This window comes from Rattus rattus, chromosome 2, assembly GCF_011064425.1.
Source record: "Rattus rattus isolate New Zealand chromosome 2, Rrattus_CSIRO_v1, whole genome shotgun sequence".
Classification (NCBI taxonomy): Eukaryota; Metazoa; Chordata; class Mammalia; order Rodentia; family Muridae; genus Rattus; species Rattus rattus.
This window is the reverse complement of record NC_046155.1, coordinates 202,064,528-202,352,885: the sequence shown is the minus strand read 5'-3', so window position 1 is coordinate 202,352,885 and position 288,358 is coordinate 202,064,528. Positions and strand designations below refer to the sequence as shown.

General features: G+C 43.9%; 1 protein-coding gene across 1 annotated transcript; it reads left to right on the top strand.

The window, feature by feature from the left end:
• The first annotated feature begins 130,341 nt into the window (after positions 1 to 130,341).
• Adamts16 (ADAM metallopeptidase with thrombospondin type 1 motif 16) lies at positions 130,342 to 254,851 on the top strand. The gene is made up of 23 exons (XM_032894833.1): positions 130,342 to 130,623; positions 130,733 to 130,835; positions 136,364 to 136,692; positions 174,423 to 174,684; positions 177,207 to 177,406; positions 179,528 to 179,611; positions 184,144 to 184,303; positions 185,442 to 185,547; positions 193,242 to 193,379; positions 199,912 to 200,065; positions 202,184 to 202,279; positions 206,076 to 206,224; positions 207,204 to 207,376; positions 209,090 to 209,220; positions 210,722 to 210,845; positions 211,393 to 211,637; positions 215,231 to 215,369; positions 228,105 to 228,231; positions 243,882 to 244,083; positions 244,175 to 244,369; positions 246,715 to 246,939; positions 252,403 to 252,550; positions 253,647 to 254,851. Exons 1-23 carry the CDS (start codon positions 130,564 to 130,566, stop codon positions 253,760 to 253,762), a joined length of 3,666 nt encoding a protein of 1,221 aa, XP_032750724.1. The 5' UTR covers positions 130,342 to 130,563; the 3' UTR covers positions 253,763 to 254,851.
• Positions 254,852 to 288,358: the final 33,507 nt, after the last annotated feature.

The following is a 288,358-nucleotide window of genomic DNA, read 5'->3' as shown; positions in this document are numbered from 1 at the left end:
CCTCACTCACGATTATATTTTCTAGTTCATTCCATTTGCCTATGAATTTCACGATATCATTTTTAATAGCTGAGTAGTACTCCATTGTGTAGCTGTACCACATATTCTGTATCCATTCCTCTGTTGAAGGGCATCTGTGTTCTTTCCAGCTTCTGACTATTATAAATAAGGCTGCTATGAACATAATGGAGCATGTATCTTTCTGGTATGTTGGAGCATATTTTGGGTATATGCCCAGGAGAGGTATAGCTGGGTCCTCAGGTAGTACAATGTCCAATTTTCTGAGGAACTTCCAGACTAATTTCCAGAGTGGTTGTACCAGCTTACAATAGCACCAACAATGGAGGAGTGTTCCTCTTTCTCCACATCCTCGCCAGAGTCTGCTGTTGCCTGAGTTTTTTTATCTTAGCCATTCTGACTGGTGTGAGGTGGAATCTCAGGGTTGTTTTGATTTGCATTTCCCTGATGACTAAGGATGTTGAACATTTCTTTAGGTGCTTCTCAGCCATTCGGCATTCCTCAGCTGAGAATTCTTTGTTTAGCTCTGTACAGCGTGTTTTAATAGGGTTACTTGGCTCTCTGGAGTCTAACTTCTTGAGCTCTTTGTATATGTTGGATATTAGCCCTCTATCAGTTGTAGGATTGGTAACGATCTTTTTCTACTCTGTTGGTTGCCATTTTGTCCTAATGACAGTGTCTTTTGCCTTACAGAAGCTTTGCAGTTTTATGAGGCCCCATTTGTCAATTCTTGATCTTAGAGTATAAGCCATTGGTGTTCTGTTCAGGAAAATTTCCCCAATGCCCGTGTATTCAAGACTCTTCCCCACTTTTTCTTCTATTAGTTTGAGTGTATCTGGTTTGATGTGGAAGTCCTTGATCCACTTGGACTAAGGTAACTTTAAAACATGTGGCTTTATTAGTTAAAAACCAGGTGAAGAATTTGAAATAGAGTAAGGAGAAGTATATAGTAGGGTTCACAGAGAAGAAAGGAAAGGCAAAATGATATATATTATAATCCCAATGAATAAAAGAAATAACAAAAAACATGGCTTTAGAAGCCTTTCTATAGGACTGACTTTTCTATGATCAGGTTCATAAATTTTTAAGCAGATTTCTTCATCCAAATTGATGTGCCTATGGGAATTTAGTAAGGTACCACTGGTGATATATCAAGAGCATTCAATAACACTTTAAAAGCAAATATCACAAAATAAAAATCCATCAGGATCATGAGGCTAGGGCACAAGGCTATACCAGTACTACACAAAACAAAAATCTCCAAAGCTTTTTTGTTTTTACATTCAATGGTCTAGAATATAAGTTTGTAACAAGTGAGGCCAAACAAAGGGTAAATTGTTTCTCTCCTTTAAAAGACAGTGCCATTTCAAACCGTGCAGAAAGCAAGGGAAGTTACAACCCACAAAAAATGCTCACAGAGTTCTAGCATTTCCCTACCAAGACACTTACGTGTGTTTCTTATACATTGTGATTTTTTCCTGCTTATTTTATCTCTCAGAAGCAATGTTCTCATCAGTACTCTTCCTCGCTTGTTGAAGACAAGCTTCAGGTTGCCCAGTAGGAACCAGCCAGACATCTGCAGCTCCTGCTGACCGCCACCCTTAGTCCTCCCCTTCCCACCCTCAGACCATCGGCCCTGAAATCTCAGCAGATAAAGGCTCTTACTTCTTCCTTTTACAAATTCTAGTTCCTTGTGGCCTCCACTCTTTTGGCATTCCATCCCAGCTCAGGAGTGTCACAAGGCACCTGCTTGTTCTCCAAGCCTCTGGCAGGGACCCCAATCTCCCCCATGGCCATCCATTCTCCTCTTTGTGGACTTATTTACAATGCTTTGTCCCTGATCCCTGGCAGGAGATGCTTATGCCTTCATCCTTGCTCACACACTTGCAAGATGACATCTTCCATATGCAACTTGGCTGGCCCATTGCTCTCTATCACCAAGGCTCCCTTCTAGGCAGACTGGTCAGGAATCCCTTCACCTTGTCAGGACTCTGCTTTCTTGGTTATTCCTGCCAGCATAGCATCGCTGGGTCCACCTCTGGGTGTTAGGTTACTTTAAGGTCCTGAAGGAAGAATGGGGACTTTAATTTGGCTATTTGAACAGAGGAACTGAATATGGGATTGTGAATGAGTGCCAAGAAGGAGTCTGATTTGCAAAGCTGATAGGAAACCCTTATTTTTGTAATCACGATCTGGGCGGAATATTGCAGGATGCAGTTTCTTCACTGAAACCAACTACAGGAGGTTTCCTTCATGTAAAGAATGACAAGTTCTCAGTGACTGTGCTTTCTTGGGTCAGATTTCTATACTGTTTTACAAACAGGGAGCCTCTGGGAACAACTCTCCAAACCTTGGTTATTATTTTTCTACACAGTCAACCCTTCCCCAATCTTGTATCTCCTTACAGGCCATCCAGATGTCCCGCTTGGGATTTGTCCTTCCAGGCCTCTCAATTTCCTGCTCTGTGAGCACAGCCCCTTGTGACTCTACAGCATAGACCACAATCATTTCACCTGGCACAGCTAAAGCCTATCCCACCTCCTAACGAAAGAGAACTTTCTTCCCCCACTCTTGGGAGTTCCTGGTTCACATCAGTGTGATAAATACAAGCCCTACCCAGTTCCAGAAAGACCCCACTGTCTTCCACAGGGAGTCTTAGGTCACCCCAAATGCATTGACTCACATAAACTCCTAAGTCGAGTCTGGATTTTCTGCTTCTACATCATCCATAGTAAGAATGTGGAAAAAAAATCTCTCTTAACTTATGAACTGCCCCACTTTACAGAAAGATACATTGGCCTGAGTATCACAAAGCCAGATTTGATTCTAGAGAACATCAGATGACAGCAAAAGGATGTGAAGTTACTCAGGATGGAAAGGCATGTGTGCCTCTTTGCAATTATTTGACCATGTACAGCATAATGCACAAAGAGACGCTGGTGCATAACTTAGCCTGGTGCTTAAGAGATGCATGCTGGGAACTTTTGTTCACAAAGTCCTGTTAGAATACATTTAGAAGAGGCATCTCCTCTGGTGGGGGAAAGGAGGCAAGCACTGGTGTTGAGCTATGTGCTTCCTGTAGAACATGAGGCAGATCAGATTAAAATGCTTTACAAAACTGTCAATATGAAGAAGCTCGGGGACTGCAGCTCCCATGCTAAACCATTTTGCAATAAATACTGTGATCAGGTATTAAGTCCTGTCGCTCACAAATGAAATTAGAAAAGACATAGTGAAATTTGCATGTAGGCATGGCTCTTGCTTATCACGAAAACAGCTTCTTTTTGGAACAGTTGGAGACTGCTATAGTTAACAGAGACAAAACTGATCAACATGCAGGAAATAAATGGCTGTGAGGTACTCAACCACAACTGATAGATCTCAATACAATCCCTACCCCTAAGGCTCAGGCGAAATCATGAAAGAGAATGGAAAGAGGACCAGGACATCTGTTGACAGAATATGTCCTCTAGAAATGACAGAGAAAATACACTCATGAGCTCTCATGCCTGAACAAGATCAGTGCAATGGAAACACCATTTGGCAAGCCAACAAGGGCAGGGGAAATTCTACATGCTGGTACTCCTAGATGAAGAGCTACAGATGCTCATTAGCTGCCAAAAGGGAGAATCAGCTTCACCCAGAAACAAGCTCCATCCTAGTTAACTAGTCCCAAGTGGTCATTCCTGGAGAAATGCACATATGTGCAGAGTTGAATAAACTCAGTAGGCTAAATATACATATACACTTTCCTGTGTGTGTGTGTGTGAGTGTGTGTGTGTGTGTTGATTTATGTGTGTGTATTGGTGTGTGTGTGTGGAGGGTGTGTGTATGTGTGTGTGTGTGTGTGTGCATGAGTGGGTGTGTGGGTGTGTGTGGGTGTGTGTGGGGGATGTGTGTGTGTGTGTGTGTGCGTGCGCGTGTGTGTGTGCTCATAACATTAATACTTAAAGATATCATGAATTCTGAAGGGAAAAAAAGAGTTGGGAGAAGTAAGGGCTAGAGAAGTATAGATGCAGGGCTTATATATGAAATTCTTTAAAAGTCTATTAAATTTGACTAAAAACAATTAACAAGAAAAATAATACATAATAGAAATATTAGTATTTATAGAGAAATTATTAACAATTGTTAAAATGTATTAGTCCTTTGAGAGTTGTGGTCATACTCACCGCCTCTCCCAAATTTGCTATACCTACCTCCTTCTCTCCCTACCCAACCTTGTATCTGTTTTCTTTTTAACATTTTTCAAGACCAAGTAATATTTTCAAATTCAGAAAGTTGAACATAGAAATATCCCCAATGGACATGAACACATTTTCTCACATTATGCAGGTTGATATGAAGAGGCCCCTGCTTATTCAGGGAGCACATTCTAACCCTATATTTTATTCCAAGCAGATAACCATCTCAGAGACGAAAGAGTCCTCTGTGATCCTTCCATGGTAATGAGTGAGTTCTTTACAACCCTCCCACTATGATGAGGGTGTACTCCACAGTCCTCCCATGGTGATGAGGGAGTCCTCCACTGTCCTCCCACAGTGATGAGGGAGTCCTCCACAGTTCTCCCATGGTGATGATGGTGTACTCCACTGTCCTCCCATGGTGATGAGGGTGTACTCCACTGTCCTTCCATAGTGATGAAACAATATGGCTGTCTAAACATGAGCTGAACAAGGATGACACCAATGGCTTTCAAAGTTGACAGAGCAAAGCCCACAAGGTCGAGCCCTACTCAAAACCTCGAGGCAACAGAGGAAAGGTGAGAGTGGGAGATGCTCTTCCACTGTGACCAACTGGCAGACCAGTGTCAAATATTCAGCCCTGAAAACATCCACAACTCACATTATGCAGAATGAACAGATCCTATCTAGGAATCTATATGTATATGTGTATATGTGTGTAATAACAATTAATGAAAGAGGGTTATGAACTTGAAGAAGAGTGGAGAGGGTTTATAGGGAAGAAAGAGAACAGAGAAATGTTCTTACTATATTGTGAAATCAAACATAAAAAATGCCTTTGGGAAAAGTTAAAATCAATGTGCTTTGTTACACACCTGCGTACTGACTACCTAGTGTACATCAGACACGGGTCTGTTCTGTGATGACTAAATCTAACCCAGGCTTGATCACGCTCTCTCACAGTGTGTCTGCCCTGTGAACTGACCAGCTTCCCTCTACTTAGCTCTAAGTGCTCCTTAACTGTAAGGGGGCACATACACTGTGCTCATGTGCACCTGGCCAGGGACAAGCACACTCATTTACACACTCACATACATGTCATGTCTTGCCCCTGTGGAAGCAGGCTTTATACTTCTAGAAGGAGGTCTGTGATCAGACCTTGCATGGAAGCTCTCCTAGAACCTTTCAGCCCATGTGGAGCTTAGGACAAGGCTTCACCTTGCTTGCACAGGGTAGAGGAGGAGGATTGCTTGCTATGTTTCACCTCCTTCCTCCCCTCCTAAACCTTGTCCCCAGAGAGGCTCCCCTTGGGCCTCCATCCTCACATGCTGTCTTACACATCACCATGTGCAATGGATTATCCTGTGGATGCCAGGCTTTGTTTACGATAAGGAAGGGTGTGGCTTCCATAACGAGTCAGTGCAAATCGTGGGGAACACAAATGGGTTTGTAGTCAGGTCCCTCTGCGTTATCAGTATTTGAGAGAACAGGGATGGAGATGGGGAAAGGAGCAGGAATGGATGGAGGTGGAGATGGAGGTGTGTGGGGATGGGGTGTGGATGGGGATGGAGAAAAGGATGAATAGAGGGATGGGGATTGGGATGCAGATGAGGGTAGGGATGGGGATGGAGATGGATGGGGATAGGAATGGACGGAGGTAGAGATGGAGATGGATAGAGATGGGGTGGAGGGGTGAATCAGGGATAGAGAAGAGGATGGGAATGTGATTGGGGTGGGGAAAAGGAAGAGGATGAGGAAAAGGAAGCAGAAGAGGAAGAAGCAGGCAGTAATCACATGCATCTTGGTTTTCACTTTCACTTACATTTTCCAAGGGAGAAAATCTAATGCCTCAGCGAACAGAGCCTGCCAGATCTCCCATGTTTTTAAAGAGAAGAGATGAGAGGGAACTGACTTGGCAGCACCAAGCTAGCACTCAAGGAACCAGCTGCAGGCTGAGACGTGCGACTTAGAGAGGACATGAGCGGAAGGTAGCACGGTGACTGATGGGCTGCGTTGCATGAGCTTGGGTGTGAGGAGAGCCCAGAGGAGCTCATCAGACACTCAAGGTAAGTTATGTCCTCTGTCCACAGCAACTTAAGTGTGTGTTACTCACCAGAGAAACTCAGAAACCACACATACCTTGGCTAGAGGAGAGGCCAATGTCGTCCTTGAGATCTCAGTGTGCAGTTGTAGTTAGGAGGGGAGCTTTCCCATGGAGCTCTGTAATTGGGGTCTCTGAGGCAAGCATTTGCCTCTTCCCTAGTGTTTTCTTCCTCAGGTAGAGTCTATGCTCCATGAAGCTGATGAGGGAAGACAAGGAGAAGGTTACCAGGGAAGTTCTTTGAGCCAGGCACTGCTATCACTCCATACAACCCTAGCTCTGTGGCCACCTTGTTATCCCCAGCAACTGGGAAAATCCTACTTAAGCCAAGACCTGGGGACATCACATTCTGTCACAGACCAAATATTTCTGTCCCATCTTCTCATTTTTGACAGATGTGCCGCTTAAGAGATGAAGATGGAAAGTAGAAATGTTTAAACAAACTCAGAGCATGGAGGTTACTGGAAAAGAACCTATAAAGATAACACTACAGAAGAATATGACCAAGTGGGAAGAAGGAAAAGGTTAGGACACTAAGTTAGGTTCAAATGTACTTTGTTCTTTGAAGGAAAATTATACTAGCAGAAGCCACTTGAATGATTGACATAAGCTATGCTTCACAAGTTTCTAGAGACTGTGTTCAATACAGCCCAGAGTGGCGTTGAACTTGCCCAGGTTGGCCTTGAACTCTTTCTATGTAGTCAGAGATGACTTTGAACTCTCATCTTCCTGCCTTCCCCTGTGAAGCACTGGTATTAAAGGCATGTGCTGGGGATTGAACTCAGGACTTCATGTATCGAGGTCAAACACTTTACAGATAAAGATACAACTGCAATTCAAGGTTTATTTTTAAGACAAAATGATTTGCCTTATCCTTACACCAAAACAATGGATATTTGCAAATACGTAGTCACAGTGGGACAAATGCTCACATTACAAGTTGAAATGATCTCTGATTACAGCTTTGACTTCTTCAGAATAAAATAGCTTCAACACTCAGGATTTTAAAATGCTAAGTGAATTTTGTCTATTTCTTAATTGTGCTTTAAATGATACATGGAACGGTGCATAATGAATGTAAAGGAATAAACTCATCACCAAATTTATGGAGACAGAACAGACCATGGCAGCCTGTAGGCTGTAAACAATTGTGACCTGATGACTTTGTCCACACTGTGGGCTTGACCGGCTTGGGGCCACTGTGCAGTGTGCTTTCAGATGCCTCATGCTGCCATACATGTGCTCTGACTCAGCTGTTGCTTCCAACCCAGTCTTCCTGTGGCGAGAACTATGTGTTTCCAGAAGGATGAGGCTGTCAGGGTGGGACCAGTGACTCTCAGGTCCTTTCCTTATCACAGGGCCACAGTACCCTGACCAGTTAATCATTTGCTTGTAACTTTAGAAAGAGGACATCCCACAGTCTGGCGTTGTGACAGCTGTGCCCACAGAGGCTTTGTGCTGCTACTTAGACTTCATGAAATGCAGGCTACTGGAAGTAAAGCTTGCACAGCAGGAAGAGAAAGTAGAGTCCCCTCATTTGCCTTGGCTTCCTTTCCCTTTGCTGTGACAAAACACCCTGTCAAAGTCACTCAGGAGAACAAAAGGTACTTGGCTTACAATTTCATCATGACAGTGGGTCACAACGACAGGGTCCTGAATGAAATGGTCATATCCCTTCCACAATAACGAACAGAGAGCAATGAATGAATTCAGGCATGCTGATCCTCAGTACACTTTCCCCACTTTATGCAGTCCAGGATCCCCTGATCCAAGAATGGTCCTGCCCACAATTAATATAGGTCCTCTCTCAATTTGTCTCAGATGTTCTCGGAGGTTCTCCTTTATCTAGATGGTTCCTCCTAGGCATGCACAAAGACCTACCTACCAGATGTCAACTTGGTAGTTGTGTCATCACAACTCTACAGTGGTGCTCTGGGATGAAGGGTGAACATCAGCAGTCACCATCCCTTTGTGAAGTTTGTGCTCCCATGTCTGTGTCCTCAGGAGGTTTGGGGAAGAGGGAAATAGTGAGAAAACTGTTATATGTTCTGAGCCAGGGCCGTGGAGACATCAGCATTGATAAAGTGCTTTCCATGCACCTCCAAAAAACTTAGTTTATTTCCAAGAACCCACAAAACAAAAAGAAGAAAGTTGCATGTGGTGGCTCCCTATAACCCATCACTGAAGAGGTGGAGACAGGGGTCCATGAGGTCTATGTCCAGCCTTCCTGATCTTGGTTTCCTCATGCCACAACAAGAACCTTGTCTCAAACTAACCTCCATAGGACGAGCAGCTTCAGAGAAGCATGCCAAGATGGTCCTCTGGCCTCCATGTGCACAAAGGCAGTCACCTCTACACATAGAACAAACATACACAGGAATACATCCAAAAATATTCTAATTGAATTTAATACAATAGCATTACTTCCCCCACTATTTCCTCCCTCCAGTCCCTCCAAGTCTTCTTCCCCAAGCCCCTTTCATGCCGCCTACTATCTAGACATAGCATTTTATTTGACTATATTTTTTGTGCATACACAAATTCATGTTATACCGAACATTTCCATAAAGTGAAAATTGTACCCGATTCAAATAATTAACAGAGTAAATTAAATTGTGACTTCATAGAAATCCAAACAGATTGAATTCATAGACTATTTCCAGTAAATCAGAACTATAACCTAATACTTCCTGAGCACTGGGGAGTGGGGGGGATTTCAGGGATGTTCGGAGCCAATAGACTTAATGGACTTAGAGACCAAAGGGCTTTTAATGTTGAATCTGATAGAAAATAAAAGGAAGAAATCATTTCTCCCCTCTTCATACTGGAAAATTTCCAAGATAGTGAATTATTTAAAAAATATGCATTCCCCATTAAGAGTTGTGGAGAAAGGCCAAGGCAGGACCTGCCAACTCATGAAATTAGTGTGTGGACCTGTGCAATTTATGGCAGGAGAAATGTGGGAAGAAAGGCAAGTGAGTGCTAAGGAGATGGTTTCATAGATTTATAGAGATTTATAATATGGGGCTCTTCTGTATCTAAACATGGTGTGAACCAACTTCCCCAACATCCCAAGAAAACAGATCCAAAATGATGGGGTTACACAAAAGTATCACAGACCACTGCCTAACAAAGGCTGCACACCTCTGCAGACCTCTTCCCAATTAACCGTCAACAGGATGTTCTAGGCCACCATGGTGGCAAACATTTGCTCTCAGTCCTAATGTCACTGTACTTCTTGAAAAATAATTGTCACCTGCTGGAGTGTTGGCACCTAAACATTCTACCAAAGAGATGAGGCGATTGTGAACAGTGCAGCATTAAATATGGGTGTGCAGAGGTATCTGTGGTCCAGACATAGATTCTTGCTGGAACCTAGAAATGGGAGAGCTGAAACACATCGTACCTCTGCCTCCTGTTTTAAGAGAACCTCACCCTGGTTTCCATGGACACCACTTTTGTTTATATTCCCTGACTAACACGAGTGAAACTACAGGTCCATTGTTTCGGTTTCCATTGCTGTGAATAGATGCCGTGACCATGGCAACTCTAGAAAAGAAAGACATTTAATTGGAGCTGGCTTACAATTCAGAAGTTTAGCCCATTATTGTCATGGCAGGAAGCATGGTGCCATGCAGGCAGACATGGTGCTAGAGAGGTAACTGAGAGTCCTACATACAGGTAAACAGCAGGAAGAGAGAATGAGCCTTTGGGCCTGGCTTGAGCTTCTGAACCTCTAAGCCCACCCGCAGTGACACACTTTCTCCACCAAGGCCACACCCACTCCAACAAAGTCATAAATCCTAATCCTTTCATATAATCCCCTCCCTCTGAGCCTAGTAGGGCCATTTTCATTCAAATCAGAGTATCTACTTAGAAGCAGAACTCTAAGAGAAGTGCACTCTGGCAGTGCTCCCCGAAAAGACTGTCCTTTGTCAAACACCAGGGTTCTGGAATTAGAGGATGAAATCACAGATTACAAATGATAAATGCTAAACACTAAATGCTGGAATTCTTGTGGAACGGGAGGGGATGCAGACTACATTTTCTGTGAGACACGTGGCTGTGAGCCCTGCTTTTCAAGGAGAATCTCTCTGTTCCAGTAACTAAGGCTTCTGGGAACCGAGGAGGTACACAAGGGTTCTTTGCAACAGACTTTGGAATGACACTTGGAGGCCTGGTCTGCGTACATCAGGTCACTAGTTTTAGTTAACACCCTCCTCCACCATGCAGGCTTGGGATTGGCTGCAGCTGTAACAACCTCCTCACCCATGCAGGCTTTGGGCAGAGCAGCATCTTCAGGCCAGTCCATGTGTGTGAAGTAGGCCACATTCCATGCTCCTTCTCCCTCTCTCCCTCTCCTTTCTCCCCTGTCCCCTCCCCTCTCCCTCTCCATGTATGTATGTATGTATGTATGTATGTATGTATGTATGTATGTATGTATGTATGATGCATGATATATGATGTATTGTATTATGTATTATGTATGTATGTGTTCACTCATGGGAGGTTGGTGCACCATAGTCGGTCCATGTGGAAAGTTAGCCACGCTTCACACTTTCTACCTACCACTTCAAGTACGATAGCTCCAAAACCATCGCAGCCTCTTTAAAGCTCTGCGGTGTCTCTCAGTGAGAAAGCTGGGGGGAATCCATTGCTTCTCAGGGACACCATGGGCCAAATGAAGAAGGATCTGGGTGTGAGTTTATAACAGCTATACTTGTTGCTTAATCCGAAACATGTGCAGGCAAAGCACACAATGGGACTGTGTACAGCAGAAACCCAGGCCAAAGGATGACAGCTTTTATGATCCTGACACTTGTTCCTAGGACAGTAATTAGTGTTTGGTGTGGACCAGGCACTCTGTGTCACTTTCAATATTGTTCTGTGACTCAACAGCTGAAAGCGAGAACTTAGCATGAAGTCACCATCTCATGCCTAAGACCCGGGGGAACACTGCAATGTTGGATAGCCGCTATCTTTGTCACTTTTTCTGTTGGAAATGATGTTCGAGTGACTTCCTGCAGCAGGAGCACTGGGTGCATCTGGCTCCCTGTCATCCTCCTGGCACATGGGCCAGCATGGCTGCTGGTTGCCATGGGCTCAGGCTGTCCTCCATAGCAACAGACCAACTCACTACAGTGAGTTACTGTGGCTGCATTCCCCCTGACTTCTCTGTTGTGTGGCAGTCTCCTTGAAACTGCTACACACAAAATGGCAGTCTTCTCTCAGGCATCAGGCTTGGGCCTTATGTTTAATATAGTAAAAACTCCCCAGGTGACTTTGTATTTAGATCCTAGAGCGACGAGCCAGGAGGTCTTAGAAGAGGGAATTTCTCTTTTGTCATGCACCCCCACCCACCCAGTACTGGTGTGAACTGACACACTCCTCTGTGCCTGCATTCAGGCTCTTTTAAAGAGATGATAGCTCATTGCTTGGTGGAGGAAGCCACAGGAGCAAGCTGGCTTCTTAGCACTGGGATGACTATGAGGCGAGATGTGATGACTGCTCCTTTTTCCTCCTTACTGAAACCTTGGTTTCCTCTAGTCCACCAATGATCACAAACGCAGACTGGTTGGAGTGGCTGGTTTTGTGTGTCGACTTGACACCAGCTGGAGTTATCACAGAGAAAGGAGCCTCCCTTGAGGAAATGCCTCCATGAGACACAGTTGTAAGGCATTTTCTCAATTAGTGATCAAGGGTAGGAGGGCCCCTTGTGGCCTGTGCCATGCCTGGGCTGGTGGTCCTGAGTTCTATAAGAAAGCAAGCTGAGCAAGCCAGGGGAAGCAAGCCAGTAACTAACATCCCTCCATGGCCTCTGCATCAGCTCCTGCTTTGTAACCTGCTTGAGTTCCTGTCTTAACTTCCTTTGGTGATGAACAGCAATATGGAAGTGTAAGCTGAATAAATCCTTTTCTCCCCAACTTGCTTCTTGGTCATGATGTTTTGTTCAGGGAGTAGAAACCCTGACTAAGACACTGGCCAAATACCTGAATCCCCACATATACCTCACCCCTCATGTCTTTGTAGCAAGTCAAAGGCAGGACAGTTCAATAAGCAGAATAAATAAACATCTGTGCCTTTGTTAGAGTACTACCAGTTTTCTTGGCTAAGTAAACAAGCAGAAAATGCTAAGTGTAGGCAGGCCATGCTGAGGTCACTAAGTGCACTTTCAGTCCCAGAAGCATGGGGGAGCACACAGTGGACTTCCAACCATCAGGGGTTAGATCTGTCTGGTGTAACTAGAGAGTGAAGACCACCGTGTAAGTGTGGTGGGTGTGGTGTGCTTCTTACAAGTTCTCAACTATCATGTTTTTAGATTGTTGTTGTTGTTGTTGTTGTTGTTGTTGTTGTTGTTGTTGATCTTGCTATTTAGCCTAGGTTAGCTTCAAGTTTATCATTCTGCCCAGAGCCGCTGAAGAGGCTATGGCTCATGTCACCACACCCAACCCAATTTAAAACTTAATTAGCATTAAATCATTTTATTAATCCTTTGTTTTAATTCTTCAATCTAAAGTGTGGTGTTTATTTTTAAATACTACATCAAAATGCAGTTGCCAAGTCAAATGCCCCTTTTTAGTATAAGAGACCTGTTTTTGTTATTAAAAAAAAATCTAGCTACTTTTACACATATGTAAGTGTTAATATCTCATCATTCATAAAAAGGATTTTAGTATTTGCTGGACTTTTCTGTTTGAATGGAGTGGTAAGTCTAGAGAGGTTCTTTTGGAAAGGATATATCAAATGCTGTGTTTAGAATGGTAAGGATGGCTCACCTGAGGTAATTAAGTAGGCCAACTTATCACATTTTATCGCCAGGCTTCTCTGCTGTCCTCTGAATTTCCAGCAGCTCAAAATGTTTGGCGTGTTCCCTACAGATCTTCCAGTGAACTCAGCATTCACTGACATATGTACACACATGAAGCAGAGTTCAAAGGGGAAAGAGCGCAGTTGTCAAATGTGCCATATTCACCCGGAAGGTTGAGTGGGCGTGAACTACGGAAGACATAAATAGGGTTAATTCCTCCAAGATTTTATATTTCATGGTTTCATGAACAGCGTTGCAGAATCGGCCCCGCTTGAATCATTCTCTAAGAAACTGAAAACCAGATTTGAGACACTATGCCAGTCAATGCACTGGAGAGCGGTCACAAAACCCAGGAAATTGGCTGTTTTATCACTGACTGGGAGGTAGTGCTCTAACATCTTTATTGTACCATATTTAGGTTTTCTTAGCAGCTTCGCCCTGAAACTTTAGAGATCATATATTCTTTATTTTCATAGAATCTTACTTTATAAAATCCTGACTTTACCCAGGTGAACACTCAAATGTGAAAGGACACATTTACTAATCCAGGAAGAGCACGGAATGTCCGAGTTTGAAGGTAACATGACACTTTAATTAAAACTTGTAGAAAACGGATCACTAGTGAAAGTAAAGCTTTCTTCCAAGTCACATGATGAGCCTGTTTTATGTGGGAAAGAACACACAAAAGCATTGTATAGAAAATTGTGTGTGTGTGTGTGTGTGTGTGTGTGTGTTCATGTGGACACCATCTACTTGCTGCCAAGAAGAAGTAGTTGTTTAATTTCAAGTTAAGTGTCCATGAAGAACAGATCACCACAGTGAAAGTATCATTTCCTAACTGTGAGCAGACACTTCATTAAGTGGACACACAATCATAAGCATGGACACAAACAACATGACCTTAGAATACACAAAGTCAAAGCAAACAACAGGAGGAAAAAATAGTGTGTAGTTATATAGCTAGAGGTCAAAATACCTTTACCAACGACTGGGAAAATCTACACACAGGAAATGCATATGGGCATGGATTAGATAAAATGATCAAGCAGTTAGAACTAATATCTATGGAATAAAGAACAAACATGGGCTTTTTAAGTAGCCACAAAAATAAAGCAACAACAGCAATAAATCCACACCAAGAATAACTTCACTCCGGAGCACTACACAAGGTCCAGTGGCATTAAAATAGCCAGATTGGGATGTTTTCTGACCACAATTAAAATAAAACAAATATCATTATACTTGGTAAATAAATAAAACAACTTCAAATAAACCATTAAAGAAATAGTAGAAAATACTCTAACTAGAATGAATACAAATAAAATTGATTGTGCTTTGCAGTGCTTGTAAAATTCATATCATAAATGAAGATTCAAATCAGTTGCTGCAATATTTACGTGAGTCAAAGACACAAAAATGTAGAAATTTCAGAACAAAAATAATAAAGCAGAAAAAGTAAGAATCTTTATTAATGAAGAAAGCAATGTTGACATCCTTCCAAGCAGATTGGTCAGGAAAAGAGGGAGAGTTACAAATGACCACTCTCAGGCTACAATGGGAGGGTCTCTTCAGATCATGCAATTATAGGACAAGGTATGTCCAAAGAATAAGACGACCTTTCTCCAAAACTTAAACTTAAATGACACTGAGAAATCACTAATTATCAGGAAAATTCAAATCATAGCCAAAAAAAGTGTTGCCTCATCCTTGTTAAAATGTTTAGAGTAAAAACAGAATAAGTCTGGTGGCAATCGAAGAAATAATTCAGGTGCATTGTTCATGGTAAATTAGGGGGTCATTTGCTGTGGAGAGCAGTCAAGTGCTTCTTTAAGAAATTAAAAATGGAGTCATCACAGGTACCCAGCGACTCCCCTGAGCACGCATGCAAAGAGAGGAAGCCAGATTACTGAACATGCTTGCATATTGGTGCTCACAGCAATGTCATACAAACACAGGCAAGGAATAGAAAAACCTCGTCTCTGCAGGTGAATGGATACATAAGCAAATGAGGTCTATTCAGAAAGTAGAATTTGGAATGCTAACTCATGTTAGAGCCTGTTAAGACTTGGAGGTTTATGCTGAGTGGGCTAAGCTACTCACAAAAAAAGAGGTGCCTCCCCCCTTTTTTAAATACAGTATTTTCTGTTTATTATTTGAACATTTACTATATATGTATGTATACACATATGTATGCACGTATGTGTGTATGTATGCATACATGTATGTATGCATGTATGTATGTATACATATATGTACGCATGTATGTGTATGTATGTATACATATGTGTATGCATGTGTGTATACATATATTTATGCATGTATGCGTGTATGCATACACACATACATATATGCATGTATGCGTGTATGTATACATATATGTATGCGTGTATTATATATGTATGTATACATATATGATGTACGTATGTGTATATGCGTGTATGTATAAATATATGTATGCATGTGTGTGTATATGTATGTATGTATGTATTTTGATCATCTCCACCCCCTCATTTCAACTCTTTTTGATCCCTCTCCACCAGATCCTGCTTCCAATAACGTAAATTAACACAATGCAAATTAGCACAGTGAATGCCATGGTAAAAGTACCATTTTGGCCTCGTAGCATGTGAGCAGAACTAGAAAAAGAAAGTTCTAGTCCATCATTGTCCATAGGTCTGGGAAAGTTCCTAAATGTATTAACTTCGATTTTTGTCTTCTACAGTTCTGCTTCTAGATAACTGTTCTTGCCAATTGGTGTCTTTCAATCCAGGAAATGGTTTTTGTGCCTAAAAGCCACCCTGACAACAGTTTGGGGACTGCACTTGAGTCCTGCACACCAAGCAAAGTTACACCTAATAAAGACTTTCGATTGCTTAAATAGATGTCTCAGTAGTCCTATCTGGTAGATGTCTCACAGCAATTTAATTTCATGTCTTCTTTAAAATGTAACCTACTGAGTCCAATTCATACAGTGGCTGCCATTGTATTTGTGGGTATGAGGAGGCTCATTGGAGCCTGTCTATCAAGTGCCATGACACCAGAGAACTGACAGCTGCCATTTAATGAGTCATGGGAGTCATTTAGAAAACACACATACATAGAGGCAGGAAGGAGAACAATAGGTTCCAGAGTCAGAAGCAAGGAGACAGGAGGATGCTTCAGTGCACATGAAGCACAATAGAAAGGTTCAGGAGACTGAATGCACAGCAATGCAAATGCATGGAACACTGTTGAATATGCTTAGAATGTTAAAGCAAATGTATCAGGAAGTTAAAATTTTACAAAGACATTTGTAAATATTTGGAAGAAAATATTATGAACAGTTTTACGATAGTAAAAATTATAAATAAACGTGACATGACCAGTTCCCCAGAAGAGAAATTTTTAAATCCAATTGAGGGAAACAGTTGAGAAAGAGAAGCCTTCTGCCTGTGAATAGTGAAGTTTGTAGTGAAATAGTTTCCCCTCCAAGAAGACACAAACACAGATGAAACCAGAGATGAGTCTACAAATATCAAAGGAGGAAATTAGTTTGTTCCACAAAAACTCACGAGAGGCCAATACTAGGCTAATTTTTTAAAAAAGAAGATAATGATGGTGGTGGCGATGGGGGAGAAAGAGGGGGAACAGAAGGAGAGGAGGAGGAGGAGGAAGAGAAGGAGGAAGAGGACAGTAAGAAGGAAAGAAAAGAAAAAGGAAGGGAGGGAAGGGGGGGGGAGGGGGGGAGGGAGGGAGGAAGGGAGGGAGGGAGGGAGGGAGGGAGGAGGGAGGGAGGAAGGGAGGGAGGGAGGGAGGGAGGGAGGGAGGGAGGGAAGGAAGGAGGGAAGGAAGGAAGGAGGAAGGAAGGGGGGAGGGAGGGAAGGAGGGGGAGGGGAGGAAGGGAGGGAGGAGGGGGGGGGGGGAGGGAGGGGGGGGGGGGGGGGAAGGGGGAGGGAGGGAGGAGGGAGGGGAGGGAGGAGGGAGGGGGACAAGGGGGGGAGGGAGGAGGGGAAATTATGGGAGGAAAGGGAGGGAAAAAAAGGGGGGGGGGGGGGAGGGAGGGGAGGGAGGGGGGGGGGGGGGGGGGGGGGGGGGAGGGGGGGAGGGAGGGAGGGGGAAGGGGGGAGGGAGGGGGGGGAGGGGGGGGGGGGGGAGGGGGAGGGAGAGGGGGAGGGGAGAGGGGAGGGATGGGAAAGGGAGGGGGAGGGGGGGGGGGAGAGGGGAGGAGGAGAGGGGGAGGGAGGGGGGGAGGGGGAAGAGGGGGAGGGGGGGGAGGGAGGGGGGAGGGAGGAAGGGAGGGAGGGAGGAGGGAGGAGGGAGGGAGGGAGGGAGGGAGGGAGGGAGGAGGAGGGAGGAGGGAGGAAGCAGAAGAAGGCACGGAAGAGGTGGTGGTAAGGAGTTTAGTCTTGTGCAGGCATCCTTAGCTGCCGCTAGCTCTTGAGTACAGTGGCCCTGTTATGTCCAGAGACCCTGTTTCTCCCCAGTCCTCTGAGACCTCTGGCTCACAGATGCTTCCACTCCTTCTACACGGGGCCCTGAGAGCTCAGAACTGAGTCATCTGTTTCGTTTCTGACCTAGCACTACACAGACTCTTGCTCTGCACTTTGAGCAGTTAGGAATTTCTACAATATCCACTGTCCACTGCACAAAGAAACTTCCCTGGCAATCTCATTGGCAGTAACCTGTGGGTACAGAAATATGAATTTAGAAGACATTTTGGTGCTGTGTCCACTTACCAGAACTCTAGGAGTGGGTTCACCTTGGGGCATGTGAGCTACATAGTCATGAACTCATGGTCAGGCTTACAGTAAGAAGCATGAGTTTTTGCTTGTGGAATGGACCTTAAATCAAACCAGAAAGCAGTTGTTTACCCTGCAACATTCATGTTGTTCTTGTACCCATGGGGCATTCCTCGACAGATTTGTTATTATTTTTTTTTTAGTTCACAAGGTTCACAGCTAGGTAGCAGTAGAGATGACAGGCAGATTCCAGGCACAGCTGACTGGAAAACAAGATGGCACAATCACTTTGGAAATGATATCCTTTCCAAAAAGCTGAATGCATGCCTCTCTAAGGATCTAGCCACTTTATAAACGACCATCTATTTACCCAATAGAAATGATAAAGGGCATTCGTATGGACCTTGTACACATAAATGTATAGTCGTTTTGTTTGTCATAGCTAAAAGTGGGGACAAACCAAATTACTACTGATGGGTCAATATATAAGCCCAGCTTCTGTGAAGTTCTACTCAGCGATGAGGGAGGACGATCAGGATTCATGCAACTATCTTGATGGATCTCAAGAGGATGAACCAGCATAAAAGCTAGGATGGCGGTGTTGGGTGGTATAATTTCAATCCAAGTATTTTAGACCAAAAAAAAAAAGAATGTTTTGTGGCAGAAATTTTACCAGCTTCCTGGGGTCCAGGAGAGATTGGGAGAAAAAAAAAAGCATTTAGTAGAAGTTTTTAGAAGTAGAAAAAGACAGAAGAAAGCTATTTGCATATGTTTTGTATTTGCATATAATATTTGCATACATAATCCCAAATTACTCTTAGAAGTGTCTTAGAAGCCTCTGTGCTATTTATATTTATTGTTGTTTACATTTTTCTTTCACAAACTGAGTCCAGTTGGTGCTTCTCATATGTGAATGAGTGTAGGATCATCTACTGTGACATGGGCAGCCTAGCAATGACAATGCACTCCAAAGAATAGTGACTCTCCCTCCCTCACCGTCTATCAATAGCTCTTCATGTTCAGGTGGAGCCTTGAAGTACCTCCTCCTTCCATTGACCTTCTAAGGTCTTGTGCAGGAAACTACAGCTTCTGTGGGTTCATGTGTGCGACAGCTATGCCATGTCTAAAGCCCTGAGCCTCTCCTGCCCTCAGGGTATTATATACTTTCCACCCTGCCTGCCATGTTGTTTCAGAGCATCGGTGGAAGGAGATATGCACGTCCTGTGTGCTGAGCGCTCAGAGTTGATTAGCCCCAGGACTCTGAATAGTTCAGACTCTGTATTAGCCTGTGCCCAAGACAGTGAGAAGCTTTTCTGGTTAAGATTGGGAACCCCACAAATCTACTGGTGTAAATGCATATACTTAGAAAGTGGCTCGTTAATGCTACCAATTAGAAAAACAGTATGAAGATATTCTCTTTTGTCCTGTGACCTCCCTGACTATGGGTTTTTACCATGTGTACAGTACCAGGCATGGAACTGGGTAACATCTTTAATCCTCAAGCTTTGGACAGAACGCTGATAATCTTGATAAGGAAATATGTCATGAGATCAGAATGGGAGGGAGCCTGCCCCACCCTGTGTGGAAACTTCACATACAAGAGTAATACACTAGCTTCAAGCCATGCCTTGAGATACCTCAAAAGATGGTGGCTTTTGAGTAAACATTTATACCCCGGAACTGAATGTAAGGTCCCTCAGAACTCACAAATGCCTCTGGGTAGGAGCCCTTTTCTCCTCTGCTTTGGAAAAGAAGTGCGTGCTTCTAAAGTTTGTTGAAGTCAATAAGAAGATGAGTCCCTCTTAAGGACAAATGATTCTTCAATTGTGAACACTGCCTTGTGGGGGCAGAGCATGTGGGGCTACACAGGGTGTGGGGAGCGTCATTGTAGCCATTTACATCGTGATAAAAACTGAACGAACGTAATTCCTCAGAAATGGTGAATAATGGGTCACACATGCAGCTCTGGGGCTGGGTGAGCATCTGTAGCTGCTCTCAATGTGGTCCAGTGTCATGGTCCATCAGCCTCATGAACAGATCTCAGTTGCTGGCCAGCGGGGATGGCCAGAGAATTCCCCAAGGAGCAATATCTCTGCAAGATCTTCCTTCTTCTATCTGCCCAACGTATTGAAACCTGCTGGAGGAGGACATCAAGACAAATTGACCGTGTTATCCGTGATTCCTCCTGATAGTGCATCGCCAGGATCTCCGAGAATCTTCCAAGTTATTAGATGAACTGATACACATGTCACCAGCAAGATTAGCTGAGTTTAATGATGGGTGCTGAACTTATATTCGTGCTCTCTTCTTAAAAAACAAGAGAAATGATTAAAACCAGAGTGACTTTGATGTTTTAGTGTCTGCAACACGATGGTTGGTGTGTGGGAGGGAAGTTCACTCCCTTGCGAACTTCCTCTACTCTCACATAAATGGTGCCAGAGACCGGCACTCTCTCTGGGCAAACAATCTCCTCAATACTAAGGATAAGATCTGCTTTGTGATTAAGCATGCTTTTGTGTGACCAAACAGATGGAGGAACAAAAGTAACAGGGAGAAAAGACAAACATTCTTGAACACATCCACACTCACACATGCACACGTATCACACACACACACACACACACACACACACACACACACACACATTAGACTGTAGACAAGAGAACTTTTCTCTGCTATAGAGCTTAATGATTGTTCCCTAGAGTGAAATATATATATATATATATATGCTGTGATCGCTATACCACCCAGCACATAAACACCAGAATTGTCTTCACAGATGGCCACAAATGGGTGGCTAGAATGGAAGCCCTGTGCTATCCTTGAGAAAACGCTGGCTCTCTAAGTACCCCCATGACTGATGCTCTACAGAACACCAGAAGATCAGTCTGTCCAGCCTGATGGTGATCATTCCATCTTCACTCTCCCAGTGTGGGGCACTGGTTGCCTTTTGAACAATCCTGAGGAGGTCGGTCTCTGGCCTCTCCTCTCGGAGAATTGGCACTGATGATACATGAGACAAATGATACTCGATGCATGATTACAATAGAAGTACAAATATGGCATGGCAAAGATGCTTGGCTGAGGATGTTAAATGATGAGACTATACGGAGCAATGAGATGCAATACCCTGCCTGGTGTTTCATCGGGAACAGCTGGGCAGAGGTGTTTACTGTGGCCCCTGATGCTCCCCTGAGTCTGCTGCTTCTTGGAGGCTTAAGCAGTCACAATGCAAGGAATAAAATCTATCAGAGGATATGCTTTGAGCCCCACATGTAAGCCAGCATCCTGCACTTTACTAACTTTGTTCACAAAGGAGATATTATCCTGGAGAGCCAGAAAGCCGCTCTCCAGCAGATACTTACCTGAGATGGGGAGGAAGCTTCCCATCACTTGTTGGAGCTTCCAGTTCGTCCTGCTTCTGCAATGAAGTAGTATGAGGCATACTATTGAAAGTCCTACTAAGTTCCTGCCTACCTGATGTGTGACCTCATGACCTGTGGAATGCTTGTTTATATCCAACATTGAGGAACATTTGTTTACATCCCTGTGAGGCCAGGTCCCGACAGGCAGGCGTGGCAGAACTTGCCGTTGGGAAAGAGTTCAGTGCGGAGTGTCAGGTCCTCCCATATACAGGAGCTGGTTATGTGTCTGAAAAGGGACTGGGACCAATGCAAGCGGGAACATCTGGGAAACATCAAATGCAATCAAGAGCTAGCCTGGCAATGGAAGAATCGGGAAGAGGGTGAGCCTCTCTGACCATCCAGAGCGAGCAGTTTCTTCCACCGCCAGTGACAGAAATGTGTTCTGATCTCAGTTAGCTTCCGGGCCAGGAACAGACAAAACATACCACTTCACGCTGTCTCTGGTGCATGCTACCATTGTACCCAGGAAACGGCAACCACCCCACGATGCCTCTGGTGCATGCTACCACTGTACCTAGGAAACGGCATTTGTACCGGCCTTGTTACAAAATGCAGAGCGAACACCTTGGCGCTACAGCACTAAGAGGAAATACTTCCCAGTCCAGCCAATGTCTCAGGGCCACAGCTGGAGATGTGCAACCTTGCCTCAAAGCCCTTGTCTGTCATTGTTTGCTGAGGCCCAACAGAAGTATCTGTGCATGCTTTTGTTTCAATTCATCTTACTGCTGACCTCAGTGAATTCTCTCCAAAGAGGTAGAGCCAACAAGATCTCCATGGGTGTGTGGAGAAAGAGACAAAAACAGAGACTGAGCTTAATTTTTGAGCTTTATCCACACAGTTGTGGGATTTGCAAGGCCATGACCATGTTAAGCCAGCAATCCGGAAGCTCAGACAAGGTCTGACATTGCCTTTCTACATCATGATATCCTGTGGCACCAGCCCAGCCCTGGTGGCATACTTCTCCCAGAATGTTTGGGCCACCTAAGCCACACCAAATAGGACTACCACTGGGGACCAAGCATTGCCGAGGCTATAGGCTGCATTTCTCTTTAAAATCACACTTGCTTAAAACACTGAGGTTTTTTGTTTGTTCATTTGTTTGTTTTTAACTAGATTACATAGTCCTCAGACGTGAAGTTAGTGGACGGGAGTATTACGTAGCAGTGCCTGGTATGTGTTTCCTAATTGCTGTTCCAGTCTGTGTAACAGTCTGCTGTTAGTCTGTGGCTACTTCTGGGGGCTAGTGATTCTCCAGAGTTAGTTTAGAAAGATTTGCTTCTGGGGCAAAGAATGGCAGTGTGAACTGGAAACACCTGCCTCACCTGGAGGAAAGCAAGCTCACAAGGTCACTTCGAGATATGACTTGGCCCTGTTAGAATGTCTATCAACAAGAAATCGTGCACTTGCATCGTGGAGATGAGTATGAAGGACCCTCCCATAGAACCACTATATAGTAAACTATTCTACTTGTCATGCAAAGACGTGTGAGCACCATGGTAGGCATGTTGCCACGAGCCCCTTTGAGAAATAGTGCACACATCCCTGGGCAATCTTAAAGGCCAATTTCAGTTGCATTTACCCAGTCATAAGGAATAAGGGGAATTCCATTTTGTCCAAGTAGCAGACATATGGGCTCCTTACTTTCCATCATAACTGCTTGAATTTTCTAGGAACTCATGTCTCGGGCTAGCAGATGGTGTTTAAAATAGAATCTAAGCTAAAAATAACTAGTTAGCCTGTAGCCCTTCTCTTGGTTGTGGACTTTGGAGTGCAGATCTTTGAGTTTGTGAGAGTCATGGAATGATCTTACTTAGTCTTATTTAATTGTTACCAGCTATTTCCTAGAAGTCTCAGCGTTTACAGCCTGTAAATAACTCTCAGAAAGCTGGTTCATCCCTGCCTCCTGCAGCTGGGTGCGTGAGCTGCAGCACTCATTCCCAAGGCCCTTTCGGGCACGGGTGCTTCCTGGAATGACCTTGGGAAGCCCTTGACATCTGCTAGTGGTGGGTCCTCAAGAGAGTTCCTGGCATTACCTCACCAAGGGAGGACTTTGCCTCAAACGTGTCGTGAGTAAGCAGGGAGACTTGCTCAGTTAGAAGAGATGGACAAAGGCTTTCCTAATCGGCCTTTGCCTCCTTCCTGAGGAAACGAAGGCCATCTATTTATAAAGTAAGGCTTGAGTGTTCCTGAGTGAACGCCATTCCAAACATGGGAGTCCCCTTGCCTTTGGCATCAGGCAGGGACAGGCCAGAATTCAGACTGCCAAGTTCTACCAGGCAGACCTTTAGCACCCTGTGTGTAGCTGCCCCCAGCTTAAAGCATCCCACAGTGATTAGAGACCTGTTTGTCAGCACGGCAACACCGTCCCATCATCTGAGGAGACAAGTCCCTAAAACAACAGGACCAACAAGGCCTCCAGCATTCTCCCATGTGTGGGTCGTGTATAATGTGCACGGCATGTAATCTTGCACAATAATGTGAATCTTGACTCTAACACAATTCATTCAGTGACAAAAGATGTGTGTTTAAGGACTTAAAAATAGCACAGCGCTTTGCTGGCTTCCTTTGTAAGCTAATTCTGCTTTAACTCATGTTGCTAACTGTCACTGGCATTAAGATTCTTGTCGATCTTAATTGAGCCATCAGATGAGGTTTCTTGCTCCTATGTTGTTCAAACTCCTGCTGGCTTGTGCTGATGGAAGGGTAGAATGAGGAACTTGCTTCTGAGCATCCCAAGTACAAGAGCAGTCGAGGTTCGTGGCTGACCTGACCTTCCTGCCAAGTACCTCTGGATGCTGTCTCATGATGTGGAACACAATCTCTCCAAATCCTACTTGGGGAGATGAAAAAAATCAAAAAATATCTAAATCACCTCCCAGGAAAAATGTTCTAGTAGTTAGAGACAATGCAAAAGCATAGAGAAGGCATCTTTGACATGAAGACATGTCATTGCTGGCCCTGCAAGCGCCACCCTCTGTCCAGGTTGCCCTATCCCACTCTCATACTGAGCTCTGTAAGACAAAGGCATGCATGATGTCATGACTGTCACTAAGGAAACAGCAGCCCCAACCCCCAGGTTCAGCCCCAGCCCAGCCTCCCAGGGACAAGATCTCCTTTTTTATTGTTTTATTTATTTACATTCCAAATGTCACAAATGTCCAAATGCCCCATTCTGGTTCCCCCTTCAAGAGTTCTTCACCCCTCTTTAAGAGGTGTAATATAAATGTCACCTCTTTCCTCTCGCACCCAGGAATATCAGGATGCCATTGATGCTGGCGTCTCTCCCTCCAGAGCATACGCCTTAACTCTTTTTTAAAGTTAGACATTTCTTACTGTCAAGCAAAACGATTTCAATCAAATGATTGGAGCCCTGGTATTTGAGGGCTTCAATATTGCAAACTTTGCCCAGCAGCGGCTGGGAGAGAAGTCAGGGGTGATGGGATGCCTTGAGCTGAGGCTAAAAATAGTACAACATTCGTGTCCTGCATCACGCTCTCTGAGTCCTGCACTCAAACTTGTAAACGGACCTGCAGGAAGTAGCCAGATGTCAGGCAGTAGACTCGCAGATGGAACTCTGGAGTGCATTCCCACTGTGTAACTTCCTGTTAAATGAAGCAGGCTGCTTGCTTGAAGGCAGCACTGCCTGCCTGTCACAGGGCCCTCTGTGTAATTAACGAATGCCCCACGTAGGCCAGTGTCACTCACATGTCCTGGAACACATCGAGAATGGGGCTGAGGCCCTGTCTCGCGGTTGATGATTTTCCTGTAAATCTTATCAGTGAGCAAAGGAGCAAGTTGTCGTTTGCTCGCAGGCTTTCCCAGGATAGACGGTGAACACACTAAAGAGGGAGAGAAGCTGCCCACTCCCGAGTAGAGGCTCACTGCCAGCATAGTGTGTAGAGTGTCTTCCTTTAGTCCAGGACACACACTGTGGGGTTTATATAATTACAGTCTTCTTCATGAGCATCATTTCTTGTCTATAAATTTATTGAGGTAGAACTTGTCTTCTTCTGTTTTCCAATCATATGTGACAGGAAGGCATCAAGAAGAATCCTTGTTGCCTGCAGAGAATGACCATTCTCAAAGCCAACACGTTTTCCCAGTATAAATTACCAAGGTTCCTGCGTGACAGAAACCGGACCTGTCAGTATCAGGAGCAATCTGCTGCCGTGAACTCTGTGTTTGAACTTTATGTCATTGCTTCTAGTATATTTTCTGGTTTGCACATAAAGTACTTATGGAGAAAATACAATTAAAATTCCATCAAAAGATAGAACCAATGTGTTTATGATAGAAATACCCATTGAGCTAATAAAAGGCTAAGCTTTTGGCCCAAAGAAATTTTATTTAAATGTTTAGGAAACTGATACAGTAAACTCATTCTTCTACTTTTCTGTCTCTAAACCCAATCAATATTCAATCAATCAATGAACAAATAGCAGAGAGAAAGAGAGAGCACCCCCAGAAGCTCCTACTGGCTATGCCTTCTCCCCACCTAGGAGCTCAGGCAGGTTTCCTAAGAGCTAAAACAGATACAGATGCTGCACTTGGGGAGCCAGCAGCACCCCAGCCACGTCAGCAAGAGAGAGTTGCTTGTCCACACCCATTAGCAAGCACTCTGCTGCCTGAAATTCCTTCCCTCCAGTTTCTGCCCAAACCATGGCTGTACACAGGGCTGGAGACAGTGAGTGGAGCACCATAATTGCAGCTTGGATCAATGGCTGCTCTGGGCATTTGAACAGTAATTGATTTCCATATGTAGTATGAACTTAATTTAGTAATTATTTATAGACTCTGTTTTATGGGTACAGTGGCCCTGCCAAGTGCCACGAGTTGGAGGACAATGCAGCCGAACTGATGCAGGGCTGGCCCAGTAGGAGCCTTGCCAGATCTATAACAGCAGTGTTTACTCTTTAAACTCTGTCACTAAAGAAGTAACTGCCCCAATGGCTTATTGAGTTGGCGCACCATGGTGATATCACGTTCTCCTACACTTCTCTTAAAAATTCAATGTGTGACTTGTAATGTCCCTAAAAGCTATGACATCATGCACTTACGTTTCAATATAGGGCTGATAATCTTAACAGTTCCAAGGCCAGTGTGGCTATATATTTGGGAGTCTCTCTCTCTCTCTCTGTCTCTCTCTCTGTCTCTCTCTCTTTTTGTCTCTGTCTGTCTCTCTGTCTCTCTGTCTCTCTCTGTCTGTCTCTCTGTCTGTCTCTCTGTGTCTCTGTCTGTCTCTCTGTGTCTCTGTCTGTCTCTCTGTTTCTCTGTCTCTGTCTCTGTCTCTCTCTCTCTCTCTCTCACACACACACACACACACACACACACACACACACACACACTCACTGATGGAACTAGTAAAGATTCTCTACAAGAGCTCCCTTTGAAGTTGGGGATTCACCTTGTATAAAGCCAGACACAGTCAGGCTCAGGCTCAGGTCACAGTGCTATACTATCTTCTTGTCAATCAAGTATGAGTTACACTAGGTGCTGGTTGGTTTTCTATGACCTTCTGAAGCAGGTTCAGCTCATGCTGTCAAAGCCTCTGATGATGCCCTTCTCTGCTCTCCTCTCTAAACCTCAGTGTCAATCTCTATTTGAATTTTTCCTCCCCCTCCTTCCCCTTCTCCTCCTATTGCCCTCCTCCTCCTCTTCAGCTTCCTCCACATTAAACTTCTGATCTTTTTTAATGCCCCCCCTTGAATCCCCTGTCTCTACTCAGCTCCCTTCCCCAGTTCCCACTACAGAGCCTGCCTCCTCAGGAGGAATTCTTCCCAGATGAAGACTTGCATTTTGATATGGTTTTTATCTTTGCTCATGGAGCCTAGGATTGTCCCTCTGGAGAGACTGCCCTATTGGCCACACATTCTGCAAAGTCTAAAGACCCCTGGCATCTTGATCACCTGGCCTGTTGGTGCAATGCTGACACCTAGGGGCCACTCCACATGCTGCAGGAAACAGACCACAGTGCTGCCTGGTATGAGAAGGAAAAGTCCAACTGGCTCTACTGAAGAGACCAAGCAGGCATTTGTCATGCATAGGCTCCTGCAGAGTCACGTGTGAAGACTAGCATGGATACTGTGTACTCATGAAATGTCAACAATATGGCCACCTAAACAACACCTGCACAATGACAATACCAGTGACATGCTGACTTGGGTGAGGGAACTATCAGAAGCCCTCCCCTAGATGAAGAGCTACAATCAATTAGTGGCTGCTGAGAAAGAGGGAATTCATTTTCCCCAAGGATGAGCCCCTTGATAAGTGATCTAACCCCAAGGGGTCAACTCTAAACAACAGTAAATGCATTCATCAAGTTGTATTTATATATTTGATTATACATACATACATGTGTCTGTATATGCAACAATAATAAAGAAAATGAGGTCATGCATTTGAGAGAAATGGAGGGAAGTTTTAGAATAGGGGGTGTGCACATATATGAAATAATTAAAATTTGGTACTCTGTGGGATTCTATATGTGCAGTGGACCCATCACCAGAAGCCTACAGAATGGCTTACCCTTCCCAGATTTTCATCTGGCCCTGGCCACTAGATTCCTGAAATCTCTCAAGCTGGCCTATCTGGAGTTTCTAAGAGTGCTCTATGGAGTGAACTATGACCTGGGGAGGAAATTTAGGATTCAGGGTGGTGACGGTGGTTGCAGAGGACAGAGCTCTGTGAATATGGGGCAGGATCAGGAGCACAGGCAATAGAGGCCTGAGAAGAGAAGCTTCCCACAGAAGTAACAAGCTGATACCTGAGGGAGTGGACCCACCTATCAGACATCCTATGGGTGAGTTCCCAGCACTGATGGTACACAGAGCTTGTGTTCGAGTTAGTGAGATGATCCTCATGGGGAGGATGCTTGCCTGAGAGTCTATTCACCAGAGACATGCTGTACCACACAGGAGGTGCTCAGCAGATCCAGATTCTATCTTGGAGAGAAGGAGTGGAATACGAGGTGCTTGTGATATACCCTGCATTGGCTACTTTGTCTTGAAGAAAGTACACTGGGAAGATTCCTGGCAGGACATCTGTCATCTCTACCTATGGAAGGGCAGTCCCTCCAGATCAGAGAAGTCTCACATGTTTCAGCTTCAGAACACAGAAAATAAAAGATGTTTCTGCTACAGAGGATATGTCTAAAATATATTCTCTTGTAACGTGAATACAAATTTCAGTATGTGTCACCTTAGCTCTTCCCCTCATTGGGTGACTTCCCTATACCTATACACCATCTAGGACATAGCAAAGACAATGATAAAACGTGTTCCAGGAACTTTCTGTGCAGATGAAATGAATGCCTATCTCATGAAAGTCCAGCAAAATGTCCAGCATCCCTCGGGTTCTCTGGTGCGTTTAATGAGCTTCAGATTGTAAAGCCCACTGAGAATGGCAGTTTAATGAGCTTTGCTTTCTTGGCCCTGTCTTTGAAACACAAAGATGCTCCCTCCATGAGAAATTTTGTGTAGGAGAATGTTCTTTGTGCCTCATTCTTCACTGTAGGTCTCTTTCTCTGTTCTCTCTCGAGAGTTCCTTCCTCCACCTAATAATCTTCAACCAACAGAGATGGCACTTCACTCTCTTCTGCCTTGTGAATGTCAGCATATTACTGACTATAGAAGCCTGGGAGAGATTTTCTATGGCATATAAAGACTGGACAATGCCTCCATATTACTGACTACAGAAGCCTGGGAGAGGTTTTCTATGATGTACAGAAACTGGACATATATATCTTTACCTCACAGGCTACTGATACTATGTAACCAAGCAATGATGGTGCCCAGAGCAAGACTGGGAAAGCGTGTCTCTCCCAGAGTGCATTGCTTTGTCAGGCAGATCATCTTGAAGAGTGAAATTCCTCTACATTTATTATTATTATTATTATTATTATTATTATTATTATTATTATTATTATTATTATTACTTTTGTTGCAGATATGTGAGGTTGACCTTGCTATTCTTCAATAGAACCACATATGTTACACTCTCTGGCTCTGTGCACTGAGAGGCCAACTCACCCTCATTACACCATGACTTGTGTTGCTCTATAAGATGTTTCCTTAGTAGAGAGAGGGAACATCAGGTCCAAATTGAGCTTTCTTATCTACCATGCTGGAGGAAGTTCTTTTCTTCTAAAATAACTCAATCTCCAAACTTCCAGAACAATGCTCCTATCAGCAAGAATGCCTCAGTCCTCACATTGACATGATGTATTTGTTTTGGCTCCATATAGTCTGATTTTAAATGTACTTTCCCCCGCCCCCCTGTTCTTAGGAACAATTTGATCCTCTTCATTTTCTTCTTTGTGCTCTGACTTCTGAGAGGCCAAGAGCCAAAAGAGTACTTTGGTCTCCCAAAGTCCCCAAGTGCAGCCTCCTCTCAGTAAGTCCGTAGGAGAAGAATAACACCGCTCGGGCCCAAACACAATTTTACAATTCTTTTTCATTTGCTAATGAAGAAATGACAACTGTATTTTCACATCACTCAGGTCAAGGCTATGGGATGACCAAGAATCCTCCAAAGTAGTTGGCACCTTAGAGCATCCACAGGAACTCCAGATTTTTTGTACTTGAAAGCACGAAGCATTTGGTCGCCGCCAAAAAGTAATATATTTAGCACAAAGAGGTGATGTTTTGCAAAAATGATTTAATTTGTGAGGAGTGAGTCAAGGACTTCACTTGTTCTTTGTCATAATTTGATGCAGACGATGATAACAGGCCACCTTCTCGTTCATAACTCAAGGTCCTCTGACACTGGGTTCTCTAACCCATTAGACCTTTTCTCCTTGTCACAGCACCTGTGTGGCTCACCTACTTCCTCTCACCTCTTCATAGTCCTAGCTCTGGAGAAGCCAGGATGGGTGGCCTAAATTGGGAGTCTGAATGGAAAATATCCTTTAGAGAAATGAATCATTTCATGGATAAATTAAGTTTCCGTTGCCTCACAACCCATGCTCAGTACTCTGCACTGAAACGTCTACATTGTCAAAACCCCTACCCACACTTGGGATTATCACCTCAACTGGCTCTGAACTTGCAATGTTCTCCACCTCATAGCAAGTGTCTAGGTATCCATAAATAATGATGATGTCATCCTTAAAATTGCACCAATTTCAAAGAAGCAACAATAATGCCATAGAGTGTGTAAATGCTTCTTGTGTAACAGTTGAGAACGGCTATGGCTGGAACTGCTCTATCTAACCTGCAGGGTAGATAGAGAGGTTCACAGTAATCATGACTCTAACGTTACACTTGAGATCACAGGGGATCCTAGCACAATCCACTGGCCCTGTGAGAAAAGGAGGCTTCCTTTCAAACTCCAGGGTAGCAGACACCCAGGCTGTAAGAGCGGTGTAGATGAGAATATGGTTCTGGAAGAACTTAAGATGAAGCTGATAGGTTGCCTCCATTCTTTCAGCCTAGTGGCTTCGGTTTATGAAATATGCCTCGAGTGCTCACCAGCCTTCAGCTTTTAACCAACCCATGGCAGAATGTCCTTACATTCTCCTCAAACAACTCAGTGACGCTTATCCCTGACTGTGTCTACCTGGAAGCCTGACAGGATGAAATGGTTTGTAGAGACAGGGCAGAGTTCAGGAATGGGCCTTGTGTGTTGGATGGGAGCCAGGCTTACTCTTGAACCAAGAAAAATAGTCATCCGGAACTGGGGCGAGTAATGCCAAGAAGGTTCCTGGTGATTCCACTGTTGGCAAATCAAGCAAGAAGATTGCAAAAATGGAAAAGAGAAAAATCTTGCTTTGGTATTGTGATTCTGTATTGGGCAAAGCTGTCTTATGTCTGATCTTTCTACTGCTCTGTTAATAGCATAGAATCCTCCTTGAAGAGCTAATGAGACCATATCTATCTCTTTAGTTAGAACACTTCAGACCATTTTAGTTCATAAACAGGGTATGGAGTGAAGCTAAGATTTGAAGCAAGAAACTGAAGAAGAGGAAAAGTTAAAGGAAGAAAAACAGTTGAAGTAGTGGAGGAGGGAGAGAGGAGGAGGAGAAAGATAAGGAAGGAAAAAAGAGCCAGAGAAAGGAAGAGAAAGTGGAGAAAGAGGGTGAGAAGAAACAGTTAAAAGGGGAGGAAAGGAAAAGGGAGAAGAGGAACAGGAAGAGGAAGCAGAGGACAAAGAAGGAGAAGAGAGAAAATTATAGAAAGAGGAGAGAGAAGGAGGAGGGGAAGAGGAACACCAGAGGTGGAGGTCATCTTTCTGAGGCATCTTAAGTAGAAGACAGAGGAGTTTGCAGGATGCTGCCATGAGCACACTCTGTTGAGAGATCGGCTCCTTGTGACTTGGCACAATCCCAGTGATATCTAAGCTGTATGAAGTGAGCCTGTGCACAGCATTGTTTATGGATGAAGGGAACTGAGCGCCTTAATTGTCAGGTAACAATGCAAACTGTACTGAGTCCATGAAGAAGCATGCACCTATGCAGTGCCCTCTGTGATGACTAACACTACCCATACTGAGTGGACAACAGGGCCAGTCAGCTTCATCAAGGACACAAATGCAGTGGATCTGATACAGGCGACCCCAGGAGAGAGACATGACTCACATACATACTTCAACAAAGAGAAGAGTTCACAGGGGTAAGATTCTTTATTGCATCCATGCCCGATTAAAATGACCCATCTTCAAGGTTTCTTCACAATCACACACACTAAATATGGCAAAATTATGCATCAAAGTCTACCAAATGAGGAAACTAACATATTTCTTGAAACTAGCACATTTAAAATAAAACATGGTACACAAATTGTACACTTTTCATTCAATATTGTGCTTTAATATTTGAATAATGTAATAAGATAAAGAAATAAAATGGAAACATGATCAAAGAAAAAAGGGCAGCTTATATCTATCAGAAAACATGACAGGACAATTCTTAGCAAATAATTGTGAGGCAAATTAGTACACAAAACCAGCAGCTTCTCTGCATATGAACATCCAAAATCAGAAATAAGGAAGACAAGCCCATCTACAAAATCACAAAAAAATAACAAGGAATTAATATAGCAAAGGAGGTGAAATACTAAATTAAACAGAAGAGGGTGCCGGGAGATGGATTAGTAGAGCCCATTCAATGGAAATGGCTACGTTCCTGAGAATGGGCCACAGCTTTAATGTCATCTCAATAAAAATTTCAATTATGTTTTTCACAGAAATAGAAAAACATCCTTCGATTCACATGGAAACAAACAGTATTCCAAATAACCAAAGCAATTCTACAGGGGAAGAGGAATTACAGTATAGACCTACCATAACACTGGCACTGAACAAACTCAGGCAGAGAGACCACGGACTTGGGGAGTCAGGAATAAACTGACAGCAAGATACCTCTCCTATTTTAAAAATAAATGCTGAACACAGATCTTGGGGGAAAGATGGCTGCTTTAAAAATGTAGTATAAAAACTGGATACCCAGGTTGGGGATTTAGCTCAGTGGTAAAGCGCTTGCCTAGGAAGCGCAAGGTCCTGGGTTCGGTCCCCAGGCCCGGAAAAAAAAAAAAAAAAACAAAAACAAAAAAAAAAACTGATACCCTCTGTGGAAGACTGAAACTCACTATTTCACCCTCCATGCAAAAGTCAACTTGAAACAGATCGAAGTCCTCACTGTATGACATGAAACCTTGAAATTGCCAGAGGAAAATACATAGAATAATTCAAGATGTAGGCATAAGAATAGCTTTCTAAGAACATTGCCCAATTTGTTTCACAAGCCCACAGTTACCCAGATATCCAAACCATGTAAAGACCCAACGAAGGAAGAGAATTACAGATCATTTCCCTTTCTGAACATAGCTGCAAAACTTCTCAACTAAATATTTCCAAAGTGAACCCAGGAATGCAGGGAGCCCTGGAGTTGGCTTAGCCTAGCTGCCTCGAGAGGCATGCATCATAGGTGTTTCATGTTAGACTGCATGGCTCCTGGGGCACAATGCACCTTCTAGTCCCTGCAGGATTGATGCACTCCCTCTGGCAGAGAAGTGTTCAGGCCAATTTGTGTTTCTTTGTATGTTCCCTTTGCACTCCAGGAAGCATGGAAACTTAACGTGACAATTGGTCTGAGACATTAATCTTGTGTACCCTGCAAAATTTGGAAACATCATTGTATCCTAGCAACTACAACAGTATTGATCCTGGTAATTGTTACTGTATTCTGTCAGTAATAAAGGTATAGAAAGTCTGATTGCTCCAATAAAATTGGCACAGCCTCAGTTGTGCTGTGGCCCCTCCCCCCACAAACGAAATGGCTTGCTAGATCTTTAGCTCAGAACATCAACAGTGAGAATGGACAAATGAGATTTTTTTGTTAGATTAAAGCATTTCTGCAACAGCAAAGGAAAGAATTATTTGCCTATGTGAATAGATAGATGGTCTAATGGATGGAACAAAAGCTTTGCCCAGCTATTTATTCATCTAATGTGGCACTCATGTCTACCGTGTATACAGAACACAATAAATTAAAATCGAGAAGAAAGAACAAACCAATTATAAATGGACAAATGGGCAGGAGGCACTGCTCGCAACAGAACCAGTGTAGAAAGCCAATGTATACATGAAGCGATGGTGCACATTCTCGACTGCCATGGGGACACAAATCACAGCTACACACCAGACAGGGTGATGATCCAGTCACAGCATCTTGCATGCTCCAGGGGAACCAGTGTCAGTCTGAGGCCAGCCTGGGCTGCACTGCTGCCTGCTAAGTTTTAAACCAGTCTGCCCTACATAGTAAGACCCTGTCTGAAGCCAACAGTGAGGAAATGGACTGACCGAACTGGGATTCAATCTCACTGCACTTTGAATTGTTATCACTAAAGAAACAATGAACATCGTTAAAACACTGGCAAGGATACATGGGAGCCATAACCCATACACACTATTGGTGCAAAGATAAATTAGTCCCAGTACTGTAGAAATAACCAGAGAGGGTAGTCTAAGTTACATACAAACTGAAAAGATGACTCAGCTATATATCCTGGATGGATTCCTGAAGGTTTCAAGACGAAGTGAGCAATGGAACCAAGCCCATATGCACTGGAGCCCCGTTCCAAGAGCCCAGTTACAGAGCCAGTCTAGCTGCCTACCAACAGATGAATGGGAAGAGAAAATGTGTTGTGTACACTTACACATGTGTTAATGGACATATGCATATTATATAATATGTATATGAATATATACTATATGTTTATTATATTATGTATATGAATGTATCTGAATATATATGTATGTATATATATACATATATATATATGTGTGAGATTTAAGATGTTCACAATAATGAAAAGAGTGGTCACGGTTCTGTGTACATTTCTTTCTGTCAGATATGTCCTTTCCAATATGAATATTTAGCACCTACCTGGATCAGCGCCATTACCTCCTGGACTGTCTTGACATCTTACTTCTGGACTCTTTTTTTTTTTTTTAGGACTTATTTTATTTATAACGATGTGGGAGTCTCTGTCAGCATATAGGAACATGAGTACTGATGACTGCACAGGCCAAAGCGGACATCAGATATGGGTACTGACAACCAAAGTCGGGTCTTCTGCAAGAGCTGGGTGTGCTCCTTTCAACTCTCCAGCCCAAATGCTGGGAGTTTTAAATAATTAATTCTCAATTGTCAAATGCTCCTATTCAGTTAAGCATTTGGACTGCAGCCCCTCTTTCTGTTATTGGGAATATCTTCAATTTCATGCATATACTTACACATATACATACATACATCCTGTGTGTGCTTGTGCGAGTGTGTTTGTGTGTATGTGTATGTGCATTTTGTGTGTGTTTGTGTGTTTGTATGTGTGTATGTGTTTGTATGTATTTGTGTGTGTGTGTGTGTGTGTGTGTGTGTTGCCCTAGAGATGTAGATGGTTTGTGAGCTGCCCCCTTGTGTGTACTGAGAATGAAATCCAGATCTTCTGCAAGATGAACGAGGCTCTGAACCACTGAGCTCTCTCTTCAGCTGATGGAAAATACACTCTAAGTACATTCTCCTTCTACCAGCCTTTTCTTGTTCTCCCTCATAGTCCTCCACTGTTTACCCAACTATGTCCCTTCCAAACCTTGGGTCCAGATCTTCTTTCCTTTCTCTTTTCCCCCTCCTCCCCGCCGTCCTTCCCTTCTCCCGTCCCCCACACTCTGGGCCCCATGACGGTCCCATAAATATACAACTGCTGCATATTCACGACTGCCGTGGCCTTCATATCCCCCAAACAGGACCCCACAGAACAACCCTGTATCCTCAGCTCCCGCTGCCCTGTATCTGCATCTACACACCGTTCCCTGGGGCTCTGAGTGTGTGTGTGTGACATGAATGTCCGGTTTGGGACACTCACAAGCACTTGGACAAGTTGTCATCTTTGCTTTGACCACTCCAACTGCCAAAGGATGCTTGCTTGGCCCAGGCTGAGAGCTGCACTAAGATACACATAAAGGTTTAGAATGAAACTGAACCACACATCCATCCATAAGACATCAGTAGCATATTACTCCATAGGGCAAGCAGCCTCCCCAGCTGGTAGCTGATTATGTATTCTGTCCAGTGGGGTGGTCCTCAAATCGAATCAGGAAATGGTTAATTACCTTCAATTTACAAAGAAAGGGCTTAGAAATGCTTTTTTTCCTGAAAATCTGATTGACTTTTATTCCCATTTAGAAAAAGAGAGACAGAGAAAAAGAAAGGGGGTAGTCGGTTTTACTAGCTTCTAGGATAGCATGACTGCCTTTTATCATGGGTGGGGAGACAGTTACTGAAGCAATCCAGTGTCCTCAGACACGGGCACTCAGGCTTCAGCTTTTAAAACCCATCCTAAGTCATCTACAGTATTTCGCTACTTTAAGCATAAATCACTGATAACATTAATAGCCCTGATGGACCATTTTATTCATTTAATCAAGTTGGCTGATACACTTCCAACCACTCACACACACCAGGGAAATTGGATTGCATGCTGCACAATTTTTTACGCTGATTCCTCTAATTACCACACATTAGTGCTGTTATTGGTCAAAAATCACAAATGTGTTTGATTTAACAAAGACCTCTTTCACCAGAAACAAAGCCCTTGGGTATGCACTGAGAGGTGGGGACGGGCTCTTCCTGAGCATTACCTAATCTGATAAAGTGCAGGCAGATGCTTCGGGATGAAAAGAGATGCAGGAGAACATTTTCAAATATTTTACTGGCTACCCTTTCATGCTGTGTCATGGCAGGTTTTCAGTATATGATTTCAAGTAGACTGGTAATGGCCATGTTAGAACTGACAGATCTAGCTCCAGTTTCGGGGGATGGGGGATGGCAGTTGTGCAAGATCTGTTTGCTAGAAATGTAGAAAACCCATGGTCAGACTTTACAGCATATCTTGAAATACAGAGCTGAATAAACTATCTAGAAAATGTTTCATACTCAAAGATCTTTCCCAATCAGCGGAATAAAGAAGCTGAATGAACTAGACAGAGCATGGAGAGAGGACACTAGGAGGAAAGAAAGGAGGACACAGAGCCCCACACCCTCCCCATGCAGTCATGCTGCTGGCTGTGAGTGCCTAACGTGACCACATGGACACTGATTCCCAAGGGAGACAAAGAGAGGACTCATCCTTGATGGAAAATAAGAAATGGCTATTTTAGCCCCATGGAAACAAACTATTTTATGGTTCTAAAAATATGCGCACATAAAAAGATTTTAGATAAAGTGAACCTACAAGAGGAATTATGCTCCTCTTGGAAGCCACAGTCGAAAACCCCAAAGTCCAGGGCTCTCCCATCTAGTTGTTGGCCAGAACATGTCCGAGAGAGCCCCAAAAAACAAGACTATGACCATTGCACTTGGTTGTCTACCAGAACTTGATGGTGAGACTCCATCATTGAAGACACTTTGATCACAGAATGTGGAGGAACCAAGTTGGTCCGGCCTGGGAAACTTCCTTACAGCTGCTTGGATTTCTTAGTTCCAGAAGGCACTGTGCTGGCCGCTGGGGGAGAAAGCCACATGCCTCTTATACAGCTGTGAACACGATGAACTACAGTAATGATTAGTGTGGGAAATACCCTAATGGATCTAGTGTAGCATAAATGCTGATGGGGGTGGTGGTGGTAACGGTTTTCTGCTTGGATTTAAAGCCTGTTCCATGGGAGGAAGCTCATTCTTGGTACTGTACATCTGGATAAGGACCCAGGGTTGGAAGCTCCTAGTCCTTAGAAAGGAACATATCATGGCTGTTTGCTAAAATAAACACATGATGAAAGAGATGTAGTTTTAAAATTCTTCATCCACAGAATAGAAGGCATCTTGTCCATAGAAAAAAACTCTGCTGTGAAGATGTGACTTTCTGGCCATAGTAGTCCTGGAAAGGCAGTACAACAGATGGAGAGCTCCTTATGGTTCACACAGGGCTTTGAGTCTGGCTATGCTTAGTGTTTTTCTGGAGTCATCACCTTTTACAGTTCATTCTGAGGGCCCTTCTTCCATACCTCTGTGATGACAATGCTGTCCAGATCCATCTGGGAGAGGCGAATATGTACCTCAGTGGTACTAATACCTGGGGTGGTATTAGTGGGGAGGGGAGTACGGTGTGGTGAGTCCTTGACAGTGACTCCTAACTCTACAAATTTCCTTTACAATAAAGCCTCCCGTGTTGGCTAAAGTCTATCCTCTCTCAGAGACCAACTTTCTGATGACTATATTTCAAAGTATGAGTTCCAGGTCCCTCAGAAAGATATATCTGAAACTGTCAAGGTCCTTTTCTGTGTATCAAGGAAATGAAGGAGGAAATTACAATATTTTATAAAGAAATTTCTCAAAATTTGGGAGATCAAGAACTAAATTCAAGGACAATCCTATCTGAAGTATTAGTGATGTTAGGGGAACTTACCATTCTACTGCATGGATGAGTCCATAAAGTAAATATCTGAGGGATTATTCAAAATTTCACAATGGAAGAGTTGTGTTAAGAAGAAAATAAAAAGTGAAATAAAAGCGCAATCACGGTTAAACAAAGAAACTGGGAACTAAGAATTCACAGGAGACTCTGACCCAGCAACAAGTGTCTACCTGTTCACTACACTCCTGTGCTTATTAAACGGGAGCCCAGGGTGGTCTGGGAAGTTGGTGGAATGGAATATTGACATTAACAAGGCACAGCTGTCTCTAAGACAACAGATCATCAAGTGCAGGGCCTCCTCTCACACGTTAGTCCACTGAGAATTTTCTAGTTTTCTCTTACCTCCAGTATGGCTCACTCAGTCACTCTTTTCCAAAGGAGAGGCCAAAGTCAACAGACCCTTCAGTTTGTGTCATAACTCATGTTGATGAAGACGAGTTTGAGTTCCCAGGGCCTGATGGATCCTTTTTTTGAATTGATTCGTCTTCAGCCCCTCTCCTGTTTCCCTCCTATGGAAGTCAGGTGGGCAGAGTGGGTTTTCTCAATTTCTTGGCACCTCCCCATCAGAGGCCAGTCTGGCTCGTAGGCCTTTGCCTAGAGGACTGGTTCAGTGTAGGAGGAAGAAGCTGCATTTTGGCCTCAGATCCAGACTCTTCTCTGATGCATCATGACTATTTAAAGGAATGATGTTTTAATCATCCTTCACTGTAGCCTTAAAGGCAGAGGAAAATCATGTGCTGATGCCAAGGCTCCGTAGTCCATTGTAAACTGAACAACCTGAAGAATTCCTGGCTTCCACAGGGAAACCAAGAAAGTCCAAATGGACAATGGAGTGGGATAGAGAGGAGAATAGCAAGAGACAGGCGATATAAAGAGAGAAATGTGGGAAAGGGAGAGCACTTTAGTCAGAAAAAGGGAAGAAGGTCTTACAGAAGGTGAAGAAGAGAAGAGGGAAAATTTACTAAGGATATTTTACAAAACCATAAAGATCATATTATTATTTTCCTAACAATATTTACCTAATAATATGGCACATATTAGTGTATGTGTATGCATGCAAATATATAGTTTAAAAAAGTTATATCACTTGGGCTAGCAATGCTGCCTACAAGGGTCATAGGTGATCTAACAAAAACTCCCCTACAAAACTTGAGAAATGACCTTTCTAGCTATTGTTCAAGGTAGTTTAAGAGATTATTAAAACAATGCAGGCTATTGTTATTGCCTTTGTTTATCTCCCAAGGTTGAAAGTAAGACCCTATTGCTGGAGAGCAACAGTATGCACTTCAGAGACAGGACTTAGAGCATCCAAGCTGCACCCAATATAAATCCCTCCTCACTGAGGACTAGCTTCCAAAATACCAGAAAGTTCTATGAATTTGCCAAGGGAGAGAAGCAACTGATGGTCCTACCAATCTGTGAGTTGCATATACCACAGCAGTGATCGGTGTGCCTCAATAATCCTAAGGTGAAATAGTGGAAGACAGTGGAGGTAACCAACAGCAGTCCATCTGGAACAATACCTGCTTCTTTAGTCCTAATTCTTGGCATAGATTCCCCTTGCCCTATGTATATACCATATATTTCTAAATACAGAGATGCAACATTCTTAATCTATGGTTTTACTTGTATATATATTTTCACAGCTGACCATTTGGTATTGGATAACCAACTTGTGTGCTCTTCCCTGGCGAAGACTATTTCTTCCATTCTCAGCATTCCTTAATTGTCTCGAGTTCCTTGTAAATTGTTTAGGCATCATGAGCTTTCCTCATCTACCCTGTTATGGGTGTTGTCCTTGTCCAGCTCATGCTTGGGCAGTGGTGTTAGTGAGAATTTATGGGTATAGCTTCTGACATTCCTAAGAGACATAATGCCACAGAAAATTCCCTGTCCCTTTGCCTTTTTCAATCTCTCTGCTCCCTATTTTGTAAAGATCCCTAAACTTTGGGTATGGGGATGTCAATTTTTCTGTGGGAGGAAGGGGGAGAGCTGATTGTTTTGCTAGAAACATCTCCAGACCATCTTAGTGGTGTTGGGCAGACTCCGTGTTTATTTGTGTTCCATTCTGGAGAAGATCTGTTTCTAAACCCACTCAGGATACTGGAGCCATAAAGTTACTTAAAGGGAAGACTAATCTCCCTGAAACCTGTTAAGGAAAGCAAGGGAGTGTTTCCTCAAGCAAGGTTCTTGAGATAGGTCAAGATCACTGTAACGGTCTTGGAGTAGAGTGAGAGATTGGAATCACCTCGATTGCAGAGTAGGATTGGTGGATGGAATTTTACTTAAAGAATACATCCTGGATAAGGACATCTGGCTTACCTGATTTGAGATCATTGTTGCCAAACTGAAGTGTGGTGCCATTTAGGTGCAGTCAGTTACAGAGTGTACGGTGTGGTACCATTTAAGTTCAGTGAGGCACCAGGTATTGAGATTGTACTAACTAAGGTCTAGAGGAATTTTTTCATAAGCAGTGAGAAAAACTCAAATTCATAGTGAGAAAAATCCAACAGCCTCACTACATTCTGGTTGCAGGACATCATGTGACTTAGAAACATCCTTTTCTAGGTGAAAGTCTAACCTTAGGAAGGTCCACCTTCTCAACATCTAGAGAATGTTTACTGTTACATGGCTCTCTTGATACTTAGTTGTACTCACTGGAAAACCCACCATAGTCTTTCTTTATTCAGGATGTATACAGTGTACAATCTTCATGCTCAGCAGTGTCTAGATTAGGTTTTAATTGTGTAGCTAAAGATAGTAATATTAGAAGGAAGTCCTCATAATATTTGTGACCATAGCCAAAATGTCTCTGCCTCTAAGTACTATAATAACCCTAAACTAGTATGCATCCAACATCAGAGTGCAAAAGTATATGACAGAAAAGCTGATGGTACAAGATGGTGAAATGGTTAAGTAGACTGCTGTGTTTGGGGACATGGGTCACATTCTATAAGTGGCTATGGGCTCAAAATAACCCAGTAATGTTATTCCCCTTCTGCAAGGCTAATGGCACCATCAACAGGACAGACTGGCAGCCTATAGAATGGGAAAAGATCTTTTACCAGCCCCACATCTAATAAAGGACTAACATCCAAAATATATAAAGAACTCAAGAAGTTAGACACCAACAAATCAACCCAGTTTAAAAATGGGGCCCAGACATAAACAGAGAAATCTCAACAGAGGAATATCTAGTGGCTGAGACACAGTTAAAAGAAAACCTTCGACACCCTTAGTCATCAGGGAATGCAAATCAAAACGACTCTGAGATTCCACCTTACACCCATCACAATGGTTAAAATAAAACACTCAAGCAGCAGCACATATTGTTGAGAATGTGGAGCAAGGGGAACACACCTCCATTGCTAGTGCGAGTGCAAACTTTAAAACCACTTTGAAAATCAATTTGGCTGTTTGTCAGAAAACTGGGAATAACTCTACCCCAAGACCCCGCTCTAACATTCCTGGACATATGCCAAAAAATGTCTCACTAAACCATAAGGACATTTGCTCAACTGTGTTCATAGCAGCTTTATTCATAATAGCCAGAAACTTGAAACAGCCTAGATGTACCTCAAGTGTACTTTGTCCATGATTGGACAAAGAAAATATGGTACATCTACACGATGGAATATATTCAGCTATTAAAAATACTAAAAATGAGATCGTGAAAATTTCAAGCAAATAAATGGAACTAGATAATATCATCCTGAGTGATATAATCCAGATACAGAAATAAATGGCCATTAGCCATTAAGTATAGGATACCCATGCTATAATCCACAGGCCCAAAGAAGCTAAATAATAAAGAGGGCCCAAGGGAGGAAGAATGAATGTCAATCAGAAGGAGAAACAAAAAAGACATCAGAGGTGGGAGGACGGAGAAAAGTGGGTGGGAGAGAGGGTGAAGAGGGGAACAGGGATGGGGATCAGGTGTGGGGAAAGGGAGAGCAGGAGAGGGCTGGGAGAGAGAGTGGAAATTATGTGTGTGCCGGGGAGGGGTCTCTGGGATTAGCCTAACACCTGGGATAGGGAGGCTCCTAGGAGTGTATGGGGGTGACTCCTAGCAGCTGGGATATGGAGACTGAAGTGGCCACCTCCTGTATCCAGGCAGAACTTCCAGTGGAGAGAGGGAGACACCAACACACCCACAAAACCTTCAACACAAAGTTTGTTCTGCCTACAAAATGCACAGGGATACAGATAGAGAAGAGATTGTGGGAATAGCTTACCAATGACTGGCCCAACTCAGACTCATCCCATGGGAGAGAGCCAAGCCCTGAAATCATTAATGATAGTCTGCTATGCTTGCAGACAGGAGCCTAGCATAACTTTCTCCTGAGAGGTTTCATCCAGCAGTAGATGGAAACAGATGTAGAGACCTACAGCCAAACATCAGGTGGAGCTTTGGGAGTCTTGTGTCAGAGTGGAGGATAGAGTTGAACTAACTAGAGGGATCAAGAACACCACAAGAAGACCTACAGAGTCAACTAGCTGGTGCCCATGGGTGCTCACAGAAACTGAACCACCAACTAAAGAGCAGGCAGGAACTGGATCTACACTCCCTACACATTTGGAGCAGATGTGACCCCTTGGTCTTCATGTGGGTCCCCTAACAATTGGAGTGGAAGCTCTCTCTGACTGTTGTCTGCCATTGGATCTCTTCTCCCTCCCTGGATTGCCTTGTCTGGCCTCAGAGGGAGACAATGTGCCTAGTCCTGCTGTGACTTGATGTCCTAAAACTGGGTGGTACCCAAGGTGGGGCTTTCCCATGTCTGAAGAGAAGGTCGGAGGTAAATGGGGGCAGAAGTTTGTGAAGGAGGGACTGGGAGGAAAGGATGAAGGAGGCTTGTGATCCAGACATAACGTTAACGAATGAATGAATGAATGAATGAATGAATGAATGAATAGAATGCAGAATCAAGGTCGGGGAGGAGTACCATTTTCTTCAGTGTCATAGCCACAGGGAAGCTGTCCTTGCTCCACCAAGCAACTTGTTAACAATGCCCAGGCAAGAAACTATTTAAACCCCACCAGCTGCTGAAAGTAGGAGTGAAGCTCCTTGAGAAGCAGGTCACAGATGAGAAAGGGAGAGAGGAAAGAGGGGTGAATGATTGCTGCTTAGGAATTTTTAGCGTGGTCAAGTGTTGATATCCGTGATGATACAACATGGGCTCGTGGCCTATGCCTTTGTGAATGCTAATAAATATTTGAAACACCAAAACTGAAGTGCAATGCTTGTAAAAATATTTGAACGTCCTGTTCAGAAGGTTGAAGATTCCTAAATTAAAGGGATCATGTGGCGGCAAGGCAATTTAGCTGCATTACAAATGTATGAAACAATCTCACTGAAGGAGATAAGGAAAGAATTCCATCCCAAGCAAGTCTGAAGATAAGTGGAGTTTTAAGAAAATGGGAAAAGAATTTGGAGAGAGTTCTGCAGGGCGACTGAGTACTGATAAAACCCCTGTGTGGGGTTACAGATTAACAAGCATGATACTGCAGTACATGTATACTAGAGCAGAATAACCAGGTACATGGCTGGCAGAAGGCAGGAAAGAAGATGATAAGGAAGGAGAGGAGCCTAGGTTTATGTGTGTGGTAGTGGATTAGTCTTTAAAGTATCAGCAACAAAGCTCATATTTATCATGATGCAAAAGATGTGATTATACATAGAAATATTCACACATACATTTTTCTGTATGGGGATTAAAATACACTGCATGCAGATGTTTAATGTGACATATCCCTTACTATGTAAAATGAGAGAACTAAATATAAATCACATGAGAAATCTGTAGTTTAGACTGGGGAAATGATTGCTTCTGTGATCGTGACCAGATACAGCCTAAGCTTACAACAGTCTGTGATGCATAGGCAAAATACATGCTCGAGGTTAGTAAAAATGTAAACAAATATCAAGGCGACGGGGATATGTCAAAAAGATGTAGAAGCCAATGTTAGGAAGCTAAGCAACAAGGTTACTAGAATTAGATCATAGGGCAGAAAATGAGATAACTATCCATGAATCCTTCCAGACAGAGATGGATAATTGCAGAACTATGCAAATGGAGAAGGGCAATGTCAAATGGCTGGTCTTTCCAAGCACGATACTTTTAAGCAATTAGTGTCCACGCCTACCTCTGAGGCATAACATGATCCTGCTTACTTATCTACTACACATAGTGACTTCCTTCTGAAGAATTCAGTGTTTGGAATTGGGAAGGAGTGGGTTACAGTTGAGAAGCTGACCTAGCATCCATCCTGTGCACTAGGAGAGGAGGTCCATACCATGACGGGAAGCCATTTTGCTGGAACATAGTACATACATTTGCTGTGGTATAACAGAAATGGAAGCTTATCTCTACAGCAGTTTGTCCCACCAGGAAAAAACATTGATGAATCATCCTGATGATCAGGATCCCACAAAAACACCTGAGCAAATCTTCTCAAAGGGAGATGCATCAAAGCCAAAATAAGCCTGATGGCTGGGATAGCCAGGCAGGGACTGAGGAGATGTGACTGGGAACTGTAAACCATTATCCACTCTAACTAAGGAAACCTGGGTTCATCAGCCACAGGTGTACATGTGAGCCAATAACCATCCAGCAGGATTGGTCACTAACATCAGCATGTGCTCAGTCCAAATATGGCAGATGCCAAGAGTGGAAGAACCTGTGTAAGGATGGTGTGTTCTTCTCCATTTGTCTTTAAGTCCAAATCCTAAATGCATACTACTTTTGGCATTTATTTCCCTGGGAAAAATGAATAATTTGTGGATTAAAAATCTATAGAGTGGAATGAACAGGTTGTATGACTTAACCACAGCATGCAAGTTTGAACCAAACCTAAAATAAGTTTACAATGTGAAATGCACTGCCTTTAAAAGGAAGTGTCAGAAAGATATTTCATATGCTCTGCTCAGCTCACCTGAACTGTTAAGATTTAGAAAGATTATTTACTTGTTAAAGTAAAAACTAATAAAAGTGATTTATAGTGATCTTTGTTCATTTCTAGCTACAAAATAATTATACTTCTAACTGCTCTTTATGCTGAAGGGTTCGTGTATATCTACCACCACTGCCACCGTAACACAGTCACTGGGCAGGCCTTTACATCATCGACATTGCAGCAAAGACTTCTGCCATCAGAATGGGAGGAATTAGAGAAAGGATTGTAGGCGCTGAAGGGGTTTTCAACCCCATAAGAACAACAATACCAACCAACCAGAGCTTCTGGGACTAAACCACCATCCAAAGAGTACACATGGACAGACTCATGGCTCCAGCTGCATATGGAGCAGAGATGGCCTTGTTGGGCACCAATGAGAGAAGAAGCCCTTGGTCCTGCCAAAGCTGGACCCCCAGTGTAGAGGGATGTCAGGGCAGGGAAGTGGGAAGGGGCAGATACACCCTCATAGAAGAAATGGGAAGAGGAATGTGATAGGGATTTATAGACAGGAAACCAGGAAAGGGTAAAGCACTTGAAATGTAAATAAATAAATTAATTAATTAAAACAAAAAGAACTGCTCTTGGGAAGTCTGTTGTTGTCTAGCTTCCGTTCCAGACAAGGTTTCTGAAACTCTCAACTTGAAAAGAACATCATTTATTTGAGGCTCATGGGTTCCTGTCTGTGTTTGCTGACTCCATTGCTTTGAAGCCAGGCAGTAGTATGCTGTGTGAAAAGCTGAGGGGAAGTAAGGGTAAGAGGAAGAACGGGGTATTCCGTTGAGGCCAACAGCTTCATTTCTTTCCACTTAGTCCCACTTCCTAAAAGTTCCCCCTCATTCACAGTACCTTGGGCTGCTGAACAGACTGTTAGCATGTGAGTGTGGTTTGGGGAACACTGGAGATCCAAACCACAAAAGGTGAGTGGTATGATTAATTCAACCACCCACTTCAAATGAAGTAGGAGAGAGCAAGAGGCTGCCGAGTTTTCTGGGCAACACAGTAAGTGCTGGATCTGGAAGCGTCTGCAGTTGGCCAGTGCATGCATAGCAGACGATGAACCCCACTAGAAAGTTCTGCTTTCTATAGGCAGCTTGACCACAGTAGGACAACATTCTATAGGCAGCTTAACCATAGTAGTAGGATGACATTCTAACCTTTAGAGAATGAAAGGGTCTGGTCCTACTTTTCTCTTTGACGGCCAGTCTGGAAAAGGCTGATTCCATCTCCAGGCTGTGGCAGCCAGCAAGTCCAGAACAGAACCAAGAACCAGAGAAGCAGACACCCTCTGTGGCATCTTGACATACCCTCCTACCCTCACTGCTGCAGTGCTCAGCAGGAGATAAGAGAAAATCATGCTATGGCTGCTACCCCCAAGGAGCCAAATCCATCGCTCACAAAACATATGTCTAGCAGCTGGGGGAATGTGTTAGTTCAAAGGAAATAATAAAAGGCAGGGTGGGAGAAGGGGTGAATGTGCCCCACCAGTTATTTACTTATAACATATGTTAAATAACTGTAGGATGTTTGTTTTCATGTTCTGTAACTAGGAAATTTTACCTTATCTCCAAAAAACGAGAAGACAGCCAAGTCACAACATGTCTTGCTTCTTTCTAAATAAGTCATTTATGAGTATGGGTGTAATGCTGACTCTGACTGTATTAGCAGCAAATCCTGGCTACTTAAAACCAGGGAAATAGCTTCCAGACGTGTAATAGTTAGCAGACTGCTTCTACTTGACTGCATGGTGCCTGTGTGGAAGGCTCTGCGGATGGGCGGGCTCTTTTCAGATTGACAGATGTCTTGAGGAAGTTGTTCTTACTGCTCACACTCCATCGAGGAGTGCATTTTTTTACCCTGACCAAGGAAGCTAGTCAAAAGGGAACGCACGCATGTTCTTCCAAGACGAGATCCTACGAGAAAGAAATATTTCAAGTTTGGAGTAAGGACATAAATGCCGCTGGGTCTAGATTAATTACCTCTACAGGAATCTCATATTCCCAAACTGGGCACATTACCTGATAGACTTTGGATATTAATCTGTATGACCTGGGACACTCAGTCACGGTATCATGTGCTCAGTGCAGCAGGATCCAATTCTACTAACTGATGTATTGTTCTCTACATGATACCTCCAATGGTTGGGATGCAATTTGACCTAGTCAAAATCTTGATAGTAGGTTAAGGTCATTTAGAGACAATCTTCGAAGAAAGAAGACTGGTCATGTGACAAAGATTTGCAATTTGATGGCCTTCATGAAATGTTTTCTCTTATTCGGAGTCGTGGATCACAGTCTTACCGAGGCTATAAGGGAGAGGACAGGCAGAGAAGCTTCCTCAAGGAGAAGTAATGTTTTGAAGTAGATACAAAATGGCTGGAACAGTGAACAAACGTCCTGAATGAGAAGGCATGCTGTCTGCAGGTCAGAACCATGACCATGGTTGGTGTCTGCCGGATTCTGGGTAGTGTGAGAGAGACAGTCACAGTTTCCAACTGGTAGATAAGGAAAATCTGTTTTTGGGAAGCCCTTCCCCAACACACACACGAACCATCTTCTCGCTGTCATTCAATCAAAGGAGGAAGCAGAAAGTCAATTTTACCCAGCAAAGGAACTGAGTGTCCAACATAGTGTTGCTCTACCCCGCACTCTAACATTGTGCCCAGCATCCGGGTCACACTCTGAGCACTGTGCCCCAGCATCCGGGCCACATTCTGATCATGGTGATGACAATGGGCCACGCTCTGAGCACTGTGCCTAGCATCCCAGCCACACTCTGAGCACAATGCCCCAGCTTCCGGGCCACCCTCTGAACACTGTGCCCCAACATTCAGGCCATGCTCTGAGCGCAGTGCTAACAGTGCTGCTCTGCGCCAGCATCGGAACTATGCTCTGAGCACTGTGCAGGCAGTGCAAAATGGTTTGCTCAGATTGGCGTTTCTGTAGCCCTGCACCCCAGACTGCCAAAGGATAAATATTTGCTAGATGAATGCTGTCTAGGTTGTAACTGTTTGACCCAGGCAATGTCATGATCAAATGGGTGTTTGGGGAGCATTAGTCTGATAGAGTGCAGGTTAGTTGGACAAGAAGTGTGGGAGTGGAGATGAGAAATGTCTTCGGGGACTATTAGAGTGGACTAGTGTGATGACATCTCAGGCAGTCTCAGAACTTAACTCTCCTGTTTCCGTTGCATAGAGCTCAGCCTGAACAAACTGCTCAGCCAACCTTCTTTCCCAGCTTTCGCCTGCTCACACGTTGCCAGGTACAATTTACGATTTTTCCTGTATGCAGTTGGAGACTTTCCTGACCAGGTACTAAGGTCTCTCAGCAGTGAGATTCACTTGAGTAACTACTAGTGATTAAGCCCACACTCATTAGCCACATCCTACCATGCAACTCTGGATCACAGTGTAGAATTCACTTACTCCCTACATAATTCCAAAGGGGAATCAAGGCAAATGTATACATCTGATAGCCAGTTCTGTTTCCAGACCCACAGAAGACTCCATGAACATAGTTATTTCTCCTCGTGTTCTGAAGGTTTGGGGTGGGGGAGAAGAAATGCTACTATGTATTATAGTCTCCAAAATTACAAGAAGCAGCAACACACATACAAGTTCATTGACTGAAAGTAAGTTTTCATGTGCCTACATGCTCGTTCTCCTTCATTCTAGAGACAAAATGTGGTGATTTCTGCTCATGACCTTCAGTCCATCATTTATCATTTTGCATAGGAAGATACTTTCCTAGATGCCCTGGGAGTTATGTGAAACACTTGCTCTCATATACTCCTTCTCAGTCTTCTCTTCTCTCTCTCTCTCTCTCTCTCTCTCTCTCTCTCTCTCTCTCTCTCAGCCAGTCTTCAAGTCATCCTGCAAGACACATGGAAACCCACATGGTCCCCATTCCCCTTTGACCACCTACTTCATTGCTTCCCTGGTGCCCATCGCTCCTCTCTCAGCTTAGAAAACCCTCTTCATCGTCTCATCAGACAGGGTGTGGCTTGTTTCTCAGTCATGACATTTGGAAAGGTTCCGCATAATCGGCCTTGAAGACTGGCTTTTAATGATTGTCTCTGTGGATACATTGTCTTGAGGAGAATGTCTGCTCAGTATATACGTGCAGAGGCAAAGGCAAGGGAGGAAAGAAGGAAGAAGATAACTCCCATCTTATAACTCCCTTGTGACTCTGTAGTTAACTACCCTTTTCCTTGCAGGTCACTTGTACCCATATTTCAATGGCAACCAGGCTGGGGTGTGAATGCCTGACCTCAGTTGATGGCAGTAACATTACAGAGAAACCAGCCTTCATGTGACTGGAATGAAGAGTCAACAGTAGCTGGTAACATGGTCAACGATGAAATGCAAGACTGCCCTCCTGATTTAAATGATGAGGCGTTGAAGAGTGGAAGCCATTTCTTTACACAGACAATTATCATTCACTGAGTAAAGTTGGGGCCTGGGTTTTCAATTATAAACCACAGTATTCAAAATAGCATAGACTACACATTCACTTAAAGCAACATATTAAAACAATTTCTATACATAGGGACTCTCATTAAACAGAACCCTTTGGATGCCCGTCTTCAGACTCAAGGCTGGCTTCATAATCAAAATTTAAGTTTTCTTCTCAAGTATTTTAGGGTTTTAAGAAAGCTATAACATGGGGGCTGGAGTGATGGCTCAGCTTTTAAGAGCACTGACTGCTCTTCCAGAGGTTCTGAGTTCAATTCCCAGCAACCACACATGATGGCTCACAATCATCTGTAATGAGATCTGATTGCCCTCTGCTGGTGTGTCTGAAGACAGCTACATTACAGGATACTTACACACATAAAATAAATAAATAAATCTTCTTTAAAAAAAGAAAAAGAAAGCTATAACATTATCAGTTTTAAAATGAGACAAACACGCAAGAAAAATAATAAGTATTGAGGAAGCTGAATTATATGTTCCATGAGAGTCAACATATGTAAGGAAGTCTGTGGGATCACACTCTGAAGATATATGTAAAGAGCTTCATGAAATCTAAGCACCATGGAAGATGTCAGATTTGCTAAGGTTTTCTTAGGGCAAACTTCCAAGGGTCCACAGTCCTCAGAGGATGTGAGGTATGCATATTCATTCAGAGCTGGGCAAGGGGACCCGTGAATAAAGGGAAGGTTTCTCAATGGGCCTGAAGCTTCCACCCAGGGAGACATGGACAATCTCCTTGAGATGTGTAGTATTCTTGGTTTGTGTCAGAATCCACAGTGGGGAAATCATAAGAATACAGAGAATAACTTCTAGAGTTCATGAGGATTTATAGCTTGTTTGAAAGCTCCTGCTCAAATTCCAGTTTTAAAGACACTACTGAGAGCTTCCTATGTAGTCTCTACAAGGCTTCTCTTCTTTATGGGGTAGCAATACTAACCTCTGCTTTCTGTATCTGTAATGCACTTATTCCCATCTTGGAATTGGCCTGTATTTCTCAGGCTCACATTGCCTTATAACAGAGGCTATAACTATATAAACCCTTGGGGGACCACTTTTCTATTGTTTTGTCTGGACTAGTTGCATTTGCTTCTATCACTATTTATAATAATTTTATTATTAAAGTGTCTTTGAGTTTATAATGCTTTCAAATACATCATCGTTGCTGGCCTAAGGATTTGGCACAGTTGTTAGGCATAGGGAACCATCTGGGGAATGTAGATTTACAAGTCTATCATTAAGCTATCAACAAAAAGTCACTGGGTAGCTACTGGAAGCCAATCACTACATCAGATACGTGTGGAAAGTTGGAGAAGGGAGAAAATATAATATCACAATGACAGGTGCTTAAAATAACTTCAAAGCAGAGGATAAAATAAACACACATGAGTATTCAAGTATCAAGAAAAATGCATGTGTTTTTCTGAAATGTTATCCTTGAGTTCTGCCATTCTTCTAACACATTCTCTCCAGGTAAGTTGGCTGTCATTACCCATGATCCCACACAGATCTCCAGAAGAGTGCTGCCAGCAATTTACAGTCCAAGTCTCTCCTGAAAAACAGTCAAACGCATCATGTAAAATTAGTATGGATTATTTTTTCCCAAAACATCCATTATCTTACATTTCAATTTCAAGTTACTAGCTGAACTTCAAACACTTCCTATTCAACACCCAATCCTCTCTGTTATCAATCTCAGTGGTTCACTAAGAAATATTTTCACTGCATCCAGTGGTTACTCAACATCTCATAATATGTAGTTAAGTCTCAGTAACTAGTACTATCACTCAGCCCAGAGCTGTGTGCTGTTAATCAGTGAGATACATATGGTCATCTCATAATAGACTCTTGGGCTTTGCTTCATACTCCTTGTTGGGCTGGAATATGAGACGAATCCAGCACGTATGTGCTAAATAAAAGAAATGCAGAGTGTAAAAATCACAGGGTCATGTTTATCTGGCAACCAATTCTAAGATGGTTAACCAGATTACAGTTCCCCAGCTATGCTGGTTGGTCTTTGACAACTCAACACAAACTAGGGACATTGGGGGGAACCGTATGAGCTAATGCCTCCATCAGATGGGCCTGAAGGCAAGTCTGTGAAACGTTTTTCCTAATTGATGACTGAAATAGGAGGGCCCCGCTCACTGTGGGTGATGCCACTGCTAGGCTGGTGTCCTGTGTGCTCTAAGAAAGAAGGATGATCAAGCCATGGAGAGCAAGTCAGTAAGCACCACCACTCTGTGGCCTGTGCTTCAGTTCCTGCCTCCGGATTCCTGCCTGAGTGCCTTCATGACTTCCCTTAATGATGGACTGGAAGCTGAAAGACAATTAAACCCTTTCTTCTCTGGGTTGCTTTTGGCCATAGTGGTTTTTGTTAATTAGCAGCAAGAGAATATAAACTAGAACACCAAGTTTATACACCCCCTGGTTATTCAACACATGGCAATGAAGGCACTGAGGTGGACAGATTTTTTTATATGCAATTAAAGCATCAAGTGAATGGGCTTTGGCTGTGGTAAGATTAAAAAGAACGTTTTCTATCAGTTCCTGTGAGCTGGATCTGCTCACTCCGGCTGCTACTCTGCCACGAGGTCCTCAAGCCTCCTACTCCTGACTGTCTCCCGATTAGCTGCCCTCTCCAGGCAGTCCTCTAGGTGGTAGTTACCACACCTGGCACATACACGCACACACACACACACACACACACACACACACACACACACACACACACACACACACACACACACCTTGTTCTACAGGTCCTGCATGTTCTCACTCCTCACGTTCTCACTCCACACTGGCAACAGAACCAGCTTCACATGCTCCAACTTCTTTTCAGTCATTTCTTTCACACATTGTCTCTTTATCCTGGTGAAATCAAAGTTCTAGAAACTTCATCATCCTACAGACTTTAAGAAAGGAAGATATCCAGCTATCCAGATGGACCTCTAGCACTCGATTAGCATTTCTTAACAAAGGAGATGTCAGAGACTTGAGGAACTTATAGAATTCAGTTCATGTGACTTTTGGTTTTGAAGATTGGAAACATCCGTCAGAGACTGTGGGAAACTTATAGTAGCGGAAAATGTCACTTCTCTTTGTCCTTTCCCTCAGACAATAAGAAGCAGGAACCTCTGCCTTATAGCTACATGTGACCAACCTCTGACAATATCCTTCCCCAGAGAGTACCTGATGCCTTGTTAGCCTTATATGACCCTGGAGAGAGAATCCAGCCCAGCATGCCAGACTTCTGATCTAGAGGCCTATGAGCTGACGAATAGGAAATGTTTCAAGATTTCAACGTTTTGGTGATTGTTCAGGAAGTCACAGATAATTAACACATGTTATTTCTACTTATGCTTGTTACAGAGGAACAAACAAGTGTCACTCACAGAACAGAGGAAAAACATGAGTCTGGACAATCTAGACTTTGTTCAATATGCATGGTCAGAGATAAGCATCCTCAGGGGCTCGTGAGTCACCACAGAAATGACCCTTAAGAAACCATTCCCCAGATCTGAGCAGAAGACAGCATGCCACCCTGCCTAGCCATGAGTCTGCCAGTTCTCCATCGCTGATTGATCTGGACTGAGTTTTGGGTGGGGAGGATGGGTGTGGAGATATTTATCATCCTCCTCAGATGTATAAGTAATCTGAGCTTTTGTTTGTTTGTATTTTGCATCTATGCTGACCTTGGACAGGTATGGCTCCACCTCATCCATCAGTAATCTCCATCCTGAGTTAGGCTAAATTTGTCATATGGTTTTCATGCCCATGCCAGAGACACACAAAAAATACTGCAAAAAAACCATGAAGCTCATCCTGAGGGCCTGAACCACACTCACCTTCAGTTGTTCAAAGAGAGTCATGTGGAAAAATCTAGGAGGCCTCCAACAGTTGTAATGTGGGGGACCCACTGGAAGATGAGGTGCTAAGGACAAACTTCATTTTCTCACAATATTCTCCTAAAATAATGACATTTGTTCACTTTGCCTAAATAGCTCAAGTATACCAAAGTTCCATGAATTACACTAGCAAAGGTAATGCATTTGTCATTTGAGCACAACACCCAGCTCAGTAAGAATTCCTCAGCAAAAAGAGGGGAAGGAAAGGAAGAAAACATGGGATAACTGCACTGAGAATAATTTGGGTTATCTGAGTCCAAAACCATGAAAATGCCAACATGTGCTTTGAATTAAGAACAAACTGTGTATCCGAGATCCACTAATTTCTCAGGAGAGATTCCTCTGTGGCTGTGAGGAGTACAATGAATTATTAAGAATTCTTATTATTATGAATTATTGAAGACCAGTAAAATACAAATGGTAAAATAATTACAGCAGGCCACCAAATCATATTAAAAAACAACATTCAGTCTTCCATTAGAAGCTTTAAGCTTTATATTTTGGGATTTTAAATTTTGGCCACCCATGCAATCCAGTAAAGCAGTAATATATCTTCCTAAAAACCCAGGTTGCTCACAGCTTTTCAGACAATGTTGGCTTCAGAACTATATAACATCTTTCAACCAATTTGTTTTCACTTTTATATAAATTAGAAGGAATTTGTCAAACAAGAGTATTAATGTCAAGAGGTTAAACCGAAAAAGAAATATTTCCCCGTGCCAGAAGCCATTTGAATCCAGGATCCTCTGTGACAGTTTCAACCACACCCACTATAACCTGATTGCTCAGGTTTGCATTTTTACAGTTAAGAGGAATTTTATGGGAAGAAAATGAAAGTTGGGAAGAAAGGACGTATTTGGCTTATGTATGCCAATCACAGGTCAACATCAGGGCGAGTCAAGACTTGGAACTCCAGGCAGGAACCTGAAGGCAGGAACTGAGGCAGAGATCATGGAAATGTGCTTCTTACTAGCTTTCTCCTTGTTCATACAATGTGCAGGGCCGGGGGGAACTGTCCACAGTGGGCTGGCAATCCCACAGCAATCCTCAATCATAATAATAACCCCACAGGCCACCCTGAGGGAAGAAATTAATTATCTAAGGTTCCCTCTTCCTAAGAATTTCTAATTTCTGTCAATCTGACAAAAACTAGCCAGCAAGAGCATGAGCAAGTGCACGAGCAAGGTGTTACAGCTCCCACAGACTGCTAATGAATAAGAAAAGACCCAGACCAGACACAAAAGGATCACCAGATGATGCCAATAAAGTGCCCAAATGAGTCCCAACTTCATAGCACTGAATGACTTCCTTTTTCTTTGAAAAAATATTTCTTGTACTTTCTGAGATTATAATTATATCATGCTCTCTTCCCTTTCCTCCCTCCGGACCATTCCAGCATCCCAGATACTCCTTTTTGCTCTTGCTTAAATTCATGGCCTCTTTTTTTTCATAAATTATTTTTAACACACACACACACACACACAAACACACACACACACACACACACACACACACACTCCTAAATACAATCTCTTCAGTCTATGTAATATTACTTGTATGTATGTTTTCCAGAATGACCATTCAGTCATTTGCTGTATAGTCTTCTCTGAGGAAGATTATTTCTCTCCTGCTTTCAGCACTCATTAGTTGCCTACGGTTCTTTATGTAGGTTTCAGGCTTTCCCCAGTCTACCTTGTAGATTACTATGTCTTGTTGAGCTCATGTTTATGTAGTCATGTTGGTAAGACTTCATGGGAGAAATTTCTGGCATTTCTAGGAGACACATTCTCAGAGCAAACTCTCTGATCCTCTGGTTCTCATAATCTGCCACAACGATCCCTGAGCCTTAGGGGTAGGAGTTGTGTTGTCAATGTGTCCATCAGGACTAGCTCCACAACACTGCATTTTGATTTGTTGTAGTTTGATGAGATGGCCTTCATCTGTGGTAAAGATAGGCTTCTTTGATGAGCAAAGACTACACTTATCTGTGAATATGAGGAAAAATATTTAGAATGTAGTTACGAATTATGCTAACTTAGGAAAGTAAGCAGTGGTTGTAGGTTTTCAACTAAAATTCATGACTTGATTAACATGCATAGTTGGCTAACTTTCCAGCTTGAAGCAAGATTTCTTCCTTGTTGATTACATCAGAAGTCAAACTGGAGAGCTATGGGTTGCTGCTAGGTTGTGTGGTCATCACTGCATTCTTAGGATTATTCTGTCATGGTGCTCCTTGCTGTGGTTCGTAGGTGCCACAGATGGGTAGGATTGTTGGTGGATTTCCTTCCTGCGAAGCTCACTGGATTTTCTGAATAGGACTATATTTGCCCAAGAATTATGACCAATAATTGACAAGTAGGAACTCAAAAAACTAAAATGCTTCTGGGTAGCATCAGTAGGGAGAAGACAAAGCCCAAAGAATGGGAAAGTCTTTACCCCCTACATACCTGAAAGAGGGTTAATACCCAGATTATATAAAGAACAATAACAAAGGAAAAATACATTAAAATGCACTGAGACCTGAACAGAAGTTTTTTTAAAAATGGCTAAGGAATATCTCAAATGATGTTTTATTGTCCTTAGAAATCAAAGGAATGCCAATCAGGACAACTTTAGCATTTCATCTTACCTCAGTCAGAACGGCAAAAATCGACAAAACAGCTAACAACAAGAGCTGGAGAAGGTAAGGGAGAAAAGCAATCTCCATCCCATGGATGGCACTTCAAACTGATTCAGCTACTGTGGAAATCACTGTTGAGAATTTTCAAAAAGCTAAAAGTAAATCTTCCATTTGATCCAACTACACCACTCCTTGGCATGTGCCCAAAGGACTTGACATTCTACCTACTTCACAGATCTTCACTCAGTCCTACTCACTGCTGCTCTGGTCATAAGAACTAGAAAAATGGAAACAACCTTATTGTCACTCACCCATGAAATGGATAATGAAATCTGGCATATACACTATGGGATATTATTCAGCTCAAAAGAAAAATGAAATCATGAATATTTCAGGTAAATGGATGGACAGAGAAGAGGTTATATTGAGTGAGATAACCCAGAAAGTCAAATGTCACGTGTTTTCTCTCATTGGAGGATCCTAGCCTCCACATCTTCAGATGTGAGTACACATCCTGGAGTAACTGTAGAAACCAGGACAGTAAGTAGGGACCATGACCAGGGAGGAGCAGAAGGAGCCATAGAGGGAAGATAGTAGAGTACATGTGATCTGAAGGAGAAATGGAGAAAGGAGGAGAGGAGGAGCTAAATGCAGAATGAGAACAGGAGGGTAATGCAAGATGTCTAAAAGAAACATAAGTAATTATACAATTAATTATCTATCTAAAATGCCATATATAGATGTGTGTGTGTGTGTGTGTGTGTGTCCATGTATAAATATATCTATATAGTTTAAATAAGACTTTCCCATCTGGGCTCTCTGCAAGACCATCTAAAAGAAACCCAGCACCAGGCATGAGAAGCCTTCTTTGATGCTGTTGCTCAAGGTTTTCCAAATATTCCTCAATACACAGGTCATTATTATGGCCTTCAATTGGCCTGGGTGGGGGAAAAGCTAAGTCCTGTTGCTGAAGACACCATGCACTCCAGAATCAGAGCCCAGCAGCCTCTCAGTTGGAATGAACCTGGAAGCCATCTCCCTGAGTGATTTTTCAGCCAACCACCATAAGATGGTCACTTCTAGATACTAATTTTCAACCAATTTCTCTTGGGGGGTGGTAGGCAGACATGTGTAGGTATTCATTGCGTACACATTTGTGGTGTAATGTATGCATGTGTGTGCATGCATGCCAAGGCTAGAGGCTGATGTTCATATCACTCTTACTTTTTGAGACACAGTCTTTTACAGAGCTGATCAACCTAGACAAACTGGCTAGGGAGCTCTTCCTCCTTATCCTTCCTAGCATCAGGAATCTTCATGTCTGATTTTTTACATGGTGTCTGCTCTCAAATTCTGATGCTTAAAATTAAACACTGTAGTGACATGACCATTTCCTCCCCCATTCAACCATTGTTGAATGTGCCTTTTATTCAGAAGGAAATCCTATTTGTATAGTACCCTTAAATCACTTACACGAAGAAATGTGTTTTGAAATTAAACATCAAAATAATGCACACACACACACACACACACACACAAACTTAACACATAAAACACAAGATGAATGAAATGCAAGAGAACATTTAACATCTATCCTGCCCTCTGCTTTAGACATGCTTTCCTTCTCAAAAATGTCAAGCCACATGGAGAAAGCAGTTATATTTATAGAAACCTCTTGTTTCTGTTCTCTGGTTTCCAGTCATCGCCACTATAATCCCATCATGGATCCTGCTCATAAATGGCTCCATTAGAATGTCCTCAACCCCAGTCCTTACCATTTTACATGTCAACACAATTGAGGTTTGAATAAGGGGCATATTTCTAATATTAAGAATAAAGTGTTTCCATCTTAAGTTGCCTTGGCTTTGAGTCAAGCTGTACAATTGTGGTAGGTTCAGTATTGGGTTTTTGTTCCCCTAGTACTTTTAAACCTGTGCAAAAATATCTATCCGAGTGGAACTGTTTTTAGGAAGTTTACTTATTTTTAAAGCATACAGTCTTCATACCAAGCAGTGAAATGGTGTCAGATGTACCCCACAGACTCTCTTTTCTGTACAACAGAACTCAGGTTCCCTTCCACCTTCAGTTTCTTAAGTAGAACGTAAAATATCTAGTGTCAAGGCATGGCAAGGCACAATTGGACATCCTTACTGTTGAGGTTAAATATGCTCTCAGGGACTAAACCACTATCCAAAGAGTACACATGGACAGACCCATGCTCCAGCTGCATATTTAGCAAAGGATGGCCATGTTGGGTACCAATGGGAAGAGAAGCCCTTGGTCCTGCCAAGGCTGGGCCCCTAGTGCAGAGGAATATCAGGTCAGGGAGGTGGGAAGGGATGGGAAGGAGTGGGTGGATAGGTGGGAGAGCAGCCTCATAGAAGAAGGGAGAGGGGAGATGGGATAGGGGTAGTCGATGGATGGGAAACCAGGAAAGGGGATAACATTTGAAATGTAAATTTAAAAAATCCAATAAAAATGTATGTATATGTATATATACATATACATGTATATATACATATATATGTATATGTATATGTATATACATTTATGTATATATACATATACATACACATACATACATACATATCCTTTACCTCCAAAGGCATCAGAAACAAGTGACTCTGGGCCAAATGTGAGTAGCCGTGGACTGAGAACATGGATTCAGATTGCTTCAGATCACATATCCTGACATGGAAGCATCTCTATGAATGCTTTTCACTTTCAGGATATGAAGAGTCATACTGTAAATAGATTGTTCAGAACACAGCTGGGCACATTCCAACAAAGTATGAAAACTTCTGTTCTTGGTCTTCCCTTCTGCACTTGCTGAGGTTGGTGGTATATTTGGGTTTTACCTAATAGTTGAAAGAATTGTAGATTCGATTAACAGAGAGCACAAGACCATTTGGCTATTGATCTGCTACATTCCAAATCCCCACAGTCATTGAGTTCCAACCCAGTGGCCAGCCTTGCAGAACCTTTCATGTTAGTAGACTTTTAAGAATTCTCTGCTTTATATCCTAAAAGTCACTCTCACCCATCTCTACAGCGTCGGGCAGCTCACAACATGTCTGCAGCCCTGGTAAATGGAGACCCTCATTTTGTTTTGTCTATTTCATGAAAGGGGCATTCTCTGTATACATTTCTGTTCTGTGAGCTGAAAGATCCATTGCCTCAGGATGCACAGACAACCATCTGTAGCATGGATGCAGGACAAACTCGTCAGAGCATTAAACAGTGAGGGGTGGGTAATGGGGTGGATGCATGGGTAGATGGCGAGAGCACATGACCTGGCAAAGCTTTGGAATTCAAAGTCAAGGAGGACAGGAGGACGTGGACAAGTCACAATGTTGTGTGCTCCATCTCCTTACTCTCCCTTCTGTTAAAGGGTGAACAGTCTGAGACCTAGGGTACACTCTGCAAGACTGGTCCTCTGCAGTGGATGTGGGTGACCTCTACACTATAGTCTCCCAAAGTGTGCCTAACAGTGTTTAATAAAGGAGAGCTGTCACTTATGCTTTTCAAAGATATCACAGTTCTTATGTTTCTTTGTTAAAATATACAAAGAGAGGTGGGAGGGGGAGAGAGGGAGAGGGAGGCCAGGTGGGGGGGAGGGGGGAGGGAGAGAGAGAATTTGCTGTCCTCTCCAATTGAATCTCATTTTCCCCCATGCACCATGTTTTCTTTTATCACATTTTTTGTATTACCCAAAAGCAATTAATGTTTCTTTCTTGTGGAAGCAATTTTTCGAAGCCAGCAATTACTGTATGTGGCTCCTTCATTAATTGTCCATAGACATTTTCATCAGGCTTTCCGGACCCATGCTGTCCTAATTCAGAGGCTGGACCCAGGACAAGCATTACCTCACCCTGCAGAGCACTGCAGTAGGAAACAAACAGGAGGGAAAGAGAGAGCCATGCAGAGCAGTGTTCTCCTTAAAATGCAGCAGGGGATGCATGGTGCCCATGCAGCCTCTACTGCACTAGAGTAAGCAGATCTTGTAGGACTTTCCAGCCTCCAGAGAGACTCAGACCTGGGGCAAAGAGGCCTCTGGATCCCCCAACCTGACATGTCTTGTTTCCTCTGGAGCACTGTGTTCTGATGGTATATGTGTGTTTGGTAAGGGAAGGGGATGTAAAGAAACCGTGTGTACTGAGCATTTGATGAGCTCAGGTCCTGCAAGAAGAAGTTACCAGGTGACCCTGTGTGGTCACCAGGGCTGTCCATTTGTTTCTTTTTCTAAGGTGTAGGATTCACTCTACTGTCTCATTCCTGGTCCTGCAGCCTGTACATGACTCTAATAACAAGTAGCCTATCATCTTACAGGGGCAAGGGGGTTGCAGATCCACAGTACTGATGGAGAAGCCGCCATCTAATTTCCCTTGAAGTCATCTGCCTGTGTCCATCAGTTATTTGATCAGCTTCTTCGACATCCTACTGCAAGACATCTATGCCCAGAGCTCTTCCTGTGGGGAGCCTGAAGCCTTCCTTCCTGCATGCTCACACGTGCAGAAGAAAGGTATAACCTATGAATGGGGGTAGAAAACCTACCTGGCTATAATACCTACTGCCTCCTAAAACCAGCACACAAATTCTACAAATACAGCCTAAAGTTTACTGAAGTCCATTCTGAGCAGATATAGAACTTTGCTTCCTGTCAATCTTGAACCCCTGAGACTCCTGCCTTTACTTTTACACATCTAAGCTGGTAGTTCCCTCTGTGGCTCAGCTAAAGCTCCATTCTGTCATCCGCTGTGTCAGCTGTCTCCTGTAGTTCTCTGTCATGTGCAAACATTTTGAGCGTGCTTTCTGTGCCTTCATCCAAGCCATTGAATGGGAGTTAGCATGTGATGAAGAACAGGACTCTGCCTCATGCTGTTAGAGCTCCCCCCTTTGCTTGACCCCAATTAATTAGTGGAGGTCTTTGAGCAGGTTGGTGGAAACTGCTCTGACTGGCTGCACTGTGCTCTCCCTACGTACACAGGGATATCAGATGGACACTTCAAGCCAGGATACAGGGAGCTGGAGGCCAAGGTATCTGACACTGCAGTTGACTGATTGACTTCTATGCAGAGATTTCCCATCATTTCCCTGTAGGACTGATATCCAGCAAAAGCTGATGAGAGGAATTAGAACACCAAGTCTAAGGCCAGCTGCGAAGCTCACTGAACTGGATCTTGTGATCAGTCCTTCTCAATGAAGTCCTTGTGAACTTGTTCGCAAGTCCTTCTGAATCTGTCAGTGTGGAGCTCACTGGCCCATCATCTCTGCAACTCATCCCTTCACCAGCTGTAAAACTGAAAAAGACTGGCCTCCTCCACTCATCTGCTTTCCTGACAGTCTTCAAACTTTTCTTGTGTAAAGCAGCTCATCTGCCCTACGGAGGACGTTCTTCGGCCTGAGCTATGGTGTCCTTGGCCTGAAGCTTTGGTCTGTTTGGGCATCTGACCTCTTTCTTTCTTACTTACTTCTGTAGGATGCAGAATATTATCCTAACATATCCACTGCTCTATGTACCCTGTCCTCTCACTAAAAATGAAGGAGGAAATAGTCATCAGGAGGACATGTGCTCTCTCTATCCTGTCGCCAAAGACGTCCATCCTGTCACCAGTCCTGTCCCCCAGGACTTCTTCCTTCTCCTATGCATTCTGTGCACTCCAAACAGCGTGCATAGAAGACTCCTCAGACATTCAAAGTGGGAAGGCATTTAGGGAGTTGTCCTCACTTGAGTTTTATGAAGAACAAAAGTGAAGTAAGAACCACTAAATTGCTAAATGGAAAGAGTTTTTCATAACGGGTAAAACTAGAACGTGGAACGCAGACCTGATGAATATATAAATTATAACCTTAAAACCTGAATCCATAAAAGAGTCTAAAAACTCAATATAAAATAGGTGGGTGGAACCGTTCTATTTGTTCTTGTGGATTAAATTTAAACATATGAAAATAATCAATTAAATATTAATCACACTGGTTATTCTAAACTGAGATACAATTGACTGGGTTAATGTTAAAAAAGGGGGGAAAACTGTCAAAATATAATACCAGACAAATGGGATATGGATGTGTGTGCTCCTTCTGAGCTTGGCCATGAATCTCTCAGAGGGACTCTTAGGCTGGGTGAGTTTGTTGTGCCAGCTTTTTTTTCCAAGTCCCTGATTTGTTTGGAATATCTTCTGGTAACCGGTTCCTATTATTCTGGCAAACCACCTGGAAGCTGAGGCGGAAGCTGAGGAGGGTGAGATGGGTGGGGTGGATTATGTTTTCAACATTACTTCAGCCTACTGTAATGCAAGCTCAGAGCTCCGGGTCCACACATACTTGACTGGGGTGTGTGGTTGATTTATTGAAGCTATTCAGGTCAAGCAATCTGAGCTCTCTGTTCATTTCAGATTTAAGAAGAGACTCTTTTAGAGACGTCTTGAGTGCACGATATTCATTAACAGCCGACAACATGGTAATATGAGTCAATTTAGAGTTTGAAATGCCAGAATTAGATTAATCTAGCCGAGAGGAGAACTAGAACCTTGAAGCAACTACTCATTTACACTCTTTCTTCACTGTAATCTAATCAAATGTGGGTAAAGGCGAGGCTCTTCTCTCATTTTCTTTTAAGATTGAATTGTTAATTATAGAAAAAGCAATTGGCCTCAAATGACCTTCCTTTTATACCTGCAGTTGTGCCATAAAGAGGGATGGGGGGCACCTGGTGTGCTTTGCAAGCGTGAGAAGCAGTACTTGTGCCTTCCAGGCCCCGCTGACCTGTCTCAGAGGGATCCAGATCCATGCTTCTCAGAGTGAGGTTCCAGACCAGTAGCCTCAGCATCAGATAAACCTGGGAGGCTCAGTTCCAGGGACTTAGAACCACTCCATAGGCTGCACTTACATAGGCTCCATGGTCCTGCTCTCAACTGCCCTCCAGATAGTTTCTACACCATGCTGCAGTTTGGAGACCACCCAGGGTACGCTAAACAAGAAAGAGGCCCCAGTGGTTACATGGAAACAGTTACTGAAAGTCCAGGGCTAGCGCATCCCAGTAAACACTGAGGAATAAGTAGAGATAATAGAGGCTCAGTTCTACATGTGCCAAAGACAAACTCAACAGTTTAAGGATTCATACAAGGCAGATAATGCAATCTTATAAATGTAACTCTGCGGAACGGATAACAACACAGTTAGTGGGCTCTTGACGACTCATTAAAGGTGACACAGACATAAGCGCGTCTGTGTCACTAACGGTCTTCTAACTAAAGGTACTCTGTTGATTTTCAGCACATTGGCAGTTAGTAAGGGCGCTTAGCGGTCAGAGTTTGCTCCTGCTATACACCTGAGTTCAGATATGTAAGGTTTTATCTTCTGCTTAAAAAACACCATTTCAACAATTGTATGAAGTGTATAGCACTAATACATGGATACATGAAGTGTATAGCAGAAACACATGGCACCTTCTGAGTTGTTCTGATGATCTATGTGTTGGGCAGGCGACACATCAGTATGAGCCTTGGGGAACACATCTCTTCCCAGGTGCAAGACTTTAACAGAGACCCTTTGTTGCACAAGGTTAACGAATTATGCGAACAGATTCATGCATCCCACTCCAAATGCCTTGGTGAAAACAGAGTAACATGCAGAGGATAGATGGGAGGCCTATGGTAAACAAAGGAAAGACGGAAACTCAGAGCTTATCTTACAGTTCTGACTGAAATAAATATCAGCTAACGGCAAATGGGTGGAAGCAAGAAGCTATCCCATGGTGCACTGCTGCACCACCACCTTGTCCTAAAGCCTCTTCTACAGAGAATCCTGGTAAGGCAAAAAGACTTGTTCTAACTGTACTGTGGGCCATAGTCAGACATGGAGAAGCTCTCCTGAGGTTACTCTCCAGCTGAGTGGGAGCTTCTATAAGCCCTCCCAGTGTCCTGCAGTCTCATCCTCCACATTTGCCATCATTACATGTGTTTTAAAGACACAGGCTTAATTGATTGATTGATTTACTTACTTATTTGTGTGTGGAAGTGTGTGTGTGTATGTTTGTGTGTGAGTGTATATGTGTGGTATGTGTGTGTGTATGTGTGGTGTTTGTGTATATGTGGTGTGTTTGTGTGTGTGTGTGTGGTGTGTGGGGTGTGTATGTGTGTGTATGTGTATGTGTGTGTGTGGAGTGTGTATAGTGTGTATGTGTGGTGTGTGTGTGTGTGTGTGGTGTATGTAGTATACTGTGTGTTGTGTGTGTATGTGTGTGGTGTGTGTGCAAATGTACATGTCAGGCCCTTGGGCATGGGTAGGTCACAGGATGAATTGCAAGCTCCAGTTCCTCCTTTCACCATGTGTTCCTGGGACTGAATTCATGTCCCCAGGATTGGCTGAAAGCACCTTAACCTAGTGAGGCCACTCACCATAGGTATATGCTGCCTTTAATCACAGAATTTGAGAGACTACAGCAGATTAGAGAATGCAGTCAATGGGATAAGGAGATTGTAAGTTTTCTTGAGAAGCCTCATCTTTGGCTAGGATAGGACACAGACTTCTGAAGCAAAGCAGCAGGAAGCAGTGACCTTGCTGATTTCCTCAGGGCCATAGCACATCTGTTAGCAAATGTGGCCGCCACAGTCTCCTTTTTGAACACTAGCCTCGTGAATGTTACAAACGTACTATGTGGACTAACCCTGCTTCTGTCTCTTCTCCATATGCCTCTTACAGACTTGCAAGCCCAGAGAAAATATTAAAACTCACTACCCACCTGCCAAAGCTAGATCCATCTAGAAACCTATATGATGGTGATGGAGGCACACCGGAAACAACGCGTGGAGGTGGCTGAAGGTGCACCCTGACTAGACCATAGAGCTGCTGGTTACTCTTGTCTGAGTGCCTACATCTGAGTGATGTTAACAGACTGATCATGCAGACAGACTGTCTAGTGCTAGGGGGCTCCAGCATCCATAGAGTGACCTGATCTAACCACAGGGACAGCTAAGGAAGAATCATGAATTCTGATGGTCTTTAAACTGGGACATCACTCTTCCCTTGCCTGAGACATCAGCAAGGCTAGAATGCACATTGATTATGTCCTGAGCTTCCAGCCCTCAGTGTAGATCTCAATAGTTCTCGACCTCTATGATCAGCCATTCCCTAATAGCAATGTCCTCTATTTTCTTTCTCCATTTGAGGAGTATATATATATATATATATATATATATATATATATATATATATTAAATGTGACAATACATGATAGTATATTTGTATTTGTAAATCTTCTAGCTAGGGTCTCCACTTTTCTGGAGAATCTTAAGCGCATGCCATTCTTACCGAAAGTTCCCATGACAGCCATAACATCTCATCCTCACGTCTATGCCTAGAGGCATAGCCTTATCCACAGTGGATAAAATGAATAATAAAATCCTACTGCACCTCATACACTGACTGCAGAACTCTCTCCAATGAAGGAAAATGCCCGCGCTGTCTCTCGTCCTACAACAGACAATGCTTCCCCAGTAGGACGAGAGTGGGATTCTATTCATACAGACAAGTGCTGCAGGAATTTGTTCAGTAAGTTTGTACATTACATAATGAAAGGAAGGGCAGAGACAGCACAGTGTACAGAGTTGGGAAACGGAAAGCAACACTGGATCCTCCCCTCCGAACTTCTTCCAAATTCTCCCTAGACTGAATCCTGTCCCGGGCCAGAATGGATGAACCAGAGCAGGTTCAAAGCCAAGCTCAGAGCAGAGTCTGCAGAGCCAAAGAACTAAGATCCCGAGCAGGATATAGTGAAACTTTAAAACAGAAAACGGACAGGTTAGCTTTATAGCTGTAACATGTTTAGCAAGCAACCCCCTTCCACCAGGGATATTCTGTCCTCTGACTCCAGTGCAGTAGAGTCTGAGTCACCTAGTCTATGACCTCAGAATATAATGTTTGTAGATGGAGATGTATAGAAGCACATAACCCACCTGCAGGCATCAGAATAGGGGAATGAAATGGATGGTAAAGAGAATGAACTCCTTCCCACTGCAGGGTATTTGATTCAACTCTGAGGCAAGTGGACCTTGCCGCCAGACAGAACTGATAAGGTTGAGCAGGCTCAACACCCCACCTCCTCCCCCACCACTGCACCCAGGGAATCTTAGAATTGAGAAAAGCAGTCATGGAGCCAGCTGCCTACCAACTACCTGGTCTGGAAACATGTAACCATGGCACCCCACGGAGAGGACCATGACAATCAGTATAAAAACCTGGAGTTCAGCATGCTATCCCATTACTATGGTTTGTCAATGAGCTTCCCTTCCTAGGCATTCCCTCCCCCAAAACTATTAGCCCCTGGTTCTCTCTGAGTAGCATGCATGCACTCACATCCACCATCAAATAAAAGTGTTTCGGCAAGCAAGGACGGATGTCTCCTTCATCAAGGACCACCACAGAGCAGGGGCCTAAATCTCCACAAGAAGTGAAGGCCTTTTTTCTCCTAGAACTAATTAGAACCAAACCGGATTTCCCCACACCCCACACCCACACCCCAACTCCCTCTTGAGCTCAGTCATCCTGTTTCTGCCTGGCTGCATGTAAGACCTGAGCATGGACCTGCAGACGCCCAGCAGTACCCCAGTGCAGTTTGGGTACACAGGAGGCCAGCAGCCAAGCATCCATCCCAGACCTCACTGTTTCTCGCTGAGGGGAAACACAGACTGGGAGCCCTATTTTGGACTGTGTTTTGCTTCCCCTGAGCAGGCTTGCTTAGGTACCCCATCAGCGAGGCAGACACGTAGTCTGATATTCCACTGTTTCCTTAAGTTGGAGAGGAAGGCATCATCTGCCAAGGTTTGCTAGGGAAACCCTTCTTACTACAGAGCATGTGTAGCACTTCGTCCTACCAGGGGGTTATAGTTGATTGCACCAATTACTCTCTTAACAGTGGCCCTTGTCGACCCAACTCAGATAAGCCCAGTGTTAGTCCAGGTGGTTCGACTTCCTAGCATTTGATCCTCACTCTCCTGTGCTCACCTCCAAGTCTAGAATTATGCACTTTGATGGGGCAGAACCTTGAGCTCTTCCTGTTACTAATTTGCATGTTCGAAGTGAACTGAGTTTAATGCCATGGAATGGGATCTTGCCCAAGGCTACAAATTCCATAGTCATATAATAACCTCCAGGTCACTCCCAGTATGGGGCAGGTGCATCGGTGCTAGAGCGGGCTGTGCTCGATTCTTCCAAGCACCTCATGCCAGGCTCTCATGAATCCCTAGCCTCTTTCTGATAGGCAGGCTCAGGTAGAACAGTAGACACCGCTCAGTGAGCTGAAGGCTCTTGAGAAGGTTTTTCCAATTAGTTTACAGTGCCCACTTTAATAAGCTGTGACTTATGAGTCATTCCTTTGAAGTCGCTACGGAGTTTCCTTTGGGTTTGGCCTTTCTACGTTGATGGCTATAAGCTGGGAGTTATAGGATTTAACCATTTTTGTGTGTGTGTTTGCTTTGTCATCAAGCAAACTGTTTAGTCTGAGCGTCCACTCACATCGACTGTTACGACGCAGTGAAGTGTCTCACGACTTGGCCTGTGGCTGGGAAGTGCCTTCCCGTGCCTGAGTCATTGGTGTAGCCTGTAAATGACAATTGAGTCTTACAGATGGTCACACTGGAGCCCCCCTCTGCTCTGCAGACAAACTCACTGCAGTGAGCCTGTACTTTCCTGTCTGCTGAGCACAATAGTCCTCTCTAGTTGTTTCTGGGTGAGCAGGCAATGGGTGATTCGCTTTGGCTCCACTAGGGAAGAGGAGCAGATTCTCCACCATGGAGGATGTGTTCTTTGTAAAATCCCTGGACTGACCCACTCAAGTCTCACAGAAGGAGAGCCATTTGCAAACACATCCAAGAAGCCTCTAGGATGGAGTGGCTTTTCCTGTGGTAATTTGCAGTGGAATACTTTGAACACTCAAGCTTCTACTCGCCTTCCTTAAACCAAGCTTAGGAGATGTCCTACACCCTTGCTGCAAAATCTAAATTCTGCTCCTCTTTACTTAATTGAATAAATAAATTTATTCAGGAGGTCATGCCTAATTGTTATAGTTATTTCCATGTTCAAAGAATCTCTCCCTGTCTTATAAACAGTCTCCAACTTATTTGATTTGACATTAGGCTCCTAGAAAGTCTCATCAAGAAACCAGAACAAAGGTTGACTTGGAGTTTGGCACACAAGCGTACTAGTAGGCTTTCAGATAAGATCTAGAGCAGAATAATTTGGCCCTGCTAACATCATCTATAACATGGTGACAGTAATTTTATGAGTCTCTGACAGTAGGATGTGGCCACATAATTGATGAAGTTGAACCAGATGAATGTGAACTCTCTGTATTTGTTTAGATAACGCAGAGCTTGGGAGACTGTGGTCAAGTTCAATACCATCCCCTCAAATAGCAGGTATCACCACACAAGTTCAAAGACCACAGCATGCGGCACATGAAGAAATGAAGCTGTATGTGCGATTGTGAGCATAGGTGCTGACTATGTTGTACCAGCTGTTGTGATACATTTGTGGTCTCCATGGTTTATAGTCTTTAATGTGAGGCAACACTAGGGTATGATTTGCTCTCGTACTTATGAATGACTTGAGGAATACAGGAATGCACATGTTTCTCGTGCAACCACCCACATTCCCAACAGTTGAGAAGGGTGGACTTAACCCTTGGAGGCAGAGAAGCTTCACTAGGATCCTCTTACAGGAAATGTCTCACTAAATGCACATACTCCTGATTTTTTTTCCCATAACAGAATGGGATGGTGAGAAGCAGAGTAGACACAGATCAGCCCTGGGTAACAGCCCAGTCCTCAAGTCTCTAACTTTTCAACACTTTTGTAGAAAACTTGTTTCCATTTTTAATAGGCTTAAAACTGATCCAGGAGAACTACTTGGGTCTTATTATTAAATAAGAACTAGTGCAAACTGGGGCTGGAGAAATGGTGGCTCAGCAATTCAGAGCACGTCCTGCTCTTACACTACCTACAGCCGTGGCTGACAACAGCCTGTAACTCCAGCTCCAGTGGATCTGATGCCCTCTTTTGGCCTCCACAGCTGCCCACACTTACACTCACGCACCCACACAAGGGCACATAACTAAAAATAAAAATAAATTCTAAATTGAGCTTAACTAACAAATCATCTCAAGAAAGAAGAGAACAATAACTAATGGAATTCTCATTATTAAGGACAGACTCTACTTCTAATGGCAACAAGCTAGACTGCGCTCTTTAGAAGGCTCTTTGAACCCTCTAGAAGGATAACTTCCACACACATAATAAACTAGAACAGTGCAATACCAACCAAGAAAGAGAGTCAGAGATTTAGTCCTGGCCTTTTATTTGCTTTTATTTTAAAAACAAACAACAACAACAACAGCAACAAGAACCAAAACATTTTCAGGGTTGCTCTTCTTCATCTGTGAGATGGCATGGGTAAAGCACGCAGGAGAGAATAAGCCCGCCGAGAAGAATAATCAAGTGAATATGAGAGAGAGGCAAAAGGATTTTAAGTTTGTGGCTCAGCAAACGCCTAAAATGAAGAGGAAATAAATAGCCACAGGCTATTTTATAGTTTATATTTATAATATAAATATTTTATCCTTATATTCTAAATATAAAAGGTTCGAACTCATCAGTTCAGAAACATGAACTGAATGGATTAAGAACAGTCACAGCACCAGTAGGCTGGGAAGAGAGGACCTCCATCTAGCAGTTCTACTGTGAGTTCAAGGCCAACCTGAGTTATATAATGAGAGCAGTGAGTGTCAAGCAAATAAACAAACAAAACCAAGACCAACTGTGTCCTGTGTGCTAGGAATGTACCTCATTGGCAAAGACATAAACAGATGGGAAGTTAAAGGATAGAAATCCTGTCTCGAGCAAAAACAACCAGAGAGAAAGCAGCTGTAGACAAACTCATAAGTTGATACAGAAAATTGCTAGCCAAAATGAGTCAGAATAACAAAACAAAACAAAATACAAAGCCAGTCACTGCAAACTAATAAAGGGAACAATCCATCAAGATGTAGGGTGTGTGTGTTTATGTGTATGTATGTGTATGTGTATGTGTGTATGTATGTGTGTATGTGTGTATGTGCATATATGTGCATATATGTATGTGTATATGTATATGTATGCATATGTGTATGTATATGTGTGTATATGTGTGTATGTGCATGTATGTGCATGTATATGTATATGTGTGTGTATGTGTATATGTATATATGTGTATATGTATGTGTGTCTATGTGTGTCTATGTGTGTGTATGAGATGCTTTTTTGTTCAATATATAAACAGTGCTGTGGACCCAACAATAAAAACCCTACATTCCTTCTTACTTACATGTCTAGCAAAATTGACTTGTATGTCAAATACCTGGAATGATACCAAGTTCAAGACTATTAAGTCGTTATATTTTGTACTGGGAATCACAAGCCTCCACTCGCTCTTGGCCCTCCAGCAGGCCTCTGCACAGTTTGTCCTATGGTGATTCTAGGGCCCCTCACACATATAACTTCTGTCAAGTCAGCCAGCCTAAATGCCAAGCCCTCTCCATTCATCAGGATTACCACACTTCCCAGTGGCTCCATAGCCTGGACACTAGGCTGTCCCAGGGCCATCTTCTGTGTTCAGATCCTTTCCAGAATCCACATCTTGTACTGACTCATACCCAGTGCCCAGACCCCTAGAATCACATGTTCTGATGAGTTTTACAGTTGTTCTTAGCTGGAAGGAGAAACCCAGGGTAGGTCCTGACCTGAAGCACAGGTCCCATCATCTAGACCTAGACTCGGCCAGCACCTTCCACCATTCCAACCTGCTTCCCGCCATCACAGTCTTCCCTCAGAGGATCAGTGAGAGCCAAGCTGGCTGTGGGTGTGAAGACAGTTCCTCCATTCAGAACCATCCCACAGAAATGGATGTGTCCCAGTCATAGCGCAGTGACTTTCCATCCTGTGTCCTATCTCCTCTCTCCTATGGTTATAAACCAGCATTCCTGGTTCTGCTCCCAATGCTGATTGCCTTCCTGACTTTCTGCTCGCCTCTTCTTACTGCTTTGGAATTTTCCTTTCTAGCCCCCGATCCTGTGTGAGACCCGCCTAGCTATGCTTTAGAAACATGCGCTTCCCACTGTGATGCAAGACCCTCGTGTTCTTTCCTTCACGCAGTCTTCGTGAATCCCGTCCAGCACCTGCAGTCTCCTGCACACATTTCCCTGCAAGTTCCTTGTTTTCCATGCCTAGCAGCAGGCATGCATCATCAAGGTATAGACTCTTGGAGTTTGGTTAATTTAGAACACCTATACCTAGAAGAGTCCATGTCCTAAGCCGTTTTAGTATACGCTGGGAGAATAAAAGCTCCCAGCCAGTCACATTCTAGCCAGAAGTCAGAGAGCATCCCAAAGTCCTCAAACTGAGGAACTGTGGACAGTTGATGGTTTCTGGGAGGGAGGGAGAGAGGGAGAGAGAGAGAGAGAGAGAGAGAGAGAGAGAGAGAGAGAGAGAGAGAGAGAGTTTTCATCGAGGTTATACCTTGTAATAGATGATCAGAATCCAATGGGTGGCCACAGTCCTAAGTTTATAGAAGCACATCACAAATCAAATCTATGTGCTACTAAAAGAAGAGGGGGACACATGTTGGGGTATAGGAAGTTGACTGGATCAGGGAGGAGTTGAGAATAGAGATAAAGTTGATAAAAATACATTATGTGGAATTCTCAAAGAATTAATTAAAATGTTTTCAGTGAAGCCTCAATCAACACGGTTTTATTATAAAAATTTAACAAAATTTTATCATACCATAATTATAAGTATTTTGAATATTTCACATGCTCATTGGTTAGTATATTCAACATTTTAATTTGTAACAATTCTTATAATTATTCACTGTATCACCTACAGTGGGATTTACATTATGTTCTTAAAATACTATTCCAGATTTCATCACAAAAGATGAGCTTTCTAGCCTACGAAAATTACACTGTCTATTTTCCTTTGTTCTAAGTAGATTGTAAGGACTCTGAACTCATTTTACTGAAGAATTGTTGAAAGTGAGGTAAAATAGCTGATCATATCAGCAGTGGCAAAATTCAATCAGAGAAACCTCTGGGACTTTGCAAGGTTTACACTGTTTGACTAGTTCACTTTGGCCTGTCTAAAATTTTCTTTTTCATTTAAACTTATCAAAACCATCTACTTCTGAACCTTTTGAGCAAATTCACATGATCATGAAAATCTCTCTAAAGCATCACATGGTTCCCCTGATTTGACGGAGATCTGTCCTTCCTGCCAACGGCTCTGAGCACCTTGCTTGACCTCCAGTTGGTTTGGATTTTTTGTTTTTTGGGTTTTTTTGTTTGTTTTGGTTTTTGGTTTTTGGGGTTTTTTTTGTTGTTGTTATTTTGGGGTTTTTATTTTGTTTTTGTTTTGTTTTGTTTTTTCTTTCTCAGGTTTTAATTACTTTGCCTAATGGTGCAAAAGCTCGCTCTTAGCTATATAGGTCTGTTGGACAGATGTGAGTATGCCCCTGTGAGACACAGAACTTTGTCTTCCCTCTCTCTGCCCCGATACCAGTGACTGTGTGGTAACCTCAGATTACCCAGAGACACATGAGGGGTGCCAATTACTTTACTGTGCCCCTGACCACCCGTAGATCAAGGGTAGCAGTGAAGTACTAAGGAAGTGTTTGTGATCCGCGAACGACCAATCAGGAGCCGATCCGATGCAATCACACCAGGGTCTTCATTCACAAGCTGGAGCTCAGGCCTAAATCACTGCTCACCCACGGGATGGTTCTAGTGGAGAAAGCGCCAAATACTCACTGAGACAAGGCTTTATAGAATATGGAGAGAAAGTGGCGAATGTTTCTAGCCTGGCAAACATCTAATTGGGGTGCTACTGTGGCCGTTAGCGTAATTGGTCGGTGCTGGGAGCCAAACCATAAACCTAACTTCTGCTTTCCTCCTAATTGGTGGTTGTTACACAGGGCCGGGCTTGTAACCTGGAGGTGCGGGTCTGTTGGGGAATAACCTGGAAACTGGAGCTAGGTAGTAGCTTTAGGTTAAACTTAGGTCAGGTTCTCTTAGAGACTGAATCAAAAATAAATAAATAAATAAATAAATAAATAAGTCTCTCAGCAAGAGTTGCCAGCTGGTGCCATCTGCAGATGTTTACATTTTTCCTTTAGTTTCTAGCTCCTCCCTCACCTGTGTAATGATTTCCCTTTATTGCTTAATCAATAGAGGCAGGCAGTAAGAAAGATGAGAGCAATAAGATAGACAGACAGATAGATGATTGATAGATAGTAGATAGATAGATATGATATGATATGATATGATAGATAGATAGATAGATATGATAGAAGATTGATAAATATGTGATGTGATATGATATACTAGACAGATATAATATGATACAGATAGATGATAGATATATAGACTGACAAATAGATATGATATGACAGACAGGTGATAGACAGATGGTAGATAGAAGATAGGTAGATAGGTAGATAGGTAGGCAGACAGACAGGCAGGCAGACAGACAGATAGATATAGATATGATAGACAGACAGGTGACAGGAAGGGAGGAAAATGACAGACATGGATAAATGTGAGAAGCAAGCACGGGGAGCCGTGTACATAGTGTGGTGCCTGACTAGGGGTCCCATAGAAAACCCTGAATCTAGGGCTAGTGTCACTCTAGAGTTAAGGTACATTAAATACTTCTGTGAAGCTACCTTGTCCTATGTCCCACTGTGGCCACTGTCCTAGCTGCTACCTTGCCTCTCTTTGGGAGTCCCTGGGCAACCTGCTCAGCCTGGTGTAAAGGCTCTGCCCCTCCTACCACATAAGTGGTCACTCCTCAATGAAGGAAGAGACTGCAAGGAGATCCTTCAAACTTACTAAGAAATGTATTCTGTTTACATGCTAACGACCTGTCTGCTTACATGCTAATGGCCTGCCTGCTTACATGCTAACGACCTGTCTGCTTACATGCTAATGTCTTTCCTTCTTCAGCTACAATTTGTACTTCAGGCTTCTGGCTTCTTTCCTGGTAACCTTTCCCAAACACAGAGAAAGTGAATTAATTTGGTTGAAAACCCAGAGCATCTTTTTTCACCTTTTCTTCCTGCTTTGGTTGGAAATATGTTTGAAACAAGCAATGTTCTCTGATCCTATTGAAAAGTATTTGTGGGCAGGAAGGATGGTTTTAGTTTATCAAATATCCCTAGACTGAATTCCAGGCTGCTTCCTGAGGTGGTTCTACTGTGTGTAAATGGACTTATTGTCATGGAGGTAGCTATTCTGTCTTCCATCACTTCTACTCTCCCCCCAATTGTTAGTCTACTCCATGTGTTGGGCAGAACTCACTCTCGGAAGTTGCCCACCCACTCTCTGAAACCCTAATAGAAGCCTGCAGCCCCATTGCATGCATCCCTCTGCACCAGGCCTCAATCACCAGTTTTATTTCTATTAAGGCCACTCAAAAGAGGCAGACCGGTTCTGATCATTTCCAAGAGACAAACGAACAGCTCGCTCTCTGACCACTTGACTTTAAAGTAAATCTCCAGTGTTTGTCTGGTGATGTAAAGTGCTGTGCCTTTGATGTTTGAGCATTCGGAGGAAAGGCGTCTGGTTTCTCCAAGTCCACTGCAGAAAATGATTGGCATCAAGGATACAAACCCCTTCCGGTTTTTTCCTGAAACATTTAGATTGCCTTGGAAATGTTTCTTATTCTTTAAAAGGTCTTTATATCTGTCTTCAGACACAGTAGACCTGTCATTTATTTATGCCTTTAGACAGCTAAGAAGGACACTGCACAAACTATCTTAGTGCTCTCAGACATGTATAATTGTCTATGCAGAGAGAAGTTACAGATAAGGAAGGAAAAGTAGCTGGTCAGACAGAGCTCTTGGTTGGAGGAAGCCCAGGGCCTTCAATGTCATCCTCCCGTTTCAGTGATCCAGTCCATTTGGTATCACCTTGCATGATGAAAATACTATATGCATACAGAAAATTAGGGACCATTGTGGCCCACCTCAGATGGGGACAAATGCAGGGGTTAATCAGTCAAATAGAGAAAGCACCTGTGTTGATTTCCAGAAAAGTCACCCAGACAATAGCCTCTGCATCGTGGTGCGGAGCAGACATCTAGACACACTGGGTGTTCTGTCAACCAGACTGCATTCTACAGACATCAGAGTCTGGCCTGTCTAAAGCAAGTACAGAAAGTAAGACTTGAAGAAAAGAAAAATTTGGTGCAGCAAAATGAATTAAGTTGTTTAAAATGTGCTGGCTAGTGTAATGTCAAGTTTATACATTCTAGAGTCAATTGAGAAAGGGGATACTTAGATAAGAAATTATGTCACCAGATTGGCCTAAGGAGAAACCTACGGTATATTTTCCTAATTCATGATTGATGTGGGAGGACTCAGTTCATTGTGTGTAATGTCACCTCTGGGCTGGTGATCTTGTGATGTATAAGAACGTTGGTTGTTTAAGCCATGAAGAGAGAACCAGCAAGCAGCACTCCACAGTGGGCTTGCTTCTCCAGGTTCCTGTGTGTGTCCCTGCCCTGACTTCTGTCAATGATACCTGTGATGTGAGGGGTCAGGTGAATACGCTCTTTCCTCCCCAGACCAATTCATGTTGTGGTATTCATCACAGGATCGGAAACTCTAAGACATAGCAAAGTTCTTAAAACTTTATTTTAAAAAAAAATCACTGTTTTTAAAATTCAGTGTTTATACATCACATATATATGTATATTGCATGTGTGTGTGTGTGTATACATTAAGTTATATGTGAACTTTCATGAGTGATTTTAAGGAAATTGTAAAGTGCTGTAATCTATTTTTAACTGGAAATTTCTAATTAATTACTTTAATCCCACCCACCACATAAACATTCTCAGTAAAACCTGTGACACCCCATGGAAATAAAGCAAAACTGAGAGGATAAAATGTTCTTTATCTGTGTCGTTACTTTTGGCAGACTAGTTCTGTTACAGTTTCCTCTGTTTATCAGCTACAAATTAGTATGCTGTGCTGGGAGCCTTATTGACAGAGGAAAATTACTTCTCAGTTCTAACAGTTGGTGAGTCTGAGATCAAGGTTCTAGCAGGCTCGGTATCTGGGACAAGCTCCTTACAAGGCCACACAGTGGAGTGGAGGGCAACTCCTGGTGTCTCCTGACTGTCACAAAGGCACAAAGGACATTCTCAGAGTGATCCACTGCCCCTTCCCCAGTGCTATCACACTGAGTAAAAACCCCAACATGCACATGCTAATGGAGGCATGGGCACAAAAATAAGCCTACAGGCAATACAGTGCTACTCTTATATATAAATGGTGTCTGATGGATTTCCTTCAATATTAAATACTGAGAGTGTATGATTACTTAAGTTGCTGGTTTACCTTATCTGTTTTTAACGAACTTGTCCAACAAATGACAAAATGACCAAACCATGCTCAGCAAAATTCACCATAAAAGGAGAATCAGATTAACAGTAAAGTTGAAAGTCTTGCGATCTAAAATCAGTCACAAACAGCAACCACAGAACATGAGATCCTATGCTTGGAAAACACAAGAGCAAGTCAACCAAAACCAAATAAGACACAAGAGCTGCTCAACCCAAAACAAACAAAACACAGGAGCCAGTCAACCAACGACAAACAAGACAAACAGGAACCCACCCGGCATGAGAAACTTTGTTGATACTCACTAAATAAATCAGTTTTGAAAATCCATGTTTTCCTCCCACCTCTTCTTTATCTCGAGTCTTTAGCTCACAAATAACAACACTACAAAAACTGCACAGAACCAAGTTTGACGATCTAAGAAACTTTCCTCAGGAGGAATGGAGAAATGGGAGAAACTCGTTTAAAGATGTTCTCAATAACATGAGTTTTAAAATATAAATTTTTTTGAGATTGTAATTACCTTCCTTTCCCCTTCCCTTTCTCCATTCAAACTCTCCCATAGACACCTCTTTCTCAACTTCATGACCTCTTTTTGCATTCATTGTTGTTACATACATACATATATAGTTACTATATGCAAATGCAGGCATGACCTAGTGGCCAGTCTACCTGGACACACTGTGCTTCTAACTACGAAGCATGAGAAGCCATGCTCCTGGGTCAGAACACTGAATTCTGAAGTATCATAAGTGTGGAGAACCCCCCTGCAGAAGAGTCTGCTTCTCTCCTATGTCTCCTTTAATGTGTTTCTTCTGCATAGAGACCCTGGTGGTGTGGATGCCGGAGGTAATGTGCTAACAATGTGGATAGGCTTCCTCTATATTAGTGGTTGTTTACACATAATAATGCAGACACTGTTCCTGCTGTGTTTATAAAAAGATAAAAAAGAGGGGGGGATATGTTTTGGTGGCTGTGTGGTGAGGTATGGGGAAGGGGGTGCCTGCACAGGCTCGTGCTGAGGCCTCCCCTCCCCCCATGGTATAGTATAGAATTGAGTTTGTTCAGGGCGTGGGGAGGGGAGTTGAGAGGGTAGTGGAGGCAGAGAAAGACAGAGGGAGAGAGAAGGAGGAGGAAGGGAGGGGGAGGGGAGGCGAGGGGAGAAAGAGGGAAGGAGAATTAGAGAAGTAGAGGCTGGCCAAGGGGGGGGGGATGAAGGGAATAGGGAGAGACAGGGAAAGGTGTGAGGGGACAGAGAGGGAAGAAGGCTAGAGCAAGAGAGAGTGGAGGGCGCAAGCAGCGCCTTTTACAGTGAGTTAGGCCTATCTGCCTGTTGCTAAGTAACTGTGGAGAGAAGCCTAGACAAAATGCTAACAGTTCCCTAAAACCATCTGAGGAGTGATTGGTGTTGGCATTCATTCTAGGCTCCGCCCCACAGTTACCTGGCAACAACCAGGTATGCCTGACTCACTATAAAAGGGCTATTTGCCCCTCCTCTCTCTTATCCTCTTACCCTCTGTTTCTTTTCTCCCCATTCCCCTCCCCATCTCTCTCCACCTGCTCCTGTTTCCTCTACCCTCTCTCTCTATTCTTTCTCCTCTCTCCTTTCTCTCTCCTCTACTATCTTCCCCCTCCCCTCTCTCTGCCTTTCTCTGTCTCTACTCCCTCCTCCACTCTCCTTCTCATGCCCTAAATAAACTCTATTCTACACTATATTGTCGTGTGGTGCTACCTCAGGGGAAGGGCAGTCTCAGCACAGGCCGCAGAGACACCCCCTTCCGCCTCACCCTACTGCCCTCTACCAATCACACCCTGGCTCTTTCTTTCCTTTTCTAAGACACAACCGCTGTTTTTTGTTTTGTTTTCTTTGCCTTTTACCGACCACAGACATTACTGTCTTCTAGGGTACTCCCTGGGTGTCACGACAGCCATCTACAACACAACTCCTACTCTGAAGTCTCAGAGATCATTCTGGAAGAGGGTGGAGAAAGACTGTACGAGCCAGAAAAATAGGGAGTTTGCTGTGAGATTGTGTCTCTTAGTAATTTCAGAGGTTACACCCATAAAGTCTCACCAGCGTGACAGGATTTTTGAACCACATCTTCCCCAGTTTATACAGCCACAGAGGGAAATAGGCAGACTTGCTTTCTTCACTTCCTGCAGGACACTCAGATACAATTGATAGTGAAGTGTGAGACTAATTCTTTCCACACCTGAGGACATGTTGAAATAGGGCTTTTCATTTGCATCTTGGAAAGTACTGATTTCTCGTGTGTGTGTGTGTGTGTGTGTGTGTGTGTGTGTGTGTGTGTGTGTCTGGACTGGAATGTTTTCTTGGCCCCTTTTCTCTGTGCAGTAGATGTAAGGCTCTGTGCTAATATGAGCTTGCACCCCCACTGATACTCAGTCTTGAACAGGATCCTGCCTTTCAGCCCTTCAAAGGTCTAGAGTGACTGCTCTGCTTCCTTTTACAGCAGGCAGTTGGCATCCTGTCTCCTATAAATGCCGTGTCTGTGTTTTACAGGATCGTAAGAAGGTTTAAGAAATTATTTTGGACAGAGAAGAGCCTACTGAATGAGAGTTGGACAGGCCCCGAGTAAGGTGCTGGAAGCCAAGAGAAAGTCCAGGAATGATCAGTGGGGTGTTTGCCTGTGTGGGCTGGCAGACGGGGGAGACAGCTCTCTGCCTGCAGACTGGATCTCAATTCTGAAGTGTCTGGGGCTGCCAGGCAGTGTCATTGCCCAGCTTCCCAAGTAAGGAATGAGGTGCATGTCAGTGTCTTCAGTTGAATGAAGAGTCTGTGTCAGATGCTAGAAAGTCTCCTTACCGAGCTTTTCCTAATTGAGACATGTCTCTTTGCCAGACAGGGAACAGCAATTACATCTGAAAGACACAGGAAGGGAGGGTCCCAAAGGATGGGCTCATTGGTAGAATTATTCTGTCAGTTGAAGACTTTCATCCATACTTTCGAAAGTCCACAGCAGCTCTGTATTCCCCACTTCAGGTTTAAATGCTTCTATGATCAGCTGAGACATCTGTAGTCTTGTGGTGCCTGGGAAATTCCCCTTGCCTCAGTGGTAGCTTCATCAGCTCCTAGCAACACGTTCACTGCGTCATCCTTCCCAGTTCTACCTTCAGGTTAAATATCCACAGCTTTTTAATGTCTGAAGAACTTCATATCCCCAGTGTGTTTTACCATCAAACACACTGCAAGTATGGATAACCATCCCGATTCTGTACTTCGACTTTTTATCATGAAAGGTGCCCATAGGCTCCATCCCTTCCTGAGAGGCTAATGACCACCAATGCTTCTGTCGGAGACAAGGTCATGTTCCATGGGGGAGTAGGCATCGGGAAGAAGAAAGATTTCAGAGGGGAAAGAAAACGGACACCAGCTGGTAATAGAGGGGTAAGCATAATCACAGTATGTTGTATACATGGATGGAACCGTTAACGTGATCAAAGAGAAAGAGAAAAGAAAGCATTGAAATCTAGAAGACTGGTGTATAAATACCAGTTTTTGAATACAGAGAGCTGTGAGCCACTGTGTGGGTTAAGAGAACCAAACACCATTCAGTGAAGAACTCCACCAAAGGTCAGGGCTGGGAAGCAATTACTGAATTGCAAAATAGCTGTAAATATATAAAATCAGGGTGAAATGTTGTAGGGTTTTGAAATCTGTGGTGATTTGAACATGCTTGGCCCATAGGGAGAGGTAGATTAGGAGGAATGGTCTTGTTGGAAGAAGTGTGTAGTCTTTGCAAGACTACTCCTATCTTCAGGCTTCCCCCATTGCAGAGAGAGCTTCCTCCTAGCTGCCTGAGGTTGCCAGTCTCTCCTGGTTGCCTTCAAATCAAGATGCAAAACTGTCAGTTCCTTCCCCAGCACCTTGTCTGCCCGTGTGCTGCCAGGCTTGCTGCAGTGATGATAATAGACTGAAGCTATGAATCTGTAAGCCAGCCCCTAATTAAATGCTGTCCCTTATAATATTGGCCTTGGTTATGGTGTCTCTTCAGAGCAGTGAAACCCAAATGAAGACCAAAGCTTTTAAATGGCCTAGTGAGCCGTGCAATCTCAACCCCAAAATTGATAAAATACAGATTCAAAAAACTTAAGCAAAAAGAGGAAAAAATAAGTTCTGTCATATAAATGTTATCCAAACCCAATGGCTCTCAAACTCTAGCCTTTGGTAACAAGTGAATGTAATCAGATCAAGTACCGGCAATTCTGGAATCTTTCTTTTCTGCTACACACTAAATTTAAAACTCCATTTCCTTTTATTATTACTGTATTTCCTTTTATCATTGTCTTGCAGTAGCAGAAGAGCAACACTAGCTACTATTTTCACACTTTCCTCTGAATAACAGAATAATGTTTAACCATACCTGATTTAATTTTAATGACTATAAGACTTTTAAACATATGAAATAAAAATACATAAATTAAAAATAAACATGTGAAAATTGGGTTAAGTTTAATTTATAATCTGAAGAAAATCTTTGCTGGTGTTAGACAAAGAGGTACCACAGGAATGCAATAATGGATAAGCAGTTAAGAAAGATCCTTTGCTGCTCTTGTAGAGGGCAGTGCTTGGGTCTCATAACCCACATGGTGGCTCACAGCTCTCTGTAATACCAGTTCAAAACATCTGATGCCCCTTTCTGGTCACTGTGGAAATTAGGGTCACATGATGCACTTACATCTATGTAGACAAGACACACAAAGTAAAAATAAAGAAGTCATTAAAAAGAACTACCAAGAGAACTTCTAGTTTTGTTTCCACTGTTATGTTAAAATTTCCCACCAAACAAGCCAAATATGGAAGGTAAAAGTTTATTTGGTTTTCAATCTAAGTTATTGCCCATTATTTTGGAACAGCCAAGGCAAGAACTCTAGCAACTTGCCACCTCACATCTACTGACAAGAGCAAAGAGAAAATAAACCCATTATTTGCTCTTCATACACTGTTCTGGACTCTCTGCTTAGGGAATGGTACCATCTACAAGGGCGTGAGTCTTCCTATGTCAATTAACAATTGAGATAATTCCTCTTAGACATTTCCACAAATCAGCCTGATCTAGACGATTGCTTCATTAAGACTGACTTCACAGGTGCTTCTGGGCAGTGGTCACTGACTTTCCTGCTGCCTGCAGATCGAGATGTAGAACTCTCAGCCACTTCTCGGCACCAGGTCAAATTGACAGTCACATCTATCCAGTTCTTGTCTGCTCCTTGCCAACTTGATACACAAACTGCCATTTTAAGACATGTTTTACCTCTTAGTCCCATGTTAGTTTTATAACCTAAAATACAGTCTGTCTTAATTAGGATTCCTATTGTTGTGAAGAGACACCATGATCATAAGAACACCTATAAAAGAGAACATTTAATTGAGACTGGCTTAGAGTTCATAGGTTTAGTTCATTATCATCATGGTAGGACACAAACAGATGTGGTGCCAGAGAAGTGGCTGAGAGTTCTCCATCTTGATCTGTAGGCAGCAGGAAGAGGCAGTGACACACTGCCCAGGCTTGAGCATCTGAAATCTCGAAGCCCGCCCCCTCCCCAGTGACACACTTCCTCCAACAATATTCCAATTCTCCAACAAGGCCACACCTAATAGAGCCACTGTCAATGGGCCTATGGAAGCAATTTTTTATTAATTATTTTATTTATTTACATCCTCATATGTTGACCCCTTTCCAGTCCCCCCTCTCAGAGTTCTTTCCCCCTCTTCCCTCTTTCCTCCCCTTTGCCTCTGAAAGGGTGCTCCCCCTTCCCTGGGACATCAAGCCTCTATAGGATTAGGTGCCTTCTCTCTCACTGAGGCCAGACAAGGCAGTCCTCTGGTACATATGTGCAAGGGGCTCAGACTAGCTTGTGTATGCTCTTTGGTTGGTGCCTTAGTCTCTGGGAGCTTATGGAAGCCATTTTTATGCAAACTACCACATCCCACTCCCTGGCCTCCATAGGTTTTATAGCCATAACAAAATGCAAAATGCATTTTGTCCAACCTCAAAAGTCTCTATAGTCTATAATGGTCTCAAACTTGTTTAAAAATCTGAAGTTCAAAGTATCTCTGGGAACTCATGTAATCTCTTAACTATAATTCCTGTAAAATCACAATGAAAAGGCAGGTCACATACTTTCAACATACAATGGCACAGGATATACAATTACAAATTGGGGGAAAGGTAGAGTGACTAGGAAATACAGGACCAAAGTGAGACCAAACCAGGTGGGCAAAATCAAAACTCTATTTCCATGTTTGATGTCAAATGATCTTCAGAGCTCCAACTCATTTCATCTTTGTTGACGTCAACAATACAGTTCTTTCTCTTGGGCTGGTTTCACCCCATTTTACCAGCTATTATTGGCAGGTATCCCATGGCTCTGTAATAGCAACAGTTTGGGCTTTCCAATGCAATCTAGTGGCATTGTTGGAGTATTATAGTATTGTTGGAAGAAGTGTGTCACTGGGGAGGAGGCATAGCTTCACGTAATGGCCCCTCTAGGTCACCATGCAGGGATACACCTGACACATGGCTGTCCTAAGTCATGGAGCAAGATGCTGTATCCCCTTGTTTTATCTTTGACTCTAAAGCTAGGACCATGTAGCCAAAGCTGCCAAAAAGCTTGCTGGGGCTGGAACATGGCCCCCATGTCCAATTACATCTTCACCAGCTTTCTGGTTTTGATGGTTTCCTTCAGTACCTAAGCTTGGCTGACCTGAAACTCAATCTGTAGACGAGGCTGGTCTTGAACTCAGAGACCTGTCTTCCTCTCTTCCTCTGCCTCCAGAGTGCTTAGATTAAAGGCATGAGCCACCACACCCAGATCTAACCTTTCTTTTAATTACACTTTACAAGTTGGACACTTAGTTGGGTGGGTCTTGTCTGAAGTCACCACTGCCTTTATTTCACTTAATATCAGCCTTTCCTTAATCTACTTATCTCTGTGAACACACGCTTTAGCTCCATTCCACTTCCTGGTGCCCTCATTTCTCCACAACTTGCAGGTTTTGTAATTTTCCCTTCTCAGCCTGCTCCTTTTCATTACAGATCTCCATAAGAGTGAACCCTAATAACCCTGTGACCAAATAAATACACTGGGCTATTTTGAGATATCCTCTGCCAGTGCAACTAATCCAAAGCATTTCAATTTAGCCTCAGGTAGATTTGGGGGGTGGGAGGGTGACAAGAACAAAATGCAGCTAAACCCTGACAAAATACCACAAAACCAGTCTCAAGCCACATACTGAAATTCTTCTCCTCTGAAGCCTATTGAGCCAGAACCCCATAGTTCAAATCACAGGAGGGACAATCATAACCTTTCTGGTTTACTGATGACAAGAACACAAGGAACCTTCATAATCAAGACTGAGATGGTGACCTGAGTTACACACCATGCATGGCTAGCACATCTCAGCTGCACTGAGAGTGATGGTGCACTTGGCAGGGTGAGTACACAGCAGACACTCCATGCTCACAGTCAGAGTGTAGGGATTGTGTTTGGTATGAAATGTGCAGGAACCTGGAGCCTGCACACTTGACACATAATTCCAGAGCATGAACTGGTAGTCCTAGCATTTATTCTGTAGGAACTAGAAGAATTAATAAAGGACTGTTTGAGCATTTAGGAAGGTTAACTGGTAGAAGTTGAGGAAGAACTGAAGATAATCCAATTCTCTTCAGTAACATTTAGTAAACCTCAGAAAGAAGTCAATTTGTGGCAGCTTTTGAGATATTATGGATTTCATGGTAGCAGGAACTGTATTGCTTCTGGTGGTAAGCCTGCATTCTTTTATCATACTGCCTTTGTGTCTGCAGGGGAAACAAAAAACAGTTTTAACTCAAGACTTGCATGAGCTGGATTTCTTCTGTTGCAATAAGATACCCAATAAAGACACTTAAAGGAAGAAAAGCTCTTGCTGGCCTCTGGCTTTTCCAGCAGATGCCCTACTGCTTTGATACGTTGGTGAGTCAGAACCACCAAGTTTGAAAGCAAAACCATGTGCCTCAGGATGACCAAGAGAGCTGAATGGGATGAGGAAGGAGAGGAGAGGCAGTTAGTTACAAAGCAGAACTGTTTGCCTCAGGATGACCAAGGGAGCTAGATGAGATGGGGGAGGAGGAGGGAGTCAGGTACAAAATAAACCATTTAAAGGCATTCTGGCAAGGATCTTACCACTTCAGCAAGGTCCTGCTCCCTAAGTTTCCATCACTTCTCAATAAGCTGCCAAATTATGAATCCTTCAATAGTAACTTACTTATGGGGTCAAAGCCTCACTATCCAATCAGGTCCCCAGAGGATTTCTTCTGAACATTGCTGCATTGGAAATGAGGCTTTAACACATGAGTCCTTGGGACACATTTCAGATAAAACCTCAACATGGTAGGCAGCCAGCTTTATACAAACAGCGTTTTTTGTTTAATTTGAGTGTCAGTAAAGACACAGTGATGCACATGCAAACATCAGCATAGTAGAGACAATAAAATTTCCATGGCAAGCATCTTGTCACAGTACCATTTCTGTTAAATGATACAAAGTAAACCTTCTCTTGGTTCTAAATGTGGCACCTTAGGCTTTTCTGAATGGTCCCTGCAAACCTCCAGCCCTCTTTTGTTTATCTGAACCCCCTCTCCAGGAAGAAGGCTCAGGGAAGAAGCCCTGAGCGGTCTCCTGGATGACCACAAGCTTGCTTTCATTGTGGTGTCTCACTGTGTCCATCCTGAGGTCAAAGGCTATAGAGAACACACAGGAAATGAAAATCGGGAACACAACACTCCCTGGACATCATCTGTTTGGCTTCCTGCTACGTTTCCTAATTATTATTATTTCATTATAGATGCTATATTCTCTAATCAGATTATATTTTGTAATCAGAATATAATGTCTGAATATTCAGTTAACTCCTTTATCTCCTTCAAGGAAGTCATATATTCGTTAAACCATCTTTTCTGAAAGGGATCGATTTATTCTTATTCAAAACAAAACAATCACTACACCACCCCATGACAGGCTCTGGAAACACCATGGAATAAGGGAAAGAACATGAGAGACAGAGGATGTGGAGGAGGGCTGTGAAACCTTCTCTTATGAACATGACAAAAGCATTGTACTTAGGACACCATGGCAGCCTAGTCACCCACACATGATTGGGACTGACGACATTCCTCCATGACTGAGTTACATACTTAAGAGTCTGCTGGTGGCTAATGCTTTTAAAGGGACAGTGTCATTTTCTTCAGCAATTTAATCCCTGAGATCACCCATTCTCCAACAAAAGGCTTCTCAATCGAGACTTTTGCAAACGACCATGATACAACTCAGTGGGGGCACATGCACAATATACTTGAAAGGAGAAGGAACTGTAAAGAAGGTTTTCACTGGAGAGGAGATTGGGAGGCAAAAATCAATGAAAATTCAGCAAATACGAAATTGTCAAAGAGTAAAGGAGAAGGAAGCCTGGCAATAGGAAGGAGCAGAGAATGTACTTAGAGGAAAGTTGCGGACCAGTGTGAGATTCATGAGTTTGGGAAGAACATTCACTCGGTGAACTCGCTTCCAGGTACTTTACATGGACAGTGTGGAGGCACGCTGTCAATCACTCCTTATTCAAACCACATGTGGGACCCTCCACACCCCAGATCCGGAAAGGGTGGCTGCCTCCTCCTAGCTCTCAGTGATGGACACCGTGGACTATGGCTACATTTCTTTCAGATTCCCTGTGAAAATGTGTTTTGGAGAACTTTGTGTGAATTTTCAATTAATGACAGTTCATTTTAAAAATTGTAACTAAGAATCAGTTTGTGTCACCTACAATTTGATTCTGTTCATATTTTCCCGTGTTAGTCAAGATATAATTACCTTCCTGAGACCTAATTACAAATCACTTTCAGAAACTATGCTAAACCTTTTAGTTCATTTACTATTTATTCCTTTTTATGTGTCCCTTAGTTGAAATTCTTATAAATACTTTGCTATTTACCTGAAAATAACATCAAGGTCAAGCTTTCTATGGAGAAAGTATGATACTTAAACGTTTAACATGTTATCTCATCAAAGTGTCTACCATGTGCTGTTTTCAGCTATTTAAATTACTGAAAATCATTTGTTTCCACGGGCATTGTTGATAAGGACACATGGAACTTAGGAACTACATCCTTCTCAAATTCTGAAGACTGTTTTCAGCTATCTAAGGTATTTTTAAAATTTTCCACAAATATTGTCATACCGATGTCAAAAGGCCAACATTGTAAGTTCATAAGATTCTTTAATATAGGACTCATTATATTTTAAGTTAATCCCTGCCCTGCAGAAGATCATTTTCATATTTCCTTTAATAAGCTACTTTAATAAAGTTACTGTTTTAGCTTTTAGCTGACTCATCCAGATAGCCTGGCTATTTAACTGGGTAATCTGAAAATAATGATGGTCCAAATTTCCTCATTCCAGTGTTATTGGAAATATAAGACACTTCATGCACACTAAACTCTGAGGCTGTGTTGCAGGGTGAGCGTTGGAACCAGACAGGTACTGTTAATCCACTTAGCTACTCAAACACTGCATGTCAGGTCTGTGAGAATGAGAACAGGTAAGAAGAAACTGCATTTTCCTGGGTTCCACAGGCCTCAGGCATGGTTTGAGGGAGGTTTGATGGAGTATATCCAATCAGTACTGACTGGTTAGTGGGTAAGTGATGGATCAGCCAAGATTGTATTTGTGGCACAGGAAGACTGCTGCTCTGTACCCCGGGGGCTTATGGGAACTGTCAGCTTAGTTCCTCACTCTGATCAAATGTCAATCGTTTAAGGATAAAAGGAAGAACATGACACCCTTATTATCCCTACCTTCTTTGAGATTGATATGCTGTAATCTTTAATAATTGTGTACTAAGAAAATCTTGAAGTCATCTCTGGTCAGGAAGACAGACACTGATTCTTTGTTTTAGCTTCTGTTAAGAACACTGGATCCATTACATTTGGCCTCTAACTATGGTCACTTGTCCACCACCACATGGCCAGGACATGGTTGTCTCTAGTTGTTGGCCAATCTTCCACTCAATCCTCCCCTCTGGAGTTATCTCATAAATCCACAAGCCAATTTCTGTCAGTCTCCTGCTTAAGGAGCTTCTCCTCCTTTCCTTCTGGGATGAAGTCTTAACTTCTCATCTGTACTGATTTCAGGAGGAAGCCTATCAGTACACTGACTTCCTTGTGTGTGGAATCTACAGCCAGGAAGCCCTGAGCTAGGCTAGAACCTGGCAGCCTGGGCTGGGTCACTTTGGCCTAACATCTCTGCCACTCTGAGACTGATCCACCAGGGACCTGACAGACAAGACTCCTTCCCCAGCTAGCAGCTCCCTTCTGTAGTGTAGACAGCTTTGTCTTATGACCTTGCCTCAAAGCCCCCTCTAGTGCCAAGCATCCTGACTTCCAACTGGCCAGCTCACCCCAGAAACACCTAACAACATGTCATAGGAAATATTTGTGGGGGGAAAAACTGAATAACAACAGGTTCTGAACCCAAGTTTCAAAAACTGTTGGGAAAAGTGATTATCGGGAAAGGGGTACATACAATTTCCCATGCTTCTGTAGAAAACAGACTCGGTGGGAAAACTCGATAAGGACCAGCTTGTGTTCACAGTGAACTTCAGCTTCAAAGGGCATCCAGACAGGTCCACCACTGAGCATTCTTAAAGCCCAAGATAGCCAAACAGCAGGATGCCCTCTGCTTCTCTGCTGTGCGGTGGCTCTAGGGAGAAGTGTGAACCCTTCTGCTAACTTGGGATTCTGCCAGGCAGGTCCCAGAAATAGCATTTGTGCTGAAGGAAATGGTTTCAGATTCTTCCTCCAACTTGGATTTGTATTTTTGTGACAATCAAAAGCACATATTTATATCTCATAGATAATAGATATGTGCATGCTCATAAATTGGGAAATAAGCACTTCATGCAAATAATTTGGTATAAGAATATATTTTACATATTTTTACCACACATACACAAAAAGAGTTTCATGTTAATTTTCTTGGCTACAGCAATCTTCACTGTGTACGCTATTACATAGATAGAGTTAAGTATCCCTAGTCTTATGTTCGTGCTAAGTTGGAAAGCAACTGGGAAGAATAGAAGACTTTAAACTTTAGATTGTTCAAACAGATGGCCAAAGATCAGACAGGAATTTGAACTATGGTTGCTATCTATTTTAGAACCTGCTAAATATATAATGACTTTCCAATGGCAACCTTCTGAGGTCCTGTGTCAATGCTGTATATATGCTCACTCTCTGCAGCTGGCTGCCCGCCAATGGGAAGCTTGGGCAGCTGGAGCCTTCCCAGGGCATCTGCTGTCTTCCCATGCTCTTCTTGTCTCTGCTCAGTTCACAGCCTGTGTGAGATTCCCTCTATGACAGGACTTACAGCAGTGAGGAACAGGTGCTGACCATCATCGAGATATTCTTCCTCTGACACAACACATGCAGTTGCATGGCTCTCCCAGGCACCACTAGAATGCCAACAGGGAGATGGACAGCACTATCACTCATGGTACAATTGGAGGTAGGAATGGAAGTCTGGGAAGAAACCACTTAATCACCTCACCAACAACACTTGCTTCTCTCCACCACTTCACTCTGCCCTCACAGAAGACTTTCCTTCAGATCAGCAGAGACAATGATACAGTTGGTGGGGCTCTGGCTCCTTGTAGAAGGACCACAGCTACTAATTGCCCTGCCCAGGAAAAGAGAGAGGATGCATTGAAAGGCTGTCTGTCCACTGTGCCCTGACATTACTGGCTATCAACCTATGCCCGTCAGAAGTCCTGCTCCCTACTGAAGCATTGGTATAGATACTAAGATTGGGGGCAGGATTTGAACCAGAAAGAATCCATTGGGAGGATAAAGCCTAAGTCTGGAAGAAGAGCTTCACCATTTACCCTTGATCAAGCAACCAGGCAATGTGGACAAAGGGTAAGCTGCAATTAGAGCAGGGCTGGAGCTTATTAAGCTAAGATCTAGTGGTTGCCAGGCCTGCACAACAAAGAGCAGGAGTCACAGAGGTTGAAGTCAGCGCTAGCCTTCCCAGCAGGGCAGTGGGCAGTGGGTTCCTCAGATGGAGACAGAGAGCAAAGGTGGAGAAAAATTGCCCAGCTGCTGCTGACAGCTGATCCGTGATTGCAGGCTGGTGATCAGTTCTCAGGTAGCCAGGCAGGGAAGAGTTCAAGAGCAGAGTGAGTGGATTCAGTTCTGATCATTAGAGACTCAGCCACAATTTATTTGCCTCTCAGTCATTCAATACTGACCTGAGTTTGGCTTTTGAGTCACAGTATGGAACATTGATGCAAAACTTCTTTTTTTAGACTTTTATAAATAATGTATATTAAAAATAAGTCTCTTTAAGCATTAAAACAAAACACCCAGCCAATAGCTATACGATATGCACAGAGGACCTGGCACAGAGCCATTCAGGCCTCGTGTTTTCTGCTTCAGTCTTTATGAACCCAAGAGAGGCTTGCTTAGTTAATTGGTCATATTCTCTTGGTGTCCTCATCCCCTCTGATTTCTACAGTCTTTCCTCCAGTTCTTCACTGGGGTTCCTTGATAGACAAGGGGAAGGACCTGCTGGAGACTTCCAATTTGAACTACCCCACACTTGGGTCTCTATACCAGCTTGTATCCTCTGCTGGTGGAAGCCTGATGACTACTGTAGATGACACCAAAATACAAGTATAACAGAATCTCCTAGGAATTATTTCATTGATATTTTCTTTTGTGGACAGTTGTGTTTGGTTCTACCCTAGCCTCTGGCCTATCCAGTCTCTGGTTCCTGGCCATCTAGAAAGTGAATGGCATATGCTTGCCCTAGTGGTATGAGCCTCAATTTAAACCAGATACTGTTTGGCTGATGCAAAGCTTCCAATGAGTGCTTGCCTACACATTCTGTGCTTTGTTTTAATCAAAGGGCTTTGCTACCTTACCCTAGGCTATCTTGGAGAATATAGCACATGTTTGTACTGTTCTGCAAGCTTACAGATTGGACTTTCCTCATCTTCAGTTTTCATCTTTGAACTTAGACATCAGGGAACATCTGAGGAAGGGGGTTAGAGATGCGGCACAGTTGCCTGTCATGAAGAAAGCCATGGTTTGACCCCTAGAACCAAAATAAAACAGACACCATGATGCATGGCTGCAATCCAAGTACTTGAGAAGTAGGAACAGAAAACTCGGAAGTTCAAAGTCATCCTTGGCCATAGAATGATTTCAAGACCAACTAGAGAAAGAGGGGGAAGGAGAAGAGGGGGAAGGAAAAAAAGAAGTATAGGGAAGGAGATGAGAAAGGAGGGGCAGATTTATGAGGTTGTAGACTGTATGTAAATGTAGGTAGAGTTATATAGATGATGTTCTAGGTGGCCTTGCTGGGTGACATTCTTCACAGAGCTATTGTATCACCTTGTCTATTTGTAGGCTTAATCCCAGTGGGAGAGATCTTCACTTAGTTGTATAGCCAGAACCTTTCAAAAGAGACCCTTGGTATTGTCTGAGAGTCTGTGGCTGCGTCTGCAGAATACCTTGAGTTTTGCTGTGAATGAAACAAGAATTTAACATCACAGAGAACTATGTATGACCCAGGAGACTTTTTCTATGGTGCTCAACTGGCTGCAGGTACTGCCAGCTCCAACTCCATATGTCACTTGAAAAAGAAATCTGTCATGAATTAGCTAACAAACAAATAAACAAACTGTTGGGATTTTAATTGCTTTCTCCATACAGGATACAGCACACCCATGCTGTCTGAGAATGGTTTCCTCATGAAAGCTCTAGCAATGGTGAACAGCGAGTTTGAGTTTCAGTTACTCAGAAAATCTGAGGGCTGCAGATCTAGGCTTATACCTGCAGTATGAATGTGCCCTGCTTTGCTTCTCTGAATAGGGTTTTATTTTGTTTCAGTCCTGAGAACACAGGTGAACGCTTTGCAAAGAGACTCTCAATGAACCTGCTTCCTCTGTCAGCAACCTATGTCTGATCCTGCTGTATGAAAGGGTCTGTGTGGAGACTGCATACCTCTGGACACATCCTTCCAGGCCTATCTGGAGGGGGCTGTGGGAGGACCATCCTTCCAAACCCAGATCCTTAATAGCTTCTATGGTTTCTCCAAAGTTATTTGAAGATACAACTTCCTCACTCAAGTTCCATGAAATTCTTATTTATTCACACTATTAAACATTAACCCAATGTCAAAACAATCACCCACTACCAAATGCATTACCAAAGTCTCTTCTAGGTTTAACTCTAGGAGTCCATCTCAAATAAATGATGGTTTTAGATTCATCTAGCTAAGAGAAAACCATTCAAATCCAAGAATGCCTAGAAACTTTCTCCTTTATGTCAGGTTTCAATATGCAATTTACACATGCTGTATGGCTGAAATATCAAAACAGATCATTTTGTCTTAGGAATTCAAAGAACCAAAAGAAAAAAAAATGTAGCTGAGCTCTAGGTTTAGACAATGGTTTATGTTATAAAATGTAACATTTTAAAGGTATCCATCTGCTTCCTCCATTCTCCCTTATTCTAGGAGCTGAAAGGAATAAGACAGACAAAGTAAGTGATACAAAAGCGATACAATACAATGTGTCTGACAAAGAGACTTCTCTACAAAAGTGATACAAAAAAATATCTATCAGACAATGAGACTCCTCTAGCCTAAGCTGAAAGGTGACTAAGAGGTCATGGTTAAGGAACATCCCAAATTGCCAGTCTGCCAGCTCACCATGAGGGATAAATAGCAGACAAAAAGTGTGGTGGGGACTTTCTCACCCATCAGAAGGCAATGAAGACATGAATGTCAGCATGTGCCACCAGTGACAACTCCTTCCCACATCCTACTGTCACGCCCACAGGAGTTGGTTAGGGTGGTAGGAATCCAGTTGTTGCTGTATTGACATCAGACAACTGTAGATATATCCATGAGACGCTCTCAAGACAAACATTTCTTTCTGGAATGAGAGGGAGAAGGGGACACCAGGATCACGAAGTATCCTAAACCCCTTCTCTTTCTGGAGATACCCTCCATGCTCACAGTTCTGGGGAGAGGATCAGCTTTATCACAACTTAAGGGTAAAAGAGTTTGCATCAGCTTAGAGTTCTAGTTTATGGTCCTTCCTGGCAGAAAAATCAAGGTGGTGAGAACTTAAAGAAGTTACTTACATCACATCTACAGTCAAGACCAAAGGGCAATGGATAAATTAATGCAGTGTTCTGGTCCTCAGCTTAGTGGCTACATTCCTATACAATCCAGAATCCCCTGACTGGGAACTGGTGCCACTCACAACAAATATGTCTTACTTCCTGGGTGGTAGCCTAATGTGCAAGCATTCAATAATCATTAGTAACTACTAAAAGAAAATGGTGTGTTTGTGTTTTAGGAAATCAGGTTTGTACATTGGCACTCCGCAGGGAAAGAAGAAGACTGGCAAGACTGCCCTAAAACACCAAGAGTTCATATTTTGGAGCAATAGCCTGGGTGTTTGAAAACATTATGGGAAGAGACTCCTGAGGGAGGCCCAGCTCATGCATGCAAACTTCGCTGAAGTATTTATGGATAGTGGCTATGCCATGATCTCGCTCTCCAAGTCTCTGTGCTGGCCCAGATCTTGTGTTTGACTAGCCTTACTATGGGGAAAGGAAAACCCTGTATAAGCACAGATGTCTTACTAAATTGGAAAAACAATCAAATAACATAATTTTTTCTAACTTCGATCGTAGGCTCAAATTTTATTGAGGTGCTTGGTTTATGCTTGTCTGAGCAGGCACCCAACTTCTAGTGTTTGTGCCCTCTGGAGAGCACTGCCAGGTAGAGCTTGTGTGACTGTTTGACTGCCCAGTTGGTTAAATGGTTGGATGCGAATCACAGGGAACCTAAATCACATTCTCTGCCATCAGGACACCAACTGGGAGGTAGGGGAGTGGTCTGGGTAGCTCAGAGCTATCTTAGGTCCCGGAAGAAGTCCTCGGCATCTGCAGATTTTGTTCTTGTCATTATATGAGCAAAGTCCTTGGTATAAGTAAAATAAAGCCCCAGAGCATGGCTGACCTTGGCTCTCTTCTCCCCCCACAGGGAGGTCGACCTTGAATTCCTCATGACTAGAGCCCCCGGTCCTCCTCCCACAGGCTGTATCATCTGACTGGCTCTCCTTATTCCCTCAGTTCACTGGGCCCAGTAGGGAGCTAAGCAGAAGCAGCTGGTTTCTACAAGTGGAGGATGAGGGCTGCTGGGCAGGGCCTCCTCCATAGGAGCAGCCAGTGATCTGAACAGGGGGCCTTATGCAGCAGGCAGCTGATCCCTCCTGTGAGCACCAAATCCACCATAGCAACAGCCAGTCATGTGAGCAAGAGAGCAGTGAGGAGAAGGTGCCTGGCTCCTCTTCTCACCTGAATGTAGATTAGGTATAACTAACTGCCCCAACTTGGAAGGGGTCCCCCTTAACCAGGCACTGTGCCAAGTTCTCTGTGAGCATAATCTGGTTTGTGACTCACAAGACCTCCTGAGACATGCACACAAAGACACTAGCTCTTCAATGTTAGGGTGACTTAGTAAACTGATCACCAATCAAGGGCAGAGCTAGGGGGTGAAATCATGTGTTTCTGACTTTCCAAGTGTCACGTAGAAGAAACACAGCTATTATTGGCTGAGTCTTGCATACCTTGACCTTTGTTTCTGAAAGTTTCAGCCCTGCCACTCAGTTCTCTACAGTGTCTTTGATAATGGCTTTACCAGACCTGTAGTAGTTAATTGTGTTGGGTCTCACATCTGTCCGAATGGCACTCTGAGCCTCCTAAGGTTGTGGTGTCCCCCCTCAGAAGCTATGCTCTGCGAACCCTGCAGTCCTGGAAGACAAGGACTGTATATTGTTCTGTAGAGTTTATCATCAGGTTGAGGAATAGTATTTAAAAAGGTATTTACAAGGAAATGTAGGTAGAGAGGGAGAAGAAAGGTGCCATTGGTCACCTAATTCCAAAATGGAGAGACAACCAAGTGAGCTCCCAGGCTCTGTTTAAAGCACATTGGAATTCCATGGTAGATGAGCTTTATCTTACTCTAGCTATAAGCATTTGGGAACCATTATGGGGCATGAAGGCTGGAGCCTGGGGTTCTTTCTATTAGTAATTGACTTCCCTGGGCTTGCTTGGACTTACCCAGTTCTTAGGCCTAGTCTCTTTAACTGCCAGTTTGAAGCCTGTCAATCTGACACACACACACTCTCTCTCTCTTTCTCTCTCTCTCTCTCTCTCTCTCTCTCTCTCTCTCTCTCTCTCAAAGGAAGGGAAACTATCATTTTTGTTAAAGTAACCATGTTGTCAGTCAGATAGCATTACTAATCACTTCCATTATTTTATTGTATTCATTTGGGTACATGTGTGTGCACACATTCATCTGTTTGCACAGAAGTGACATACTGATGTTGTGTGTCCCCTGCAGGATAAAACTCAACTCTTCATGTTTGTCTTCTAAGACAAAGGAAACTAAGAGGCACCAACAACAGTAGATGGATCCACAATGATGACTCAGCAGCAGCTCTGGTGTGATGAGGACGGAAGAATAAGGGAGTCATCAATGACCTAATCGCCAGAGGCTGAGAGGTTTGCAGACTTAAACGTTCAGTACTACCATGGTCCCTCAAGGAGAACTGAGAGGGACTAGCAGGGGGATGGTGGGGGGTGGGGGTGGTAAGTCTATGTTAGGATATAAGGTTTCGAAATTTGCAACAGCAAAGCAAAGAGAATAATGTAAAGACTATCCACAGCAGCAACGAAGAGAACTCCATCCCCTCAGATGCTATGAAGCTCTGAAGACCGCTAGCAGAAACTGACTTCCCCTGGGTAACGCTGAGTTTCTTAGACATATTTGCCATCTTCCAACGTTCCTGCACGTGAGGGTTTCCTGACACTCCTAAGGCCCATTGTCCCAGCCTCCTCAAAAGTGTCTTCCTCTTCTTTCAACTTTAGCTTCAGCTACGATGATGTCCCCAATGACTGGGTGATGGATGTCCCCTTGTCCTCCATCCAATGCCAGGTAAATTTCTATATGTGAGGCACCAATACCTGAGCTCTATGTGGTAGCGTCCACGTGATGACTTGCTGTCCTGAGGCTATTCTATAGATCACCTGGAAACCCAGAGCCTTTAAGGTATGCACATGATTAGTGCATGGGGAGGAGGCCAGCTCTGTAGCGAGTTAGCTCTGGCTTTGCTGTTTGACTTAGTACTTATCATTTATATTTGACTGCGAGTGGTGCAAATGGTGCTATTAGTGAGTAACTGGACATTCAACACGACTTCTTTCTCAACCAAGGTCCTGAAACTAGAAGAAACATATTCCAATAACCCCAGTTTCTAAAGGGAAATACAGAATGGTGTGGGGGTGGGGTGAATGAGGCAGCCCAAAAACTGTCTCGAAGACTTTGTACTCATTCAGTTCCAGAATATATAAGAAAATGTTAAAGATTTACAAGGGAGAAAAATCAAGTGTTTACCCAACAATGTTATTACTGCACCCTGCATTCCATTCCCACCTCAAAATAAACAAGGCTTTTACAGAGAAGCTGTAGGACAGCGAGGATGACCAGTGGGTTGGGGAGTCTATTCCTAGGGCTTGAGGGTATCAGAGCAGCCTAAGACCTCTCAGAAGCTTTACAGGTGCTCCGCACAGAGAGGCTTCAGTGCTTCCTTTGTGGTATGTGGGAGACCAGGTTCAATACAGGATTCGCCTCTGGACAAGTGAAATATGGCCAATGAAAAATGGCAACCCTGCTTCCACCTGAGGATACGCTCTTAGATTCATCATCAAATACCTTCCCAGAGCCCATGCAGGTTCATCAAGAGAGATTGGGTTTGTGTCTTAGCAGGAAAGCTTACTAAAAGCATTATTCTCTAGGGAAAGATTCCAGCATAAAGGAGTCATAAACATCCTAGAGTGGAGGGTGAGCGTGCCACAGTCGTGCAGGAGAGAAGGGATTAGATGACACCAAGGAGACTTGGGCTTAGAGGATGATGGTAAACTTTGAAACACCTCTCAGGGGATTGTCATCTCACCTGCCTCCTAGGGCAGAGTGCACACTCCAAATCACAGCTTACCTGCCTCCCAGAACATGGTGCGCACTCCAGGTTACAGCTCCCCCTTCTAGCTGGCCTGCAGATTCTCCTCACTTTATCATGTCCAGAGATCTCATCCCTGCCTCACATTCTCAGCCCTGAGGGAGCCTGTTCCACAAAATAAGGTGTTCAGAATGTATGATGGTTTGTATATGCTTGGCTCAGAAAGTGGCAGGATTAGAAGGTATGGCCCTGTTGGGGTAGGTGTGTCACTGCAGGTTTGGGCTTTAAGACCCTCATCTTAAGTGCCTAGAAGTGAGTCTTCTGCTAGCAGCCTTTAGATGAAGATGTAGAACTCTCAGCTCCTCCTGTACCATGCCTGTCTGGACGCTGCTATGTTCCAACCTTGATGATAATGGACTGAACCTCTGAACCTGTAAGCCAGCCCCAATTAAATGCCTTGGCCATGGGGTCTGTTCACAGCAGTAAAACCCTACTAAGACAGAATGGCATGAGAATTTGGAGGGATGGTGTCAAACAGCCTTGACTTTCTAAGTTGATGAAATATTTCAGCTTACATACACACTGCTAAAGGTAACTCAAGACAATGAAAGCCAACGTAAACCCTGGAAGTCTGTCTGAATGTCCCTCAGTTGCTATCTGAACAGAGATGCTAAGCAGACCACACCTTTGCAGGGACTTGCACAGGTCAGGCAACAACCCATACAGCTCTGAAGCAGGCATCCTCGGAAGCCAGCAATGCTTCAGGATAGAACCTGCCAAGGTTCTTGCAATGATTTTTATCAAAAATAGAGTCTTTAAAGGAATTCACAAAATAATTCATAACCTTCCAGTTAACATACCACTTGCCTCCTCCATAATACAAAGCCCTGATTCCCATAAAACTCATGCTGGAGTTGTGGCAGGGAAACCCTCTCCCCTCTGCAGCACTTTCCTTCAGGGTAGAGTCTCAGGAGACCTGACCCCTGTGGTGGAGGGTGAGTTCACCACTACAGACAAGCTCCCTGAGTCTGACTTAGAAGACAGATGCCATCTGAGAAAGACCACCCAGAATGAAGCTTGGGAAAATAGAGTAGACATAGTGACAAATCCTGAATCAGTTAACTCCAGAAGACTGAGGTGAGTGAGTAATGTGCCAGAAGCTATATTTCAACCAATTAATCTCTAGTCCATGACAGAGGAAGATAAATCAGAGGCAACCCAACCAGTTGCAACACCACCCTGTGCCTTCCAAGACAGGGCATGAGGCTAGAAACTGTACTGCGTTGACTGTTCTTGTCACTGCCAAGGTATCCAAGATGTCTGGAATAAAGACTTCCCCAGACTATGGGCCAAAGAGAAGCGAATTGCTCTTGAGAAGAGTGGCCTTTGAGAGGGAAAGGAATTCTACCAAGGGCAAGGAAACCCTTTCAAGGGTAGACACCGACCTCACTATCTCTTGTCTCCGTGGAACCAGACCGGTGACACACAAAGTTTGCATTGCAATCTCCCATTTATATATGCATTTCTCTAATGGCGATCTTTACTGGCTGAGATGTGTTAAACCCTGCTAGGAGTTTTTTCCTTCTTCTTGGATGGCATGAATTCCTAGAATCACAAAACGTAATACTCTACTTTCCATTATAAGAGTATAGCCTTCTCTTTCATTCTCATGTGTATAGGTGCATACTTTCTAGAACTTTCTTCTTGTTTCTCCTCTCTTGTACCCTTTATCTGTTAGTCTAACTGATTATTCTCCTCCAATTCCTTTTCCAGATCTGCAGTAGTTCTATTCTTGAATCTGTTACTTTAATTTTACCATGAAGTTAATATGATTATACATATTAATTATATAGTATCATGTATAAGATATATGAACTGTAATAAAGTGAAGCCACTGCCCTGTTCACATTCCCTCTTTACTTAGCTGTCTGTTGGGTTCATGACACTTCACTTCACAGCAAGTGTCCCAGGGAAAAATGCTGTCAAAGAGAAAGAGGCAAAGGTTATTCTGTACATACAGAAAAGACTGCTCTTAGCCAGATGCTCCACCCTAGCATTCTGAGACCCTGGCCAGGCTCCACAGGACACACAGTTATCTTATTGAGATTGTTACAGTGTTAGAAGGTCAGCCCACATCAGGAATGGTCAAGGTCACAGCTAACAGCCATACCCCCTCCTTGAGAATCTTCTCGTCTTTGCTCCTCCCAGCATCCCTCTCTGCCCTTTCTGCTTGTAAGTCTCTTACAAACATGTGGAAGTAATGCCATTAACTCTCAGAACCACTTAGGACAAACCAGATCCTCCACCAAACTCCACAAGTTACCCATTACTTCTTTGTCCCTTATTCAGAACCTCAGGGCCAGCCTGTGCTTTCCTTAGGAGACCATTCTAATGGGATCCCAGACCTGTCATGCCTGCATGACCATTTTCTAAACCATCAACCATGGTCTCAGTGATAAGCCCCTCCCTGTGGTTCTACCCTCCTCCTCCAACCCCACGATTCTTATCCTGCTGGGTTATGGTCCCTTCCTGGGATGGTCAGTGTTTCTATCCTGACTCATATGTAATTCCAGCTCCAAGCATGCCTACTCCTTCCTGTTGTCTGATGTAAGAATGGCCACTTGGATGGACAGGTATTCCTAGGGCTAATGGGAGGTAAGAGGAGTTTCATTCTTCCATTTTCTCTGCAACAATAGATGTAGCCGTTGTCTCGGGCTGGCCCTTCTGCAGATGTCTTCAGGATTCTGAGGATTCTTCCCAAGCTGTTTGCTGGGTATGAAGCTTTCAGAGCATAAGCCAAAGGTCCTGTTCACAAACGCTGCTGCCTCATCTTGTTTCCCTCATAATCATCCCTATTAATGAATCTGCACCTCAACTCTCTGCTCTCATGAGAACCCAAGCTAAGACCAGAGCATTTCCTGGACCAGTCTCAGCTGTGGGGTGCTTCAGCGACACACAGACTGAGCTGCCCGACACTGTGGGAAGGACCAGCTTCTCCAGGCATCCCCCAAATCCCAGCCGGTCACAGAGTAGGCATCCTCACTAGCTTCACCATCCTCAGCCTGACCTCAGAGGTTAGAGCTGTGAGAAAATGAACTCCTGCCGTTTAACCCACATGTGTTTTGCTATGGCAGCACACACTGAGGCACCCAGCTTCTCAGAGGAGGAAACTGAAGACCTGAGGGATTAATTATCACAGTCTGGGCACACAGCCAAGGAAGGACTGGGCTACAAATTCTCTCTATTTCAGCCGGCATGCAAATAGCCAATTAAACTGAAGTGAGTAGAAGCATTCAATTCCTATTAACTTCAGATAAAATCACTTGATTTTACGTTGAGGATTTCAATCCACTTTAATTAGACTTTTGTATAAGGTGAGAGATAGCGATCTGCTTTGATTCTTCTGTGTATAGGTAACTAGTTTAATGCATAAGGAGAGAGTGGTGTACGTACACAAAGAACTTTTGTTATGCCATGAAAGAGGGCGCCATTTTCAGGACAATGAATGGAACTGGACACCAACATGTTAAGCAAACTAAGAGGGCAGGACAGTACTCACATGATACATTTAAAACCAGAATATCACAACAGACCCCATTACTTTGTAGCCTACTTTTAAAACATAAATTTAGAAACAACACAATATTCTAGCTGATCCATTCACATTTCGTTTCTCAACTTTGAAATAAACTTTTGAAGAATTTGGGGGCCAAGACTATAACTCAGTGGAAAAACACTTGCTCGACATGTGTGTGAGGCCCTGGTTTCAGACCAATGACAAAAACAAAAACAACAAACAGAAATCTGTCTTTGTTTCATTCTTTTACGAGTTTCAAACCTTTGATTGTGAATACTTTTAGACTTTAGAGTTATAAAGACATTCCTGGGCATTTTTGTCTAATTTGAACTGGCTTCCCTTATGTAATCAGCCTGCACAAGTGTGCTGACTTATTAAGTAAGAAATTGATTAAAAACTGAAATGTTGGGGGCTGGAGACATGGTTCAGCAGTTGAGAGCACCAATTGCCCTTCCAGAGATCCTGAGTTCAATTCCCAGCAACTACAAGGTGGCCCACAACCATCTGTAATGGGATCTGATGCCCTCTTCAGGTCTGAAAACAATTAGAGTGTACTTATACATAAAATAAATCCTTTTAGAAAAAAACCCTGAAATGTCATGTGTGTGTGTGTGTGTGTGTGTGTGTTATAATGAAACTCATAGCTTTGTATGCTACCTTAAAAATAGTGTAAAACCCTCAAAAAAAAGGAAAGAAAGAAAGAATGAATGAATGGAAGAAAGAAAGACTGAATGAATGAAAGAAAGAAAGATTGACAAAGAAATGAAAGCAGGAAGACCACAGGGTCTAAAGTACATACTTGTGGGCTCCAACCTCCTTTGCCATTTCCACCTTCCATCCCAGGATGGAATAAATAGCGCAGATTAAATGTTATTCTTTGAAAATGTTCTTTCTTGATTAACAAAGGTAACTATGCCTGTGGATTCTGTCAGTCACTGCTAGTTCACTTACGCAGATGCAAAGGCCTGAAGCTGCCAGTGACATAGTCACTGGGTGAATTTCCTGCAGTCACCCCTGCCAGGACTAAGGTCCAACATCTTGTTCTGCATGTGCTTCATTTTCCTACAATCGGGAACTGATAATATCTTCTAAGCTCCATCATTTTAAGTGCAAAGTCACAACAAATGACAGGACCACACTGAAAAGAGCCCAGGTCCAAAGAGGTATCTTAGGAAACCCAATAGCACCAGATACACCCAGTTTGTTTTTGTTTACTTGATTTTATTTTATGAAGTAAATAAGCAGGTCTATAAGCAAGGAAGTATGTCATGAAACAGACTAAAGCTAAGAACAACATTCAGTTATTTCTGCTGCTTCTTCTTCTTCTTCTTCTTCTTCTTCTTCTTCTTCTTCTTCTTCTTCTTCTTCTTCTTCTTCTTCTTCTTCTTCTTTTCTGCCAAGGTATATGTTATGTCTCAGCACAACAAGGAAAAGAAGAGCAACCTCCAGACTTCAGTGTGCCCTTTACTGACTACCTGTGAGCTATGGGGTGCACATCATGCTTGCTGACAATCTTCGAAAGTCCTTGGGCTTGAAGCTTTAAATCTTGGTAATAGTAAAATGAAAGAACAAGTCAGTGACATGCTGAATAGAGGCCAGTCACTGGTTTCCTGAGGACAACCCCCAATGTGTCTGAACTTCTGTGATGAAGACACACAATGCTGTTTGCTTACTGGAGTTTTATGTTTGCACCCATCGCTAGCCAGTACACCTGGTGTTGAAGCAGAAGCAGAGTTGTGCACCTGCAATCCAAATTTGCATACCATTTCCTAAGGGAACAATTAGCTGATATAAATCCCCTGTGTCCTTGCAGGGAGCTGTTCTCCATCTAGTGAATCCGGTGCTGGCCAATGCTGAGCTTTCCTTCAATCGGACAGCAGAAGGGCTCTGACCTCCTCCTCCATGATCTCACCTGGTTGCATTTCTGGAATTTATTTGATCAGAAATTGCTCTAATGAAGAGTTGACTCCCAGGAACTGCTGACTGGGAATATTGTCAATCTAATGATTCCTTGGAAGGGGAACTTGTATACTGTTCATGAAGTGCAAATTCACCAAAGAACTATTAAATCAGAGATGAACAAACTTAACAAGGCATAGGAAATTCAAAAAAGAATGGGCCCAGGCCAGGACACGCTCACATGGATGACTAAACACAGGGTATCCCAGGAACAGAACATGCAGATCACACATCTTCTAGAACTCTTGGCCAAGAGTTCACGTCCAAGTCACTAGTAGGCAACCGAGCACAGTCCCAAGAAACAGAACATTCCCCAGAGAAAACCAATGTTTTGCTCAAAGGCAAACAAACAAAAAGATGAAACAAGAAAAAAATCAACAAATCTACAAACCAACAGCAACGAAAACCCTGGTGAGTGTGGATGTATTTCACTGAAAGGAAGCCAGACTGTCAATATAGTGATTCCTTTACACTTCATTATTTCTTAGCAATAAAATCGCAATTTTGAGCCATGCATTGGGCACAAGAATTCATTAGCAAAGACTTAAGCAGCATCAAGAAGCCTGCTTCTCCCAGTGATGATTCCTGGGAGGCAGGTGAGCATTCACAGAAAGCTGTAGGGTATCTCACATTCTACCTCATAGATGTTATAGACCTCATAGTTCTCTTGACCATAACAAGCTTTGTGGTGGTGGGGGGAACAGAGGAACGTAGTTTTGTTTGAGGTGGCTATATACACGAAGAATTAAAAATACGGTTTCTATGACTTGGGCAGAAAGATGTCACACATCTCTTTTCATTTATTTGGTTTGTTTATTTTGGTTTGCTTGAAAAATGTTGATTTTGGAAATACACTTAAGCATTTCTCAATATTGCCATACCTTGGCGATTTATAAACTTCTGTTCAAGAGCTGAGTGTCAGACACATCCTGACATCTCCCAGTTAAAATGCATCAACATCCCTGAGTCCTTGTGGGAAGTATGTTCTCCCTCTACTTGTCTCTTCCTGTTACCACACAAAATGTTTGCAGCTGGGAAGCTCAGCTATCCCTCTCCAGACAAGGTCATCACAGGCCTGCCCATCAGCAGCTCCCTGCCAGGTTGGCTGCAGAGGAACTGCCTGGTTGAGAAGCCTCCACAATCCTCACTGGTAAGCCTTCCTGGCAGTCAGAACGTTAACTCTGCAGGTGTGTGGTGGGCACCTATCGGCTGAGGAGAAACTCAGTTTTCAGCATGATCCATGCTGGGTAGAAGCCTTAGGGAGACTGGTGTGTACCTTGTGTAAACCAACAGTTATTCAGTGACAGGGTAGTCAATGGAACAGTGGGAAACCCACTTGGGGTTAGAAATCACTCATGCAACGAGTAAACGATTAACCCAGCTTTGAGTAGTACCGCCTCTTGGGTGTCCTAATATTCTTGAACCAAATGGTTCAGCTGTGGCTAAGGTAGGGAAGATCTCTTTCACAAGGTCCATACCTGTGGGCTTGAGAAGCAGCATCAGCATGCTGTGCCATATACTTCCCCTCTCACACACACTGGTGACTTCATCTTGTAGACTGTACTCAAATCCCATACATGCACTGGGAAGATGGCACCACCACTTAGGTGCTTATGTGCAAGTGTGTGAGTCATGGTTCCAATCCCCATGAGACCATGTAAATGTCAGGTGGGTGTGATATTCATGAATTACCAATGATGAGATTTCCAGATTGATCCACAAATCTCTGTTTCTCACTGATGGTTCACAAAGGTTAATTCTCAGTCTAAACCATCATGATGAAGCGGTCATTCAAGCCATGTGATTGATGGGTAGGGCTTTACAGCAAAGGTGTCCATGCACACAGGATTTTTGGTTAAACTCTGATTAACACCATTATGTGAGTCTCCAGGCTCTGCTACACAGAGAATCCTTAATGACCATGTTCTCAAGAGAAGAGCAGTGACAGACAAGGGCTTCTTTGCTGACATAGCTGAAAAGAATCATAGTTGTCCTCAGGGACTCAGGAAATCTATGTAGTTCAAGGGCAGGGAAGAGGGCAACTGCATGCACAGCAAAGGCATTCTGTTCATGTGCATTTCCCAGAACTGATTCCTTCAGTAGACACAGCCTCCAAAAGGACCTGGTCCTTCTGGATGCTCATTAGCCTTGGTTTAACTCTGTGGATATAGAAATGGAGGCATGGTCACTTGGCATCTGGGTATGTTGGTAGTATATAGTTTTGGCTTTGGAGGGGTATGAACACTCAGCCTCCTCCCGTTTTCTAAGAAATGTTCCATAAAATCTATTTGTATATTTCAATAATTCTTAAAGGACATATTTTGAGCCAAATTTAATGGCTTTATTTTCATTATTCTGTATTACACAGCTTTCATACGCCTTTCCATACTAGAAAACCATTCAATGATGCTGAAATTCAAACATCAAAGAGAAGAAAACCCTGGCCAACATTGTGAAGTGGCCATGTGCCAACAGGCGCTCAGAGTCCCATTTTCCAAGGGCAAGCTGAGCACAGCGGGGAGCAAGCAGATCAATTGGCCAGAAATTGATTAGCAGCTCCTGCAAGACTTAGTTATGTGTCTGTTGGGTTTTTTCCTAACAATTTATTCTGCAAATTCACACACACACACACACACACACACACACACACACACACACACACACACACACACTACCCCCAACACACACTCCAGTATAAAACATTGCCTCTATTTTCTTGTAGTATATTCAAATGTAAATGATCGTGCTTAGATCCTATTTAAACTTAGTTCTTCAAACTGTGTTTTGGCACCCCACCTAAGCAAGTGGCTTTCATGTATCTCCTTGAGTGATTGGTTTGGAAGTGAAGAAAAGTACTCACAGTATCTAGCATCAGCATTTGCTCCCCTTGTACTGCAACTGTGAGCTGATGGCTCCATCTCACAGAACCTCAACAAACTTACAATACTAACAAACGGGCTCCATTCACCCCTCCTCACACTGACGGCGTTAGAGCATGAAGGGGACCCCCTCTTATGTCACAATAATGTGATAGCTACTTTCAAACGTCAAGATGCCACAACCTAGAATCACCTAGAAAAATAACCTCAACTGAGGAGTTATCTAAATCAGCTTGGCTAGTAGGTATGTTTGGGAGGAATTGTCTTGGTTGTTAATTGATGTAAGAAGATCTAGTCCGCTATGGGCAGCAGCATTCCCCAAGCTGGGCCCTGAACAGTGTAAGAATAAAGAAAAATAATGTGCAAGGAGGTGGGCAGTGTGGCTGTTTATTTTATCTCTGCTCTTTATTAAGAATGTGATGTTTTTAACTTAGGATAGCCAAAACAATTCTGAACAATAAAGGAACTTCAGGAGAAATCACTATTCTTGACCTCAATCTGTACTATAGAGCAATAGTGATAAAAAAAATTATGTTATTGATACAGAAACAGACACATTGATCAATGGGAATCAAATTGAAGACCCAGAATTAATCCCACATTTCTATGGACACTTGATTTTTGATAAAGAAACCAAAACCATACAATGGCAAAAAGAAAGCATCTTCAACAAATGGTGCTGGTCTAATTGGATGTCCAAATGTAGAAGGGTGGAAATAGATTCATATTTATCACCCTGCACAAGACTCAAGACCAAGTAGATCAAGGATCTCAACATAAAACCAGATACAATGAATCTCAAAGAAGAGAAAGTTGGAAACATCCTTGTATGCATTGGTACAGAAGACAATTTCCTGAACAGAACATCCATGGCTCAGGCTCTAAGATCAAGAATTGATAAATGGGACCTTATGAAGCTGAAAAGCTTCTGTAAGGCAAAGGACACTTTCAATAGGACAAAACAGCAACCTACAGATTTGGAAAGGGTATTTATTAATCTTACATCTAACAGAAGGCTAATATCAAAAATTTATAAAGAACTCAAGAAGTTAAACACCAACAACACAAATAACTGAATTTAAAAATGGGGTTCAGAGCCAAACAGAGAATTTTCTCAAGAGAGAAATCTCAAATGGCCAAGAAGCCATTGCTTAATAATTAGGGAAATGTACATCAAAACATTGCTGAGATTCTATCTTATACCAGTCAGAATAGCTAAGATCAAAAACTCAAGACAGCATATGCTGTTGAGGATGTGGAACAAGGGGAATACTCCTCCATTACTGACAGGAGTGAAAACTTGTACAACCACTTTGGAAACCAATTTGTCAGTTTCTCAGAAAAACAGAATAGGTCTACCTCTAGACCCAGCTATACCACTCCTGGGAATATACCCAAAAGATGCTCCACCATACCATAAGGACATGTGCTCCACTATGTTCATAACAGCTCTATTTGTAATAGCCAGAAACTGGGAACAACCTCAACTGAAGAAGGGATAAAGAAAATGTGTTACATCTACACAATGGAATACTATGTAGCTATGAAAAGCAAAGGCATCATGAATTTTGTAGGCAAATGGATAGAACTTGAGAGTATCATCCTGAGTGATGTAAACCAGCCCCAAAAGGACATACAAAGTATGTACTCACTTATAGGTGAATATTAGCCATAAAATGCAGGGTGCCCATGCTATACTACATAGACCCTAGGAGGCTGGACAGGCAAGTACATAAGCAAGGATGCTTGAGCCACACTTAAAGGGGAATGGAATGGTCTTGGAAGGCAGACAGAAGAAACTGGGATCATGGGGAAGTGGAGATTTTGGGGTTAGGTATGGAAAGGGGCAAGAGGGATGGCCAGAGAGCCATGAAAATGAGTGGAAATCTGCAAGTGCCAGGGGGCGGAGGTAGGGGGGATCTCCATGAAGAGACTAGGATAGGGGAGGTCCCAAGAATCAGTGGAGTTGTCCGTAACTGTGACTTATGGAACCTGGAGATTCTGCCTCCTGTGGCCAGGGAGGAACCCTGGTGGAGTGAGAGGCATCAACACACCCACAAAATTTTCGACACCAAACATTTCCTGTCTACAAGAAATACAGAAATTTGGGGATGGAGCAGAGACTAAGGGAACAGCTAACCAATAACTGGCTGTGATGGTTTGTATATTCTGGGCCCAGGGAGTGGCACTATTAGAGGGTGTGACCCTGTTGGAGTAGGTGTGTCACTGTAAGTGTGGGCTTTAAGTCCCTCATCATAGCTCCTTGGAAGTCAGTATTCTGTTAGTGACCTTCAGATAAAGATGTAAAACTCAGATCCTCCTGCATCATCCATGCTTGAATACTGCCATGTTCCCACCTTGATGACAATGGACTAAACCTCTGAACCTGTAAACCAGCCCCAATTAAATGTTGTCCTTATAAGAGTTGCTTTGGTCCTGGTGTCTACTCACAGCAGTAAAACCCTAACTAAGACACTGACCCAACTTGAGACCCATTCCATGGCAAGCAGTTATGCTTGTAGACAGGAGCCTAGCATAGCTGTCCTTTGAAAGGATCTACCTAGCATCTGACTCAGACAGATGCAGACAACCACAGCCAAACATTGAATGGAGCTTGGAGATACTTGTGGAAGAATAGGAGGAAGGATTGCAATAGGGGATAGGAACTTCACAGGAAGACCAACAAAGTCAACTGACCTGGACCCTTGGGGCTCTCAGAGATTGAACCACCAACCAAAACACACCCACTAGCTGGACATAGGCCTCCTTGAACATATGTAGCAAATGTGCAGCATGGGTTCATGTGAGTCCTGAACAAATGGAGCAGGACTATCCCAAAAGCTGTTGCCTGTATGTGGTCTGTGGTCTCCTCGCTGGGCTTCCTTGTCTGGTCTCAGTGGGAGAGGAAGTACCTAGCCTCAAAGACACTTGAAGTACTAGTGTAGGGAGATATACATGGGGCCCACCCACTCAGAGAAGGGGAATGCAATGAGGCAAGTATTGAGGGAGGGGATCACCAGGAGGGAGGAAATGAGCCAGATGTAAAGTGAATAAGTAAATAATAAAATAAAATAAAATAAAATAAAATAAAGGGAAAAGAACAGGATGGGGAGAAAAAGAATGTGATGCTTTAATTTCGGGCTTAACTTACAATTTTTGGGGTTTTTTTTTTTTTTATTAACTTGAATATTTCTTATATACATTTCAGTGTTATTCCCTTTCCTGGTTTCCAGGCAAACATCCCCCTAATCCCTCCCCTTCCCCTTCTTTATGGGTGTTCCCCTCCCCATCCTCCCACCATTGCCGCCCTCCCCCCAACAATCACGTTCACTGGGGGTTCAGTCTTAGCAGGACCCAGGGCTTCCCCTTCCACTGGTGTTCTTACTAGGATATTCATTGCTACCTATGAGGTTGGAGCCCAGGGTCAGTCCATGTATAGTCTTTGGGTAGTGGCTTAGTCCCTGGAAGCTCTGGTTGGCATTGTTGTACATATGGGGTCTCGAGCCCCTTCAAGCTCTTCCAGTTCTTTCTCTGATTCCTTCAACGGGGGTCCTATTCTCAGTTCAGTGGTTTGCTGTTGGCATACGCCTCTGTGTTTGCTGTATTCTGGCTGTGTCTCTCGAGAGAGATCTACATCCGGCTCCTATCAGCCTGCACTTCTTTGCTTCATCCATCTTGTCTAATTGGATGGCTGTATATGCATGGGCCGCATGTGGAGCAGGCTCTGAATGGGTGTTCCTTCTGTGTCTGTTTTAATCTTTGCCTCTCTATTCCCTGCCAAGGATATTCTTGTTCCCCTTTTAAAGAAGGAGTGAAGCATTCACATTTTGATCATCTGTCTTGAGTTTCATTTGTTCTAGGCATCTAGGGTAATTCAAGCATTTGGGCTAATAGCCACTTATCAATGAGTGCATACCATGTGTGTTTTTCTGTGATTGGGTTACCTCACTCAGGATGATATTTTCCAGTTCCGACCATTTGCCTATGAATTTCATAAAGTCATTGTTTTTGATAGCTGAGTAATATTCCATTGTGTAGATGTACCACATTTTCTGTATCCATTCCTCTGTTGAAGGGCATCTGGGTTCTTTCCAGCTTCTGGCTATTATAAATAAGGCTGCGATGAACATAGTGAAGCACGTGTCTTTTTTATATGTTGGGGCATCTTTTGGGTGTATGCCCAAGAGAGGTATAGCTGGATCCTCAGGCAGTTCAATGTCCAATTTTCTGAGGAACCTCCAGACTGATTTCCAGAATGGTTGTACCAGTCTGCAACCCCACCAACAATGGAGGAGTGTTCCTCTTTCTCCGATCCTCGCCAAAGCATTTGCTGTCACCTGAGTTTTGATCTTAGCCATTCTCACTGGTGAGGTGAAATCTCAGGGTTGTTTTGATTTGCATTTCCCTTATGACTAAAGATGTTGAACATTTCTTTAGGTGTTTCTCAGCCATTCGGCATTCCTCAGCTGTGAATTCTTTGTTTAGCTCTGAACCCCATTTTTAATAGGGTTATTTGTCTCCCTGCGGTCTAACTTCTTGAGTTCTTTGTATATTTTGGATATAAGGCCTCTATCTGTTGTAGGATTGGTAAAGATCTTTTCCCAATCTGTTGGTTGCCGTTTGTCCTAACCACAGTGTCCTTTTGCCTTACAGAAGCTTTGCAGTTTTAACTTACAATTGATAATGAACCCAACCTGGAATTTTAAGCCAAATAGATCTCTTCATTTCTTTCTTTCTTTCTTTCTTCCTTTCTTCCTTCCTTTCTTTCTTTCTTTCTTTCTTTCTTTCTTTCTTTCTTCCTTCCTTCCTTCCTTCTTTCCTTCCTTCTTTTCTTTTCATGTATTTTCAGAATATTTTAGGACAGTGGCATTGAAACTAGGGCACACATTTTTATGCCAATGTTTTCATTTTTCCATTGCCCCTTCTCGGCGCCCTCCCCACCATGGAACAAATGTTAAGACAAGAGTTCAAGTCCAGAGACCTTGTGGGCAGATTGAAAGAAACACTGGCAGAGAAGCCTGGAACACAGCGACAAAGCTAAGAAAGGCAGTAAATGTTTGAGCCAAGAGGTTCCCAGTTGGATAACTAAACTCCAAGGGAGTGCTGAACATTTTTGTGGAGCCCACATCGCAGGGCACCTTTCCAGAAAGCAGAAAATCTGAGCAGCTGCCACGCCCACCAGCTCTCCACTCCTCAGCAGGGCCATGCATGACTCCCCTCACGAGCACTGCGCATGGGCCGTGTACTGATAGGTCAGGGTTCTGCTCCACAGTTCCAGGGCTGCTCACGTGTATGTGTATCCTGGATACTCTTCGGCGATTTAAAAAACCAACTGTCACTTTGCCATTGGGAACACTTGACCTGAAGAGGCCCGCAGAGAACCACTGTCTGGCAGCAGCCATGTCCTACTTAAACTCTCTTCTGCTGGCTTCAGCTAAAGAGTCAAGGGGACAAAAGCTTTGGGTGTTACCCAAGTGTGTGGAATTCAGTGATGGCCTGAAAGCAGGCTGGCTTTTATCTCCTGTATGTTCCTTGGCAGGAACTAGAGATGAAAAGAGTCAAGAAGGAGAAAAGCTCCAGACATTGCTGTGTCTTTAGGGATGGTAGCTAGGGGGACTCAGTCCTGTTCCTGCAGGGATTTGGCGACAGAGAGTAATCTCATAGCACCCTTTGGCACTATACCTAGGCACTGCCATGGTTTCAGCTGTGACTTCTTCCTGTGAAATACAGAAGCCTGTACCTCGGTTTAATCAGGTGGAAAATCCTTCAGGTGTATCACCACCCCTGCTGCCACCTGTATCATAGACCTTTTTGTTAGCAATGCCAATATTAACAGGGCTTGAGGAGCTACTCGTCACTACTAGAGGCCACTATTTCCACTATAGAAATCACCAAAGTGTGTAGATTCCCCGTGGAGAATGTCTACACCACAGCCGCCAGAAAGCATGATAGGCAGACAGTGGATCTCTCCAACCCTGACACATTATGCAGTGTACTGAAACTCATTAAACACAGCCAAAGGATCTATAGGGAGACTACACCATGGTGCTGAGATGATAAAAAAGTTGACATTGCATAACAAATTGATACCCTGGGAAACACCTTTGGGACAAAGTCACTTAATAAGAAATCCACCCCATAAAATTAGTGGACAAATACAGTTTATTAAATGTGGAAATTTCAAGACATGAGAACTGGGGGTGGGAGGGGACAAGAAAAAAATGTCACCAACAAAAGGTTCAAACTCACTGGTAACAGTGCTAAAACAAGGCAGATAGAGAAGATAAAATTACTCAAGGGAGAGGTGTATACCTATGATCCCAGCACTTGGGAGACTAAAGTCACAAACCTAGGGGTTCTAAATCTTCCTACTTTACACAGCAAGACCCTGTCTAGAAACACACACACACACACACACACACACACACACACACACACACACTCACTCACACGGGGCGGGGGACAAAAAGCACAATTTTGTTTTAAGACAAATAAAATGTAACAAGAAAACCAATGGGGAGCTTCATCACTTACTTTCCCAAAAGAACCTTGAACATGGACAACAATGGGATATATTATTAATATATTATGGAATAGATTATATAAGAGACATGGATCTAGCTAAATAAATTTTATAACTCACTCCATACTGTGTCGCCCCAAGAAGTCTGCCTTACCAGTGAAATCACTCAGGCTGAATGGTAATGGCAAGAAAATGATTTTCCAAGAAAAATTAGCACCTGAACTAAGCAGTTACAGCTACACATAAGACCTAACAAAGTAGCTTCAAGGGAAAGCCCAAAGAAGAGTGTATTCATTCACGAGAAGTGGATTCATTCAGAAGACAGAACAGTTGTGAGTCTACATGTATTGAACAGCACAAGGCCTATAAAATAAACACCCTTAAACCTAGAAGGAGAAATATACACCAGTATACAAACGGTAGGAAACTTCCATTCCCCACACTGACTGGTAGATTACATCACCCATGCAAAGGCAATCAGCACAGAAACATCGCAGCTTAACCATACCACACATTAAAACCAGTTAACAGAAATGCGTGGAAAACTCCACTCAATGGCCCCAATGGCTGCAGAATACATGTCCCTGTCCTTATCACACTAAGCTAGCTCTAGAATAAGCCACAGTCTAGGCTACAAGTTGTGCCTCAATAACTAGATAACGCTGAAAGGGCAGCCTTTGTGGGTCACAGTAGAATGGAGGTGGTAGGTTACAGCAACGCAAACTTTAGAACGACACAAACACAAGGACACAAAACAGTGCACAATCTGCTGAGCAACAAGCCATCGAGGAAGCCAGAGGGGAAACTTAAAATTTTCTTGAAACGAATGAAAATTGTAAAATTTGTCAAAAGCTGCCAATTGCAGCAAAATCAGCACTAAGCAAACAGTGTCCAACACTGAGCAAGCATCCAGTACAAAGGGATTTTAATCAAACATCAACAGCTCAAAAACTCAGAAAATAAAAAATCAGACAAGTTCTAGTAAGTAGAGGAAACAGATAACAAAACTCAGAGAAAATAAATTAAATAATCCAATGGACAAAAGATCCGTAAGGCAGAATTCACACTTTGGAAATATAAACAATATTACTAAACTTTCTATTAGAATAACCAAGAAAAGAGGGAGAACATCCTAGATATTGAAAAGTACGGAAGCAGAACAATGAAACAATACAACTCATACTACAGAAGCCCAAAGTACCATTAAGGATTCTTTTGAATAACTATATGAAAACAAACAAAAAGTACAGAATAAGATAAATTTCTACTCACATGTAACATAAAAATTGAACCAAGAACACATAAAAGAAAAGGAAGTCAGTCATATTGAATTAATAATAAAAATATCTCCTAAGTCAAGACCAGAGCAAGATGGCTTCGCTGCTAAGCTTTACCAAACTTTTAAACAATAATTAACATTAATGCTTCTCGAATGATTCTGTGGACTATAAATGGATGAACTCCACTCTGAGTTAAGCATTACCTCAAACTGGCAAGACACAATAAAAAACAAAGCCCCAAACCAGGATTCCTGATAAACAGAAATGTGAAGATCCTCACGGAATTACTCGGTAATGTGAACTTTGTAGCACATTAAAAGGAATGAGGATTATGACCACGCTGGTTTCGTCAGAAGAATGCAAGGATCCTTTAGGGTCTGCAAATAAATGTGTGTCATGAGTAAAATTGAAGAATAGAAATTATGTGACCCTCTGAACAAATGAAAAAATTTAAATGTTAAACATTTCTTTATGATTAAAACTGTTAAAATTAAATGCAGGAAATAAACTTCAAAATAATAAAGGCTTTATATGAGAGAGCTACAGCCAACATGATATTGGAGGGAAATCCCTCAACAGACGGGTTTGTGGGCAAGACTGTGGTGCATTTTTTTAATTGATGATTTGTGTGAGAGGGCCCTGCTCCCTGTGAGCACTCCCATCCTGGGCGAGTGATTCTGGTTGCTCTAAGAAAGCAGGCTTAGCAAACATGGTAACAAACCAGTAAGCAGCACCCTGCCTCTGAGCGGATTCTGCTTTAAGTTCCTTCTTCAACTTCACATGATGATGGACTGGGACCAGAACATGTAAGCTGAAATAAACCCTTTCCTCCCCAAGTTGCTTTTGGGCATGGCATGGTAACAGAAACTCTAAGGCATCTCATGAAAAGAATCTGGATACTCCACCCACAAGACTAGTAAGGTATCATCAAACTTGGTCAAGTGGCAGGACATAAATTCATGGTCTTTATGATACCAATGTTCAAGATGCTGAGCAAAAAGATGCTAACGAAAAGAGCTAATAATGAAATATAATGAAATTTTATATTTTTTTCTTTTTTTTTTCCAGAGCTGGGGACCGAACCCAGGGCCTTGAGCTTGCTAGGAAAGCGCTCTACCACTGAACTAAATCCCCAACCCCTTATATTTTCAAAATGGTTAGAAAATATGAAAGACCTAGAAACAAATTTAACTAAGGAAAATTTATATATATATTTATATACATATTACTATGTTCTATATATACTATATTTATTATAATATACTATATAAATATTTCTAAATAGATATGTGTGTATATAATATATACATAATGTATATATAATATATAAATGAATACATACACACATATATATGTATATAATCAAAGAAGATAAGAAGAGATGAAAAGACAGCCCCTCACAATCATGGATAAGAACAGTTAATATTGTTAAAGTATCTTTATTAACCAAAGTAAAGTGCCCATTAGTGCAGCTGCTCTTATAAAACCAGTTATATTATTTACAGAACTAGAGAAAAGCAGTTCTAAAATTCATGTGTGAAACATAAAGAAAGACCTCAGGTAGCCAAGGCAATCACACGGTAGCATCACAGTTTCAAGACAGGCACGGTGCTGACAGCAACCAGGATATAGACAAATGGAGCCTAATTGGAGCTGAGAAATTAGCACATACATTACAGCTAGCTGACTGGACAAAGTCCGCAAAACCAGATGGGAAACAGGATAGCTTCTTTGCAGGTGGTACTGAGAAAAATGAATATTCACAGGTAGAATGAAGGTTGACTCCTATATCTTACTCTTTACAAAAAAGTAAGTTAATTACTCCATGTAGACCAGGCTGGCCTTGAACTCAGAGATCTGCCTGCCTCTGCCTCTAATGCGCAAGTCCGGGGATTAAAGGCGTGTGCCACCACCACCTGGAATTGCAAATTGATTACTTTAATTCAGGAGTAGTGAGAATCATTGATGTTCAGAGTAAAATTCTAAAGCCTTAGTCACATCCTCCAATCTGGGATTCTGGATTTGCCTGGGTCCTCTGGATCCTCTCTCCTCAGTCTGCATTTCTCTTCTCCAGACAATGTAACGCAGGACCACAAGCTGCATAGCTTAACCACAGAATTTTTCTTTTCTACATTTTTTTGTTTAAAAATGTATACGTGCTTTGATAAAAATCCCACACCATTCCTTCTCCTCCAATTCCTCATTTATTGTTCCCATGATCCACTCCCCAACTTCATGTATTCTAGAAACCAACAAAGAAAAAAAGAAAGAAAGAAAGAAAGAAAGAAAGAAAGAAAGAAAGAAAGGAAGAAAGAAAGGAAGGAAGGAAGGAAAGGGAGCAAGAGAGTGAGAGAGTGAGAGAGGAAGGAAGCAAGGAAGAAAGGAAGGAAAGAAGGAAGGAAGAAAGGGGGAGGGAGGGAGGGAGAGAGAAAGAGAGAGAGAGAGAGAGAGAGAGAGAGAGAGAGAGAGAGAGAAAGAGAGAGTGCAGAAGAAGCCCACTGAGGCTGAGTTAATTAGTGCTATATTGTTGTTCATGAGCAGAGGACTGTCAGCTGCAGTAAGTTAAGGTCCAATACACTAATGTAACTATATTTTGATATAGCACTGTGAGCTGATGAAAGTTTATTGATGTCTTGACAATGGGTGAAAATATAGTTACATTAGTGCATTGGGCTTTAACATACGAATTTGTGGGAACACATTTAGTCCATAGCATTTCACACTTGGATCCTCCTAATGCATGTCCTTCTGGAATGTAAAATGAACTCACTCCATCCCCACAGCCCCCACAATATTGACTCCCCACAATACTGATCATCCAGCATCAACTTTAAATTCCAACAACTCCTCTAAATGTCACCAAAGTCAGAATACATAATAATCAAGAAGCATGGATCTCCCAGCATCCCAAGAGCAGAGGGCTCCAGGAGGAAGCGACACCAGAGCAGAGCTGTCCAGGGCCCAGGCTTGAGCCCCATTGTGTCTCTGTGTAAGCCACAGAAACCCAACAGAGTCTAGCGCAGGTGAATGAGGCAAGCTTCCAGGTTTATACAGAGCCAATAAGGGGTGTGGGGCTTAAACCCAAGAGAACGTGACCCTCTATCCCTTCCCTCCAGCCTCTGGGATGCCCAAGAAATCAGGCACTTTGTCCTTAAATAACCACCTACCCAAGCTCACTTTGCCACAAGTTATAAAACAACAGCAAACAATGTGTTAGTGAGATCCTATAACACAGTTTTGACATTTTTAACTCTTCTCACAGACATCTGAAAATTCATTTTCTAAGGCCAATTAATGAACAGAGGAATGAGAAGCTTACAGGCTACATGCACCTCAAGTGTAATTCACATAATGTGTGGATGTGTGTGTTGGGGGGAGGTTTCCAACTGGGGAATCTACATTATCACACAGAGTGTGATTACTCACTATGCAGAGCAATATGCACTTCATTTTTTTGTTACAATAAAAACTTAGAAATGTAAAAGAATCAATGGGTTCTGGTGAAGTCGCAGCATGAAATCAGGTCTCACAATGAGTATAGAAGGTGAAGAGGCAGAGCCTCCCCACCCTGGGCTCTGCTTCCAGGGGACACTTAAGCACAGTGGGAAGCACCAAGTTTAAGTGACCTTGGAGCCTCTTTTGGGGGAGGAAAGGCCTCTATCACAGCCTCTCCTCTGCCTGGGAATTCCAGAGTGTCCACTGAGGAATCATGGAATGTCCCAGTGTGTCATCCTTGGGAATATTTGTTCTTTGAGTGTATACTGTGGGAAACCAACAGAGTAAGCAGAAAATCTATGCACCCCCAACTATGTCTTCAAAGATTAACTATGTTAATCCAAAGATATTGGAAAACATTCTAGGAAAAGCAAATCCCACGGGAGACAACGTGACGGCATTGAAGAGCAAATCCCACAAACCGATTCCTTGTTGAGGTTCACGTAAGTAAAAGGCAAGGACCCGACTTCTCTGCCACCACAGGGGCATTCATACCTAGCCATGGAGGACCCATGTGCATGTCACCCACGGAGCAGCTGGGTCTCGGACAACTCCAACTGTCTGTCACTAATCTCTACCCGCCACACCCATCTCACCTGCCAGTCATCCACCTATGCCCACTTCACCTGCCAATCACTAACATCTGCCCCACATACATATGTATTGCTCGCTAAACCCTGTCCACTCACCAGTTGGTGAACAGCTTATGCCCTCTGCACTTGGTCACCTAGTCACTTGGTCACCATGCAGAGGCATGTTCAGAGAAGAAATGGGACACCAATCATCTTCCATATTTTAATTCTTCCACATGCTTCATTTGCTTGGATAATTATAATAAATAAAGAAAATTTAACTAAGTATAGTCCTGTATCAAAGTGCATTTATTAGTTAATTTAAAACAAAATTCTCTGTCCCCAGCAGGCAGCTCCCGCTAGGCAGCAGGAAGCCTTTGATCCTTTGTTTATCAGCCTATTGATGTTACCTCTCTCCAGGGTTTAGCAGAGACCTAAGAATACAAGAATACAGCTTCTAGCCCGTGACAGCTCAGTTCTCTGACTTTTTTTTTTTTTTTAGGAAGATTGTCTCTCTCAAAAATTGAATTGCAGCCAAGCGTTGTGACCTCACATCTGTAATCTCAGTACTCGTACTCATAAGGTTAAAGTAAGAAGGTTGCCGTGATGGATTTGATCAGCCTGGATGTCTCTCCCTTTCCCTCTCCCCCTCCCCTACCTCTCCTCCTCCCTTCCTTCTCTCCTCCTCTCCCCTTCCCCTTCCCCACTCCCCATGTCCCTCCCCTTTTCCCTCCCCTCCCCTCTCCCTCCTCCCCCACAGGACTTTATGATCCAGTTCCCAGTTTCTGTACAGACACTTTCTATTCAGTCTAGAAGTCTCTAAGTTCAAAGACGTTCTGTACCAGCTGTGGGTGCCAGATGCCATCAGCAGGTGTGTCTGCTGATATTCACATGTGACAAGAGTCTTCAAATGACTCAAGGGCTACATATATAGTCACCCCAGACCATTGCAGAACTACCAAGAGGCTTCCTCAGGATCAATGGCCTAGGCTGAGAGTTCAGCACCCTTCTAGGCCACTTCCTGTCCAGACCTCTCAAACTCCTTCTTGGTGCTCCTAACTGAGGGTCCAATGCTTTCTCTACAGTCAACATCTGGCCCACCCAACAAGGTACCCAGGTCACAGTCCCACCGACTCCTTCCTGGGAGTAGAGCCCCTTGATTGCTGATGGACCACTGAGATCATCCTGTGGACTCCATTTCTGGACGCTGACTTCCAGTAGCAAGCCCACTCTCTGTTTCTCAGTGGTAGCACTCTGCCTCTGTCAGATGCACTGCTGTCTTCTAGTGCAACTGTGACCACAGGGCATGCCTGTGAAGAGAACAAGTCAGTCCTTGTTACCTGCCAGGCTTCGTGTAGAACAAACCCCACCTACATCTCTAGCTAGTCTTCCTAACCCAGGCTGGAGGGTAGGGGTGGATCTGAACCCAGTGCCCCAAAAGCACTCGTAAGCTTGGACCTAGACCCTCAGACCCTTATCTTAGCAGTTTGCATGAGGTGGCTACAGGTCAGGGCTGGCCTCTAATCCCTTAAAAGTGGCCCACAAGGCTGACCAAGACACCCGAGAGGATTCACTCACATTCACATTTGGAGGATTTGGAGCGACTTTTTTTTCTCACCTAGAGCTCCTACAAGAGAGCTCGTCAAACGCACACAATGAGCATTTCCTCCCTACAATGAGTTGGATGATTGAATAATAGGGCTCAGGAGATCTGCCCTTGCTCTCAAAACCCATAAATTGTAATTAATTTTCTTGACACACATACTGAAATAAAGATCATGAGAGAGAGAAAGACATCATAGTTGGGTCTCTGTATAGGTACAATACGCCATCACAGATGGTTTTAAGAAAGGGAGGCAGATGCCAAGACTGAACCCCCAGTGAATGTGATTGTTGGGGGGAGGGTGGTAATGGGGGGAGGGTGGGGAGGGGGAGGGGCTAGGGGGATCTTGGCCCTGGAAACCGGGAAGGGGAATAACAATCGAAATGTAAATAAGAAATACTCAAGTTAATAAAGATTAAAAAGAAAGAAGAAAAGAAAAGGAGGCACAGGGATCTAACCCTAAACCAAGGAATGCTGATGGCCCCTGGACACTATAAGGGACAACAAACGGGATTTTCCTGTAACCTCTAGGGACACTTCCAGTTCAGTGACATGAAACTTTTTGACCCTCTGGCTTCTGGGACTGTTAGGGGAAGGAGGTATGTCGCACACAATCACTGAATGTGTTGCCATTTGCTATCGAGTTCCTGGAAGCCATGTTTATAGGCTAGAGTTCGTGTGGTCCTCTAGATAACTCCATGGGTTATCCCTATATGAGGCAGTTCTAGAAACTAGAACCCAGGGAGACCCAGAGTCAGAACCCATATTCAGGTCATCCACTACAGAACAACTGAGGCCTTGGTGCAGGCGAATCAGGGCCAGGGCTGGGGCTGCCTTTGAATGCACTCTGCTTCTTTGTGTCCTCATGGTTTTGAAGATTGAGGACTACATTCATAAGTTACCCAGGGTCTAAACTCACATAAAGCTTTGGTCATTCTCCAGCTGCCCCAGACAGCCACAGCCTTCTGTTAAGAAGAATGAATTGATTTGTCATGTCTGTACAGAGGAGAACCCGAACACTGGAGAGATTTGTCAAGTGGACGTGCTACAAATGACGTATTGTGACTGTGGCTTGCAGAGTGTCAGAGTGCAAGACACCCACAGAGGCTAGTGGATCCTTGGGGACACAAACATTAGCCAACTTCCAACAGAGTTTGACCCAATAAAGAACCATCTGTTTCCTTTGCGTTACCTGATACCAATCTCAGACTTCTCCCTTGTAAAATCTTAGTGCACATGCAGAAGAGCAATGCTCACTTTGTATCTTCCAGGCCACCAAGAAGTGTGCTAGTCAGACCATCCGGAGAGAAACATAAGACCTTTAGACACTGACCCATGAAGGGTGCTCATGCACTCAGTGGGGATTATTGACCATGAACTTTGACCTGGTGCAACCTTGTGGGTGATGGTATAAAAACGCATCCATCTATAGGACTCCTATGCACATTGGGACTTGTGTCAAAGACTGTAGGCAGCCTCAGAGTCCAGAGTTAAGGCAGACAGACAGGGGAAGGAATTGCTAATTGTGAACAGAGTTTTATTGTTGGTTCACTGAAACCCCAGTCCACTGAACTTCCAGGACTTGTAAAGAGAACCTGGTCTTCTCTGGACAGCTGTTGTCTCTAGCAGGCAGGCAGGAGGGGCTCAGGCCTCATATCTCTCCTTTGATTGGAGTTTTGGATTAGTGTCTGCCTATGCTCAACTTCATTATCTTAGCCTTGGTCCACTCTTGTTCCTTACCCATGCCTTACTGCTATTGTGTGTGTATCTTGGCTGTGCTCATTGGAACCAGAGTCCTTGTCAGAAGCCCGCTAAGGTCTACAATCACTGCAGGACCCTAGCATGTGTTAGAAGTCCTCCTTGAAGCTACCAAGTCTTTCTTCCCTTATAGTCAGTCCTAAAGGACAGGAAATATGTTGATATAGAGTAGATCAAAGGGTTTAACTCTGCTTTTTGTTCTAAAACATGAAGGTCTAAGCTGACTGCCAAGATTACAGGTGAGGGAAGGAGCCAGGGATTATATATCTGCAGCTAAGAATCATATCTCCAGAGAAACTGTCTTTCATGCTTGCCCTTCTGTTTGGGACAGAGAAATTTAAGTTCTAAGGATCCACACCCTTCTCCACATGATAAAGTCTGCTGCTTTCTGCCTGCCATGGAAGCAATTTAAGGACAGCTTGAGAAATATCAACCTTTCTTTCTTAAATATAACATCTCGTTACTTATTTGAGAATATCATGCGTGCTACATATTTTTAACCCTCACTACTCTCCTCTTCCTAACTCATCCGATTCCCTCCCTACATCTTTCTAGCTCTGTTTACACACACACTCACTCACGCACGCACACACACATGCACACATACACACTCGTGGGGCTCTGACGTCAGGAGACTTTCCACACAGGCCTGGCTAGGTGTGTGGGTTCAGGTGAGCGGGAGAGAACTCAGGCAGGGAGGGAAAACAGCTTCTCTGCCCCACACTGCCTGTTCGCCTTTCCATGCTGCTGCTTCAGTTGCTGGGGCAGGGCTGAGCCAGCAGGAGACTGACTAGCGGCAAGGGGTGCGAGAGAGCTTCTGGAGGCTACTCAGCGATTTCAGGAGAGCAGATCTCTTCCCCAAGCAGTGATGTTACAGCTTTTAGGACAGAAGATCTCAGACAATGGAATAATTCCTGCACACCTTTAATTTTGAACAGGACCCTTAAATACAGTGTTTTGGATGGGTCAGTGTCTGACAGCAGGTACTTCCTATTGGTTTGGCCTGAGAGCTTGGGAAGACCTCATCTACATATTTGGAGGCGTGGTCCGGCTTCTATGATTGATCTGTCTTGAGCCTAGTGACCTGCGCTCACATCCACACCTGTGGAGGGGTTTGGGGCATTGTCTTGAGCCTATGTAACCTGTGGTTACGTCCTCACCTGGGGAGAAAGGACCTGAGGCATTACCCTACATGACTGGTCTGTCTCAAACCTCTCTATGGTGGTCTTTGGGGGGTGGGAGGTGCAGCTACACAAGACCCTAATATCCAACTAAGTGAGACTGGGAGTGCACCTGCCATCCCTTTTAGGGTCTCCCAAGGATTCAACCTATCTCAACCAGGAATCAGGGTACCTTTCATCGCCCCGTGCCCTCCCCACATACACATGCACACACATGCACACACACATATACACACACAGGCACACACATGCACACGCTCACACACATGAACATGCTCACACACATATGCACACACACATATGCACACACATGCACACACTCACACACATGAACATGCTCACACACATATGCACACACATGCACACACGCACACACATATGGACACACACATGCACGCATGCACACATGCATACACACATATACACATACATACTCACACATACACTCATGCACATGCATGCACACACTTGCATACGCATGCGCGCACACACACACACACACACACACACGCACACACACACCAAAACCAAGCAAAAAAGTCTAGTTTGTAGAATAGAATAATTTCATCTGGCTGTCAATTTAGAATTCGTAAATTGAGTGTTTCACAGGTGAAATGGATTGCTCCAAAGTGGAATCAGAGCCCCAAACACTGAGGCGCCCACTGAGCCTGCCCTGAACTTCCCAGGACATTAGGTATAGCATGACTTGGGGAGCATTGTGACGAGTCATATTCTCTGAAATTGCCCAAGTTTCCCAGCATGCCTCACAGCGAGCAGTACTGATCCTCTGCTCCCATCATTCCTGTGACGCTGGTGCACAGTGTTTCTACTGGTTAAAGGTATTTAAGATGATACACGATGTCAGGAAGACAAAGGAGACTAACCCAACAGCTGCGCAGTTCCATGTCCCCAGCTGTAGAAATGCTACAGTCTGCTCCAGAGATGCAATCTTCATTCTTGAAGGGTCCCTGGAGCTGGTTCCCACGTAAAGCAATTGTTTGGAGGCAACACTCAGAGGGAAGGAAAGGCCATGGGCATGTCTCCACTCATCTGACGTGACAGCTCTGTTAGCCATCTCATCTATTTTCAAATGTGGAATACTTTTTATTGAGAATATCCTACATTTATTAAAGATTTTTTAGACTCAGTAATTATATATTCTGTTGTACATTCTAAGTCCTTAATTAACATTGACTCAATCAATCCTTAAAACCATCTATGGGGATAGAATATGTATAGGAAGTGTGGGTAGGAAGAGAAGGAGCTGGAGCTGAGGAGAGGAAGAAGGAGGGAAAAGGGAGAGGGAGAGGGGGGGAGGGGTGGGGAGGGGAGGGAGGGGGAAGGGAGGGGGAGGGGGGGAGAGGGGGGGAGGGAGAGGGGGAGGGAGAGGGAGAGGGAGGGGAGGGGGGGGGGGAGGGGAGGAGGGAGAGAGAGGGAGAGGGGGGAATGGGAGAGGGGAAGTGAGGGGGAGGGGAAGAGGGAGGAGGGAAGGGAGGAGGGGGGAGGGGAGGGAGGGGGGAGGGAGGGGAGGAGGGGAGGGGAGGGAGAGGGAGAGGGGGATCAGAACTTGGTTCCAGGCTGGTTTTAACTCTCAGAAAGTTCTGGGAATTTGGTGTGAGCACTCTGCTTGTTCATAGATCCAATTTTTTTTTATCATGCCCATTATAGATATGAGAAAATGAGGACTTCTTCAGGGCTCTATATGGTTCTCCATTTTCTTATATTTACCTAACAAATATAAATAATCTTGGTATTACAGAACAGTTTTCTTATGCTTACCTAATGAATATAAGTTAATTTAATGTAATATTACTTAACAGACTCTCACGTTTGCAGTAGACATGTATTTTGAATGTATGTTTATGTTTTACATCTGAAGTGAGATCTAAGGCCTTTAAAACCACAGGTGCGCTGCTTCATGAACCAGAGTTTAAACACTGTCTGTGCACGCTCCTGCCCTCTCTGTTTTGTTTGCTGGTTTCCTGATGTGAATTTTGTTACTAAATGGCCTCTTCAAGCTTTTATCTTTCATGTATTCTGGGTGTGTCTTCTTTAATTACTTTGGAGAGTTCCTCCCAAACACAGGATGAAAGGCTGAGCTTACATTAGATTTGACCAGGGAGAATCACTGAGGGGTTAATACTGGTTCTTGATATCAATGTTAATTTTGAGATGGATTTTAGCCAATTTATCCTCTTCTTAAACTTCATGATGCTGATTTTTAGTAGAATCTGACTCACTTTGCTGCCACATACACCAAGGGGCTCTCCTTTGCTTCTCACCCTGAGGGACTGTGAGTCTTTGAAACTGTAAGTCAAAACTAATCTTCCCCCCTTTAAGTTGCTGTGTCATAAAGGAATGAATATGAATGTGCATGGAGAATAATAGAACCAATATAAACCCGTATGTAGATGAGGCATTTAAATAGAGCAGGATAGAGGTGAACTGAACCACTCTCCTCTATTCTTTTCATTATTTGACCTTGAAGCTCTACTGGAAAGCCATGGGGTACATTCCCCAGCATCACACAGCTTACAGGAACTGCTTTGTCAGTAGAATGTAACAGAGCAGCAGTGTGGCCATCTCAGACTGAAACTGCTCATATTTCTCATACAACTGCTTCCAGGGAACCAGGCAACCACCCTGACAACATTCCCATGCCAGCCTGCAGAGCAGGATCAGGACCACAGGCCAAAGTGAAATCCAAGAGAGCAAGCCAGACATCCTCTTACTGGCAGCGCTTTCACATTCTGATGGCTTCCAGTGCAGCAGCAGCTGATTGACAACAGGATCCCCCAGTTACTGCTACCTCTGGGTTCAGTGGGATAGAGCAGATCTGCTACTCATGCCCCCCCCCCGCTCCTATGACCACATGGCTGGGCTTGGAAGAACACAGGCTGAGCTTTTACTCTGAGGGACAGCTCTGTGATGAACTCTACATGGTGGGAGGGAAAGGAGTTTATCACTGTAGGGGCACATAGAACACTGGCACAATATTTCATGTGTGATACTGGCTATCACAATTCATGATAAAAAATTAGTACAGTAGCTAAGGTGGGACAGCAAGAAGAAGTACGGGGGATGCGGAACAAGAAAGAATCCCACAGTCTGGAGTTTGACTGCATCCTCTCACCAGCTACAATCCAACAATGGCTGTATGGTTAGTGTTTGCCATGAAGGTTGTCGGCATGGACAATACTCCCTTCATAGAGAGATATTTCCAAACAGGAGGTTTAAAACAGCAAGGACTCACAGGTAATGACTGAGCAAATTCGACCTTGACTGTAACCTTGCTTACGTTGTTCCTCCTTTCCCAGATACTTTTAAGATGCTCACAAACAAAATGTTACATTGAATACACACTAACTTCCTGTACGCCCTTTGTGATGTAGCATTTTACCTTGTCAGCTGCCTTTCTATGTTGCCCTGTGCTCCTTAGGGACCACCCTGTGAATTCATTAAAATCCTAGCAGGTCTTTAAAGATGATAACTTCAGAGCCTATCAAACTCATATAAATCACTAGTATGAAGAGAAGGAACTGTGACCCTCAATTGCAACCTGTTTATCCATTTTCTGTTTATCCACCACTTAAATCAAACACCTGTATGTTTTTCAAAAGCCACTCTTTAGTAAACTCTAACTCTACTTCATGCTCTAATTCAAAACTCCCTTCTGCAGTGAAATCATGAATCCCAGTGCCACCTGAATAAAGGTCTCTGTCAGCACTGCTGGGCTCTGTCTCGTCCTGTACCACTACTTACATAACGAAGAATCATATACTGTTAATATAAACATTTATGGATTTCATAATATGTGATTAGTATTATAGCTAGTGTCATTCTGAGAACATAGTATACCACTGTGTACATTGTTACTATTATTGGAAGTATCCATGTTCAGTTCACCGAAGGAGATAAACACAAATGAGCAATTTTGAACTCCTGCCCCAAATGCTGCCTGCCCTTCCTGCTTTCAGCTTCTCTTCCTTCTCTTTGTCTTCGAACTGTGACATCTCAAAATGGAAGAAAACTGTGCCGTGTAGTGAGCAGCAGATTGCAAAAGTCCATGGTGACCAGCAGATTGCAGAGGTCCAGGGTGAGCTATAGGTTGCAGGAGTCCAGGGTGGTTCTGCCTTCCCCTCTCAGCCATCAAGACAATTCTGATTTGTCCCCGAGACTTAGAGAGCTCATCAGGGAGGTGCTGTGGTCAGATAGGGCTTGATCACAACGAGTGGTAAGTCTAGGGTAGGAATTCCCATCTGGTGCAGAAGAGAAGTTCTTCAGCATTCTGAGTTCCAAAGCTGTGCTCCCTGTGATCACAGGAAGCCCAATAGGGTACATGGCTGGACTCAGCCCTGATTTTTCCCCAGACTGAACATTTTTAATTTCTTTCATAAAAATACTTGTATTACTTCTTACTATCCTTAATTTTCCTGATGGAGGAGAAATTCTATTTCCAGGTTTAGAAAGTACCCTCAAGTGGGATCAAAGGAGAGGCTGGGGTAGAAATGTCCTTTAGTCTGACCTGGTCCAACCCTTCCATGGAACAGTGGAGTTAGTAGTGTCAGGTGTGGTAACCTGAGCTGTTCTGCCTTCTCTGTGGGACAGCTGCTCACCTATGACTTGTGAGGAGGAGCCTTAATGCTTCTCAGTCCTCCAAACTGCAAAGTTACTCGGCAATACCCTGTCTCTGTGCCAATGGCACTGTGCTCTCCCAGCCTGCAGGAAGTGCCGTACAAATCATTCAGAATAGAACATGAACTGCAAGACTTTGCCATCGGGACCTGTCCTCAGTTTCCCCTGAGTCTCTGTGGCCATTGTGATCCCAGCTGTACAAACTAAGCAGTCCTTGTAGCATGCTCACACAAATCACACACACACACACACACACACACACACACACACACACACACACACACACACCTCTGTCAGTGCAGTTGTGTGAATGGCAGTTTTGCATTCCAGATAATGTGTCTATATCAGTTTGCATTGCTTGGAGTCAAAGCTTATGTGCTTCACAAAAGCCTAATGACAAAGTTAAGTCCTTATCTAATTCTGCTTCCTCAGTGGGGAAAACATGGCTCTGCTTCTCCAGTCTGGAAAGGGGCAGCATGGCAGAAAGGTCAACGCTTCTTAGCTTCTTTATCCAAGACCCTTGTCAAAGCACTTCCATTTTCCCTATTTCACTCTCTCAAACAACTTGCTTCCCCCTGTACTGCTAAGAATGGAACTGCAGCCTCCTTCATGCCAGGCAAGTGTCTGCCTCCGAGGTACTCCACCAGTCCATCACAAGGACTTCTTAATGAGACCCTGCTGTTATGAGGAGACAATGCAGCCCCCCAATTAGAAGAAGCAATGCATCCACACAGAACAACAGTAAGCCGGCTGGCCTTCACGGACCACTGGAGTTAACTGCAGTCATAGACAATTTGTAAACCAACTGGCCAAGTTCCAAAACACCTGTATTCACAAATCCAGGCAGCAAGGCAGATTCCGTCCAGGCTGTAGCAGGCTGACCTTCATGTTCCTAAACATGAACTCAGTGGGTGAAGTGCTGGATTCTCAGGAAGCTGCAAGGTGAAGACTGTTTGGACTCTTGCTTTGAAGTAGGATCTTATAGTATAGCACTTTACATTCTGAATTAGTTTATCGTCTGTCTATACATTTTGGAGACCAGGCACCAGTATTGTGGGGACAAACCCCATGAGGTGTGGGCATTCAATTCTACCCATCCCTTTTCAGTTGCTTGCCCTCTTCCCCATCCTTCCCTGTGGCTCCTCCTAGAGGAGGGCATGTTACAGCACTTTAACCTCTGACCTTCCGCTCTTCTCAGTCTCAGTCAGCCCCTGTGTTGTTCCAAGAGCCTGGCTCTATCGTGAACACTGGATTTCTTGAACAGGCAAGGAGAACGGAAGGGACCTGCCCTAGTAAAAAACATTGCCTCTTCCCAGTGGGAAGTCTCATTGAGACTGTGTTAGGTTCCATTGTAAGAGCAAATGTATAATTTCAGCCATCTGTTCTTCTTTCTGGGCCTTGGAACTTGTGAAAGAAAGCCTCAGGCATCTCCACAGACAGTCTGGTTCCCTTCAAGTCACCCTGGCCAGGACTGGGGATAATTAGAACCCCCACTTACCAAATACGTGAGGCTCTGCACCCACCCAGAAGAAGCCCTCCTCTTTCTAGGCGTCATTTGGGAGAACTTTCAGTGCTGCCCACCTTGGTCTGTCCCAGCCCATGGCTGAGAGCATGACTCTGAGGAGTGAACTGGGGAAGGAGGAGACAGAGAAGAGACAGCTATTTTAAGGCCAGTTTCACATTCAGACCTTTGCATAAAAGTTAAAATGTCGGTTTTTGTGACTAAAGTTAAAAGCAACACTAGTTCATGTTTGTAGTGGCTGGTTAAATCTCAACATGACACAAATGGGACTCACCTGAAAGAGGGAATCTCAACTGAGAAAATGCCTCTACCAGATTGGCTTATGGGCAAGCCTGGGGTACATTTTCTTGATCGGTGATTAATGTGAGAAGGTACAGTTCTGTAGGCTGCACCACTCCCAGGCTGACAGTTCTAGTTACTAAGAAGGCTAGGCTGACCAAGCCATGAAGAACAGTTCAACAGGGCAGCACTCCTCAGCTGCTTCTGCACCAATTACTACCTCCAGGTTCCTTCCTGACTTCCCTGGATGATGTAATACAAAATGTAATACAAACTTTGTTCTCCAAGTTGATTTTCCTCATGGTGTTTTAATCACAGCAACAGAAAACCCTAAGACAATGGGTATAAGAATAACAATTTAAAAGTCAGTTGGACACTTTGTAACTGTCTCAGGTTCCTTCTGACATCCCCAGCTGAGCTTTGACCAGGTTATTGTATCAGGATGATTTTTTTTTCCAATGTATTGGGCCTAAAATCCAACAAGAAAGCCTGTGGCTATCCCCCAAGCAGCCACGCCACTATTGGACTGGTGGGTAATTCTTGCCTGAAAGATTGGTATTGTGAACTCATAGCATCCGAGGCTGCTTGTGTGAAACTTTTGTAAAACGTCCCATCAGAGTTCCATCACAGACAAGCCTTATCAGCCCCTGCCCTCCTGTAGGGACTACAGATAGTTAAAGGTTTCGGGAGTGAGGGAGCCATCTTTCTCAGTGACATAGCCACTGGTACATTGCCCCTGTTCCAATAACTACTCTCCATGGTCATTCAGGAAGCCCTAATGAACTCCTCTCCCCCTCCCCTCCCCCTTCCCCTTCCCCCTCCCCCTGCCCTCTCCTCTCCTCTCCCCTCCCCCTCCCCGTCTCTCACGTGTGTGTGTGTGTGTGTGTGTGTGTGTGTGTGTGTGTGTGTGAGAGAGAGAGAGAGAGAGAGAGAGAGAGAGAGAGATCGCACACAGAGAGACAGAGGCAAACAGAGAGAGATAGAGAGAGAGAGAAGGAGGAGGAGGGAGATGTTTGGAAACAAGAGATGGTATAGAGAGGGGGTTAAGAGGAGATAATGGGCAGCTTTAATAAAAGAACATAGTTTATGTGTATGGAATTGTAAAAGTGTAAAAGAATGAAACAATAGACAACAAAACTGTACTCTTTGAGACATTTTCCATATGAACAACTGAGAGAGAGAGAGAGAGAGAGAGAGAGAGAGAGAGAGAGAGAGAGAGAGAGAGCGCAGAAGAGAGGGGTGTGGATATGAATGCGCAGATCAGTCCATCTCGATTCCACCATCCTTTCTGAGATGTTTGACACTTTAGGCCTATATAGAGCCATTCCGGAGCATCTGGGCTCAGTGTAGGCTGGGGTGAGCACCCTGAAAACTGCAGCCACTACTGCCATGCCATCCCCCTTCTCAGCCTTGCAAACCAGGCAAGGTCAGTGCAGCTGCAAATGGAGGACCCTAGAATGGCAGCTGCATGGGAGCCTGGGACCTGAGACAGACAGACAGACGGTGGGTGGAGGGCACCTGCTGGGATGGACAGTTATTGGCAGCTACACTTGTAGAAACACCTACCTGTGTACTCAGTGCGGTATGTACCTGTACCCTCGCTGCGGCAGACACTCTCAGTCATTGATGGTCACAAAAGATGCTCATACTCAAAAACATACAGAGGCCATGATGTGCCAGGATGCAGGCCTAGAGCAAGAACACTCACTGGTTGCCTTGGATGGACCTGTTCTGGTCTAGGTTGGGGCTACTACACTTCCTAATAGGATACCCTGGGAACCCAGCGATCGCACACCTGCTCTCCAGCAGGCCAGCCAGAGGATAAAGTGAACCTGAAATCAGTCACTGCTGTCCAATACAAAAGTAGAGGTGTGGGAAAGAAACTCAGCTTCCGCATAGCCTGCTCGGCCCTGCCCTGCCCCGCCCAGTCTCCATTCACCAGGGCCGTGAAGGACTCACATTCATTCATAAGCAGATCCACTCCTCCCAGTACACCACCCACTAGAAGGAAAGGCGGGCGCCAGAGGGGCTGTAGCCAGGGGAGGAATGGAGTAGAGCAAATGTCTGCCCTCCATTTTGCCCTTAGGTGAGACGTCCCACAGAACTGCAGCAGTGGCAGTTGGCAGAGGACTTTGGAGTAACACACCAGGAGAGTTTTCCACAACAGAACAAGAGTGGATGGTTAGATACTACTGACCTTGTCTCTACCCCATGTTCTCAGGTAAGTGGACAAAACACCCCCCCTGCTGGGTTATAGGTGTGAAGGATGCCCAGTATTTACCACAGGTCTGCTTCATCTCCTCTCCCTGCCACTCCTCTCTGACCCTCCTCCCCCTTGTACCCCTCCTCCCTGCTTTACTCCCTCCTCTATCCCCTCCCCTCTCCTCTCCTTTGCCCTCCCTAGCCCTGCCCTCTCCTTCCCTACCCTCCTCCCTGCTGTCCCATGGTTGAGGCGAGTGCTCTGCCGCCCCCGCCACCATTGCCACTCCACCCCCTGGTGCAGAGCGAAGCTGCAGTGATAACTCCGATGTGTGTGGTGGAGTCGCTGACTGGAACCCCTGCGATTTTGCCGGGTCGATCCTCTGCACCCTAGCACACTGCTAACACCAGTGACCCAGTCTAGACCACTGAGCTGAGTCCTGTGAGCCCGCGGGGCACAGAGCTATGGAACCCCGTGGTTGCTTTGCGCTCTGGGTGCTGTTGCTGGCGCAGCTCAGTGAGCAGGTGAGTGGCGCTAGGGCCAGCAGAGTCTCTGAAGGCTGGAGTGCATTCCTCCCTCGGCCGAACTCTGCAGTACCGTTTTACTGAGGTGTCCTCATTTTTTTTTTTCTAGCAAACACCTGCGTGCGCCCTAGGACCTGCAGCTGCAGAGACTGAGCGCCTGGGAGACCCTCATCCTCCCTCTTCCTCCGGGTCGGACTGGCTGGAAACCAGCGGTAAGTTCGCGTGGTGGGAACTCTCGGTTCCTCACAGGTAAGCGGCCCGCAACCCCCTCTACACTGGTCTAAAAGCCTCCTGGGGTTCAGGACGCCAAAAGTTTTGAAGATACCATCCTGCTTTTTCATTTCATTGTGAGCACACGCTCACGAGTGACTTCCGACCAATGTCTGTATCATATTTCCTAGTAAAATGGTAACGACTAGCCAGTGTTACATTGGAGAAGGGGTGATATATCTGAGCGTAGGGAGACTCCAGGTCACTCTATATATTAACACAGTGAACGCAACATTAATGTATACACCAAATCTATCTTAAGCAACGTAGTCCCCACTCCAGCATCTCCCCTCTCGCCTTTCAGCCTTCTTTCTCCACCTTTGACTGTCACAGGAAGAAACAAAAGGCGACTTACTTAATATTACTAGCACAGGGGACATCCCGAGGAATGTTAGTGTTGTGTCCTGGACATGCTTGGACTAGAATCGGAGTCTTCTTCTACAAGGCACAGTCATCTCAGTGATTATTCACAAGTGACTGTCCCCTGTGAAGTGTCCTAGCAATGACAGCTGATGACCAAGAAAGCGAACAAGCGCACTTGCTAAGAGGCTCTACTCCGAGCTGGGTCCATAGCAAAGGCTGGACTTTACTCACCCTGTCCTGTCTTGGGATGAATTAGCCTGAGAGTGTTAGGAGAATTGGCGACCAGAGGCGAGCCAGGTTTAATCTTCTCGGCAGACTTTCAGAAGATGTACACAATTAAAGAACTGACACTCCGGATATCTTCATTATCGCTTTCTTCCTCATGATAAACTTAGAACTGAATTCTTCCTATGGTTAAGGGTTAGATGAATCTCGACCTGAGTGCCACTGGAGGGCGCCAGACGCAAACAGTACAGTGACTTAGCCTCTGCAAGGGCTGGTTGTGTTTGAAGTTCACCCTCTGTCACCTGCATCTCCAACCAGCTTCTGCTCCTCTTATTTCTAATCCCGAAACATCAGGACCCACAGGAGGTGTCCATGCTCTAACTTAGAACTTTGCTCTGCTTTCAGAATAAAATCGGAAAAATCCCATAGGAACTTGTGGCATTTTGTACATTAATTTATTATGTGTGTAGGGTGCATAGCATTGTGGTCACGGGACAACTTGTGGGAGTTCAGGGATCAAACTCTGGTTGTCAGACTTAGCATGGAGCAGGCTACCCCACTTGGGACACTTCTATTGCACTGATGAAGTGTTAGCCAAGATGATAACATTATAGACAGAACACTATTCAGGAAGAGAAGACAAGCTTAGTGCCCAAGGTCACAGGCAGGCTTCTCATGCCTAATGTCTCAGTCCTGGATCCCAGAGGCAGTGTTTTCATGGGAGACTCTCACTTGCCTGGTCAGAGTGTGCAGAGAGGGTGTGAGTTCTTGCAAGCTGGTGCTAACTTGTGGAGGCAAGATACCGTCACCCCTTCCTGGTCATCAAAAGAGAAAAAGGCAGAGTGGACAGCAGTCACGCAGCAGAGGCAAGGTGTGACAGAGCACATGTGACCTTCAGGTCTGCATATTGTGCATGGCTCATCTCCATGATACAAGGTAATTTTTTAATTAGCTCTTTTGAGCTGTTTTGAGTTTGACCTAAGGTGAGAGCTGTAAGGGTTTTGGCTGTTTTTGCTGCATTTGTGCGGTAATTATGCAGTAGGAAAGGGAGCCTCACACACCCCTTGAGGCAATGATGGATAACTAAACTGAGATAAATTGGGTTATCAAGCACGAACGCATCGATTTACATCTTGATGGCTTTTTATTGCCTTTTATTTCTTGTTTCCTCCGTGGTTTTCTTCCCTATTTGTCATTGTGATAACATCCATGGTTTCTGCAAGAGCATGGCACAGATTTTAAGCTTTTTAAAAACTTTGGGCTTCCAGATCTCAAGGCAAATTTCAGAAATTCTTTAGGCTTTTAACTCGGGGATAGAGAGATTGCTCAGAGGCTAAGGGTACTGACCACCTCTGCCTCCCTCATTCTCGTTCCTTGCCCCAGGCAGTCTCATTTCTAATTTAAATATTGTACATGGGTATGTTTTACACACATGTGCAAGCTGTCAGCTCCCTAGTAAGAAACAGTTTATATTTGTTTTTCTGGGTCTTATTTTACTTACTTACATTGATGATCTATGGTTACATACATTTTCCTGCAAGCAAATGACTTGGCTATTTACCCCATCTCCAGTGTGTGTGTGTGTGTGTGTGTGTGTGTGTGTGTGTGTGTGTGTGTCTGCCTGTCAGTCTTTATGCTTATCATTTTCCATATCTGATCAACGGATGACTAGGTGATCACCTAGGCTGATTACATAACTTGGCTACTGTGAAAACTGTTGAGAGTCTCTGTGGTATGCTGACTGTGTGTTGTGTAAGTACATATCCAGGATTGGTATGACTGGATGACATGGCTGCAATTATCTTTCTTCATACAACGAAGCTCACTAATTAGGCTAAGAACAATGACTTGTGCCTCTTGTCTTTATTCCACTATACTCAAAGGAGGGGGAAGTAGCTAGAAGGGATACTGAATCCCATGAGGATTCAGATGTGCTAGCCAACAATACCCCAGGCAACCTGCCTGCCTCACAGAGCAGAGAGTGTCATGTGAAGGAAAGTGCTTTGGCAAACTGCAAAGCACCCATGAAAGGACAACGGATGCACCTACATTCTCTCTTCAGACTTGCTGAATCCTGCTATGCTTCCCTGCCCCCTTTGCCATATATCAGGTTGTCTGATCCTCCATAATCCTATGTAACGTCTTATAAAAGACAGAGTGTCTTACCCGACCAAAGCTAAATCTCCTGCTCTGGTCTCTGATGCTGTGTCTCTATCTGCTGCCCATCCATCCATCCATCCAGCTGTTCCCACTTAAACAGTATGGCTAGGTGTATAGATTAGGCTTGGGACTGGAGAGAAACACACCAGCTTTGGACTAGAAGAAGAAGGAGGTCTCAGTAGCAAAAGCCCTGGCCTTATGCTCTGATATGTGGAAGGTACCGTACCCAAAGTCTTGGTGCCCTCCCATCCTCACCTTGACATGATTGTCAGCAATAGAGAAACCCATCAGGGTGCCCTGCCTCTAATCTCCAACCCTCCCTGACTCTCCTAAACCCAACCACATGGCTTTTGTGGCATGTCCGTGGCCACTGTCTGTGCTTCCATTTTACCTGTCTATTGTTTGTCAGAAGGGACTAGCAGCAGACAGACAAGTGCCCTCTCAAAATAAATTGGTGATAATTACCTGGATACCACTCACCTATAACCAAGTCATAACCTATACATGAGTCTGAACATGCTGAGTCAGAAGTGCCCTGGTTCCCAAGCATCTAGGAGAGCTACCTCTTAAGAGCCTGTTGGCCATCCATAGAGGACACCTGTGTTTAGAATGTTGGAGTTGGTAAAACTCCAAATGTGCTGTATCTCCAGTCCGAAGGATCGCCTGCTGGACTGTCAGGTTAGACCCCTCCATCCCCCGTTTGAAGTGATGGGCTTTGCAAAGACTCCTCACTGTAAGCTCAGAGAAAGGCCTGACACCTTGCTGGCCTGTTGTGTTTAGCGATTAGGAAAAAAAAAAATACAGGCACAAAACCCTCCCAACCTTCATATACAACTGGACACACTCCATGCTTAATTAAATATTTCAAAGACATGAACCAAGCTAATCTCAAACTAAAAAAAAAAAAAAAATTAACCTTGGCCTTGAAAAAGTCACCTTGGCCACGGGTCTCAGCTGATAACATGGCTGAGTAGTCAGCTGTGACCCTGATCTAGAAGCGCAACCCTTGACTCCCACCTCCTGGAGACATCCCTGGATTGTGGACAAAGAGAAGATATTGTAAATGGTAGTAATGAGTGGGGAAAGACCTGGTCATCATCTTAAACAATAAAAAGATGATTTTTCAGAATGGCAGAAGCCATTTCAATATACATAGAATCTCAGCAGAGCTCAGGAACCTAGTTCTGCCAACTGTGGTGGGCGGTGACTCTGAGTACTGTATGAGCAGATTCTGCACTTTCAGCCATGTAAGCCTGACAGAGTCTTGGAGGTGTCTTTCACTTTTTATAAATTGGCTTAGTTGAATGCTCTTCAGACCAAGACACCAGAGAATGGTAAGACCTGACCCAGGGACATGCTCACAATGATGTCACAAGAACTCAGCTGGACAAAAGGAAGACCAGGGCAACAGGCAAGTTGATGGTGGCTCAGGGGTGCATGAGCTTTCGCTGTAGTGATCTGTGAATCCTGGCATTTGACTCTGGTCTGTATTCCCTCCTGTGTGTTCAATGATTTCTGAATTAAATAAACATCAAGGTGGAATATCATATTTTCTGTGTTTTTTTTCAGGTTTATATCTTCCTGGTAAACTTTCTTACGCTTTTTATATTGGATATTTTATGTATTTACGTTTCAAATGATATTCTATTTCCAGGTTCCCCCTTCCCATCCCCTTTCCCCCTTCTTCTATGAGGATGCTCCCCCTCCCATTCACCCACTCCCACCTGAACACCCTGGCATTCCCCTACACTGGGGAAAGGAGCCTTCACAGAACCAAGGGCCTCTCCGCCTATTGATGCCAGACACTGCCTTTCTTTGCTACATATGTGGTTGGATCCCCATGTGTACTCTTTGGTCAGTGGTTTAGTCCCTGGGAGCTCTGGGGGTTCTGGTTGGTTGATATTGTTCTTCCTATGGGGTTGCAAACCCCTCAGCTACCTCAGTACTTTCTCTAATTCCTTCATAGGAGTCCCCCTGCTCAATCCAATGGTTGGCTGCAAGCATCTTAATCTATATCAGTAGGGCTCTGGCAGAGCCTCTCAGGAGCCACCCATGTCAGGCTCCTGTCAGCAAGCACTTCTTGGCATCAGCAATAATGACTGGGTTTGGTGGCTGCAGATGGGATGGATCCCCCGGTGGGGCAGTCTCCGGATGGCCCTTACTTCAGTCTCTGCCCCATTCTTTGTCCCTGTATTTCCTCCCGTGAGTATTTTATTCCCCCTTCTAAGAAGGATGGAAGCATCCACATTTTGGTCTTCCTTCTTCTTGATGTTTTCTATTTTTGTTTTTGTTATTTTAATTACAGCACTTGAGGCAGCATTTTGTCAGTTCAGTGAAGGTTTTCAGACAAAACATAAAGTGTATGAAGAAAGGAATGCTTCACAACTTTTTATAAACCATAAGGCCACCTTTTCATTTCCAGTAAGAGATGAGGGGGTGATTTCAACATCCACACAGTCTCCGATTCACACAGAGAGATAAATACCAGAGCTACAGGAGGAAACGAGGGAAACACACTTCAGAGCTGCCATAACACTTTATTCCTGACACAGCAGATTCTACTGCTCATAAATGAAGGGAAAATATACCACATCAAAGGCGAGCTGCTCCTTTAGGATTATACTTCATTATTTACTCACAGAGCAGCTGTCATGCGTAGTCACTGTGAGATTCTTCTCCGCACCCTGAAATTACTCATGCTTTTCTCCTCTCCCAATTTCAGAGTATGACCTGGTGTCTGCCTATGAGGTAGACCACAGTGGGGATTATGTATCCTATGACATCATGCATCACCAGCGGCGACGGAGAAGAGCTGTGACCCAGTCAAAAGGAGATGCCCTTCATCTACGGCTGAAGGGCCCCAGGCATGACCTCCACCTAGACCTGAAAGCTGCCAGCAACTTGATGGCTCCTGGATTCATGGTGCAAACTCTGGGGAAGGGAGGCACCAAGTCTGTACAGATGTTTCCAGCAGAGGAGAACTGCTTTTATCAAGGGGCCTTAAGGTCCCAGGGGAATTCTTCTGTGGCCCTTTCTACCTGCCAAGGTTTGGTGAGTATAGACAGCACTGGCTGTCTACAAGGCATGAGGTGCCAATGTCGGGGAGGCAGAACCAGGTTCCTGGAGAACAATTTCACCTGTTCTGTTACAGCAGTAGACATTTCTGCGATCTGTGACAGCAGGTGGAAATATTCTGTGCTCTACTCTTCAATAGAATGGAACAATAGAATGGTCAATAGACTGGAACACCCACCATTTTCTGTTCCAAAAAAAAAAAAACCTGTAAGAATACTTGTTTTTGAAAGAAACGCACATAAGAAATTGTGGCCATGTCTGAATACATTAACAATATTTTAGTTGTTAATTTTTTGTGTGGGCCCACAGTGGAAAGTGGAGAAACAGTCATTGTTTTGAACTAATGTGTTATTGTTATGTGTTGATGGCTTAGTTGTCTTGAGTATTTGTTGGGATGTGTGCAACTATTAGAATGTTGTGTCTGCCCTCTTGACAATGGCTATGTGTTTATACATCAGGGAATTCATTGATGCTGAGGCTGTCCTGGTCTTGTCAGACTGGGGATCTTTCTAGGTGCTTTCTGATCTCTGGGTATCTAATCAGATTTTGCTCCCAGCTTCAGGGAGCTCAGAATAAAGATCACCTAGCTGCCTTTTGTCCTCTTGACAAAAGTGACTTTAACAAAGATAGTTTACTTTGTATCCCCATTGTCAGTGCTGAGTATCATAGTGGAGGAGTCACGTGTTAGAGGTAGCTGGTGACATTACATCTCAATCAGGAAGTTGGGGTTGATGAATCCTGGTAGGTATTATGCTTGGTTTCTCCCTTTTCCATAGTCTGGGTCTCCTGCCCATGAGCTGGTACCACCCAAATTTAGAATGATTCCTCCCTCCTCAGTTAACCTAATCTAAGTGGTCTGTCTCAAGACTGGTCAGAGGTATATCTCCATAGCAACTCTTAATCCTGTCAAGTTGAAAATCAATATTAACCTTCACCACAGTTAATAGTTAGGGTTACACAGGCAGAAATCTGGATGGATTTTCTCAAGATAATTTCATAGTTTAGAAAAATACCAAAACATAATATTAGAGACGGATAAGTAAGTAAAGTGGAATATAAGGGATTTAAAATACATCTAGTCAAAACATTAATTTAAAAAAAAGATTTGGGCATTGATTGCGTCTCTAGCAAAGGCCTCCACTTTCTTTATTCTGAATATCTTCTTTGGGAAGGGAGATTTAAATTCCTTCATCTCATAAAAAATCTGTATATGTGTTTGAGAACGGTATATGCTAAAAGGCTGTGTTCATATGTTCATAGCTAGCTGCTTACAGTACATAATCACTTGCAAATGCTTTTAAAATACTAATAGTCTGTCTTTGGTGGAATTTGATATGAGCTGATATCATGCTTGCTTCTTTTGTAAGAGACTTTTGGTTAGAGAGTAGACACAAGCAGTTGTCTGGGCTAGTGTGGTAGTTACTTGTCATTCTTGTTAAGCATGAGGACATACGGATGATTTATTCCACTCTATCAAGAAAAATAAATCATCTTTAATTAAAAACCCAAACATATCATGTAATACACAAAAAATTAAGACACCCTTGGCTTCATTCCCAAAAGATGTAATCCATGAAAGAAAGTATCTGTAAGTCATGGCCTTCTAAATCCAATCACCGGTGGCTTTGGCTACAGAGAGTGGGGAAGGTGCTTTTAGTTAGCATTAGAGATGAAGGCTCACTGGTGACCTGGAGGTGCCCAGCAGCAGAGCTCTCCCAGGTAGCTGAGTAATTACACAGAATCTGCCCATAAGTCTAAATAACTGGGAGTAGTTTGAGATTTTTGACTCTTTGAACTTGATGGGAGTTAACAGCAAGAGTTGTAAATGTGCTTTGATGGAAGACAGAGAAGTGATAAAGGTAGACCAGAAGGTTTTCTCTGAGCAATAAACAATGGACGCAGATACTGAGACCACAAGAATATGCTCTACTTCTGATCTTCTAAATGAATACAGTGCAGCTTTTCTTTCTCTCCAATCCAAAGAATCTGAGGTGCGTGATGCCAGTAAGGACAAATTAAAGGCATTTTAAACAAAGTCTCACAGTCCTCTATCTTTAGACAATACAGACTTGGAGGTAGTCCCAGGGAGCTGTGTGCTGGTTTGTTTTATGTCTACTTTATACACTCTAGAGTTATCTGAAATTTTGAAAATGCTTCCATAAAATTCAGCTGTACAGCATGCTCTAATTAGTGATTGATACGGGGAAGACCCAGTCCACAGCAGGTGGTGCCATTCTTGGGCTGGCTTCTATAAGAAAGCTGGGTAATTAAGCCACATAGAGCAAGCCAGAAAACAGCACCCTCCATGACCACTGCTTCAGCTCCTGTCTTCTGGTTCCTGCCCTCTTTGAGTTCCTGTCCTGATTTCCCTCGTTGAGGGACTGCTACCTGGAAGCATAAGTCAAAAAACTCTTTCCTCCACATCTTGCTTTAGGTCATGCTCTTTCGTCAGGGCAATAGAAACCCCTACTAAGACAAGCTGTTAAATCTGCTCTGTGTTCCTGATTGTGGTCGCTCTGTCTTTCAAGTATGCACACATTGAATGACAAGTCCTTTTATATCCATTGGCATATCAACTCGCATATTCAGCTGGATGGAGTAGGTAGTAAGTCACAGCCCTCAGATGGAATTTTACTTGCTCTTTTACTGAAGATAGAACTGGGGCCTTCCAGCTGCCAGACAAATGCTGTCCCTGTGAAATACCAAAGGCTGGAGCTAACGATTGCATGGGGTTTCTCCCACTGGTCCCACTCATGCTGCTCTCTAACGGGAGCTCGGGGAAAGAAGAACATTTTGCCATTTTCTTGCTGTGGAGCAGGGCTCGGTGACCATGCACCCACAGTCAGCAAGGAGAAGGAGCTATAAGCTCTGAGTGGCCTCTAGGAGGCCTGAGGAAGGAGGGGATTTGGTGGGGTAAGAGGAGGAGCTGCTGTTGGTTGGATGATGAGGTCAGGCTGTAGACTCCTTTGTGCAAACATAGATGTTTCTGTGGTTTTATACAGGCCTGTCTGGCTCTCCTGGGGAAATTCTGAGCTGGCAACAGCCAAAGGCCTTTACATGGTCAGTTCAATTCCTGCACATAGCTTGTAGAGACAGCTCTAAATTGTCCTCCCATGGTATCTGAGGCCTTTTCTGGAAAGACAGCTTAAGCACTTACTTATTTAAAGGATTTATGTCTAGCGTTCACCAGCCATAGCCATTGATTTCATTATTATCCACACTTTGACTGAGCCCAGGAGATATACTGAACACGCTATGTTGTCTAGTAGGTAATGCTGAGTGCCTCCTGCTTATAGCCCAGAGGATAAAAATATTACTTTTCATTAAAAAAAAACATACTGCTTAAGAATGTAACATTCAACTAGAGAAATGGCATATGGCTATAAGAACACACCATTTTCAAATATATGTGTGTAGATTCACTGCCTCATCTGCCTCTACCCTCAGGTTTTGAACTTAAAAACATTCTCCTAACAGTCCTTTGGGCAATGAGGATCACTGTCAAAGTTCATTGATGGTATTGTCCTGTTGATAATAAATACATACTTGCCAGAAAAAGGGGATAAAACACTAAAATGAGCAGTTCTTTAAAAGTTGCAGCCAGATCAATGGGTCATAGGACAAGAAAACATTGGATGAATAAATTGCTTCCATTGAGTTGGCTGATGGCCATGTCTGTGAGAGACTGTTTTGATTGGGGATTAATCAAATCCCCAGCCCACTGTGGGTGGCACCACCCCTAGGCAGATGGGCCTGGGATATGTAGGAGAGAGCTGAGTATGAACTCCAGGGCAAGCCAGGAAGCAGCATTCCCCCATGAATTCCACTTGCACTCTAGTTTGAGTTTCTGTCTTGATCGCCCTTGGATTCAGGTTGCAACTTGAATGTGGGAGCTGAAACAAACCCTTCCCTGTGGAGTTGATTTTACTTGGTGTTTTATCATGGCAAAAATGAAGCAATCTAGAATAGTTTCGGTAATGAATGAACCCCTCAGCATGGTAACTCTGCAGCTTACCCACTCTGCATCTCAGGAGATGTTTGCTGTCTGGTGAGAAAGACTAGAGAACAGGTGACTTTCCCACAGGTGAGAAAACAGAAACTGTGGATGTGAGGAGAACTCAGCCCATCCTGATAGGAAGAGGGCGATGTCCAAAAGCCACTTCCAAGCTACAGTCTCTTGTAGAGTTTGGTTGTTCTGACCAGAAATAGAGACAAGGCAGGCATATGTGTGGGGCAGCTGCTGACACTGTTGAACTATGGAGTCCCATGATAGCACCACCCAGGAACCTCGAGAGACTGATTTTTGCATACCTAAGATTATACTGGATAAGGTCTCAGAATGCTAAAATCACTTCTAGTCATCTTGGTTCTGTGTCAGAGTATTTTGATTAGAAATACATTTTGCTAAATAAACATATCTTTACAGAAGTATCTGCTATATTAAATTTTCTATCAAAGGACAGCACACATCTGTTGTTCACTGCCTTTGAGGTCTCATGATTTTCAGCCCCCTCCTCTGTGATGATCCCTGGGGTTGGGAGGAGGGAACCTGATATGGATATTCCCCTTAGGGATGGACACTGCAGCCCTCTATTCTCTGCTCATCGACCAGTGAGTGTCTGTTGATCGTCATCTCCTGTAAACGGACCCTTCTCTGATGAGGTTGAGAAATGCACTGACATATGCACTTAATGAAAAGACGTTAGGAGTTGGTTTATGCTATGTGTACTTAGCACGGTAATAGCTTCTCCTCTAAGGCCTGCAACCTTTCCTAGCCATAAGTTCATGACTGTGTTAGAGATGCCAGCCTTTTTTAGACTATCTTATGAATTATGCAAGAGTACTTCTGCTCTCACCTTGAAACCTCAAGTTGTTATTTGCTAACTAAAATTATTTTTTCTTATAATAAATTCTTTTACAAAATTAAAAACAAAAATATTAGGCCTGGGATATAGTACAGTGCCAAAACATGTTCCAGGTGCCTAGCACACCCTGCATGCAAACTTGAGAAGCACCACTATCAAAAGAGAAATGAAGAGGGTATATATGAGAGGAAGGGAGAGGGAGAAGGAGAGTGCGGGGAGGAGAGGGAGAGAAATCGAATATGCTCTACATTTATTTCGATATACACATAAAGACAAAAAATGTTTTATAATCCATTCCAGCTGATATCTTTCTACAACTAATGCTAAACACTTTACATTCCCCTTTGAAGTCTGTAGAGTTTATCAAAACCGGGCGTAGTTTTGATAAAACTACTTTAGAAGCTCTAATAGTCAATACTTCCAAGAGAGTTTGTTTAGAAATCTATCTTGTCAGATATGACAAGAATAAATTTTCTTACAGGATTTCATCTAGTTCTGTATTTGGATTGGCCTTTTATATAAAAAGCCAATATGACTTAATGACATATGGCATACTATTTGCATGAAATTTAGTTCCCCTGATATAAAACATTATTTTTGTTTTGGCATTGCTGTATAGAGTATCATTTCTCCTAAAAATTACATTATTCTCTTGCTTTCAAAGATAATTCAAAAGAGCATAAATGTCACAAGAGCGCTGGTGCTTAAACGTCCCCTCACATGGTTGGAGAGTTGCTTGGGGAACTGGTTTGAATTGTACTCAGTTGTATTTCCAGCCACAAGCTCCAGGAATTCCCTGGAAACTCCAGCCATTGAGAGATTTTTCTACAGCAGCCAATAAATCCTAGAAAATGCTGAAGTTCTGCCAAACTTTCAACTGATGGAAAAATGTTCTTGGGCCAGGAAAATGAGAAAGCAGGAATAGATCGGAAGGAATCAGCATTGAGGACAGACAACAGAGATGAGACACGTTCTGAAACATTGCCTGGCAACAGCGTCCGCAGATACCTACTACCTCTTGGGAGGCGGGGCCTCTGCTCAAAGTCAGTTATGATGAGGACAGGTTTTTAAGACAACTGTGGGAAAATAGTGGGTGGTTTCAGAAACATCTACTGGTTACATAGGAATAGATACAATGTCAGAAAAATGTTTGTTGTTTGCTTTTGAGATTAAATTTAATTACATTTCTCTCTACCCTTTTCTTCCTTTAAATCTTCCTGTATGATTCTCCCTTGTTCTTTTTCAAATCCATTGCTTCTTTTATCACTAATTGCATGCATATTGCAAATATATGCACATGGATTATGCAAATATATGCATGTGTGATGTATGCAGATATATGCAGATATATACTTCTAGCTATAACCTGTGCAGTGTACAGTCTATGTAACGTTACTTGTATATATGTTTTCAGGGCTGACCATTTCATACTAGAGAAGCATTTGGTGTGCTCTTCCCTGGGGAAGGTGACCTCTCCCACTCCCTTAGAAATAGATTGGAAGGAATTAGCATTGAGGACAGACAACAGAGATGATACACATTCTGAAACATTGCCTGGCAACAGCTTTCCTTAGGTGCCTGTAGTTCTTTGTGCAGAGCTGAGGCCTCATGGGCTTTTCCCATCCACTTTGGTGTGTCCATCCATGGGCGTCATTGTTGTTCACGTTTGGCCAGTCATGTTGATGGGACTTAATGGGTATAGGAAACAATCTTACAGCAAACTCCCTGATTCTGTGACTTCTACACTCTCTCTGCTGCTTCTTTGGCAGTATTTGGGTACAAAAGTGTTTTGTAGATGTAGTCAGTCACTTGGGACTGGACTCCACAACTTTGCATTTTGATTGGTTGTGGTTTTCTGTAAGTGGTCTCCATCTGTTTCAAAGAGAAGTTTTCTTGATGATTATCTGTGGTTATATGGACAGATATTTATAGATTATTGTTAAGAATTATGTTGGTTTTGTAATTTGGTGGTTGTAAATTATCCTCTAATAACCGTGACTCCCATAGCTTTGAGTAGCTAGCCAGGTTTCCAATACCAGGCATGGCTTTCTTCTTTGGGGAGGGGGACTTAACTTCAACAAAAGGAATGTTGGTTGCCCTCAAGGTTCGTGTGCGTCTATTGCATCCTTAAGTTGAAGTAACTGCAACATTGCCAGAAGTAGATCAAAGCCATGTTACATGAGATAATCTTTTGTGCTTTAACCGATTATGGATTTGGCCTAGAGGCTTAAGTAGTTGTTGTTGTTGTTGTTGTTGTTGTTGTTGTTGTTGTATCTTCTCCGACTGTATATAACTTAAAATATTTCATTTATTTTTGCATACATTCTGCCACATGGCTGATTACCTGTGCTCAGGTACATGCATTCATCTAATCACATCTTCTCGGTGGATCCCCTGCCTGGCTCTATCCCAGAATTCTTTCTCCTCTCAGATGCCCTACCTCTATTTCCTGCCTAAGTCATAGACCACAGGGTTTTTACTTGACAGGTAATGCATCCATATAGTACATAAGATATTTTCTCTACACTTGAGATGCAAATAATAGATAAGTTTAGCTATAAGCCCATGTTTATAATGATATATGTTTTATTATTCTGACCTCAGTTTTTGAGATGCTAAGTGGTAATGTGGTGCTTTGCCGTCATTCCAAGCCATGGTGGGTTTTAGAAGTCTAGGATGAGGCTGTGAACATCTTTTGTGCAGGGCTCTGTTTATTGTAATGCTGTGTGATATTACCTTTTTATTAAAAGACAAGCAACAGAAAGACCTTAAGTGCTAGACTTTTTTGCAGAGACCTTGATAGTAAAGCAATTGGAACCTTGATCTGGAGCATGTACCAGGTAGCAGGCAGGGAGAATACAATGACAGGCTTCCCTATGGTTACCCTGTGGAGGTTCTAACGTCCTTTTGCAATGAAGCAGTCCCTCCTCTGGTCCCACCAGGGGCAGCAATTATATGCTTTCTTACTGTGGACAGGCTTAAAGCAATGGTTTGTGTAATGGTCATGGGGTCACAGTGCTCATGTTCAATCTCAGTGTAGCCAGAAGATTCTTCATGACCAAGATCTCTCTGAAACCAGCCCAAAGGAACAAATGTGCACAGTGACTGTAATCATGGACTTTGAGGGATGGTTTGTTTGTGGGACTGTTTTAGGAATAAGGGTGCACAAAACTACCATGAAGGAGTAATGTTGAGCAAACCCCAGCCCCAAGCAGAGTCCAATGGAAAGATCTTTAAAGGCCCTGGCTGTAGGCTCTGAGCAGGGGAGCTGGTTATATCTGCTTGGCTCACACAAATTTACTTTCTGAAACTTCATTAGTATCGCGAGGGTTTCCTCCTCCTCACCTGAAGTCCCATGTGACCCATACAAAGCTTCCTTTCAACCTCCTTAACTCTATTCACAACCCCACCCTCACCCCATAGCTCTGCTTTTGTTTCCTATTTATCCGTATGCATCGAGTTTACTGAGAAGAGTCCAATAAGGAGAAAGAAACTACAAAAGAAATTTTAGGAAAAACCTTAAGAAGCCATGAAAGAATGGAGAGTTCAAGAAACTCTGATACCACCATCGAAGAGCAAGGAGCAGTGAACGCTGAGAAACCTAGGGAGACTTTGCATTATTAAAATTCAGAAGCTGGCCTCGAAACTTTGAGTATAAGGAGCTACCTGGCTGTTGCTAGTGTTCAGAGACAGTAGATGCTTGAGGAAAACTGCAATCCAGGATTATCTTCAGTTACTGGACAAACTGTTAGCGCCAAGCGGAGGTGTGGCTAACGGAATAGGAAGCAAACCGGAAGTCCACAAGGAGAAGGAGTAAGTAGGAGAGAAGACCGGAAATGCACAGGGATAGAAAGGAAGAAGCTAGAATTCAGCCTCTATGAATCCCATCTTACTGGTCTCCTGTGGAACTGGCAGAGGTGATCGAGAAGCAGAGGCAAAGCATTGTGGGATTTGAGGAGTATGCTGTCAGCCCCACAAAGAAAATGAAAGAGGAGAGATTGGAGATAAGCTCTTCACTGCTATGATAGTGTGGATATAAAGCAGTGTCTGTCCACGTTCTTTAATTTTACTGGCGCAAATGTGCAATAAAGCCTTCAATAAACGTTCATAAAATGAATGAATTGGTCTTAACACAGAATGGAGAATTCTGTTGCTTAACAAAAATAATAGACACAGCTACAGGTCTGTGGGGCTAAAGAAGACTCCATGTGCAACTCATCCCACTTCTACTCAGGAAAAGGGGAAGCCTGTCTCAAGCCCTTGACCTTGGTCAGAAGGGTGAGCCCGTCAGTAGGTGGGATGGAGCTGTAGAGACCTGGCATGCACAGGTGTTTCTCCCCAGGCAGGCTGTGCTTGCCCTCTTACTGCCCTGGTTAAAGAGTGTGCTCTTTGTGTGAAATAAAAAACAGTGTAATTTTTTTCCCAAGAGGCTTTGAGGCTGTATCTAATGACATGTGCCGGGGGATAAACTGGTGCTCTGGGGACTTGTATGTACAAGTGTATGTGTGTGTTTTCCATCTGTGAGTTTGGCAGCTCTAAATCTTTCCTGAAGGAGCAACTGGGGAATCATTATCCTTGACCTGAGGCCATAGTCTGAATCAAAATGAGTTTATACATCAGCAGAGGCCTGTCCTTCCTCACTGTGGACAACTCCCAAGCATCCGCACCTCAAAAGTGAACACTAAACCACTGTCACCATTGCCCCTATGTTAGTTCCTCAGGTGTAGTTTGTTTTTTCTTTTCTCACTGCTGATTCACCAAATTTTATTGCAATCTAGAATGGTGTCATCCCTTGGCACTTACTGTAGACTTTGTTGGTGGTAGCTGTTTTGTTTTCTTTTTTTTTCACTTTGTTTTATTGTTTTCTTTGGAAAGTCATTGCTTTAAAATATTTATACAAGAATATCACATGTTTTAAAAGGCACTAATTCAAATAAATCTAAGAATTTAACTTATTACCAAATTGGTGATAATTTCGTATATTTTTTTAATTTGAAAGAACTATAGGAAACTAAACAAAAGATAGCTATTTTAAAAATCATTCTATTTTTCTTGTTGTTGTTGTGAGCCTACCTTTTAATGGCTGAACCATGTCCAGCTAGGGAGGCAGAGGCCGGCAGATCTCTGTGAGTTGGAAGACAGCCTGGTCTCACAGAGAAACCCTGCCTCAAAACAAACAACAACAACAACAACCACCACCAACAACAATAACCCAAACAAACAAAAGATCACTGTAAAGAACTTAGGTTGTATTTCTATTTCTCAATAGCAAGTAGACATAACCAAAGAAATGGTCACATCAGGTCTTAAGAACAACAAAAAACAACAACAAAATCTAATTTTTCACAAAACGAATCATTCTGTAGGCTGATTGGTTTTCAGCTTTATATATATGATGAGGTGATAGACAGAAAACTTCATTAGTAGTTCCTAAATTACAAAACCTATGTCATTGGCTGACATAGGCATAGATTAAATATGTTTTAGGAGAGTACATGGTGTCTGTCCAATTCTGCCTTCTAGAGTGGCACAGAGACACCACAATGGTTGTGCCTCAGCTTCTCAGATGTGCGCTTTCTTTAATCAGCAGGCTCATGGCAAGGATGAGTGAGTCTCCTGTGTTAGCATTGTGGCCATGCTGAGTGGCAGGTGACATGCATTCTGCATGAGCTTTTAGGGATGGAGAGAGCCTACGTGGTGTACAGTAGTGAGCAAGCACACTAAAGATGTATGTTCTCCTGCCAGGGAAGTGAACCACACAGTAATCAGTTCTCCCCAACCAACAGTTCTTCAACCAACGTGCAGGACTATCAGAGACTCATCTCGGCCTCTAAGATAAAACACGCTGACAAAAAGCAGTGTAGAGGATCCCAGGTTTGCTTTGGTTTGCAGTTCTAGGGCACAGTCCAGGACAGTGTGAAATTAAGAAGTTGAACAGGTAATGACTTTACTGTCAGGAGCAGAGAGGGACCCATGCACACATGCCCGTGCTCACCTCACACCTTCTCTTCCATACAGTTCAGGATCCAAATATGTGGAACATGATGCCCACTTTAGACTTGGTCACAGTCCAAATGGTACCCAAAAGACGTGCCCACAACTCATCCTGACCTAGACAACCCCTCATTGAAAGTTCCCAGCCGACATGACTAAGAATCTAGCATAACAATGACCTGACTGTACACACGTCTTTTAGAGCACACACCACCAGAGAGTGTGGGGCTCACCTTAGGAAGCAGCTGATTGCCACACAGTCAGAGAACAGAATGATGGAGAAGGAATTCAACCAAGATGCTGGGTGATATCTCAGTTAAGCGGGATGGAAAAGCGCACCGTGTGTGTGTGTGGTTGATATATTTTCATACAGTCTAATGCCTCTCACTAGCCCAGCTGCTTTCCACAGAGCTTCAGTCTCCATTACTCATGGCTAGGGGGAATCTCTGGGGTGGTGAATGAAGGCTGAGTGAGACTACATCAAAGTCCCAAGATCAGGACACGGTGCCGTGGAACTGTGTGATTCTGCTCTATGTGAGCCCCTCTTTGTCCATTAGTAAAAGATATGGCACAGGCAAGGCTAAGAAAACCGCCACACTCAGTCATTCAAATATGGCCGATGCTGACCTTCACTGAAGTCCCATAGTGGAATGCAAACATGAATCCAAAATACTTTATTTTCTCCATAACCATTACTGGAATTATAGTGAGCGATTAAAAGTATAAATACTGACCCTTCGCTCTGTCCTTGTGCAGTGTTAGGCATTGCTTATGCACTTTTAGGACTGCCATTTATGTCCACACTTTGGAGAGAAGGTTGTGCGTGCTCAACACCTGGGATATCACTTTGTGTGTAACAAGGAGTCGTAAATGAATAAAGTGCCCAGAACAGCTAACATCTGACTCTGTATTCCCCATGCGGCAGCCAAAAGAGCTATAACCCTTGTTTTATTTGCAGAGATTATGTAACTGAAGCTTGGGGAGTTTTGGCTATTCCCTCTGCAGGTCATCACCAGGCAATAAAATAAAGAGTGACGGATTATGGAATGATAAGCCAAAAGAGAAGCTTGCCTGTTTTATAGTCCGGTTCTATTTCTAGTTAAAATGTAAGCTTGTGGAAGACTCAAGAAAATGGATAGCAAATGCTTAATTATAAAGGGCAGTATGCATGCCCTGGGCAGGGTCACAGTCATTATCTGTTTCTGATGGCCCGCACTGTCATTTAACCTGTTCTGTCCCCATCCCCCTCACTCTCTGCATCCCTAACGTTGCTGGGATATATAACATGGTTGCATGATTACTAACTAAAAGTGGTTTGGATCTAATGTCAATAATGACTTCCCACCTCTCCCTCCAGCAGTCTGGTGTGCTAGTTAGAAAAGAGCTTGTGGGGCTACTCATTTTAGTAAGGTTAACTATCAGGATCTCCCATGCTTTAACGTTTCCTACCCTCCCTGACAAGTAGGGATGGCTCTGCGGTGCTTGTCATGTTTCCTCCTCCTCCTGGGGAGAACACAAGTGTCTCTTGGTTCCTGAGTGCTTTAGAAATGCATTTGTAATCACTTTGTTCAAAAAAAAAAAAAAAAAAAAAACCTTAACCACTGTTTGGAAATAATAGCAACCTCGATACAGGACTCAATAGAGCCACAGTTTCCAATGAACTTGACTGGAATTATGCAAAAGTTGACATTTACTTAAATTAGGAAAGCACTCTTAATATTGACTAAAACCTGAGGAAAGAGAAAAGTGAAGAGCTGGGAAACCTCCAGCCTTGCCTCTGACCGAGTCCTGTGTTCAGTAGTGGCTGGGAACTGGAGAATCCAGCTTAGACCTCACCAGGGAATCTAAGAACCTTGTGTGCCTTGTGTTACACCAGGCATTTGAAAACCACGGGGTCTGAGAGAACATAAACACTTTTTGTTTTTAAGTGGGAGCAAGTGACTAATCTCCCAAACTGCAATTTAAATGTCAAAAGGTCTTAAAAGCACAAACAATCCTTAAAGTCACAGTACCATGCGGCAGTGCTCATAGATGTCTACTTTATACTATGTGCAAACAATAATACTAAACGGTAGCAAGACTACTATATATACATTGAGTGAAAACTCCATAGCTGACCATAGGGAAGTGTAAGAGCTTCATTTTAACAGCGTACACAATTCATTTGTATATTTTGCAACCTAAACCTCCTATTTGGCAATTATCCACAGATTACATTTCACTTCCATGCCATGCCCTGCCCTGAAAAATGGATTCGATTTGGAGACTTCTCTTCTGTTTGATCTTGGTCTCAGTGTGAAGCCCCAACCACTTCTGCTTTCTCTAATTTCATCCTTGCATCCAGCAGACTGAAGGTGTGTCCAACTCAGGCTCTGCCTTGGGGTAGAGCGTCTGGAAGTTTGCTGCCATGGGTACAGTGCACACATGGGTGAGGCTGTGGGGCTGTAAGGGTAATTGGTACTTTCTTCCTGTGTTAGGAGATTTGGCTAAAGATTCCAATGGTCACAGTGCAGTCACAATCAGGAAGCAGAGGCCAGGGGATACTGCCTCTGTCCGGCCTGCTTTTTCCTTTCTCCTCTTTATTCGGTTTGGAACTCAAGGCCACTGAGAGCCACCCACATGTGGGATGGGTACTCCTTTCCCTTGTAATTCTCTTTGGAAGTACATGACAGACATGCCCAGTGGTATGTAGTGGAGTAGTTGGTTAGTACCTGAGTCAAGCTGACAATGAACATGAAGTATCATACCAACTTATATAAAAGGAATCGAGCACATTACCTGCCAAATGGTGACACCTAGCAGGAGAGGTCCAAATTCCAACCCCACGTCCATTGGATCAGGGAATGTGAGGAATTTTTCACCCAGCACATCTTCCTCCTTTAAGGGACACTTCCCATCAATCTTTGGAGTCTCAATGACTGTCAGGGTAGCAACAAGCCTTGTCAACCAAAGATATATATGTCTTCCATACCTTGATCATTTGGTATGTGTATGGGGTACAACCTCACTTAGTAAATCCATTCCTGGAAAGAGTTGGAAGGTGTCTGTGGCAGTCACAGATGTAGTAGTCATGCTCTTAACACAACAGTATTTAGTGGGAAGAGAAGAGGAGAGAAGAGGAAAGGAGAAGAGGGAAGGAGAGAAGAGAGAAGGGGAAGAGAGGAAAGGAACGACGGGAAGGGGGAGAAGAGAGACTTGGGTAAAGTGATGTCATGCATTACATCCAAAGCAATGCAGAAGTGCAGAAGTTAAATTACACCCACAGTCATCTCCTTACCTGAGGTGCTTCACAGCTGTCTGGAGCTGTGCATAGCTGTGGCCCTGGCACAGTATGGCTTCCAGTGTGTCTGTGCCAATAATAGACATGAAAAAAGTGCCATGGTATTAGCACACTCATACTCCAAACTACACATTCATACACCATTCACCCACTCTGTGCACAGACATATACACATGCACACATATGAATGTGCACACACACATATTCATACCATACCCACCCACATTCACTCACATACTTATTTATATGTAATGACTTCACAAGGCTGTCCCTCCAGAGACTTTGTTTTGATGAATGACTCTGGGGAGACTTTTTCAGGAAGGACCCTACTATCTATGAGCCATACAGGGAACACCAGGCTTAATGTCCCTGGAGGGACCATACTCTCCTCTATGAAGCATTTACCGTGTTAAGATCTTACGTATACTCTGATCGCAATACTTAACTGTAAGATTTAAAGAAGCTTACTGCTCTAACAGAGTGGTTACATATTCCAATCATTCATGCCAGGACTGGGCTCCACTACGGTGGAAGTGGACTATAGGAGAGAAGGCATACGTAAGGCCATCCTCATCAGCAAACACCGATGTGTATGACGTGGATTGCAGAGGACACCATTTGGAGCAGGTGGAGCTCTCCTTTGAAATCCCACATTCCACTCCCCAAGGTTCTGTATCTGCCACCTAATTAATAATTTGGAGAGTGTCTATTCAGAGTAATTTTTTAAGCCAAAAATATATAAAGAGCTGGAAAGTCTATGAAGGCTGGATGAAGTCATGGTCATTGTCATTTGAACTCTCTGCAGGTCCTGATTCTCAAAAGGTGATCATCAAAGCTACCAGACAGTTACTGAGCGAGGGGATTATGGGAGAGAGGATATAGATGAACTTTAGTTGCATTAGGGTATCTGTGGTTCAGACAATTGCAACCATCCCAGCCAATAAAGCAGTTATATCATAAACATGAATGGAGACATAATAAATGAGTATAGTGCTGGTAAATGTAAAATGTGTACTTAGCATTCTGGGCAACCTGCTTGCATTATACTCTCTGAGACTGGCTTTCTGACCATGAGGTAGGAGGAGGAAAACATTGCCATGTCTGTGGGGGTTCCTCTGAGTTCACAGGGGCCTATGCCCACTGCATATATGCACACGACTGCATATACTCTTGGCCACCTCAGCATCCTCGGAGGATTATAAATGTGAGGACTCACAAAGACAGCGTCACAGTAGCTTCAAGGGACAGCAGTGAGCAGCTGCAGCAGCCAACCTAGACTGGGCTTTTTGGGGTTGTTGGCTGGGCGTTTATTATTTGCTAACCTTTTCCTTTGCTCATTTTGCTTTGTACTTTTGCTCTTCTAGAAGCAATCGGTCAGTCCTGGCATTCTAGCCATAAACAATGTCCCACAGATGAGGAGTAGCCCAGGTTCTTGTGGAATAATTGGGCTGCTGTGACATCAGTGTTTCCAGGAGAAAAACAAAATGCAATTTGTATAATAAATCCTGGACACCGGCTTCTTAGGGAGTGCTTTAATAGTCTACCGCTATATGCATTGTGACATCTTCAGAGAGCTTCATGAGTATCAGTGGCCACATCAACTTGCATGAAGATCATACAGTTTGAGTCTAACAGTCTGAAAATACCATCTGGTCTAACATTTATTAACCTCCGAGGATGCTGACGTGACCAAGAGCATATGCAGCCATGTGCATAACTGAGTCTGGAATCTATGAATGGTGTGATTTGGTCTCCATAGTAACAGATGTTTAAAGCAACTGCCTAGGTTGTGTAAGAGAAGTAGGGAAAAACCGAATTGGTACAGATGATAATCTCCAGAGCTTGAGCAAACGGCATTTGAGGATGACATGCTCAGTTCACACAGTGAAGGGAGGAGGCAGTGGTCAGTTCACACTTTGAAATTCCTCAATGACTGCATCAGGAAGCTTAGGTGTCTAAGGCTAGCTTGCTTGAAAACAAATTAGAAAGTGTCTATTATATTAAACTCCATACAAAGTCAGATTGTGTTTGGTAGATGACTTAGAAAACCGCGCTTTCCTTCAGTGGTAGCATCTGACCCGCTCTCTACCCTAGCTCTGGAAAAACACAAAATGATAGAGCACAGCATATACAGGTGCACACCTCATGGCTTATCTTGGTGTGGGAGCTGTGAATCTGGGGGGCCCTTGCTTTTGTGTGGCCCACACCAGCTGATTCAGATCATCCAGAGAAAGTGTCTTACATTCCTTCAATAAAAAAGTTTGGGCTGTGAGTGTACCTGGAGGAGGTGACAGGCTCAGAAGTAACACTCTACCTTCTTCAGTGAAGGCATGTTCAGTTCCTGCACTGTATCTATAGCAGGGAACTCACAGACCTTCTCACCACCTTATATAGGAGCAGAATGGAAAAGACCCAGCTTTTCATATCCCAGATGCCTCTAGAATCCTGATGCTCAAAAAGCATGACACGCAGACCTTCCTGCCCTACCCAGAGTGAAGCAAAGCTACTTGAGTACACACCTTGCTCATTTCTGGGGATGGCTGAGTCTCTGCTCCTCCTTGCTTTTGCAACTGTCCTTTTGCAGACCGTGTGACCCGCCATCAGCATTTAGATGCCTGTATTTTGTTGGCTACTTTGTGTATCTCCCTGGAATGGTTCGCAGGATAACTTCAGCTTAACTGAACTCCAAAGAGGCAAGTGACATAGATCCCAGAGGTGCAGAGGATCCCAGAGGTGCAGGATCCCAGTCATCCAGTCATACTCCCAGAGGCTCAGGTTCTTTATTCTCCAGATGCTTGAGTTATAGTTGACGTAACAAAATCTTACCACTTCAAGTGCATGATTCAAGAACATTCGAGTAGTTTACACTGTCATCCAAAACCTTCCCTATAATCTGATTTTAAAGGTTTATATCCATATCTGTGTGTCTGTCTGTGTGCTTGTATACCACATGTGTGTGGGTGTTCACAGAGGCCAGAAGGGAGTGCCAGATCCCCTGGAGCTGGAGTTACAAGTAGTTATATATCTGCCACGAGTGCCAGGCCAGAATTCAGGTTCTGTGAAAGGGCAAGTACATTTAACAGCTGATCCTTCTCCCTGGTCCCCATACTATAACATTAGTCATTGTCGCTTCCCAAGAAAGAGCTGTTGGCATTCACTTCCTGTTCCCACTCAAACCTGTCAACTCTGCTGTCTGCTTCCAACCTCCACTGCCTGCTTCAGATATCACACTGAGGGGGACCGTTGCTCTGGTTCCCCTCTCAGCAGAGGGTACCTGGACTTGTTCACAGGGCTGTGGTTCTCAGCTCCTTGGTTCATTCCATTGTTAAAGGGCATCCACTGTATGTATGAGTGTATCTCTCAAATTCAAATTCCTCCAGCTTCCATTTCTTCATAACAACTGCTGCTAAGGAGTAGCACTGTGCGTCTTTCCCAAAACTCTGGATCATAACATGGGACAGAAGGAGTTATATATAGGCATACAGAGAGTGTTCACGGTCCTCTCACATACACAGAAGCACGGTACACCCACTCAGAGCCTGGCGTTCATGGGCTCTGCTGTAAGATATGTTCATAGCATGACTGAGGAGAAAGGAAACACTGCCCTAGGGATTGAGTTGACATGGAAAAGAGAAACAGCTGACTCATGAGCTAAGTGTGAGTGAGCTTCATGACCTCATCACAGATTTCCCCGGCCTCTCCTTAAGTACAGGGACAGGAGCCCAGCAGTCACATAGGGGTGGTGCACTGTATGGGGGAAACGTGCATGAATTCAGAACCATGCTGCAAGGCCAAGTGTCAATAACCTCATGATGCCCAGCTTCTACTAGAAAACGCATGTGCTGTTCTGGCTTTTTTCAGAATCCCCTTGCCACTGTGACCACCTGCCACATTCCTGCCAGAATGTACCTGGAAATGGGTGTCCCTGGCAGTCACTGTCCTCTTCTGCAACTTGCCACACTGCCCTTTGACTTGGTCCTTTCCTCTCTGAACTGAGTCCTGTGCAAACTGTGTCTATCTCTTTTGCAGGCTCCAAGCATCACTTCCTTTTCCAAAATCTGCCCTGTGATCTTAGCCACTAACCTTGCTTTCCCCTCCACCTTTGAAGCAGGCTTGTCGAATGTGCATTGTGACATGGCAACACAGCAACAGATTTATCCTGTCCCCAGAAATAGAATGCATCTCTCTCAGCAGAAGCGCGTGCTCTGACACACATGGTGACACACAGACATACGTGTACAGCTCTAGCCCTGGAGAAAAGCATGCTAAGTGCTGGAGTCATGCAGGTGGAAGCTGCTGCAGCTGGGAAGCTAGAGTAGATGCAGGGTCAGGAACAAGGCCTTGGTCCAATAGATGCTCTGAGAGCAACGTGACAACAAGCAAGCTTCTATACTGGGCCATCCAGACCGAAGGATGAGAAAGACGCAGGCAAGTAGATGACTGAGGGCTTGTGTGCCAGGAAGACTGAGGACTAAAGATAGAACTGTCTGAGACCAAATAACCTCGTTGTTTCTGGAAGTGAATGATGGCTGACGTGACAATGTCCTAACCCAAGTTATATGGGCATTTGGGAACCTGGAAGTAGCTGAACACACTACAGGATGCAGGCTCAGGATGCCTAGCCAGGTCGGCGTGGGGGTTGTGCTCACGCGTGGTCTCAATGCTATCATTCTTGAGTGAGTCAGCTGTTTGTGCTTCTCTCTTTAGGAAATGTAGAGAAATAATTTGTAGATCAGACAAGAAAGGTGGCATCCAGAGTGCAAGTGTACCCTTAGGGTAAGAGAAGTGGCTTGGACTCTAGTGTCTACCTCCAAATGTTGAAGTGCGTCTTCTGTGATGAGCTGAGGGAATGCTCCTTGTCTGAATAGAGTTACCCAATCGTCTTGAGCATTGGATGAGGAATGTGCCACATGTGTATACTACAAGGATCACGAAGATCACAGCCTGCCACGTGCAGCCACAGAGCCTCGACGGTGGGTGACCCCTTCTTCTGGCCCACGACCCCTCCACTGTCTGCAGAGGTGGTGTACACCACATCTGAGGCCTTGAGAAAGTGTCACCTCCTGCACGAAGCCTGACCGGCTTCTCTATCTCAGGCCTTTTTCTGCATGCAGATGCCCTTGTTTAGCATGAGCTCTTTGTTTCTTAAGATAACATGACTTAGATTGCAACTGTGCATACATTAACGGACACTTTGCTACATCTCTTTTGTCGTCCATCCTTGCACCCCATGCTGTAACTTAAGCTCCGTGAGAACAAGGACATTCATCTGTTTGGGGAATGTGTCTGGATCACTCAGTGGGATCCTGGGTCTGTGCTGGTAGCTGACCCTGCAGAGTGGGGTAAACAGATTGGTGTGAGAACTTTGGATTAAAAGGACTCAGTCTTTTCCACTGTACGGAACTGAACCGATGACTAAGTGACAGACAACGTAGAAAGAAATCTGTCACAGTTCCATCTGTGCCATTTTTCTTAGATTGTGTTTGATAGCAGTAATAATTTCCAGTGCCTCAAGTATAGATGTGTAAGTGGGAAATATTAAAAAAGAAACACCAATCCACACTACCGCTGGCACATGGTATCTGTGGGGTATTTTGCCAGACTTGGCAGACTCTCTGGCCCAAAGCTCCCAAAACGTCTCTACCTGACTCACTAAGTTCCCAACTTCCATCCCACGCTACCTCTTGCTACTCTCTATCCCCAGTGGTCTCTCTGCCTCCCTGGCTAGCCCCGTCAGCAGCCATGCATCCAGTTCCCAGGCCGGGTCCCTGCCATGCCAGTCTCACGGAGACCGTCTATCCTGCGGCCTTCTTGCTGCGGACTCTGCTCCCATTCCTAGCAGCCAGGGAAAATCAAAACTCTAGAGGCTTATGATTTATCAATCAGATTTGCATCAGTAAATTCTGACCCATAAGACATCTGCACAATGGGGCTGGGGATTTAGCTCAGCGGTAGAGCGCTTACCTAGGAAGCGCAAGGCCCTGGGTTCGGTCCCCAGCTCCGAAAAAAAAAAAGACATCTGCACAATAAACTCAGAGCAAATTGTTATTGATATAAACTGCCCATCTAGATAAGACAAATTGCCCTGTAATTTTTTATCCCTTATATGATATGTTCATAGCTACCTGTGGCTATTTAAAGCCACATGGGCATGGGTCATCCTTCTCTTCCATCTTCTCTTCTTCCCCCTTATCTCTCTGGCCTCTCCAAAACTCTGGCCCTGCCTTTCATTTTCACTTTTCAATCATAAGCCTTGCCTATCTTGTGCCTGCCCTCACCTGCATATATACATTAATCCATATAGACGCTCACTTGATTAAACATTTCTGTCTATTGCTGTAAGTCCACATAGCTTTGTATTAACCCAGAGCAGTTTCATTATGTAGTCAGTCTAGGACAGCATGCTCCAAATGTTTTAACTGGAATGATATTACAAAAACACTACGTTGTGTGACTGTAAAGATTGTTCTTGGGCTGAGGTTGTAGCTCAATGGCAAAGCACCCACCTTGCATGTCAAAGGCCCTGACTTCAATCCTAAATAAAACTGAAATAAAAACTGTTCCTTATTGTACATTATATACTCTCCATCACAGATAAATATTGCAAGAAAATCTCAGGCAGTGTTTTGAAACCTACCAATCACTAGTTGTTCAAGGGCAGTGCTCTGACCTTGTCCAGTAGAGCTTCATACCATGATAGCAATGATAGCTACATAGGAGGACTGCAGACTGACAGCTAGAATTTAAGTTTCACTTCATTAAAGTTGACCCTGAATATCTATTGACTCTAGTGAGCATCTCCAGAACTGAATTTATTTATGTTTTCATTTTGTATAACATTCAAGTTTGCATAGCTATACAAGATCTACATGACAGCACAGACAGAACGTTTTGTGTAATGATCAGCACATTGGTCAGAGAGAGAGATCAGCCTGGCAGATTAACGTAGAACGCAGGCAGCCATGCATTTAATCTCTCAGAGTGGGACCTGCCACTGAAATGCTCAGCCATATCTTATAATGGTATCAGTTCTCTTGGCTCTTTTTCCTGGTTTTGCTCATTAAATTTCCATGGGGGGTACCCATTTCAGCATAAAAACCAGGTCGTAAGTTGTTGGGCATCTGCTCCATGATCACATTGCTTTTTACTTTTTCCTGACTCATTTATTCCAAATTTCTTTCACATCAACCACTTTCTAGGTTTTGGTAGTCATTCATTGCATTCTTTAAAATTCTCAAGTTACTGCATAGGTTTTAATCCCAAGTAGTCAGTCCTAAATGTATACATTTGAACAATGCTAATGGACTCATTATCTATGAGGATGTCATGGATTTGGGAGGGAGAGGCAGAGGCAGGGAAGGAGGAATTGGTTGGAGGAAGATGGGAGTGATGTAGACACAGCTCTCATGTATGAATTTCTAAAAATGGTAAAGTTAAATTAAAAAGAAATCTTCCTTGATTTTGTCAATGAGAGAACTCAGAGTCTTGAGGATCCCTAAAGATGGAGTGTGTATCTTACCAATGACCATGGGCAGAATTTCTATTCTGTCTAAACTGGTTCTCTTTGTGCTTGGCTTCTTGACCTACTGGGTACTTACAGGCAAATACCACCATGTTGCTGAGCCTTTTTCCTCGTTGGTTGGTACCCCACCAGGGCATGGCTTGGCCTCTAACAGCGGTGACAGCACATCCGGTCCCCAGGGGACAGTCACACTCTTCATTTGTTCCTGTTTAACTGGTATGGGACACTGCTCCTCATCTGGCAAGTTTGAGCCACTGACTTTAGGACCAGGGACCAGTGTCGGGGACCCGCCTTAATGTTCCTGCTCCTTGCTATTTCCATCCTCCAAAGCTGCCACAATGTTCATATTGATTTTATTTCTAAGGCAATTATATTTTCAGGGAGTTACGTGTGAGCCTAACTCTTCTGATGGCTGACTTTACCAGTTACAACATGCTGGAAGGAGGGTATTCAGTGGGAGCAGTGGTCACTGCTATCACAGATGTCCTTATGTTGTAGTAAGTCAGCCTCATGACTCTGGTCCAGGTGGGCCTTGGGCTCTGAGAAGGGTGTGCAGCCTTGCTCTCTCAGTGGTTCTAGTATCCTTTGCTACATCTCTCTGAGGTCAGAGGAACTGACTGTAAGGAACAGAGTCATTCTCAAATGTGACACAGAAATATGTACCATTTATATTACAATTCTGTGACTTCTGTTTGAACACTTTTACTGTGATTTGATAAGACTGTTAATAAGCAACTATGATTTCCCAGTGCTTCACCTGAAATTTAGGACATATAACTAACTCAGAGACACAGGACACAAGGCAGCTGCTCCTGAAGGAACAGACATAAAAACGCTGGTGTTTTATGATGATGTTCCAATCCTGAGCACACCATGAAATTCAATCACACTGTTTAATCTCCTGGATCTCCTCATTTCCTGCTGTGCTGGTCAGTTTTTGTAAACTGGACACAAAGTGTGGTCACCTAGGAAGAGGGCACTTCAATTGAGATGTTACCTCCATCAGTAGGCAATTCTGGGTATGTTTTCTTATTAGTAGTTGATGTGGAAGGACCCAGCCCACCACAAGCAAGTGGCATCCTGGGCAGGCTGAGCTGGCCTGTATGAGGCAGCAGGCTGACGAGGCCATGGGGAACACAGCAGTGAGTGTCATTTCTACATGTTCTCCACTTCACTTCTTGACTGAGCTCCCAGCCTGACTTCCCCAGATGGTAGTCTATAAATTGTGAGGTAAGGTAAACCCTTTTGTTCATAAGTTGCTTTGGTCATGGTGTTTACGTCTGCAGAGAAGCAAATGAGACACTGCTTGCCCGTGTTTGGAAGGCTGCACTGAAGAGAACATTGACAATGTATATTTTATACCTACGAAGGGCACTCTAAAGAAACCCAAGGGATATTTGGTGGGAATGAAAAAACTGTATTCAGTGCATGACTAAATGCATGTGCAGACAGTTTTGTTTTGTTTTGTTTTATGAACACTGATTGCAAATGAACTTTAACACAATGGGCCTGGGGGGTGGGCAGGTCAACAACACATCAATCTTCCAGATCAGTATTCAACCGCTGAGACCTTCCGTTAGAGGAACATGCTATGCTGGTTTTCAAGGCTGAACATGAATGAAATCCTGAGTTCCAGGGTCCTTTCTATGCAAACTGCCTCCTCGAATCTCAGGATGATTCCTACTCTCCTGCTGCCTTCACATCAGGGGCAGATGACTTTTGAGTTATCTTCTATTTCTCCCCTTTCCTGGCTTTTGAATACACATGGATTGTTTCAGCCATGTTGGTATCAGTTCTTATCAACCTTTATTTTTGGTTTGTTTTCACATAACAGCAAACACCTTCATTACAGGAGCAACAGACTTTGATCTTCCACAGATAGTACTCCAGCTCCTTGCCTCCAAGCATGTAGCCAATTGCTCTGCCACACTGGCCTAGTCTTGAGGCAATACGGATGAGAAGCTTGCCCTGCCGGAACTGCTCCTTCAAAAGATTGCTGGTCTTGGCATTCTGTTTTCTTTTTGTTGTATTTCTTTTGAATTTTCTTTGATCATTTTTTGTTTAAAATTTCTGTCTCCTCAGGAGTCAGTTTGGCCCCTTTTCCGGTGGCCCAGGGGCAGTGCATAGTGGGACTCGTACCACTGTTGATAAGGTGTGCTGTCAAAAAGCACGGTGCAGTGCTTCACCAGGGTCTTGGTGCAGACAAGCTTATTATTGGATGCATTGTGGACAACATCTATGATCCTTGCTTTTCCAAGTACAACACTCAGAGCCCCAGGAAAAGTTCCCCACATCCAATCTCATGGCACAGTACTTCTGATTGCTTCATGAACTCAAACTCTGTATTTGGTGAGGGCCAATCTTAGCATTGGCAGCAGGCCGTCCCAGTTCATACTTTTGCTTCTTGTGGTAGGGTTTCCCTTATCCCCAGTCTTACGGTGCTTATGCCAGTTGTCCAGAGAAATGCCCATCACTCAGCACTGGCTGGAAAGAGGAAGTGCAAAGCTTCACGGTCCTGTTTCTTTTTTTTTTTTTTTTTTGTGTGTGTGTCATCTGCATGAGCAGTATGTGCTCTTAACTGGTGAGCATTCTCCAGCCTCCCAAATTTGTTTCTTTTTTTTTATTATTATTATTAACTTGAATATTTCTTATATACATTTCGAGTGTTATTCCCTTTCCCGGTTTCCGGGCAAACATCCCCCTTCCCCTCCCCCCTTCCTTATGGGTGTTCCCTCCACCCTCCCCCCTATTGCCGCCCTCCCCCAACTGTCTAGTTCACTGGGGTTCAGTCTTAGCAGGACCCAGGGCTTCCCTCTTCCACTGGTGCTCTTACTAGGATATTCATTGCTACCTATGAGGTCAGAGTCAGGGTCAGTCCATGTATAGTCTTTAGGTGTGGCTTAGTCCTGGAAGCTCTGGTTGCTTGGCATTGTTGTACATATGGGGTCCACAGGCCTTCAAGCTCTTCAGTTCTTTCTCTGATTCCTTCCTTGGGGTCCTATTCTCAGTTCAGTGGTTTGCTGCTGAGATTAGCCTCTGTTGCTGTATTCTGGCTGTGTCTCTCAGGGAGCGATCTACACTTCTGCACTTCTTTGCTTCATCCATCTTATCTAATTGGGTGGCTGTATATATATGGGCCACATGTGGGGCAGGCTCTGAATGGGTGTCCCTTCAGTCTCTGTTTTAATCTTTGCCTCTCTCATCCCTGCAAGGTATTCTTGTTCCCCTTTTAAAGAAGGAGTGAAGCATTCACATTTTGATCATCCGTCTTGAGTTTCATTTGTTCTAGGCATCTAGGGTAATTCAGGCATTTGGGCTAATAGCCACTTATCAATGAGTGCATACCATGTATGTCTTTCTGTGATTGGTTAGCTCACTCAGGATGATATTTTCCAGTTCAACCATTTGCCTCACAATTTCACAAAGTTGTTGTTTTTTATAGCTGAGTAATATTCCATTGTGTAGATGTACCACATTTTCTTTATCCATTCCTCTGTTGAAGGGCACCTGGGTCCTGTTTCTAAAACGCAGCCCTGCCTTCTTTAATAAATCAACAACTAGGACCTATGACAGTGGTTCTCCACCTTCCTAATGCCACGCCCCTTTTAATGTAGTTCTCCGTTCTGGTGACCCAACCATAGAATTATTTTCATTACTACTTCTGAATTGTAATTTGCTACTCTTATGAAATATAAATAAATAAATGTCTGTGTTTTCTGATGGTCTTAGGTGATGCCTCTGAAAGGGTCATTGACTCCCCTAAAGGGTCATGACCCACAGGTTGAAAAACACTGACCTATGTGCTACTATGCAAAAAAATAGTCTTGATGTAAATTATAAGCTCAGAAAATGGAAACTAAATTAATGATGATTAGTATAAAGCCATGATAACATTTGTTATTGTAATGTTTATGGGATATGGTAGTGATGTGAAAGTTGCCCAGGCTTTTCTGTGGTCTGCTCTGTGTTCCCATGATTCAACTTTCAGGTGCTGTAACTACCAAGTAAGCACCAAGGATGATACCAGAAGGAACTTCCACATTCATTTCCCATTGCCAACACGCTGGGGCCTCTTGATAATGCGCATTTTAAATGTAACCTATAAACAAGCTATATTTAAAGATTTTATGATGCTATTATGCAACTCTTAATGCTTTCAAACTGACTTTAAGACAGTACTTTAGAATCAACTTTTGGGCAGGCTCTAGCTGCTCACTTGAGAGCTGCCTGTTTCCATCCAAGTCTCCTTTTCTGACCCCGAGAAGTCCTTGCAGTTGATAACTCAGTCTCGCTCTGGTATAGTTGTTCCAAGAAGCCTTCATGAACACCAAAGGACCACCAAGGAGCTGATTTTGATGTAATAGCATTAGGGTCTTTTTATTACAATCTTGAACTTGCACTTACCACCAACCCATAGGACGGTTTGGTGAGGCAGCCCCCAAACTGCCGCGGCCAGTTGTCCGGCCCTGCAGGACAGTCAACAAGGGTGCAGAAGGTACCTGGAAGAGAATGGGGGACAAGAGACACGAAGAAGGACACCAAGACAAGAGTCTAATTGAGGCGACAATTTTATTTTTTCCCAAGGCTGAATTTATACCATAACAGGGGTAACAGAGAGAGGGGGGAAGTGGGAAACATTTATGGAGGCCAAGGACACAGTACTCATGTGGTCAGCTGATGTCAGGTCAGCGGGATGTTGGTTTTTCAGAAAGGTTACAGGTTTGTCATATCATTCGTCAGCAGGATGTTGGTTTCTCAGAAAGGTTATAGGTCATAACATTGGGCATCTTGCCGTCAGATGTATTTCTCAGCAAGGTCACAACTTTGTCATATCATTATTCATCCTGACCACCAGATTTGTATTAGTCTTCTGCAGGTGGCTGGGGATTTTCCATGAACCCAGTCATACTTACCTCTAACCATAATATTAACATCAATAATGGAGGGTTTTAAAGGCATCGCTCCCAACATCTCCCCCTTCCTTATAGTCAAATGAAAGGGTAACTGATGGCCGTGCTGTCCTGGAATGAGCCCCTCAGAAATTGTGTCTGTTTTAGGTTGGAGCAATATTTGTCACATGGCCAAGAGAATCTCGTGGCCAGGGTCCTTCATAGGATAAGGCAGCAGCTAATGGCGGCCTTCCTGTCTTAGGCCCTTTATTCATGAATATATCGATCTCTTACCCATCATTGACTGTTCAGCTCAGCACGCAGGGGTGACGATTCATTGATGTTTTAGCAAAGGCATCAGGACAGCAGGTAGAAAGGAATGTTGGCCTCGTTTGGCTCAAGGACAAAAAGTCCTTGCCTGGGCTGGGAGGAGATGTGTAGTAAGTGAGCTTGACCTTCATCAAAGACATCCTCCACAGCTAGCGTATGATAATATACCTGAATAGGTTTTGCTGCTATATTATCTACTTAATAAAGCTGTTTAAATGATTAAATGCCCAAGGGCCAAAAGATATAAGCAAAAGAAGGCCTACTAGGGGGCCCAACAGGGAGGGATGCAGGGTGGACAACCACAGGAAGGTGGAGAACCAATTTTGATGCCAATTTTCAGCTTTTTCTCTTTCTTGTTTTCTCTTTTCTAAGTCTTCTCTGACCTTTTTCATGTTCTCTTTAACCCTATTCTAAGACACAGGAAGTATCCAAGCACTGCCTTTCTCTCACAAACCAGAATTCATTGTGATTGCTCAAAGTTGGGAAATTAAAGGTAAAAAGCCAATCAGAAATAAGTACACTTGTTAGCATGTATGGTTTATGTAAAGGGGGGAGGTCAGACAATTGTTCTTTCTGATTAAGCTCTGACTCTTAAAGACAGTGTGGGTCAAAATTAAAATAGTCAGATATACTTAAAACACTGCTCCATTTTGGATAGATGTGGAAGTTTAAAAATTGAATGAATTTATATGATTGTAAATGTTTACAGTGAAATATCACAGAAAGGACACCACCAGGCAGGAAATTACAATTTTAACTGATATTAAACATCTTAAATAATTTGGAGAAACCTCAGCATTGAATTATAACATCAGAAAAAAAATGTAAAGACATAAATAGGTATCCCATGCATGTTATGTCAGAAATAAGCAAACCCCAAGTCAGTACAATACAGTATCAATGACTGAAAGTTAAATAATATGTTGATACATAGAAGGAAAAGGTAACATATTGACTGTCATTGTTGAAATTCCCAAAATAATTCCAATAGACAATTCAATTTGGTTTCCTGCAACAATTATAATTGTGTTATCCAAAAAGCCAAATCCTACAAAAGTTATCGCATTGTGGAAGAATACATATCTCAGCGTCCTGGAGTGGGTGGTAGAGCTTACAATTTTTCTTGTGCGATAGCAATGGTCTTGAAGCGGTGCAGTTCTTTGAGCAAGCAGCTCCTCTCGGTGGAGTGCAGGCTATAGATGAAGTCGTGTGTGCCCTGCACTGTGTTCAGTGACTCCATGGGCTCCTTCTTGGGATGAGTGCCCAGAAGCCAGGAAGTAGGAATGCACAGTCTCTTTTAACAATTTTATGGTAAATATTATCCCCTATCAGCACCTGATTGAAGCATTCTAAGGCCCCAAGTATATCCACATGTCCAATCCTGGTTTCGACCCACGGAGGTAAATTTAATGTTTAGGGGAATGCACTATCCTCTTGTTTTAGAATTAGAACCTTCACAACGGAATCTGGGACAGGCATATTAGTAGGACGGGAGGTATTATAAGTCAAACAACACAGTGTATTGGGTGATAAAAAATTTTTAAGAACAGGGGAAAGAGGCCAGACAAGAAAGCTAGGGGGTTGCCCAGTGAGAGCTGGTGGAACAACCAGATCAGGTGACAAATAGCATTCAGTCACACAGCTAAATGAGGAAGATTTCTTGGGACAAAAAGGCTAGTGCAAAAATGAGCGCAAGCTTTGTGCCTGTGAAACAGAAAGGCGAGCAGAGGGGCGGCTGGAGTCTGTTACCAGCTGTCTCTCTGGACTTAGATTCTCCCTTAAGGAGTACCTCCCTTCAGGGTCAGCTGGGAGGCTCTGCCTCTCAAGAGACCCAGCCTTTAAGCTACACTAGGCTTCCAGGAAGACCTAATAACAAAAGGATGGAGAGATGATTAGGACCTGGGTGCTAGGTGCCAAACGGCTGACAAAAGAATTGGATGGCCCAACCGCTCCCAGGAGCACCTTGAAAAGCCAGATTTAGGGGGGAAGTTTTTTATTTTTCCAGGCTGTCAGACATGCCTGGTGACCTTGAGCCAAAAGACCAGGAGTAAATAGCATTTGAGCCTCTAGTGTTGAAGGAGGCTTGCCCAGGGGAGTGTGATCCGATTGAAGCCTCAGGCATCACTGGTTCACCTGGGGCTATAAAGACTCTTTCTGCTGCCATTCCTGAGGCACAGTTGCGCTGGGCTTCCTGCTTCTTACATCCAATAAGGAGATTGCTAACACTGGAATACTGACCTTTAGTAGAACTACAGCCCTCCCTGCGCCTCTGAATTCCAGGACTCAGGTAGCAGTCCCCAGCCCTTCCCCAAGCTGTCTCACTGGGTTAAAGGCCCATGGAAAAGAAAACATTGATCTGACCTTGGCCACAGTCTCCAGTTGAAGTAGGCTGAAGAGCCCGTAACAAGACTTTCTCCTGATATCATCCTAGGTTAAACATAGCCAAAGCCTGCTCCAAATTCTATGTGGCAAAACAAAGTTCCTCTCAGTCTGCTGCAGACTCTTTCTGGAACTACTTTAGGGGCTCTCCTGACTCCTAACCTGGGGCATTTTGACCACAGGAGCAGGAACTGGCTGCTGCGGGGATAGTCCTGAGGGTATCATTAATAAGAGACCAGTAACTGAAGGCAGCGACTAGAATTTTTTCAGGGCCAAAAGTCTCAGGTTAGTCTTTAAAACAATCAATAACTTTGCATTATGCTATCTTTTTGCATCAATTGTTTTCTCCTGGGGGAATCATGGACAAATATTTTCTACAAAGTCTAAGAATTTTTTAAATCTTTTTTTCTTAACCCTATTCCTCATGTCCTGAGTGACTCCCTGAGTCCTATCACAAAAGGTGACTGTAGAATGCTTGTCCCATCACTCACCACTGAGATCTGCGTCATCCGGGGAGAAACACACCAAGCAGCTGAACCAAGGGGGGAGCAAAGGCTCTGAGAAAGAAGGAATGCAAGCCTGTCTGTTCATGGGGGGGACTATGTTCTCCAGCAGGAGACCCCCAAACAGCCCCACATTAGGCGCCAGTTGCCCTGGCTAGTTGTCTGGTCCTGTAGGACAGTCAATGAGGGTGCAGAGGTTACCTGGAAGAGAATGGGGGACAAGAGACATGAAGAAGGACATCAAGACAAGAGTCTGATCAAGGGGACAATTTTATTTTTTCCCAAGGCTGAATTTATACCATTACGGGTAACAGAGAGGGGGGAAGAAGTGTGAAACATGTACTCAGGCCAAGGACATAGTACTCATGTGGTCAGCTGATGTTAGCAGGATGTTAGTTTTTCAGAAAGGTTACAGGTTTGTCATATCATTCATCTTCAGGATGCTGGTTTCTCAGAAAGGTTACAGGTCATATCATTGGGCATCCTGACAACAGATGTATTTCTCAGCGAGGTCACAACTTTGTCATATCATTATTCATCCTGACCACCAGATTTGTATTAGTCTTCTGCAGCTGGCTTGGGATTTTCCATGAACCCAGTCATACTTAATTCTAACCATAATATTAACATCAATAATGGAGGATTTTAAAGGCATCACTCCCAACACCAAACCCTCTTTGGGACAAGGTTTTATAGGAAGTGGCAAGCAAAGGGTGGAGGTGTCCAACCTGGCAAGCATCTAATTGGTGGGCTACTTTAACATGTGGCTGGTGCTAAGAACCAAACCATGAACATAACTTCTGCTTTCCTCCTGATTGGTTAGGAAGCAAAGTGTCAGGGGCAAGCTTTTGAGCTAGAGGTGCAGATTTGAGGAATAACCTGGAAACTGGTGCTAGACCCAGGTCTTGTTGGGGATGTAACCTGGAAACTGGTGCTAGGTACTGGCCTGTTAGTTTGAGTTTAACCTTAGGTCAGGATCTCTAAGATGGAGTCCGAAGCGAAAAGATCTGGTCTCCCAGTATAGTCTTGTTACCACACATGGTTGTACTGGATTAGCGCCTTCCCAGGGTTCTGATCTTACCCACCCCACCTATTTACCCTTCTAATTTGTCTCGTTCTTGCTTCTTGCTCTTCTAGCTTCTCAGTCACCTAGTCCAGGCCAGTCCCTTCCTCTAAGCCTCTGTCATCAGTTCTGTGTGTGCTTACCTGCTCGCTCACTAAGAATAAGGCCAGCATGGTAGTAACAGGGGAAGGGGGCGTGTGCAGAACAGGATGCAGGAGCCACAAAACCAGGAGCTTAATCTGCTGTTAAGCTGGCTCCTTCTGAGATGCTGTAATGTTTCTTCATTGAATGCCCATTTCTTTACATAGAAACACCAATTTTCACCTAATTTATTTGTTATATAGACACGACTAGTAAATGCATCATAAAACTTAGCACACTCTCTGTCAGTCTTGTGGAAGGTATCAAAGATATAGTCACTTTTACATTTGTTTATTTTCATTTATTTCATCAAGTTAAAAGTAGAGAAAGTAAATGATTTGCAAATTAATAATCTGCCTGAAAACGGATACAGAGAGTGTTGTGATTTGTGCTAACCTAAATGTTCTGGAATAAACCTTTTGTTGGTATTCTGAATGAAATAAAAAGTATGAACTTAAAAGATTTCCTCAGGGGTTGGGGATTTAGCTCAGCAGTAGAGCGCTTGCCTAGCGAGCGCAAGGCCCTGGGTTCTGTCCCCAGCTCCGAAAAAAAGAAACGGGAAAAAAAAAGATTTACTCAGATAGTAGACTCAATTTTCCCATCACACCACTGATAGACTAGTTCCATCTATCTGTGAGGTATTTGTACATGTAAGTGGAGTTTCTAAACCTGAACTCCAAAATTCAACCATGTTCTGTGTTTCAGAAGGTGCCTCATCTCTGGTTGTCACTCCCTTCAAGTAGTTGACACCCAGGCCACATACATGGTGCATATCCCATGACCAAGCCCCAGAATAATGCACTTCCTCTGGGCATGCTTATCCAGAGAGGAAAATATCATGCTGAGCATGTCCTGATATGAGCTCAAACTCACATGTAAATCAGCCTGTTCTTGGAGAGAAAGAACTAAAGCAGAAGGATTCAGCCCAAGCAAGTCACTCTAGCTCTTTAGCCAGAATGCTACTGGGTATCACAAGCATCCTTTCCATCAAAGCTTTACCTGTACATTGGGTCCCTGCTTCTATTAGGTCATAGAATATATCAAGAAAGGCCCAAGTGGAGAACCTTAGTATTAAAAGCTAACAACATGAGAGCTCCTTGAATCTTAAGGAAAACACTGGAGAGTCTCATGTTCATGGTATTATGCACTTGAGGCTACAATGAAGAATCTTTAAGACGTAAAAAAAAAAAAAAAAAAAAAAAAAAAAAAAAAAGCAATGCTTCACAGTATCCAAGTTTATCTGGATTCCCAATGCCTTAAAGCATATCCAAAGCCTGAGTAGCTTCATCTCTAAGATGAGCACTGTGCGGCATGGGAGAAATTACCCAAAATTCAACAAGGCAAATGGAGTTGTTAGAGCCATACTTCTGGAGAAGAGCTCTTTGAGGTTTCCTTGGAAGGAGTGGGGTTACATGCCTCTGTGAGTATTATCAATCAGCCAACAGGTGATTCCCTACAGTCAGGCTTCCTTTCCCATGGGTTTCTTTCCCTTTCTCCTTCCCAGGTACCAGACGTCATGCCCCAAGTGCTGGAGGTGTGTTCTGGTGTCACTGCAGCAGTAACCCAAGTATGTGAGAAACCTGACTTCAGTCCTCTTCATTGCATTTGGAGACATGAGTTAAGACCATAACTAATAAGATTAAACTTGAACTAGAAACCCTGTCAAGGTGTCAAGTGTCAAAATATTAGTGTTTCAAGTTTACAGACAAGAAATTGGAAAGCATCCCAGAACTAAGTATAGACCTGACTAAATCCCAGAAACACTGAGGTCCCGGTTTGTTTTGGGTTTAGGACGACTGTGGTCCCTGTGAGCAGCACATCGGCCCATTGTCTGAGGCAGCAGCATTGAGAAAGTGCAGAGCCTAAGCCAGGTATGACAGTAAGAGAAAAGGAATCCAACCCCAGTTGCCTTGGGGAGAGGGCAAGCATTTGGGCTCACTTTGCTTTTACAATGACTTTGGCTGAATTTGTATTTCCAAACCATCATATGTCATCTTGGAACAAAACCGACTGTGGTTTGGAGCAGATGTGGCAAGTGATGGGCTGGTCTTGGGCCAGGTTCATTTTGATCCTGAAGTTATGAGGAAATAGTGAACCGTTGGGCTTTGATAAACGCTTGCTGGATGCTGAGGCTGTTGTGTTTTTGAAGTTTTGAAGTCACTAAGGACTCCTGAGATGAGTATGAAGCCTCAGATCATGCTTTTGAAAAGAAGAGACATGTTCAGTAGGGTCATTTGGGAGTTAAAGACTCCTAGTTTCATGTTGAACACAATCCTTTCTTCACCGTACCTCTGGTGAAAAAGGCAGATGTGGCCATCGGAGATGAGTGTAGAGTCTGATCATTCTGGAACTCTATCACACTGCAGGAGAGGTGGGTGGTTCATGGGTGGGACATCCAGCCATTTCTGTGTATGTTTGGCTCCTGTAATTTACATGGATACCTTATGTAGCCATACCTATGTCTGTAGTCAGCAAGAGCACTGGTCATAAAAACCATCTTCTAGTTGTGAAAAACAAATGTGACAGAGTGGACGTTCGGCTTTGATTCATTAGTAATCTTTTTACGTGGTTGAGGAGCAGCAGGTATTAGGATTACATGCCCTTGTCCTTCCCTCCCTTATGGGGACATCAGGCTAATAAATTTCCAGTGACAATAACTGATAGGAGTGGCTAGCTGTGAGGTACAGGATCTGGGAGAGATACACTCTTGGGAGTTATCAGCCTATGCTGAAGCTTGGTTAATGATCCACCTTCTAACACCACTGAGAGGTGTAAGCAGGTATGCACTAGACATTCTGTGAGTTTCCAAATCTCTTGGTTCAGTAGAAAGAGGCCTGCTGATACGGAGAACACATCCATCGTTCATGACTTATCCATTCTTTTACACAAGATGGCAAGCAGGTAGGCAGTGGAATAACTCTTTAAAATGTTCCCTTGTCCACTGATTTTGATGGTTATCAAAATATCATTTTATCTGTTACTATGCTCTACATGTTTAGTGAAATCTAAACTTACTAGCATATAAAATATCATAACCAATTAGGTTATTGATTAAGCAAATGTGATGCTTGGGTTCTTGATTAGTATAACTCCGTACATTCCTCCCACTGTCTCAAGACTCCATTATCTGGGTGTGAATTCCCTTAGCCTAACCAGAGCGAACAGCTTGAACCTGACGCTCTTCTACACAGTCATCACAAAACACAGAGACTTCACACAAGGAACACAGAACAAGCCCAGAACAAAGTCTTGAAGATGATTGTGGTGTTAGATGCTATAAGAATCAGGGCTTCAGAGGTTCTGGAAAAAAATTTTAGAAAACCCCGGAGTTACCAGAAGAGAATCTGAGATCATCAGGGGTGAAGGATACCACATTTTGTTCTTTGTTTCATTAGTCCACCCATGTTTTCTTGACTCTTTACTAGAATGTGTGTTTGCATACACTGTTAGGTTTTTCAAACAGGTAACCATTTTCATGTCTACCTACTAGATGATAAAATATTAAGGAGAGGCTGAACAAATCATCAAAGTTCATACAGCCAATAAATGTTAGAACTGCAAAGTAAACGCTTTGGAGTCTACCTTAGATCCACCCCTGGCTTTCTGGAAAGGTAGAGGAATGTCTGTGCTGGGTTGTCAGGATTTGAGGATTTATTCTAAGGAGCAGTTCTAGAAAGCAACAGATATCCACAAATGAGAAAGCTTATAGAGGTAGACTATCATTTCTTTTTTAAAACTTTAATATTTACATGAACTGGTTTGTAGTGAGAATGTTGGTTTCTTTAAAAACATAGAAATATTGTAAGAATGTGTTTTCATTTTAATCTCAGGTGTAGGGTATGGGGCTGCTTCAGATCTTCCTCAGTAGCTGACTGTGATTTGCCTTATGCTGTAGCAGAGGTGTGGTTAGTTTTGCCAGCTGCAGGTAGTTTCTGCGATTATGTCGTGCATTTGGAATTCTGGGAAAGTTTCGGAGGGCATGTAAAGGCTAGGTTCCCAAGAGACAGGGTTGGTTGTTGTTGGTAGATTGTTGGTTGGTTGCTGTTGGTTGTAACTGATAGTGGTTTGGTAAGTCGACATAAAAAATAAGTGAGAAGAAGAAATTAGATATCGATGCCCTTAAGCATTGATGCAAGAAGGAGTCTAATGATGTCAACCCCTTTTCCTCTACTCTTTTTACTCTCCTATCCAGTGGTAGGTGGTTGAAAGGACGGAAGAAGAGGAGTTGGAGAAGGGTAGAATTAAAGAGCAGCCAAAAGTCTGGCTACACTGGTTACCTTTAATAACATGGAAAACCATGAGTAGTACACAGAGATGAACACCTCTGTGATTGCTTATGCTACTTCTGGGTCCACTAAAATACCACAAGAATGAAACTCAATTGGCCGGGGTTGCAATGGAATTCCAAACCTGGCTGTTCCCAGGTAGAACTACAAAATAGAGCCCTCTTTCAGCTGAAAATTCCAGAAGGCCAACATTGTTCCTCATGGGTGGTGGACTGTTCTTGCTCTGCCTGGTTCAGATTAGACATTGAAAGCTTTGCCACTTCCTAGACATTGGTGGAATCTGGGCCCCAGGAGGCCAACCCCCTCTGGTCCTGATGGCTTCACTGATAATTTAACCAAGTTTTCCTTTGTTTAGGTCTGCTTCCCCAGGAGTTCTCTGGCTAATGCTTAACTTCCCTTGTGTGAGAAGCCTGTGCTTTCTGTCAGACCTCCCACTCCAAATCCCTGTTCCCTACAACTGAAATTGGCCTGCTCCCAATATCTAGAGAATGTTTCTCCATGCCTGTCAACCAAGTCTCTGTAAATTCTAAAATTCCATGGACAGCCCACCAGCACATTTGGTGGGCATCAGTGTGAGAGACTCCCCGCCTCCAGCCACCCGTGAAAATGGATCATGGGCTCCTGAAATCACAGACAAACTTAGCCAGGTGTCTACTTCATCCAGTGTGTACTGAGTCTTCAAAATAATCTTGAATAACAACAGCAGAGTCACGTGTGAAATTCCCACATACCAGGGTAAGGTAGAAGGGGTTTTGAATATTCTTCAGTGGTCAAAAACCTTAAGGGGACTTTTCTTTGTGTCCCCTTCGGTTCTCCCACCAATGTGTGGTAACTCTCCTTGTGAGGGGCTTTTGAAATACTGATTGAACATATTTCTACTTTTCTTTCTCTCTGTGCCTATTGTAAGCAACCGTTTTCCTGATTTTTTTTTCCCAGACCCTTTCTCCACTGCTGCTGATTTTTCTGTGTGTGTGGTTTTTTTTGTTTTGTTTTGTTTTGTTTTTTGTTTTTTGGTTGTTTTTCTTTTCGTATCTTTCAACTTTGCTGAATTTGTTCACCCTAATATTTCTGATGGACTCTGAGACTTGTCTCTGTATAGTTTTTGATAATGAGGGTAAGTAGGCAAAGGGGAAACTGAGGCCTCTGTGATCTATACATGTAGCAAGGTGGTTTTTTTCCTTTCCTATTTAATATCCTTGATTTCTTTCTCTTGCTTGATGGCTCTGTCTGAGATTGGCAACGATTTTATTGAATACAAGTAGTTAGATGCCCCCACCCCACCCCACTGCCTCACTGCAGGTCATAGTGCACACGTGGTTTTATCGTTTCTCTGATGAGAGTAATGACACTAGGTCTGTGTTTGAATATGGCCATTATCAAGCCAAGGCTTCCTCTTTCACACCTAACCTGTTCACTGATTGCATCCTAAAAGGACACTGAATCTTCCTCAGTGCCTTTCCTGTGTCTGTGTGATGGACATATGCTCTTGGCCTTTTGTTATTCTGACACCAAGTTATTTATTGGAATATATTGAACCATCCTGTGTCTGGGGTACCTCACTAGACTGTGGTGAATTATCTTTCCAGCATGCTGTACTGACCAATGCAAAAACATGCTTACAAGGAATATTTGGCAGAGGCTGTCAAGGCTAAACTCCTAGGATTGAATGGTGTGTTTACAGTATTGGCATGTTGGAGAGTCATGAAGCATACCTCCTGGGTGCGACTCCTGGGTTTCCACTTTCATCCATTTGTTCACATTTTTACTGATAGCTGTGCTGTGTGCTGTCAAACTTCAAGTGTTTACCATTCTAAATGGTTAAAAATAGTCTCTCAATTTTGTCTCCTCAACATATCTTAAGGGTTATTTTTCTTATTCATTCATGCTATACAGGCATTTTATTGTTTTGTAAAGATGATGTTTCTTGTTTCCTATAATATCTTATTTAGGAAGATTTTCATATGCTCTAAAGGAAGTTGTCATGACTCATTCTAGATTAATCCTGTTAACATATTTTCTGGAATGTATCACATGTTATTAAAAATTTGAAGTTCATTAGAATAGACTTTTGGAAATTATTAGGATTTTAATTTCTTCCCTCTACTGACCACTTGCCAATATCAATATCTAACCCTGAGCAGGAGGGCTTCTCCAAACCCAAGTAATTGTGGCTTAAAATCGCTGCCTTTGCTGTGTTGTGAACCCCATCTCTTCTATCATCTCTAAATCAGGGTCCATACTCCTGGGAAAACACAGATGAGGAGAAGGGATGTATGCAGGGACCTTATTACACTTCCTCCTAGGTCCAGGCCATTGAGCTCTTCTTACACCAGGTTCCGATGGTGGGGTAGCCATATTGGAGGAGGAATGATAGCAAATCCAGGATGGAAAACTAGATCTGTTTCTATTTTTGATAGATCATGGCATTTTCTCTTTCCCTCTCCTTTTCTGCAGTTAGGCATGATAAGAACAAAAGACGCTGATTACTTCTTAAAGCCGCTGCCTCCACAACTAACAAGCAAACTGAACAGGTCTGCACAGGGCGGCTCTCCTTCCCATATTCTGTACAAGAGATCCACAGAGCACCAGGCTCCCAGAGAAAATGAAGTCCTGATGATCACCAGGAAGCGAGATCTGGCAAGAACGCATCTGCACCATGACAACTTTCACCTTGGCCTCTCACGAAAGCAGCATTTCTGCGGAAGACGCAAGAAATGTATGTAAGGGCGATTTTGCATATTTATTGACTTGCAGAATTAGATAAGATAGTGAAACAGTTTTAATTTATTGAAAGCATGTGTTCTGATGAAGTGAAATGTTCTGTCACTACTGCTGTCGGAGGTGATTCTGTCGTGGGTGGTGGGTAAATGTGACAGATGAATTTTTTTAAAAAGCTCATCCTTGCACAGATTAAATGACACACTTCTCAGAAGTATAGAACCTGCCAGACATCTTTTAAAAAAATAATAAAAGCCCTGGCATCCCCCTGCTCTCCAGTAATTCTATACTTGAGGTTTAGACATATTAAAGCTCACATATTTTTCCTGCTGAGGTAACTTATTTTTATGCATATTTGAAGCTTGACACCACTACATCAAAGAGGCAAGAGCAGGCCAGCACTCACCTGCAGTTTGTCAGCGAAGCTTTGGAGAATCGTGTCCTGATCCACAAGTGAGGGCCCTTGTTTGCATGTAAGGTAGCCCTCCTGATCCAGGAAACCACAGTTCCCTGGCGTCCTTCTTTGCCTGAGTGCCCAGGCACTGCCCTTCACAGAGAGCACAAAGGAAGCCTAGGCCTCTAGTCCCAGCCTTCTCTGCCTCTGATGATTTTATCTGCCTTGTGGAAGCAGAAGGAAGAACCTGGCAGGTGCTCTGTGGATCTTGGTGAATCTTAAGGGATGGGTAAACAACAAGATGCTCAGTGAAGGAGTAGGTGTCACTGGGGTATCAAAGCCTGTGCAGTGTCTGAACCCATTTTACTCTGGGAACAAAATACAAGGGAACAAATACAGACAGAGCTGGAGAACTCAGATTGAGTCCAACTCAGTGGGATGTGTCTTTTGCTTGTTGACTTCTTGTGGGGTGGGTCCCAGTCTTGTCAGCGGGTTCCTGTTCTTCTAAGTCTGTCTCACTCATACAAAGGCTGTCTGTATTAGAACACCTGCATGCAACAACTGCGAGTGTGTTCTCCACACTCCCTGAGGTCTCTGTCTGGAAACAAATGAAGAATGTAGACAATTTGTTAAAGCAGATGCTGAAACTGGAGCTATGGTTGATGAAGGGAACGTCAGAATGTTGTCATCTCAGCCAGAAGCATCCACTGATGTGGGATTGGCTGGATTCCTGTTCCCTGGGCACTCGGAAAGCACTGACCTGAGGCTTATAATGTTTGCTCTAAGAGCTTCCAAGAGCTCTGGCCAGTGTGATACATTGTTTTCATTTACTGCCCTGCCTCTGGTCCCACGGCATCTCATACAGTAGCTCATATAGAGGCTGAGTGAGTAACCCAGGACAGCTCCTACAGGGTGCATATGCATCTGGGAGTTACAATGCTAATATAGCTCCAGTCAGCCTTGGCAAGGGCTTGAGAAGGTTTGAGATACAGGTGACATTTCCCGCAGATGAAATAAGTACTTGAGATGGGAAACTTGACCTATTTCACCCTATTTTGAGTTTTGGAATACTTTGTGTGTACAACTACCCTGGGGATGGATCCCAAACCTGAACAGGGAATTGATTGTTGCCCATGTGCCTTAACATGTACCCTTGGGGGTAATTGTAGAGCATGTTCTCAGGGAATGTTCAAGTTGACTGGTCACAAGGATATTAGATGGGATTTCTACTTGTGCTTCATGTTTAAACTAAGAGTTTTGGATATTGAATCACTTCAGGATTCAGTTTTTAATCCCCACTGACCAACAAACCAAAAGAGCTAACGTGCTTTGGCTGTGAGTACTAGTTAAGCAGATTGTTCACAGCAGGTTCCATGGGTAAGCTTGTCCACTTGGAGGTTCACATCACCAGGTAGGGATTGAAGAATGCTTTCCCACAAAATGATCCTGTGTTTTCCTAGCCACCTTCTAGAGTTAATTGTTTTCCACAGAGTGTTAACCTTCCACAAGGGCAGAATGCAGATTGTTCTATAATTAAATTTGCTAAGTATGCAGGGGAGTTTGTTACAATATGTAGCACCCACTGAGTGCAGCTGTCACCAATGGTGTATGAGCGACTGGGAAGAGTATTGGAAACTAGCTATGTCCAGACACCAGCAGCAACTGTGAAAGGAATGTGAGCTGAGGGCTGTGCTGTTGACCCTGTGGTTTGTTACTCTATCAATAATGGTATGAAGGACCACTGCTCTGCAAGTCATTGTGTCCTTGGTCCTAGGACATGCTGATTTTAGATGCTAGGGTTCACTTTTCACTTGAAATCAAAACAAAACAATGTGGGGTTAGTTCTAGAAATGGTTTCCAAGACACCCAGATGGTATGAATTGCATTTAAATTTGGGAGGTGAGCTTAAAACATATCTTGTACTCCAAAAGTTTGGCAGTTCTCTGTTCTTCTAATAGGAGAATCCTATAGCCAGGCTTTAGCTTCTTTATTTAGCCCAAGCTGCCCTTAAACTTGGGGTCACCTTACTCAGCATGAGCATTCATTTCTCAGACATTTCTGTAGGATCAGCTATGCCTCTGGTTTTGTGAGTTTGCTTTAGCTTACTCTCTAATGTTCCTCCATAGACATGCCCCAACCTCCCGATGATAACCTCTACATCTTGCCTGATGAGTACAAGCCTAGCTCCCGACCCAAGCGCTCGCTCTTGAAATCCCACAGAAATGAAGAGTTGAATGTGGAGACTCTGGTGGTGGTTGACAGAAAAATGCTGCAAAGCCATGGCCATGAAAATATTACGACCTATGTGCTTACCATTCTCAACATGGTAAGGCTGGTGTGTGTGTGTGTGTGTGTGTGTGTGTGTGTGTGTGTGTGTGTGTGTGCACATGTGTGTGTGCCTGTGTATGTGCCTGTGTATGTGCCTGTGTCTGTGCATGCACATGTGTGTGTGCCTGTGTGTGCCTGTGTATGTGCCTGTGTATGTGCCTGTGTCTGTGCATGCACATGTGTGTGTGCCTGTGTATGTGCCTGTGTATGTGCCTGTGTCTGTGCATGCACATGTGTGTGTGCCTGTGTATGTGCCTGTGTATGTGCCTGTGTCTGTGCATGCACACGTGTGTGTGCCTGTGTATGTGCCTGTGTGTATGTGCCTGTGTGTATGTGCATGCATGCATGTATGTGCCTGTGTATGCCTCTGTGTGTGTGCTTGTGTCTGTGTGTATGCGTGCAAGCATACATCTGCATGTGTGTATCTCTGCATGTATGTGTCTATCTGTGCATGGTGTGTATGTTTATGTGACTATGTGTCCTTGTGTACATTATATGTATATGTTCATGTATATGCTGGTTCATGTGTGTGTTTGTATGTTTGTCTCTCTGTGCATGTGACAATGTATGCTTCATTCCTCACTTGTCTAGATGAGTCTTAGTATAAGAAACTCTTATTTTGCTAATTTTCAGTTAAAAGGTAAATTTTCAGAACTGTGAAGTATGAATCAGGGAGAAACTAATTAGATCATCCTTGCAACTTAGTTTGTTTCTGAGGCATTTAGGGTTCACTGATGTCTTCACATACTAGAAATCTCCTCAGAACATTGACATACTTTGACACAACAAACCTTTATCATGCAATGTGAAATGCAGATAATGCAATATTAGGTGAAGATACTGCAATGTGAAGTGCAGATAATGCGATGTGAGGTGCAGATAATGCCCACCTTTTTAGGAAGACTAATGTTCAGGTGTTGAATCTAAATTATCTGCAGAAACTGAGAAACTCTTATTTTGGAATATCTTCCCAGATGAAGGATGTCTTTGTATAAGAACAGGGTGGGAGTTACTGAGGACCCAGGAGTGGCGCTTGGCACCTGCCACCTGTGGGGTAAATCCTCATCAAAGAGAGAAAAACTACGGTGCCCACATGTCAGAAAAAGAGTTAATGACAGTGTTTCAAATGTGTATTTTGACATTTGTGAACTGAGTACCCCACATGAATCTGTGTCTCCCCCAGAGTATCCAAAATATGTCTCACTCCCCACAGTAATGCCAAGTACTCTCTTCCCTCAAAGAAATTCACTGTCTCTCCTCCCAGAGAACTCCCAGAGCACTGGGCTCTGAAGCTGTATTCTGTGGCTCAGGTCCCTGCTTCCCTGATCAGCGGTAGCTGCCATTTGCCTGTGTTCCAATAATTCCTTACCTTGGTAGGAAAGAGTTCTCTGAGGCCTCCACAGTTGCCACACTGACTCTGCTCCTAACCCAGAATGCCACTCTCGGCTTTTGTTTCTGCGTCTGTGTGCCCTGCTCCCCAGTGTCCACACTGTCCACTCAGTCTCTTGCCTCCTGTTCCTCCTCTCCGTTGTGTCCTCCTGGTTTTGTCCTGAGTGTCTCCCGTGTGGCCCTAGAAGTCCTGTGGTGCACTTGGCATATGCTATCGCCACTGTGATCAAAATAATCTTTCTAGTGTGGCACAGGCCAGGACTCAGAGGAAGCTGAGGCTAGCAGAGTGTGAGTTAAAGGCTAGCTAGCCTACACAGCAAGACTGTTGCAGTGATGATGATGATGATGATGATGATGATGATGGTGGTGGTGGTGGTGGTGAGGAGGAGGAGGAGGAGGAGGAGGAGGAGGAGGAGGAGGAGGAGGATCTTTAAAACTTGTTTCTTCTTTATGATAGATAATAGGTGGGCCTTCTCCTCCCCCTTTTCCCCCTCCTACCCCTCTGCCTCCTCCACCTCCTCTGCCTCCTCCTCAAACTTTAGATGGAGACATCCAAGTTTCCATAGATAGGGTTCCCTATATCTTTCCTATCTGAGAAATACAAGGGGACAATACTCACCTAGTTTGGGCACTGAAGATGTAGGGTTTGCTCTTACATGCAAGAAGTTGAGCCATGACTAGGCAAAGATCCATTCGCAGCTCACGCAGATATTTCGTTTTTCTGTTTCAGGTGTCTGCTTTATTCAAGGATGGAACAATTGGGGGAAACATCAATATTGTCATTGTGGGACTCATTCTGCTGGAAGATGAACAGGTATTGCAGCTTCAAGAGCAGCAGCTTTCTTTCCTCAGGAGGAAAATGAGTGTGCAAAGCTGCATCGCTCTGTGTATTCTTTATTTCTCTCTTACTTGGGAAAAGAAAGATTTCATATTTTGTGTTTAAAGTGACTCATATCATTTCTTTCTAATCGTGCATGTAGTGTGCGTGGGTGCATATGTGCGTGTGTGTGTGTGTGCACATGTGTGTGTATCCTATGTATGGTGTGTATGTGTGGTATGTGTGTGTGAGTGTGTGTGTTGTGTGTGTGTTGTATGTGTGTATGAATGCATTGCATGTGTGTATATGGTGTTTGTTTATGTGTATATGTATGTATGTATGTATGTATATATGTATATGATGTGGGTACTATAGGCATGGTAGGGGCTGTGTGTGGTATATGTATGTGTGTGTGTGTGAGAAAGAGAGAGAGAGAGCCATGTTGTGTGTGTGAGCTCACAAGAAAACAGAACAGAGGACACATTTGTCATGAGACTGTGGGAAGGAAACACACTGATAGTATGAAGGACAATGTATCTTCAGCCACCATGAGCTTCCTATCTGTGCTTTTCCACAAGACCAACTGTGTTTCTAGCATAGACAATGAACTGTATCATGGTGTGCTGTGCTGTGCTGTGCTGTGCTGTGCTGTGCTGTGCAGTGCTGTGCTGAGCTGTGCAGTTCTGTGCTATGCTGTGTTGTGCTGTGCTGTGCAGTTCTGTGCTGTGCTGTGCAGTGCTGTGCTGTGCTGTGCTGTGCTGTGCTGCTGTGCTGTGCTGCTGTGCTGTGCAGTGCTGTGCTGTGCTGTGCTGTGCTGTGCTGTGCTGTGCTGTGCTGTGCTGTGCTGTGCTGTGCTGTGCTGTGCTGTGCTGTTCTGTGCTGTGCTGTGCTGTGCTGTGCTGTGCTGTGCTGTGCTGTGCTGTTCTGTGCTGTGCTGTGCTGTGCTGTGCTGTGCTGTGCTGTGCTGTGCTGTGCTGTGCTGTGCAGTGCTGAGCTGTGTTGTGATGTGCTGTGCTGTGCTGTGCTATGCTGTGTTGTGCTGTGCTGTGCAGTTGTGCTGTGCTGTGCTGTGTTGTGAGTGCTGTGCTGTGCTGTGCTGTGCTGTGCTGTGCTGTGCTGTGCTGTGCTGTGCTGTGCTGTGCTGTGCTGTGCTGTGCAGTGCTGCTGTGCTGTGCTGTGCTGTGCTGTGCTGTGTGTACTGCTGTGCTGTGCTGTGTGCTGTGCTGTGCAGTGCTGTGCTGTGCTGTGCTGTGCTGTGCTGTGCTGTGCTGTGCTGTGCTGTGCTGTGCTGTGCTGTGCTGTGCTGTGCTGTGCTGTGCTGTGCTGTGCTGTGCTGTGCTGTGCTGTGCTGTGCTGTGCTGTGCTGTGCTGTGTGCTGTGCTGTGCTGTGCTGTGCTGTGCTGTGCTGTGCTGTGCTGTGCTGTGCTGTGCAGTGTGCTGTGCTGTGCTGTGCTGTGCTGTGCTGTGCTATGCTGTGTTGTGCTGTGCTGTGCAGTGTGTGCTGTGCTGTGCTGTGCTGTGCTGTGCTGTGCTGTGCTGTGCTGTGCTGTGCTGTGCTGTGCTGTGCTGTGCTGTGCTGTGCTGTGCTGTGCTGTGCTGTGCTGTGCTGTGTTGTGTTGTGCTGTGCTGTGCTGTGCTGTGCTGTGCTGTGCTGTGCTGTGCTGTGTTGTGCTGTGCTGTGCTGTGCTGTGCTGTGCAGTGCTGTGCTGTGCTGTGTGCTATGCTGTGCTATGCTGTGCTGTGCTGTGCTCTTCTGTTCTGTGCCGTGCTGTACAGTGCTGTGCTGTTCTATGCTATGCTGTTCTGTTCTGTTCTGTGCCGTGCCGTGCCGTGCCGTGCCGTGCAGTGCTGTGCTGTGCTGTGCTGTGCAGTGCTGAGCTGTGCTGTGCTGTGCTGTGCTGTGCTATGCTGTGTTGTGCTGTGCTGTGCAGTGTTGTGCAGTGCTGTGCTGTGCTGTGCTGTGCAGTGCTGCTGTGTTGTGCTGTGCTGTGCTGTGCTGTGCTGTGCTGTGCTGTGCTGTGCTGTGCTGCTGTGCTGTGCTGTGCTGTGCTGTGCTGTGCTGTGCTGTGCTGTGTGCTGTGCTGTGCTGTGCTGTGCTGTGCTGTGCTGTGCCGTGCTGTGCTGTGCTGTGCTGTGCTGTGCAGTGCTGTGCTGTGCTGTGCTGTGCTGTGCTGTGCTGTGCTGTGCTATGCTGTGTTGTGCTGTGCTGTGCAGTGTTGTGCAGTGCTGTGCTGTTCTGTTCTGTGCCGTGCTGTACAGTGCTGTGCTGTTCTATGCTATGCTGTTCTGTTCTGTTCTGTTCTGTTCTGTTCTGTTCTGTGCCGTGCCGTGCCGTGCCGTGCCGTGCCGTGCCATTCTGTGCTGTGCTGTGCTGTGCTGTGCTGTGCTGTGCTGTGCTGTGCTGTGCTGTGCTGTGCTGTGCTGTGCTGTGCTGTGCTGTGCTGTGCTGTGCTGTGCTGTGCTGTGCTGTGCTGTGCTGTGCTGTGCTGTGCTGTGCTGTGCTGTGCTGTGCTGTGCTGTGCAGTGCTGTGCTGTGCTGTGCTGAGCTGTGCTGTGCTGTGCTGTGCTGTGCTGTGCTGTGCTGTGCTGTGCTGTGCTGTGCTGTGCTGTGCTGTGCTGTGCTGTGCTGTGCTGTGCTGTGCTGTGCTGTGCTGTGCTGTGCTGTGCTGTGCTGTGCTGTGCTGTGCTGTGCTGTGCTGTGCTGTGCTGTGCTGTGCTGTGCTGTGCTGTGCTGTGCTGTGCAGTGCTGTGCTGTGCTGTGCTGTGCTGTGCTGTGTTGTTTTACCCTGCCACCTCCTGCTTCCAAAAATCCCCATGATGCTCAGATGAAGGTTTTTACTTTTTGCTGGAGATCCTGGAAGATGGAGTACATTTTTCTTACTGGGCACTAATCTCAGTTAATGCTGTCTTGTGGTAATGGGGGAAAGAAGACCCTTTCCTCAGAGTGGCCTCCTGTCACCCCACACAGATGCATGCTCTGTACCCCAAGGAGATCCTTACAGCATCAGCGATATGGAAGTCCTCGTTAAAAACAGACCCCACTTCTATTTCTTCTAAGCTGGTTACTGACTCAGCAAAGGCACGTGGGCTCACGGCCTGAGCTAGACACCCGGCATCCACTCCTACCCTTGGTGACGTCTTCAATGTCTCCTGGTAGCCATGGTGCCCTTGTCTATAAAGCCAAGAATGTTTTAGATGGAATCAGAGATGATTCATAACATCTGTGGGATGCCCCTTTCCCTTGCAGGTGGGATGCAGCAGGGCAGGCTGTCTGGCCTGTCTAACCCCATTGTCTGCTCTGTGGGTGTGCAGCTGGGAGGTTTCTCTGAACTAGCCAGGCTTCTCAGGTGACAAGTTAATTATTCTCTGTATTAAAACGTTCTTGCTTTGGAATTCACCCAAGATGCAAAGAATAAGCAAGGTTATCATTTGATCATACACCTGTGTTAACTTTAATTAACAACAGCTTCCTGGAAATTACCAGCCAAGGAATGCAGGCATGCTTGTGTGCTTATGTGCGGCAGGTCGCTTAGGTGCATATGACTCTGGGAAAACAAAATAAATATTTAAGGGGAAAATGTCTTTAGTGACTATGAGAGAACTTTTTTCAATAGGGATTAAAGCTTTGAAAAAGATAGCATTCTGAAACAGGGGCATGTAAACTGATATTCTCTAATTACTTTTAGGACACTGTAGCAAACTTATAAGTGGCTCAATAACTCATTACACCAGCTCTCACAATGTTCCTGGCCCTCCATTCTCCATCCCTTATAGTTCTAGACTTCATGCCCATAGTCCACTGCTACCACTTGACATATATGGATAAGGCTATTGGAATTCTACATTGTCTCATTAGAGTTTATTTAGAAGTTGACCTCTTGGTATAAACAAGTTGTCTCTGTGTAGAAAAGATCTAGCTTAACACTTGTTACATCAGAGGTGAAAATGTTGTTGCTGGCTATGGTTGTGAATTCATTATTGGGGAGACAGACTCTCTCTCTCTCTTTCTCTCTCTTTCTCTGTGAATGTGTGTGTGTGTGTGTGTGTGTGTTATGTGTGGTGTGTGGTGTGTGGTATGTGTGTGCATGTGGTATGTGTGTATGTATAGTGTGTGTGTGTAGTGTGTATTGTGTATTGTGTAGTATGTAGTGTGTGTGTGTGTGTGTGTGTGTGTGTGTATGTACTGTATAAGCCACACACAAAGATCCTATTCCAGTTACAATTTTGCAAAGTTTTTTTATGAAAGATTCTTGCTCAGATGCTCTTTCTTGGTCATTGAATCCAAGAATCCACCACACACATTCTAGTTGATTGTGTACAGACAGGCTCATAAGCGACTTCTCTGAATCCACACAGATTTGTATAGCACAGTCCTTGGGATGTTAAAGCATCATATGGAACTCTTACCATGTGCCTTCTGGGTTCATCTTTGTGTTTTAAATCTCCACCAAGAATAGCCTGCTGTGTTGAGAATGGCTTTAGCATGCTTTCTCTACATGTCTGTGGGTGTCTTGGCCTCTCTTGCCTAGCCAGGGCTGGCGATTAGTCACCATGCAGACCGCACGTTAACCAGCTTCTGCCAGTGGCAATCTGGATTGATGGGGAAAGATGGAGCTCGTCATGACCACGCCATCTTACTGACTGGTCTGGACATATGTTCCTGGAAGAATGAACCCTGTGACACATTGGGTAAGATTCTCCAGCATGAGTTGGAGGGATGTGGGGGGAGGGTCACTTTGGAGGGTGGGGTAGTTAACCATCACCACCACCAGGAATTTCCATGTGTCGACTGATGTGTAGCCAGAACAAGGGCCACAGCCCCTGCATCTTCTCACATAATAACTGCCCTTTCCCATGCCCCCGGCCACTGCAAATGGGACAGGGAGATTCAAGCTGTCTCATAATGTCACAGGAGTAATGGATTCATTAATATTGATGGAGACACCACAGTAACACTCTACTCTCCATGTCCCTACTTCTTTGTAAAGATCTGACCATCAGCAGTCCGGCCATATTTTAAATGGTCACAGAGTGAGGCACTTTGACAATTTTTTTAATGGCCAAAGAGGGTGCTATCTAGCACTCCACAGAGGTTTTTCTCTTTACTCTCTTTGTCCCCCAAGTTCAGAGGGGTCGAGTTTTTAATATAGAAACTGCCAGATAGGCTCGAGTGTAGCAGAAGTTAACTCTGTTTCTCAGTAAAGCCTTATAAGGCTAGCCCTCAGGGGGACTTGGAGGACATATATTTTACCCACGCTAGCCAGCATGGATGTTGTTACAATTCCTCACTGGGGACATCAGCATGCCCTGCGTGATTGCCCCCAGTGAAGTCTCAGAAGTCCAGTGATTTCAAAGAAGGAAAGTTCATGGGAGACATGAGGAGAAACCACATTGGGCTTTTGTCCCAACTCTAGTCTCCTCCAGGAACAGTGAACAAAATCTAAGCCTGTTCATCATCACAAGGCAGAGTCCATGGGCCTCTAAGGATATACAAGATACAGTCCCTTCTACTGCATCAATATATCATGGCTGCCCATGAGTAGCCCATCTCACATTTCCCAAATGAAGACGAGAACCAAACTTTATCAAATACCAGAAAGTAAAACCACCACCACTCATTATAAATGAACACTACTGTATTGTTCTCTCTATGCTTATTGTATTGTACTCTCTATGCTTATTGTATTGCACTCTCTATGCTTATTGTATTGCACTCTCTATGCTTACTGTATTCCACTCTCTATGCTTACTGTATTGCACTCTCTATGCTTACTGTATTGTACTCTCTATGCTTACTGTATTATACTCTCTATGCTTATGCCCTAAGGTTTCGCACCCATCAGTGGGATGTGCAGTAAATACCGCAGCTGCACGGTCAACGAAGACTCAGGCCTTGGACTGGCCTTCACCATCGCTCATGAGTCTGGACACAAGTGAGTCTGTTGTATTGGAGGAAGATGAATGTCATCTGCTGACTGGGTGATATCCACATTTATGTATTGATTGTGTGGGTTCACCTCATTTTCCAGTAGGCTGCTCTTAAGGTCCTCCATCTGACTGGACAGAAGAACAAGTCTTCTTGTTAATGGTAGCTGCTCTGGAGTTTTGTTTACACACAGCCACACACAGACACACACATACGCACACACACATACACATACATACATACACATACACACAGACACACATAGACACAAACACACACATACACACACATACACACACATACATACACATACACACATACACACATACGTACATATACACACACATACACATACATACATACACATACACACAGACACACATAGACACAGACACACACATACACACACATACATACATATACACACACATACACACACATACACACACATACATATACACACATACACATACACACACATACACATACACACACATACACATACACACACATACACATACACACACATACACATACACACACATACACAAACATATACACACATGCACACGCACACAGATAACCTTCAGAAAACACCCTCCCCAGTACACACATGTACATATACATACACACAGACACACATAGACACAGACACACACATACACACATACACACACATACACACATACATACACATACACACACATACATACATACACATACACACACATTGCTATATACATATAACACACAAGAATACACATGCATATATATGTACACACATATGAACTCATATATGATCTGTAAACATGCTGTACTTAGAGGTATATGAGTGTAACTTGTCAGTGTGACCACTGTGAAAACCTGGTTAATTTTCCATGTCCTGATCCTGACTTCTGAGCCATTGCTTATTAAAAGAGGTAACATTACATTGTATTGTTTCACATGCACACAAAGCCACACAAAGCCACACACAGACACACACACTCACACACACACACACACACACACACAACCAGAGGATGGGAGGAAATAAACCATCAAGATGAGTAACTCATGGTGTTCTTTAATCATGTAAAATAATCTTATATTTATACTCACAATTCCTTAGAGAAATTATTAGTCTTATATAATATTTTACATTTATAATCCTGTCAGCTGATTCACTTTAGGGGCATGGTGTACTGAAGTGTTGTGAAAGGCCCCATTACCTTCAAACTGCTCTGGACGTCTTCTGAGTACCTTGAGGACTATGGAGGTCAACTGACATCATGGACATGATGAAACACTATTGCTTGTCATGTTGAAACACTATTTGAAATTTCTTTCAGAATATGTACAACTTGGAATTCCCCTTTTCTGCTGATCATTTTTCTTCAAACTTGATTTTCCTGACAATAGGAAAATAAAGAGAGTGTGTTTGTGACCTTCGTTTTGACAAAGCCAGTTTTTCCACATCCTATTGGAAAATGGATTCAATACACCTGTTCCCACAGGTGCGCTCACATGCACACACACACACCCCCCACACACACCCCACAGGTGCAAATATGTGCACCTTTGTTCAATCCCGTTCTATGGAGAACCTGCAGGCTTTGGCCATGTGAACTGTTGACCCTAAGGCGAAGCTGTACATCCCATTACCAATCCTTCAATATCACAGGTAGTGATTGATGATTTCATTGCCCAGAAAATTACACCTACACTCTATAAGGCTTTTAGTTAAGACGTAATTGTATTTTAATAGTTAGCTAGAGTTAAAACTTTTCATTATTATAATGACACTAGGCTCTTTCTGTTCTCTCAACCATACCTCAACTTAATTAAACAACTAAGGCAAGAAATACTTAAGTCACTGAGACTCCACCTACTAGAGTTTGATAGGCAGATAGAGGTATCGGCTGTACTTGTCACTACTGCAGGTGGCTAATTTAACTGAAATTCAGCTTGAATTCCTTCTTGCACCATTGCCTAGCTTAGTGATTGTCACTGCCCTCTGAGAAGATCCAGTGCCCATATTGGGTTATTCCTTGTCTTTCTTCTTAAGAGCCATCTTCCTACCATCCTATCACCACACATATGTTCCCACCATTAGTGTGTGAAGAAGCCTCTGTGTTGTGTGATGTGTCAGAAGCACAGTGCGTGTTTGGTGCATAGAAAGCTTTGTTATTGTGCTTTACATAGGGATAAAGGCTTCGTGAGTTCGACAATTTGCACAGAACCAAACAGCTCAGATGTGATTGAACCAGGTGTTAACTAAGCCCCTTCCCTACTCCTGTTCACTCCGGAAAACTATCTAACCCCTCCTAATCTCATCCTAACTGGGGTCTCCACTTCTGCCTCTATCTCCCAGTGAGTAGTTTGTGTCAGACCTGTGGGCATGCTGGTCCTACCTACAGTCACCTCCATCTTCCAAAAGGGAGTCAGCATCTGGATGACGTTGCTCCAGTGTCCTATTCAACACTTCTCACCTCCTTAGCTACACTGTCCCAATAGCCAGCTCTATTTACCGAACCTGCTTACTGTTCCTCACCCTGGAGATAGGTCATCAATGAATAAGGACTTTCAGATAGCAATTCAGGACCCAGAAAATAGTGGAAGACACTTTCTCTGAAATTATGCTTATAATTTATGCCTTCTTTATGTTACTATTATTTAATTATATATGTTTCATGGTGATATTTTCTTATACATATATTATTGTGCTCTATTTTATTTGCACTTTGTACTGACCTTTTATATACAGCATTGTAATAGGAGTCTGCTTCCTCCCTGTAGCCCCTTCCTGATTTCTTCTCATATATGTGTGCATATGTATGCCTGTATATACAGTCATATTTTCCACAGAAGAGAAAGCACACGCCATTTTCTTTTCTTTCTCCATTATCCTGTCTTGTTCCTCAGATCTTTATACACTTCCTCCACCTTCATAGTCTACCTTATACTTCCATTTTGCATGTTTGTATGTTTGTATGTATGTATTTATTACATACATTAGGTAGGTAGGAATGTATATGTGTGTATATATACACATATTTAAATCTAGACCTCAAATACAAGCAAAAACACACACTATTTGTCTTTCTGAATCTTGCTTATCTCACTTAGCAAAGTGACCTCCAGGCTAATACTTTTTATCTGAGTCAGAGTCATTGCTGGGAGGTTGCCCTTGAGCCAACAAACAGAAATGGAGAAACTGGTATTGACTGTTGTATTTGAAGGCAGTATGCCTAAGAGCATGTATAGGAGACATCTAGGTCCTACATATTATTAAGGACAAAGGGACAATAGTGTTTATTATGCCATGGAATGATAACCATTTTAAATAGAGTGCTATGGTACACTGGAAATATGTTTTATCTGTAATACATAGCTTGACTTACACTTCCCAGTAACAAATACCAACCTTATCTTTGAGATTCATCTATTCTTTCTTCTATTACTTTAACATTAATATCATATGTGGTCTCTATGGCATGGTTATGTGATAGACACATTCATCATGTCTGTGCATGGTGTGCTGATTGGAAAGATAACTCATGATATAGCAAGGAACGGATTCTGTAAGCACCCAAATCACATGGGGTCGGTGAGAACACCATCACATGCTCACCTCAACCTCACAGCCTACGAGTTTGCCAGAAGTCTCCCAGAAAATGCTTTGGGTAGCCAAAGTTTGTGGTGTATTTCTCTGATGTTTTAATACTAGCAAAATTTGAAATTTGATCATTGAAAAATATCTTCAATTAGAAAAATGAAACCCAGGAAATCTCCAGAGAGTGGGCATTGTTCTTTGAATTCCTTAGAATGTAGGCTGAAATGATAGTAAAAATATCTAGGTCATGTGTGAGGCTGTAACATTCTCCTCTGAAATCAGGTCAAGGGCCAGCCAAGACAGCGTGCTTTGGCATTTGGTTGTCATTGCTCTCTCCCCGTGGAGCCTCCCTTCTGGGATTTCAGCCCAAATCCTTCTCACAGCCATGACACATTTCCCCTGCCATGTGGTTGCCTTAGCTTGATTAATTGCCTTTAATAGAACTTCAGAGAATGGGTGGAGGTTAAAATGACCACATCCACATCACCCTTGGTACTGACCAGGAATTTTGCAAAAATCTGACAATATTTGCCTTCAAGATCTCCTTGGATACACCCTCCAATCACCTTATAGTTAGACCACTGCAAGGATCCTATGGGCCTTGATATCTGGAGGTCTGAGCTCTTGGCTTTATTCCGTATAAAGGGCTCTCTCAAGTCCTTTGTTTTACCTTTATCAGGATAGAGTATAGTAAGGTAGCAATTATAAGTCAAATGTTTAATGCCACATATGAAATGGTGTTTAGAAATGTTATTTTTATCTCTATTAAATTATTTTATTTACATTCCAAAAGTTGCCCCCTTCCTGGTCCCCCCTCCCCCAAGTTCTTTACCCTGTCTTCCCCCACTTCTGAGAGGGTGCTTTCCTACCTGTCCACCCACCCCCTCTCACACCCACCAGCATCCCTTTTCCTCGGGACATCAAATTTCCACAGGATTAAGTCCTTCCTTTAACTCTTACATATTGGTCCCCAACCTCAATTCAATGGTTGACTGTAAGGATCTGCATTTGTCTCAGTCAGTTGCTGGTAGAGCCTCTCCGAGGACAGCCATGCCAGGCTCATGTCTGCTCTCCTCAGTAATAGTGTCAAGATTTGGTGTGAGCACATGGGATCCATCCCAAGTTGTGCTGATCACTGAGTGACCTTTCTTTCAGTCTCTGCCCCAGTTTTGTCCCTGTGTTTCCTTTAGACAGGAACAATTCTAGGTTAAAATTTTTGAAGATGGGTGGATGCCCCATCCTTCCAATGGAGACTATGCCTCTCTACTGGAAGGGATCTCTTCTGATTCCATTTCTCCACGGTTGGGCATTTTGGTTAATGTCATCCTGGTAGCCTCTCATATACCAGGTCTCTGGGACTTTCTTGAGATTCCCCCTGCCTCCTAACCCCCACTGCTGCATATTTCAATGCCTTCTCCTGGCCCCTAGGTGTTCCTCTGTGCCTCCCCATACCGGATCCTGATTCTTTTCCCCATTTTCTCTTCTCCCAACCAGTTTCCTCCCTTTGTCTTCTTCCTGTGATTATTTTGTTCCCCTTCTAAGTGTGTTTCAGGTATCCACACTTGACCTTCCTTCTTTTTAAGCTTCCTACAGTCTGAATTGTATCATGGGTATTCTGAATTTTTTGGCTAATAACCACTCATCAGTGAGTACATACCATACATGTCATTTTGGGTCTGGGTTGCTTCACTCAGGGTGATATTTCCTAGTTCAATCCATTTGCCTGCAAAATTCATGATGTGCTTAATCTTCACTGACCTTACATCTGTCTGATTGAGGGCTAATATCCAAAACACACAAAGCACTCAAGAAGGCTCCAAACACCCCAAGTAAGCCCATTAAAAATGGGATGCAGAGCTAAACAGAGAATTCTCAACAGAGAAATCTCAAATGGCTGAGGAGCACTTAAAGAAATGTTCAGCATCTTTAATCACCAGGAAAAGACAAATCAAAACAACACTGAGATTCCACTTTACACCAATCAGAATGGCTAAGATAAAAAACCCAGGTGACAACAGATGCTGGCAAAGATGTGGAGAAAGAGGAGCCCTCCTCTATTGTTGGTGGGATTGCAAGCTGGTACAACCACTCTGGAAATCAGTCTGGCAGTTCCGAAGAAAATAGAAAATAGATCTAACTGAAGACCCAGCTATACCAATCCTGGGCATATACCCAAAAGATTCTCCACCATATTTCAAGGACACATGTTCCACCATGTGCATGGCAGTCTTGTTTGTAACAGCCAGGAGCTGGAAATAACTCAGATGTTATTTTTTTTTTAACTTACATTATCATGTGGCTCTAAGCAAGCATCTAAGTACATGTTTCTGTTCTCAGCCTTTGCAGGACATGTTCTCTCATTTCCTTTAGATCCCACCCCATGCCCACTAAGAGTCTTCCTGCCTGTGTTGTCTTCCATTTGCTCATCACGGAAATCTTGATGGTTTCCATGAATTCAGTAACCAGTCTCCCCACTTCTACTTTCAAGAGCCTTTCCTTTTTCCTCTGGGTCTCATTCACTCAACACCTGCTCTTGGGGAATCAATATAATGACAGAGTAGTAAATAGCAGTGGCCAATAGTAAGTGGGCCCTGAATAATATGCTTACAGTAGTGGAGGTGTTCAGGATCCTGGGGCTCTTCCCAAAGCCCCAGGCTTTCCTTCGAGACAGTTTGGAGTACCTCCTGGAAGAGCTGCAAAGGGCGATGAGTCCTTCTGCAGGCAAAACTCTGGGAATTAAAGAGATGCAGAGCTTTCTTAGGAGATGACCACTTGAGTCACTTGTCCCTCTAGGCTCAGGGCTGCAGTGTCGCAACTCTGAAGAACATGCTGTTTGGCAGTGAAGACTACATGGGCATCTGTGGTACCCTCACTCATAGCTACTCAAGCTTGAGCGGTGTGTCCATGCAGGAGGCTAGGCTAGAACCCCAAACTGTTGTGGTTTCTCCTAAGTCAGAATGGGCACAGATTTAAACAGTTCCCACCTATGCTTATGATTGCTCACCCTTTGCAGAGAGATGCTCTGCAGAGAGCTGTAGGTATCGGGTCAGGGAGTTAAGTGCTGCCTATCTGCCACAGCCTGCAGCTGTGAGGAGCTAGTGCCAAGGAGCAGCCCAGCATGGTTGGGGATGGCTGTTCTGTCCCTGATGAGTGCATGTGACTGTTCAGTATTGCTAAAGCTGACTCAAACATCCACATTGCCAAGGGAGCTTATCTGGGAAACTTAATGACTGAATCTTATTTTTCTGAGTCAGGAACTTCTGGCTGGAAACCTAACGAAACCTAACTTCTATATCTGGTTCTCTAATTAATTTTTTTATTCTATTCTTTTAGAATTCCATACATGAATAACTGTCTTTGTATAATTTCTACCCCTCCAACTTCTCCTCTATGTACCCTACTCTCCCTTAAATTCATGGCTTCTTCAATCATTGTTGTTACATATGTATGCACATGTATTTACATCTGTATATACACATGTATACACACATCTGTATGTATGAATGCAACCTGCTGAGTCTAGTTAATGCAAATTGAAAGTTATAAACATGATATGTCAATAAGATTATTATTAAACAAGCCTAAGGGACAATGACAACACCATCTGACATAATCACCTATGACAATGACAACACCAGTTGACATTCCAATATGGATGGGAGCCCAGATAGAGAGTTACAGTTATTTAATGGCTACTGAAAGAGAAAGATTCAGGATACTGCAGGGTAGCCTCCCTGATATCAAATCCCAAGCGATCAGCCCTAAGCATACACACACACACACACGCACACACACACACACACACACACACACACACACACCACAACACAACACACACAGCTTCCATATTTCTAACAAAGAGCTCTGAAACCTCTGCAAGTCCTAGTAGTGTCTGTGGGTTCTCATACGCTCCTTGAGTTTTGATATGTTGTCCTTAAATCTGTGTGATGAGTCACTTGCTCTTCCAAGAGGCTCTGGGAGCACACGAATGTGCTCCATAGACTGATTGATACAATGCTATTTCTGAAAAGGGATGATCTTCATGTCCTTCAGTGTATATTGTAGTCTAGTTTGTGATTGGAAGTGACCATTTCTCTCTTCCTCAGCTTTGGTATGGTCCATGATGGAGAAGGGAATATGTGCAAGAAGTCTGAGGGCAACATAATGTCCCCAACACTGGCAGGACGCAATGGCGTCTTCTCCTGGTCCTCCTGCAGTCGTCAGTACCTGCACAAGTTCTTAAGGTATGGGTACCTTGGGACAGCATTGTGACCACCTTGAACTTTTGGGAACCTTTTTTCCCCATCAACATTCTGGATTGTTTAAAATTCTAATTCATATGTTTCTATTTTGAAATTATATTTATTCTTTGACAATTTCATGCATGTTTATACTATGTATTTTGGTCATTTATGCTCCCATTATCCTCTGTCATCCCCCTTCACTCTTACACTAAACCATTCCTTCTTCTAACAAGCCCTCTCGTCTGTCTCTGATGTCTCTGTGTCTCTGTCTCTATCTCTGCCTCTCTCTGTCTCTGTTTTTCTGTCTCTCTGTCAGTGTCTCTATGTCTCTCATGGTCTGTGTCTCTGTCTCGTTCTTTCTCTGCTGTTTATGTATATGTTTGCATAAGTGTGGGGTCTGTGGGGGGAACACATGGGTGTGGGGCCCAAGCTTGTGATCAAGCATTGTTTTATCAGTTGCTTTCCATCTTTATTTGCTTATTTATTTTTGAAACAATGTTTCTCTGTGAAGCTGAAGCTCTGGTTTGACTATGTGTGATTACCCATGAGCTTCAGGGATCCATGAGATTCAGGGATCCATTAGCTCCCCTCCCCCACCCCACTACAAGGTTGGGGTTACAGGGATCTATTGCATACCTGGCTTTATGTGTAGGATGCAGTGATCTGAATTCAGGTCCTTGTTTCGGCAATTTTCTAACTAGGAGATCCCTCAGCCCCTGTATCCCTCTTTGTTTTCCTTTTCTGGTTGATGCTGGTTTAGTTTTGTGACCCACTGAGTTTAATTGGGGTGACTTCTATTTGCCGGGGTAAGGGTTATCTATTGGAGCATGGATAAGTTAAGAGGGGCTACACCACTGAAGAAAATGGTTCTGCTTCCCCACAGTAATCTTTAAAAGGATTAAAGTCCTCAGAGAGAGCTGGGACTGACTCCATGCTGAGATGTCAGCAGGTCCCAGTCTTGTCTTTTGCAGAGAAACACAGTTTCTATGAGTTCATGGATATAGCAGCCACGCCATTTCAAAGTGACATCGGTGTTTCCTAAAAACCCACCTCCCTCACACACGCTGCAGCTCCTGGTTCATACATTCTTTCTGTACCCCTTTCATGATTGTTCCCTAAGGGCCTAGAGGGGGTGATGCGATATGCCACATAGAGCCAGGCACTCACAGCCACTTCCGATTGGACATTGACCAGTTATAACACTCAGGCTAGCTGCTGCCATTTAACACAGGCTGCTCTGAGCAAGATTGAGAGCAACATTGATTGGCCTTGTGGTCAGCCCTCATCTGGGCTTTCCTAGCCTCGTTCCCTCTACTGAGAGTTTTCTACGATCCCTGCCACACACTGGGGTGGTCAGGGTGTGTTTAGCTCTTTCTTGCAGCTTTCTTTTTATTCCAGTGTGAGTGAAACTTTCAGGAGTAAGGAAGAGTTTGCCCTTTAGAGTGGCTCCGCTCTTACTTGTATTAGCCGGAGGGATTCGGATTTACTCAAAATACTTCCCTAATTTTCTGGCTCTTGTCCCCAATTTTACAAAGCTCTCTTTCACTTCTATGTTTATGAGACAAACGTATCAACATCTTTAGAAGTTTAAATTATCATCTGATGGCTTAGAAAATTAGAGGACGAAAATTTGAGTATGTACTAAGAGCTCGAGTCTTGAAAGAGGCCAAAGGAAGGTAATGAAAATTCATGGTAAAGAAACTGCCGCCCAGTCACAGAAAAATAGTTTGAGAACATTGGACGTGCTCTGTAATCTTGAAATCAGAATATTGTCCTCAAACTATTAAAATTCAACAATCAAAATCCAGTTTTGTTCACCAATACTGAAAGAGGAAAAATAGACGTTGAAGCATCTGGTTTTATGGTAATCAATAAAACAGTTAATCAATGATTTTTTAAACAAAACTATATTCAGTAACTTTACTAATTTCTCTAGCTATTTTACTTAGAAATAAATACGTAATATTTTATGCTGTTATTTCTTAATGTCAAACTGTACAGAGATTCATTTAAACCAAAAACAGGATTTCAAATCGGACAGTCTCCCATGTAGAAACAGCATTTCCAGCCTTAAGGAATCTGAGGCTGCTTGCCTTGCCTGTCTGCTTGCTGGCTCCCTGATTTCCAATCCTCCAAATAGCATTCTGTCTTCCACCATTAGGTGACCACTGGGACACAGTCCCAACCATGAGTAAGAAGCTGCTGCTGTCCTTCAGCAGCCCAGCGTGTGGGAAATGGAAAAACATGTACGAAAGGAGCCCGATGGGCCTGGGTGGCCAGCACAGCTTTTCTCCATTCTCGGGAGAGAAAGACAGATACTTGTTTGGAAAATTTGCCCAGTGAAGTCATGTGTCATTTCCCATTAACACACACGAGGCTCTTCAGTTACTCATGTCTCAGTTGAGCCCATGACCCAGGGCCTGCTGTTGAGTTACTCATGTCTGCACCCAGGAGTCAGTGACCTGGAGGGACTCTCGTCTGCTGTGATGCATTTCACAACAGGGACTCATCTTCAGGTTATTCTTTTTCCCCACTTAGAATTCTGTCCTATAGAGGGCGCCAGTGTGGGTCTGTGAGTTTAGTGTGCTATGAATGGAAAAAGGACCACCTTAAGGGACTTTTAGACTCAAGAGGGCATGAACCCCCCTGTCATACTCAGTGCTACATGGTGGGCAAGAAAATGAGATCCCACTGAGACACCATTGGGATGATTTCCATTTTCATTATATCGAGATGCTGTCCAGAGTTCACGTTGAGGAATACCAGCCATGGCTGACACTCATGCTGATGATACAAAATGAAACAACAGGGCCCACCACATAAGGACTGGAATATAGAGGGATAAGAGTTATCAGGCAGAGCAACATTTATCTGAACTCACCTCTTGAAAGCATCTGTGTTAGCATGTTGTAGGTTTTATGAGAGACCCCACTTCCTTTCTTGGAATAAGGTGCTATGACTAAGTTCAATGATACCAAGCTCTTTTTTTTTTTTTTTTTTTTTTTTTTGTTTTTTTTTTTGGAGCTGGGGACCGAACCCGGGGCCTTGCTTCCCTAGGTAAGCGCTCTACCACTGAGCTAAATCCCCAGCCCCCAAGCTCTTTATAGTATATAGTGCAGTCATTGGAACAGTGAAGGGTTTCTGAGATAGCCTCAACCTCTCTGGCCTCAACAATTGTTTTCATGTTACTTCTGGTGTAGCACACAGACAGACAGTGACGATGTGAATCTGTTTCCTATGGTGGTCAAAGCCTGTAACTTTTCTCAGGTGAGGCTACAGAGCCTTGACATCGACACCTCAGTCTTCTCTAGCTGATACCTCACCAGCAATGGCCAGTCTTCAAACACAGAGTTCTGGGGGTTACTTTTTCTCATCTTTTTAACTTGTTGTGAAATGACGCATGAGATACATGAATGAGAGGTTCATTGTCATGACACAGACATTGAATTAGTTCATTCATTTTTACTGTATGAATGTATAACTTCTAACAGTGATGAAAAAGGACCGTTTTATGTAATAGTTATTTTGCATTGGGTTTTGTGAAATGTTTAAAGTTAGCTGACAATGTAGGACTGATAGATTTCTCAAGCCTCTACTCTGTCTCATCTGTACATCTGAGCTCCTGTGAAAATGGCAGGAGGTTAACATCCATAAGTTTGTAGCAATCCGTGAAATTAGGAAAACTATTGAAAATATCTATATTATTTTGTATGTGGATATCTGGTTACTCAAGCTTCATCTGTCAGAGAGTAGTTCAGGACACCCATATGGGACTCTGTGCTGGACTATTTGGTCCCACTGTTGGAGTTATCTGTTCTTTTGACACTACAACCTTTGTATTATTGTGAGTTTCTACAAAGCCTTAAAATTGGGAGGTATGACCCTCCAGCTTTCTTATTATCCTTAAATTTTACGCGAATTATTGCGGATCTCTTTATTCTTCATATAAATTTGAGAGCCAGTACTCATAGCCATAAAATGATTTGTTTGAACTCTTGTAATCACACTAAAGCTACAGATCAAGATTATAATGGACAGACACCAACTCCACACTACTGGTTCTGCTCCTCTTTAAGGGCCTTGGGTGTTCCCCATTCATTCAGTTCATACTGCCGATTCATTTTTGAAGCCTCAACATAAATGACACTATACTTGTAATTTGAGTTTACTTTTCCTTGCTGGTTTGTATAAAGCAATGATTGGTGTATTAGCCTTTTGTGTTGCAGCTTTCCTAATACACTTATTATTTCCAGGAAGAGTCCTTGGTACTTCCAGATTTTCTCCACAGACAGCCATCTGCACACATAGGCAGTCTCCTCTCCTGTTTTGCTATCTGTTGCCTTCATTGGGGACTTGGCTAGGACATGTAGGACAGTGCCGTCAATGACCAATGAGACTGGTCTGAATGGGAAAGTTTCATCTTTTGCAGGACCAATTGTGAATTTAGCATTGAAGTTGTGTTTTATTAAGTTCAAGAGATTTTCTTCTCCTAGTTTGCTAGGAATGGGTGTTGGAGTTTACTGCATTTTCCTGCAGCTGTTGATGAGGTTATGTGACACTGACAAAGTAGATTATGCCAACTGACTTTAAAAACTTTTCAGTTGTTATTTTATATTATACGTATGGGTGTTAGGCCTGCATGTGAGTGTCTGTACCATATGAATGCCCAATACACACAGAGGCCAAAAGAAAAAAATGTTAGAGTCCATGGAGCTGGAGTTCCAGACAGATGTAAACCACAATATGGATGCTGGAAATTAAACCCAGGTCCTACAGAAAAGCAGACAGTGCTCTTAAGGACTAAGCCATCTCTGCAGGATGCCCTCTGACTGACTTTTGAATGTTGAACTAGGAGAACTAGGACTAAGCCCACATCACTGTGCTGTATCCTATATTTTTGACGCTAGGATTGATTATTTGGTTGTAATATGTAATTTATTTTATATATTTTTGGACTCTTCACTAATGTTTTGATAAAGACTTTTGCAATCATCTTTATGGTAGATTTTGGTTTGTAACTTTTCTCTATCTTCCTCTGGATTTTGTTTGGGGTAGTGCTGATCTCAGACTTGGTTTTACCCCCATCTTCTGATGAGACTGCCGGAAACCACTATGCTTTACCCCACTGTGTTTAGAGGAACCTTTAGGACCATGCACTCCTTTTGATTCATACTAGTGATCTATAAGGTGTGAGATCTGAAACTAACATCATGGAAAGTACAGCCAACGATTGCCTAGTCAGTTTAGATAACATTTAAAGCTTGGAGGATTCAGTTTGTCATTTGAGATTAACAAGATGTTTAGAGAGATGTGCGTTGTGACAACTTATAGGAAGGATATATTAGCTACATGCAAGCATAAAACTATTAAATGCTCACCACAAATGCACAAACTATACCCAAAAACATACCAGGCATATACCTGTATAGCAGGGAATTTTATTAATTAAATTTTGTTGCCATGATGATTCACCTGAGAAAGGTGCTCTGAGTTCACAGTTACAGAGAGTTCAGCTATGAATTACTAGTTTGGGGCATGAGGTAAAGGCAAATTATCTTGATGTAGTGTGTTTTAAAAGAGGAACCTCACTTCACAATGGCCAAAAAGCAGAAATAGAGAAGGAGGAAAGGTGGGGATAATGAGCTATTCCTTCCTTCCTTCAACTATACCTCACTTCACCATATCCCAGGGAAGCTCGTCACTGTGTTAGTCAATGGACTCAGAGGCCATCCACTTCCCAGCAAGCCCAATGGCTGGGGATCAAATTTGAACCTATGAGCCTCTTGAGGGGAAACTTCATACCCAACCCCTTAGAGATTCTGTGTTTGTTGACAAAAGAATCAATGACTGGACTCTAATGACCTACCAGTGAGGTTGAGCGTGATTTAATCCCTTCTGAACTTGGAAGTCTACTAAGCACAGATAATGGCTACTGGACATTCAGTCCTTGAAGAGGAAGCTGTAGATGCTGTGCGTGTATCCCTCAGCCTGGAAGTGGGGGGAGAGAAGAGGATAAGGGGAGGGTGGAAAAGAAAGGAGGGAGGGAGGGGTAAAGGATAAGAGGGGGAAGGGAAAGGAATGAAAGAAGGGGAGGGAAAGGGGGGAGAGAGGGAAAGAGAAGGGAAGAGGAGGGGAGGGAGGGAGTTACCGTATTTGAGATAGTTTGATTAAGGTTTGATTTCATGGCAATTTCCATAGTCTGCCTGTGTCTGGCAAGACTGTTATAAATACTTCTGTGGGGGAACCCTCGCGTCAGACATCTGCTTGCAATTATTCAGCTCCATTCTCCTTGATGAATGATAAGCTTGAGGTTTCTAATGGAGAGCAATTTGTCTTAGATAGGTAAAACGTTTTGTGAATAATTTCAGAAAAAGTAGCTTCTGTATTTAAATTTAACCAAGAAAGATATGGTACTGAGTCTCGGGGGGCAAATAAGCTTCTCTCTAAACAAAATCTGTCATCGAATTGCACGAGAAAGGATACACAATTGGTGGTGTATCCCTTGGTAACTAACTCACCCTGTTTTCTTCAGCACCGCCCAAGCAATATGCCTTGCTGACCAGCCGAAGCCTGTGAAAGAGTACAAGTACCCGGAGAAGCTGCCAGGACAGTTATACGATGCAAATACACAGTGCAAGTGGCAGTTTGGAGAGAAAGCCAAGCTTTGCATGCTGGACTTCAGAAAGGCAAGTGGTTAGTTACCGCCACATGCTCACTACACTGTGATTCATAAAACCATTCTGTTTAGTGTAACTGACAGTGATGTATTCCACATTTATTGGGCACCTACCAAACGTCAAATCCTATCTGCCGGGACTGGCCCAGGGTAACAGGAAACACATGCTTTCCTGGCAGAGCAGATGATGGGAGATACTGCTGTGGGTATCAGCTTCCATTTGGGAGTTCACTTGACTTGTTAGGTCAGATCTTTCTTTCTGATTTATCACGTGGGAGTGAGTGCAGTAATAACGTTTAGTTGGTTTAAGTTGGCAAATTAATACCCTGCGTTTTTCGGATAATATTAAGAAAACAATGTTCCCCACCCCCATTCCAACATGATCACAGTCTACTGGAAGGCAGCAGTACATCATGGGGCTTCTGACTATTGACTTTCCCATGTAAAGTATTTATAGAGCAGTTCCTCACAAAGGTGATGTCTCTGTAGCCCTCAGGATGTCTCTTCGGTGATTTCCCACATAAATCCCTCACAGAGCATAGATACACACACTGGCTAGACAGGGAGCGTCCAGATTAGGAATTTGCTCTACATAAAACCACAAGAAAAACTTCTCATAAATCAATGGAAGTAACTAGTTTTGAGGTTCCTTTTATTCTGGTTTATAATGAAATCGAGAATAAAATAGAAAAAGTACATACAGTCTTCCAGAAAGCCCTCAACGCTTCAGGAGTGATTGAAGTGCTCCTGCCTCGCTGCTTTCCAGCACAATCATCTTCTAAACTCAGTCAGGTTTCTTCTAAGGCCAGTTGCCCTTTCGTGGGAAATAACTAGAATTTTTCCTATGTTACTCTTATATATGTTAAGGGAAAAAAAACTTATAAAACTAAAGTTTTTGTTTAAAGATTAGACTTTCCAGGCTGTACTTCTGGTCTCTATACTATCCGCTTTGTGACATTGAACCATGCCATCACTGGTATCCCAATGCTATTAATAAAATATAAGCAATATCAAGCTAAGTATAGGCTATTTGTTTATTATTGATGAAATGATTTCACAGAGTGAAGTTAAATCATTCTAAATCCTATCTATTCTACAGAACACGCTTTGCTATTTGTGTCCCAAAAGAGGTGCTGCTAGCTTATACACCCTGCAGATGTCGGCTCTGACCGTATCTCCTCTTCACCAAATAACTCCTTTGTCTGATGGTATTGCTTATGTCTTTATCCCCATGTTGCCATCTGGTTCACAGTTCAATAGAGAGGTGTAAAACCTCCAGGAATGCTCCTTCGAATTACATTGTTCCTCATAGTTCTATTTCTGCCAGCACCTGCTTTGTCTAACCAGAGACTCTGCGTATAGGTACATATATAGTTAGAATTCTGTGTCCCCTTGACTCCTAAAGGGATGGATTAGTGAATGGGTCAATAGTTTCACGGATAGGTGGATGCATGCATAATATACATGCTGTATAGATGAATAGATGTCCAACAATATCTTGATCGTTGTTAATTCAAAAATTGAGGAGTAGATACAGTAATAAGTAACTATGGTCTTAGATACTTGGGGAACTGAAGTACAATGATCACTTGATCCTGGGCATTCAAAGACAGCTTGAATAACAATAAGACTCTAACTCTAAATATAAAGGAATCAGTAAGAAATGAATAAAAATTAATTTTCATATGTGAGGAAATAAATGGAACTAGAGTTGGAAAGGAAGACATGACCAAACAATATTTCATGTTTTAAATGACATTCATGGATTTTCTTTTTTTTTTTTCGGAGCTGGGGACCGAACCCAGGGCCTTGCGGTTGCTAGGCAAGCGCTCTACCACTGAGCCAAATCCCCAACCATGGATATTCTTTATGCCTAGATTATGCCTATCTTACCTTTTGGTTTAGAACATATGATTTGCATATTTCACAGTTGAATAAATACAAATAGTAAAATTCCATAGATGGAATTCAGAGGGGCTGAAGCCAGGGTTCAGGTTTTTGGGCGTCTTCCTGAGTTTCCTTCCGTGTGGCTGAGGGGTCATTCACTGGTTCCCAGTTGCTGATAGGTATGGGATTTGATCACAGATGTGTAGAATATTTATAATAGTAATGGCTTCTCTTCCTTTAGGACATCTGTAAGGCCTTGTGGTGCCATCGGATTGGAAGGAAATGTGAGACTAAGTTCATGCCAGCAGCAGAGGGTACACTGTGTGGGCAGGACATGGTAAGATGCTGACTCCTTCAGAGTTCTCTACCCCAACCTCAGTCTTGCAACCCACACACCACACTCCTCTTACACCGGTGTTTGAAAACCAGCATTTCTCATACATGTGCACACCTACATCCTTGCTAAAACACCGTGACTCTTCTATGCTCGTATCACTGTTAATAAGCTATCACAACAGAATTGGTAGAATGAGCAGTCAGGCAGTAGGGAATGCTTGGCTATGTGTTGTAAAGTGAGAGACAAATCAATCGCCCAATTCCCACTGACCAATGAAGAGCAAATGTCACCGCTGCTTAGGACTCAAAGACTATTGGGGAAATAGGAATGTACTCTACCCAAGTAATCACTTACGGTTTTCGTTTGCTATGTAGTGTACCTTTTTATGATACTAATGGAGCGAAAGAGAAATGTGCACTTAAGCTTGGTGCTTAACCACCAAGCTTGAATTCCCGGTTGTATCACAGGCCAAGCACACGTAAATCTGACGTCAGGCACAAAGCCAAAGCCCACATTCAGATTGAAGCCACTAAGAAAGAGGGAGCTTTCCTGAGACCAGCATGCGACACCCACTCAGTCTGACATCGTGTTACCTCTGCAGCCGACTTCCTCATTGCAAGTGAGATTCATGATTGACAGTTACATTCTAGTGGTGAAAGTAGCTCAACTGACTCACAGTGAAAGCCTAACAAAAAGCTTTTAGTTTCCTGAAAGAGCCCCTGGGTAAAAAGAAGGCTTTGGAATCTCTAATCGTCAAAGAACACTGGGTAATAATGTTCCCAAATATTCAGGCGCAGGCCACCACACTAAACAAGACATCGCCTATTTTCAATTTTTGAACTTGGCCAGGACGTGGCACGTATTCAGGAGTCCCAAGCTCTGCAGCAAGATGGCCCACAGGCACTGGGTAATGCTGTGCTGCTCCCATGAAGCAAGCTTCTTCCTTTGGACACAGGCCTGGCCTTTGCTTACCTGTTCAGGAGCTCGGATCTCCTGTCATCTTCAAAGCAAGCTTGTCTACCTGAGAATATTCTCGTTAGTCAACTTGCTAATCCTGGCTTCTGTGTTTGCCATTCCCTGTGTTAGTAAAACCTTTGGACAGGTAGTTTTAAAACTCAACAGAATGAGCAGCAAGCATACCAGACCTCTTCTGCCCATCAGAGGCTCTCCTCCACAGGCATGACACCTGAGCCTTACCCTGGCCTCTCCATCTTGTGTTTCCCCTGAGGGTGGGGCTGTTTGAGACTAGGAGACCTGTTCATACCCAGCTACAGAAGCCTCAGTGAGCAGAGGTGTCTGCTAGCACTTTGTATTGTCACGTGCCGTGAGAGCAGAGGCTGATACAAGAAATAGAATTTTTTCCTCGTAGAGAAAAGAAAACACAAAGACTTATGTGGATAAGATTTTCAAAATGATTTGCTTTGTGCATATTTTACTTAAGATGTAATTCATACCTTTCTCCCTTTACTTTCCTCCCTCCAGCTCCCTTACAGTGTTCTCCCCAACTCCTTCTGTGTCTCCTTTGCTCGCAGATAACCTCATATATATATATATATATATATATATATATATATATATATACACACACATATATATACACATATATATGTATGAACAATAATAATTATGTATCAATAATATGTATGCACAAATATATAACTACAACCTGCCGAGGTAATTTTTACTGTTTGTGTGCAATCATGTGCATATTGTTTCAGGGCCAACCACTCTTTACTGGACAACCAATAAGAGGCCACTTCCCTGGGCAAGTCTAATTCACTTTCCCAGCAGTTGTCAGTTTGTCTGTAGTTCCTTGTCTAGAGGTTGGACCATGTGTCCCCCTTCCACATTCTCATGTGTATTGATATTATCATTGTTCAGATAATGGTTATGCCACCATTTCTATGAGAGACTATTACACAGTGGACTTTCTGGCATTCCAAATGGTATACCCTTTCTGCTCCCTCTTCTGAGACATTCCCTGAGCCGTAGATGCAAGAGCTGTGACATGGGCATATCCATTGGGCCTCGGCAGATTGATCTCTGCATTATGCCTAGTTGTACGCATCCGTGATGGTTTCCATTTTCTCTAAAGAGAAGCTTCTTTGATGAAGAGTGATGACTATACGTATCTATGGGTATAAAGATGGGGTGAATGCAATTAGGAGTGTGCTGTAGTAGTGGATTCTCTTCCAAGACCTCATAGCCCCAGGCACTTTTCTAGGCTTCTCATACTACGTGTCTTTCTTCCTGTTGGGAGAGGTTTAAGTCCAGTTAGGCAGCTGTTGGTTAACACCAACAAGTATGGCACCTAATATCTTGCCTTGTTGGCCTTTTGTTGTGGTTAATAGTTGTCACAGCTGGGTAAGACTGTTTACTTTCCTCCCCTAGCATCCCAAATAGGATCATCTTGTACCATGGAATCTAGACTAACTTTCAGGCCAGATACAGCTCGAATTATCAAAGTCCTATTTCCTAGGCATGTAGTGTCTTCAGCAACAGGGGATCATGTTGATTTGAGAGTCAATCAATGGCAGCTGCTATATTTTGTATTGTTTTGAAAGTCATTTGGAGTATGTGGCTGACTATTCTGGATGGGATTTTTAGTGCCTGGTACTAAGGTTTTTGTTAGTCCATGTTTTTTATGGGAAGTATTGTCAGGTTTAATGGCATAACATCCTTCAAGCTACACACACACACACACACACACACACACACACAAACACAAATATACACATAGACACATACACAAACACGCACACATACACACATACACAAACATACATACACATACTATGTATGTACATGCATATATTCATATTTGTTGTGTATAATTTTAGGTAAATAGAAAATAACATGAGTCCTTGAGGCTTCATCAAACAACCTTGGATTATTTGTCCCTCTTTGCTTCTTCTCATTCTATATCAACCTCCCTCCTCCCTGTCTATTTTGAGCCCCTATCTCCATTTGTCCATTTCCTGCTTCATGTCACACGTACCCTGCTACTCCTGCACATTTATGGAAAGCACATACATGGATCCATAATGGTCAGATGTCAGTAGTTGGTTTGACAAGTTTTACCCCATCCACCCGTAATAGGCAATTGAGCTGGCGTCATTTCTGTTTTTCAGAAGTAGCATTGCTTTCTGTCAGGACCCAGGTCTTGGCTCAAACCCTAGAGACAGCCCCTTTGTCCTACTGCCCATAAACCAAGCTCTGCTTATTTAACACAAACAGAACCAGGGAAGGCGTTCGTCTTCCCGCTCCTCAATGGAAAGCCTTCATCACCGCGTTTAATGTTATACTTTGAGCCTAGGTGTTCGGGAGTAAAATCCAGGTGCTGGCCAGATATGACAGGGGGCTGAGTCCCAGTTCTCCCTAGCTAGGCTCTTCTACTCGAGACTCTCTTCTACTCGAGACTCTCTTTGAAATGCAAGTTGAGAAAAGAACCTTGTTGGTGGAAGTCAGGGGTCACGATTTCAGAGACAATCTACCAGACCAGATGTTCATGCAAATATTTGAGTTGTGTCTGCCCTCCTCTGGGAGGTCAGGCTTCTGTGACGACTGATCCATGTGTCTTTTGTTTGCAACCATTCATCAGGTGCTGCTGCATTTGGAAAGGTAAATAAAGAAACACTAAGTGTGTCTTTAGTACATGCCACTTGCGTGCAGATAATCCAGTGTTTGCATATTTTACAAGATCCACCCCCACCCTTGGTGTTACAAAAGGAATGAAATGAATCCACCTATGCAGGACTCACATAAATTACTTTTAATTTATATTTAAAATGTTTAGTGGTGTCGTGGAGGACAGTGTGTGAAGTACGGTGACGAAGGTCCCAAGCCTACCCACGGCCATTGGTCAGATTGGTCCCCTTGGTCCCCCTGCTCCCGGACCTGTGGGGGAGGAGTCTCTCACAGAGACCGTCTCTGTACCAATCCCAGGTAGGTTCATGATCTGCTTCCTTATGAATGAACCCAAGCTTGCTAATACCAGCACTTACAAACGTCTATAGGGAACACTAGGAAGGGAATTTCACTCCATTCCCTAAATGTTTCTCTCCCTTTCATGTGGTTGATGATGCTTATTGCTTCTTGGCAACCAGTAAAAGATAACTAAGCCATCAGGGCAGTGGCAAAACTGGCTTTTAACTCTATGGCTTAACATAGTATGATGCTATTCAATTCGCTAATTATTTTTGTAAGGAAGTGGAGTCCGAATGAATGTCTCCAATAAGAACGACTCTTTTATGCAAAAAACAAATATTATTGCTTTTCCATCAAATATATTATTCACTTTTACAGCAGGCAGCCTAATTTCAGCAACTAGACTGGGAGAGACAGTTACCTAGCTTGGGAAATAAAGTGCACTCAGGCTCCTTTCAGAAATAAGTTATGTTACTCTGTTGCACTTATCTGCAAAGCACAAAGCCCCAAAGTCAACGTTTGCTCCACAGTCCTCTTGTACACCCACCCAGGCTCGTGGAGATTCTCCAGAAACCAGCAGGCTCATGGGCTGTTGGGTGATGCTCTGACTTGACTCACAGGCCTGATGTTCTGGCCTTGTCACAAGGAGTCTGGTAGTAGAAAGAACTTGGCTTTCTGCCTCAGTATCTCACTCTAACCAGGGCATCTTGGAAAGTCACCATCTTTCTCAGTAGCAACCTTCCAAGCCCTCTGTAGGGTGTGAAGGGCAGCTCACTTTCCTACCTTTCCAGAGAATGCTGGAGAACAAGGAAGAAGTGTAGACAAGCCTGAACCTTGAACTCTACCCTACCCTCCAGCATCAGGACCATGGCACTCAGGATGGACTAAGGAAGATACCTCCCTTCAGTGCCCACTCTAGTTACTATTAGCAGCTGTGTCGCCCCAGTGACCATAATATCCAGGAAGAGCTGATCTCTGGCTGTGTTATCCGTTCCAGACCATCTCATGGAGGGAAGTTTTGCCAGGGTTCCGCACGCACTCTGAAGCTTTGCAACAGTCAGAAATGCCCTCTGGACAGTGTGGGCTTCCGTGCTGCCCAGTGTGCTGAGTACAACAGCAAGCGTTTCCGAGGGTGGCTCTACAAGTGGACACCTTACACCCAAGTGGAAGGTAAGTTTCTAGGCCTGCTCTCTAGGGTGCCCCGGGCTTTGTGACCTGCTTCGAACGCATCTATGTCTAGCACTGCCATGTTGCAAAGGGCAGATAATGTAGATCTAGGAGCCCAGGAGAACATGCTTCTTTGCTGGGAGTGGCTTGATCTGGCCTGCCCCACTGTCATGGCCTCCTACCTATATTTGACATGTAAGTCAACAGGCTAGATTTGTTGAATGGGTAGTTGTTTTAAACAATAAGAATGACAGGAGTTGCTGCTGGTATCGCCACAATTGCATGGCCCACTGCAAGCTCAAATATTAAACGCTAAAAGAAAAATTTACTATGCTTTATTTAAAAATGAATAATTTTCTAAATATACTATATCAGTGAAGTCTTATTCTCTAACTATACAATAAGAAATGTATGCACAGAGTGAGTTGAATTTACGCTTACCAGATGGAGAAAGTAAGCGAAGTATTAAGATATATATAGCAGCTAAAATTATAAAAGTGTTGATTTCAAGAGGCATGATTTGGGGTACATTTAAATAAAACATAATGTTCTCATTGTTTGGAACATTGTATTGGAACTGAGAAGTCTGGCCAGACTAGTGGCAGAGGTCCTGGGGAAGTACAAAGCTAAGACAGTCCATCTGGATGTGCGTCCTTCATTTCAGTACATATATGCCCATGGTGGACCTTTGAAATTACTGAACCCTAGGTAGGGAGTGGCCAGCATTTTCATACAAAGTAGATTTGGTTTGGTTTTTCTGCATAAACTGTAAAACTGGTGCCCACAGTAAGCATAGCAGTGGGCCAGAAGAAAAGCCTATGGGGTATGACAGAAACAGAACTTAGCTGTGACTTGAAGGTGACGTGTGTGCTTTCCCTAACTTTGCTAGACTGTGGCATAATCATATTAAGCACATGCACAAGAATCTGTGAGTGAGTCTCAGCCTGAGAAAGTTCCCCAGACAGAGAGGCTTTCCAGATTCAGCGTTTCCAGTTTTATCCAGAAAGAAGACAGAGGGTCCCTGCAAACACTTCTGTTATCTCTAGGAACGGTGAGGCCTTGCAGCATAAGGAAGCTCTGATCCCTGGGGCCTTGTACACCAATGTTCCTACAGAACACATTGAGCCCTGGACACTGTAGTTAACATTTCTTCTACCATTTTAAAACACTGTTTAATACTTACCATGTGGAATTCATGAGAACTTTACATTGCATTAGATAGAAAACACTATCGATCATTATATATTCCTATAACTCAGCCTTTATATAGTAGATCGTAAACACTGTAGTCCAGTCAACAAATGCTCATTAATACCTACTATGTACCAACAACTATGTAAAGGAATATTAGACAACAGGCACTAGAAAAAATAAGAGTGAAACATTAAGTAACAACAACAACAACAACAATAATAATAATAATTTGAAGTGTTTTACCAAAAATTACATTAAAATTTCTTAACAAGGTCCTTAATGGTGGCACACACCAGAGGCAGGTAGATCTCTATGAGTTCAAGGACAGCCTGGTATACTAGCATATTCCAGGCAAGATAGGGAAACAGTGAGGCTCTTAAAAACAAAATGTCTTTGAAATGTGTTAATGTGTGGGATTTATTTTAGGGGGTAGACAACCAAAGAAGATCTGAACCGCAGAGCAAAAATCACCGAGCTTAAGTGTCTTTCTTATTTGTGTTTGTGTGTGTATTTCTTTTTAAGATCAGGACTTATGCAAACTCTACTGTATCGCAGAAGGATTTGATTTCTTCTTTTCTTTGTCAAATAAAGTCAAAGATGGGACTCCATGCTCGGAGGATAGCCGTAATGTTTGTATAGATGGGATGTGTGAGGTAATAATGATCGCTTATTCATTCAACAAACGTCTCCAGACAGTCTGCTTTGTGCCAGGCATCCTGTGAGGGCTAGAAAGCAAGACATATGAGAGGAGTCCTTCCCCTCCAAGTCCCAGCCCAGGGGGAGAAAGCCAGAAGAGCTCATGTTGATGGCACTGCTTTGTGATTGAGGTGTGTACAGAGCATGAGCAGAGGGGAGAGCTGTTCTCAGATGTGGGTCTAGAGCATTTGTGGGCACCAAGGAGGAGGGAGCATCCACACCTGAGCTCTATCTCTAAGGGTGCACTGGAACAAGGGTGCTGGGAGCAGAGCACGGTGGCTTTGGCAAGCCAGTGGGGTGCTCAAAAGGCAGCTGTGCTCTTGGGGTGCTGAATGGATGAAGGCAGGAACAAGAACTCATTCAGGGGACCACTGCTAGGTAGACTAGGAACTGGATTTGGGAAGAGCAGACCTACAAGGGGCACAGTTTCTGGGCAGTGTTATAGTGAGTCAGTGAGGTCACTTCTCAGCTATCATAATGATCTCCACGTGATCATTCAGAGGAGCTGCAACACGGCAGGGGATTTGAGCAACCCCAATACCCCAAAGTCTGGGAAACCAACCCAAAAATCTATGAGAAATTTGGGAAACCTAAGTTCTTTTAGTGGTAAAATCTTCCTTGCACTCATGTATTCTGCTGGGTGGTCACTTTCTTCCTTCCACCTCAGGTAGAGATTTGCAGTGTAATTAATGAGGTATAATTAATAAGTAATCTACTCATCATGGTCTCAAGCCCTGCAGGGAGCCATACCCACTAGCAGACTTGACACAGTCAACCTTTCTACATTCACACACAATGGCATTGAAATCTATGCCTGGCCCTGAGAATTTCCAGCAAGGGACAAAGACTACAGTTGCTTTGTTTCTGAGTGCATTTTATTCTCTCAGGTACCTTGATAGGAAATATGAAGAGAGCAAGAATTATAGAAATTGGGGTTGGGGATTTAGCTCAGTGGTAGAGCACTTGCTTAGCAAGCGCAAGGCCCTGGGTTCGGTCCCCAGCTCCGAAAAAAAGAAAAAAAAAAAGAATTATAGAAACGATAGCAAACGCCTAAAATTCTACAGCCTTGCATAGATCTAAGCTCTATAAATCACTGATGGGAGAGTTTCTGTGCAGAGGCAACAAGTTCCAGTTACAAGCAGATCCTGTGTGAACACACTCACAGTCAGCTTACCAAGTCAGTCTGAGATGTACTTTAACACAGTCCTCCAGCTCTAACTGCCAGACCTGAGGAGGAATACTACACAGGACAGATAGCACATCACAAGAAAGAGATCCCGGTATACCAGGACCAGCCATGCTTTGCACATACCGGGATCCATCACCCATTTGTTAACTACCCCATGTTGGAAACTTGTTCGGCTGGAGTGGGAGGAAGATTTTGTCACGTGGTTGGTGATGTTGTCACATGTATCATCCTTTTTTTCATGAATGATTATGACCTCATGGGTCCTCCAGAAGGTTGGCTGTGACAATGTCCTTGGATCGGATGCAACTGAGGACTCCTGTGGGGTCTGCCAGGGGAATAACTCAGACTGTGTCATGCATAGAGGACTCTACAGTAAGAATCACCCCACCAACCGTGAGTACCTCAGAATCGTGTACATCTGCACAAGGAGGGATTCAGCCAGAGATTTTGTTGGGAGGGGCTGAGGGAGAGGAAACAGAGGATGCTTAGAGGGATGAGGTCTTCCATGGAGGCTTTTTCTTTTTTCAATCTGTGGGTCATATGACCCTTTCACAGGGGTTACCTAATTGGAAACCACTGATATCTACGTTGTGATTCATGCAATAGCAAAACTACAGTTATGAAGTAACGATGAAAATGATTTTATGGTTGGGGGTCACCACAATGTAAGGAACTGTATTAAAGGGTTACAGCATTAGGAAGGTTAAGGACTACTGACCTGGAGCTTCTGTTTTTACCTAGAAGTGGATGTTAAATCCTTAGAATTAAAGTGATCCTTAGCAAGACTGCACATTACAAGATTACTTCTGCAACCAATGAAAAAAGACGCCTATAGGTGTCAGTAGTAAAGCTAGGGGCAGATCTGTCAGTTCTAAGCATGGCCTCTCACATCCAATTGTGGAGAAGCTAGATTAACTAAATACTGCATTCCTCTATCCAGAGTACTACCACGTGGTAACCATTCCCTCTGGAGCTCGGAGCATTCACATCTATGAAACAAACATCTCTACCTCCTATATTTCTGTGCGCAATTCTGTCAAGAAATATTACCTGAATGGGCACTGGAGTGTGGACTGGCCAGGGCGATACAAGTTTTCAGGTTCCACCTTCAACTACAGACGGTCCTACAAGGAGCCTGAGAGTTTAACCTCCACTGGACCAACCAACGAAACACTAATTGTGGAGGTAGAGACCAGCTTTTGGTTCTGGGGCCGGTGAACTGGAGCTTCTGTGGGATTATTGTTGTGGTTTTAATTGGATGTATGCAGAATTGTAGCAACCAGAAACAGGAGCAAGCCATCCAGCAGGTTCAACGGGACAGGAGACATTTTGCTATTGTCCACCCTTGCTTGGTTTCTGAGGCTGTACATGTACTACATGTGTTACCATCTCTGGATCTTTATCAGTAGGTTTTATGGGTGATAGCTCTTTTTTAATTAATATTTTAGTTACACACAGCTTATAGGCTTTGTTATGACATATTTGAACATGTGTGTCCTTGGGTGTTGTTGGTATTCATCCCCTCATTTGCCCTTTTTTGTCCCCCTCCCCTCATGCCACTCTCCAACCACATAGGCCCCCTTCTGATTTAAGGTCATGGTTGGATAGAGAGACAAAGATGATAGATAAATAGAAATGTATAGGTGGATATATAGGTAGATATGTGATGATGAGGATAGATGATAGACAGATGAAAGATAGAAGATAGATAGATAGAAGATAGATAGATAGATAGATAGATAGATAGATAGATAGATAGATAGATAGATAGATAGATAGACCAACTGATAGACAGATGATAGATAATAGATAGAAGATAGATAGATAGATAGATATAGATAGATAGATAGATTGATTGACAGATGATACCCAATTAGCAGAAATCATATAAAAGTGTGATTCTGTCTCTCCTCCTACTTCTGTGTCTTGATTCCCTTCTTTTCCATTTACTATAGTCATTCTGTCAGCCTTGTCTTTCATGTCATATGTGCATTTGCATATGTGCACATATGTGCAAATCCCAGATCTGAGTGGAAACAGAAACATTTGCTAAGCTTACTTGCCTGTATTATGATCTCCAGTTCCATCCATTTCCCTCTAAGTAACATAATTTCATTTTTCTTTCTGCCTGAGCAAAGCCTATTTGAGTATGTGTACAACATACAGTCCTTAGTCACTTGCCTGTGCATTGCTAGGCTTTTCCATGTCTTGGCCATTGTAGATAGTGTTACAATAACAAGGGGTGCACATGCATCTCCGTGGTGAGCTGTTCTAGTTCCTTTTTTCATGCATCAAGGAGGAGTGTAGCCTGTGGTACTCTACTATTCATTCTCTGAGGAAACCTTACATTGCTTTCTATAGTGGCTAGATCTATCAGGACTCCTCTTTCCCCATAGCCCTGACGACATTTATTAACTACCATGTCATTGTCACTTGATTTCTTAATGACTGACATTCTGACAAGAATGAGAAACTTAGAGAAGATTCAATTTGTATTAAAGACTAAGGATATTGGACTAGTTTCTACGTTGGCTGGTTATTTGTGTATCTTGCTCTTGGTCAATTCCATTCATTTGCTCATTTATTGATTAGATAGTCTGCATCTCAGTAATTAACTTTCTGTTACTTTGTACATATTAGATATTAACCACTTATCTGGTGCATGTGAGCAATGATTCTTCTTTCACCTTTTCTCCTCTGATGATGCTGTGCTGTTTTATTTTTTTAATTGATTTTTTCTGGTTACAGTTTTCCCTCCCTCAATTCTTTCCAGATCTCCCCATCTCACCACACAGCAAATTCCATTCCTTTTCTTTCTCTGTCGTTAGAAAACAGCAATCTGACATAAACAACAATAGTAATGTGTTTGTTTTATCCTATTCTGTTTCGTTCATATTTTATCTCTATATATTTTTAATACTATGCAGTTCTATTTTTCAGCTTTGATTATTTCTTGACCCACAGAGTCCTGTTTGAAGTGTTTACCCACAACTACATCAGGAATATAGTCTATGCTTCCCTCTCCTAGTTAAAGCCATTGATGAATTTTGTGGGGTTTTGTTTGTTCTTTGCTGGCTGGCTGGCTGGCTGGCTGGCTGGCTGGCTGGCTGGCTTGCTTAACAAGATGAAGGCTCTGAATTTAGTTTAATTGTTCTACACTTAGACATGCAGTTTCCCTAACATCACTGAAGATGCTGTCTTCTCTCCAGTGTATGCTTTGGAAACTTTGTTGAAATTCAGGATATTCTATCTGAAGGAGTTTATTTCATTCTTTATTTTATTTCACTGGTCTCTAAGTCTATTTCTGACCTTTACCAAGCTGGTTTTGTTGCTATGGCTCTGTAGCATAAGCTGGAAACTAGGTATTGTGATGCCGTCGGTGTTGTTCTTTCTGTGTGGATCTCACTGGCCATCCTGGATGCTTTGTGTTTCCAGACGAGTTTCAGAATTATTTCTCACATCTTTTGGAGAATGTCATTGGAATTACGACAGGGATGGCATTGCATCTGTAGATTGCTGTTGATGGTGTAGCCTTCCTCAGTGTACTAATTCTGCTGAACCATCGGTTCTTTATGCATTCTGGTTTCTTTTTCAGTTTCTTTACCAAGCGTTCTGATGATTTTGGTATTTAGTCCTGTCCTTTCAGGTGTTATGGGTGGGATTATTTTCCCAACCTCTGTGTTGGCATATTTGCTATTTGGAGAAAAACTTTGGATTCCTCTGTATATTTTCCATAATATCAGTTGGCTGCTGATTTCTTTTGTCTCGTGGATGGTGTTTCTGTAGGTATCTATTTCGTCCCTACGATCCATGTGTACTATAATTCTGAATTTTCTTGCTTTTTTCTGTCTGAGTTTTATTTGTCCATGTGTTTCCACACTGATGGAAAGCATTGCAATGAGGTTGCCCACTGTTACTGTAGCTGGGCTGATCAATGTCTATTTAAGTTTGCTTTATGAAGTTGGATTTATCAGTGTGTGTACCTGTGTATGTACGATTCCTATATTATCTTGACAGATCTTTTCTTTATTAATATGTCACTACCTTCTGTATCTTTTCTAATTTTGGCTTTGTGTCAGTTTATCAGGGAGTATAGCTGTCCCTCTCTGTTTTCAGCTTTATTTCCACATCTTCATCAGTATGGATGCGTCTTGGCCAGTAAGTAGCAGGTGTTCCTTAAAATCCCCAATCTATTTTATTGTTTAGCTCAGGCAGCTGTCCTGCCTCTTCTAACTGGACAGCTGAAGATTCACTATGGAGAGGGATTGATCATTGAGTCCTGTGATTTCATTGGCTCTTTCCTGGGTAGGCTCATGCCTTCCTTTTCTTTCTCCTTTGTTCATATTGGGTTTGCCTGGTGTATTGTGTGCGACATTCCTGTTTCCTCATTTTGGATTTCTTTCCACATGAAACGTATCCTTTCCTGTGTTCTTGTGACAGATTTTTGCCTCTCTTCCTTGTCTATTTGTAAATTTCCTCTATCATCTACTAAGCGCTGCCAATGGCCATGTCGAGCTTCTGCTGGTTCTTCTTGAAATGACTTCAGTTCTTCATAGGTTTTTATGGTATTTATTTACTCATTCATTCGTGTGTATTCTTCCCAGTTTCAGAGGGAAAAATGTGTCTAAAATGTATCTGATGCACATTTTTGAAAATAGATAGTGTTTTGTCAACATGGTTAGTTTTGTAAGGTATTATTTTATATCGTTTAAAGCCAAGTAGTTATCAGTTTGTCATTGATTTTACTGATTTTATGTTTCCTCTTTCTTCTTTTGTAGCTTTTGTTCCAAGGCAGGAACCCTGGTGTGGCCTGGGAATTCTCAGTGCCCAGGTCAGGGGCTAAAAGGACTCCACCTCCCCAGCCCAGCTACTCATGGGCTATCCTACGCTCTGAGTGCTCTGTCTCCTGCGGAGGAGGTAAGTCACGTCTTATGCTGCTCCAGAGGTGCTGTGTAGGTCCTGATTGAAATCAGATCATGAGTAACAAAATATAGAAGCACACACATCGAAAATGTATTGATAGCAGGATTTTTAATCCATGCTTATTAATGAGATAAAGTGTAAGATAATTTGTCATCACCTTGTATACTCAGATACACCAAGAAACGTCATGATGTTATAAAGATTATAATGACCATGATAAAAACATCATTGAAGAAAATCATAATAGATAACACAGACTTACTGCTTTAATATCACAGAAATTTAAATATCCTCTTCCTCCTCTTCTCCCCCTCCTCCTCTTCTCCCTCCTTCTCCTCTTCTCCCTTCTTCTCTTCCTCTTCCCTTTCTCCTCCCCCTCTTCCTCTTCTTCCTCCTCCCCCTCCTCTCCTGGGGGATACCCCAGGAGCACCTATGCTCATTGCAGCCAAGGTAAAAACCGCACACCACTGTCATTCATATGCATTTAGTATGGTCTCATATACCATATCTCATTGAAACCATCAACTGGGGTTCAGAGTAGGAATCTCGACTCAGATTCAAAGGTGACTTGGAAACATTTGAGACTCCTTCATGTATATAAAGTTGAAGATTCTGTGATGATAAACTCCAGTCATTCTCAGCACCTTAGAGATTTTGATACTGTTGTCTCTTTTTATAGCAACCAGGGGTTTGGGGAATGAGCCAAGATCACCTGGCAGATAACGTATCTTGAACTCGTCTGCTGGGTACCTTTCACATGGTCTTCCTACTCCAGCAGATTCCAGATGGATGCACTTTTTTAAAATTTAATTTAATTTTATTACTCACTTTATATACCATTCACTGCCACTACTCCTGCTTACCCCCTCCCATAATCATTCTCCCAGGCCCCAGCCCTTTCTCCTCTGAGTGGGTAGGAGCCCTCCTGGGTATCTCTCCACCCTGGCACTTCAAGTTTCTGTAAGGCTTTCTTTCCCACTAAGGCCAAACAAGGCTATACAACTCAAAGAACATATTCCACATGCAGGTAGCAGATTTAGAGATAGCCTCTGCTCTAGTTGTTTGAAGACAAAGCTCTACATAAGATATATATGTGTGGGATGGCCTAAGTCCAACTAGGTTCCCTGGTTGGTGGTTCAGACTCTGAGAGCCCCCAAGGGTGCAGGTTAGTTGACTCTGTTGGTCTTCCTGTGGAGTTCCTATTCCCTTGGGGCTGACAATCCTCCCTCCTATTCCTTCTTAAGAGTCCCCAAGCTCCATTCACTGTTTGACTGTATCTGTCTGAGTCAACTGCTGGGTGATGCCTCTTAGAGGACAACATGCTCCTGTCTGCAAGCATAACATAGTATCATTAATAGTGTTAGGGATTGGGACACACTTACTTCTTAAGTTGTATTTACTCATGTGTGGTGTGTCTGTGTGTGTGTGTGTGTGTGTGTGTGTGTGTGTGTGTGTGTGCAGTGTTCATGTATACATGTTACCATACATGTGAAAGGCAGAAGACAACTTGGAGTCAGTTTTTTTTCTCTCTCTCCCCCCTCTCTCATTAATGTCTTTGTTCAATTTACATTCTGATTGCAGCCCCCTTCTCCACCTAGTCCCACACTTACACCCCCCCCATTCTTCCCTCCCTTCTCTGTACCCATCTACCCTATTACATCAAGTCAAATGGGAGAGGATGCACTTAGTCAGCTCTCTTTTTCCACCACATAGGTCAAAGAGATAGAACTCAGGTCCTCTGTCCTTGATAGCAAGTGTCTTTACCCTCTGAGCATTTTGAGAACTAGCCAACCAGGAAGAAGCTTCCAGCCCAGTTCCAACTTGGTTTATCTAGGTCCGTGACCAAGGATGTGATGCAATGGCATATTGCCTCCAGAATGGAATTCTTAGGAATGCTAAGTCAGGAAAACTGTTTAATACGCTCATGCTGCTGGAGCTTTCTAAATCACAAAGCCATGTAGGATTGTTTAAATTAGATGTTACCTGAAAATAGCTCCTTTGCCCGGTATACAGTGAATATTAGAGAATGAACACCTAACACCAGCATCATTTCACGGTTCTATTTCTTGACAAATGATCAACCTCCCAGGAATCTGATAATAGCTCTTGAATGCTGCCATCCTGTCTTAATGGCTTTGCACAGTTTATCACCTAGAGGAAAATTTAGATTCCTATATTCTGTGCTTTCAAGATTATGGCTTGTATAGACTTTTTATTATGCTGGATTTTTTTAACAACTAACCATCATCTTCTTAGCTGGCTGCAGTGCTAAACTGGGAGAGGACATTTGGAAATATCTTCATCTTCATAAGTTCTTCCTGATGTCAAGAGGAGGTGTCCTCCTTCTGGGTTTTTAACCAGCCATTTTATCTTCTGTGATGGGGACTCCACGGGGAAATGATATCCTGCAGCCTTGAGCAACCACTGCCCTCCACCTTCCTTTCTGGCTACTTTGTTTACTTCTTAATCTCCATTCTTTATTTATGACACAACCAGACTTTACTTCAATTTTCCTGCTCGACCAGGCCTTGAATTGACACTCATGCAGCCCCTGGGATTTGGCAGTGGAAGCCAAGAATCTTGCGGGGATCTAATTGATCTAGTGTTGTCTGCTCCCGGAAAGGAGGCTTAAATTTAGTGCTGAGCTCTTGTCTGCTGTCTACCTCATGAAAGCATCAGATTTTCTTCAATTTTTTTTATAAAACATAATTTTCAAATATTTTTTCTATGATTCAGTTGGTTCAATGTGTCTCAATCAACTAATCATGAGCTTCTGTTCCATATTGAAATATTTGCAAAGCAGGGCCCATAGCAATGGTCTAAGCTACCAATGCACTGTGGGCATTTCTAGGGATGAGGCTTTTCTTTCAGACAAGCACATTCACCTAACTCGTGACTTAGGTTTCCCCGACAAGCTTTAAGACTGCTTTTATAAACCTCCTGTATATTCCCCTCATACTCTCTTCTGGGATAATAGATCTGGAGCTTATACTTCAATTAATTGAGGAATTAGTTTTGGAAAATTGAAGAGACGCCACTAGCAATCTTGCCCTTATTTTATTACTTTCAAATAATTCGTTCACTCGTTCATGAATTCCTCCCCTCAGCAAATGCTAAAACTAAGATCTGATACTCAAACTTCTTAAAGCTGGCCAGGCAAGTGTTTAGAGCGCCAGGAGGCCATGGATTAATTCCTTCTGTGTCTGGATTGGCAGTGAAATCTCAACGGAATTTCATAAAAGCAGATTGGTGGTTTTTTTAGCTGGTAGCCAATAGCAGTGCAGTACACCAGGACAACTACACCAAGGAAATGGGTGTTTCTATGAACCCACTGATTTTTGTAGATGTATGAGTCCCAGGGTTGTGCTCTGGGCCTATGAAAGTGCTGCTTTTATGCATTTTTAAAAGATTTTTTAAGAGAGAGAGAGACAGAGAGAGAGAGAGATAGAGAGAGAGAGTGTGTGTGTGTGTGTGTGTGTTGTGTGCATACAGGTTCATGCCCATGGGTTCAAGCATGCACACAGAGCCTGAGGAGGCCAGGAGAGAGTACTGAATCCCCATGATACGAAGTTACACAGATGCCTTTATGGGGCAAAGAGCAATGATTGTGAGCTACTCAACATGAATGTTGGGAAATGAACTCCGATTCTCTGCTGGAGCAGCATGCCCTGTTAGCCAATGAGCCATCCCTCTGGCCCTGGTTTGTACACTCAGTCTGGAGGGAGACTTTGTCCATGGTTGAATGGAAGATTGTAACCCTGTTCTACACAGTGGTCAACTCAAGCTCCCAGACACCTCAAGGCTGTGGCCCAGTGTGACATCAAGAGTATGTGTCCTACAAAGCAGTGTTACGGAGATAGCTCCTGGGAAGCAATAGCATCCTACTGCTTTAATTGTCAATATTTCTGCCTCTTCGGATTCCGGAATCATCTTGATTCCAATTACACCCTCTTACCTTTGCTTCAGGTGCTACCGCATTTGGAGGTTCAGAGTGAGGTCTCTCTCTTGAACTTCACCAGAAGAGCAAAGCAAAAGGGATGAACTGGGAACAATTCTGGATCCCAGTCACCTTTGAGTGGATCCACTGCAAACAACTCTGCTCCCTTGGCCAAGAGTGACAAATTCAAAATGAGTTTTCATTCGCAATCTTTTCCTCCTACCCCCTAAAGGAAGGAAAATAAGTGAAAGAGAAAGAAAACTGTGTGTGTTCTGGAGAGGGAAGACACTTTCTTTAGTAGAGCGGAGTTGGATCCACCTGACACAGATGTCTTCAAGGATGACCAAAGTTCAGGGTGGAGCAAAGAATCCCCCTTATCAAGGAGCAGCCATCCTTCCTCACACCTTCTCCACCAGGGCCCTGGGAGCAAGATCCTGACCTTATCCTGGCATAGTCAGCTCTTCTCTACACCCTACTGGGTCTATGCTCATGGACATAGGACTTCATTTGTGTACATTTAGAATCTGAGAAGGACAATTTCTATGTGAATGCTGTCTTTATACCTCATTTTAATGTGGATTTATTCCCCCAAACACATGTAAGAGTTTAGTTTTAGTTTTCAAGGTGTCTTGGTTAGGGTTTCCATTGCTGTAAAAAGACACCATGACCAAGGCAGTTCTTATCAAGGACGATATTTAATTAGGGCTGGTTTACAGATTCAGCCGTTCACTCCATTATCATCAAGGAAGGAACCATGGCAGCATCCAAGCAGACATGGTTCTGGAGGAGTTGAAAGTTCTACATCTTTTTCAGAAGGAAACAAGGACAAGACTGGCTTCCAGATAGCTAGGAGAAGGGTCTCAAAGCCAACCCCCACAGTAACACACCTACTTCAACCAAGTCACATCTCCTAATAGTGTCAATCCATGGACCAAGCACATTCAAACCACCACATCCCATTCATTGGTTCCCACAAGCTTTTTGAATCTGTAGGAGTCAGAGCATAATGCAAAATACACTTAGTCCAACTTCAAAAATCCCTATAGTCTATAGCAGTCTCAACAAATGTTAAAAGTCCAAATTTCAAAATCTCTTCTGAGATTCATCCAATCACTTAACTGTAATCCCCTATAAAATCAAAATCAAAAGGCAGATCACATATTAATGCCACAGGATATATATTACCATTCCAAAATGTGATGGTGAGGAAATACTGGACCAAAGCAAGAATAAAAGCTATCGGGACAAACTCCAAACTCTGCATCTCCGTATCTGATGCAAAGTGCTCTTCAGATCTCCAACTCATTTCATCTTAGTTGACTGCAACAAACTTCTTACTCTTGGCTTGTTCCACTCCCTGATAGCAGCTTTCCTCAGCAGGCTCTGGCACCTAAAACTTTTGCTGGTAGCCTTTCTCCAGTTATTCCACAGAGGGACCCACAGTCTTTTACAAAGTTAACTGTACACTGGGGAAAGGAAATAATCAAACTTTCTGGGGTCTATTGGATACTGGTTCTGAATTGACCCTGTTTCTGGGAGATCCCAAGAAACATTGTGGTCCTCCAGTTAAAGTAGGGGCTTATGAAAGCCAGGTGATTAATGAAGTTTCAGCTGACTCATAGTAGGTCCAGTAATCCCCAAACTCATCCTGTGGTTATTTCCCCCAGTTCCAGAATGTATAATTGGGATAGATATATTTAGAAGTTGTTAGAGTTTTCACATTGGTTCCCTGACCTGTGGAATGAGGGCTATGATGGTTTGAAAGGCTAAATGGAAGGCTTTAGCGTTGCCTCTGCCAAAGAAAATAGTGAATCAAAAAAGTATTGTATTCCTGGAGGAATTGCAAAAAACTACTGCCACCATTAAGGGCTTGAAAGATGGGGGGGAGGGGGTCCTACAACATCTCCCTTTAACTCTCCTATTTGGCCAGTACAGAAGACAGATGAATTATGGAGAATGACAGTTGACTATCAAGAACTAAATCAGGTAGTAACTCCAGTTGCAGCTACAATACCAGATGTAGTTTTCTTACTTGAGCAAAATAACACATCTCCTGGTACCTGGTATATAGCTATGGATCTACCAAGTGCCTTTTTCTCAGTACCTATTGATAGGGACCCCCAGAAGCAATTTGCTTTCAGTTAGCAAGACAAGCAAGCAGTATACCTTTACAGTTTTGCATCAAGGATATATTAACTCTCTGGCCCTGAGTCATACCTTAGTAAGAAGGGATCTTGATCATCTGTCTCTTCCACAAAATACCACATTGTTGCACTGCATCGATGCCATTATGCTGACTGGACCAAGTGAGCAGGAGGAAGCAGCCACTTTGGATGCTTTGTGACACATATGCGTATCAGAGGATGGGAGATAAATCCAACCAAATTTCAAGGACCATCTCCCTCAGTGAAATCCTTAGGAGACCAGTGGTGTGGGGCGTGCAGAGATATTCCCTCAGGGTGAAAGATAACTTATTGGGCCTGGTCCCTCCCACTACTAAGAAAGCAGCACAAAGCTGAGTGTGTCTGTTTGGATTCTGGAGATAGCCCATTGCTCACTTGCGTGTGTTTCTCAGGCCCATTTACCGAGTGACTCAGAAAGCTGCTAGCTCTGTGTGGGGCCTGGAACAGGAGAAGGCTCTTCATCAGGTCCAGGCTGCTGTGCAGGCTGCTCTACCACTTGGACCATATGATCCAGCAGCCCCGAAGGTCCTTGAGGCATCAGTGTCAGATAGCGATACTGTTTGGGGCCTCTGGCAGGCATCTGTAGGTAAATCAGAGAAGAGTCCTATGGGATTTTGGAGCAGACAGCATTCTCCTTTTTGAAAAAAGAAATGGCTCTTGGCCTGCTATTGAGCCATAGTGGAAAATGAACATTTCAGAATGAGACGCCAAGTTACCATGCAACCTGAACTGCCTACCATGAGCTAAGTGTTATTGGATCCATCAAGTCATAAGCAGCAGTCAATTATAGAATGGAAGTAATATATATGAAATCAGGGGTGAGCAGGTTCTGACGGCACAGACAAGTTATATAAAGAAGTTGCCCAAATGTCTATGGTTTCTACTACTCTTACTTCTGCCAATCATGGACCTGTATCCTCATGGGGTATTCCCTATGATCCGTTGACTGAAGAAAAGAAGAATGAGACCCAGTTTACTGATGGTTCTGCATGTTACATAGACACCACCCAGAGGTGGACAGCTTCAGCATTATAACTCCTTTCTGGGACAACCCTGACAGATATTGGTGAAGGGAAATCTTCACAGTGGGCAAAATTCGGGTAATACACATGGTATTACAGTTTGTTTGAAAGACGAAATGGCCAATTGTTCACTGACTCATGGACTGCAGCCAAGGGATTGGCTGGATGGTCAGACATTTGAAAAGATCACATTGGAAAATTGATGAGAAAGACATCCGGGGAAAATAGATCTCTCTAAATGGGCAAAGGATGTGAAAACAGTATGCAAATGCTCATTAAAAGGTGACTTCAACTGAGGAGGAGTTCAATAATCAAGATGACCCATTCTGTGGACAGTCAGCCTCTCTCCCCAGCCATCTGTCTTTGTTCAATGGGCAAATGAATAAAGTGGCCACAGTGACAGAGATGGGGCTTATGCTTCAGCTCAACAACATGGACTTCCACTTACCAAGGCTGACCCGGCTATAGCTGCTGCTGCTGAATGCCAGATCTGCTACAAGCTTCACTGAGCTTCAGATATGGCACCATTCTTCAAGGTGACCAGCCAACCTGGTGGCAGGTTGACTACATTGGACCACTTCCTCTGTGGAAAGAACAACATTTTGTTTTTACTGGAGTAAATATTTATTCTGGTTAAGGATTTGCCTTTCGTGCATGGAATGCTTCTTCTAAAACCACCACACAGTGTCCCATGTTAATGCAACTAACAGAATAGAAAATTACTTTCACTACAATTTAGTAGAGGGAATTTTGGGAAGAGATTATATTAAGCTACTTTGAGGACCCTTCTGCAGGGGTTACCTGCATGAGCAATTCCTGAAGATGGGAAGGATGAAGAGGGAAACATGGAAAGCACAGAAACTCAGAGGGCAGGGATGCTAAGGATGCTTACAGCACCAATGCTGAGGTGAAGAGAAGGATGCACGTCCTGGACTCTGATGGCTGAAGATGAAAAAGTGTAGCTGCGAAGATGAGAACCTGATTGCTTGGTAAGACTAGGAAGAGACAGAACTCATCTGACGATGAGCCTTTTATGGTAGAAGACAGATATAGGGAGCTAGAAGGAGATATATGCTACAGCAGATATATGGGTACTTTAAAAGGCTTCTTCGCCCACAGGACAATAAACTATGTAAAGTTTTGGGCTTCAGCCATTAGCCATCTGTCCACAATCCTCCAGCTTTCCCTGGCTTCAAGACAGCAAGAAAAAAGTTCACTTCCGTGAGGGACAAGATGTATGCGTCGTAATCATTTAGTAAAGAAGACGATGGTCCCTGGCAAAGCAGGCAACACTTTCCATTGTGATTCTGCAACGAGAGTTCTCTCCATACATGCTGTATTCATGCATGTTCCCCAGTGCATTTTGTGCACACTCAGATATTTCTGGCATCTCTGGTGTTCAAGAGTCACCACAGAAAAACAGTCACCCCGAAAGAAACCGATTCCAAAAGAAAAGCAGTAAGTATTCTGAACACAGAAGCTATGAATGGCCAGAAGAGCACCTCCCAGGGGCACTGAGGAGGAAGTCACAGCAGAAGCTTGGAAGATGTGTTGAAGAGAATTAGTGGGAATGAAATCCTCTAGGACTTGAGACTGGGGACTAGGGACCATGAACAACCACACCCACACATATGGCTTTAATAGGACTCTTCTGTAGGAAAAGAATTTCTGTTAACAGAATTCCCAATCCTACTGACATTTATAGGCTGAAGTCAACATTTTAATAGTGCACGGATGCAAACAGGAGACCAGGCCATCAGAACAGCTGCAATGGGCTCCCTCTTGTTCCCATTGCACCATCCGCAGTCTCTGCACACAGAATAAATAACTTTTACACAGCATAGAGAGGGTTATACTACCAGCGCCCACCAGCCACAAGCCCTTGCTCCTTGACCTTCATCGAGCCATTCAAACTCAGGAACATGATTGTCCCCCTGTAAGTCTAACTCTGCAGGGAATACTTTTGGCCAGATCCCTCCTGTCATGGTACCCCTTTTCTATCAACATTACTTTCTGTTCTTCTTTGCCATGAACTCAATCTTAAAACAGACTCCTTCCTTCTTCCTGTTTCTTTCATGTTTTGCCTTATGACTCTTTCCATGTAAGTCATCTACACTCCCTATTCCTGTGCTGAACCATTGACCTCGGCTTATCTTGCAGCCCTCATGGTTTCGCTCTACTAGCTTCATCTTTGAAAATCTCCAGGCAGAACCTACCAAAGTGCCTAAGTCTTTCTTAGCTTAGCTTTCTTGATTCTATGGCACTGAGTGGTTCACCATTCATTCCTCTCATATCTGTAAGACATCCTCGGCTCCACAATGTAGAACTGTATCCTCCCCTGCCTGACAGACATGGCTTGTCTCCATACCTTCATCATTCTAGATATATAAATAGGAAGGTGTTTTATAAAAGAGACTAGTCTCTGAGTCACCCGGTTCTCCAAGACCTTGTAAGATACACAACATTGTAGAAGTCTTTGGTAATAAGGAATATAAGCAGCTCATACAAGCGTGCGATGACCAGTGAATGCTCACTGTGGCAGGGAAATACACCATCTTTCTCTTCTTGAACTCCAACAATAGTAACCCAACCTAATGTGCAAACTGCTTCAGACACTTTGGGGTGGACCTCATATGTCCAGGGAGCACAAAGCTTTCTCAGACTAAAGGGCATTGACTAAGGAATTAAGAGAAGGGATGCCCTGGTCTGATTTGGAGGAGTGGAAAGCAATCTACTGGGTAAAGCAATCTTCCAGGTAAGGACAGAAGTCAGAATGATGGAGAACAGCATTCCAGACACAGAACATTTCAGGAAGACAGGCTGGAGCACAAGAGAAAATCACAAATCAGCAGCACAGTATCACCCAACTGTAGGAAGTCTGTTGTGGAAAGGAAATTTACTTGCAGAATAATAACCGCCAATGCCCAACAGAGCCAGATAAGGACCCAACTGGTTAGGCCATCACCATAACCATCTCAGGCATATCTCTCAGAATGCAGCTTGCGATGTGACAGCTCACAGAACCCTTTCACTCATACCATGTTCACTCAAAGTGGGGTTTTCTTCCACAGTGCTTCTCATCATGAGGTCCACCAGTGGTCTCCATTCCTCCTCTCAATCCTGCCCACACCTATAATACCACTCTCATGATGTGGCACTGGGTGGGTCCTGTGACCATTGGAGGGGCTTAGGCTCCTCTCTAGCTCTCATCTCTCTGTACAACAGGACTTGACTCATTAGTAGAGCTGATGCTTGGGCATCTGAACTATATATATTATGATACCCACTCTGCTTACAAAAGTGCCTGTGCTACCCCAGAGCCATGCTATATTTCTCAATCTAGATCACACTCTATCACCCTTAGAGGATAGTCAGTCAACCTTCTGTGATTCCCAGAAAAGAACATGGAGTCACATGAACAAACTCACCAGAATGCTTAGATTGCTCATATATGTGTATGATATATTACATATAGTGTTATATATAATATATCATATATTTATATTATATTATTTATTTATATCCTATATAAATGTATGGTGTGTATAATATATAATATAATTAACTTGTATTTCCATTTGGGGATTGAGGGTCACCTTCAGTGCATACCAGTTCAATCTATGTGCAATCCTTGAAAGCATTGCGTATAATGACATCTTACTTTCATCATGATTAAAGCTCGAGATTTAATATATTTATGTAAGTATTCTTTGACTTTTACACAGTACTTTATATTTATATTTATCAAAGGTGCATTTGTAAATTAACCACCCTCATCAGAAATCATTAAAATCAAGTCCTTTCAAACTTCTCATTTGAGGAATCCCAAAGAGGACAGATTTAATTTATATTTTATATAGAATCACTTCAGCCCACTGCTGAATAATTGCACAAATGTCAATGGCCATTGGTGAAGGCTACCCCCTACAGAAGTATCATAAAATGGGGGCTAGGTCTCTGATCTATGGGCTTGCAGAGGATCTTGGTTTTGAATTCAAGAGAATCATTCATTCTCTAGCTTCTTGAGAAAACTGACTCTAAGAAGTGTGACATTTCTGCCGATGGCCTCACTGCTCCAGACCAAGCAGCATAAAATTGGCAAGCTTGGTTCTCATGTGTACTTAGAGACTTTTTATTCCTTTGAAAGTGCTCAGCTCACTGTGAAAGAAAGCATTAGCGGTTGCTGGACTGCTTTGCCTCCTGGACACCATCTGGTCGGTTTTCTCGTGAAAAGCTCTAACCACCTATGACCCACAGATTTGGAGTGGAGAGGGACATGATAAGATGTCAAGCTGTGTCCTACCAAGATTGCCAGAGAGGCATGAGGTTGAAAGGGCGTGTACTGAGAAGTCAGTCTGAGTCCTACTAAGGGAGGCTGCTGGGTGGAGAAGAGATGGTCTTCATGAGCAAATACGATGCCTTTACCATCTTTTCAAACACAATTATTCATCTTTCCTTATATGTTTGTGTTTGTCTTATACTGACACTAATGTATTCTCTTACTTTCCTTTTTGTTAAAAAGAATTTAATTATCATCTTTCTATGTATGCGTCTTGTAAAAGCCTATTTTATATTATGATTATATATAGTCATACATACGTATATTAATAAAATTTACTCTTTCAACCATTTTTGAGAGTACGGTTTGATGCCACAAAGCATTTACCTTGCCATACAATTATTACCACCTTGCCTCACCAGGACGTTTTTATCCCACTCCACCCCTAGATCTCTGTGTTCGTTAAGCATCAACACCCTATTCTCTCTCCTTTCTGCCTAGTCACCACTCTGAATTCTGTCTCTGTGTTTGGCTATTCCGGATATCTGCTGTACATCCTATGTTGTTAATTGAAACATTGAGCATATTACAAGATGCTCACAAAGCCTTAGATAGGATATGTACAGAGACTAAGAAGCAAATCAACTTTCAATGGTGACCTCTTGCTACAATCCCTAAGTTGTAAGTGAAAAGTTAGATGCTCAGTGTGTGGCCTGGTGATATTCATTTTGTTGATTGTTTCTTGATGATTTACTCATTAGCAATTGGTTCCTCTTGTCATTTCAGAACAGAAATATGAGACCAATGTAATTAATATGAGTAGCTATTTCAATAAACTCAGTAGGTTGTATATATTAACAATAATAATTAAAGATGGTGAGGTCATGAATTTGAGAGTGAGTGAGGAAAATGAGAGAAGAATGTAAAGAGATGGAAATGGTTTAAATGAAGTATTCATATAAATAGTTTTTAAATTAAATTTAAAAATTACATAACATATTGTGGTAAATATTTCATCATATCAATGATAGTGTTGGTTGCACAAAGGTATATTAAATTTATTTATGACTTTGTTTGATGGTTCATCACAGTACTGGGGATTCAACCCAGGTCCCATGCTTGCTGGGAAAGCATTCTACTGAGTTCAGCTGTAGTCTTAGCCAAAAATGTATTGAATTTAAAGACGTTAAAATATAAGGAGAAATGCATAAATTCTGGAATGTTTGGACATTAACACAGAGGGATTCAAGCTTGATTTAGGCTTTTCAAAAGGTTTTTAAGTCTTCCACACACCCTCCCTTTCCACAGGTAAGATGAGCTCAAAGGCGGGATGCTACAGAGACCTGAAGGTTCTGGTGAATGCATCCTTCTGCAACCCCAAGACACGACCTGTCCCAGCGCTGGTGCCCTGCAAGGTGTCAGCTTGTCCTCCCAGGTATGAGGTCTCAAGGTTCATAGAGCATTGGAACCCTTGAGTCTAGAGAAAGAGTTGGTTATTGCCAGCTCCTGGTTCATTGTAGCAAAGAGGTGAATAGAGCGAGAGCAGCCTGAATGGAAGACAAGGAAAAAATCTTTGGGGTGAGGAATAGCCTGAAAATTCTGTCACCTGTGAAAGGGAGTCCTGTTGTTTTACTGAGTGTGTGCTATGGTGACCGTGGTGGACTCTCAGCCACTACTGCTTACTTTTTACTTAGTGAATAACAGGTACTGGAAGTGCCACGCCCAAGGCTTGCCCAGCTAGTAAGCTCTTTGGAACCTATGGTTACGCTCACGTGCACAGGTGAGCCAAGTTGTCTGTCATCTCCTTTCTGCCTTCAAGACCCCCACTCCTCTGTTCTGAGATGTGGGGTTGGGAAATTTCCTGAGAAACAGGAGCTGTTGGCCATGTAAGACCTCATTCTGGGTCTTCGCTCTCTTTGTCATTATCGGGGACAGGTCACAATGGAAGGTGAAAATCTCCTGAGATAATGAAATTCTAATTTCAATGAGTCAAGGGAACACAATCCAAAGCTATCTTTATGTTAAGATCCACAGAGTATGGCAAATGGATCACCAGTTTGGGGAAACAATTTGCTAAAGCACATGACTGTGTATGTCTTCAAGTTACCTGAGTACAGGCAGGTGAGGTGCTGGCTCCACTCTCTTTAGAGCTCCAAGTAAACCTGGCCTCTCTCTCAACATAGCAATGGAAGCACATACAACACTTGGAGCTTAGAGTTACCTCTGTCAAGCGCAGGACCTTCTTCAGAAAATTATATTCTCCCAACGGTAATGTCTCCAGAGCTCTACCACCTTTCTGGGCCAGCAGCCCCACCTCAGCGATAGTTCATTGACATCACAGCCCACAGCTGCTGAGCCAGGTGCTGGTCAGCAGTCACATGGGATTTGATGAACCTTTGGTCACCAAGGTCTCTTGGATGCCCTCCTAGGATTTGTCCTACAGTGAACAGGTGGTCCTGGAGTCCAGGGGAATTGGGGACAATGCTTTTTTAACAGGTCTGGCCTTATAGCTTGTCTGTGTATCCAGTGGGCTGGTAAAAGACAGCTACTACCTGTGGTCTGAGTGTCTTGTGGGCTGATCTGAACCAGACAGAAAGAACACATCTTTCCATGGACTTGGTGTGGGCCTGCACTTGTCTTCGAGAGCACTCATGTCGAACCAAGGATGTTTAGAAGTTTACCTGACACCCAGATGAGAAGCGGAAACAGGCCTCCACTGACTACAGAAGGAAAGAAGGCTGCCATCAGAGGGAAAGAGGGATAAGAGGGACAATAGGTGACCAGGGACACTAAATGAAGCCAGGACAGGTATCAATCAGTGATCTCAGTGATAGCTAGTGCAGGAAGGAGGCCAGCGTGAGACAAGTTCAGCTGCCACCTGGCCAGAGAGGGTGGGTATATGAGAGAGAGTGGAGGATGGTGGGGAAAGTGTAGAGGAAGTCACTCAATGCGGCTCGAACCTCCTGAAGCACACCCATGCTTGCTGTTTGTTCTCGTGAATACCAGGCTCTTTGTCTCATGCCGAATGGGGCGATCTATCCTCTGGGAGGAAGAGGGGTGGAGACCTGCCCTCTGGCAGCCTTGTTTTGCTCAGGCTGATGTGTCAGTGGAACTAGTATCAAGTATTATGTCTTTGAACTTGAGTTAAGGCTTTTTAAGAAAATGTTTACGGAGCTGGCTAGAGTTCCAAAAGGAAATAAAAACCTTGTCATGTGCTGTGCCAAGGTGGCCCTTTCCCTGTAGACAGCCGCCTCTGCACCTGTGTGCTCTATGGACAGTTGCCTTTGCACCTGTGTGCCCTATGGACAGCTGCTTTCACACCTGTGTGCCCTATGGGCAGTTGCCTTTGTATCTGTGTACCCTGTGGACAGCTGCCCTTGCACCTATATTCTAGTTAATACCACTAGCTGACAGGAGGGTCTTAGTTCCTGACAATCATATGGGACCACTGACATGTATTAGTGCCTTGCTGCTTACACATAACTGGCTCACTTAGAGAGAGTAGTGCTGTTCCTCCTCACTGTGTCTCTGCTGACTCTGTCTTTCTGATATCCACAGTAAAAGGGATTCACAGTCAAAGACACCTCTGCATTTCCTGTGTCCAGAATAATGCATGTCTCTCACTCTGATATCTCTTAGTTAAGAAAATTCCATCGAGGACCAATGTCTAATGAACAAAGAGCCATCATCCACTGACCAAAGAGACAGTCTAGGGATGGGAGTTGGGGTAGGGTCTGTTGTATCCAACAGCATATGGAAGACACTTGATTGTGTGGTCCCCAGTTTCCTTATGATGCCTTCTCATCTTCCTCCTTGATACAGCTCATACATCTTGGGTTTGTCCCCTCTCTCCCCCTCCCTACCCCCTTCTCTCCATGTGCTCATGGCTGGCCTCTACTCCTCTACTTCTCTCTCTCTCTCTCTCTCTCTCTCTCTCTCTCTCTCTCTCTCTCTCTCTCTTTCTCTCTCTCTCTCTCTTCATATATATCTGACCCTACTACCCCCCCAGCTTCCCTCTCGGTGCCCTGAATAAACTCTATTCTATATGTATGGTCATATGGCTGGTCTCTCAGAGGGAAGGGATGTCTCAGCATGGGCCTGCTAAGGTACCCCCTTTCCCCACACCTCCATAGAACATATGCGCCCCCTCTTTATCCTTTTATCAACACAACATTGGTGCCAAAACCCGGGACATAGCCTCTCTTTATCTTTTTATAAACACATCATTCAGTGACTTTGCTCCGAGGCCACAAACCACCCACAATTCCTGTTACTGCTCTTGATGACTCTCTCTACTGCCGGTTATAAGATCTGATGCTTCATGCTCAGCTTACTGAGGGGCCTTTAAGCACATAGATTGGGACTTCAAAACTATTTTAAATCACTTATCTGTAACTTGGGTGATAAACAAGATAGATTCTAATGCAAAGGGCATGGACCTCTGGGTCAGGTCAGCATCTAGACCCTCCTGTGTAGGATCTGGGTTCATGGTGAACTCACTCAGATGGGATTGCCCAGAGTCATCAGTCTCTGCCTAGAGTAGGGAGTAAGAATTGGACAGAGTGGGCATGTGTCTGGAGTGTGTGTCAGACTCCAGCCAGTTTAAGCACCATGGCTTAGGTAAAAGATACCAGCTAAGCTTCGCAGGCTGGAATGAGGCAGCTGACATCACTCTGGACTCTTCTTGTTCATTGTCTCTGCTCTTGGTCCAATCAGACAGCCCAAATCCCCGACCCACATCCCCTGCTCATACCTCATCTTAATGTAAGTCAGGCGCTGTGACACTTGCTTTCAAACAGCAACTATAAATCGTGTGATTTATTGCCTTCTTGCTTACCAGTGTATCTAAATAGAAAACCTCAAGCGTTATTTTCTGAACTGTAGTTTTCTTAGCACAACTACAAATAGCACACCTTCCCTCCTGGTAGATGAACTGAAGGTGGGTGAAAATAGCTTCCAGGTGGGATGTTTGGCTACAGTTCTATTCAAAAGCTTTCTTTTCTCTTGTGAGAAATAAGTTCTCCCACTTACAGTATGCTGGACTTTAGGTATGCCAGCATATAGTATGGTAGCCTCTAGATATTGCAACGGGCTGGAAGGAGGCCTTCCATAAAAGTATAGGTATTACACTGTCCTGCTGGAGGTTCTCAGGCAAAACAAGACTACTCGAGCAGCCACCATCCTGAGGTAGCCTCACACTAAAGGAAATCCATTCCCTACTACTGTCACAGGGGGAAAGCATCTAACACTTCTTTGTTTAGTCAGAGAAATCAAATGCTCACACTTCTCTGCAGTCACTAATTTTTATCTAGCTGGGCAGCTAAAGCCTAGAGCTTCTGGTTCAGGTAATAGCGCCCCTACACAGGGGTATAGCCACCATAGCGAGCAGGACAATGCCTTCCTGCCCCACTCCCAGTGGAGCAATGCTGGTTCACATCAGCACAGTACACCTGACGGGACTGAACACAGAGAAGCAGGTTTAGATGTCACCGAGGGGAGTCAGACAGCAAACATGGCTCGGCAGAGTTAGCTAGAGCCAGGCAGGTTTGACTTGCATGCTAACTCACTGACAGAGAGGATGAAAGATGTATGGTAGATCTTAGACATAGATTTTTAGAGAAACAACCAATTTGTAAATAGAGAATATTTTTATAGATATACAGATAGATATAAGTAGAAAGATAATAGACAAATTACAGGTAGGAAGGTAGAGGATAGACACATACAACATACATACATACATACATACATACATACATACATACATGACGCCGAAAGAGGCAACTGTGCCTGTTTTCACAAGATCCTTGCATGTAACGTTAGCTGGAAGCTCTAATCAGGATCAGGACTTTGGGAAGGAGAACATTAAACACTGTAGGATGTCAGTCACAGTTGGTGCCCTTACTTCAGTCTCTAAGCCTGAAGTTATTTAAAGCTATCTCTACACTCCTAAGCTAATTGAAGTTTCCAAGTGAAGACTTTTCTTTTTCAAGTATTCTTATGATGCAATCAGAAGAGTTAAAGTTTTATCACTGGGGTACTGGGGTGGGAGGTGTCTTTAAAAGCTATGAAATGAAAGCTCTTAGTCCCCGTGCTATGTTCTGCAGAAAAAGCTGTTTACATGTTCACTGGATGGAGCTTCTAGGGTGTTTATTAAAATCCTTTATGTCCCTCATTTCCGTCCCTGTGTATCAAAGCATCATACTGTGACTGGCCATTTCTCGACACTTCCTCATACATGTACTTCGAAGTGACTTTAAAATTGCCCTGTGTCGGTGGGATTATAGTTTCACTGTGAATTGTCCTCTCATTAAACAGTAACCACCCTTGGTTCTAAGAGTGCTTTCTGTCCCACAGCCTGTTTTATGCGGGATGAATACTAAGAGTCATCATCATGTTTTCTTCCTTTGTTCAGAATTCTGCACCCCAGTTCTCTTTATTTTTAAATACTTGTGCACATTCCTTCACTGAATTTAGATTTTATCAAGTGAAGGATATCTTTTAATATATTAATTTCATCTTTGTCTGCTCCTGTGACCTGTGGCTACTAGTAAGGTCCCTTTGCATCTGTGTTTATTGTATCCTCCATCCACTGGGTTGATTTTTGATTTGTTTGTTTTGTTTTTGTTTGGTTTTGTTCCTCACCTTTCCTGCCACTTCTTAAAACCAAGATTATGGTCAGAATTTTTTTTTTTACTTTTTACGAACCTATTTTTGAGGATTCCATATATAAATATATATATACATATATATATATTCATATCGATCTGCCATTTCACCCTTACAGCTCCTCCTGTATCTTCCTTGATGAATTATTTAAAGAACTCAAGTTTTGTTAATTTGTTAAAGCATTTAATTAATGAGCCACTGTGGTAAAAACCCTGTTAATTAAGATGGCAGTCTACCATGACCAAATAGCTCATCTTAGCTCAGTGCAAAATGGAGGAATCCCTTTACCAGAAGAGCTCCCCCTTCTCTTGTCTGGGGAGCCCAAAACCCCATATCCTCAACCTGGGGAAGCAAGTAGTCTTTCGCTACTCTCAGACTATGCCTGGCCCTGACTCTGTTTTGGGTACAGAACACTGGATCTGCTAATTCTGGGAAACATTTAAGCCTCAATTTCACTGCCTTTGAATTGGGTACAGTATCTTTACCTATCACATACATTTATATACAAATTAGAATTCCTACAGATTATACACCTCATTAGCCACTAGCAATCATCAGTATAATAAACTAGATGAATTTTGATCCTGATTTATCAGAGTCATTTGCAGGTGTTTGAGGACGTGTGCATGTGCATGTGTGCACACTACCGAGACATCGTTTCCACATCCTTTATACAAGCCTTTGGAGTGAAGTTTCACACACCACTCTTCTGGCTGGCGGCTTTTAGAGTCCAAGTTGTTTGGACAGTTGAGCTACAGATGAGGTCCTCAACCGTGGATTTTCTTTGTCACAACTTGATAGAACAACATCGGGAATATAAAACAATTTCAGGTGTCTGTGCAAATAAAGTTAGCAGTATTGAGCATCAGACGCTTTGTGAAGAGTGACCAGTGATTATAGCACAGGCTTGCTAAGGAGCTTACCCTTATTCTGTAGTTTTTCTCATTCCCTAGACTTCTGCACAATTGCTTGAGGCGCAATAGATGACGTGACATGTGAAACATGAGCCACTTAACAACTTGTAATGTCTACATTGAAGCATTTCATGATTGGGATGTTTCCAAAGAATGATACAGAAACTACTATAACTTAGCTATTAAGTCAACATCTTAGTCCCTGTTCTGTGCCTGTGAAGAGACACCATGACCACAGCGACTCTCACAAAAGAAATCATTTAACTGGGGCTGGCTTACAGCCTCAGAGGTTCAGTCCATTATCATCATGGCATCCTGCAGGCAGACATGGTGCTGGAGGATGAATTGAGGATGAATCAGCAGGTGCAGGAAGAGAGAGCCACTGGGGACACTGGGCCTAGTTTGAGCTTTTGAAACCTCAAAGCCTAATCCCTGACTCTAGTGGCACATTTCCTCCAACAAGACCATAGCTCCTACTCAAAAAGTGCTCAAATGTATTTGGATGCCTGGTCGCTTAGTCCCTAGTGGTTTAGCCCTAATGACTAAGCATTCAGATCTATGAGCTTTTGGTGGCAATTCTTAATCAAACTTCCACAGTTAGCTAGATGTAAACAGGCAGCTGCTTGAGAGCTTTAAAGATATGACAGACAGATCCTGAGAAATTGTAAAACTCAGGTATCAGTACCACTGTCACTGGATGGAAGCCACAGTAACAATTGCTGAGTCTGTTGATGATGATAAAAGGGGGGATGAATGATGAGGAGGAGGAGGAGGAGAAGGAGGGAGGGGAGGGATGATGATAATGAGGAGGAGGGGGAGGAGGGGAGAAATGATGATAATAAGGAGGAAAGGGAGGAGGGAGAGGAGGGGAGGGGAGGGATGATGATAATGAGGAGGAGGAGGAGGAGGGAGGAGGGGGAGGGATGATGATAATGAGGAGGAGGGGGAGGAGGGAAGGAGGGGGAGATGGATGATAATAAGAAGGAAGGGGAGGAGAGAGAGGAGGGGAAGGGAGGGATGATGTAATGAGGAGGAGGAGGGGAGGAGGGAGAGGGGAGGGATGATGATAAGGAGGAGGGGAGGAGGGGGGAGGGATGATGATAATGAGGAGGAGGAGGAGGGGAAAGGAAGGGGAGAGAGAGGGATGATGATAATGAGCAGGAGAAAGAGAAGGGGGAGGACGATACCTGTAACTTCCCAGTGCTTCCACTTCCACACCCTGCTGTCCATCCCTGATTGACAGCTCTCAGTGTTTATATGAAACAAGGAACTATAGTGCTCAGTTTTTTCTTAACAAGCTGATCTCCCTGAAGGTACTAAGGACTAGTGCTCCAACTAGGATGTACTTGCTGTCCCTCCGTGCCCGTGATGCAGAGGATTGGGACTGAGACTTGGGGAGGGTATGGGCTGATTTCACACTGTGTCAGGAGACTGGGGGACTGAGTTTGAGAATAAGCATGTCCAATTGGCTTCTTCAGTTTCTCTTTGAGAGCTCATCGCATTTAAGGCAATTTGTGGTTTCTTGGCCACCGCAACTCTAACGTGCAACTTGAGAAGGAGCCTAACTAGAGCCTGCTGGGTTTAAGTCCTTGAAGTATTCCCACTGGCCATGTTCCCAAGCCTCAGGGACTGGCTGAGCAGCTGTGCTTCAGGCCCCCACAATCCAGATGCACTAGATAGAAAACACTGGAAGTGTACTCAAGACCCTGGGCAAGATCCCGTCTGCATATTTATATAGGTATGAACATCCAAGAACCCACAAGATAGAATGTCAGAAAACCCTGCACCAGAGGGAGTGACACCATCATACCACCATGCTTACATATATGTGGTAAAAGAAAGATGTTCAGTAGGAAAGCAACATCTCCTCAGATGGGCCCAGAGCAGCTACCACCAAATCTGCATATATATGGTTACAGTGATGGCTGTAGGAGATGAGGTAGGAAAGCCTCTGCTTCTCAAAGGAATCACTAGCCTAAGCCTTTTGTCACCAGACCCTCTGGAAGGACATTTGCCTCTCCCAGGCCAGGTGACTGCATCCCTTACAAAGAGTGTCTTCCCAGAAAGCATTGTGTCTGTGTTAGCTTTTATGTCAGACAAAATGATTCTGTGTCACCCTGTTAGCAACAGATGCTAGGCTGCATCAGGGGCCTCTCTTAGGGTGGCTTAGATGAGGTGTTTATTAGAAGATTCATCTTCTGAACAATTTGGGTGGCGTGACTCCATTCTCAGCTAGAAACACGGCATGTCCTAGGACAGGAAAGCTCCCCAAGGAGCAAAGTGTCCTAGCTGTGCAGTTGTCCCACCTGTGTAGGACTCAAGCTTGTGTCTGTGTAGCTCATTCTTGTCTGACTATTATAAGGAGGACATTTCCTGGCCAGTGAATTAGATGTCAATTGGAGCCCATGTCCTGTAGGTGTAACCATGAACAGGAGGAAGAAAGGTCTCATCCTTTTGGGGAACATCAGATGGCGCTGTCTAAAGCACCACAAAAGACCCAGGGTTCTCATTTCTCCACTCTCCCTAGACCCGAGCAGCTTCTCCTGGAGCTGTTCACGCACTTGGTTCCATTTGTCTCTAGGAAGCGAGGACTTTTAGGAGCTGCTCACAGGTGATTCTTGCCTGAGCTGACATAGCTTGACGGCCCACAGTATTCTTCCAGCAGAGGTATGGGACACTTTTTTTGTAGACCTTTCTGGTGTTCCTCATTCAGTGAATTGCTTTTTCCTCTTTAGAAATGCATCAACACACCTGATTTTCTATAGCTTTCCTTGTTCATTCTTCCTCCTTTCCTCTTATTTTAAAATTTGCAACATTGATGGGCTCAGTATTCGTGCAGAATCTCGACATCATGGTCTCTTTATTACTGTATATTATTTTATATATGTGTGACAGGAAATCACTAAAATGCTGTATGACCAGTGTTCCTGTCTCTGTGGCTATTATTTTTTGTTTTAAAATAATTCATATCCATGGATCATGTGTTTAATGCCCTTCTGAGGGTTTCCTGAAAACATACATCTAAGCAATGCAGTAGGAAACATATTCCTCTCTCCGTGCTTGTGTGTTAAGTTGATAAAGGACTGGGTTTACTGAGACCCATACACCACATGGGGTAAACTCACTGCTTGGATGAGGGCTAAGGAGCAGAGGCCCAGGTAAGGTGAGGTGGAGGATGATATCTCTATGAGAACAGCAGCTCGTGGTCCAGTAGTTCCTGCTGTATACCAGCTCCTATTTCTCTAAACAATTCATGGAGGGGGTATTAGGATGAACTCTAGTCTACATGGATGATACAGACATGGATATTGAAGATTTTCCAAAGGTCTGTGTGTGAATATGCTTGGCCCAGGGAATCGTACTATTTAGAGGTGTGGTCTTGTTGGAGTGGGTGTGGCCTTGTTGGAGTAGAAGGTGTATCATTGTGGGTGTGGGCTTTAAGACCCTCATGCCAGCTGCCTGGAAGCCAGTCCTCTTCTAGTGGCCTTCAGATGAAAATGTAGAATTGTCAGCTCCTCCCACACCATGCCTGCGTGGCAGCATCCAAGTCCATGTTGTCCATCTTAACATTGATAATCCCAAACGTGTCTATCTCAATGTCTATCAGGTTAGAAATTTTGCCTGGTCCATAGGCAAGGGACTCTGGCTCTGCAGTGGAGGACAGTATACACTCAGCTAAGCAAAGTGAAGCCATTAAATGGCATGAATCCCCACAGCTGGGAGGAGAATCTTTGCCTAGGAGTGGGACAGTGGCTGTGGTTTAGGGGAGGGTGGCCAGGATTCAGCTTCAGTGTACTGCACGGGTAGCAGGAGCTGAAAGGGGCCACTGACTATTGACTGGAGTTGTCTGTGAATAGGGGGTCTGCAGGGTGGGACACAAGTCATCAAGGTAAGGTCTGCGTACCCACTGATTTTTAAAATTGACAAGCTTACAAGCTACCAAGATGGCCTGCATATTTACTTCCATTTCATAGCCATAACTGAGTCATTTGCCCATTCTGTTCATGAAGGGCCCAACCCTTTGGGTGATTAAGGCTCCACCTAAAAGCTCAGAGCACCTGGCTTCACTTGGAGATTTTGAAAGAAGTGTGGACTCCCCCTACTTGTCTTGCTGCAAAGTGGCTTCAGATTACTTTTATTTTTCTCTGTATTTTACTTCTTCCTCAGCCACACCTAACTTGACAGCAGTCCCACTTAATGACTGCTCTTTACTTAGTCATCCCAAGACTCAACTTCTTTTTCTTAGAAACAAGCCCTTTTTCATGCTCATGTTTCACAGAGCTATGCCAAACCTAATTACATTACATAGTTCCAGTGACAAGCTCAGCTGGCACAAACAGGTTTCAAAGGCTGACGCTGCAGGGTGGATGGAACCCAAGAGTCATCAGTGGCAGCAAAAGGCTGTGGACATCTAAGGGCACGCTTGGCACCTCCGAGATAGTGCTTCAGTAGTGGGCAAGGCCAGAGAGCTCCCTCAGGAGGTGAGGAGTTCCGAGAAGCAGATGCCTCAGTAAGGTGTGAGTGCACACCATCTTCTAGTGAAGATGATGTGAGCTCATGAGCAGGGGGGAGACCATGTAGGCCACATGCTTGATGTCTCAGGAATAATGCAGCAGACATACGGAACCTCCAGGACAGAAGCCTGTCTGAGTCATTCTCTACTGAGAGGGGAACATAAAAGGGCTCAGTGGGAGCCTGCCAGTGAGCAAATGCTCACATGTTTTGCTGGCAGAGGGGTATAAGTACAGTATGGGCAACCTGGGCTAGTCCTCATCCATGAGTTCTCCCATTGCCTCAGCCTGACTTATCCAAGCACAGGGTAAACTACCTTTGCCCTCCACAGGCAAGAAAGTCCCCAGCTTCCTAAGGGAATTAACTGGGAAGCTTGGAGGAATAGAGTATTGGAGACAATCTCCACTACCTTCCCACATGGCTTTGCTTCCGCACCAGGAGGCTCCAGCCTGCCCCTGAAGCACATGTGATGGTGGCTAGGTTCCTGCAGAAAACCCTAAGCAAAGGACCTTGCAGACCCAAGTGCCCAAGGAGCAGCTTCGTCCTCTACAGGAGGACAGATGGAGCTTTTGACATTTGAACTCTGGGAGCCCTGCTGTTTTCAACAGAAGAAGAGCAAGTGTGGGCCTCTGTGCTGTCTGGAAATAGAACCTGGGGCTAAGAACTATTCTCACTCCTGTCTCATCTCACTCACTCACTGGCTGCCTGATTTCTTAGGCTAAACTTTCTCAGCGACAAGGCTTGTCAATGGGAGGTGCATTTGATGTGCTACCAGGCTCAAAGGCACACCCTTGCCTTCCCATTCCTGGTGGAACTACATGAACAGCAGATTCCCCAGGAGCCATGGCTCCACTTTCATCCAGGAACTGTTTGGTCCCTCTAAGAGGCATCTCGAGAAGTTTACCGGTACAGCCCAGTGCTCACAGGGAGAAGTCAGTCAGACGAATGCTTTTGTTGGAACTGGGATGAACTGAGACCATTCAGAGCATGGAGGAGAGCCTGCTGTCTGTGTGTCTCCCAGAATTCTCCTTTCCTTGTCTTTACCTGTGTAGATGAAGCTTCATGGTCTCCCTGATTGTTTGCAAGATAATATGCCATGACAGGGCAGTAAGAGAAGAAAATCTGGTAAAAAAAAAAAATAGCATTTTGGCTTCTGATAAGTGAACCTTTACAGGCCTTTGGCTCCTCGCAGTTTATTAAATTAATGCCACAATGACTCCTTTGGAACAAGCTTTTGATGTCTGGCTTTGCACGCTTCAGCAGAGAAATCCCGCATCTCAACATGAAAACAATCCTGGGTCTGTGTCTGGCTCATTATAAATCTCTCCTTCAGCTCTACAAAGGAAAAAAAAAGCAGCCCAAATCTTTGAGGCTAAAGAAAATTAAGTCACTGTAAAGTGCCAATCCTCAAGGTTCTGGAGAGGGCCTGGCACCAGCACTTGCCCTATGCCAGCCAGTTGTCAGGGGCAGGCTTTCCATCCTGACCTAGATAGCAGGGTTAGACACTGCATGAAGTCCTAGAAAGACTCAAAGAAGGCCCTCTGATCAGCATTTGCCTGCCATCTGTGTGAACTACCTTTAGTGAGGAAGGCAGGAGACAGTACAGCAGCCACATTGCACCATGATTTCTGAGCCTTCCATGCTTGCTACATGTTAGGACCTGGAGATTCTGTGTGCATTGTTCAAGAGATCAGCACATGCCTGAAGACTGTGAGAGTCTACCAAACCTATGTACCTGGTGCCACCGTTCCCATGTGTGCTAGAAGCACATGGCTGCTATATGCCCAGCGTTTACTGACTGGGTGGAGGTGTCACTGAGCTCGTCAGGGCTCACAAATGTAAAGAAGATAGCTTGATGAGGGACCTGAGTGGGCTGATAGATGCTGTTACCTGTGAAAGACAGGTTATAGACACAGGGATGTGAAAGACTCGTCTGCTAGTAAATGCTCAGGCAGGAGCCTCCACGCTATTACTGTTCTCTGTGTTCCCATCTGTCAGATGAGCTCTAGTAATGTGTGCCTAACTGTCCTCAGAGCTCCTTACAGGCATGCTGTCACTTGGAGTTATATGATCCCTGTCCCCTATGTTTATTGTATCTGATAGCACTCGCTGAGGGCTAACCTAGAAAACAGAACAGAATGCTGGACCTTCAAGTTCCAACAGAGCCAACAGACAGTAGAATGAAGCCACATGGCCACACGTTATTTTTAACGTTAAGAATGGGTGGGGGAGTATTTAACTGAGAAATGTGGAATACCTGGCATGTCAGTCAGTGCTCCGCTTCTACACAAGTGCAGGGGATGAATCAGAAAGAAAAAAAAAAAAGGAGGAAGAGTTCATTTTGGCTCACGGTCTTAGAGGTTTTGATAGCTGGTTTCCCTGTCGTGTGGGCTTGTGAGAAAACATCACATCATAGCAGGAATGGACAAGTGAGACGGCTCTTGTCTCATAGTGACTTGGAAGCACATGAGAGACCAGAGGAGCTGGAGTCCCAGCATCCCTTTCAAGGGCATGCGCCAGTGACCTAACGTCCTGTCATTAGGCCCTACCTCTTAACATTCCCTGCCTATGGCAAAGGCACCAAGGGCTAGTACCAAGTCTTCAACACCCTGGATTGGAGGGACATTCCATACCCAAACCTTAGTAGCTGTTGATCAGTACAGATACTTAATGTCGAATAAATGACTCCAAGAAATTCAACGTACACTCTGAGAGAAAGCAGCAACTCTCTCTATAGCTCACAGCAGTGGTGAGATCCACACACAGAGGCTCTGTGTGGCAGTTCCCACAGTGAAAGTTGGATGCACCATTCCCTGCCTGGGAACTCTGACTGGCTGAGAAAAGGTAGCTTTCTTGTTACCACCGGGTAAAGATAGACAAATTAAAAGAAGCAGTCACTGCTGGTCCCTAGTCAGCTTTGCTCAGGGAACCCTCCCTTGGTCAGAAAGGAGCTAAAAGGGTTGCAGTTCACTCCTAAACTGGAATGAAGGCATTTCCCCTGAGCTGCCCCTGTGAAGCAAAGCAGACACTTGGCACTTGCAGACAAGATCTGCACGATCTCTGTGCAGAAGGCTTTTCTTAATGACCTGCAGTTAAGGGAGAGGGGCAGAGAACAGATCAGCCTGGTTGGAGTGGCTTAAGATGGTGGAGACAGGAGACTTAGGGAGGAGGTGTGGAAAGCCTGCGAGCAGCCAAGATGTCTTTCACAGCCCCAGTGTGGACACCAATTACCATTTATAAGGCTGCGGAGCTGAGTGAGCGTAAGAGATGGGGAAACATAAAAACAACATGAAAGCACACGGAGGTGGCCGAGGAGCAGCCAAGAGGATTGAAACACAGAGCCATCACACCACCACGGCAGCAGACAAAGTCCTTCGCCAGAAGGATGTGCCATTTATTTGCTTAGCATGCAATAAAAAGCACGCATCTAGCTGATACCGAGAATCCGATACGTTCCCACAGTTGACATGGGATCAGTTCCTCGATCCCTTGCATATTTCCTTTTTATGTGTCTCAAAGTTTACATTACTGGCCTTTTACAATCCACTTTGCAGCATGATGGAATCTTTTTCAGGAATCAAACAGCGTACGGCTCCTCCAGGCAGTCCGATACAGCTGAAGGTGAAGATGTTACGGAGTTAGACGTGGCTATCAGTAGCTCAGTGTGGTGTCTCCCCTTCTCTTCCAGGAAGTTTCCCTATCTCTTCCGGGAAATGTCATCAGCTTCCTCTTCTTTCAGATTTATCACCCTATCCTTAGGACTGTCAAAAGAGTTACCGACTCAACCAAGGAGACTTGATAGGCAAAAGCCTCCACTGACTCATGTACCTTCTTCATCCCACTTGTACCAGCTGAGCACCATGGCCATGAAACCCTCCTACACAAGGCTGTGCAGACAGAATCAGGCTAAGCTCTAACCTAGCAGGGCGCCACTGGGCTGAACTTGGACCCACTTCCATTCCATCTTCCTTCTCCAGCCAGCATATGCATTGACAAGGATGCTTTTAAAGTGGGAGAGGGGATCGGCCGTGTAGCATTGGGAGTAAACACCATGCAGAGACTGAACTGAAGATGAGGTCTGTCACAACCTCTTATCAAAAGCACTGGCAAGGCCTGAATGGTGGCAGGAGAAGTCAAATCAAATCAGAATTATCTGACTGCTAGGACAGACAGAGACAGAGACGTGTGCTCAAAATCCTGTAATCAGAAAAACAAACAAACAGAAACAAGTTGTAAGAGGTAAGAGAATAAAGAAGCAGCCCTCGTCATGGAGTGGAAGCGAGTGAGTTCTCGGAGAACTCCATCTAGTCATACAATACATTGTGATCATATTTACCCCCACTACCCGTCCAACCCCTCCATGTCTCACATGTTAAATACCATCATGTGTTAGATATGTTAGAACGGTATTATGGCACCATTATATGATAGATGCCAGAATGGTATTGTAGCTGTGGTTTTTAAAACAGGAAGAATTTGAATCTTCAAGGAAGGCACATAGAAATAACTGTCTGAAATCTGCATGAAAATTTTATATTGAAGTAGCTGAACTGCAGATTTTATATTGAAATAGCTGTGTTCCATTTGCTTACAAGTACAATTTGCACATGCGCGTTACATACGTCAAGGTCGGGTGTTCACAGATGACTGTTGAAGCTGAGTGTGTATGAACAGGAAGTTCTTTTATTTGGGGAATGGTTAAAGGTTTCTGTTTTTATTTATTTTTTTTTAATTTAGAGGGAGATCAGAGATCTCTTCTAAGGTTGGTGGTTGACAAGTACAGGGAAACCAAAGTCCCCTGAAAGTTTGAGAGGCATAACTAGCGATAGTCTAAATGTCCTCTCTATGAAAAGTGTGGCTGGAAAGCACTATGCTTGTGTAAAGTGTCACTGGAAAACCATGAGCTTCTGTCACCCCATATATGTGCCTATTGCCTTTGAGCCAGGACACCATTCTTTCCCTCACTGTGGGCTTCTGTGTCCCCTACCAGCTGGTCTGTGGGAAATTGGAGCACGTGCAGCCGGACATGTGGTGGGGGCACGCAGAGCAGGCCCGTGCAGTGTACACGGAGGGCACACTACCGTGAGGAGTCCATCTCAGCCAGCCTGTGTCCACAGCCTGCACCCCCCCTTCACCAAGCCTGCAACTCTCAGAGCTGCCCACCTGCTTGGAGCACTGGGCCCTGGGCAGAGGTAAGCAGGTGGGCTGAGAAGGGGTGGTGGCTGGACCTCACGCTGTGGAACACCTTTGCCGAGAGTTGTGCTCACTTACTCTCGTGTGCAGTGCTCACGGACCTGTGGGAAGGGGTGGAGGAAGAGGACAGTGGCCTGCAAGAGCACCAACCCCTCAGCTCGAGCCCAGCTGCTGCATGACACGGCCTGCACTTCGGAACCCAAGCCTCGGACCCACGAAGTCTGCCTGCTCAAGCGCTGCCACAAGCATAAGAAGCTACAGTGGCTGGTATCTGCCTGGTCCCAGGTATGCTCACCGGATCCCCTCAGAGTGGAGTCAACCTCTACCCTCCAAGCTGCCTGCTTCTGCTTCCTCTACCTTCACTGTGACTCCTCACGCTGCCCACGTTCAGTTTCCTATGCCTTGAGTCAGTCAGCGCTCTGATTCATGCTCTCCTATCACCCGCCTCACTGGCACCCATGCAGCCTGACCTCCCTCCATGTTGGATCCTTCCTTACAGTGATACCGTGACTGAAGAATGTTGATAGCCTTTATTAAACCTTGGGCAGACTAGAGAGAAGACATGCTAATTCAGCAAACACAGGGCCCATTTCTCAAGATGGGCTTGATGGGCAGCCAGCTTATGGTTGTAGCAATGCTTTAGGTTGTCTGTGCTGAACCACTGGCTACATAGCCAGCGACAGCATGAGTGTAAATGAAGGGCACATCCACGTCCTTATTCATACTGTTTGGGAATACCCAGACCCCACACAGGAGGACTAGCCACAGAGATCTGAGCTTAGAGTTTAAAGGCTTCCTGATGAGCTTTGGCCTAAGTGAGGCCTAAGAGGCCTCAGAAATCTTGCCACACGAGCCAAGGATGTACTGTCTACATAGAGTATTAAGAAATCATTGTTCTGTTCTGAGTTCCAGGGCAGACAGGGCTGTTACACAGGGAAAAAAAAAATCTCTCTCTCTCTCTCTCTCTCTCTCTCTCTCTCTCTCTCTCTCTCTCTCTCCTCCCTTCCTCACGCCCCCTCCCCTCCCTTCCTGCAGCAGCTGGGAAAGAAAGCCAATACTTGGTGCTGGTCCTGCTCATATTTCTCACAGAAGAGCCTATGGTGTCCCATTTCCCCACATGCCTTAAGCAATGCTTTCGTTAAGGAGGCAGATGACCCCTGGCTTTGCGTCTGAGACAGTTGGTCACTGAACCTTAAATGCAGCATTGCATGCTGGGTAAAGTAAGCTTGCAGCTGCTAATAGAGAGCCCCCAGGTTCCGTTTCCCCTAGAGCAAATGGATGAGTGCCTCTGAGTGGATTTCTGCCTTTATTTGAAGAGCTGCTGGACAAACCTCTGAAGCCGCATGTGAAGAAGAGCAGGATACTTAGGCTGCGTATTCGATCAGCTGTGTCCAGGGAGAAAATCCTTAACACGAAATTTAAAACACCAAGCTCTCACACACACATATGCACAGAGTATGCGCGAACACACACACACACACACACACACACACACACACACACACACAACACACACACACACTAATGCAGAAACACGCACAGCCATATATACACACACATAGAGAGAGACAGACAGACGCCAGCAGTATGCTCTGTACCATACTCAATAAGCAGCATAGAATTGTCTTCCAGTGGGGACTTTGTCTTGGCTGATGGGGTCACGGAAGTCACTTGGAAGCCAGTGAGTGTAGAAACCTTGACTCCCTTAGATTTCCTGCTGGCACTTTGGTCCATTGGTCCTGAGGCTGTCCAGTATTGCCAATCTACACTAGCAAAATCCTACAATCTCTCCCCCTAACCCTTCCTTCCTCCCTCCCTCCCTCCCTCTTCCTCTGAGCTGGGGCCCCTGCTGAGACACCAGCACTGGCCTGTGGTAATGGGATGTTGCTCTCAGGAGCCATTTCTGCTTAGCTGATGCTCTTCTGTCCACATGTCGGTCTGTGCAGCCTCTCTGCTCATGCAGGGGTTAGACTGAAGGATGGCTCGAGCTTGGCATGTATCCCCAGGGGAGCCAATCCCCCCACCCCCCACCCCACCCCGCCTGGTTGCTTCCAGGAACCACTCAGATTTCTAGGAAAGGTTTCTGAACACTGGAACACTCTAGGGGCCCATATTGTGGCTGCAGAGGAGGCGTGGGGGTGATACTGGGAGCTGTGATTCATTCCATGTCTTAGTTCTTAAAGTCACTCTAATGTTATCAGTGACAGGCCAACACTTAGATTTTTCAGTAAAAGCGTCCTGTAATTGCCCCCATGTGGTTTCTCTTTGGACCGGTCCTATTTATTACCCATAATGCCATGCTTCTATGTTGTGGCGGTTTTTTTGTTTTTTTGTTTTTTTTTTTCTTGTTTTGAGGCAGGGTTTTAAGTTTGCCATCTCCAGCCTAGGCAGCACAACACCCAACCCTGTGCCACAACACCTGACCCTGTGCCACAGCACGTGACATTGTGGGACAACGCCCAACCTCGTTCCACAAAATCCACCTCAGATTTTCTTAACGTTGCATATTACAACACTTTTTTAGATGCCAAGGCCCAAGCCATGAAACGGCTATATTTATATAAGTATTAAAGCAATTTCATCGGGGCACACTCAAGTCATTGATGTCACTCAAAAACCCTTCTTCACAGTGCTCTGCGACATGCCAGAGAGGAACACAACATAGAGTTCTCAGGTGTGCTGAGAAGTACGTCTCCGGAAAGTACCGAGAGCTGGCCTCCAAGAAGTGCTTGCATCTGCCAAAGCCTGACCTGGAACTGGAACGTGCTTGCGGCCTGATTCCCTGCCCCAAGCACCCTCCGTATGCTGCTTCAGGGCCCCCAAGAGGCAGCTGGTTTGCCTCACCCTGGTCTCAGGTAAGATGCTTATGTTAATAGTTGGCTCACATTGAGAAGGCGCAGCTCCCAGTTGGGGTGCATTCTCTAAAGCCCACTGAGCCCTCCTGATCTTTCTCTCCTGCATGTGGGTGGGCCCTCGAGGGTGGGTGTGGCTTACTGAGAATGGATGTTGCCAAACCTTATTGCGCCCCTGTGTGTCATCACAAATGTTTATGCCGTCAACTCTAAGGAAATGTTATACCCTTGGTAAAACCTGGGTAGAGATTCCCCAGAGATGGGTGTGAATGGAAAAGTATGAAACCCACAATAAATCAGCAGTGGTTGGTTTATAGCTAACCAAGTGACTAGGAAAATGAGGTGGGGATTTTCACGTGGTGCCTGGCCCCTAGAGTAGCAGCCTGGGCTGAGGGTGGGCAGGGTTCCTTTGGGGCAGTGGCTCTCGATCGTGGGTCGTGACCCCTTTGGGCGTCTAATAACCCTTTTACAGGGGTCACCTAAGACCATCAGAAAACACAAGTATTTACATCATGATTCATAACAGTTGAAAAATTATAGTTGTGAAGTAGCAGTAAAAATAATTATATGGTTGGGGGTTACCACAGCATAAGGAACGGTATTACAAGGTCGCCATGTTAGAAAGGTTGAGAACCACTGTTCCAGGGGCTTTGGCATTCCCACCCTTCTCCTCCTTACCCATTGCCTCACTTCCTTCTTATGGCTTGCCCTCCTTCCATGTCTGGTTTCTACCTGACTTCTGGGCACCTGAGTCCCTTGGGCTTCTTTCTGTTTCTCAAGCCGTGGTTCTACACGTCTATCATTCACCTATGCCCCGCCTCCTCACTCACTGCCTGGGATTGGGTTCTGTATGCCTGTCACTCACCTGTGCCCTGCCTCCTCACTCACTGCTCCAGATTGGGTAAACTCATCTGCTGAGGCCTGCATTCAACTGACATACCTAAAGCCACCTCTGGCCTGCATCTGCTCTGTTCTAGTAGCCAGAGAGAGTCACACAGCCCAAGACTTCCCCCAACCCCCTCCCTAACCCGCCTTCTCTAGCTAGGCCCTACCTCCTAAAACTTCCATAGCCTCCAAAACAGGACACATGCTGAGAAACACCTGACCCTGCACAGGATGCTCTATGTTGAAACGTCACACAAGTTAACTCTTCAGCCTGGTGCCCACCCTCCTAGTTCAAAAGGCTGGTGACTGTTTTCATGTGTGTAAGTTTCTAAGGATTTAAGAGCCAGGCGAACTCTCTATCACTGCAGGCAAAGCAGCGTCTGTCTTCACAGTTTTTCCTGGGGAGAAAAATAACTGCAAGAATAGGTGCTGGGTCAAAGCCCAAGAAGTAGACAGTGCTTGTGGCTATGTGACCCCCAAGACCAGAGGAATTGGCCCACCCAGATGCTCATCCCAGCCCCAGCTGGGATCAACTCTATCATAGTCTGGGCTCTTGGAGCATAGAGGTTTATCAATACCTCGCTTGGCCCAAACCTAAAATCTACTGTATGTCTCCAATATTTTTGGTGGGTCTGAAATGCCTGATCTGTCTAATGAGTCATTTGTATCAACTGACTACAGTTTATATCCACTGTGATTCATTTGTTGATGCAATACCATAACCCTTAAGGAGCAAGAAATAGCTTATGTTGTATGTTTGCCATAAGCATTTGTAACTGCGACCCTACCCATAAACTGTGGAAAATTTCCAAATTGGAAAATTTTCAGGTAGTAATGGATGGTCTGTGACTGGCTGACCCTCCACTACAAGCAGGCTTAGTCCTGTCCCAGTTAAAGGACATTGTGGTGATTTGCTATCCGGGGTCAAACTCAAAAAGGGTTTTGTTTATCCTTTCAGGTTATGATATATCATGGTATAAGGTTGACCTAAATCATTTCAGTCAGGACTGAGGATCTGGTGGTTCCCATGCTGTTGGGGCCTGGGAACTGCTTAAACGTGATCACCTGTTAAACTTTTCTCACTTTGCACGTCAGAGATGAGTGTTTCAAAGCTTGGCAGAGCAGGACCACTCCACCACCAGGGTAATACAGGTTATTTGAGAAGGTCATTGACTATGTAAGGTCAGCAGCTGTGTCACAGATGACAATGTTGGCTTCGTAGATGACAACTATGACAGCAGCCCTGTGACAATTGTAGAGAGAGAGAGAAGGAAGCACACACAGAGGACAGACACTCCATGCCACCAGCAGATTGCTCAGTGGACGTCCTGAGAAACCTCGGGAAGATGGCGAAGCTTTGGTGGCCCAGACTCTCCACTGAACCTTCTTCCTCCCAAAGTTGCTGTCATTGGCTTGGCCACCGCAAGCATCCAACGGAACCTTCTGGCCCCTGCTGGCTCCTTGCCCTCCAGCCCTGGAGCTGCTGGCTTCCAAGAGCCCCAGGAGCATCTTATCTGTGTGTAAATGGAAGACCCAAGAATTCTGTGATGAAAATCCTAAACATACAGCTAAATTTGAAGCCACTATGTTTGCATACTTGATAAACAATTTCCACATTTTCCCTTCCCTGGAGAGAAAAAGAAATACACATCTTCCAGCTTCATATTTTCTTTTCATCTCCTCGTATATGGCAATCTTTATCGATTCAGAACATTGCCAAAGTTTTGAGCCCGAACATCTTTTTTTCTTTCAGTCTGATGTTGGGAGGTCGAGAGGCTGTTCCTTATAAAAATATTTTCCCCCATGGGGAATTCTCAAGTTCTCTAAACCAGGGTTTCTGAATAACCAGGGATGAAACGGAGAGGGTGGGGTGACTGGGAGGTAAAGGTGTGGAGTTGGCATGGCTGACAGCCTGAGAGCCCACGGCTGCTGCATAGCCAGGCTGAGGACCACACACTGATCAGAGGCTTCACCAGGAATGCGAAGCCAGGTGCTGGTCCCTGTGTCCATCAGTGAGTGTTGAATGCTAAGAGCACAGCCTGATAGAGGAGTGAGGGGTGATTTAATAGTTGTAATTAAAGGAATGAATCGATGGCAAGGCACATCAAACCAAACATGACAGCTTTAAAACCTCGAAGTATATCCAGTCTGCCCCCACCCCCAGCCTGCACAGCGGAGCTGAGAATGCAGCCCAACTCAGAATCATAACTTAGGTAAAACATTAGGAGATATTTTGCATTTATGTCATATTTACATCCTAATCTCTGTCTCCTTTCCTGCCCACCCCCCCACACACACACAGTTCTACCCGCAACCCTTTCCCTTCTCCTCTGAGAGGGTGGTGCCCCTCTGGGTATCCCCCTCCTACCCTGGCATAGGCTTTATTTTGGTAGCTCGATTACATGGTTTTCAAGAGCTGGCCTTGTAGAAGATGCTGTGAAGCAGTGTTATAAGGTTAGACATATTTCGCTGTCACGCTGAGTAGAGTCCTCGGCTGAACAGGAACAGGTTCAGTTTGAAGAATGAGAGCCAGGTGGGTAGAAATGGCTGCAGATGTCCCCTGTGAGACCAGGGCCCATTGCTGTTTCAGTCCTGTTTGCCCATTCCCCAAGAGCTCTCAGTGTCCCCTTAACTAAATCAGGGGAGGGGGGGGAGGGCTGACATGCACAGAGCAAAGAACAAAGGGCAAGCTTTGCAACATACACACAGCGAGAAACTTGCTGACCCACCTGCCCCTGGAGGGACTCAAAAACAAAATGAGAGGCTAAAGCATTGTTTGTTCTGGTTGCCATAGTTACAAGTTGAAACTGAACTGTGGGTGACTTTCCCTGATCTTGAAGTGAAGGAGTATAGCTCTAGGAAATGTTCCAACCATAGGCTTCAGGGCCTGACTGTGCTTTACTCAAAGAAGAAGAAATGACGAGATGCATTTCCTTCAGCTGAGATTCCCAGGACTGTGTGTCCAACTTCCCTCACTCCTCACTGGGGAAAGGGGGGGGATTTGTTTGATGGGATGCTAAACTCTAGTCCCACTAAATGCTCTGATGGTAAGTCACTCTGAGCTCTGATGGCAAGGACAAGTTCAGCATCCAGTTGGGTGACACTAGTAGTTTGCTGTGAACAAGGGAGAGCTGGTTCCTCTCCTGATGTCCCCGGGGGTGGGACAGCTCCAGTGTGCTGCCTTGAAAGTGTAGGCCAGCAACAGGATGGAGTCATGCATGTCCTGAACTTTCACAGTATGATTGCTGAAAGTTAAGCAACTGTTCCATTTGCCTGCCATACGCCAGGGCATCCCATCTGAGAACTGACCTCATCTTCGTCCAGGTGTCCCTTTAACTGCTCACATTCTTAACATAAGCCTGAAGAAGGCTTCTATCATCCAGTCTGGACTTGTGCTGTTTCCTTTCTTGGATAAACTACTCTCCGTGGGCCCATGAGAGTTCTCTCTCAGTCTCACTATTCGTCTTGACACTTTTGCCCACAGCTAGTGTCTGAGGGTCCCTGAGCAGTTTTCGTGTCATGTCAGCTAGTGAACACTGACCTTTGCAGCTCATGCTCCATTCTCCTGCCCTACTGATGAATACAGTGCTGAGACACGATGCCCTAACTCAAAGAGCCCCTGGAGGCCATGTTGGCCCAGGTCTAGGAGTCCTGGGCCTGTAGTTGAACATCCCTGTGGCTCCCCAGTCTTCTCAAGGAAGATGCCATCTTGTCCCCAAAGACACTGTTCCTTCTTGCCATGAGAAAGCAACCTGGTCTCCTCCTGCATACACTAGCTTCCTATGTCCATCAGTGACTCATCCAAGAATATTCTAGACAGAGGCTCATTTCTATAGTTAACCCTGAATATGGCTGCCTTCAAAACAGAGGAAGGCAAGAGAAGGAGCAATAGGGTTTTGGCACCATGGGCATAATAAGGCCAAATTCAAGACAAAGCACCACACCGTTGAGAAAGTACCTGTCCCTGGACTCAGTGTCCATCAACAACCGCATAACCCGAATACCTTAAACAGAAACCAAAATGAGTAGGGGAAAGGTTCCTTGATGTTTTGTTTTGCTTTGCTTTTTACACAAGAGTAACCTGTGATAACTTACGTGGAGACAGGATCTGAGTCTTTTCCTTTTTACAGTCTCTGAGTTGAGGAAATCCTAAGCCAATCCAGAGGAACTTGAGTTCCTGTACCAATGTCTTTAGCAAGTATATTGTGCCCAATCATGCTGATCCCAGAAAACTGTAGTCGGGGTTGCAGCATCAGATCCCCACCTGAGAGCATCCCAACAGCCTGGGGTTGTCTTCTCTTGGTCCTCAAGAAGGGTGATGGCAGCCAGATGAGTGTAACAGAGCATCCACAGCATAGGCTGGTTGTGGTGCCCTGGGAAAAATATGGACATAGACCGTGGTGCATGCTGGGAAAATGGTGAGATGGAGTGGCCCTGCCTGCGTTGGGGCCAAGCATCACTTCCTTCAGGGATCTCCATCTTTGGCCATGTCTCTGCCCTCTCATGAGTGGGCATGACAGTGGGTGAGCTGAGCTGACTGACATCCTGGCAGCTTGTGACTGTTGTGTGTGTCTTTTGCAGTGCACAGCCAGCTGTGGGGGTGGTGTGCAGAGGAGAACCGTGCAGTGTCTGCTGGGGGGACAGCCGGCCTCGGATTGCTTCCTGCATGAGAAACCTGAGACCTCCTCAGCGTGCAACACCCATTTCTGCCCTGTTGCAGAGAAGAGAGGTGAGTGCCAGAGCTGTTTGACTGAACCTTCTGGTATTGATGTCAAACTTCTGGGGACATTGATGAGAAGATCTCAGGAGATGGGGGTGCTAGCTGGAACACCCTGGAGTTGGGGCCTTTCCATATTTTCTCCCCCTCCACTTTTACAATGAAATAGTCACAAAGCTATCCCTGCCATTCTCATCCCACCCAAGAAGGGACAGAGCCTTTTGTGATGTCTCTCTCCTTTAAAGGACGTATGCTTACCTCTTTTTGTATGCTACTTGTGTAATTATTTTAACAAAAGTAACCAAGAAATAACATAAAACCTCCTTATTCCTTGGGCAGACTCTAAAAGCCATCCTCGTGTACATGCAAAAGCCTTAGGCAATGGATGGACCTAAATGCTCTGGATGCCTGGGCAGAATCATAGATCAGGTCATCTGGGAGGCAGCCTGCAGCTGGGCTCATCCTGAGAACCAGGTCGATGGCATTCGGTTGGCATCCATGTTTTATATATCCCAGATGAACAAAGAGTTGGGTCAGTGCCTTTAGCACAAGAAGACCCCAGTTTTTTAAGAAGGATTTCATGAAAGCAACCATCCTGCAAGACCCCTTTAACACCTCAGATTAGTAACTGTCTGCTTGCTGTGACCAAATACTTCACAGGAAGTACCTTCAAGGAGTTGATTTCCCCCTCCACCTTTGGCTTACAGTACCTGGGGATACAGTCCTGGAAGTAGGGGCTGGGTGGGGGAGGGAACAGGAGTGTAAGGTAGCTGATCACATTGTATCCATCATCAGAAATGGAGACAGGCAGGAAAGCCAACGCCAGGCTCTAAAGCCTCACAACCTACCCCTCATCACCCACCTTTTCTAGGAAAGCTCAGCCTCCTAAAAGTTCCATGACCTTCCAGAACACCATCAACAACTAGGGACCAAGAGTTCAGACAAAACAGTCTCTAGGTGAGGTTTCACATTCAAACGGTAACCAACCTGGAGAGGGCTTTTCTTTAGCAACAAGAAGATCACTTTCCTTTGTGCGACAGAGGTAGCTGGTAGGAGTCCAGTGCGTTCGTCAGAGTCTCGGGCTGACACGCAGTGTGCTTGTTTCTAGACACCTTCTGCAGAGACCTCTTCCACTGGTGCTACCTGGTGCCACAGCATGGCATGTGCAGCCACAGGTTCTACAGCAAGCAGTGCTGCAACACCTGTTCCAAGTCCAACCTGTGAGCCGAGACCAGTGCTGGTAACAAGAAGATGTCCCCGTGGCAGAGAGAGGCTAGCCGAGAGAGCTGCGCAGTGTGCACTGGGATGCATCCAAAAAACGACAGGAGCTGGAAGAAGGACTTGGTCTTTTGACCTAGAGTGAATCCATGTGTTTCTGAGCGCGGGAACACATAATTGCACCCACAAAGGCATGTTCCGTTGTCCTGGTTGGGTGGGGAAATGGGATCCTGCGGGCTGGCCTCCTGCACGTAGATGGGAGAGTTGGTGCTATAGTGCGCAGGAAGCAGCCCCCCTCCCCCTACTCCTTCCAACGCCATGTTTATGTCCAGCCAAATTAAATTCGAAAGACAGCCAGATCCAATCTGGCAAATGCTGGATGTGTTTCTTAGAAGAAAAAGACCAAGAATTCAGGAAAATGTTCGTATCTCTGCCATCCAGCCCACCAGCCTCCCTCCGTCTTTGGAGACCCCATTTTCATCACGAAAGGTTTATGGACCTTGAGGAGCAGGTATAGGCTAACTCCTTCCTGCACCCGTGGCTCCTGGAACAGGTACCTGGGAGGGGGTGGGGGTAGGGAGCTCTGATATAGGGCTTTGCATACTTGGAAATGGATAAACAACACTCCTGCTAAGGTGCTTTCTCTACTTCCGGTCCCTGGGCTGGAGGAGCTACTTCGATACTTTGTCTTCCGCCTCGGCTTTTTACAGGAAGTTCCTGTCTCAATTGTTTTCTCAGTGCTGTTCTGTTTTAAATGAGGGATCGGAAAGGCAGGTTACACTAAAATCTAGGTGTCCCTGGAAAGTGAGGGTCCCCGGGAATCTAATTCAATCAAGTGGCCAAAGATTGTTAGTGTTAAGCCCGAGGCTGTATGCTGAGTGGTTTTAAAATGCATCCCATGAGTTTGACTGCTTCTGAGCTGAGAGCCAAGGCCAATGGCCTTCAAAGGAAAAGCCCAGGGCCACCTCCAACCTCTCTACCCCTCTCCCTCAGTATTGGTGCTTATCTCTGGTCTTCCCACCTAGGGCCTTCCCAGTAGGAACACAGATATTTATATTTGCCGAAGTTTTATAATAAATTTTATATTGTATGGTGTGCTTTGGAACCGCTTCATGGTTTTTCTGGAGATCTACTGCTGAGGTGAAGGGATGGCAGGGGATGCCAAGACAGCAGTCTCTAAGAGGGTTTTAGAATGTCATGGAAAAATTGTGATTGGCCTAAGAGAAAAAATCTCTACCTGTGCCATGGAGAACAGGACAGATCTGCAGGAGAGATGGGTAAGGGGTAGGTGATGCAGGGTTGGTGCTATGTGGGAATATTAATGAGCAATCCCTACTGGCCCTATTTGGGGCTCTCCTGAGAAGCAGAACCCATACAGGTATAAAGAGACAAGAAGTCATTCAAGGGACCGCTCAGTGAGTATAGAGATCACCTCGAGCTCTGTGCTGGAACCCTATAATCTGGAAACAAAATAGATGTCATCGCCATTCAGACTGTGAATCTGCTAAGAGAGCAGGCTGCAAACTGAGGTACAGTTTCCATTCAGGCTGGCCTGCAATCCACTGTGTAGCTAAAAATGACCATGAACTTCTGATCCTCCTGCCTCTATTCCTCAAGTGCTGAGATTACCAGGGTGTGCCACCATACCTGGCTTGTAACGTTCTAGGAATGGAACAATAGCTTTGTCCCTGTAAGGCAAACCCTCTACCAACCGAGCTACATTTTCAGCGTTTCAGGGAGAACCTCTAATTTACTGTAGAGCCTTCGGCTCATCTGCTAAGGCCAACTCATAGGCCAGAGCATAATCTTCTTTTAAAGGCTAGTAATTCAAATGTTAGTCACCTCTAGAAAGCACTTTTACAGAGCATAGTGTCTGGCATTGATTTGACCAGCACATCACACACTCTGGCTAAACTAACCAATCAGAATAACCAGCATAAGTGCTCCTCTTGGCTTAGAAGTATCCAGCCCTAGCTGGGGCCCATGGGAAGCCATTGATGATCCTGTGATTGAGGCAGGCCCCTTCCCATAAGGGATCATCAACTAATCCACTGTGGGAATGCCAGCTCCCGTGGCTGGCCCACTCACTCAGGCTGTCTGCTTCACTTGCAAAGGACTTTTGCTGCTGCAAGAGCACACCACAGCCTTGAGTACAGGCCATCTCATCTATCTACATGGTGAGACTCCACAACCCATTTTACACACAGATCAAGAAAGAAACTATATAGTGTTCCCTGAAGAGACAGACAAAAAAAAATCTATAGGATACTGAGGGATTTAGAGTGACACATTCTGAAGTCCTAGACTCACAACCTTATTGATTCACTGACTCTGTAAGTCAGTTCAAGACCCTGCCAGCAGAGCTAACTTTTAGGAACCTGTTATTATCTCTATATATGATCAATATATGGTCCAGGTCCTACAAGGAGATACTATGCAGTCACAAATTGATAAGCAAAATATGGCTTGGCTCCATATGGATGGGACCAGACAGACAGGTGTTGGCTTCTCTACAAGGAACAACAGTGTTAAGAGAAGGACAGCCTTTCACCTGATGCCGAAGACAAGACAGAATGGTGAGCATGTAGGGGAGTGAATGGAGCAGCAACTGTCTGCCTGAGACTCTGCTCTAAAAGTCAGGATAGGCAGAACTAAGAAACTCAGCCCCTTCTCTGACCCCCACCCCAAGGCCATCACTACCCCTGGCCTTCAGAAGAGGACTAGAAGGATTTCATGCAGCCTTTGTCTGTTCTGTGCCATCAACGTTGGAGCATGCGACCAATCAGTACCACCCTTCACTCAGGATATGTTCAGTGTTTGCCTAGTGTGGAGGAGAGGGAAGATCATGTTAAACAGCTCTGGACCGACAGCTCTCGTTACCAGAGGACAGGCATTCTGGTTTCAGTGGGAGGAGCAGAAAGCACTGGATAGCCAGGTGCTACCCAGACCAGAAAGCAGGAGCTCAGGAGTGACAGCAGCCATGGCAGCCACAGCACGAGCCTCTGTCACCACAATGCTCTGGCTTCTTTGTCTCTGGGCCAGGCATTCTCCATCAGTAATTCCCAGTAAGGCTCCAATCACCTGAGTATCTGCAGATAGAAGCCCTGACAACTCTAAAGAAGGACCTACTGTTACACACACACACACACACACACACACACACACACACACACACACACACAAGGTAAACAGGGATCTCCTTAAAAAGCCAGTGCTGTATCTACCCACTGCACCTGAACCTCACCATATTCAGACTCCAATGTCCAGAAATTTCTGGTCATCAGAAACCTCTTCCCGACTGGAGGACTCTTAATCTTTCTCAACTTGTGTCTTCTGATATTGTCTCTGTGGGCCAGAAAACAGTTCTAAGTACAAGGCCTAGATGTGCACAGGGACAAACCCAGTTCCAAGTGGATGGCAGGGTCCTGCTTTTCAGACCTCTTATGCACCACACCCCATATGAAATGTCAAAAACTGGGAACCAGTGGACCCATGGGGATGCTCAGCATGCCCCTCCTTTCTCGGGACCTGTCACTCACCTATGGCTGCCCACATTGCCCTGGAATCATTGTATGGTTCTGAGCCCAAGGAGCTGTGGTCACATGATCATGGCGGCTCCTGACATGTTATGTGCCCCCCTGTTCTTAGTGACCAACGGGCCAGCCAGAGAACTGGAGAACCGAGCGACATCTTGACAGCCTCAGCACGCTTGGTGATTGATGAGTTTAGAGTGAGTCTGACTCTGGCTACCTCATGTCCTCCTGGGGGCTTAGGCAGGGATTATCTCTGCTCCTTTATCAATTGTCTTCAGAAGCTAGGGCAGAGCCAGAGGCAGCCATCGTCCCTTCCCACTGGCCTTTTGGGAATCATGCCAGATGCTACTTTTGGGAACCCAGTGAGGTGAACCGAGAATGTCCCAGCAACAGGAACCACAAGCATCTGGACTACATGCAGACCCCAGGAATTCCAGGCTGTGAAGGAGTCAGACAAAACAAAGCTGTGGTGAGACAGAGCGAGGAGCCAGCCTCAACCAGACAGAACAGAGCAGGCTACACTCTCCCCCGTCTGCCTGTCTGTCCTCTAGATCCAGCCAAAGCTCCTGTTGCAAACAATTCCTCCCAGCCTAGCCCAGAGACTCCAGTGCCCAGCATCTGTAGGAGACTTCAAGATAAAGAAAATCTCCTATACCCCCAAATTCCTGTGTAAAAACTCACTCTTCCCTACCCCCATATCCAGTATTGTTGCTTATCTTTGTAATTCTGAGCCTGTCTGGGAAGCCAGGGCAGCCAGGTCTCCACTCTCCATTGGTTATTCATGCCTCTATGTCTCAGAGGACACAGCAAGCTCCCTTGGGTCCATTTCCAGCAAGCGCACTCCTGCCTTGGCTGGAGCAGGATAGGAAGCAAGCTTCATATCTCTTCTTGGCTCTGTTCTTTGTACCCTAACTCTGACTACGGTCCCCTTCTCCCAAGCTTTTTGTTATCTTCCTTTGCTGTAAGCATGCTGTGCCTCTAGACTTCAGGAAGCTGAGGCTAGTGAGCCTTACAAATCGTACTCCCCATTGGGAACCAAGACCCATAACCTCTCACCTATGTCCCACACAAGAACCTAAACAAGGGCAGGACACAAAGTCTGCTGATGTGGTGATCCTGACCCCACCAGGGTCTACTCCAGAGATGGGTTCAGTTCGGTACCACCAGGTGTGATAAGCCCAGGCACGTCAATGCAGCATACCTGAGGCTAGCCGCCCTCTCTTTCCTTCTACTTCTACAATTATTTTTGTCTGTACTTAGTGGCATCCTCAAAGTGTCTGAAGCCAGAAAGCTAAAACTCTCCCAGAATCCCTAGCTGCAAAGCACTCACTGAGTGCTGCTGCACCCCACCCCACCCCCAAACCCCTGTCCAAGCATGCCTTTATCCCTTTCTCTGTCTTGGTTTGTGACAAAGATCACTTGTCTCCAAAGATCACTTTTTTCTCCCACCCTCCTCCCAGCTGATGCCAGCAAGAACCTGTCACGTGGTTCATAGTCGTAGGGTGGGTCCACACTGCCATTCATATCTAGCCTCCAGTGTCCTCCCTTCTGTCACCTACTTAGCAGAAATCTCACCTCATCCCCCTGCCTAAAGATATCCTTTATTTTCTAACACAAAAAGGGAAAACCAACTCATCCCTTTGTCGCTATGATAAAATACCATGACTAAGGCACCTTACAGGAGGAAGAAGAGTTTATTTGGATTTCAGGAGGCTGGATCCACCATGTCAGGAAAGCCTGGCAGCAGGCAGCTGGAGTGGTAAACTGGAAGATCACATTTCTACTGCCATGTGAGAAGCAAAGAGTGAGCTAGACAGTATATGAGGCCATAAGTTCTCAAAGCACTCCTCCAGTGATGTGCTCCAACAAGGGTCTAGTCTCTTAAAATCACCCTAATGAGCACCAAGGCCTGGGCATCAAGTGTTCAAATACCTGAACCCATGGGCGCATTCCTCATTCAAGGCACCACATTCCACTTTCTGTCCCTCATAAGCCAAAGATATGGAGAGAGGCAAGCAAGTTTAATAGTAAGAGGCAAAAGAGAACAAAGACACCCTCTGCAGAGTGACATGCAGAGCAGACACCTTGAGCTGCATAGCTGGGTGCTTTTCACTGATTGCATGGTGTAAATGCATGCATGGAGTCTACGCTGTGGATCTTGAAGTCCAAGGATGATAGCACCACGAGGGAGACTTTGCAACTCCATGAAAACACTCTCTCCTCTTTCCACGCAGATATAGAGAACTCTGGAGTTCAGGAAAAGCAGCCAATCTTTGAGGAAAAAAAGAAGGCATGCCTTCTTGGGCAACGTTTTGCAAAACCTTTTACAAGCAAATATTATATTAAGAGCTTGAGATTAAAAGTTAAGTACGAAAGAGCCTTTGCTGCAATTGTCCATTCAAATTCCATCATGGTGGCCAAATGGAAATTAGCCTCTTCCAGTGTGACTGAGATAGTGTGCCTATAGCGAAGTATATATACTTCGCTTTGAGAACTTATGGCCTCATATACTGTATATACATATATAGATAGCGAAGGCTGTCGTGATTTTTATGTTGCAGTGGACTTTATTTCCTCTGCCAGGAATCCATTGCTGACGTCAGCAAGGATCTACTGAAAAATACAGTCTGTGATTTCCATGGGGAATTCTAGTCCCAAGAACGCCATGGGCATTCAAATGATTCTTATCACCTCTGTCAGATTTTAGAATTGTCAATTCTTCCCCAGCCCAGAGCCACAAAGTGCACCCCCATTTCTTCCACTGTAGAAGATTCTTCTTTCAGAGGATCATCGTCATTTACACACGATGAGTCTGAAGCACTGTGAAGCCTGGCTCACCAACGGCAGATCCTCTCCTGTTCTATGAACTCACATATGTGGTAGCTTTGGTCAGTAGTGGGATCGTGGAACAGCAGTGCTGGGAGGCAGGCAGGTCACGTGGGCAGCCTCAGAGAGATTGTCACCAGTGGGTCATCAAAGGTTAGCATCCAAAAGGAACTCTATTGTTTCTCTTTAATATTTCTAAGTTTTGGTATCAACTTGACTGAACGAAGGGATGCCCAGACTGGTGATACAGCAGTATTTCTAGATGCTATGATGCCATCTATGGAAAGATTGGCTTTGGGATTCGTAAACTTAGTAAACACTACCCTCAGTCGTGTGGGCAGCACCATCCAATACATTGAAGGTCCATAACCCTCCCAGTCTCCTCAAAAGCAGATGGAATCCAAACTGCTTCTCTTACTTCAGCCAGGACACTCATTTTCTCTGACCTGTGTTCTGAAGTGGTCAGACGCTAAGACCAAACAGTAGCTCTAAGCCCGCGGCACCCGCTCTGAGCTAAAGAGTAGCAAGCTGCTCTGATCCTTCTGGTTTGGGACCATGGGGCTGTGAGCCTCCAAAGCCTTGCCATCCAGTCCTTCTAATAAGTTCTCTTCTGTTTATCTATCAATCATCTGTCAGTCTCTTTGTGTAGATTATATTTGTCATTGATCCATATAACTAGCTAGATATCATCTATTTATTTATCTATCACCTATTCATCTTTTATCTATCATCTATATCTACACATCAATATCTATCTCTTATCTATCTCTATCTCTGTTTATATCTATCATCTATTTTTCATTTATCTATCCATCTATCTATCTATTGATCTATCTCTGCCTGTACATTTCTAACATTCTGCCTATGTATCTATATCTGCATCTCTCCATATGCCTATATCTGCATATGTATCTTTCCATGTATTCATCCTACCACCCAATCCCACTGGTTCAGTTTCTCTGGACAGCACTGCCATCTTGAATTACTGGTTTCCTTTCATGGATTCCATACATACACAAGTCATGACTCCTTCCTTAAAGGAACCTGTGGACTGTTAGGGAGAAAGACAGCATTGTCCTTCCAAGTAGGAATATCACTCAGGTAAGCTGAACCAGAGGACCAACAACAAATTGTAGAGCAAACATTTCTACATATATGTTCAACTATACAAAACTGATAATTAAGTGATATGGGTATATTTGAAGTCAATTCTTCTCTTATCAACTGATTTTAGTTATCTTCGACTAAAAGCCCTCAGGGTCTTCTTAACTCTTTGGTTAGTCCTTCTTGCTAGCATCCAGATTGGATAGTTTTGCATGTGTGTCTGGGTTAACCCTTGGATGAACACATATTTCACATTACCAAGTGGAATCCCCTCGAGATTATGAGAAGACACATTGCATGCACATGTCTGGGTGGGGGCAGCACAGGGCTTACCTACGCAATATCTGTCTGCCTAGCATGGCTCCCTGTCTTCTGCAGTTAAGACCATGGCTTATCTTGTCCTTATCACATACTGGTTGTCTTCACCTGGCCAGAAGTGACCATGGGAACTCACCCCCTTCTGTGCATCACCAAAGATGAAGAGTTCATCTGCATGGCTGCTCAAGACGTGCACACCAAGAAGCTGCAACAGGCTAGTGCTACACACATCCCAAGTGTGTTCAAAAGGATGCAAGTCATCTCAGATCCTCACCCGTGCCCGTATGCAACCAGCATTGCTGTGTTTATCCAACCACCGAGTTCTAAAGTAGTTGCCGAAGTGTGAACGAACACCGCAGTATGTAGATGGCACCCCAGCCACATGGATGTGTCCCTTAATAAGTATCTTGTTGAGCCACCATACCATCGCTGCACCCCTGCCCTTTCATTACCACAGTGATGACAACCTTTACATTGGCCATTTCAGATGTGGACTGCACAGGCCTTATGGGCTGTTTTGTACAGCTTCCAACAAGGACATATTGCTCCATCAGCCCAAGAGACAGAGGAAGAGGCTACTGGGCATGCTAGCTTTCTCTGGTCTTCTGCCCTGAATGGGCATATTGCAACTTGAGTGCATGGCCCACTGGCTAAAGCAATGCATGATGTCTCTGAGGCAGGGAAGGAGTGCAGCAGTACGTCCTCTGACGTCATTGGCAGTGCACGCTGCCTAATGCTCTGGCCCTGAGAGGGAGTGATAAAGCAGTATAAGGCCCTGAGCACACTTCCTCTGTACAAGGTCCCCTACTATGTCAGCCAGAGCCCTGCCCTAGGATCTGTGCTGTAGCAGGGGTGGTACATTAGCCTCAACTCTCTACCTGTTTCATTGTCTATAAAACAAATGAATTCAACCCCCGTGGCTTCTCAAACATTCTAAGATGCTAGCCTTTCTGTTTTACTGACTACATTGAGTCAATTTTTTTAAAGTTATTTTACAGTATTTTGCTAGCATTTATGTCTATGCACCATGTGTGTTCAATGCTTGTGTAGACTGGAGAAAGGCGCAGAACTCCTAAAACAAGAGTTACAGACAGTTATGAACAGCCATCTGGGTGTTGAGAATCAAACCTGGGTCTTCTAGAAGAGTGTCAGGTGCTTTTTTTTTTACCTCTGAGCAACTCTTAATGACATAAAGCAGTCTTGAAATCAGAACTTCGCTCACTAGGTAGGTGGTGGAAAAGCGTTGCTTTGAATTAGAAACAAAATATGAAAATATTCAGGGGGGTTTTCGGGCATCATTTTGTTTATGACTGCTGAAATCCTTATGCCCAAGCCCAGACTCTAGGTCACAGGCAGAGCAGAAAGATGTCAGTACATAGAGTCCAGCGGTACCTGGCTACTTGAGGTAGAGATGCATATGTAGACTGAGATACTTCTAACAGTGTCCCCCACAAGCAGCCTTGCCCATGTTCATTTGTCTCTGGACTGGATGTGAAAGCAGTCAGTCTTCCCGAGGGTCTGTGTGCATGAGTGAAGCACCCGCCAGGTGATAGCATTGAGCTAGACTCACAGTGATGGAGATCTCTTCCTCTGCTGCTGTGTTTTTGACAGCAGGCCCAAGCTGACTCCTCTGGTCTGGGGACTAAGACCCACAAAGAATCAACTGTGGATATGCAAATGACGAATGCTAATCTTAGTGAATCATCATGCTTGCCCTGTGGCTAAGAGGGTAAAGAGAGCTGGACCCTTCTGTGTTCCCTAGGCAGTCAGACTAGCCTGGTGTCCAGAAGATCCACTAACTCTGACTGCTGTGCTTTTACCTCTGGTCCCCACCACCCTCTTTTCAGGGCCATGAAAAGCATACCATGTATGTCTCTATGAAACCCAGAAGGATTACTTCCTCTGGCTTATTTCTCCATGTAACTCTGTACCAAGAGGTACTAGTAGCTGCCAATTCTCACTGATGCTAAACTGCAAGTCTTCTTTAGAGGCTCTGGCTATCACAAAGCTGTCCTCCCTGGAGGAAGCTTCTACCAATACAAATGAGGTCACACCATTCTAGTTTCTTCAGTAGCTGGGGCACATCCAAACCTCCCTCATTATCCTGAAAGCATGTCACTAAGAGGAAATGGATGGAGTACTTGTTCAATTTCACTGTCCTCCCTCACTTTGAAGTGACTGTGATTGTTCTTGTATGTGTTGTGTCTTTCAGTGTCCTTGACACTCTTGCTTCCATGACCCTAGGAAACCTAAGATCTCGTCTCCCCATATGTGCTCTGCATGGAATCCTGTGTGTGCCCTAAGTCCACCCTAAGCTCCAGTGTGGCTGCTTTTGAACACAGGGTTTAAAATGACTTCAGTGAAGTCCAGTGAGGTCATGAGGGTGGGAGCCTAAGGAGACAGGACCACTGTTCTCATAGTGAACAGTCAGCCCCTCTTCTGCAAGCAGAGGAAAGATCATGTGAGAACACAAACAGAGGTTGCATCTGCAAGCCAGGAATAGAGCACTTGCCTGGACACATCCCTGAAGACACCTGAACCTTAAGCCTTTGGGCCAACAGAAACGTCCGTTCTTCTGTCAGAGCCACCTACAGCTTGGTGTATCTCCTTTTCTCTCTGACCCACTTGAAGAATTATTTTGTTATTTCTTTCATTTTCCCCTGAAATGAGTACTGTGTATTCAGTACCCCAATCATCTGGGTGAATTTAAGTGAAGAGAAGAGGACATAGCATATAAAGTTTACAATGTTGCAGGGGATTTGTATCAATATAGAGGTTAAGATCCTTAGAATTGCCATTCATTTCTGGAAGTCTCATTGGGGCCAGCCTGGTCTATATAGTGCCATCCAGAACGACCAAGGCTACATAGAGACATGCTGTTCCAAAAACTATAAAACAGAACAAAACAGTGTGAACGGGCTGAAAGCAAGTGCTCAGAGCTCAGTACACTTTCAATGTCACTGTCACTGGGGATGTCATATGAAGACATTCCTGGCACATGTACATCTCATCATACCACGGTCCCTGGCCAGTGGCAGGGACTCCTAATACTGACATCATTCATCTGTGTGCTTTTGACACATCCCTCTGCTACACAGTTAAGAGGTCATTTTCTCAGAAGTCACCAACTCAGACATCACTTTTGAATCAGTGTTTCCACACACCCAACAGTCTCAGTGAAGTTCCCTCCTTGCAGCTGTGGAAAGTCAGGACCTAGGCCTGAGGATGTAGCTCAGTCAGGGAAGTGCGTGCCAGGGAAACAGAAGACCCTGAGCTCGATAACCAGAGCCCTGCGGAATGGAAGCTGAATGTGGTGCATATGCTTTTAATCCCAGCACTGGAAAGATAGAGACAGCCAGGTCCCTGGGCTCACTGGACAGCCAGACTCAGACCCTGTCTCCAAAATGAATAAAGAAATAAGGCAAAGGATACCTGAAAAAATGGCGTTCTCTGGTCCACAGAGGCTCATTTGCTGAGCACATGCCAGTATTGGGACCTGGATCTAGAAAACCGGAAGACTTGTTCTGACCCTGTATGGCTTCTCTAAGGCTCTCTCCTCATTTGCTCTGTTGCATGTCCTTCTCAGCTCAGCTTTCCTGAACCTTCTCAGCTGCTTCCACAAGCCATTGCTCCCCTCTGGGTCTCTAGCCTCAGGAATTCTCACCCCATCCCCTCCTTGTAATTCTTCCTGAGATGTGCAGAGCCCTGACTCAGCCCAGAGGCAAGTCTGAGTATATCTAGTCCCGTGTCCCTCCCAGTCAAATCCCAGCTGTCTGATCCACACCTGACACAACCTTCCCTCTTCCCACCACCCTGAATCCCATACGCTCTTTCCACTTATACCTGGTTCGAATCTCCAGTCTGGTGTCCATACTGCTGACTGGACTCATTGTTAGGACATCAGAACTGTACTCGCCTTAAATGAGGACACAGCGTCTCTCACCTTAGCATACAGTCTCAGGAGGTTTGGCCCTTGGAAATACATGACAGCTGTGCTGTGTAAACACCTGTGTCTTTCAGAGTGTGGGCAAAATGTGAGCAACTTTTGTTTAGGTCTCATTTAAGCCTCACTGCTTGGAATGCAGTAACTGCTTCTGCAATAACTGAAAGGAAATAGAAAATGCTAGAAGGTCCAGTCCCAAAGACCAAGGCCAGAAGAAGCAGGGACTCAAGAAGGAGTCGCTGGAGCTAATAGGGAATTCAGATGGAGCATTACTTTGGAGTGCTCCAATGGAGCACTGGGATGGAATGTTCAGATAGAGCACTGGGCCTGAGTGCTCAAATGGAGCCCTGGGCTGGAGTGCTCAGACAGCACTGGGCTGAAGTGTTCAGATGAAGAAATAGGTTGGTATGCACAAGGCTAATGAGTTTGAGCTCTAGTACTGCACAGAAAGAAGTCGCAGCACCATAACAGTGATGATTTGGTCTCTGTATCTCATATTCTGGGTCTTTTAGGAAACTAGCTCCCAAAAATGAAAGGTTAAAAAATATCACAAAATATGCATGACCATCATAAACATGCCAATACACAGAATGGAAGAAAAAAGATTACCATACAAAGCTGTGATTTGCTGTCTATTAGTTTGGGGGTAAACATTGGGAGTTATTGAAGAGTAAATGAATGGATATGGGTAAACATTGATTTCTTTGGTAATAGGAGTGTATGATAAAAGAGTGCTTACAGGGCCTATATCTATGCAAACAGAGCCATGGCGAGTGAGAGTGTATGCCTGGAAGCTGGTATACCAGCTCTAGCTTCCTTTGGGACAGTAATACATTAAATACACAAAAGGGCATGGAAGGATATGTTCTTTAAAATGCCAAATATTGCTAGTGCTAAGACTTCTGGCACTCATGAGTGATTAACTGCCGCTTAAAAAGAACAAAAATAAAAAACAGCAACAACAACAACAACAAAAATTCCTCAGGCACATACCTCAGGTCCCCTGGAGTCTCCCCCTCCTCTCCTAGTTCAGATAAAGAGACTCATCACCACTGCAGTGACTTTTGTCTGCCTCCCATGGCATCCTGCAAGCCAAGGATGCTCTGAGCAGTGGGCGTAATGGGAGATGGTGGGTGTGCAGGCTTCCTTCGCACAGGGATTGACAGGCAAGCCCCCTGTCCCAGGGACATGCATATTCCCCCATGTGCAAATAACTCTTTCCCCACGGGTCACACTCTGATGAGTCAGAACACATTCTTTCTGGATGCTCTCAGGTCACAAGCAAGGACACATTCCTTTCGGCTCTACAGTTCTCTGAGAATCAGGCCATGAAATCTGTGGTTCTAGGGTCAAAATGTATGAAGCTTTTCATTCCAAAAGCCTCTTTGGAGCCTCATCTGATTCCCCCTTTTCTCTATTTTCCTCCCTTTTGCCCTGTACTACTATGCAAAGCTCTTGAGACAATAAACCCTCAGATGCCTAGTAACTGTGCGCTGGGACAGCTCTGGTCTCAGAGTCATGAACACTCAAATTTCTCGGGTGCCAGAACAGTAACATCGACACCGACGCTGTGGTTTGTGCATTTCTCAGTCTAAGGTAGAAGTGACAGCTGCATCACAACGACCCTGCAAATGTCTTCAACTTTATGGTGACTCGTGTGACGTTTGCCCTGGCTTCCTTTTGTTTTGTCACTAACTACATGAGCCATGCAGCACTGCATCATAATGTGTAGAATGCAGGATTCATGATATATGACCTCTCTGTGGGCCACAGACCATACTCTCTCTGTGCGTTAAAGTGTACAGAGTACATAGGATACGGCCTAGCCTAAACATGATGTTCCTGTGGCTAGATGCATGAAGTGTGCCTTTTAGTTTAATAAGATTTCCAACTTAATGCATTTACTCTGTCCCACCAACATCTGAAGTCAAAATATAATGTAATGGTGCCCCCAAAGATGAAGACCAGGTCTACTATCTAGAAATGTATAAAAAATTTTAAAATAACCACACAAGGGGAAATAGCTGAAATTGAAACAAAACAGAACAAAATAAAAAGCCACCAGGAAAAAAAAAATCTGAAGTGTTTTCCCAAAGATCTACAAATGGTCAACAAGAAGATAAAGAGTTGGCAAGTGTTAGTTAGCAACCTTCGGGGAACCGCAGTGAGCCGGCCCTTCACACCCAGGAGCAGAGTTACAATAACAAGTTTATCACAGAGTCCTTAAGTGCCAAGTATTAAGAATGCAAAACGCTGTAGCCCCTGAGGAAAGCAGCTTGGCAGATCCTCAAAAAGTGCAACAGATTCATCACATGACACAGCAATGGAACTTTTATGTATGAGCTCAAGGAAACTGAAAACACATTCACTGAAAAACCTATGAATATTCATTAACAGCATTGTGTGTAACGACCTAGCCTGGATAGAGGGTCAGCCACATACATGATTTCATGAGTCTTTAGTCAGCTCAGGGATTACCCTCTCAACAGACAGGTCAGTTCCCTGCAGGATCTCCTGCCCGAGTCAGAGCTGCGAAGGTGCGATGTGGAAGTGGCTGGGACGGTGATCAGCAGAGCTGGGCATGCGTGGTGGTAGCTGAGAAGATGCACAGCAGCCTGTCCTTGTACCTCTGCGGTCCACAGGTCTCAGTAACCACAGCAATGCTTACAGAGCTCAGGACCGATGCCTACCCACCCTCCGAAAGACCCAGAAAAAAACTAATTGTCCCCTAGGTTCTCTGAAGGGAAAGGGGGGTTCTCTGGGCACTTCTCGGGGTCCCCTCTAGAGCTCACAAGCAAATCTACCATCATGTTTCCTTTTAATCATAAAAACACCATTAAGCCCTGTCTGAAGCATGGCCCTTTCGGTGTTGATTGCTGTATTTCATGGTGAGACATAAATTGTTCACAGCCTCCAACTTAACAGAGCAGTTATCAACTGCTCAAGGAGAAGCCCGAGGAGCCGAGCATCTCCATTTTGGCATTTCTCTCTCTCAGAGAAGGGTCTGAGGTCAGAGGAGAATTGAGTGGGTCCCCAGAGAACCAAGTCCTTGATAAGGAAGGGATATAGAGGCAGGAATGAATCTCAAATCTACACAACTGAGGCCAGCAATTCCTCTACCAACCCACGCAGGCTAAATTCGCTGTGATTGTGTAGCAAGAAGACTACAATTAGCAACGAGGAAATGCGGACAGATGAGGATAAACATTACCATAGTTTCCCAGCCTGCCCACTCACACCCTGAGTTCTGTCCCACCAGGCCCTGCTCTAGCCACCTCCATTGGTGGGATCTTACATGCATTTGTTTCCTGTTAACATGACTCATCTCGAAATTACTCTGCCTTCACACGGCATGGGACCCTTCACATTCCCACAAGGCTACAGATCACCCTTCCCTGACTTCTCCTCATAATGGATTCTCTAAGTGTATGTAAATCAATCACAGATGAATCCTTACAGCTTTGTGCTTTGTCTCTTCTGCCATCTTTTCTGCAACATGTGTGCGTTCTTAGAGACCAGAAGAGGATGGCCCAGGACTGAAGGGACAGAAACAAACGACCTATGACTGATGAGTACTACCCATGTATCCAGCCCCTAAAACCGATAAGGAATTTATCTGGAGAAAAAGTAATTATCTGAAAACTAAGCAACATTACCAATTGATGGGCTGAGGATGGAGAGATGGTTTTCTGTGGTTAAGAGCACCGATTGCTCTTCTAAAGGATTGGGGCTCAATTCCCAGCCTCCAAGAGGAGGGTGTCATTTGTAACTCCAGTTCTGAGTATCTGATTCTCTCTGGTGGCCTCCATAGGCACTGGATGCGGGTGGTACACAGACTTACAGGCAAACACTCAAACATTTAAAAACCAAAAATATCAAAGAAAGAAAGAGCAGTTGGTTACCTCTAAGGTTCAAGTGCCGCTATTACTCCCTTGAGAATATCTTGCTGTGTTGGTCATTGCACGGACTTTCAGGCTTCATAGCTAAATGAATAAAAAAATGATGTAAATATAGAAGTCATGTACAAAATTCTCACAAAACAATTAACATAAAAATGAAACTGATAACGTTCTCTCTGATGATGATTCACAGCTCTGTTTCTTTTATGTAGTTCTTACCAGCCCATTTACAAAACTCTCTGAGGCCTTCTCCCTCTCTGTTTTCTTTAAAATTAAGACATAACACAGTTACATGCCTCCAAGGCTGTTTTACTATATCCACAGTTCTCTTCGTCACCCAATTCCAGAACAATTCCATCTCCCCACAAAGAAACTCCATCCTATAGCACTCAGCCTCTCAGCCTCTGGCAACCACTGATTGACCTTCTGCCTTTCTGATTTTGCCTACATTAGCATGTCGCATAAGCAAACTCATCTACAATGCGGTCATCGTCTATGACCTCTCCCCGTTGTGCAGTGAGTAGGGTGAACTTTTTCTTCTCCCAGCTGATGAAAGTAGACACTTTGTTTATCCACTCATCCTGGGGTTGTCCTTGTGCCTTGGCTGTTGGAAACAATGTGCTATGAAGAGTCCTATGTGAGTGTTTGGCTGAGCATGCCTCTTTGTTTCTTTCTGGGTTGTAACTAGGAGTATAGTGGGTGCTGTGGTAACTCTGTTTAACTTGGGGAGGCATACTTAGCTCTCCAGACAGCTACACTGTTTCTCCCATGGGCCAGCAGTGTTTTAAGAGCCTGTTTACCATGCAGCTAACCTGTTTCTCCTATAAGCCAGCAATGTGTAAGGGTCAATTTTCTACAGCTTAACCTCTCCTTGGCATTCTTCTCCTCTTTTCAACATCTTAACCTGTGGTTAGCAATTTGGTTCTCCTGGCTGTAGGTATCTAATATGTGCAAAGAGGTAGCACATATTATTCTATTTATCACTTATAATTATTTATTGAAAATAGATTCTTCTCTCACACAATAAATCCTGACCATAGTTTCCCCTCCCTCGACTCCTCCACAGTCCCGACCATCTCCCCTCCCTTCCAGATCCACTCCCCCTCCATTTCCCTTTAGAGAAGAGCAAGAAACATCAACTAAATATGACAAAACAGGATTCAATAAAACATCCCATCTCAGTTTCGGTTTGCTTTTCTCTAATAACTAATCTACTGAACATCTTGGATACATGCAAATGAGGTGTTGTTTTCTTTATTGTCTCTGAGAAACTGTTTGCGCTGCTGAATAACAAATGTTCTTTATATTGTGGGCATGATTGCCCTTATTGAACATTTGAAGTTTTTTCTTCTTTTCTGGCATTATTTCCCTACTGTCCTGATGGCATCCTTTAGACAGCAAAAATGAAGTCTGATAGGGTCTGGGGCATTAGAGTTGTTTTGTTTTTGTTTTGTTTTCCACTTTCACCTGCTCGAGCTTTGCCTGTCTTATCTAAGAAGACACTGCCTAAAAAGAGGTCATTTGAAGCACACTTGCTTTCTGATAAGCGTTTAATCCTCCTGCGCAATAGATGAGTCCCAAGTGATCCTCAGTGTCCAAGGGGGAGGGGAAAGAATTGAATGACTTCATCTCCCTCTCTCTTGAAGAAGCTGGCCTCTGACCAGGAGAGGATCAGTGTTTAAGGCTCATGGGACGTAGTTGCTTGTATGTTTGTGGGACTTTGTCGGTTTTGCATTGTTCTTCCTTTACAGAGTGCTGATGTCATGAGGTCCTTGGGCAAACATGGTATAATTTCATTGAACATGGTTATCGGCTGTGGTAGTGCAGGCCCCACTCCAAGCCCCCATGCCCTCTAACAGCTATCTCAGTGAAGCTCTTTCATTGTCTAGTCACAATGCTGCTGTGCCTGTGGCCTCTAATGTGACTGCCACTTTCTGAGTGTGGTGCGCAATAGCTGTGCTTCTCAGGATCACTAAACCCAGTCACTGCTGCATGCCTTTGTGTCACAGGAAGACAGAAACCATCATCCCACACCCAATCCTCAGTTTACATGGCATTTGCTCTCTAGAATGCATTCTACAAATTGGAAAACTAAGTTTCCCTCATTCCTTCAGGAAAAAGGCCTCCATCTCTGAACTAACCCTGACTATAGATAAAGTCATAGTTAACTTCTGTTATCTAAGTCATTGGGTTAAGTGTTCCTAGGGCATTACTGTGTGAGGCTCACCATGTGTATGTCAGCTAGAGTGTTTCTAAGGTATATTGACTAAGTCAGAAAGAATATCCCTTAATGTGGGCAGCACCATCCCGGGTCCTGGTAAGGTTGATATGCCAGTGTGGATAAGGAAAGTTCACAAGGCTCCAACCCTAGAAGATGAACTACTGAGAGAGAGAGAGAGAGAGAGAGAGAGAGAGAGAGAGAGAGAGCGGGGTTAGCTCACAGATAATTTACAAATTTCTAGAGGTCAGCCATAAATATGTATATATCGTGATACTAAACAACTTGGCATGTAATGTACATATGTGCCATCATATATTGCTCAGCTCTACCTTGGTATTCAGTTGACAGAGCCAGTTTCTCATCCAGGCTTATGAAGGGGCGTGCCTGCAGATTTGTATATATTGCAGTCTCATCCAATCACAAGGAACAGAGCTGCCTCATTTGCATACATTTCACTTATATCCAATCAGATCTCAGTCTAGTTCTAGAAAATGGAGGTGGGGGTCTTTTCTGGAAAAGAAAACACTGCCTTCTAGGACTAGGAAGGTTACAACACAAAGGCTCAGACCAGCATTTCCTCCCTATTCCCTGCTTCTCTTCTTTCATCTGTTCTCTTAAAATCAATATCAGGAGTTTAGATGTTTTCTACCATCTCTTCCACCTTCAAGAGCCTCTTGTTTTAGTAAAGTTTGATTTTCCAAGTGAACACAGATAACATTCGTAGCAATAGAAAGACGATAAACTGCTATTTATCCTTACCTAACCTATACCAAGTTTAAGGGTCATCTACCATTCATCAAAGATCAGCAAGTGATCTTCTTCCCCAACAAGGATGATTTATGAATCATGCCTGTATTGCTTGAAGCCATGAAGATGACCATTTTGGAGGCCTTGAAGCTGAGTCTCACATTCAACTACCTGTAGGAACCAGTGAGATTTTAAGTGCACAAAGTGAGCAGAGTGGATGGAATTGGCTGTTGTAAAGATAGATAAGTTGGATCAGGCAACACTCAGATGAAGCTACTCAAAAAATATCTTCAGGGTACCAAACCCTGTGCAGGTCAAACAAGGGCTTTATGTGAGAGCTTGACTGTCCTCCTGAATTCATATTGAATCCAAATCCACAGAGTGACAGTTGGGTCTCAGAACCTCCAGGAGGTTATAGGGGTGGAATTTCATGATGTAATTAATTTTCTTATAAGAGACACAAAAGAGAGCTGTTCATCTGTGGTGCCATGTGAGGATGTAGAAAGAAAACCCAGGAGACCAAATTCTCACCTATTGGGATGCAGGTGAGGCTATGTCTCTGTATTGTTCACTGTTGATAGCTATACTGGCAGAGAGCTAGGCACTAGATGGATCTTAGTATTAGTCTCAATATGAGACTAATGGCAACACTTCTGGCCAGAGATAGGGTGTCTGGAAGAAGAAATAAGAGACAGATATTCACCAGCAGTAGTCAGAGGTGGGCAGAAGGTACAGAGATGTTGACCTGGCAGCATGATGGGACATTGACCAAAATTAGTCAGGTTAGAATAGACAAGTAGCCCAAGCTAAAGGCCTAAGTTTTAAATATTAATAAGATTCCATGTCATTATTTACATTGCTGGCAGGTCACAAAAGTCCCGATATACTCAAGTAGCAAATGTGCTGAAACATTGAATGGGGATTTTCTAGTCTACAGAATTATGGAGTATAAATGACTACTTTTGGGCAACCCAAAGAATTAAGACATCCGTGTGAGTTGTAGTCATGGAAACAGTCAAAGATCATGACATCTTAGATGTGAGGGAAGCCATTCACTAATTTATAACACACGTGTACTAATAAACAGTCATAGAATTCACCACCAGTCAGCCTGGCTATCCAGAAGCATGGCAACATTTAGGTCATTTGAGTTAATCACATGGAAACTATTTGTCATCCACTTTTTCACTTTAGAATGAGATTAGGTTCACCATATTGTATTAGGAACTGAGTCCATCAGCACAGTAGTTGAAGGTTCTGCTCCAACAGATTTCTTTGCAAAGCTATGGGCTGTCCACCATGGCTCCTATGGGATCTGGTGACCTTAAGCTCCTTTTGACTCTATCATGTCAGGTATCTGTTTACAAGATCACTGAGAAAGGGTGGAAAAGAAATAGTAGTTCTCAAAGGAACAAATTATTCAAATTTTCTCATCTTCAGGGACAGAGTTCAGGAATTAGAGACACCTCCGGCAAAAGGCCCCTGGAGATGATCACCAATGTTCCTCTCTCTTCAAGGTAGATGAAATGAAGCATTGTATGAAGCATTCATGGAGATTCCATATGTTTAAAGGTAAAGATTCTAGGAGCCAGAGGATCAGAGAATTTGCTGTGAGATTGTGTCTCCTAGGAGTGTCAGAAGCTACACATATAAAGTCTGACCTGCATGACTGCTTAAATATAACTGAACAAAGACAAAAACAAACGTGTCAACATGGACTGGGAAAGTGCACAAAGCCTCAACGCCAGACAAAGAACTGCAGGCAACTAAGAAATGCTGCGAGCAGAAGAAATAGCCTTGCCCAGAGAAGAGCATACCAATTGGTCAGCCTATGAAAAGATTACATACAAGTAATGTACGGGGCTGGGGATTTAGCTCAGTGGTAGAGCGCTTACCTAGGAAGCGCAAGGCCCTGGGTTCGGTCCCCAGCTCCGAAAAAAAAAGAACCAAAAAAAAAAAAAATAAAATAAATTTAGTTACAAGTAATGTGATACAGACTGAGCAGGCTGTAGTAATGCACTTAGAGATATATAATATATGAATATACATATAATTTTATAACTACATGTCCCCCTTCCCTTTCCTCCCATGTTACCCTTCTTGCTCTCTTTCAAATGCATGACATTTTTTTTGTTATTACATGCATATATGTATATACATATATCCATAAATATAACATCATCCACATAATGTTACTTATATTATGTTTTCTGGGCTTACTGTTTGGCACTAAATAGCCAATTGGTATGCTCTTCCCTGAAGACTATAATCGTTCCCATACCCAGTTTTCCTTGGTTGCCTATAGTTCAATGTGTAGGGTTGAGGCCTAATGGACTTTTCTCCATTCACCTCAAGTCCTTGTGTGTTGTCCTTGTTCCCTTCATGTTTGGGGAGTCATGTTGGTGAGAATTTATGGGTGTAGATTCTGAGATGACTAGGAGACACCGTTTTACAGCAAACTCCCTGAATCTCTGGCACTTACGGTATTTCAGTCCCCTCTTAAAGAGTATTTCCTAAGCCTTAGTTATGGGATCATTTTGTACATGTGTCTATAAATTCAGTTTTCAGAAGGAACCTGTGTTATATTAGTCATGTGTTCTATTGCAACAACACACCTGACAAAAAACAACTAGAGTTAAGAGAGAGTGATTCGGGTTCACAGTTTGAGGGCAGTCTGTCATGATGGTGAAGTGAGGGCAACAAGAGCTTGAAAATTTGGTCACATGATGTGAGTTAACCCCAGGGACTGGTGCCATCCATACTTATAATGGGTCCTCCTGTTACATAATTATATAATTGAGACATGTAAAGTTTCTTAAGTCCCCACAGTGAAGACAACATGTAATGCTAATTCAACAGGAGTCTGGGGGAACCAAATTTCTTCTTTCTGTTTTCTATCCCTGGTCTAGGTAGATGGGGTAAAAGCAGAGCTCAGGGTGATTATAGAACCATTCCCTGATGATGGAGGAGAACACAGAAGACTACTTGATGTCTCTTTTGTGTACCCCTAAATCATGGTCAGCTGTGGAGGTGTTTGGAAGGATTGTTTTGCTGAAGCAAAAGCCTCCATGGTGATTATGTTTGCTCCTGGAGAGCTCAGAGACACTCTTCAGCAACAGCAGGAGCAAAGCCCCTCGCTTACATGCAGTTCTCCACTAGGTAGATTTGAAACCCATCTGGGAAATCGAAGAAACTTTTCAAGGTTGTGGATTTGAATATTTGAATATTTGAAGGCTCCCAAAGGAGCATCTTATGGAGAGAGTATGAAGGCTGAACTTGACACTGAGACCCTGCACTCAATCAAAACACCTGAGCCCTGCCCTTTCCCAATCCTCTTGGCATTTACTTTCCTATAATTAGCCCTAAAACTTCTGGCTGGAAGTATTCATTACTATATTTATCTCCATAAAAATATACAAGTGACATGTGAATAGCTTTCTACTGGAAAAGACCTCAGCTGTTCAAATGCATCTTCATCCCAGTTCAGTAGGTCTCCTAGACAGTATGACTCCACTGTACCCATCAGTCTGTGAGTTATGTATTTACAGTACATGCCCAGAACACACACACACACACACACACACACACCACATAACTCCTACAATACTCACATATACCCATCTCTCCAACCCCACACTCACAATTCATCTCCGTCTGTTTCTATGCTCTCACTTTCACAGACTCGTAAACACTTTATCTTTTAGAATACATGTATGAAGTTGACATTCGTCATGACAATTTCCCCATATGCTCCCATGTTTTCTGTATTCAGTCCTTACCCAACACCAGCCCCATTTTACTCCATTTTTCTCTAGGCTGGATCTTAAATTGTTACAGGTGTATCACATCCTCTGTAACTCACGTGTATCTCAGAATGTGACCAGAAGTTGAGGCCTCTAAAGACTTAATCCTGATACATTGAGGTCATTGACTACCCCCTAACCCTATTTGACTGCTTTTCCTGTAGAAATATAAACTCAGACACACATGTACTGATGCGTGCGTGCACACTCACACAAATTTGCACACACAGCTTTGAGGCTGCACAGGCACATACAAAAAGTACAGCATGTGAACATCACTGTGCAAAACAGGTGGGCTCCAGGACTGAGGACGCAGAGTGCCTGCCCCTCAGTCTCCTTTAAGTCTGACCCTACCTTGGTAGCTCTGAAGTCCAGAGAGGTCTACTGCGGGTTTGTTAGGGGAACCTTGGGGGAGGGGGTTCACATACAACCTCAACATTACCAAATTGCAGCTGGGGGAAACATATCAAGAGCAATTAAGAAAAGGACACTGAACAGTTCAACTCACGTATCCAAGAGGGGAGCTAAAGAGGCAAAGCGAAATGGAAGGCAGGGTAAGGAAACTTGGAGCTTTTGCTGGAGGCCCAGGGTTCTGAAGACTGGAAAACCTTAGAACTTGGGGTGAGGACAATGGAGCAAGGAGGAGGTTTTGAGGACATGGGAACTAAACTGAACTCAGCACCTATGGCAATGTCCTGGGCTTCCTTGGCACAGGATAGGACAGGAGCTCTCAGTGTTTCCCAAGCTTTATTTTAAAGTTGTCTTCAGCATCTCCAGGGGAAATACTGCACACACTGTTGCCCAAGAACCCTGCAAGTGCCTTTGTGGTAGATTCTTGCTTCTCTTCTCTGTCTCTCACACAGATTCCCACATCTCGGAGACTTTTTCTCAGGCTCTGCATGCTAAAATACTCGTGACAAGCTTCAGCAATTGTCCAGATGAGTGACAAATGGGTGTGATGACTGGTGTGATATTTATAGATCAGCACTAAATATCCATCTGGGTTGTAAATGTCACAGACCTCTTTCATCCTGTCGAATAGTATAAACACTGTCTGTGTGCTTGTCTGACTCCGAGCTCTGTAACACTAGGCTAACAAGCCATGTCTGGAGAACAGGGTTCACAGAGAATGCTTGGATGTTTGTTTTTCTTCTGTATTTCTTGGCTCATAATTGCAGAGGATTTTCCCTTTCAGGAGCCTAAGGGACATTGTTCCACCTGGATGGCAAATGATCTTCTTTCCTCGTGACGTAGCACTGGTTAAACAAATGCCTAGATGAGTAATAGAGTAAAGTTAGGGAGATGAGAGCAATCGCTGGCAGGTAAATAATCAGTAGAAAGATGGTAGATAGATAAGAGAAAGTTAGATGATACTGATAGATGATAGAGACTTGGGAGAAGATACATAAATATATATAAAGGTAGATGATAGATGATAGATAAATAGATAATATGTAGATAATAGTTTATAGATAGATAGATGATGATTATATGAAGATGGATAGTGATAGATACATAAATAGATAGATGATTGATTAATAGATTATAATGATGATATGAAGATAGATAGATGATAGAGAGATACATAGATCGCTAGACAAACAGATAGATTAGATAGATAGATAGATGATAGATAAATAGATGATAGATTATAGATAATGATGATATGAAAATAGATAATAAATAAATAAATAGCAGACAGAATAGAGAGATATATACAGCAATAGCAGGAGAGGAGAGGAGATACAGCAATAGCAGGAGAGGAGAGGAGATACAGCAATAACAGGAGAGGAGAGAAGAGGAGAGGAGAGGGAGAGGAGAGGAGAGAGAGAGGGAGAGGAGGAGAGGAGAGGAGAGGAGAGGAGAGGAGAGGAGAGGAGCTGTCCATCTTCTCTACAGTCTGTGAAGGAATCCCACTCTAGTTAGGGAGCAGAGTTGGGGAGAGATGAGGGACAACATGGAGCCATTCTATGAAGTGGGCATGACCACAGTGCTCTCCTCAAAAGGTTGCTGTGAGAGGGTGGGAAGCTGATCTCTATGGGACACTCCTGGCCCTGCCCAGGAACAGGAGGTACCCATTAGACTTAATTTCCCACCAGCCTAGTGCTACTCTTCTTTAGCAAATCTCAGCTCAAAAATTCATGATGTCTGGCTGTGGGCAAGAAAACCTGCAAATTGCTGTCTTGACATAAAAATCCTTGATTGTCCTTGTACATTAAAACAAGTTTGGTTTGTACTTTCAGCTGACAGAACGCTTTTTTTAAGTCTAGTTTATTGATAAGTAGTAGATGGGCTTTGAAAACATATAATCATAGAAACATCACATGAATTGAACTTGCTGTGTCATTTGCTTGAGGATCACTCACCCACATGGTCTCCTTAGAAAGCAAAACATATGGGGGTGTATGATAAGTAGGCCAACTTCTTCTCCAAACCACTTCAAATGTTCTCTTCAATAAAGGCACAGAAAACCCCATGGCAGCAGCAATGGCTTCTGAGAGATGTCCAGTCACCACTTATCAGTCTGTGAAACTCAACCCATTGGGTACCCAGGCATAAGGAGACGGACAGGAATGCCCAATGTTGTCTAATTTCAGATGCTAAGCAGGGTCAAGTTTAGTTAGTGCTTGGGTGGGAAGTGAACTGTTTCAAGAATTCTCTCGGTGTCTCTCTGTCTCTTTGTGTATGTTTATGTTTGTTTCTGTGTCTGTCTCTCTTCTTCTCTCTCTCTCTCTCTCTCTCTCTCTCTCTCTCTGTGTGTGTGTGTGTGTGTGTGTGTGTGTGTGTGTGTGTGTGTGTGTGTGACAACAATCAACTTTAAAAGAGGCCACGAACTTGGAAAAGAGCAAGAAAGGTCATAAGGGAGGGTGGGGTTGGATGGAGGGAAGAGAAGGGCAAATGATAATCACAAAAACTCATGTTTTTTGGTTGCACACTTTTGAGTCTCAGATCCTGCTCCATGGGAAACAAGCCCAGAGAGTAGATATGGTGGGAGAGGTAAGGACTCATGGTGTCCACAGGTTTTCACTCCAGGAGATGTGAAGCTCCACGAAGGACAAACAGGCACTGCAGTGCAGCATCAACTGGAGAGTTTGACCCAGGGGTACTTAGATGTTCTTCTTGCCAGGGCCCTGTGTGCATTTTGCCTCCCAGGTATAATTCTGCTGCCTCCAGTGTTTTCTGAGCACCAGCTGTGCTATCCTTACAATTCTATATGCGCCAGAGGTATACTTTCTGTGTCCTCTTCATGGCTTTCCCATCAGCTCTGCCTCAAACCCTGAGGCCAATGCTTGACACTCACATTCCTAATTTAATTTTATGAAAAGAAGATTCTTCACAAATTTAAGATATTCTGCTATGTGATGATAAAGCATAGGGAAATTTTACTGGGAGAAAGTTCAAGTACAGCTTCAGTTCCAAAGAAGTAGATGAGGAGTTTGCCCCATGACTTCGTAGATGAACAAAACTTTTCACAAACTCTCATGCTCCGGAGCACAGAGAAAACATGTGTTGGCTGGGTATCTGCAACTAAATCATCTCTTTTAGTCACCTTTACTAGTTCAGTCAGAGTCCAGACTTTCAGATGCGATGTTGTCTCCTTCCAGAGACCTGCCCTTTCTTCTTTGCCTTCCAAAGACGCCATTGACACCAAGGCTCCCCTGGTAGAGCCTCTAGCCTGGAGGTGTTTGGACAGAGCCATTCCAATATTGTGTCTCCTCCCCTCATCATAACTGGCTTTTCCCGGGGTTCTGATGATAGGAGCTACTTCCCCATGCTAACTTCCCACACGAACCTCTTTTTCCTCAGTGTCTCTTCAAATCCCCCATCCATTTTGACTGTGTTGGTTTTATGGTTGAAATCTGATCAGTTCACTCATATACACTATTGGGCATGAATTCTGTGACTATTCCCTCCCTTTACAAAGCCTGGATTTCATTCTCTTGACACATTTCAGAGAGCGAAGCTTAGCCATCTAGGAGAAGTACATTGGTTTGTTTCTGAATTTACAACATGCGTTCTTGTTGCTGTATCTTAGAGTTCTGTGGGTCACAGATACTATTTTCTCTTGTTTTCCTTTTACAAGTTAGCATATTTTTTATATTTTGTTTACTTTGTGAGCATGTGATTGGTAGGGGTGTACATGTATATATCTCAGTGTACAGTGGATGTCAGAGGACGACTTGCTGAAATTGGTTCTCTTCTTCGCACATGGATTGTGGGAATTAAAGTACAGTGTCACACTTGGTAACAGGCATCTGTACCTGCTAAGCCGTCTAGCCCCTCCCCTTTCCAAGTTGTATGGCACTGGTTTTCTGTTTGTTTTTACAGTCCAGTCTGAGCAACTACTGTAAGGCAAGATTCATTCATCATATCTGGTGTCCCCCAAACCAGGCAGTATTTGTTGAGATGCTTTTTCATGTCATGAGTTATGGAGATGGTGTCTCATAGGGTCTTCCTCTGTGAAAAATGAGATGGAACTGTGGGAAGGAAAGGCAAATCAGGACACACACTTACCGTCACATGGAAAAAGCAAGCTGAAGCTTGGCACTGTGTCTCATTAGCCTGAAACTCAAGATTCTGTAGGACTTGCTCTTTCTCAGTGAGACAAAAGGCCTGACAAAAGCAACTCAAGGAAGAGTTTGTCAGGGCTCACCATGTGTGGATTATAGTCCCTGTGCATCTCTGCCTGGTAGTCATGACAACAGAAGCTTGAGGCAACTGTTGGCGTTGAATCCACAGCCAGGAAGTAGGGGCAGATGAATGGTGTGCATCTTACTCTCTCCTTTCTATTCCACTGGGGACCTCAGCCCAGCAATGGTGCTTCCCACATGCAGGGTGGGTCTTTCCAACTCAGCTAAACATATCTGAAAACATCCTCATGGACACATGCAGAGGTGTGTTTCCATGGTGATCGTACATTCAGTCAAGTTGACAATGAAGACAAACCATTCCAGCTACTACGCAGGCCATTCCTCTCCCCTGGTATAAGAGCAGCAGACAACTGAAACTCAGCACGACTGGGCAATGCCTGTCTAAACATGACTCATGTTCCATTGTACATTATGCTATAAACCTCTTGTGTCACAACTAGCCTAGAGGAGAAGAGGAAGGAGGCAGAAGCCATGGGTTTCCCCTGGAGGCCAAATAAAATTGACATGAAGAAAAGTGTGGTTTCAACCAAACAGTAGTGGCCTCCTCTAAAGCCAGGCCTTCATTTTCAAAGGAGAGGAAACACAGACCCACCCAGGATAAACATCTCAACAGGACCCCACCCCATATAAACATCTTAATGAAAACGGCAGGGAGGCTGCTTTTTGCAGCTTCCTTTATCCTAGTCCAAACATTGGTTTTGGACAGCAGGCTAAAGCCCTGATCCTTTGTGATCTAATCCTCTGTAAGATCATGGCCATCTCTATGGTCTCGCTCGGCTTTCATGCTTTCAGTAAATAAACGCAGTCTGACAAAGTTGACCTCTGTAGTGTAACACTACAGCACCCCTACAAGTCCATCCTCCTTCACACAAGGGAAAACATCCACATCACTTAAAAATGGTTTTAGGACTCCACCTACTCCTAGTGATTTCTGTTCAAGAAAACCAGCTACTGAAGAGTCCCTTTTGCCATAGTCTCTGCTAGAAAAAAAAAATGTTGTCTAGTGGAGCCTAGAAATGTAAGAAGTGTAGTTTTAGATATCTGGATTATAGAAAAAAAAGTGTCACTAGTGCTAGCCACCGATAGTACTCCCTTCAAAAGAAAAACTGTGTGTTTAGCATCAGCCTCAGATCACAGCCTGTCCTAATTAGCTTCCCTTGTCAACTTCACACAGTGTAACGTCATCTGGGAAGACAGTCTCCATTGAAGACTTGCTTAGATCAGACTGACCAATGAGCATGTTTGCCAGGGATTACGTTGACTGTTAATTGATATAGCAGGGTCCACTGTGGGTGGTACCATTCCTAAGGCATGAGGTCTTGAGCTGCATAAGGAAGTTCAAGGAGTGAACTGCCACCTCTTGTAACCAGGCAAGACTTCCAATGAAGGGATGGGAATATCAACCCAGCCACAAACCTTCAACGCACAATTTCCCTGCTTATAGGAGGTGCAGGGATAGAGAGGGAGCAGAAGGTGAAGGAATGGCCAACCAATCTCTGGCCCAACTTGAATCCCATGCCATAAGAGAGAGCCCACCCCTGACACTATTAGTGATATTCTCATATTTGCAGACAGGGAGCTAGCATAACAGACATCTGAGAAGCTTCAACCAGCAGCTGATGGAAACAGATGCAGAGACCCACAACCAAACATTAGGCAGAGCTCTGAGAATCTTATGGAAGAGGGGGAGGAAGGATTGAAAGAGACAGAGAGGTTAAGGACACCCCAAAGAAAAGCTACAGAATGAACTAACCTAGGTATATGGGCTCTCACAGAGACTAAGCCACCAATCAGCAAGCATACATGGGAACATGGGACGGACATAGTCCCTCTATGCATATATAACAGATGCACAGCTTGATCCTCCTGTGGGAGCCCTAACGACTGGAGTAGGAGCTATTTCTAAATCTGTTGCCTGCTGTTAGATCCCCTTTCCCTAACCGGGCTCTCTTGTCTAGGTTTAAAACAAGAAGATGCTCCCAGTCTTACTTCAGTTGATATGCTAAGGTGGGTTATTATCTATGGTAGGTCTCCCCTCCTCTGAGGAAAAGGGGGGGAGGCATGCATGGAGGGGAAACTCCAATTGATATGTAAAGTAAATAAATTATTAATGAATGAATGAGAACAATAAATGAATAAACTGGTGAATGAACCAGAAAGCGGTGATTGTCACTGGTTCTTGCTTCAGGTTCCTGCTTGACTTTCTGTCCTGATTCTCTCAGTGAAGATTGTGATTTGAAAGTGAAAATTAGTTAAACCATTTCCTTCCTAATGAGTCCTCAGTCAGAGTTCCATCTAGGGGTCATATGGAAACATACTATAGTAAAAGTGTATATATATATATAGTCAGACATCATCAGAGAAAAAGCTTCCATCTGCAGTCGAAGAGAACAAATACAGAGACCCATTACTGGACAATATGCAGTGAGAGAACTTGCAACAGTGTGTTCTATGTGAGATTTCCCTATCAAACCCCTCTCCTTAGATTACAGCTCAAGGAACTTTGCCAAAGAGGAAGCATTAAGATCGTAAGAACCAGTAGGGATTGAAGACACCAAGGCCTCAAGGCCTTCTAGACACAACAGTGTTGGTTCACAAATGAACTCACAAAGAGATGCAGCAGATGGCCTTCACAGATCTAAGCCAGGTGGAATCCCAGCACTGAGAGAGGAAGTGGGCATAAGCCCTCATTCCTAACCCAGAAGCTGTCTCTAACTGACAACTGCTCACACAGGAAAAATTAGTGGAGTCTTACTGGAAATACAAATTACACTTATGGGCAGTTGCTACACCCAATGGTAAATGGCTAATATTTTTAGAGATTTTGGTTTTGTCATTTTTTTCTTCTACCTTATTCATCTCTTGCTTATACCTGATGCTTTTTAGTTGTGCATTTTATGTTCTGTCTGTCTGTCTGTTTGTCTGTCTCTCTCTCGTTCTCTCGTGCATGTGTGTGTGTGTGTGCTTGTGTGTGTGTGTGTGTGTGATTTTTCTTTGATTCTTTTGTTTGTTTTGTTCTACTCTTGTTTGTTTGTTTTCCCATTGTTCTTGTTTGCTTTCTAAGGAGAGAGAAGAAGATGTAGGCTTGGATAAGTGGGAAGGTGAAGAGATAGAGTAGGAGAACTTGTGATCAGAGTATACTGTATAGAAAAAAAGTCTATTGTCAATTTAAAAAGAGAAAAGAAAGAAAGAGAGAGAGAGAGAGAGAGAGAGAGAGAGAGAGAGAAAGGAAGGAAGGAAGGAAGGAAGAAAGAAAGAAAGAAAGAAAGAAAGAAAGAAAGAAAGAAAGAAAGAAAGAAAGAAAGAAAGACAAATCCAGGCTTTCCTACAAGCTACCTATTTGGCTTGTAGCAGGCCTCAGGAGCTCAGGGCTGGTCTTTAACATCACAGGTGGAGTGAATAGCGCCAGTGTGCTCACCAGGATCGTACTTTATTGCTAGTTTCTGATGCCCAATGCTCACTGTCTCGGAGCTCCTGCAGGTCCACCACTCAGACACCTGTTTCCACACTGGTCATAAAGACTCTGTCACAGGGCGTGGTGATATCCTCAGTATAATCCTTAAACTGCTCCCTAAGCATTTAAATCTACATTCCGTCCAAAATCTCCAAAATTCATTAACTCAGACCTGACAGATCTAAAATAACATGACCCTCAACACACCCAGCCTTAATTTACCTTAGAGAAGGAAAGATGTTGGGGATCAGGAGGGTCTGTGTCAGGCCAGCAAGTTCTTGCATTGCACTGCACACCTCAGAAGACCCAGCTCACTAATGTACAAACATAAAATCATGAATGGGTGGATGTACAAAACTTGATATTGCTAGCAGAACTATTTATTTTAACGTTTTCAAAATATCTGGAAGGTAAGTTACAGACACGTTAATTAATCAATAAATAAAAAATAAAAATAAAAATTCCTGAGCAGACATTATAGATCACTTGTAAAGCCTCTGGATTAGACGTGCATCTTTAATAAGAATCAAGTCTCCAACAGTGAAATTGGAATCATAGAGACAAAGCAATTACATGTGCATAAGCATGTTTCTACAGTACTCTTAGATATAACTGAGCATCGTCTGGCCCTAGTTAGTCCATATCAAATATACATCGCAATCAACCACAAGGTGTGCTAGGCCCACAGACTTGAGACATTTACCTAAGAAAGATGCGTTCTTTTCTACCTAAATTACCTCCTGGGAATATCTCTCAAAGTAAAGTTTTCAGACAATTGCCGAGTTAGAGACTTTGAGAACAAAGAGTACCGATTAATTTATTATTTTTAGGAACTGAGGTGAAATATTTTCATTAACTGTCTTCAAAATGTAAACAGCCTATGATCTCAAATCAGAGACCCATTTTGGACCCGAGAGACCCATGCCTAAAAGCAAAATAAACCAGCCCCAATGATACAAGCAACAGAGTGTGCCCAGGAGGATACATCCTGCTGAAAGTCGTAAAGAAACATATTAGAGCATGAGCTGATTTACGGTGTGGAGCCTCGCCTGCAGCCATGGACCTCAGACCCTATGGGAAAGCTCAGCTGTGTAAGAAAGAGGTCTACAGAGAAAAGTCCCAGAAAACAACCACAATCCTAAGAGGAAAAGAGAGCTTAGAGATTCAAACCTTCTTAATAATGTGACAGTTTTGATCATTCTGATTAATAAAATTATGTGCCTCAAGACATTATAATACAAAGAAAGGGTGCTTCCAGGCATGCAAGGACTCAGTGTTAAGTTCACATCCTCCAATACTCTCAGGAGATGGATGTAGTGAATGCTGTACAATGACTATTCTGGATAGTTTCCTATTTGAAACTGAGTTACTTTCCTGATTTCATGAGTCAGTCATGGCTGTGACGTATCTTTGTGTGCTGAGGCACAGCCTGCCCAAATGTCTACAGGGGTCTCTGTGACCACCACAGCCAGCAGGATGGCATTCACAAGAGGCAAGAAGGCAGCTCTGTTGAACACAACTCAGTAGCTGGTGGTGTTGTCTCAAACCTCAAGAGTCTGATCTTTAGTGCTTTATTCTAGGCATATTTAAGCACAGCACAATCTGGGGTACGGGGTGGTGGGGTGCTTCCTGGTTATAATTAACTCAACCCTGTGCACGACAAAGCTTAAGACTTAACATCAAAACTCTTTTAAAACACAAGAGACATCTTCTATAAAGAGAGGTTCTACAGATAACCGATTGAGAAAACAAGCTCAAAAGAAGCAGGCTCAAACTAAGAATCTGGGGAAGGATTTGGTGTGAACTCAGCCTCACAGGTAGTGCCAGATTCATTAGGCCATTAACCGTGTCTGCTGCCAACCTTCTGGATGGGAAACAGGTTATATATTTCTTCCTTTGGAGAGATCACCTTGTGTGCTTCACATTCCTGGTTCCTTCCGGTAGTGCTTACATGTGAGCACAAGTGCCTACATGCCTTCTGCAAATGGCCTTCCATTTTCTTATTTCAAATAAGTCACATGGTGTGCTCAACTGGGACCTCACCAACAGACAGTGGGCAAGTGGGCACAGTGAGTGTAGCAAGCTCTTTGGCATTTCACGGACAGTTAGCAGAGGGTTGATCATTTAACCCTAAATGCTATGTTTTTGGCCAAGTTTGCCCAGAACTTCCTGTGTGTGCTGTTATGGAACAGACTCCAAAACTGCAAATATTGCTTCGGAGTCTTGGTTAAGAGTGAGGACTACCAAGACAAGCCTTCAGGGAAATTAAGAAACTCTCAGAACCACCGGGGGACTTTGAAGAATGCACTGAAACCAATACTGGTCATTCATTAACACCAGCCAGCCTTCAACCCTCAAGACAAAGCGTTTATGACACCATGAAGCAATGTGATTTAGCATTAATATAAATAAAGGAATTACAAAAACATCCATAGTACTACACTTAGCATCTGGTATTTTTTTTTCTTTTTTCGGAGCTGGGGACCGAACCCAGGGCCTTGCGATTGCTAGGCAAGCGCTCTACCACTGAGCTAAATCCCCAACCCCAGCATCTGGTATTTTTTATGAGGAAATAGATCATTCACTTTCTTATGGAGAAACACATATCCAAGGGAACGGATGGTGGGATCCTTAGACAGAAGGGTTTTAGGGACAAGTTGGAATGATCAGCAAGCCTGTCTGAAAGGAGAGCACCCTGGGGATAGTGAAAGAAAACCACATCCCCTTAGCAAGTGTGGCCTCTTCTCCTGAGGTTTTGGTTCCCTTCTATTGCTGAGTTAAAACACTGTCCTAAAGCATCCTGGGGCGGGGAGGTAACGTTTGTTTATACACCCTGATCACAGTCAATCATTGAGGGAAATCAGAGAAGGAACCCAACCAGGAGCCGAGGCAGGGACCATGAAGGAACGCTGCTTACTAACTTGCTTCCATTGCTTGGTCAGCTTGCTTTCTTAGACATGTCAGAACCACCCATCCTGGGTTGGAATTGCCGACAGTGGGCTGGCCCTCCCACATCAATCATTAACTTAAAAATGCCCCAGCGACTTGCCTCTAGGCCCATCTGATGGAGGCATTCTATTATTTGCGGTTCTCTCTTCCCAAGTGACTCTAGCTTGTGTCAAGTTGACAAAAGCTAACTCGTTGGCTGTATACAAACAGTATTTCATCTGTGAACGCTCACGTTCTCAAAGACCAAAGAGATAAATGTGCCACCGCCTGTGCATACAAATTTAAAGGGAAGCTGCCCTGCACATGGAACCCACTGGGGAAAATCAATCCATTCTTGACAAGGACACACAGGATTCTGCTTAATCCACTCATTTCTGAGACTAGGCAGCTGTTGAGGCTGATTTTTCTCATCTCCCCTGAGCTCTCCTCTCTGTTTGGTCATATGGACTCAGTGTCCTGAATTTCCTAAGGCAGCAAAGCCCTTCCTGGTAATGTTAGTCAGGCCACTCACACCTAGTCCACCCAAGCTCTCAGTCACAGCCTGGCAGTAGGCCAGCATTCCTGTCAGCTGTTACTTCTCTGAACCCCTGTCCCAACCTGACATAAATAAACCCAGAAGGGATCTCCACTCCTGCCTCGAGCTTCTCAGAACCAACTCCAACCTTTGGCTCTTTTGTAATAGAATTGGGCAGGTTGGGAAAAGGAGACGAATACAGGTTCATCATGGGAAAGAGGTATGATCCCTGTGAGTGTGGCTCCAGCACAGGTACCTGCTGGCCACCTGGTGTCAGCGTCACCTTACAAATGGTGTGGACACATTCACACAGGGTAGGTGCTCTGTGTACAGCAGCTCACTGTGTCCAGAGCAGGAGTTTCCTCTCAGTGGCATTAGTGCTGTTTCCCTCGGTGTCTTGTTTTCATCTTTAAGTCAAACATGTTTTGGGGGAGACCTTACTGGTAAACTTGGGGTTTATCACAACTGAGTGCAGCAGATGTGTATCTGGATGTTCAGAAAGCCAAACACAGACCAGTTTGGTCCTAGAGACACAGGCCTGAAGTCTGAGATACTGAGCAGGATAAGGCAGAAAGGTCACAAGTTCAAGGCCTGGGTAACTGAGAACAAGTGTCTCAAAAGTTAAAACTAAAACTAAAA

Excerpts from the sequence above, each read along its gene's own strand:
- Adamts16 (XM_032894833.1), top strand. The coding sequence starts at position 130,564 with ATGGAACCCCGTGGTTGCTTTGCGCTCTGGGTGCTGTTGCTGGCGCAG. Across the intron at positions 210,846-211,392 it reads TAAGAATCACCCCACCAACC|AGTACTACCACGTGGTAACC; the intron begins GTGAGTACCTCA and ends TCCTCTATCCAG. Across the intron at positions 211,638-215,230 it reads ACGAAACACTAATTGTGGAG|CTTTTGTTCCAAGGCAGGAA; the intron begins GTAGAGACCAGC and ends CTTCTTTTGTAG.